At 43.7% G+C, this 288,358-nt stretch overlaps 1 protein-coding gene, 1 long non-coding RNA gene and 1 pseudogene across 4 annotated transcripts; 1 reads left to right on the top strand and 2 right to left on the bottom strand.

Moving 5' to 3' along the window:
- Positions 1 to 8,132: 8,132 nt before the first annotated feature.
- On the bottom strand, positions 8,133 to 33,379 carry LOC115461910 (annotated as a pseudogene).
- Positions 33,380 to 69,731: 36,352 nt separating this feature from the next.
- LOC115459808 (transient receptor potential cation channel subfamily M member 7-like) lies at positions 69,732 to 283,832 on the bottom strand. 3 transcript variants are annotated; one of them, XM_030189591.1, is made up of 39 exons: positions 283,765 to 283,832; positions 281,967 to 282,046; positions 277,959 to 277,997; positions 269,421 to 269,619; positions 259,952 to 260,162; positions 256,208 to 256,332; positions 249,370 to 249,541; positions 245,763 to 245,937; positions 232,834 to 232,957; positions 232,514 to 232,586; positions 231,998 to 232,098; positions 230,730 to 230,864; positions 228,257 to 228,310; positions 226,795 to 226,926; positions 212,531 to 212,665; positions 211,764 to 212,044; positions 201,685 to 201,913; positions 197,917 to 198,072; positions 195,376 to 195,519; positions 188,056 to 188,184; positions 182,783 to 183,061; positions 180,157 to 180,331; positions 174,985 to 175,111; positions 170,798 to 170,979; positions 168,701 to 168,833; positions 166,358 to 167,511; positions 162,281 to 162,339; positions 160,732 to 160,828; positions 144,557 to 144,627; positions 140,952 to 140,992; positions 136,732 to 136,757; positions 134,277 to 134,327; positions 133,624 to 133,689; positions 128,060 to 128,343; positions 118,767 to 118,849; positions 115,023 to 115,228; positions 82,589 to 82,640; positions 70,387 to 70,493; positions 69,732 to 69,957 (listed from the first exon to the last, which is right to left on the bottom strand). In XM_030189591.1, the coding sequence occupies exons 1-39, from the start codon at positions 283,765 to 283,767 to the stop codon at positions 69,836 to 69,838; spliced, it is 6,012 nt and encodes a 2,003-aa protein (XP_030045451.1). In that variant the 5' UTR covers positions 283,768 to 283,832; the 3' UTR covers positions 69,732 to 69,835. The 3 variants fall into 3 exon arrangements, with proteins under 3 accessions (XP_030045451.1, XP_030045452.1, XP_030045453.1); XM_030189592.1 differs by lacking the exon at positions 188,056 to 188,184; XM_030189593.1 differs by lacking the exons at positions 245,763 to 245,937; positions 249,370 to 249,541; positions 256,208 to 256,332; ... (3 more) ...; positions 281,967 to 282,046; positions 283,765 to 283,832 and adding an exon at positions 240,935 to 241,007.
- On the top strand, positions 100,374 to 112,285 carry LOC115459810. Its single transcript, XR_003940335.1, has 3 exons — positions 100,374 to 100,449; positions 111,443 to 111,508; positions 112,213 to 112,285. It is a non-coding gene; the product is annotated as an uncharacterized LOC115459810 (long non-coding RNA).
- Positions 283,833 to 288,358: the final 4,526 nt, after the last annotated feature.

Below are 288,358 nucleotides of genomic sequence, written 5' to 3'. Positions count from 1 at the left end.
TTTATTAAAGCAGGGCTGGAGTACTGGGACGATTGGTTTTACAAAATGAAACAGGCTGAAGAAGAGGTGGAAGAGGAAGGTAAACAGGAGATTTGCAGTGCTTTAGATAGTAGTGCTTTACACATGCCAGTTATGACGCGCTTAGACGCAGCTGGCAATCGAATACAACATTACAAGCCATACACCCCCGTAGATGTTACAACTTTAGTTGCAAAAATTCCCAGTATAGTGAAAGGAGCCCGCATGTGGTTAGAAGGGATAGAACAGGTCACAGCAGGCACTCTATTGACTATAGGTGATTTTAAAGCTTTGTGTGCAGCCTCGGGCATTAATATTTCTCAATTGGCAGTACAATGTGGATATCCGCGCCTGCCGTTATATACGGGCGACGGGGATATCTACGCGGGACAAATTAAGGCGCAGCTTTCTGCAGCGTTGCATATTATGTACCCAACCCCAATTGATTTTTCAGCCATTACCGGTAGTAAGTGGGATCCAAAGACTGATTTTGCAGCCCACTTAACGCAGTGTTTGACCTTGTATAAAGCACAAACAGGACAGGATGCGGATGTAGCTCATAATGTTGCCGTGTTTTTGCATCTTTTTATGTCTACCTTGCCTGGTAATATGCGTAAAAATTTGGATGCTGTTATTGCTCTGTCTTCAAAACCATGGCCAGAAATAAGACAGACTTTGATGCATTTTAGTAATGTGCATCGTAAACTGATAGAGACCCCACAGAAAGAACAGGCAAAATTAACTTCTAAGTTAATGACTATGCAGTTAAAAGATTTGGAAAGCAAGGAACAGGATAGAAATAAAAAACAGGAAACAATGGTAATGCCCTCTGCCTCACCACAGGTCATTTACTATGTACAACCGGGATATAGCCGGCCGTACCAACCAAGGGGACGAGGCATGGTTAGAGGCAGGGGTAGAGGTCGAGGGATGCAAGGATCAGGACCATCACCTAATAGAAGGGCACATGTACAATGTTGGGGATGTCAGCAATTTGGTCACTATGCTTCAGAATGTTATCAGAATGCAGGAATGCCCCAAGTACAAATGCAGACGCAGCAAGGATTAATGCCACAAGTAGTAGGGATACCTGCGAGTGCCCCGCAGACTGCAATACAGCAGCCAGCGACGCAATCACAGGGACCAGGAGCGGCAGTACAGAGACAGGGTACTGTAAATGCTTTTCCAACTTGGCAGAATACTCCAGACCAATGCTATTGACTGGAAGCAGACCAGTGTCAGGAGGAGGGAATGATTTTCAGATTAGACACAAGGGAACCCTTTATTACATTGACAATTGGCAAATATGGAACTCCTGTGAGATTTTTGATAGATACAGGGGCGAGTACCTCTGTGTTATGTGCAAAACCACTGGGAGTTAAGCTTTCAAATCAGTATAGAACAACAGTGGGATTTACGGGGATAGAACGAAGAAAAAGGCTAACGGAACCGACTCTGGTGCGCTTGGAATGCCAACCGCACGGTTCAAGGGAGGCTGTGGTACCCTTTTTAGTGGCACCTGATTGCCCAGTAAATTTGTGTGGTAGAGACTTATTGTCTCAATTAGGATTGTGTTTAGATTTTGGAAATAAAGAAATACCAAGTTTGCTCACCATGGTTCAACAGTTGAATAATGAAAATAAAGTAAGGGTTATGGAAGAATTACCACAACATATTTGGAGTACAAGTGATTCACCATATGGACTAGCCATAAATGCAAAACCCCATAAGATAGAATTAATAGAAGGGGCAAAGGGGCCGAAGCAAGACCCTTACCCCATACGACCTAAATTAGTATCCAAAACCCTGGAGCACATTGGTAAATTATTGAAATGTGGTATTATTGAACCTTCAGTATCCCCGTATAATATCCCATTGTTTCCTGTCCCGAAAGGGGAAAACAATGTAAGGATAGTACATGATTTAAGAGAGCTAAATGAGGTTACAAAAAATCAATTTCCGATTTGTGCAAATCCTGCTACACTTTTGCACACTCAGAATATATATGCATATAACACTGTTATTGACTTGTCTAATGCATTCTTTTCAATACCTCTTCATCCAGAGTCTAGGGATTTGACATCATTTATAGTACAGAATGAGGCATACAGGTGGACTAGGATGCCTCAAGGCTTTACTGATAGTCCATCGGTATTCTCAAAACAACTAATGATGGATTTAAAGGATTTCAGGAGTCAATTGCCTGACACGGTGTCATTGTTTGTCTATGTAGATGATATTCTACTGTCTGCTGAGACTGAAGCAGAATGCCTAGATTGGACTACAAAATTATTTTTGTTATTAGGAGAGTTAGGATATAAATGTAACAGGGAAAAATGTGTTATAGCTCAGTCTACTGTCACCTTTTTAGGACAAAATGTTTCAGCAGAACATAAGGTCATTATACCGGAAATTATATCTATTTTAAATGAAACCCCGGTACCGCAAACAGTTACCCAGTTACGTGCTGTTTTGGGAATGTTAAATTACTGCAGACAATGGATACCAAATTATACACAAAAAGTAATGAGACTTTATAAACATTTGAAACTGCCCGCAGCCACACCAAAGAATACATTAATTGTATTGGAAGAGCAGGATAAGATAATATTGGCTAAGATTGTGAGGGATTTATTATCTCCAGGACCGTTAGCAGTAATAGATATCCAATCACCTGTGCATCTGTGGGTAAAAGATATGGGAAATAGTTGGGCAGCTATGATTAATCAAAATAATGAAGTAAATGCACCAGTAGCTTTTTTGTCAGGCTCTTTTAATCATGTGGAAAAGGGAATGAAAGAAATACCAAAGTTACTGACAGCTATTGTGGCTGCAGTAGGCAAGTGGAGAGCACAAATGCCTTTTGTTCCTATTGTAATACATACCAACCACACGATTAAAACGCTGTTGAGCCCTAGCCAAACAGCATTGACAGCCACTAGATTTGGAAAATATCAAGCAGTACTTTTAGGACAAGATATAAGAATAATACCATTAACTAAAGAACAGAGAAATAAGATAGATCTGCTTTTTCCTGTCAATCTAGAGGGTGAGATCGATACTATAGAAATCCCTACATTTCACTGTCTTACTTTTGAACCCTTATCTGATGGGTTAATATGGTTTACAGATGGAGCTTGTGAAAGGACTGTTGCAGGCTTTGCCTGCGTGCAGGTAGATGAGAATCTAAGAAAGATAATGCAAGTACAATATAAAACCCCTCCTGACCAGACTGCACAGCATGCTGAACTTTTAGCCGTTATTACGGCCTTACAACACACTGATATGACTCAAAATGTCACTATATATACTGATAGTGGTTACGTTGCAAGTTCACTACAGTATCATATATTAAAATGGCAGCGTAGGGGGATGATAACCAGTGCAGGTAAAAATCTACAACATTACACATATTGGAAATTGCTGTTTGAAATTTTGGCAAGAAGAGAACGTGAAGGTAGAAAAACTGCAGTTGTGTGGACCCCGGCCCACACTGAAAGGCCAACCTTTGAGGCACTAGGTAATGCAATGGCTGATGCAGCAGCAACGGAGGTGGTTAAGCAAAGTGAAAAGATTTTGTATAATACTAGACAGACACAGGAAGGGCCACTTACGAATGTAGATAAGATTGAAATGTGGCAGCCAGAGGGACAGGAAAGTGAAAAATGGTTAAAGAGAGGATGTATGAAATTGGGAAGTGAATGGTTTAATGCAGAAGAAGGATTACCTTGCATGCCAATGAGCCAGGCGATTAAGGTATTGGCTGAGTGGCATGCAACCATGCATTGGAATAAGGAAACAATGAGACAACAGTTTGAACAAAGATTTTGGACCTTGAAAATTGATAACTTGATTCAACAGGTTGTGCAGAATTGCATGGTATGTAATATTAACATACCTAAACGAGGTCCTAAAATATCGCCTGGGACACTTCCAATACCAGAAGGCCCAGCAAAAGAATGGTATATTGATTTTACCGATATGATTGTTCCAGTACAGGGAAAAAGGTATTTGTTAGTTTGGGTGGATGCTTTTTCAAGGTGGGTAGAAGCATTTCCATGTAAAAGGGAGACAGCACATGAAGTGGTACAATGCCTGGTAACTCATATTATGCCAAGACATGGGTGTCCATCTAGAATAATTTCTGATAACGGGACACATTTTAATAACAGTGTTTTGAAAGAAATGGCAACGATTATGGGTTTAACACACAGAAAAGTATCAGTGTATCGCCCCACCTCCAATGGTTTGGTGGAACGCTACAATGGTATTTTAAAAACTAAATTGAGAGTATTACTGAAGGCTTTAAACAAGGAAACAGCAGGTAAACCATATACCTGGCTTGATTTGTTACCATTAGCTTTGATGGTTATAAGGGCCCAACCTAATGGGCGTACTAAATTGACCCCATTCCAAATTCAGACAGGACGTCATTTCTTCCCGATGCAGACAGCAAGTACTGATAGCACAGCTCAGTACTGGCAAAAGCTACAACCTATGTTGAACCTGACAAGTGATATGATCCGAACAAATGTAGCATCACAGGCAGGAACTACTAATGATGTTTGTGCTTTTAAAGTAGGTGACCTAGTGCTACGAAAGAACTTTACACATAAAACATGGAAGGATCCTGTGTATGTAGGGCCTTTTGCTATCACGGCCCTTACTCAGACCGCTGCCTGTCTGGAAGGTCATACTTCTTGGATACACTTATCAGATATTCGACGAACTAATAATATTGAAATGGACAAAGAATAAACAAACATGTCCCGAAACATGATGGTATTGGGATGTTGTTGTTTGTTAATGGACAATGAACACATATGATAATAGACTTGTTACAGTGGCCAAGATGTTGAATTTGACTGATTGTATCATATGTGCCCACTGACTGACATCATCCTTGTCCTTGCCAACTATGATATATGGGACTACAATGATAAAATCATGTCTGTTATCCCAATAATACCTGTGTAAGAGATGATGAAAACCTTCATTGGACAAATGAGACTATTTATAAGCAAGCCTTGCTTATGGACAAGTACCCACAGACATGTTGGTGTCTGATTAATAGTATGACAACTGAACACATTCCCCCGATAAAGTGCACTTACTGTACATGCAGAATGTTGTAACAACTGATTCAATGAATGTTATGCTTTTAATTTGTGTAATTTTTAATGCCACATTAACTAATGCAATTGGGCATTATCCTTATAATTGTTCTTATATGAAACATAAGAATGACAGTGTACTTCCCTTTGATGAAACTCAGTGTCTGTATTCAAAAGAAATATAAATTTTGTACCCTAGTACAATTGAATCTGTTTAATGCAACATGTATTAGCATGTTTGCAAAGATGTGCCAGGATGTTTTTAAAATAACAATGATAACTGAAATTCAGAATAAATAGAACTTTAATATGCCAGCCAAAAATATTGAAAAAGCGTGCAGAAACTGAATGCCACAAACAAGGGGGGAGGAAATTTAGAAGGGAGGTAAGGATACAGACTGGAGCTAAAACAGATGTTTGAGTCCTGGAATACCCGGCCTCAAAAGGGAGGATTTGTTGAACAAAAGAAAGATTTGTTGAATAAAAGTATGAAAAATGCGGAGTGGAAGGCTCCATGATTACAACAAGCTGTTTTAACACTAACCCTCCTGAGGCATGAAAAGAATGTGGCAACACATTAGCCAAAGGCAGGCTCCAGAAAGTCTGTGGGCTAGAAGTTAGGGGGGGTAATAGAAAGCAGATGTTCTGCACATGATTAACAGTTTGTGGTATTCAGAGACTTGCACAGGAATGTTGTATGAGAGAATTAGTCAGAGGCCCGGTATAAAAAGAGAGGGAACAAAGAAATAAGTAAGCATTTTGAATTTCTCTTTGTCTGTGTATAGCATTTTGATTTGCCTTAAGCTTGCTGTATATTGCTTGTGTGTAGATATGCTTTGAGTACAGAAATGCTTCCTGACTACCCCTATTGATGGTAATCAGTTTGTACACTAAACAAATGAGTAAACTTTTTATATTAAATATTCGTTTAGCCTTCTCTTCAGAATATAGCCGTTTCTGATCATTGAAAACATCTAAATTACCATATTTCTCTAACCATCGTATAACCTTCAAGCCATAGTGCAATTTGTTTCTTTAAGGCTGTAACCTTCGAAAGCTAATCAAGAAATGTATTAAGTTATGTCCAATAAAAAAGGTATCTTATTTTCTTTTCCATGTTTTATTTTGTTTGATTTCTATTGATTTCTTTAAGGCTGTCATTGGGAAGAGGTGACTAGAATAGTGTAATACCTATGTGTGACCTCTAGATGTCCTTCTAATTCAAACATTTACTTTATGTAGCTTCAACTCAAGCCTTTGTATTTCTGTATTAGCTTGGAGCACATTACATTCAAGGGCAGTAGTATTTTCCCTGGCCTCAGCAAGCCCTTGCACGGGGTTTTCCTGGGTGCTGAGGCCATTTTTACTGTAGCACTAAAATGGCAGCTTTTCCATTTTTTGTGGCGATGGCCATGTGCTAATGTTCCCATTAGCATGCAGCCATTAAAAGAAATTGCCACGTGAGCATTTACAGACACCTATTTTGTGATAACCAGTTAGAGTGTGGTAATATAGCTGCACTGATTAGCATAGGAATGCCCACTCTCTGGCTCCTGCCACGCCCCCTCAAAAAAAAAAATTACAAAATATTTTTAGCTCCTGGATTAGCTAATGTGGCAGTTAGCGCAGGGCGCATAAGCATGTACCACAGTATGTCATTTTAAGATATAAAGAGACCCCTTAGATTGTGAGCTCACTAGAGACAGAGAAAGTACCTGTATATATTATGTAAGCCACTTTGCTCATACTACACAGGAGGAGTAGCCTAGTGGTTAGTGCGGCGGACTTTGATCCTGGGGAACTGAGTTTGATTCCCACTGCAGCTCCTTGTGACTCTGGGCAAGTCACTTAACCCTCCGTTGCCCCTGGTACAAAATAAGTACCTGAATATATGTAAACCGCTTTGAATGCAGTTGCAAAAACCTCAGAAAGGCAGTATATCAAGTCCCATTTCCCTTCCCTTTACCCTATCAGTGCAGCCAGAAGAATTTACACGCTAGTTTGAGTGTGAAATGTAAATTGCTATTCTTTTTTTGGTCCCCATCCTGCCACACACAGAAAGAGGAGGTGCAAAGTCCATGGGCACTATTGTACTCCTAGAGCTTGTTCTTCAGAGAAAAACAGCTTGTCTTCTGCTGATGTGTGTTTTCTTATTTATGACATCTTCCAGCACTTTGTACAAAATGCAGTGAAGATGAATAAATAATGATGCAGCTAGGTCAGGGGTGGGGGTGGGGGAAGATACACTTGTGCTGGACATTACTGCAGTTGGTAATGGATGCTGACACACGATCTTCATTGAGTAATGTCAGGATCTACTGCTTACCCTTGGCTGGACCTTCTAGTGGTCAATAGTCAAAGGAAAGGCCACTTTATGAAGATGAGCAGGTGAATTCATTCAGTTATCGTTAGGGCCACTGGAAATAGGCTCTCTCTAGGTAAGAGCAATGAATATGGAGTCCTAAACTTACAAGGATAATTTTTATATATAAAATTAGCTATTAGGCTATTTGTGCAGTCTCCCTGTAAAGATAAATTTATCCAGGCAGCGGCTATATATTGTCACGGTCTGGGTAAATTGGTCTTGCCCTTAGCCTTGTCCAAACAAATGGTGACGTATATTGACTTGTACTGGCAAGAAAATTAAAACAAAAAAAGCATTTATATGGTTAGCACTTAGTGCTGTGTAAGTGCTTTTGAATATCAGCTCACTGGTGTTTAGGGGTGGATGAACATAAATGCTTATAAGGATTTAGAATCTAGTATGTGCTCTAGAGGATAACAAAGGGTTAAAAATAGGTTCTGTGCTCTGTATAACATCAGCCAAAGCTCTTGTTTCTGAGGATCCTATTCGCTTGTGAATGCCTCCGAGCACCTCATTTGGAGCATCTAGAAATGAATTCCTTGAGGGGATATGTTCACAAAATAACCCATGCAGCCAGATCTACCTACAGCACAGAGAAACTCCGATATAAATAACTAGACCAAGAAACACAGAGATATATGTGAACCATTTCATATTTTATATCTCTTCATTAAGAAGCACATTTGCACATTATAGTCCCAAAAAAAAAAGTTCTCGTTTATCTCATGATTTTATCTTAGGTTTTGACAAAATCAGTCATTAGAAGAACTCTTTCCTCATCTGGAATCTAATGTATATGAGTAAAAACTTCTGTGACTCATTCTACACAATCATGCACATCGCATTTTGTTTCCTGAGTATCTTCCCTGCATCCTCTCCATCCCGCATTTTCTTAATTGCTTCCACGATCTAAAAGAAATGAAGGCAGGGATCATTATTCCATCAGAGACACAAACTTTGTTTCCTGAGTATCTTCCCTGCATCCTCTCCATCCCGCATTTTCTTTATTGCTTCCACCATCTAAAAGAAATGAAGGCAATGATCATTATTCCATCAGAGTCCCAAACTTTGATCTGTCATCTTTGTCATCACTGCTACTCCACTGGGGGAAGTGTGTGCTATCTCCAGCACATGGCGCTAATATATGCATCAATGATAGATACAGTACAAATGAGGAAAATGACAAAATAAGTCCCGGCTAAGGAATGATATCTTCCAGGTCGTCACAGCCTACCACTGGCAACTGAAACCTAATCTTGCAGTGGATAGGCTGGCTGGGCCAGCTGACATACGATGGTTATGTCTGATTGAGCATAGTAATATGGTTAATGTTACTCCACTTGTATAAATACAACTAAAGGTTGACAATCAGGTAACATTTCTTTATCTAATCCACTGCATCTATGACTAACTTACAAGATCTGTCACCAGTGACCCATACAAGGGAAGCATGACTCTTAAAACCAAGTCACATATGAACTAAACTGATCCAACAGAACACTACTACTTGCAAGTTTTCTATTATTCCACCTTATAGATATTTAATACCTTCTCACAGAACATTAATTATCTGTTACTCTTATATTGCCATTGATATTCATCTTTATTTGGATGCACAGTGCTGGCTGTAAAAAGTGCTTCATACTTACATCTTCTAAATAAGGGAAACCACCACACTCAAGTTTAGAAAATATCAGCTCCTCATTTACCTTCACTTCAAAACTTCCTGTGATAGAAAATAAAATAAGTATGGCATATTTCAAATGACGTTAGACAAAAGTGGACATTTTTGTTTGACAAAATTCCACACGGGAAGTGTTTGTACCGTGCCTTACTTCATACCACAACAGAATAATTTGATTATAGGGTGCCTGGTTTAAGGGGGCAAAAGGTTTCGATTTAGGTAGTATTTTATAAAGACACGTGGAGGGGCATAATAGAAAGGGGCGCCCAAGTTTTCCTGAGGATGTCCTGGGGAAGGGGCGGGGAAACCTGTATTATTGAAACAAGATGGGCGCCCATCTTTCATTTCGATAATACGGTCGGGGACGCCCAAATCTTGACATTTAGGTTGTCCCTAGAGATGGTCGTCCTTAGACTTGGTTGTTTCTGATTTTCGGCGATAATGGAAACTAAGGAAGCCCATCTCAGAAACGACCAAATGCTGCTACTACTACTACTACTACTACTACGTATCATTTCTAAAACGCTACTAGATGTACGCAGCGCTGTACACTTGAACATGAAGAGACAGTCCCTGCTCGACAGAGCTTACAATCTAATTAGGACAGACAAACAGGACAAACAAGAGAATATTAAAGTGAGGATGATAAAATAAGGGTTCTGAACAAGTGAGCAAGGGTTATGAGTTAAAAGCAGCATCAAAAAGATGGGCTTTTAGCTTCGATTTGAAGACGGCCAGAGACGGAGCTTGACATACCAGCTCAGGAAGTCTATTCCAGGCATATGGTGCAGCAAGATAAAAGGAACAGAGTCTGGAGTTAGCATTGGAGGAGAACGGTGCAGATAAGAGAGATTTACCTAGTGAACAGAGTTCCTGGGGAGGAATGTAGGGAGAGATGAGAGTGCAGAGGTACTGAGGAGCTGCAGAGTGAATGCACTTATAGGTCAATAAGAGGAGTTTGAACTGGATAGGGAGCCAGTGAAGTGACTTGAGGAGAGGGCTAATATGAGCATAACAACACTGGCGGAATATTAGTCATGCAGCAGAATTTTAAACAGATTGAAGAGGAGAGAGATGGCTAAGTGGGAGACCCGTGAGAAGCAAGTTGCAATAGTCTAAGCGAGAGGTGATGAGTGTGGATGAGGGTTCTGGTAGTGTGCTCAGAAAGGAAAAGGCAAATTTTGGGGATATTATAGAGAAAATAAGAACAGGTTTTAGCAGTCTGTTGAATATGTGCAGAGAAGGAGAGGGAGGAGTCGAAGATGACCCCAAGGTTACGAGCTGATGAGAAAGGAAGGATGAGAGTGTTATCCACAGAAATAGAGAATGGGGGAGGAGGAGAGGTTGGTTTAGGGGGAAAGAGAAGAAGTTCAGTCTTCGTCATGTTTAGTTTCAGATGGCGCTGAGACATCCAAGCAGCAATGTCAGACAGGCAGGCTGGCCTGGATTTCGGCTGAGATTTCTGGTGTGGAGAGGTAGATCTGGGAGTCATCAATGTAAAGACGATACTGAAAACCATGGGATGAGATCAGAGTACCAAGGGAAGAAGTATAGATGGAGAAAAGAAGATGTCCCAGGACAGATCCCTCAGGTACACCAACTGACAGTGGGATAGAAGTAGAGGAGGATCCACTAGAGTATTCACTAAAAGGTACGTTGGGAGAGATAAGAAGAAAACCAGGAAAGAACAGAGCCCTGAAATCCAAGTGAGGACAGCGTATCAAGGAGTAGGCTGTGATCAACAGTGTCAAAAGCAGCAGATCAAGAAGGATGAGGATAGAATAGAGACCTTTGGATCTGGCCAGGAACAGATCATTGGAGACTTTAGCAAGTGCTGTTTCAGTTGAATGAAGGAGGCGAACGCCAGATTGAAGTGAAGTGGATCAAGAATAGCTTGAGATGAAAGAAAGTCAAGGCAACGGCGGTGAACAGCACGTTCAAGTATCTTGGATAGGAAAGGGAGGAGGGAGATGGGGCGATAGTTGGAAGGACAGGTAAGGTCCAATGAAGGGTTTTTAAGGAGTGGTGTGATTATGGCATGTTTGAAGGCATCAGGAACAGTCACAGTGGAAAGTGAAAGATTGAGGATATGACAGATAAAAGGGATGACAGTAGGAGAGATAGTGTTAAGTAGATGGGTGGGAATAGGATCAGAGGAACAAGTAGTTAGTTTCGAGGAGGAAATAAGATATGTAGTTTCCTCTTCAGTGATTTCAGAAAAGGAGGCAGGGGTTGGAGGGTTGAGAGAATAGATTAAGGGAAGGAGAGGTGGAGGTGACCTGGTTGAGAATTCAAGTTTAATCTTGTGAACCTTATCATGAAAGTACTCAGCCAGAGTCTGGGGGGGGGGGGGGGGGGGGGGGGGTGGGGGTGGGGGTTGGAGGTGAAGGCACTTTGAGGAGAGAGTTCAGTGTGGCAAAGAGACGTCGAGGGTTTGAGCCAAGATAATTTGTCAGCTGGATGTAATAGTCCTGTTTGGCAAGAAAAAGAATAGACAGCCCTTTGGCTGTGGGACGAGCCAGCATTCATAGTGCACTGGTCCCCCTGACATGCCAGGACACCAACCTGGCACCCTAGGGGGCACTACAGTGGACTTCAGAAAAAGCTCCCAGGTACATAGCTCCCTTACCTTGTGTGCTGAGCTCCCCAAAACCCACTTCCGACAACTATACACCACTACCATAGCCTTTACGGGTGAAGGGGGGTGCACCTAGATGTGGATACAGTGGGTTTGTGGTGGGTTTTGGAGGGCTCACATTTACTACCTCATGTAACAGGTGGGGGGGGGGGGGGCCTGGGTCCGCCTGCCTGAAGTGCACTGCACCCACTAAAATTGCTCCAGGGACCTGCATACTGCTGTGCTGGACCTGCGTATGACATTTGAGGCTGGCACAAAAGTTCTTTATTGAGGGTGGGAGGGGGTTAGTGACCACTGCGGAAGGGGAGGTGATCCCCGATTCCCTCCGGTGGTCATCTGGTCAGTTCGGGCACCTTTTTGCGCCTTGGTCGTAAGAAAAACTGGTCCAGGTAAAGTCACCCAAATGCTCGTCAGGGACGCCCTTTTTTTCCCATTATGGGTTGAGGACACCCATGTGTTAGGCACACCCAATTCCCGCCTTCGCTACGCCTCCGACATGCCCCCATGAACTTTGGTCATCCCCGCGATGGAAAGCAGTTGGGGACACCCAAAATCAGCTTTTGATTATGCCGATTTGGGCGACCCTGTGAGAAGGATGCCCATCTTGTGATTTGTATCGAAAGATGGGCGCCCTTCTCTTTCGAAAATAGGCCTGCAGGTGACCTTAAATAAAAATCAGACAAAATCAGACAAAATACTGTCAAGTACTGAGCATGATGTAAACAGGAACAACAAACAGTTTGAAATGTCTATATGTGAATGCCAGAAGCCTAAGAAATAAGATGGGAGAGTTAGAATATATTGAACTAAATGAAAAATTAGATATAATAGGCGTCTCTGAGACCTGGTGGAAGGAGGATAACCAGCAGGACATTGTCATACCGGGGTACAAATTATATCATAATGATAGGGTGGATTGAATTGGTGGAGGGGTAACATTGTATGTTAAGGAGAGCCTTGAATCAAATAGATTGAATATTTTGCTGGAAACAAAACACATCTATGGATTGAAATTCCATGTGTAAAGTGGAAAAGGATAGTGATAGGAGTGTACTAGTGTCCACCTGGCCAGGATGAACAGACAGATGTAGAAATGTTATCGGAAATTAGAGAGGCTAACAAACTGGCAACACAATAATAATGAGTATTTCAATTACTCCAATATTCGTCAAGGAATTTTACCTCCCTAGCATGCCCTGAGGTTACATTTACCCAGTCAATATTAGAGTAATTGAAATACTGGGTAAATGTAACCTCAGGGCATGCATGCTAGGGAGGTAAAATTCCTTGACAAAATCAAGGACTGTTTTATGGAGCAGCTGGATCAGGAGCCGACAAGAGAAGGAAAAATTGTAGACCTAGTCCTGAGTGGAGCACATGATCTGGTGTGGGAAGTAATGGTGACGGGGCTGCTCGATAACAGTGATCATAATATGATCAGATTTGATATTAACTTTGGAGTAAGTATACACAGGAAATCCAATACGATAGCGTTTAACTTTCAAAAAGGAGACTATGATAAAATGAGAAGAACGGTGAAAAAAAAAAAAAAAAAAAAAAACTTAGAGAAGCAGCTGCTAGGGTCAAAAATCTACATCAGGTATGGATGCTGTTCAAAAATACCATCCTGGAAGCCCAACTGGATTTAGTGAAGGGAAATCTTCCCTCACCAATCTATTACATTTCTTTGAAGGGGTGAACAAACATGTGGATAAAGGTGAACCAGTTGATATTGTGTATCTGGATTTTCAAAAGGCGTTTGACAAAGTACCTCATGAAAGACTCCAGAAGAAATTGGAGAGTCATGGGATAGGAGGTAGTGTCCTATTGTGGATTAACAATGGGTTGAAGGATAGAAAACAGAGAGTAGGGTTAAATGGTCAGTATTCTCAATGGAGAAGGGTAGATAGTGGGGTTCCTCAGGGGTCTGTGCTGGGACTGCTGTTTTTTTTAACATATTTATAAATGATCTAGAGATGGGAGTAAGTAGTGAGGTCATTAAATTTTCTGATGACACAAAGTTATTCAAAGTTGTTAAATTGCAAGAGGATTGTGAAAAATTACAAGAGGACCTTACGAGACCGGGAGACTGGTGTCTAAATGGCAGATGACATTTAATGTGAGCAAGTACAAAGTGGTGCATGTTGGAAAGAGAAACCCGAACTATAGCTATGTAATGCAAAGTTCCATGTTGGGAATCACCAACCAAGAAAGGGATCTCGGCGGCGTCGTTGATGATACATTGAAACCCTCTGCTCAGTGTGCTGCTACGGCGGCTAAGAAAGCAAATAGAATGTTAGGTATTATTAGGAAAGGAATGGAAAACAAAAGTGAGGACATTATAATGCCTTTGTATTGGTCCATGGTATGACCTTAGCTCGAATACTGTGTTCAATTCTGGTCACTGCATCTCAAAAAAGATATAGTGGAAATAGAAAAGGTACAGAGAAGGGCAACAAAAATGATAAAGGGGATGGGACAACTTCTTTATGAGGAAAGGCTGAAACTGCTAGGGCTCTTCAGCTTGGGGGAAAGACGGCTAAGGGGAGATATGATAGAGGTCTATAAAATAATGAGTGGAGTGGAACAGGTAGACGTGAATCGTTTGTTTACTCTTTCCAAAACTACTAGGACTAGGGGGCATGCGATGAAACTACAAATTTAAAACAAATCTGAGAAAAGTTTTTTCTTTACTCAATGTGTAATTAAACTCTGGAATTTGTTGCCAAAGAATGTGGTAAAGGCGGTTAGCTTAGTGGGGTTTAAAAAAGGCCTGGACAGCTTCCTACAGGAAAAGTCAATAGACCATTATTAAATTGACTTGAGAAAATCCACTGCTTATTTGTGGGATAAGCTGCATAAAATGTATTGAACTTTTTAGGGATCTTGCAAGGTATTTGTGACCGGGATTGGCCACTATTGGAAACAGGATGGTGGGCTTGATGGACCTTTGATCTGTCCCAGTGTGGCAATACTTATGTACTTATGACCGCTGTTCTGGCCGATGTTTTAGCACAGAGGCAGAAGGCTGTTCAGGCATTCATTCATGTCAAGAGATCACCTGCACCCCCACTTCATTGGCTTCTAATGAAAGAGTGATGATATTTTAAGGTGATGATTTTATCACTGAAGGTATCAAATACTCAGAAGCATGATATTTATGGAATAAGGTGCAATAGTATAAGCCTTCAATGTGGAGCCAGCCAGAGGCAGTTTGTTTTATTTGTCGATGCTGCTGGCAGGCATAGAAACACTGGAGGTCCACCAAGGAGAAAGGCCAAGAGAGATATAGGATGATGCAGGACAGGGGAAAGAGGGAGAAATGCTGTATCAAGTGCTGTGCAACTCCCCGTGTGACCCCGTATTGATGCCTAGGCCAGTGGTTCTCAACTTTGTTTCAGTCAGGACACACATGATGGATGATGTTTGCATCCATTACACCCTGCACACATAATCCTCATGGACCTTGGTCTGAAACAGTATATCAGTTCTTATATGTTAAATGTAAACATGCTCTGCGTCCACAAAAACCTTATCTCCTCCACAACAACAGGTGTACATCATAACTAGCACATTTTCTCCATGGAAGTTACCACACAAAAATAAAAAATAAAAAAATTATGACTCTCACATCATCTCAATATTAGTGAAATAAATCTCTCCACTACCAGTCACATTGTGAAATAAAACACAAAACCGTCATAGCACTGACATCCAGTGGCCTCCAGATAGGCCCGCATGGTGTTGAGACTCTCCAGCGCTCTTGCAAAAGTGACAGGAGGTTGCTGAATTTCGTCAGCATGTGTCTCGCTGCTCATTTCACCATCTGTTTCATCATCAGCCATTGCCTGCATGTAGGCGCATATCTGGACATCAGTGCTGTTGTCAGCTGTTTGTAGATCGTAATCAACAGCTACGTAGTGATGAAACTCCTCTTTAGTAACACCAGCTGGGATGTCAATAGACTGTTCATTGGACGCGTTTGCAACAGCTGCATCTGTTTCGTCCCTCTCCACATCCATAACAAAGCTTGCCCGATTGTAGCAGTTCACAATGGTTGCCTGTGTAATATGATTCCAGGCTTCTTTCTGCATATGTATGGAATCCAACAGTGATAAATTACAAGCCTGTTCAACAGCACGTTTATCCTTGCCAGTCTGGTCATCCATAACGCTCATCAGACAACGTAGCACAAGAGCCCAATAATGTTGTTTGAAATTGGCTATTATACCCTGTTCCATAGGTTGGATCAGAGAGGTAGTGTTTGGTGGCAGGAAGACCACCTTGACGTTAGACAGCCTGACATTATTACTGTGTGCAGCACAATTATCACAAAGCAACAAAATCTGACGCTTTTGTGCCCGCATTCTAGTGTCTAACTTCTTTAGCCACTACTTCCAAATTTCCACAGTCATCCATGAATTTGCGTTAGCCTCGTATGACACAGGAAGTTGCTTAACATCCTTGAAGCAACGAGCTGTTTGCTCTTTCCAAGGACGAGTAGTTCCAACTTCTCACTCCCATCCATATTGCAGCACAGAAGGATCGTCAGGAATAGCTTGCCAGTAGAGACTATTTTCGTCAGCATTGAAAATGTCACGAGGTGCAAACTCATTCAAGATGGTAGGAAGAACTGAAACAACCCAATTTTCAGCACCAAAGTCATCAGCATCTTGTTTTTCATCATGCCGTTTCTTGAATTTTATGTTGTTCCTCTCCTTCCATCTTTCTAACCATCCAACAGTGGCTTTGAATTATTATTTATTGCATTTGTACCCCACATTATCCCACCTTTTTGCAGGCTCAATGTGGCTTACAGAGTGTTGTTATGATGCAGTCATTACATTATCTTAAATACATTCAATAATCGGTTGAAGGTGTATGGTTTAGATGTAAGGTGCTAGGTAAGGTATTGTGAAAGGTGTTTTTATGCACCTGAGTAATTTGAGAATGGTTTATTAGGATGTATTTAGTAGGCTTTGTTGAAGAGATGTGTCTTCAAAGCTTTGCGAAAGCTGGTTAGATTGTCCATAGTTTTCAGGGCCATGGGTAGTGCGTTCCAGGTCTGTGTGCTTTTATACGCAAAAGTAGTAGCGTATGCCTGTTTGTATTTAATTCCTTTGCAGCTGGGAAAGTTCAGATTGAGGAATTTGCGGGCCGATTTTTTGGTGTTTCTAGGCGGTAGGTCCACTAGGTTTAACATATAGAGTGGGGCATCTGCGTGGGTGATTTTGTGGACGGTTGTACAGATCTTGAACTCAATTCGTTCCTTGAGTAGTAGCCAGTGTAGTTTCTCTCTTAGAGGTTTTGCCCTTTTGTATTTAGTTTTTCCAAAGATGAGTCTGGCAGCGGTGTTCTGGGCTGTTTGGAGTTTTTTTAATGGTCTGTTCTTTACAGCCTGCGTATAAAGAGTTACAGTAGTCCAGGTGACTTATCACTAATGACTGTACTAGGGTGCGGAAGATGTTTCTTGGGAAAAAAGGTTTTATTCTCTTAAGTTTCCACATCGAGTGGAACATTTTTTTCGTAATATTCTTCACATGGGTCTCGAGTGTGAGGTTTCGGTCAATAGTGACTCCAAGAATTTTCAGACTTTCTGAGATAGGAAGTGTGCCGTATGGTGTGGTTATGGTAGTGTAGTTGTTTGTGTTGTATTGGGAAGTGAGAACTAGACATTGAATTTTTTTCTGGGTTCAGTTTTAGCTGGAATGACTCTGCCCAAGAACGCATGATTTGGAGGCTCTGGTTGATCTCATTGGTTATTTCGTTTAGGTTACTTTTGAACGGGATGTAGATCGTGACATCATCCGCATATATGTAGGGGTTGAGGTTGTGATTGGCTAGAAGTTTGGCTAGTGGTATCATCATAAGGTTGAAGATAGTTGGCGAAAGGGGGGATCCCTGGGGAACTCCACATTCCGGTGTCCAAGGTAGTGATCTGTCATTGTTCGTTGTTACTTGGTAGGATCTGGTGGTGAGGAATCCTTTGAACCATTTGAGAACTGGGCCTCCGATTCCGAAGTATTCTAACAGTTGTAGTAATATTCCATGATCTACCATGTCGAAGGCACTAGACATGTCGAATTGTAGTACGAGTATGTTCTTGCCGGTTGCAATAGTTTTGTTTGAATGAATTCATTGCAGACACTAGTACAGTTTCAGTACTATGATTTGAGCGAAATCCTGATTGAGACTCATGTAGAATTGAGTGTTTGGTAAGGTATTCTGTGAGTTGTTTCGTCACTATGCCTTCCATCAATTTTGTTATGAGCGGGATAGAAGCAACTGGTCGGTAATTGGTTAGGTCCATTGTGCTTTTCTTAGCATCTTTTGGCAGTGGAGTGAGGAGGATATTTCCTTTGTCCGTGGGGAAGAGACCATTTAGGAGTCTGTAATTTACTTGGTTCGTGAGGTCTTTTTTGAATTGTTTGGGGGGCGGCTTTTACTAGGCTAGTAGGGCAGGTGTCAAGTTTGCAATGAGTTTTGGCATATTTTCTGATCCAGTGTGTGAATTCGTCAACTGAGATCAGATCAAAGTTGGTCCATGATCGATCGGCTGGGTATTCCCCGGGTTTTGGGTCTAAGCATTCAAGGATGCTTGTGTAGTCAGTGGTATTACTTGGTAACATGCGTCGGAGTTTTATGATTTTTTTCCTTGAAGTATTTCGCTAGGTTGGTTGCCGATGGGATTTCTGTGCTATTCGAGGTGACCTGTGTGGTGTCTAGGAGATTGTTTACAAGTGAAAAGAGTTTATGCGTATCCTTGTAATTTGGTCTTATTATAGTTCTGTAGTACGTTTTTTTGGTTTGTCTGATTTTGTATTTTCTTTGTAACTGTTTCCACTCACTGAGTGTGTGTTCATCTTATTTTTTGGTCCAAGCTCTTTCTAGTCTTCTAACCTGTGTTTTTAGTTCCTTCAGTTCAGTTCAGTTAGTCCAAGACTTTCAGCTAGCTGATTAGCTTTCTCCAGAAGCAGTGGACCACTGACAGGAAACTGTCTGCTCCTGACTTGAGAAAACCACTGAAGAAGAGCATCTTCAACCTCCTCTGCTTTTCCCGCCCGTTTTCGTTTCCGGTGTAGATTTATATTGTTTTGCCAGTCTTCCAGAAACTGGTCTTTCTGCTTCAAGATACGTGAAATTTGACTGGGATTGACACCATATTCTTTAGCAATAGATGCTTGACTGTTTGTTTTCTAATTTTTTAAGAACTTCTATTCATTCAGCCAGTGTTAAAGTCTTACAGTTGCGCGACGATGACGACTCCAGTGTACACTCTAACAACATTCTTTTGCTTCTTCTGCCTGTGGCAGTTAACCAATGAGATTTCAAAATTTACCACCCTTTTGTCACGCGCCAATTGGCTTCCATATTCCGCGCATGTGCTTATGTGGAGTCTTTCCTGCAGAGGAGCGGTTTTAAACCATGAATATAAGCGAATCTTGCCCTTATCAGTGGTGCGTTAAACCAAAGTTTGTCCCCATAGAAATTGATGGTGCCAAAAACGGGACTGAAGTACGGTATGCAGTTAAACAGAGCATGCGATTATGCGACGTGCAATTAAATGGAGTGCACTGTATATTTGTCCCAGAGTTGTATTCTCTTTTCCGGAACCTTATCAGTTTCCTTGCACCTACTGTTACTCTATTTTCCACTCTGTATATATTCCCGGAGTTGGTACTCTCCTCTCCGGAACCTGTAAGCCACATTGAGCCTACTGCTATGTGGGAAAATGTGGGATACAAATGTAATAAATAAATACATTTTTTTGGGTACCCTCTTTGTATAAATCTATTAGCCATTATGTTCATCTTTCTCCTACATTCTTTATTATCTAAATCTTCACTCTTAAAAATTGGCTGCAAGGAAGATTTTGCTTAAGTGGTTGACTATCAGGCTTATTTTCGAAAGGGATCGCCGGCGATCTTCCGACATAAATCAGGAGATGGCCGGCGATCTCCTGATCCCGGCCAAATCAGTATTATCGAAAGCCGATGTTGGCCGGCTTCAACTGCTGTTTCGTCACGGCGCTGGCCAACCTTCAAGGGGGCGTGTTGGAAGGGTAGCGAAGGCGGGACGGGGGCATGAGATGGCCGGCTTCGCCTTATAATGGAAAAAGGCCAGCTCGAATGAGCATTTCGCCGGCTGGACTTGGTCCATTTATTTTTAGGACCAAGTTTGGAGAAAGTGCCCCAACTGACCAGATGACCACTGGAGGGAAGCGGGGATCACCTCCCCTTACTCCCCCAGTGGTCACCAACCCCCTCCCACCCAAAAAAAAACAAAAAAACTTTTTTTGCCAGCCTGTATGCCAGCCTGAAATGTCATACCCAGCTCCTTGACTGCAGTATGCAGGTCCCTGGAGCAGTTTTTAGTGGGAGCAGTGCACTTCAGGCAGGTGGACCCAGGCCCATGCCCCCCTACCCATTACACTTGTGGTGGTTAATGTAGAGCCCTCCAAAAAACCCCAAAACCCACTGTACCCACATGTAGGTGCCCCCCTTCACCCCTTAGGGCTATGGTAATGGTGTAGAGTTGTGGCGAGTGGGTTTTGGGGGGGATGTGGGGGACTAAGCACACAAGGTAAGGGTGCCATGCACCTGGAAGCTATTTTTGGTTTTTAAAAAAATTTTTTGTAAGTGCTCACTAGGGTGCCCGGTTGGTGTCCTGGCATGTGAGGGGGGCCAGTGCACTACAAATGCTGGCTACTCCCACACCCAAATGCCTTGCATTTCGCCGGGTTTGAGATGGCCGGGCCTGGTTTCCATTATATCTGAAAACTGAAGCCGGCCATCTCATATAAACCCAGCGATCCTGTTGTAAACCTGGCGAGTGATTTGGCCGGCGCTAAGCGTATTTTGAAAATACGCTTGGCTCCACCCGCTTATGGCGCCGGCCCCAAAGATGGCGGGCCATCGATTTGGCCGGCGACGTTCGATTATGCCCCTCTTATGACAGCTATCAAATTGGAGTAGTTTATTCCTATCTGTCGGTTTTTGATATAATGTTGTCATAAATTGAATTTTTATATCTAAAAAGGGTATCTTTCTTATTATAGTTCATTTGGAACTTCAGGTTCTTATTCCTTATGTTCAACCATTCAAAAAAGTTTTTTTAACACAGTCTCACCACCTTCCCATATCATCAAGATATCGTCAATAAATCTCTTCCATTTTACAATATGTTTTTTATAATGATTAATCTGTATGAAACATTTCTCAAAATATGCCATAAAAATGTTGGCTAATGAAGGGGCTACCGTTGCCCCCATAGCTATCCCTTTCACCTGTTTATAATAACTGCCCTCAAAAATAAAAAAAGTTCTCTTTTAGGGCTATCGTAATCAATTGCATGATAAATTCTGTAGGTATCCTTTTGAGTGTTGTTCTATATGTCAGTGCTTTATTAATTACTTCCAGAGCCTCATCTTGTGGAATATTCGTATACAGTGACTCAACGTCAACTGTTACTAAAAAAATATAATTGTTTGTCACTGTTAATTCATCCAATATATTAATAATATGTGATGAGTACCTTACATAGGAGGGAATCAGGGGTCTGAGAAACATGTCAGTAAATTTCAATAGAGGTTCTAGAAGAGAACCTATCCCAGAAACAATGGGCCTACCTGGGGGATTGTTTAAAGATTTATGTATCTTAGGTAATATATAAATCACAGGAATTCATGGGTGATCTTCTTTCAGAAAATCACCTTGCTTGGCTGTCAAATATCCAGCCTGTAATCCAAAGGATATAAGGGAGTCAATTTTGGATTTTAAAGCAGTCGTAGGATCTCTGGGTAGTGGTAAATAGAAACTCATATCGCTCAACTGTTTCTTAATTTCTTTAACATATTGATCTTTTTCCATTACCACTACCGCTCCTCTCTTATCGGCTTGTTTTATTACAATGCTATTGTCCTTTTTTAATGACTCAATAGCTTTTTTTTCTCTTCTCTAGTTATATTATAGAATGGGTTTCTTTCCATCTATTCCAAGATGTCTACATCTTTAAGGACCATTCTTTCAAAAGCTTGAATCATTGGATTTCAGCAAAGCCTTTGACACGGTTCCGCACAGGCGACTGATAAATAAATTGAGTGCCCTCAGTATGCGAACTAGAGTAACTGATTGGGTTAAAAATTGGTTGAATGGTAGGAGACAGAGGGTAGTGGTAAATGGAGTTTCCTCTGAAGAAAAGGATGTCGTCAGTGGAGTACAGCAGGGATCGGTCCTAGGGCCAGCTCTTTTTAACGTCTTTGTGAGCAATATTGCGGAAGGACTGTCTGGTAAGGTTTGTCTCTTTGCGGATGATACTAAACTCTGCAACAGGGTGGGCACCCTGGAGGGTGTGAATGACATGAGGAAGGACCTAGTGAAGCTAGAGGAATAGATCGATATTTGGCAACTAAGGTTTAATCCCAAAAAATGCAGGGTCATGCACTTGGGTCACAAAAATCTGATGGAAAGGGGGTGAAGTGCTTCAGTGATGAAGGAAGAGCGGGACTTGGGGTGATTGTGTCTGATGGCCTTAAAGCTTCCAAACAAGTAGAAAAAGCGATGGTCAAAGCCAGAAGGATGCTTGGGTGCATAAAGAGAGGCATGACCAGCAGGAAAAAGGAGGTGATAGTGCCACTGTATAAGTCTCTAGTGAGGCCCCATTTGGGAGTACTGCACCTATGGAAAGATATAAACAGGATAGAGTCGGTCCAGAGAGTGGCTATGAAATTAGTAAGCAGTCTTGAATGCAAAAATTATAGGGACAGGCTTATGAACCTCAACATGTATACGCTGGAAGAGAGGAGGGAGAGAGGAGACATGATAGAAACGTTTAAATATCTCAAGGGCATTTATGTACAGGAAGAGAGCCTTTTTCAAATGAAGGCGAGCTCTGGAATGAGGGGGCATATGACAAAGTTAAGAGGGAACAGGCTTAGGAGTAATCTAAGGAAGTATTATTTCACAGAAAGGGTGGTGGAGGCATGAAATGGCCTCCTGGTGGAGGTGGTGGAGTCTAGGACTGTTCCAGAATTTAAAAAGGCATGGGATAAGCATGTGGGATCGCTTAGGAACAGGAAGAATTGGGGGTTACAGAGGATGGGCAGACTGGATGGGTCATATGGCCTTTATCTGCCGTCATTTTTCTATTTGCATCGGAGGGACCCACCTACTATTAGGCAAACCCTATGCCAGCTCGGAACTGGCGTAGGGTTTGCCACAGCCAGCAACTCAATCTTTGGTGTGCTGGTTGCTGATTATTGGGGATGACTATGTTTAGCCCTGTTTTGCATGCATTTGCATGCTAGTTGCGTTCAGAGCCCTCGAGCGCGGTTTCACGTGCTCAGGGACTCTGATCATAGGGCGGTAGCAAACGCCGGCACTAGTATGGAGCTAACAGCCTCTAGCACCAGCGTTTGCTCCTGATCATCCCCCTGTAAGTGCTGTAAGCTGATTTCTAGATAAAATACCGTTTGCCAAGCCCCACTCTTGTGTTGTATTAATGTGTTACCAAACCCACTGCCTCGAAGTAGTGGACCTGGGACCAAGGAAAGGAAGAACCAGACAAAGCCAAAAGGCTGACATCTGACTTCTGGGGGCCATAACAGATAGGCCACTTTGTGGATATTGTGATAGTTTGAATTTTCCACCCTTACCTTTCCTGCCTTTACTTCCAGAAATCACCGCTTCAGGAACATGCTGTTTGATTTCTCCAGCAAGTTCCCGAAAACGGCCTGCGTAACCTCATCCACCACTGCAAAAAAAGACAGAAGATAGTGCATTTTAGGTTTAAGCTTGTTAAAGTCTAATCTGCCATTGCTATGGCTTTGTCAGTTACACAGTAGATCATAGCAGACAAAGAGCATTTGATTGATCTATGACAACTTACCTCTATCTATAACAAAAGAGAGGGAACAAAGTACAAACTAAAGTCCAAACAAAAAAACAGCACCACGGGCCTTTAAAACTTTGTTCCATTTTAAAGGCCCGTGGTGCTGTTTTTTTGTTTGAACTTACCTCTATCTGTCAGCATAAAACATTAAGCAGGTGAACTATTTTTTCCAGGTTTTACATAATGCAGGATTCTAATCCGAAAATTCAAATTGAGGGGCCCTTTTACTAAATTGTGGTAAAAAGTGGCCTGCGTTAGTTTCAGCGTGTGAAATTGGCACATGCTGGGCTGTTTTTTACTGCAGCCCGAAAAAGGCCTTTAAAAAAAAAAAAAAAAAAAAAAAAGAGAGGTAGTAAATGGCCATGCACTAATATTAAACTCAGTGCATGGCTATTTACTGCCACCTATTTAGAAGGCAGTAAGGGCTCACGCACTTCTCGTGCGGCAATCAGGCAGCGAGCAGCAATGTGGCCGTACTGCCAATTACTGCCAGGAACATCCCCCACAGTAGAAAATATAACATTTATTTTCTACCGTGGGAAACTGCGTGCAGCAACTTCAGAACTACTGCCGGGCACCTGCGCTACCCCGGCAATAGGGTTGATTTAGCGCATGCTACCCATGGGTCGCTCTACCACAGCTTAGTAAAAGGGCCCTGAATAAATATAGTGATCTTCTAGAAGTACGATAATTGGGAGTCTGCAACTCCACATTTATACGGGATATTGTTAATTTTAAATTGCTAGGTTTTTTTTTTTATATATAGTTAGACTTTAGACTCATTTTTCATGTTAATGCCTTTTTTTATTTCTAATTTTACATAATTTTTATCTGTCAGTTGCTTAATTTTGCATTTGTATTAAATTATTCATTATTTAGAGGCCATTTTACTAAGCTGCATTAGGCTTAAAATGGCGGTACCATTGGATGCGTTCAGGTGTCTTGTGGTAAGTGCCAAATCAGTGTGCACTAACCATGTGCTACAACATATATTTTTTTAAGAGGGTGTGTCTGGCAGCAGAGACTGGTATTCCTGCACTAATCAGTTAGCACAGCTACCTACAAAATGAGTGATGTCAATTTCTCATGTGCTAAGTTTTTTAAAATGGCCACATTAGCACATACATTAGCAGAAGAAAAAAAAAAATCAACAGACCACCAAAGGAAGATAATAGCAGTGATGAGGCTTTAATTGCACCAAATACTAAGCCCGACATGGCCACGGTTTGCCTACTAAGGCTGCATTGGGGCAATGACTAGTGGAGAGTAAAGCAATGCACACTGCACTCTAGAATTAGAATGTACTGGCAAATAGCCTCCAAGCTGCTCCTGTGGATTCCCAGCATACAGCTGCCAAGCTCCTAACCGGCTGTGCAGCTGTATGCTGGGAGTCCACAGGAGCAGCTTATTATGCCCTTGCACAGGTTTTTCCCATGCACTAAGACCATTTTTACTTCAGCCATAAAATGGCTGATTTTCTCTTAATGTATTGTAACCATCTGGAGCCTCTTATAAGATAGATGACTTTTACTAAGCTGCGGTAAAAAAAAAGAAAAAAAAGGCCTTAGCATACCCTTATCTGGGTCTTTCCTGCATGCTAAGGCCATTTTTACTTTGGCTGTAAAAATGGCTTTTTCTATTTTTTTACATTAATGGCCATGTGCTAATGTTGGCCGATTTTTAAAATTACCGTGTGAGCATTTTGAAGGCCGTAAAGAGCTCCTGCGGTATCTGTGCGCTAACCACTGAAGGAATGTCCACTCTCCACGCCCCTGACACGCCCCCTAAAAAAGCCGAGTACAATTATGTAGCATGCAATTAAAACATGCAGTTTTCCAAGTTACCACAGGATGCCTGTGTGACCTGTAGTATTCCTTTTTTTTTTTTGCTGCATTTGGCACACGTTAGCAACTGAAGCAGCTTAGTAAAAGGACCCCTTATAAATTGAATTTATAAATAAATAGAGAGGTGGGGTAGCCTTGTTAGTCCACTCTTAAAAGTTATCAATAGAAATCAAACAAAATAAAACATGGAAAAGAAAATAAGATGATACCTTTTTTATTGGACATAATACATTTCTTGATTAGCTTTCAAAGGTTGCCCTTCTTCGTCAAATCGAAGAAGGGCAACCTTCGAAAGCTAATCAAGAAATGTATTAAGTTATGTCCAATAAAAAAAAAGGTATCATCTTATTTTCTTTTCCATGTTTTATTTTGTTTGATTTCTATTGATAAATAAATAAAAATATAGTTATTTTATAATGGGCTGTGTTGGCAGTACCTCACTGCCAGCCACTACTGTGGCTTTGTAAACAGGGGGGCTAGTTTATTCATGTCCTTCTGTAGGCAAAACCTACATCGAAGGTATCAATTCCAAGTAATTGAATGTGGCTTGATACTTTTTTTTATTACATATTACAGTGTAGACCCCACGTGGATTCGCTCATAACGCAGTCAAATACCTTGGACCCCAATGTTTGCATTATATGGGTTTGACAGTGTACCTACTCTGAGAAACTTCTTATCATCAAACTTCAGCATTAACATGTTACCAGTAAATAGGTCTCATTGCATAAAATGGAACTCGCAGTACATAATACACATTAATGTGTGGTAACACAGCAGGGGGACCTAGGAAATTTAGTCGGAATGGTTACAACTCTCCTGCTATAGTCTAAAGAGAATCCACAAATAGTGGAGAACTCAATAGATCCCACGATGCGTGAAATGAAAAATAAAAAAGGTGGGAATATAAGCCAGGCTATCCAAAGAATGGAACCAAATTATGTTTAAAAAAAACAAAAGTTTAATAATTTCCAAGCAAATAATGATATAACAACAACACATAAAAAATGACTCGACACAACGTTGTGTTTCGGCCGAAGAGGCCTACATCAGGAGTCTTATTGATCAAGTTGAAATTGAATATAACACATCAAAGGAATCTCAAACAGTGGATAAAAGATTCCAAAGATCTGCTAACATTCTGAGTAATGTAAGAAAGAAAGAAAAAGACATTGCAGGCAATGTTTCTTTTTCCTGAAGGAAGTTTAGAAGACCCAAGGCCTGAAAGAAAAAAAAAAAAAAAAAAAACTAGCTATTTTTGTAAACCAAGAAGGAATGAAACAGAGAAACCACCTCTCTGTTATTTCATCCAGTTATCTAATCTATGTGTTCTACATGGCCAGGTTCTTTTTAAATCTTTGCTATTGAGCATTGATTCCTCTTCGGGTCCAAGTCCATTCAAATTAGAAGTCAAACTTTTTTTTTTGATCTGATGAAGCATTTAGCCTTGGGCCTGCTTTCAACAAGATTTTATTACTGTCTTAATGAAGGGGCTGATGCAACCTCTCGGTCTAATGCCTCCAGCCATCTTATCTACTCAACCAAGTTTAACTTAAGCAATCGCACCTTGTACAGGTAATTTCTGCTCCAGGGCCGTGCCAACACGGTAAGCGAGGTAAGCATGGTAGGAGGGCGCCATTCTCTGGGGGGGCGCCCCGCCGCACCATGCTTATCTCGCCCCTCTTCTCCCCAGATCCTTTTCCTTTTTTTTTTTTTTTTGTTTAAATTTACCTCTGTCCGGCGGCAGCGTAGCGTTAGTGAGAAGGAGGCAGCACTCCCCCGCCCCGACGTGTCAGTATTTCCTTCGCTCAGTTCCACCTTTCTCACCAAGGGGGGGGGGGGGTGATCTGAGAGGGTGTGGCAGGGGGCTTGGAGGGTGGGGGGTTGGCCATGTTGTTGCTTGCTCGTATTACTGTGGTGTGGTTTTTTTTGTTTTTGTTCGGGGGGGGGGGGGGTTGGGGGATGTCTCGTGCTGGCAAAGTGGGATGAAGTGTTGTGTGGCTTTGAGGGTGGTTATTGTTTCTGGGATGATATAGAGAGAGATGGAGTGTGCATCTATCCATGCTCCGCATGAGTGTATGTTTGTGAGTGTTTTTTGGGGGCTTTTTTTTTGGGGGGGGGGGGTTGTGTGTCTGTGTATGTTAGTGAAAGGTCATGTGTGTCATAGAGCTATATTGTGTGTGTGTGTGTGTGTGTGTGTGTGTGTGTGTGTGTGTAAGTGTAAGTGTAAGTGAGAGAGTTTGGGGTGTTAGGCTCCCCCCTCCCTCTCTCTCCTAGTTTTGGGGTCTCCCTCTCTCTCTTCTAGTTTTGGGGTCTCCCTGCCCTCCCAGTTTCAGGGTCCCTCCTCCCTCCCAGTTTGAGAGCCCCCTCCCTCCCTCTTCTAGGGTCGTCATCCCTCCCTTCCATTTCCAGCCGCACTCCCTCCAAATGTGTAAAATCATCTTTACACTTACCACGTCGAAAGCAGCATTAAAAGGCATGCAGCCTCGGCCCTTCTCTCTGTGTTAGCTGTGGACCCGCCCTCATTGCAGAAACAGGAAATGAGGGTGGGACCAGAGCTAAAAGAGAGAGAAGGGCCGAGCCTGCATGCCTTGGGGTGACGACCTGGGGGTGCGTGGCATTGTGGCGAGGGTGGCAGGGGGCAGGGCCTCGTGCTGTTGACGTACCCGGAACTACGTGACGTCGGTCTACTAGCTGGAGCCAGAGAGCAGGAATGCCTCAGTCACAAAGTCAGCTTCAGAACGTTAGAGGTGCATTTTATTATATAGGATAAAGTGAGGTTTACTAAGGTACACTAGCGTTTTTAGCACGTGCTAAAAATTAGCATGCGCTAACCATGTAGATGCCCATAGGATTATTATAGGAATCTACATGGTTAGCACGTGCTAATGCTTAGCCACTAGCATGGCTTAGAAACAGGGCCCATACTGTTCATCTAACCCACAATATTTGTTGATATGATATTTATTATAGACATTCCCTGCTTTGAAATTATCCCCTTTTAGCTGCTTATGTCATTATCATCGTGGAGTATCATCTTGGATATGAAGGTTGGCAGCACAGTTGCACCAGTTTTCTTTGTTCATCTTTCTTTTTCACACTTCTTTCTAGACTTTGCCATTTTCTGATGCATGTACTGCCAGCACATACAGCAGGAGCAGCCTTTTTACAAACATACCCCTTGATAAACTGAATGGTAGGATCCCAGCAGCTTCCATATTTTATAAATCTATATGTGTAAATGCCAGCAATTAAGTAGTGAGGAAGCCATTTTAATTTGGTTTTATTTTGGAGGTAGAAATAAATACTGGAGGATTACAAGGCGAATGACTCCCTTAATTCCTTATATAAAGCCCTGTCTGAAAATAGCACTTTTAAAAAATCTGTTAGGTGACGTCAGAGAGGTGCATGAACATAATCTCAGCTAGGGTAAGAGTAGATAATCAAGTCTTACTACACTATATGCAATATGTGCGTGATTGGCAACTTAGTTGCTTCTTCCATTAAAGGCTTGGGAAAAGAGCCAACTTTGCACCTGCTTCCTGAAGTTGAGATAGTCTTGTGTTTAGAGAAGCCTTTCTGGGAACGGTCCTGTGTACGGGGGCTACTCAAAAAAAAAAAAAAAAAAAAAAAAAAAAGACTCACTGGTGGGCAGTAGCGTAGCCAGAGTTTAATTTTTAGATGGGCCTGGAGGTGGACTGAGTGGGCACAGGCCTCGCATTTCCTCTCCACCAGCTACCACCCCCCCCGCCCGCTGCCGCATTTCCTCGCCACCCGCTATCCCCCCCCCCCCCCCCCCCCGCACATGGTCAGTTCTGGTCATTTTTACTGACCTAAAGCACCGTTCTCCCTCCAGCACCGGCGATTCCCATAGCCAGCCTTCTGCCAGCGTGCGTCGTCGGAGCCTCTTCTCAGGCGCATCCCGCCCACTCTGCAACTTCCTGTTTTCCGCAAAGGTGGGACGCAGGAAGTTGCAGAGTAGGTGGGACGTGCCTGGGAAGAGGCCCCGACGATGTGCGCTGGAGAAGGCTGGCTATGGGAATCACCGGTGCTGGAGGGAGAACGGCGCTTCAGGGCAGTAAAAGTGAGCAGACCATGCGGACGGGGCAAGCAGGCAGAAGAGGCTGGGCAGGCCTGGAGCAAAGGTGGCTGGGCCTGGGCCCGTCCAGGCCCACCCGTGGCTACGCCCCTGCTGGCGGGTGCCACATTGTGTAATGTCCTTTGGAGAGCATGTGGTTAGGATACTCCTTACTCCTGGGGAGGACTTTAGTGACCTGGTGGGGAGGGGGGGGATGTAGAGGGAGATCCTGTTCTTCAAGTACTCAGGCCTGTTCCTTTTAAGAGCCTTGAAGGTACTCCTACAGGACAGGTGTTTTATTTATTTACTTATTTCGCAGTTTATATATGCTGTCCAAAGTATTAGGCAGTTTACAAAACAACACACAACTTCCCAAAAAGCAAATAGCTCTTCATTTTTACGTAATGACTCCAGGCGCAGATTACACAATCGGGCACCCTTTGGACCTGAGCACATCTTGACCTGGGTGTCTCAATTCTAATCTCTTCCAGAGAAGAAACTTTCAACAGACTTCAAGAATAACTTCTAACCAAAATGCTATGGATGTAAATGTCAAGTATTTAAAGCATCATGTTACATGTGTCTAAAAATAACATGGAGGAAAAGACCTCAAAAATAGTTTTAGCACTTAGACTCTCACCTGCTTACTCTAAAATTACTCTCTTGAATTGCAGGTCTAAATTGAGGATCCTATAAGCTCATTGAAAATGTCACTAAACTTAAGGACTTTCTTTGTTCATTGAGCCTTCTTTCAATTAACCCAGTAGCATGTATGCTCTTGTGAATCATATTTGGAAGGATAATTGATAGCAGGCAAGGTAGCTATGGGAGAAACCATTAGCTCCTGAATGTGTTAAGTAACTGTTCAGTATCAGACATGCAATAGCATGCAAATACCACTTGAAGATTTAAATGAGGAAATTCCCCACCATACAGGAGCTGTTTGCACAGGCTGGTGTCATAACAAAGCTGTTTGCAGAAGTCATCGTCTAAGGTGAAAACATACTGAGTGACAGTTGTAATATGGCTGCTCTATCTGACAACATCTACAGAAGAGGAAATGAAAAGAATGGAATCCTTAAATACAGCTGAAATCTCTTTGAGGCCACCAAAATACCTGCGCAAAATGTGAAGAGAACTGCCTGGCAGATATACACCTGCTCCAAATTCTGTTCGTTATTGTCTCACATTTTTGTGTTTAATTATTAGAATTAGCCATTTCTATAGTGCTACTAGGGTAGCAAAGCAAAGTGGAGCCTAATGGTTGCTACAATGGGCTTGACATCCACGGGTGTCGAGTTCAAATCCCCCTGCTTCTCCTTGGAATACCAGGCGCATCACTAAGGGGTTCTTTTACTAAGGCACACTAGCGTTTTTAGTGTGCGCTAAAAAATAGCACTCACTAAACGCTAGAGACACCCATAGGAATATATGGCTGTCTCTAGCATTTAGCATGCGCTTAAACTTAGCGTGCACTTAAAACGCTAGCACGCCTTTGTAAAAGACCCCTTAAGGGTCCAGTTTATCAAGGTGTGCTAGAGGCACATTTGCATTTTTAATGCACGCTAACCATGTAGATGGCCAAAACACTCCTATGGGTGTCTACATGGTTAGCGTGTGCTAATTTTTAGCACAAGCTAAAAACGCTAGTGCACCTTATTGAACAGGGCCCTAAATCCGCTGTTGCCTCAGATACAGAATTAGATTGTGAGCTACTTAGTATATGCTAAGCTTTAGTAAAAGGGCTCCCTAGTGTAGCTAAATGTAAGTTGCCTTGAGCTACTACTGAAAAAGGTACGAGCAAGTATATAAATAAGTATAGGCAGTCTCTATGCACCTAAAATACAGACCATGATATCCTATGCTATCCTCTTGTCTTTAGTTTTAAATTGTTATTTCACAAACACTCTGCCTTTTCCTAAATGCTCAGAGCTTGCTCATAACGACCAGAGAGGGCTGGACAGAAGAATCTATTGATTCCCAGTGTTGAAGGCTTACTAAAAGCTACTCAGCTAGCTCTAATCCCAGAGAACTAGGGGCAGCTTTTGATTTCAAAATAAAGTAAATTGATTGAGTTCAAAAATCTCTAACCAGCTTCAAAATCAGACTTGTACTTAAGTACATAAGTATTGCCATACTTGGAAAGACCAAAGGTCCAACGAGCCCAACATCCTGTTTCCAACAGTGGCCAATCCAGGTCACAAATACCTAGCAAGATCCCAAAAAAGCTCAATACATTTTATGCTGCTTATCCCAGAAATAAGGAGTGGAATTTCCCCCAAGTCATTTTAGTAATGGTCTATGGACTTTTCCTTTAGGAAGCCGTCCAGACCCTTTTTAAACCTCGCTAAACTAACCGCCTTTACCACATTCTCTGGCAACAAATTCCGAAGTTTAATTACACGTTGAGTGAAGCAAAATTTTCTCTGATTTGTTTTAAATCTACTACATTGTAGCTTCATCGCATGCCCCCCTAATCCTAGTATTTTTGGAAAGCGTGAACAGACGCTTCACATCTACCCGTTCAACTCCACTCAAGGAGGAAAGTTGACTATCCCTGCTCTAACCACTGCACTGTTGGTTCCTTTTACTAAGCTGTGATAAAAGGGGGCCTGCGCTCGCGCCAGCATTTGTTTTTAATGTGTGCTGTGGTCCCCTTTTACCGCAGCAAGTAAAAGGCTGTCTTTTTTTTTTTTTTTTTTAAAGAAATGGCTGTGCGGTAAGTGAACCACTTACCACATGGTCATTTCATGGGGGTGCACTTACTGCCACCCATCGAGGTGGCAGTAAGGGCTCCCGTGCTAACCCGGTGGTGACCAGGCAGCAGTAGTTCCAGATTAGTGCATGGCAAGCTCTCTGCGGCACGCACGCGTCGCTAGTCCTTTAGTAAAAGGGCCCCTGTCTGCCGTAAACCCATAAAGTATTGTGGTGGCTCTGTTAGTCCACCTTAAAAGTAATAAATAGAAAAGGAAAGCAAAATAAGGTGACACTAAATACATTTTTTGACAAGCTTGAAAAAAAAAATGTTTTTTCACCTTATTTTCCGTTTTTATGTTTATTTATTGCCACACAACCAGACATTAGTACTGAAAGAGCCGGACTGAAAAACTTGTTTACTAAAGCAGACTAGCAGCTGCCAGAGCTCTAACGCCCTACACAGCCAATCACTGGGTCGGCATTGCCGCGTGCCTTAGTAAACAGGGGCAACAGTTTACACAACCCCTCCCACCCCCTCGCGGCAATGCCGACCCAATGCGATTTTGTAAACAGGGGGTTTAAATTCATTGCGAGTTCTGATTGGTTGAACGTAAAGACCAACTCCAGCACTGACGAGTTTAAGATGATTTTTAGAAGGCTACTGGTTTCAGGGGATAAATCATATGCTTTCAGGTTTTTAATCAAAATCCTAAAGCTAAGAGGGGACTGTCCTTACAGCTTGGACTTTACAGACTAAAGGAAGGGGACAGTGATGCTGCAAAGAGAAGTCAGAGCAGATCCTAGCACAATACTTTGAGATCAAATGAATCCCTTCGTCAAACACTGGTCTAGTAAAAAACATTTGTAGCTGGCATATATAGAATCTGCAGAAGCTCATCGCTATTCCCCGTCAGAACTGGGGTAAAGTCTTACCAGTACTCCACATGCACTTTCACTACTCCCATTGCTGTGCTTTGCTTCCTCTTCCTCCCGGGATCTCGCTCTGGCTTGCAGTGTTGCAGTCGCTTTCTAACTCTAAGCTCCCCTGTGTGTCAGCAGCAGAATTTATTTCTGTCAAGTCATTCTGGGAAACAAATGCAGTCGCCGCCCTTCATTACGTTAGCACCTGTAGCTCCGAGAAGTGCGAGTGATATAACCCGCCCATACTGGTAAAGTAGAGATATTTGTGGAGTCGAAACAGCCCATTCTGGATCGCACTGGGCTGTGTCGTTTATAACTAGCAGAGTTACCTGTTCTCATACTCGTTTGTGTGCATGTGTGTTGGGGACTTGAGTATTTCTAAACTGGAATATATATTTAGAAATAAACCAAAAAGAGAGGACCACAAGGTGATATCTTTAAAAAAAAAAAATAGGATTAGCTTAGTACATTTTTGACAAGTCTGAGCCAGAGACAGCCCCCTTATTTTCCTTTCTTTTGATTTGTTTTATTTCTCTTTTTTTTTAAAATATTTATTAAATTTTTATACTTAAACAGAGGTCATCTGTCAAAGTGAAATACAGCCATAAGCAAAAATATAAAACTTATAAATCAACATCATTCAAGAGAACATTTTTTTTTTTTTTTAGCTTCTTTAGACCACAATAAAGTAAAGAAAAAGAAAGGAAGGGGGGGGGGGGGCAGGGATCAGAGAAAATTATTTAGGAATTAACATCAGAATAATAAGGCACCTTACTTCCCGGTCTATAAACTACTTTGATAATTTTGAGTCTAGAAAAGATCTTAGCTGTTCTGGTACATAGAAAATATATTTTATCTGGGCCAACCATATTATACATTTACAGGGGTAAGCTAGCAAAAAGGAGCCTCCTAAGTCTATAACTTTAGGTCTCAAATTCAAAAATTCTTTTCTCCTTTGTTGTGTCGCTTTGGTAACATCAGGGTATAACCAAATTTTTTCCCCTCCAAACTGAGAGTTTGTGGTTTTGAAGTATAATCTCATGATTGAGTTCAAGTCCTGCTCAAAGATAAAAGAAACTATCAAAGTAGCTCTTTCAGTCACTTTTTCTAAAGATTGTTCCAAAATTGCTGAGATATTATTCAGATCGATTTCTTCTTTTCCTGTATCTTTTCTTTCTCCTTCTGCTCCTTTGGGTTTATTCGGAATATAATAAATTTTATTAATTGGTGGAATTGCTTCTTGTGGAATTTTTAGATTTTCTAGAAGAAATCTCTTAAACAAATCAAGAGGATTAAATCCAAGGAGCTTAGGAAAATTAAGTACTCGCAAATTCAGTCTTCTATTATAGTTTTCTATTTGTTCTATCTTCCTTCGTAGATCAGAATTATCTTTAACCACTACTGACTTGAACTCTTGCATTTGTAGTGCTTCACTCTGTAACGTTGTAACTTTTGCTGTTAAATTCTGTTTAACCAGTTCTATCGAATCTTTAAGTTATTCAATCTTAAGGTTCAACGTTTTTACCTCACCAGACGAAATCTGTAAAGTTGAATCCATTTGTATCAGTTTGAGCCAGATCTTATCTAGTTTCATCTCCGTGCTTCCCTCCAGAGCTTGTGGAATCTTCAAATCTCTGGGCCTCAGCGGCTCCAGTGGCAGAGTCGGTTCCCCACCAGGCTTCCCTCCGAACACACTTCTGGCAGTCGTTTGGGTTGCTTCCTGACTCGCCAGGGTCGCTGGACACGGAGGAATTATCGATGTTGGTGGAGGAGAAAGGGATGTTTCAATCTCCAGCAGCTGTTCCGCTTTCCCGGATACTGCTGCAGCGGATCCTAATCTCCGTTGTTCCTGGGAAGTCACGGGGAAGAAGCGTTCGAGGCTTGCTTGTATTGGGGAGGAAGTTGAGGTAGGCTGGGGTAATAGCCTCAACGCCCCTTTACGTTTTGAATGTGGCATTACGATAGTGGAAACATCTGTTTTCTATATTCCTTCAAAAAGCCGGCCAAGAGCGTCTACACTGCACCCGATCTCGGCGCCATCTTGACACGCCCCCCCAATGTTTTATTTCTCTTTATTGCCACAAAGGTAAACAACTACCTGCACATTAGTACTGTAGGAGCTAGACTGGTCCCTGAGAAAACTTAATTCTTTGCAATTCTGATGCCTTTTATCGGATGGGGCGTAGCCAGACAACAGATTTTGGGTGGGCCTAGGGAAGAAGTGGATGGGCACCAATTGTTTCCCCCAATCACCACCCAAAAAAATATCTTAGCTGGTGGGAAAACGCTTCTTTCCACCTTGGCAGTCTGCAGCAGGCATGCGCTGAAAACTGAACATTCGCAGTCTTCAGCTGACCGAGCTTGGGATCCCACCAGCTACCACTAAACGTGTGCTACTGTTGGGTGGGCCTGAGCCCTAAATAGGTGGGCCCCGGCCCACCTGTGGCTATGCCACTGAGATGAACACAACTCCAGGACTGATGAGTTACAGATCATTTTTAGAAGGATAAACTGGTTTCAAGGAATTAATCTTCCCCTTCCAATCACTCTGCAGGTTTTCAGTCTGAACCAGAAAGCCAAGAAGGGCTTTCTTGCTGGCTCAGACTTTAAGCAGCTTGTCTTGACTACCTTTTAAGCTCCTATGCAGCAGGGCCACAGCCACAACACCACTCACTAGTGTGTGTCAATGAAACCACCCCTTTCTTTGTCTATATGCTTTATATGACTTCAGAATTTTTCATTGAGGATCCTTCAAACATTCGGCTCTTCCCCTCATCCACGGTATCACAAGTTTGGGTAGAAAGGCATAAAGTTATGCAAATCAAAGCAGAATGATGATGGGGGCCACCACTGGCCCCTGGGCTTTGTATTGAAGAACACTGGATGAAAGGAAGCTCCACACGGAAGCCAGGTCTGGTACAATGCTTTGAGATCAGATGAATTTCTTCCTCGTATATGGTCCAGTAATTGGCATGATCAGGGCTTTTTTGAGGGGGTACTTGAAGGTTCTGAGTACCGGCACCTTTTCCATTGTCTACTTAAATTGACCAATGGAACCCAAGTTTTAATGAAAGAGTTCAGGCTCTACACACCAATTCTGCCTTGTCGTACATTCTGTGACTGGTTGCAGGAGGCCTGGCCATTGTGGGTTGGGTCCCTCTGTGATCTCTCCACCCCTGAAGGGTGGCCTAGCATTGGAGTACCGGCACCTTTTTTGCTAGAAAAAACACACTGGGCATTATAGTTAACATATATAGAGGAGGTTAAACCCTGCTAAGCTAGCCAGTCACATATATGCAGTGGCACTAAACTGCTGCATATCTCTGCTAACCAACCAGTGCCTAACCGGCTAGGTTAGGATCAGTCTGGGGCAGAGCTTGGGTGGAGCCAGCACTCAGCCAGTTAGCAGCAATATTCAGTTCAATAACTGGCTAGGTAAGGTAGTAACGCGGGTTTACCGCTCGCTAATCCGGAACTACCAGAGCAGCCTGACAGCAGTTCCCACCCTCAGTGTGCGCCATTTCCAGCACTACAAATATTTTTGATTTTTGTAGTGCCGGTGTTTACCCGGCGGTAATTGGGCAGTGCCATTTCTTGAATTTAACCTTTAGCAATGCAAAGAACTGATTCTGAATCAAAATAACCTCAGACCTTATTATTCCTTTGTCTTATCTCCTACAATTACTACCCTTCCCGGCTGACTAAGTTCCTATTAAAACTTCACCTATCAAAGACCTTTGCCCGTCTAGCTACACAACCACTCCTCATCTAATCTAAATGTTTATTTTATTCCTTATTGCTTCAATTCCCCATATATTACTATCACATTAAAATGAATTATCTCCTACTCATATCATACCTGTTTAAACTAAGAACTGTAAGTTTAGAATCCATTACATGATGTATTAAATATCCTGTTATACAACCTGTTATACATCAGTATTGTACAATTATTAATGTTTTTTTGTGTAAGCCACTTTGAATTTGTTACTATGTTTTGGACTAATGTGGGCTAAAAATGTCATTAAATAAATAAATAGTAGTCCGAGTCCTTAATTATCACCACAAGCTGGAAATCCTTTGGGGATTCTGACTCAAATGCAACTTACATACGAGGGCAATCCAGTTCTTATTTTTCAGGACTACTTGTCAGTGCTGCAAGAGCACAGGAGAAAATTTCATCCTATTTGTGCAGCCCTAGCAAATTACTACTAATCATTTATATGGTGCTACTAGATGTACACAGTGCTGTACACATTACATGCAGGTACTTTCTCTGTCTCTAGAGGGCTCACAATCTAAGTTTTTGTACCCAGGGCAATGGAGGCTTAGGTGACTTGTCCATGGTCACAAGGAGCTACAGTGGGAATTGAACCCAGGTTGCCAGGATCAAAGCCCACTGCACTAACCATTAGGCTACTCCTCCACATCCAAATAAGGGTACCCGTTTCATGTTGTTATACCTGGCTTTATTAAAAGTGTTTCAACATGGTTGCTGGAAAACCTATAATACTGCAGACAAGGTCACAAGGCCAACGACTATCTGCAGGCCGGTACTACTTCTGCTTCCTTTCCCTGATATGGGTTGTTGGTGTTCATCTTTGACTCTACCTGCAACAGAGCTGGACATATTTAATGTATATTTCTGCTTCTGAAGTTTGATCTGGCTTCTTCTCATTTATAATTGCCTGGTTATGGGTTTTATCTTTGTCCATGTTGGGTCCTTTTCTGTTACTATCAACAGCATGAGGGACAGGGCTTCCCGCATTGTGCTCGTGATCTCTCATTACCCTTGTGAGGAAACTCATGTGGGTACTGTCTGTATGAGATAGTTAAGGGGTTTGGGGATTGGTTTAGGGGGATGGGAGGGTTTGGGGGGTGATTTGCTTCATCTGTATGAGTAAATGGTGTGTGCATGGCTGGGTATTTGAGGATGTGTATGGTAGGTTTTATGCTGTTTTGTTTGAGTGGTTTGCATTGGGAGAACATTTTGACTGTGGTGGCCTGGGTGAGGCTGGGTGCCTGTGCATTTTTGTTTGTTCAGTACCATGTTTAATACAGATTTTCAAAGGGGGTTGATATGAGTGTAATGACCAATCATATAGTTACAGGGATTGTGGGTGGGATTGCCTCTCCTGTGAAGCATGACAAGATTCTGTCTGTTCTTATGCGCAATGGTGCAGATGTTGCGTGCTTGCAGGAGACGTGACTCAGAGATCTGGAACACCAGAAACTGAAACGTTCCTTGTCTGGTGACAAAATCTGCAGACAATCTATCTGCTCTTGTAGTTAAGGTGGATAATATATATTTTTTTAAATCAAGATCAATCTCAAATGGTATTTACAATTAAAATACAGAACATTGAACAAGATATTAAAAATCTTAAAGAGGCCAATGCGAAACTGATTCAAGATAAAACGTTAATTCATTGTAAGACAGAACAATTAGAAAACTTTAATAGACATTTGAATTTACAATTCTTGAATTTCATGGTAACATAGAGGGGCATAATTGAACAGGGGCGCCCATCTATAATGATAGCCCAGTAAAGCGGCATACCCGACCATATTATTGAAACAAGATGGCCGGCCATCTTTCGTTTCGATAATACGGTTGGGGCCAGCCAAATCTCAACATTTGGGCCACCCTTAGAGATGGGCTCCATTGGTTTTCGCCGATAATGGAAACTAATGGCGGCCATCTCAAAACCAGCCAAATCCAAGCCATTTGGTCATTTGTAGTGCACTGGTCCCCCTCACATGCCAGGATACCAAGCGGGCACCCTAAGGGGCACTGCAGTGGACTTCAAAAATTGATTCCAGGTGCATAGCTCCCTTACCTTGTGTGCTGAGCCCCCCAACCCCCCAAAACCCATTACCTACAACTGTACAACACTACCATAGCCCTTAAAGGGTATTGGGGGGCACCTAGATGTGGGTACAGTGGGTTTCGGATGGGTTTTGGAGGGCTTCCATTTACCACCAGAAGTGTAACAGGTAGGAGGGGGGGTGGGCCTGGGTCTGCCTGCCTGAAGTGCACTGCAGTACCCACTAAAAACTGCTCCAGGGACCTGCATACTGCTGTGATGGAGCTGGGTATGACATTTGAGGCTGACATAGAGGCTGGCAAGAAATGTTTTTTAATTTTTTTTTGAGTGGAAGGGGGTTAGTGACCACTGGGGGAGTAAGGGGAGGTGATCCCCGATTCCCCCTGGTGGTCATCTGGTCAGTTCAGGCACCTTTTCAAGGCTTGGTTGTGAACAAAAAGGGACCAAGTAAAGTCGGCCAAATGCTCATCAGGGCCGGTCTTCTTTTTTCCATTATCGGCCGAGGCCAGCCATCTCTTAACCACGCCCCTGTCCCGCCTTCAGTACACTGCTGACACGCCCCCTTGAACTTTGGCCAGCCCTGCGACGGAAAGCAGTTGAAGCCAGCCAAAATCGGCTTTCGATTATACCGATTTGGCCGGCCTTAGGAGAAGGCCATCTCCCGATTTGTGTCGGAAGATGGCCGCCCTTCTCCTTCGAAAATAAGCAGGATAGTAGCATAGTAAATGACGGCAGATAAAGACCTCTATGGTCCATCCAGTCTGCCCAACAAGATAAACTCATTTTACATGGTATGTAATACTTTATTTGTATACCCGAGTTTGATTTGTCCCTGCCTTTCTCAGGGCACAGACCTTAAAAGTCTGCCCAGCACTGTTCCTGTACTAAAAGTTTTGAAGCTAACGTTGAAGCCCCTTAAAATTTACACTCCAGCCCATCCATTACTATTCAGCCACATCAGGATGCAGACCTAGAAGTCCGCTCAGCATTGGTTTTACTCTCCAATTACCGGCATCGCCACCTAATCTCCGCTAAGATTCCATGGATCCATTCCTTCTAAACAGGATTCCTTTGTGTTTATCCCACGCATGTTCGAATTCCATTACCATTTTCATCTCCACCACCTCCCCCAAACCAGTTGGAGTTGCTTCTTGTGATATACTTATTTTAAAAAATGTTAACCTGCTTACACCTAAGTGGTTTACATAAAATACATACATAATACATAAGTAATACAAAACAAAAAACAAACTACATCAATTGCTACTAACCCCACTTTAATCTCTCAACAATAATACTTCCACTTCAGGCACAGGCAGCTCCTTGTGACTCTGGGCAAGTCACTTAACCCTCTATTGCCCCATGTAAGCCGCATTGAGCCTGCCATGAGTGGGAAAGCGCAGGGTACAAATGTAACAAAAATAAAATAGATACTATTGGAGATTCTACACGGAATGTTGCTACTATTAGAGATTCTACATGGAATGTTGCTATTCCACTAGCAACATTCCATGTAGAAGGCTGCGCAGGCTTCTGTTCCTGTGAGTCTGACGTCCTGCACGTACGTGCAGGATGTCAGACTCGCAGAAGCAGAAGCCTGTGCGGTCACATTGGTGATCTGCAAGGGCCGACTTCTACATGGAATGTTGCTAGGATAGCAACATTCCATGTGGAATCTCCAATAGTAGCAACATTCCATGTAGAATCTCAAACTAGCAACAGTGGAGGAGTGGCCTAGTGGTTAGGGTGGTGGACTTTGGTCCTGGGGAACTGAAGAACTGAGTTTGATTCCCACTTCAGGCACAGGCAGCTCCTTGTGACTCTGGGCAAGTCACTTAACCCTCCATTGCCCCATGTAAGCCGCATTGAGCCTGCCATGAGTGGGAAAGCGCAGGGTACAAATGTAACAAAAATAAAATAGATACTATTGGAGATTCTACATGGAATGTTGCTACTATTAGAGATTCTACATGGAATGTTGCTATTCCACTAGCAACATTCCATGTAGAAGGCTGCGCAGGCTTCTGTTTCTGTGAGTACGTGCAGGACGTCAGACTCGCAGAAGCCTGTGCGGCCACATTGGTGATCTGCAAGGGCCGACTTCTACATGGAATGTTGCTAGGATAGCAACATTCCATGTGGAATCTCAAATCGTAGCAACAGTGGAGGAGTGGCCTAGTGGTTAGGGTGGTGGACTTTGGTCCTGGGGAACTGAGGAACTGAGTTTGATTCCACTTCAGGCACAGGCAGCTCCTTGTGACTCTGGGCAAGTCACTTAACCCTCCATTGCCCCATGTAAGCCGCATTGAGCCTGCCATGAGTGGGAAAGCGCAGGGTACAAATGTAACAAAAATAAAATAGATACTATTGGAGATTCTACATGGAATGTTGTTACTATTGGAGATTCTACATGGAATGTTGCTATTCCACTAGCAACATTCCATGTAGAAGGCTGCGCAGGCTTCTGTTTCTGTGAGTACGTGCAGGACGTCAGACTCACAGAAGCAGAAGCCTGTGCGGCCACATTGGTGATCTGCAAGGGCCGACTTCTACATGGAATGTTGCTAGGATAGCAACATTCCATGTGGAATCTCCAATAGTAGCAACATTCCATGTAGAATCTCAAATAGTAGCAACAGTGGAGGAGTGGCCTAGTGGTTAGGGTGGTGGACTTTGGTCCTGGGGAACTGAGTTTGATTCCCACTTCAGGCACAGGCAGCTCCTTGTAACTCTGGGCAAGTCACTTAACCCTCCATTGTCCCATGTAAGCCACATTGAGCCTGCCATGAGTGGGAAAGCGCAGGGTACAAATGTAACAAACAAACAAAAAATAATAGGAAATATGCCTCGTATGTCCTAGCACAGTCCTTTTTTATTCCCACTCGTCAACTATATACATCCAGAGTAATATGCTCATCTTTATTTTTTTTTTAAAAGCCTGCAGAAAAAGTGAGTCTTCAACAATCGTTTGAAACTAACCTTGACTGCACATAAATGCAGATGACCTGGCAATTTATTCGACAGCTGCGGGCCAGCCACAGAAAATGCTGCAGCCCTTGTGCATAATGTACTATATTGATGTTCTACTTTTTTTTCCTGTAAACATTTTCCCTCTATTAATTGTATATATTTTTTTGCCTACGAATATATCTGAAGGAGCACCTACAAGATCTCGAGATAACTTGGATATGACGTTTTTTAAATACCACTGCCAGCAGTATGAAAAAAAGAGAAAAAAGCCTGTTTGCCACCGTGGCTGAATTTTGAGCTGCTAATTTCAACTGGATCTGAAGGCGCAGGAAGATTAGTTGACTTCAGTGGTGATAGCCTGGGTGTGGCCACAGAATAACCAGTTTCAAAGGTCTGGTATGTGAAGTGTGTACAGTCACATAACCTCTAATTACTGTGGTACTTTTGTTCCACTGATACCATGTTTAATTATTTTTATTACATAAAAGCATAGGAATATAATATGTATTATGTTTTACTTTATTATGTTACCGTTTATTTTGTGGATTATCTTTGTAACCTGCTTTAAAACCTTGCTGTATTAAATGGTATATCAAGTTATTAAATCAAATCAAATACTCTGGGTGGAACGTGAAACCCAATTTGATCACCTGAATCTGATAAACTACATGCCTTAATTCATTGCGACAGCACTTTATAACTTTGTTGCTGTGATTGTAAATTGATACTACTTCAAGCGGGTGTATAGTACAGAGTGCGTGAAGTGAGAGTAATAACGCTGATGAAACGGGTGCCTGTCAGGCCAGGGTCCTGGATGAAAGGTAAGTGTTACTCCACTTCACCATTTTTTCTGTTGAATGTAGACTGTTTTCAAACGAAGTTTGCTGCTATGTTATAATTGAAGTGTTAAATAGCACATATATAAATTCTCATGCATGGCGTTTTTTTGACCAGCGATTGAATTTGTCACAACACACTAACCAGTGTTGTGGTCCATATGACATCTGAGGTATTTTCCTCCATTTTTCTGGGTATAACTGGTGAATCAGCTTAGTTCACTTTTGTTGTTGGGTTTACAATTGACGCTTCTGTGGACACTTTTCTTTGCCTTTGCCAGGAATATTAAGTGTTCTATGCAGGGGCAGCCCAACCATGAAGCCACCTGAGGCAGGGGCCTCAGGCGGCACTCTTCAGGAGCAGCATCTCGGGGAGCGGCATCTCGGGGAGCGGCATCTCCCACTTTGCGGTGTTTTACCTCACGGTGACGTTCCAAATCCAGCAGCAGCAGCGATTCCTATACGCTGCCCTGCCGTTGCTGGCACCCACCTCTTCCATTTACTGTGGCCGCTTCTCTGATGTAACTTCCTGTTTTATCAGAGGCTCACACAGCCAAAGTAAAGGGAAGAGGCGGGTGCTCGCGGCAGGTTAGCATATGGGAATCACTGCCGCTGCCAGGTTTGGAACATGATGAGGTAAACGCCACCCGGGAGGGGGGGGGGCGGCATCTCGGCCCGGGGGGGGGGGGTGCGGCATGTTAGCTCCTCCTCAGCTCCTTGTCTTGGGCTGGCTCTGGTTCTATGTTTACAAAGAAAGAAACAGCAAAAGCAGAGAGGTCTAGAAAGCATGTAAATGGCAATATTCAAGTCATTTTTGTGCATAACTGAGCTTGATTTATGGACTTCCCACACACATTTCTCCTCTCCATAAATAGCAGGAAAAAGTGCAAAGCCTAGCATGGGTGTGTCAGCAGTAATAGTCTATGAATGAGAATGGGGACTGGCAGGGCTGGCCCAACCATTAGGTAAGACTAGGTGATCACCTGCAATCAAAGAAAAACAATAGATCCTGACAGAGAAACTTCAGCACTTGCAGGGGGATGATCAGAAGCAAACGCCGGCGCTAGAGGCTGTTAGCGCCATACTAGCACCGGCATTTGCTAATGCCCCATGATCAGAGCCCTCAAGCGCGTGAAACAATGCGCTCAAGGGCTCTGAACGCAACTAGCTTGCAAATGCATGCTAAACAGGGCTAAACATATTCATCTGCAGTGATCAGCGGCCAGCGCTGCAAAGATTGGGTCGCTGGCTGCAGCAAACCCTACGCCAGCTCCGAGCTGTGCATAGGTACATCTGTACCAGTGGGCTTCTCCACTCCAGCCCAGAGTTTCAATGAAAAACTCTATTTATGGGACCGTCTCTACCAGAGACACAGACACACACACGCACACACAAACATGCATGCACTCTCACTCTTCAGACCAATGCATCATATGCATGCATGCTCATTCTTCAGGCACACACTTGCACATTTCAGAAAAGAAGACACACCTTAAGGCATATTTTCAAAGCACTTAGCCTTCCAAAGTTCCATAGGTTTCTATGGAACTTTGGAAGGCTAAGTGCTTTGAAAATATGCCTCCATGTCTCTCATCTGGTGCTGTGCTGCTGCTCATGTGCTTATTCAGTCACTGCCCCATCCCCCGACCACTCTGCCCACTATCATGTAAGGTTCTTGCATTTGCTGCCAACTTTCTCTCTATATACAACAGCAGACCCCTCCTAGCACCCCCCCCCCCCCCTCTTTCATTCTACAATTCTTCTCCTTCTCAACAACCCTCTTCCTCTTCAGGAAACCTGCTGATTCCCAGGAACAGTCATTCTGTTCTAGGAGGGAGATTTCAGGCCAGTCCTAGATTTCTGACAAGCCTGCATTATAGGACCCACAGAACTGATTTCAATGTGTAGAATCAGGGATTATAAATCCACACTTCACTGGGAAGTTGGTTACATCATTTTGCCCTCCAGTGGCAGTGCCTTTGGTACAAGCAGAGATTCCATGGGTTCAAAACCAGGACTGGCCAAAAAGTCTAGCTGCAGGAACTGGGTAACATTGGAGCTCTGTATTTCCTTTGCACTCTGACGTCACTAGCCCCACCCCGACGTTACTAACCACGCCCACCGCAACCAGCAAAAATTTCCCGCAGCGGGTTGCAGAAAGCCACCCAATTGGGCGGGAAAACCGCAACCTTGGCAACATTCCTAGCAGAGCTCAGCACTTGCAACTCCCCCCCCCCCCCCCTTCCTGTGAATATAGCTGGATCCTACCACAGGAAGGGAGAAAGATCGGAGTGCAATAAAGGACTAAACTCTGAAAATTATGTTTAAATCATGTTTATTGAGACCAACAACACAATCAATTAGATCAAACACATTTTTCAAAAATACAAGAAATATAACCATCCCAACCCCCTACCCCACCACAGAAAATCATCCCACCCACTCACCCACCTAAAACAGCCAGGCCGGAGATCACGTGATGGACTGAGAGAGAGCAGACGTGTCTTGGCTTTCTCCTGGGTTAGCCCCCCCCCCCCTTAAATCCACCAGAAATAAAATTCGGGAACGAACGAATCCTGGGCACTACACTGCGACAGAGTTTATGGACCACTTTGTAGTGCGCGAACAGAGGGTGATGTCGACCAGGACGGCAAAGAAAGAGGCTGAAAAACAACGCGGGCAGGGAGAGAACAAGATGGCGGCGAGCCCGAAGCCAGACGGTGTTCCAGCATTTACCCCTGCACAGCTGTCTCAACTAACGGAAGCAGTACAATCTGCCCTGGCACCGCAATTTTCTAAGCTGTCCGAGCAAATAGCGGGAATGGAAACGCGCTTAGATGAAACGACCCGAAGGACCGGGGAATTAGAAGTGCTAGTTTCTGAAATCGAAGATACTGAATCAGCTAAGGCGTCCAAGATAAAAGACCTGCGGCGCGAGCTCGGAGCTCTCACCCAGCATCTTGATGACCTGGAAAACCGATCTAGGAGGTCGAACCTCCGAATAATTGGAGTACCTGAGTCGATTCCGGACCGCTCCCTCTCCTTTCAGCTCGAGCGCTGGCTCAAGACAGAATTCGCACTCTCTGATAGTGTAGGGCCGTTGTGCCTGGAGCGCGCGCACCGATTGGGGAAGCGGAACAATACAGGAACAAGGCCAAGGGCAGTAATTGTAAAGGTACATAATTTTGTACACAAAGAAGAAATCTTGCAAGGGGCCCGATCGAAGTGGGCCACACTGACTTTTGAAGGCTCACCTATAAAAGTATTCCAAGACTATTCCATAGCAGTGCAAGAGAGGCGGAAGGGCTTTGGGCCTATCTGCCGACGCTTGGTAACTGACAAACAACGATTTATGCTGCTATATCCAGCGCTGCTAAAGGTGCAAATTGACGGCATGTGGAGAACTTTTGCAACGCCACAAGAAGCACAACAAGGACTAAAATATGATAACACCATGGACTCAGAACAAGGTTGAGGATTCATAGCACGTGGTAGACAAACCAACAGAGGCCACATTTGAAACGGGCGCTCCTGCTGAAAGGGAGGGCATCCAAAATGCAGGACATTGAGTTAAGTTCACTAGAATTCTGGTTCACATATGTTGTTTATGTAGGTTTGTTTTCAACTAATAATATGTGCAGATAAGTTATATACACGTAGAGGTTTCGTTCCCTAAGATATGATTCAAGGGGGGGGGGGGCAGCTCACCATCATTAGATCTACACTCCCCTAACCGTTGTCCAGGAAGGAGAGTGAGGGGCTAATGGCAGGGAAGTATGGAGGGTTGGGTGGGCAGGGAATGGAAGGGAGGGAAGGAAGGAGGGGGGAGAAGGGGGGAAGTAGGGAAGGGAAGAGGAGGATAAAATGCAAGGCACACATGGCGAAGTTAAAGGAATGTGGACCCATTGTGGAAGATAGATATAGACCATACAAAAAAAAAGGGGTTGTAGGACCATTGAGACAGCAAGAATTCACGGAGTCTGGCGATGGGAAGGGGAGAGTTGCCACGGTGAGCTGGGCACCGGGGGCTAAACTAAAAAGAAATAACCTGACAGTTAGACACTTGATCCCAAAACATCCCTAAGGCTACGTCAACTAGGTTCCTGACGTGGGAGGTATCACAACTCCAATAAAAAGGACTAAGATCCTAGCAGCTTTAAAGCGTCATAAAGCAGACGTAGCCTGCCTGCAAGAAACACGATTAACCCCAGAGGAACACCAAAAGCTAAAGCGAGGTTGGGTGGGAGAAGTGCATGCTACATCAGCTGAGGGAAGAAAGTGAGGAGTAGCGATTTTAATTCGCAAAGGCCTAGTGGCTAAATCCCAGCTAATAACCAGTGACCCACAGGGGGGATTCATAATCATCCGCTTATGGTTACATCACAAAGAATATTTGGTAGTGGCGGTATATGGACCGAACTTGTATAATAAGGTCTTCTATGATCAGATAGTACAAACATGCTTACTTTATAGATCTCTCCCATTGTTAATTTTGGGTGACTTTAACCTAGTAGCGGACCCAACGCTAGATTGCTCAACGCCTAGACGTGCAGCGCGGGGGGGACCTAGTGCCAGAGCTCTGCATCACTTCATGCAAGAGCTCCATGTCGTAGATGCATGGCGGACTTTACACCCAGAAGAGCGGGAATATACACATTTGTCAAGAGCGCATGGCACTTTTTCTAGAATAGATTACATCCTAATAGACAAGAAAATATTCTCCCAGGTGGAGGAAGTGGAAATCGGATCAGAAGAGGTAACAGATCACACGATGGTGTGGGTAGACCTGAAAGTAACAGAGAAAGGTCATGGTGCTGTGGGGTGGCGGTTCCCGTCCTATCTAACCTCGAACAGAGACTTTCAAAGTTATGTACAAGGGAAGTGGGCAGAGTTTGCAGAACTTAATTCAGAATATAAGGACCGCCCTACTATTTTCTGGCCAGCAGCAAAAGCAGTTATACGGGGCAACATTATTGCATACACAGCAAGATGAGAACGCAGACTGACGGGGGCCATAGTCAATCTGGAGAAAAAGTTCCAAAAAGCGAAACGTAGATTTATTCAAACCCCTAGCACCCAACACAAAGAACAAATGCAAACTGCCCAAATAGCGTTAAATACCTTGCTTCAGGAGAGAGCTGCCAGGGCATTACTATTTAGGAAATACAAACTCCAGAGGTTTGGTAACAGAACAGGGACACTACTGGCGAGCCTGGTCAAACATAAGGGAGGACCCCGTGTAATAACAGCGGTAAAGAACAGAAAGGGAGAGGTTCAACATAAAAGAGAGAACATAGCACAGGTTTTCCAAGAGTTCTTTAGCTCAATGTATAAGCAGGGGCTCCCGCCAGATACAGAAGCCATTCATAACTATCTCCGAAAAGCAGGTATGGAACAACTGACGAGTGAGGAGGCAAGGGCCCTAGAAATCCCTATGTCAGGGAAAGAGTTGCAAGAAATTATTAAATCTCTGCCTCTGCACTCAGCTCCTGGCCCTGATGGCTATACAAGTGAGTTTTATAAAATCCTGGGGCCCTTGGTAACAGGAGCCCTTCAAGACTATTTTGAAGAGGTGGTACGCCAGCAAGCATTCCCAACACATGCGAACGAGGCACTCATAACCTTACTTTTAAAACCAGGGAGACCAGATACGCAAGCGGATTCCTACAGGCCAAAAGGTCCATCAAGCCCAGCATCCTGTTTCTAACAGTGGCCAATCCAGGTTACACGTAGCTGACAAGATCCCAAAACAGACTTCAGCGATTCGAAAGTGCTAAACCCCTCCGAGAAAAGATGCATTGGCTCCCAATCAAAGAAAGAATCATCTTCAAAATCTGAACTTTGATCCACACAATTATCTACAGCATAGTCCCAGGATACATGACAGACCTCATAGATCTACCAACCAGAAACGGAACAGAATCATCACAATCATACCTAAACCTGCATTACCCAAATTGCAGAGGACTTAAATACAAAACAATTTACGCATTCTGCTTCTCCTACATAAGCATTCAATTATGGAATGGGCTCCCAAAAGCTGTGAAAACAATCCATGACCATCTAAACTTCAGGAAATCACTAAAAGCCAACCTCTTCAAAAAGGCCTACCCCACCAATCCACCGTAAATCCCCACACCCAGCAACACAACATTACCAATGATCGCACTGGACAATATACAATCTTCACTCCCTTCGACCCTCATGGTGCCTGATACACACCTACTTCATTCGGCCACAATTTAACCTTTTATTTGTTATCAACCAACTTGGCGAACGCCATTACGGTATTATGTAAGCCACATTGAGCCTGCAAAAAGGTGGGAAAATGTGGGGTACAAATGCAATAAATAAATAAAAATAATGTCTCTGCAGCTCACTGGCCCTTTATTGGCCTAATGCCAGTTGGCTGTTGTGGGAGGGCTCTTACCTGGTTCATGAGGTAGCCTTGCTGGTGAGCAAAGGTGGAAAAGGCTTTTGATAAAGTCGATGGTCTTTTCTTTTTTCAAGATTTAATTACTTCCAAACATGACATATTAAATAGATTCAAACAATTCTATTCATCATTATACACTTCAGAAGTAAATATTAGAGAGAATGATCTTTCATTTTTAAATACACTAGAACATCCCACTTTAAAAGATGATGAAAATGATACCCTGGCAGATGAAGTTCAATGTTGACAAGTGCAAAGTGATGCATGTGGGTAAGAGGAACCCGAATTATAGCTACGTCTTGCAAGGTTCCGCGTTAGGAGTTACGGATCAAGAAAGGGATCTGGGTGTCGTCGTCGATGATACGCTGAAACCTTCTGCTCAGTGTGCTGCTGCGGCTAGGAAAGCGAATAGAATGTTGGGTGTTATTAGGAAGGGTATGGAGTCCAGGTGTGCGGATGTTATAATGCCGTTGTATCGCTCCATGGTGCGACCGCACCTGGAGTATTGTGTTCAGTACTGGTCTCCGTATCTCAAAAAAGATATAGTAGAATTGGAAAAGGTACAGCGAAGGGCGACGAAAATGATAGTGGGGATGGGACGACTTTCCTATGAAGAGAGGCTGAGAAGGCTAGGGCTTTTCAGCTTGGAGAAGAGACGGCTGAGGGGAGATATGATAGAAGTGTATAAAATGATGAGTGGAATGGATCGGGTGGATGTGAAGCGACTGTTCACGCTATCCAAAAATACTAGGACTAGAGGGCATGAGTTGAAGCTACAGTGTGGTAAATTTAAAACGAATCGGAGAAAATTTTTCTTCACCCAACGTGTAATTAGACTCTGGAATTCGTTGCCGGAGAACGTGGTACGGGCGGTTAGCTTGACGGAGTTTAAAAAGGGGTTAGATAGATTCCTAAAGGACAAGTCCATAGACCGCTATTAAATGGACTTGGAAAAATTCCGCATTTTTAGGTATAACTTGTCTGGAATGTTTTTACGTTTGGGGAGCGTGCCAGGTGCCCTTGACCTGGATTGGCCACTGTCGGTGACAGGATGCTGGGCTAGATGGACCTTTGGTCTTTCCCAGTATGGCACTACTTATGTACTTATGTACTTATGCTCCTATAACAGAACAAGATGTTAATAATGCGTTAAATGCTATGGCAAAAAAAAAAAAAAAAGGCCCCAGGCCCTGATGGATTTACTTTAGAATTCTATGTTGCTTTTCACTCATTATTAGCCCTAATTTTAAGTTCATTTTTCACTTATCTTATGCAGTCTGGCAATGTATATGGCTCCTTCACAGAAGCAACTATAACAGTTCTTTTTAAACCTGGAAAAGATCCCTGTTCTGTTCAAAATTATCTTTAATGAATCTTGACGCTAAAACCAAAACAGAAATTATGTCAATTAATCCTGCCAGTCTTAAATGCAACTTATCTCAATAATTGTTCAAATGGTCACCTAATGTCTTGAATACCTAGGTGTACTTTTTGGCCCTTCTATAGATGAGACCATCAATCTCAATTCAACTTATTTACTCAAATGTGTTACACATTTGATTGCTCGGTGGTCCCCTCTCTGCCTCACATGGTGGAGAAGAATGGATACAAATAAAATGATGATTTATTTATTTATTTTATTTGTAGCATTTGTATCCCACATTTTCCCACCAATTTGCAGGCTCAATGTGGCTTACATTTGCCGTAATGGCGGTTGCCATTTCCGGGTAAAGCGAATGCTACATACCTGTAGAAGGTATTCTCCGAGGACAGCAGGCTGATTGTTCTCACTGATGGGTGACGTCCACGGCAGCCCCCTCCAATTGGAATCTTCACTAGCAAAGGCCTTTGCTAGCCCTCGCGCGCCCATGCGCACCGCGCATGCCTGACCGTCTTTCCGCCCGAACCGGCTCGTGTTCGTCAGACCCGTATATAGCAAGACAAAGACAAGGGAAGACACAACTCCAAAGGGGAGGCGGGCGGGTATGTGAGAACAATCAGCCTGCTGTCTTCGGAGAATACCTTCTACAGGTATGTAGCATTCGCTTTCTCCGAGGACAAGCAGGCTGCTTGTTCTCACTGATGGGGTATCCCTAGCCCCCAGGCTCACTCAAAACAACAAACATGGTCAATTGGGCCTCGCAACGGCGAGGACATAACTGAGATTGACCTAACAACTTATCCAACTAACTGAGAGTGTAGCCTGGAACAGAATAAACATGGGCCTAGGGGGGTGGAGTTGGATTCTAAACCCCGAACAGATTCTGAAGCACTGACTGCCCGAACCGACTGTCGCGTCGGGTATCCTGCTGCAGGCAGTAATGAGATGTGAATGTGTGGACAGATGACCACATTGCAAATCTCTTCAATAGTGGCTGACTTCAAGTGGGCCACTGACGCTGCCATGGCTCTAACACTGTGAGCCGTGACATGACCCTCAAGAGCCAGCCCAGCCTGGGCGTAAGTGAAGGAAATGCAATCTGCTAGCCAATTTGAAATGGTGCGTTTCCCCACAGCCACTCCCCTCCTATTGGGATCAAAAGAAACAAACAATTGGGCGGACTGTCTGTTGGGCTGTGTCCGCTCCAGATAGAAGGCCAATGCTCTTTTGCAGTCCAATGTGTGCAGCTGACGTTCAGCAGGGCAGGAATGCAGACGGGGAAAGAATGTTGGCAAGACAATTGACTGGTTCAGATGGAACTCCGACACTACCTTCGGCAAGAACTTAGGGTGAGTGCGGAGGACTACTCTATTATGATGAAATCTGGTGTAAGGGGCCTGGGCTACCAGGGCCTGAAGCTCACTGACTCTACGAGCTGAAGTAACTGCCACCAAGAAAATGACCTTCCAGGTCAAGTACTTCAGATGGCAGGAGTTCAGTGGCTCAAAAGGAGGTTTCATCAGCTGGGTGAGAACGACATTGAGATCCCATGACACTGTAGGAGGTTTGACGGGGGGCTTTGACAAAAGCAAACCTCTCATGAAGCGAACAACTAAAGGCTGTCCTGAGATCGGCTTACCTTCCACACGGTAATGGTATGCACTGATTGCGCTAAGGTGAACCCTTACAGAGTTGGTCTTGAGACCAGACTCAGACAGGTGCAGAAGGTATTCAAGCAGGGTCTGTGTAGGACAGGAGCGAGGATCTAAGGCCTTGCTGTCACACCAGATGGCAAACCTCCTCCATAAAAAGAAGTAACTCCTCTTAGTGGAATTTTTTCTGGAAGCAAGCAAGACACGGGAGACACCCTCCGACAGACCCAAAGAGGCAAAGTCTACGCTCTCAACATCCAGGCCGTGAGAGCCAGAGACTGGAGGTTGGGATGCAGAAGCGCCCCTTCGTTCTGAGTGATGAGGGTCGGAAAACACTCCAATCTCCATGGTTCTTCGAAGGACAACTCCAGAAGAAGAGGGAACCAGATCTGGCGCGGCCAAAAAGGAGCAATCAGAATTATGGTGCCTCGGTCTTGCTTGAGTTTCAACAAAGTCTTCCCCACCAGAAGTATGGGAGGATAAGCATACAGCAGGCCTTCCCCCCAATCCAGGAGGAAGGCATCTGATGCCAGTCGGCTGTGGGCCTGAAGTCTGGAACAGAACTGAGGGACCTTGTGGTTGGCTCGAGATGCAAAGAGATCTACCAAGGGGGTGCCCCACACCTGGAAGATCCGGCGCACTACTCTGGAGTTGAGCTACCACTCGTGAGGTTGCATAATCCTGCTCAACCTGTCGTCCAGACTGTTGTTTACGCCTGCCAGATATGTGGCATGGAGCAACATGCCGTAACGGCGAGCCCACAGCCACATGCTGACGGCTTCCTGACACAGGGGGCGAGATCCGGTGCCCCCCTGCTTGTTGATGTAATACATGGCAACCTGGTTGTCTGTCTGAATTTGGATAATTTGGTGGGACAGCCGATCTCTGAAAGCCTTCAGAGCGTTCCAGACCGCTCGTAACTCCAGGAGATTGATCTGCAGATCGCGTTCCAGGAGGGACCAGCTTCCCTGGGTGTGAAGCCCATCGACATGAGCTCCCCACCCCAGGAGAGACACATCCGTAGTCAGCACTTTTTGTGGCTGAGGAATTTGGAAAGGGCGTCCCAGAGTCAAATTGGACCAAATCGTCCACCAATACAGGGATTTGAGAAAACTCGTGGACAGGTGGATCACGTCCTCTAGATCCCCAGCAGCCTGAAACCACTGGGAAGCTAGGGTCCATTGAGCAGATCGCATGTGAAGACGAGCCATGGGAGTCACATGAACTGTGGAGGCCATGTGGCCAAGCAATCTCAACATCTGCTGAGCTGTGATCTGCTGGGACGCTCGTACCTGGGAGACGAGGGACAGCAGATTGTTGGCCCTTGTCTCCGGAAGATAGGCACGCGCCGTCCGAGAATCCAGCAGAGCTCCTATGAATTCGAGTCTCTGTACTGGGAGAAGATGGGACTTTGGATAATTTATCACAAACCCCAGTAGCTCCAGGAGTCGAATAGTCATCTGCATGGACTGTAGAGCTCCTGCCTCGGATGTGTTCTTCACCAGCCAATCGTCGAGATAAGGGAACACGTGCACTCCCAGCCTGCGAAGCACTGTTGCTACTACAGCCAGGCACTTCGTGAACACCCTGGGCGCAGAGGCGAGCCCAAAGGGTAGCACACAGTACTGGAAGTGACGTGTGCCCAGCTGAAATCGCAGATACTGCCTGTGAGCTGGGAGTATCGGGATGTGCGTGTAGGCATCCTTCAAGTCCAGAGAGCATAGCCAATCGTTTTCCTGAATCATGGGAAGAAGGGTGCCCAGGGAAAGCATCCTGAACTTTTCCTTGATCAGATATTTGTTCAGGGCCCTTAGGTCTAGGATGGGACGCATCCCCCCTGTTTTCTTTTCCACAAGGAAGTACCTGGAATAGAATCCCAGCCCCTCTTGCCCCGGTGGCATGGGCTCGACCGCATTGGCGCTGAGAAGGGCGGAGAGTTCTTCTGCAACTACCTGCTTGTGCTGGAAGCTGAAAGACTGAGTTCCCGGTGGGCAATTTGGAGGCATGGAGGCCAAATTGAGGGCGTATCCTTGCCGGACTATTTGGAGAACCCACTGGTCGGAGGTTATAAGAGGCCACCTTTGGTGAAAAACTTTCAACCTCCCCCCGACCGGCAGATCGCCCGGCACGGATACGTTGATGTCGGCTATGCTCTGCTGGAGCCAGTCAAAAGCTCATCCCCTGCTTTTGCTGGGGAGCCGTGGGGCCTTGCTGAGGCGCACGCTGCTGACGAGAGCGAGCACGCTGGGGCTTAGCCTGGGCTGCAGGCTGGCGAGAGGGAGGATTGTACCTATGCTTACCAGAAGAGTAGGGAATAGTCCTCCTTCCCCCATAAAAACGTCTACCTGAGGAGGTAGATGCTGAAGGCTGCCGGCGGGAGAATTTGTCGAAAGCGTTATCCCGCTGGTGGAGCTGTTCTACCACCTGTTCGACCTTTTCCCCAAAAATGTTGTCCGCTCGGCAAGGGTAGTCCACAATCCGCTGCTGGATCCTATTCTCCAGGTCGGAGGCATGCAGCCATGAGAGTCTGCGCATCACCACACCTTGAGCAGCGCCCCTGGACGCAACATCAAAGGTATCATATACCCCTCTGGCCAGGAATTTTCTGCACGCCTTCAGCTGCCTGACCACCTCCTGAAACGGCTTGGCTTGCTCAGGAGGGAGCTTGTCCACCAGGCCTGCCAACTGTCGCACATTGTTCCGCATATGGATGCTCGTGTAGAGCTGGTAGGACTGAATCTTGGCCACGAGCATAGAGGAATGATAGGCCTTCCTCCCAAAGGAGTCTAAGGTTCTGGAGTCTTTGCCCGGGGGCGCCGAAGTATGCTCTCTAGAACTCTTAGCCTTCTTTAGGGCCAGATCCACCACACCAGAGTCGTGAGGCAACTGGGTGCGCATCAGCTCTGGGTACCCATGGATCCGATACTGGGACTCGATCTTCTTGGGAATGTGGGGATTAGTTAATGGCTTGGTCCAGTTCGCCAGCAATGTCTTTTTTAGGACATGATGCATGGGTACTGTGGACGCTTCCTTAGGTGGAGAAGGATAGTCCAAGAGCTCAAACATCTCAGCCCTGGGCTCATCCTCCTTGACCACCGGGAAGGGGATAGCCGTAGACATCTCCCGGACAAAGGCCGCGAAAGACAGACTCTCGGGAGGAGAAAGCTGCCTTTCAGGGGAGGGAGTGGGATCAGAAGGAAGGCCATCAGACTCCTCGTCAGAGAAATATCTGATGTCCTCCTCCTCCTCCCACAAGGCCTCACCATCGGTATCAGACACAAGTTCACGAACCTGCGTCTGAAGCCGTACCCGACTCGACTCCGTGGAAACACGGCCAGGATTCCTTTATGCATATCCCACGCATGTTTGAATTCCGTTACCGTTTTCATCTCCACTAACTCCCGCGGGAGGGCATTCCAAGCATCCACCACCCTCTCCATGAAAAAATACTTCCTGACATCTTTTTTGAGTCTGCCCTCCTTCAATCTCATTTCATGTCCTCTCGTTCTACCGCCTTCTCATCTCCGGAAAAGATTTTTTTGCGGATTAATACCTTTCAAGTATTTGAACGTCTGTATCATATCACCCCTGTTCCTCCTTTCCTCCAGGGTATACATGTTCAGGTCAGCAAGTCTTTGCTCATATGTCTTGGAACGCAAATCCCATACCATTCTCATAGCTTTTCTTTGCACCGCTTCCATTTTTTTATCTTAATGGCCTCCAAATGTCCCCACGATGACAAATATAATGGAGACCACTTTAGACAAACCTCCACAGCCAAATCCAAAAATGTTCTCTAGTTAAATTCTAAAGAACTCTGTATCATATTACCAAAACCATACACCTAACTACTTTAACTTAGATGGAGTCCATACCAAAAGATATTCCTCAAGATGCCTCCTCTGAACATGCACACTAAGTGTCATTATCACAGATTTATCCCAACTTTATTCCCCCACAACTTAGAGAACTGTTCAATCAGACTGAATAAACTAGACAAGGACCTTACACACACATAGAACAACAGATCATCTGCAAATACAGACCTTACAAAATGCACTGCTCCCAACTGTACTCCCAAGATGTCCCTCGCTTCCCACACAATTGCTAGAGGTTCCAACACTAAACTAAATAGCAAGGGGGACAACGGACAGCCTTGCTTAGTACCCCTGAATAGGGCAAAAGAATGTGACTATACCCTATTAACAAACACTCTAGCTCTAGGTACAGAATACAGTAGCTGAACCATCTATATGAAACGTGAACCTAACCCAAACCACCTGATCACCCTAAACAAATAATTCCACTCTCTCCTGTCAAATGCCTTTTCCACATCCAGTGACAATACAGTGATACCTCGGTTTTCATCGATAATCTGTCCGAAAACAATCGGCGAAATCCGAAACTGATGAAAACTGAGGCAATTATTTCCATATGAATCAATGAACAGGAGAACGCATGGGATGCCCTTTGTTTTCACAAAATTAGCAGCGAGGTCACGTGGGCACACCGACAAAATCTGAGGCAACCGACGAAATCCAAGACAAATCTTTTGCAGAAAAAATCGACGAAAACCGAAACCGATGATAACCGAAGTCAACGAAAACCGAGGTATTACTGTACAATCAAAGGATCAGGCATCCTGGACGCGATCGCCAAAACATTCCAATAGGTCCATGAATTATCTGATGCTAACTTCCCTTGAAACAAACTCACTCTGAGCTCCATGCATCAAATGAGGTATAAATGCTGAAAGCCTCATGGAAAGAATCTTTGCATAACCTTACAATCCACATCTATTAAAGAAACAGACCTGTAATTACCAACCGTGTGATCATGACCTGGCTTGGGGATTATCTTTATTCTTGACTCCCCATAAGGCCCCATTCTCTCCCTCTGCAACAAAACATGATAATACTCATCTAAATAAGTGGAGCATGAATGTTCTCTGGCGCATCCTTTAATGATATACAGTGGCAATGATTATGTAGTACAGGCCTGTTCAGGATGGCTGGTTCCGTGGTCTTGTAATGAATTCTGCACTGCCGATGGCAAGTCCTTTCAACAAGGACAATTGTGGAAATGGATTGGGAACTGGTTAGTGTCATCCAGGTAAATTAATGATACGGCATGTTAAATCACATCAGGACCCTCACCATTCCCTTGAAGCTTCTTTTAATCACCAGGTAGATTTGTTAGCTTCTCAGATTTCTGCTGTTACCAGATCTGGTAGAGATCCTTCTGAGCACATCCCAGATCAGATATTAAGCCAAGAACTGATTTGCTTAGCCCACTCTTATCTGCATGAGGGAATACAGGGAACCCTTAATCGCCTTACGCCTATGGCATCTTGGCCAGGAATGCAAAAAAATCTTCTCGAACATTCCTTAATCTTCACTTCCCCAACTGCAAAGGTTTGAAATACAAATTAACACACGCCTCCACCTTCTCATACATGAGCACGCAACTCTGGAACGCGCTACCACGCTCCTTGAAGGCGACCTATGAACTGACCAACTTCCGTAAACTACTAAAGACACATCTCTTTGAAAAGATATACCACAAAGAATAATACATGTAATATCTCCAAATACACCTACAAACGTCATAATACGTCTATAGTTTTACAATGTCTCTGCTACACCAGTATCTTGTATTTCTAATGTCTGATAATGTCTTCTGTAATATCACTATCTTGTATTCCTAATGTCTGTCAATGTCTTCTGTAATGCCACTATCTTGAACTTCATGACCTTGTAACCCAAAATCCTTCTGTAAAACCAAATGTATATCTTTTGCTATTTCCAGTATCCATAATATATTGTAAGCCACATTGAGCCTGCAAAGAGGTGGGAAAACATGGGATACAAATACAATAAATAAAATAGAAAGGAGGTGGAAGATTGGGTAGGCCACTTTTACATCAAAGAAAGATAGGGCCTTGGCACTGGTAACAAATTGACTTCATAGACAATTTACCAGTGACCAAAGAGGAATACAAATACCTGCTAGTTATTGTTGATGCTTTTAGTGGCTGGTTGAAGCATTTTCTTGTAAAAAAAATCATACTGCACAGACTGCTGCAAATAAATTGTTCTCTGAGGTAATATGCAGGTTTGGCACTCTTCAAATCATTGATTCTGATCGGGGACCAGCATTTGTGGGGGAGAGTTTTACAGCCCTACTACAAGCCCTGAATATAAATCACAAACTTCATGTCCCATATCCCACAGAGTGCTGGGCAGGTAGAAAGAATGAACAGGATCATAAAGGAGGCCCTCAGAAAGGTTGTGAATTCAACAGGCAAAGACTGGGCTCAGAAATTGCCTTTGATACTAGCATCCATATGCAGTACATCACCCCTGAATTCCCATATCACCCCTTATCAGATACTGTTTGGACCGACCATGCTGCTCTTGATTTCCAGTGAATATATCACTCAGGACCCTAATGATGATGAAACCGTGCCTACTATTGTTCACTATTGGGCTCATTTTCGAAAGAGAGGGACATCCATCTTTCGACATAAAACGGAAGATGGATGTCCTTCTCCCAGGGATGTCCAAATCGATATAATCGAAACCCGATTTTGGACGTCTCTAGCGGAAGTCCATCGCAAGGATGTCCAAAGTTCAAGGAGGCATGTCAGAGGCGTAGCGAAGGCAGGGCTTGGGCATGCCTAACACTTGGAGGTCTTTGACCCATAATCGAAAAAAACAAGGACATCCCTGACGAACACTTAAACATTTTTACCCGGACCTGTTTTTGTTACGAATAAGGCACAAAAAGGTGCCAGAAATGACCAGATGACCACCGGAGAGAATCAGGGATGACCTCCTGTTACTCCCCCAGTGGTCACTAAGCCCCTCCCACCCTCAAAAAAACATCTTTAAAAATATGTGGTGCCAGCCTCAGATGTCATACTCAGGTCCATGACAGTAGTATGCAGGTCCCAGGAGCAGTTTAAGTGGGTATTGCAGTGCACTTCAGACAGGTGAACCCAGGCCCATACCCCCCCTACCTGTTACATTTGTGGAGGAAACAACAAAGAAAGCGGAAGATATCCAGAAGGACCAGACTGAAGCCACAGATGTTAAAAACCAAAATGATTTATTAGGACCCAAAAGGGCTATGGTAGTGGTGTAGAGTTGTGGGTAGTGGGTTTTGGGGGGCTCAGCACACAAGGTAAGGGAGCTATGTTCCTGGGAGCATTTTATGAAGTCCATTGCAGTGCTCCCTAGGGCATATCAGAGGGACCAGGGAACTACAAATGCTGGCTCCTCCCACGCCCAAATGGCTTGCATTAGGACATTTTTGACATGGACGTCTTTGGTTTCAAAAATCACTGAAAGTCAGAGACGTCCATGTCTAGGGATGTCCAAATTTAAGGATTTGGACATCCCTGATGGCATTTTCTAAACAAAAGATGGACGTCCATCTTGTCTCAAAAATACGGGTTTCCCCGCCCCTGTATTTCGCCATTTTGCAAGGACGTCCAAATCGGAACTTGGACATTCCTTTCGAAAATGCCCCTCCACATCGAACAACTTGTAGAGCATAAAGCCGCTCAATAAGCCAGAGTCACTCAAGTTCTTGAGAAAGCAGCTTACTCAAGAAGTAAATATTCTGCTATTAGTCCCCTGTTCAAAGTAGGTTCTCAGATAATGCATCATAAGCTTTTTAAGGGAAAACGGGACCATGCTCTTTCTCTGGGTTGGAATGGTCCTTATACTGTATACAACTGTATATCCCCCATAGTATATCAGATCAGCTTTCAATCAGGAAAGACAAAATGGGTACACATATCACAGTTAAAGAAATATGCCTGATCATTTTCCAATCATAATACATGATGTGATTACTTTCTATATGTTATTTTTCCTGTTTGTGGCCACCATCGAGACACATGCAAGCTTCTGTTTCAATCATACAATCAGCACATGAGAACAGTTTCTCATCTGTGTGCCCTATTATATACTCTATATGCATAGAGTCCCTATCAGTCATATTCAGAATGGGAAGAGGTTTTCTTATCAGTTGCAAATTGACTATATATGAAATGTTGCACTTTCTAATCTTCTGTTTATTACGGACTGGACAAAGAAATTATCTCTCTTTTTATTGGTACTTTTTAGGGTTATCGACCTTTGAAGTGTGTACTTTTACAGACAACATGGTAAGACTGTATAGTTGAAAATTAACTTCTGATATAGTTTGTCCCCACAGGTAAGCGGAACAGAAGTTGCAGCATAATCAAGAATCCTAGGATGAGAAGCATGAGTATAGTTATCCTAGGGATTACAATTCTAAGTGTTCTCTGTCCCAGAGAAAGAAGAACAAGAGAAACCCTTTAAACCAATAAGGATGAATTGTACTAGTTCATTAGTGCCAGCATTTCAGTTGAATTGGGTAAAATGTATTTATGAAGGTTATGGAAGACCAATATATGTAAATGATACAGGATCAATTGTCACAAGAAGGACAAGATCCCCAAATCAATTACTACCATATTGTACATTATCCTAAGCAGTCCATATGTTTATATGCAAAAGGGATCTAAGGGATACTACTGCCTATTCTCTGATATTTGCAGTAGTAAGACATCTATTGCCTGTCTCCAACAACAAAGAAATCTCTAGTCCAAAAAGATACTCCTAAATTAAACCACCTCAGATATGGGACAACGGTACAGTAACTTGTCCCAATATCACATCCTTCTGTAGTCAGCCAGGAATAGGGCTATTTTTAATTACCTGGTCATCACAGGAAGACAGTAAAATTTGTGCTAAACATTTTATAGGAAATTCATTAACTCAAGTACCAGTCTATCCCTCTTTGGTTCGTATGATGGGGTAAGATTGAATTGTCTAGTTATTTGTGATGACTTTCCTATAATAGTTGAGGAGAACCACAAAACATTGACCATGAAGGATCACACCAAGACTATGACACTTTTATGTACAGATCACAATGGTAACACAAGCACCTTAGATCTAGGTATATAGAATATTAGCCAATCTGGAACTTGCCAGATTCGGCCAGCAAAATGGCAAAAGTGCACTACACCAACTCCTCCAACCACTCCATTATCTATATCCACTATAGCTCCTACTATCTACCCTAAGAAAATCATCACCAATGTAGAGGCAATAGTCTCTAATCACACACCTGCTGATAATGATACTGACTGCTATTGTAGGCTAGCTATATTGAACACATTGGTTGCTGATATATTTTATACTGCTGAGCTGTTTTACATGTAAGAGTAGGATCTAAGGTTATGACAGATATTGAAATAATTGTGTGGGATAATGACCTATTGTATCATGGCTTATAGCGGGAATGTTACCACCATTCCTGGAATCAGCCACTCACAGCGCAACCATACACTCTTAATATTAACGGTATGCATTGTGATGATGGTAGGCAAGAAAAAAACCAATGATACCTCATAATATCCCCCATTGCAGCTGTGTCCATGGGTTTATGTTTTGAAAATACCAGTCACATTGAGATTGAGGAACCCCTATATGAGTACATTGACCCTAAACCTGAATAGGGTTACTGCTCTTGATGGGTCAGCTATCCCAGGATATACAGGTGCATCTATTGTCAAATATAATGCTACCAAATCCCTTTTGTTATCTCCTACTCCCATTGTCCACTCTCATTAAATACCTCTGCTACCAATATCTCTGTTATTTATCCTCAGTGAACTCCCTATGGGAGAACTTTGAATAAAGCTTAGACTCAACAGAAAAACTTGTGGCTGGGAAGTGATCATGTGTCTCGTAAATGGTGAGATATTCTTGACACAGCATTAGGTGCTGTTGGAACCATTATGGTGTCATCTACACTGTGGACTCAGAGGTACTTGCTAATGAGATTGCAAGTAGTACTGAGAAAATAAAGCAAGCTACAGACTTAGCCACCATTGACACTCACAGAGGGGCATAATCGAATAGGGCGCCCAAGGTTTCCTGAGGACGTCCTCGTAGGATGTCCCCGCGAAGGGGTGGGGAACCCTGTATTATCAAAACAAGATGGGCGTCCATCTTTCATTTCGATAATATGGTTAGGGACGCCCAAATCTCAACATTTAGGTTGACCTTAGAGATGGTCGACATAAACGTTGATATGGTCGACCTTAGAGATGGTCGTCCCCGGTTTTCGGCGATAATGGAAACCGAGGACGCCCATCTCAAAAACGACCAAATACAACTCATTTGGTCGTGGGAGGAGCCAGCATTCATAGTGCACTGGTCCCCCTGACATGCCAGGACACCAACCGGGCACCCTAGGGGGCACTGCAGTGGACTAACTAATGCACTAACTGAACAGAAAAAGCCCTTCCCTTACCGATCCCTTAGCGATTCGGAAAGGAACGGGCATGCAGAAGGAAATTGCATGCAAATGAGCTGCTCACTGTTAGCTCATTTGCACATGATTTCCTTCCTAAGGAGGGGAAGCCAGTGCAAATTATGCACTAACTGAACGGAAAAAGCCCTTCCCTTACCGATTCCCTTAGCATTACCTATATTGTAAATAAACGTTATTTGTAGTCCTTATGTTCTGAGCACATTTTCTTAAATATTATACTGTGCAGGTTAATGCAATACCCCCCTCCCAAAAAAATATCCTTTTATCATTTTTTCATAAGAAACTATAAGATCCTGAAAAGCCAAATAAAATCCCAAGGTAGTCCATCAGGACCAAGCATCTTACTTAAAGCAAGTGCCTTTTTTTTGCCTTTTGGACCTCCCCCTCCCCAATCTGATCACCCAACCCTTCACTCTGAATGCGCAGACCCCCCCCCCCCCCCCCAACAGTCTTTCAAAATCTGCTTCCAAAACAGTAACCTCAGAAGCATACAATTCATGGTTAACAGCTGCTACTATGTTTTATAAAATCCTCGTCATGTAATAAAGCATGCTGAAATGCCAGGTTGAAAGCTGCATTGGTATAAAATCATCGTCCAACTGTATTTCAACTGCCGCGTGGTCCAATAATGTAATTCCATAAATTTCAGACTCGTGTAGAAAGGGAAAAACTGATATTGGAATCAAGAAATAATCAATACGAGAATATGATTTATGTACAGGGAAAAATACATATATGCTTGAACACTAGGGTGCTGCACCCACTACGAGTCCACCAAGCCCAGCTGCAACATTATGGAAGCAATGACCAAACTAGACTTTTTAGTCTGCTGCCTCAAACTTGTTGACTGCCTATTCATTCCAGCATCCTGAACTTGATTGAAATCCCCCCTCTCAATCAAATAGGTAGAGTCAACAGATCCCATCCGACTTGCCAGATTATTGAAAAAGATAGGGGTTCATTTGCAAAGCACTTAGACTTACAAAGTTCCATAGGTTACTATGGAACAAATAAGGCACAAAAAGGTGCCCTAAATGACCAGATGACCACTGGAGGGAATTAGAGGTGACCTCTGAAACCCCCCAGTGGTCACTGACCCCCTCCCGCCCCCCCCCCCCAAAATATGAATAAAAATATGACTTACCAGCCTGTATGACAGTTGCAGATGTTAAAATCATATCTATTAGAGTAGCATGCAAGTCTTGCGGGCAGAGTACTGGTTGGTGCAGTACACAGTGGGGCACCCAAGTCCCTATCTCCCTTTACCTGTCACACTTGTGGTGCAACCTGTTTCACCTCCCAAGGTCACCAAAACCTACTGTACCCACACATAGGTGCCCCCTTCATCCATAAGGGATATTGTAGTGATGTATAGTGGGAGGCAGTGGACTTTGAGTGGGTTTTGGAGGCCTCAGGGGACAGGATAAGGGAGCAAAGGTGAGGTGTGTACCTGGGAGCATTTTTTATGAAGTGCACAGAAGTGCCCTCCAGGGTGCCCCGTTGCTCTCCTGAAGAGTAGTAAATCACCGGGACCTGATGGTATTCATCCCAGAGTATTAATAGAACTAAAAAATGAACTTGCGGAGCTACTGTTAGAAATATGCAATCTGTCCCTAAAATCGAGTGTAATACCGGAAGACTGGAGGGTAGCCAATGTTACTCCGATTTTTAAGAAAGGTTCCAGAGGAGATCCGGGAAATTATAGACCGGTGAGTCTGACGTCGGTGCCGGGCAAGATGGTGGAGGCTATTATTAGGTCACAAAACAGAGGGAAAGCAGCATACAAAAGCAACCAAACAAACAGAAAAAGTAAACACTGGGCCTTCAGGAATGAGAAAAATGCAATCCTTTATTAATGATGAATACCCGACACGGGCCGTGTTTCGGCGTACAAACGCCTGCATCAGGGGTCAAAAAACTCTTCTAGGTCAGCTAGTTAGCTAGTAGATAAAGATGATTAACAAACAGCTTATATTCCCCGGTGTTTGAACAGCTCATAGATAAAACGCCTTCAGCCGCATAAACCGCGGTTTATGCGGCTGAAGGCGTTTTATCTATGAGCTGTTCAAACACCGGGGAATATAAGCTGTTTGTTAATCATCTTTATCTACTAGCTAACTAGCTGACCTAGAAGAGTTTTTTGACCCCTGATGCAGGCGTTTGTACGCCGAAACACGGCCCGTGTCGGGTATTCATCATTAATAAAGGATTGCATTTTTCTCATTCCTGAAGGCCCAGTGTTTACTTTTTCTGTTTGTTTGGAGGCTATTATTAAGAATAAAATTGCAGAGCATATACAAAAACATGGACTGATGAGACAAAGTCAGCACGGATTTAGTGAAGGGAAGTCTTGCCTCACCAATCTAATGCATTTTTTTGAGGGGGTAAGCAAACATGTGGATAATGGGGAGCCGGTTGATATTGTATATCTGGATTTTCAGAAGGCGTTTGACAAAGTGCCGCACGAAAGACTCCTGAAGAAATTGCAGAGTCATGGAATCGGAGGTAGGGTATTATTATGGATTAAGAACTGGTTGAAAGATAGGAAGCAGAGAGTAGGATTGCGTGGCCAGTATTCTCAGTGGAGGAGGGTAGTTAGTGGGGTCCCGCAGGGGTCTGTGCTGGGTCCGTTGCTTTTTAATGTATTTATAAATGACCTAGAGATGGGAATAACTAGTGAGGTAATTAAATTCGCCGATGACACAAAATTATTCAGGGTCGTCAAGTCGCAGGAGGAATGTGAACGATTACAGGAGGACCTTGCGAGACTGGGAGAATGGGCGTGCAAGTGGCAGATGAAGTTCAATGTTGACAAGTGCAAAGTGATGCATGTGGGTAAGAGGAACCCGAATTATAGCTACGTCTTGCAAGGTTCCGCGTTAGGAGTTACGGATCAAGAAAGGGATCTGGGTGTCGTCGTCGATGATACGCTGAAACCTTCTGCTCAGTGTGCTGCTGCGGCTAGGAAAGCGAATAGAATGTTGGGTGTTATTAGGAAGGGTATGGAGTCCAGGTGTGCGGATGTTATAATGCCGTTGTATCGCTCCATGGTGCGACCGCACCTGGAGTATTGTGTTCAGTACTGGTCTCCGTATCTCAAAAAAGATATAGTAGAATTGGAAAAGGTACAGCGAAGGGCGACGAAAATGATAGTGGGGATGGGACGACTTTCCTATGAAGAGAGGCTGAGAAGGCTAGGGCTTTTCAGCTTGGAGAAGAGACGGCTGAGGGGAGATATGATAGAAGTGTATAAAATAATGAGTGGAATGGATCGGGTGGATGTGAAGCGACTGTTCACGCTATCCAAAAATACTAGGACTAGAGGGCATGAGTTGAAGCTACAGTGTGGTAAATTTAAAACGAATCGGAGAAAATTTTTCTTCACCCAACGTGTAATTAGACTCTGGAATTCATTGCCGGAGAACGTGGTACAGGCGGTTAGCTTGACGGAGTTTAAAAAGGGGTTAGATAGATTCCTAAAGGACAAGTCCATAGACCGCTATTAAATGGACTGGAAAAATTCCTCATTTTTAGGTATAACTTGTCTGGAATGTTTTTACGTTTGGGGAGCGTGCCAGGTGCCCTTGACCTGGATTGGCCACTGTCGGTGACAGGATGCTGGGCTAGATGGACCTTTGGTCTTTCCCAGTATGGCACTACTTATGTACTTATGTACTTATGATGTCTGGGGCAGGGGTGTAGCCACGGGTGGGCCTGGACGGGTCCAGGCCCACCCACTTTCCCTCCAGGCCCACCCATCCAAATCCTTCATCGCTGTCGCTGCCTTTTCTCCCGCGACTTCCGGGAGGCAGCGATCAGCGTTACCTGTCAGTGCCTGCCCTGAAATTGTGCTTCTCTTCTCCCCAGGCTTCACCCCGCTCGTTTCTTTGCTCGTGGCGCTGCGCTGCTATTCAAACAGGCAGCTCCGCTCCGCTCTGCCGTGTCTATCCGGCCCTCTGATGCACTTCCTGTTTAGTAGGGCCGGATGGACGCGGCAGAGAGGAGCGGAGCTGCCTGTTTGAATAGCAGCGCAGCGCCACGAGCGAAGAAACGAGCGGGGCGAAGCCTGGGGAGAAGAGAAGCACAATTTCAGGGCAGGCACTGACAGGTAACGCTGATCGCTGCCTCCCGGAAGTCGCGGGAGAAAAGGCAGCGACAGCGATGAAGGATTTGGATGGCGGGCCTGGAAGAGTAAGTGCTGGATTTGTGGTTGGTTGGTTGGTGGGGGGGAGAGGAAAGGGAAGGAAAGGGATACTTTTGCCAGAGACAGTCAGACTTGTAGGAGGAAGGGGATTAGAGGGAACTGGGAAGGAAGAGAGCTGCTGGAGGTGGGAGGAAAAGGAGGAGGGGATCAAGATAGAAGGGAGAGAGCTGCTGGACATGAGAGGAAGAGGCTGGAGAGCTTCTGGAAGAGGGAGGGAAGGGAGAGAGCTGCTGGACATGGGAGGGAGAGGAGGAAGGGGCTGGAGGAAAGGGGGAGAGCTCCTGGACATGGGAGGAAGAGGAGGAGGGGACTGGATGGAAGGGAGAGAGCTGCTGGACATGGGAGGGAGAGGAGGAAGGGGTTGGAGAGCTGCTGGACAAGGGAGGAAGAGGAGGAAGGGACTGGAGGGAAGGGAAAGAGCTGCTGGACATGGGAGAAAGAGAAGGAGGGGACGATGGAAGGGAGAGAACTGCTGAAGGAAGAGGAGGAGGGGATCTGGGTGGAAGGGAGAGAGCTGTTAGATATGGGAGGAAGAGGAGGAGGGGATCTGGATGGAAGGGAGAGAGCTGCTGGACATGGGAGGAGAACTGGAGGGAAGGGAGAGAACTGCTGGTACAGCACAAGGAGGGAGGGAAGGGAAACAGAGATACCAGACCAAGGAGATGAAGGAAAAGGGAATATTAAACCTAGAGCTTGAGGGAGGGAGGCAGGAAATCAAGCAACCAAACCAGATGCTGGAAAGAGGAGGGAGTGAGAGGGAGAGAAGCTGGATGGGGTAGGGTCAGAGAGGGTAGAGATATATTGGCACTGGGGACAAAGAGAGGTGAGAAGATGGACAGAGTAATATAGGGACACAGAGAAAAGGAGATACTAAACATGGAGGAAGATAGAGGTACAGAGATGGAAGAAGATGGAAGGATGGCAGAGAAAGAGGGAAAACAGATGGAAGGATGGCAGAGAAAGAGGGAAAACGGATGGATGGGGAGAGAGACACTGGATGGAAGGATGCAGAGAGAAAGGGGAGAGACTGGAAGGATGTGGAGAGAGAAGGGACACTGAACAGAAAAGGGTAGAGAGATAGACACTGGTTAGAAGGAGGGAGAGAGACATTAGATGGAAGGATCAGGATTGAGGGTAGATGGGTAGAAGGGTGGGGAGAGAAAGAGGGAAGACGCTGGATGGAAGGGTAGGGAGAAAGAGGTGACACTGGATGGAAGGATGCAGAAAGAAAGAGGGGAGACTATTGGAAGGATGGGGAGAGAAAGAGGAGAGCTGCTGCATGGAAAGGGGGAGTAGTGAAAGATTGGAGAATAAGAGGAAGGGGCATGGGGAGAACAAGGGTGAGAAAAAGATGAAAAGCCATAAGTAGATGAAGGAAATTAAAGAATGGATAGTAAGAATGAATTAAATCTGGACACAGAGAGAGGCAGAAAAATATTGAAGAAAGCAAAGAAAAAGGAGAGAAAAGTGACAAATGGCCAGGAAACCCTGGCAGAAGAGTTAAGCGAAAACGAAAGAAAGCAGAATCTAGAGACACAATGAGACAAAGTAAATGGCCATACAACAAAGGTAAAGAAAATAATTTTATTTTTAATTTAGGATAAAGTAATATGGTGTTAATAAAGTTTCAGAGACCAATACTTCCTTCCTTAGGTCAGGAGAGGATACCGTAACAGCATTATACTGACCTGAGGCAGGAGGTTTTGGCCTCTGAAAGCTCACTGAAAAGGATTAGGCTATTAAATAAATTGTCTGAAATCGGATGCACTGAAAAGCAGCACTTTACCCTGTGTGACAAATGCATCTGAGTGTGACTAAATTTTGCTGGGGGGGGGGGGGGGTACAGAGAAAAGTTTGTGCCCACCCACTTTGGGTTCAGGCCCACCCAAAATTGGCAGTCTGGCTACGCCACTGGTCTGGGGGACCATTCTACTAAAAATGCTGGCTCCGCCTACATCCCAATGGCATGAATCTCTACGTTTTGCACCTATTTTTTGTTTTCTGAAAATGGAACAAAAACAAAACGTCCAAATCACAAAATCTTGTTCAAATCAGAGAGTCATTTTTCTTTTTTGAAAATGACCTTCTTTCTTTTTTGGATTTTGGACATTTTGTGCAAAATGTTCAAAATCGGACTTAGACGTCATATCGAAAATACCCCTCCACCTAACTTTGTAAGTCTATGTACTTTGAAAATACGCCTCAATTTGTGTCTTTATAAAATAGACCAAAAAGAAAAGGTGCCTTCCTGCCTAATTAACCTAGGAAACCTATTAAAAAATTCACCCCATGTGAGATACTGTATGCTTTTGCTAAATGCCATCAAATGCATAAATCATTTTGATTATAAGATCAAAGTGGCCTAGTTCAGGGCAGGTATGATCCCCTTATGCAAAATGACACTCTTCAGGCCCCTAAAGGTTGTCTCACAGAATAGGTCAGGCTGCCAAATAATACTGCAAGATTTGGGAAGGTGAGTAATTAAATCCAAAATTCAGATAATGAGATTATATTTATCAAATAGGCTTCTATGATTTTCATAAAGACATGTTCAGTAAAAAAAATACCTTAACATATGCATATACATGGCTTTTTGCCACAAATAGTGAAAATTGCAACGGAAGCATCCCAAGTCCATAAACCGCTACTAAATGGACTTGGGAAAAATCCACAATTCCGGGAATAACATGTATAAAATGTTTGTACGTTTGGGAAGCATGCCAGGTGCCCTTGGCCTGGATTGGCTGCTGTCGTGGACAGGATGCTGGGCTCGATGGACCCTTGGTCTTTTCCCAGTGTGGCATTACTTACTTATTTTTAAATAAAAATATCAATGACAAACATTAGTTTTGTAAACATTTCTGCAAGGGATTAAAACAATGAACAGTTTTGTTCTATGGCTAGAGCACTGTATGCATAGGTTGAATTGAATCTTCAGGGTAGGTACTAGGAAAGGTAAATACGGAAGCATCACTGTGTGCAAAAGCCTCTTCATCGGGTGTGTATTCATTCCTCTTCAGATCTAAAAAAAAATGAAATACTTGACATGAATCCCTTCATGGAATGTTTATTTACTGTAAAGTAAGAGCAGACTCTTACCCAATATAAAGACACACATAGATAAACACACACTTATAGATATATAAGTATAGAAAGGGCATTCAAATCAGAATTGAGACATCTAGGTTGGGACGTTTCAAGTTCCACTAGTATTTTAGAACAGGATTAAATGTTTCCAATTTTCCAAAGACGTTTTACTGAAAATTAACCTGATATATGCCTCATGCAATTAGATAAGTTTGTTTTCTAATAGTTCATCCACTTTGGTCTAGGTTCTTTGTCTCTCATATTCTTACTATCTTTCATATCTCATGGCTTTAATTTTCCTAAACTTGAGCCTTGCATCCAATTACAAATCAACGGACAGAGAACAGGAAATGTAACCTCTTACCTGGAAGTTTAAGCTTCCTGCAACAGGAATTACAGCGATGCTTTGCACTGAAGTTTTTGATTGCATCTTCTCCCAAGTTTGCTGGACCGAACACCATATCATAAGATCTTTGGGAAAGCAAAAAGAGAATATGAGTGGAGTAGAGATAAAAAAGGAGACAATGCACAAAACATTTATTTCTGTGACATGAGAATGACTAAATTTTTCAGGGGACGCAGAATGATGATAGAGTTTTAAAGGCTCATCTCTGAAAATATGAAATACGAAGCTTCTCTTGACAGTGTGGGCTCCCCAGCAGAACTAAAAAGTCTTTTTCAGGTGATGATACTTTTAGATGGGTCACCAGGAGAATATTCCAACGATAATACACGTGAGTTTTTGTGACCACAGAAGTCCTTTCTTCAGGAAAACACTTCTTAGAAAGGTCTCATTTGTAAACGGGACCAGTTTGACCCCAGGGCCTCATACACAACATCTTTTGCTAATTGCATCACACAAGTTAGAAATCAGTAGAAAGTGTTGCATTCTTGATAGGTGTGTGCATGGGAAATATTTTCATCTTGTTTTCTTTTCTTTTCATCTTGTGCTGTTTTTCAGGGCCTGATTTTATAACAGGATGGTTATATGAGAAGTCCAAAAAGGCACTTGTTTTATAAAGGTAACGTGGAGGGGCATAATCGAATGGGGTGCCCAAGTTTTCCTGAGGGCATCCTCACAGGACGTCCCCGTGAAAGGGCAGGGAAACCCATATTATCGAAACAAGATGGGCGTCCATCTTTCATTTCAATAATACGGTCGGGGACGCCCAAATCTCAACATTTAGGTCGACCTTAGAGATGGTCGTCCCCGGTTTTCGGCGATAATGGAAACCGAGGACGCCCATCTCAAAACCGACTAAATCCAACTCATTTGGTCATGGGAGGAGCCAGCATTCGTAGTGCACTGGTCCCCCTGACATGCCAGGACACCAACCGGGCACCCTATGGGGCACTGCAGTGGACTAACTGATGCACTAACTGAATGGAAAAAGCCCTTCCCTTGCCGATCCCTTAGCGATTTGGAAAGGAACGGGCATGCATGAAGGAGGTGAAGCCAGTGCAGAGCAGACAAGCATTATGTGTGGCTGCTCTGCACATGCCAAAGACTGCTTCATACATGCAGACAAGCTGCGTGTATAATAGCCGTCTACAACCTTAGAAAAATACAAGTCCAGGATGTGTTTTTTTTTTTTTAAGAGTATGGGTGAACGACGTCCTTTGCTAAGCCTCCGTCCCTGGACGTCCAAAATGTGGATATTTCTGTGAGAAGGATGTCCATGCCTGGATGTTTCTGTGAGAAGGATGTCCATGCCTGCTATGCCTCTGACACCCCCTTTATTTATTTGGATTTTGGATCACAAGTAGCAGCAGTGGGATTTGAACTGGCTACCTCTGGATTGCAAGCCCAGTGCTCTAACCACTAGGCCACTCCTCCATGCCATGCCACTCCCTTGAAATTTGGCCATCCCTGTGGGGGGGGGGGGGGCAGTTCAGGACATCCAAAATGTTTGAAAGAAGGACGTCCACGCCTTCACTATGCCTCCGCTGACACACACATACCTCCCCTCCCAGGGACCTGCATGCTGCTGCGATGGACCTGAGTATGACATTTCAGGCTGGCAAAAAAAGTTTTTAAAGTTGTTATTTTCAGGGTGGGAGGGGGGTTAGTCAGGGGAGGTCATCCCCAATTCCCTCGAGTGGTCATCTGGTCAGTTCACGCATATTTTTGAGGCTTGGTCGTAAGAAAAAATTGACCAAGTAAAGTTGCCCAAGTGCTCATCAGGGACGCCCTTCTTTTTTCCATTATCGCTCGAGGTTGCCATCTGTTAGGTACGCCCCAGTCCCGCCTTTGCAATGCCTCCGACATGCCCCCGGGAACTTTGGTCATCCCCGCAACGGGAAGCAGTTGGGGATGCCCAAAATTGGCTTTTGATTATACCGATTTGGGCGACCCTGAGAGGACTCCCATCTCCCGATTTGTGTCGAAAGATGGGCGCCCTTCTCTTTCGAAAATAAGCCTGATAGGCTCCTATGTGGCTTTATAGAATAGACTAGAACCAGCCCTGTAGTACATAAACACCACATCCTCCCCTCCCCATCACTCATCAGAATAAAAACCTGGACAAGTCAGATACCCTCCCAAGGACATACTTCCACACAAAGTTTTGGTACAGCTAAGTCTTGTCATTTCAGTTATAAAGGGGAACACATGCAGGAAAATATGCAGTCATTTTATCATGTTTTCTTGAGCCCAGGGTACACTCCATCTTTCTCTGGGACTAAGGCAGCTGCTACCACTCCCAGGGGGTGATACCATCTGCTAACGCTTGCATTTACTAATTCAATGGTTCAGGCTGTCCCTGATGGTTTTGTTTTGCAATAAGAATAACAGAGAAACAAAAACAAAGTTATTTTCATAAATGCTTGAAGTATTTGGATTTAGTATCATTCAGGTCCTAAACAGATGAACTTTTTTCTTCACTCCTGAAGATGAGGACTTACAGATTTCTACTCTCATCATTATATAAAGATCAGATCTGAATTAACTTCAACTTATAAAAGAAGGCCCACCATCACTGGCAAAGCTGACAAATTATTTTAGTTCTCCAGACAGGATGAGAGCAGAATTAAGATAAATCAGACCTAAACGAGTCCCTTTAATGACTCAAATTAAACTTCCCATCTAGAGATGTAAGTAGGTAGCATGACCATAGCTCCATGTCAAGGGTTAAACCTGTATGTAGGTTAAATACATGAAAATATGGTATATGCCATAAGCACATAAGCATTGCCATACTGGACAGACTGAAGGTCCATCAAGCCCAGTGTCCCGTTTCCAACAGTGTCAAGGGGAACAGGTTGAGACAGTCCGTGTTTTCCACATTACACGCTGGGAGAGGTAGTGCTGATTTCTCAACTGACTTCTCTAGGGAAAACAGAACTACATCTCCATGCCTGCAGTGGGACAAAACCTGGGATGGCTCAGCTTGTTCTCCATAACATGGAGTTCTGTGGCAACCATAACCAAGGGCCTTCAAGACATCAGAAAGGGCAGAATCAGCCAATCTATTGAGATAGATATGAGGGAAGCCACTGCTTGCTCTGGGATTGGTAGCTTAGAATGTTGCTACTATTTGGGTTTCTGCCACTTACTTGTGACCTGGATTGGCCAATGTTGGAAACAGGATACTGGGCTGGATGGACCATTGGTCTGACCCAGTATGATTATTCTTACATTCTTATGTAAAATGGCTCATTTTCAGGGCAATTCTATAAAGTACATACTAATAGTTAGTTCCATGCTGATTATACACTTAATTCATTAGAATAATGGCAGATGACGTTTAATGTGAGCAAGTGAAAAGTGATGCATGTGGGAAAGAGGAACCCGAACTATAGCTACATGATACAAGGTTCCACATTAGGAGTCACTGACCAGGAAAAGGATCCAGGTGTCATCGTTGATGATATGCTAAAACCCTCTGCTCAGTGTGCAGTGGTGGTGAAGAAAGCAAATAGAATGTTAAAATGTATTCTACTGTTTTGGGATCTTGCCAGGTATTTGTGACCTGGGTTGGTCACTTTTGGAAACAGGACTTGATGGACCTTCAGTCTGTCCCAGTATGGCAAACGCTTATGTTTATTTATTTATTAGGATTTATTTACCGCCTTTTTGAAGGAATTCACTCAAAGTAGTGTACAGTAAGAATAGATCAAACATGAGCAATAGGCAATTACAGCAGTAAAAATATTCAAAAACAATACAAAGTATGGCATGCTATACTACTTACAATGTCAACACAATACGTAAAAGAACATTTTAATTGATCATGAAGGGTAAAACAAAGATGCAACACATAGAAGGGTAAGAAAATAGGAAGAGTTAGAAAGTAAGGTGACTGATTTGAAGAAAATTGCACATGAGGTCAGAGAGATGGTTAAATATTATCTCAGCTAGGGTAGGAGTGGATAAACATGTCCTGCTGCAGAATGTGCAGCCCGAGTCACTCCTTGTGTGTGTGTGTGTGAGTGAGACTAACAAGTTAGTTATTTCTTCCATTAAAGGCCTGGTTGAAGAGCCAAGCTTTCACCTGCTTCCTGAAGTAGAGATAGTTTTGTGTTAAGCGCAGCCTTTCAGGCAGTGCATTCCAGAGTGTGGGGGCTACTCCGGAAAAGGCTCGCTTGCGGGTATCACAACATGTAATGTCTTTTGGAGAGGGTGTGGTTAGTGAAAGTCCTTGGAAGGACCTTAATGTCCTTGGCGGTGTGTGATCATCCTATTTTTCAGGTACTCAAGGGCCATTTCCTTTCAGGGCCTTGAAGATCAGACATAGAGTTTTAAATTTAGCCCTGTATTGTACTGGTAGCCAATTAAGTTTTTGCAAAAATGATGTGATGTGGTCACATTGCTTGCAACCTTTTATGAGTCTTGCTGCTGCATTCTGAATCAACTGGAGCTGGTGCAGGACCTTTGTAGTCAAACTATTGTATAGTGCATTGCAGTAATCCAGTGTTCATGTTATCATGGCATGTACAACTGGGATAAGATTTACCTTCTCGATGTAAGGAGAGAGGCAGTGTAGCTGTTGCAAATAGTAGAAGCAGCTCTTGAAGGTTGCTTGGATTTGGGGAATCAGAGTAAGTGTTGAATCTAACTGTATTCCAAGGTTCCTGACTTGTGATTTGAGAGGGAGTTCGTACTTCCCAAAAGGGATTTTGATGTCAGGCATGTATCCACTTGTGTTAGGGACCCAGAGAAGCTCGGTTTTACTTGGGTTCAGGCAAAGTTTGTTGTGTTTAGCCCTTTCTTGAATTGATGTTAGACAGGTAATCAGTTTATTCAAGGCTGTAGGTAAGTCAGGTTCAATGGGTAAGAGTAGCTGCACATCATCCGCATAGATGTAGAACTGAGTGTCCATTGACCGAATCAGCTCAGCTAGTGGCTTAAGGTACATATTGAACTGAATAGGTAACAGTATCGATCCTTTTGGTACACCACAGGTGGTGGTGATGAGTTGCTGCCAAACATTGTGGATTGTTGCCCATCTGATAGATAGGATCTGAACCATGCAAGTACTGTTCCATTGATACCTGTTTCTGTCAGTCGTGCTAGCATGATATCATGATCCACAGTGTCAAAAGCTGCTGACAAGTCAAGCAGTACTAAAATTGAGACAAATCCCTTGTCTCGGTTTCTGTGAAGATCATCTAGTAGGGATATGAGGACCGTTTCTGTACCATAACCAGGTCTGAATCCAGATCGACAACGATCTGGTCAGTTTCTCTTTTCTAGTCAGTCATTAAGTTGAACACACACTGTTTGTTCTATGAGTTTCCCTAGAAACGGGATGTTGGATACTGGCCTGTAACTTTCAAGTTTGTCCTGGTCAAGGTTGTTTTTCTTCAGCAGAGGGCGGACCAATGCCCTTTTTAATGCTGTTGGTAGTTGCCCATTAGAAAGAGAGGTGTTCATAATTTTTCTGGGGCCTTCTATAAGGCCCATACTTGCCTGCTGCACTATCTTTGATGGGCAGGGATCAAGGGAGCAGGTAATTGGTCGAAGGACTCTTAGGATTTTGTCAAGGCTCTCCTCTGTCATTGGGTTAAAACTGTCCCATCTGTCTCTGTCAGGGGGGGGGGGGCAGTTTGTGCACCCCTGGTTGACTGGCTGGTTGTTCAGAACCCTTATTTTATCATCCTCACCTTAATATTCCCTTATCTCTTGTTTGTCCTGTTTGTCTGTCCTAATTAGATTGTAAGCTCTGTCGAGCAGGGACTGTCTCTTCATGTTCAAGTGTACAGCGCTGCATACATCTAGAAGCTCTATAGAAATGATAAGTAGTAGTAGTAGTAGTAGATTGCCTGTAAATCCTGGCAGAGACTTTTAATTTTGTTGGCAAAGTATGCAGCAAAATGTTATGTTCTTATTAGGAAAAGAATGATAAACAAAAATGAGGATATTATAATGCCTTTGTATCGCTCCATGGTACGACCACAACTTGAATACTGAGTGCAGTTCTGGTCACTTCAAAAAAGATATAGTGGAATTAGAAAATGTACAGAGAAGGGCAATGAAAATGATAAAGGGGATGGGACGACTTTCCTATGAGGAAAGGCTGAAGTGCCTAGGGCTCTTCAACTTGGAGAAAAGACAGCTGAGGGGAGATATGATAGAGGTATATATAATAATGAGTGGAGTGGAATGGGTAGATGTGAATTTCTTGTTTACTCTTTCCAAAAATACTAGGACTAGGGGGCACGCAATGAAGCTACAAAGTAGTACATTTAAAACAAATCAGAGAAAATATTTCTTCACTCAATGTGTAACTAAACTCTGGAATTTATTTCCAGAGAATTTGATAAAAGCAGTTCACTTAGCGGGGTTTAAAAAAGGTTTGGATATCTTCCTAAAAGAAAAGTCCATAAGCCATTATTAAGATGGACTTATGGAAAATCCACTGCTTACTGCTAGGATAAGCAGCATAAAATGTATTGTACTATTTTGGGATCTTGCTAGGTACTTGTAACCTGGATTGACCACTGATGGAAACAGGATGCTGGGCTTGATGGACCTTTGGTCTGTCCGGTATGGCAATGATTATGTGCTTATGGCATATACGATATTTTCATGTATATAACCTGCATACAGGTATAACCCACACCCATGTATATTATTATTATTAGCATTTGTATAGCGCTACCAGACGCATGCAGCGCTGAACACCTGATACAAAGAGACAGTCCCTGCTCAAAAGAGTTTACAATCTAAATAATACAGTCAGACAAGACAGTTACGGGTGAGGGAAGTAATGGATGAGAAGGGAGGAAGGGACAAGGGGAGGGCAATTGTGGCTAGGAGCTAAAAGCAGCAGTGAAAAGGTGGGTTTTCAGCATAGATTTGAAAGCAGGTAGAGATGAAGCTAGACATATAGGTCCAGGAAGTCTATTCCAGGCATAAGGTGCCGCGAGAGAAAAGGAGCGAAGCCTGGAGTTAGCAGTGGAGGAGAAGGTGGACGACAAGAGAGATTTGCCTAGTGAGTGGAGTTCACGGGGAGGAATGTAGGGAGAGATGAGAGTGGAGATGTAATCCTGCAGAAAAGAAGGAACTAAGTAAAAAAGTTTTTTTTTTATAGCCCATGCCCCTGTATTACCTATGGATTCTCAGTTCTTTGAGCCGACATGAGCATACGCGGGAGTGTGGGCCTGGGCAGCCAAGGCACACCAACAATGTTGGGCTGGAGGAAAAGAAAGGCCAGCAGACATGAAAGAAAGGGTTACTATAAATTTACTGGTTGTCCATTTTCAATGCCAAAAAGTAAGTCGTAGTATACTGCTGAATTCAAATTATCAGCAGTCGAATACGCAAAAAAATATGGAAATCGTGAAGCTGGGCGTAGTTTTTCCATTGATGAGAAGTCTGTTAAGTAGTGCAAAGCTGAGAAAAAACTGAAAGAAATTTATCCTAGAAAGCATGCACGGCATGAAAAATGTGCCAAATGACCCAATTTGGAGGCAAATCTGAAACAGTGGGTACTTATGCAACAAGATTGCTGTAGGGTTGTTTCACCATAAGCATAAAACAGAAGGCTATAGCATTGATCCCCAATTTTTATGGAGGAGTGAACTGGGGGAGGGGAGGATGTGGTATTTATGCACTAAAGAACTGGTTTATAAAGCCACTTGGGAAATGATGCATCGGAATGACTTATGTATTCAAACTAGAACAGTGGGTCAAAAGCTATCAGATGACTGGGAAGGATGGGTTAATTTGTTAATTTTGTGCAAAAAGAATGCAACCAGGAGACATGATCAACATGAACGAGGTACCGATGAGTTTTGATATTTTGAGCACAAGAACAGTTGCTAAGCGTGGCACACAGATGATGGCTGTAGCAACTGCTGGTCATGAATGGACACGTTTCACTGTTGTGCTAACATGTACTGCAGATGGAAAGAAGTTGAGACCGCTTGTTACTTTCAAACGCTTAACTATACCACGTAAACAATTCCCAAAGTCCGTTGTTGTTAAGTGCAACAAAAGGGGATGGATGAATGAGAATATTATGAAGGTCTGGATAAATGCATGTTTTCATGCTTGCTCGGGTGGGTTTTCAACAAGAAATTATTGTTAATATTTAACTCCATGACAACCCACATGTTGAACTCAGTTAAGAAAATGTTGAATGCTGCTGAAGCCCATATAGAAGTAATCTCTGGTGGACTAATGTGCAAATTACAGCTTCTTGACTCGCAAGGAAGGAATGGGATAAATGGATGCATGAAGGCACACACTCATTTACTCCGGCGAAATAGAAACCAGCTACCTATACAGAAGTCTGCAGCTGGATTGACACTGCATGGCAGGCAGTGAAACTACATTTGATTATCAATTGATTTCAAAAAGCAGGTTTCTTGGAGAACAGACTATGTATGATTCTATGGATGAGGAGGAATACAAGTTTAATTATGGCAAAGTGCAGACATTCGCTGCAGAACACCGATAATGATACATTCTTTGAAGGTTTTCCTTGTAGCGATGAACAAGATCATGTTTGAGACACTATGAAGTATTGATGCCGTAAACTTCTGTCCTGTCTTTTAATAAGAGCTGTTTTATGCTGACCATTTGGAAGTTTGTTTTGCTATAGATCTGTTCAATGCCTCCTTAAAAGGTATATTACCAAAAGTACCTATGAAGACCTTACTAAATGCTTCTTGTAATAAAAGTTGTATTTTTTGTAATCATTTAGAGTCCTGTTTACTAAGCCACACTGTAGGTGTGCCATTGTTTTTAGCGCATGCTAAAAATTAGCGTGCACTTTATTTCCTGATAGGTTTTCTAAATCTTGGAATCACATTTCTTTTTTGGTGGACGAAGATGATATTTGTTTTATTTTCCTTGATTTGCTGACTATGTAAATGTAATATGTATTTCATTGTATTTCATTGTCTCAATGTGTTTGAGATTATATAATAAAAAATTTGTTAAAAAAAAAAAAAATTAGCGTGCACTAATGCTAAAGACATCCAAAGGAATAAATGGGTGACTCTAGCGTTAGCATGCGCTAAATTTTAGTGTGTCTTAGTAAACATAGCCCTTAGGGGTTGTGGGTTTGTTTTCTATATAAAGAATGCCTCCTCCGCAGTGACCTTCAAATGTAATGGCTTGCATAACCCGGCCGCACCCTTGTTTAACCTTCAGTGAGTATTCACGGTAAGTAAAAATACGGAATGTATATATATATATGTGTGCACACACACATGTAAAAGTCAAAATGCACTTAAGTGCTATTCTGTAAATACATATGTATTTTATATAGTGCATATATGAAAAATATGGCTGCCGAAAGGGGGGGGGTGGCAGGGGGAAAAATTCCCTGGGCCTGGCCTCCAAGGGGGGCCCGGTGCAAGAGCCTGTCTCTCCTGCTCCTGTCAGGACCCGGATGATTGTGTTAATGCGATAACACATTCCCAGCACACAGGAGCAGGAGACAGACAGACCCCGGTGCTGGGCATCCTTGGAGGCCAGGGAGGAGCAGACACACAATGCGGGAAGGTAGGGAGCGGTGGCAGCCTGAGCGAATGAGGGGCGGCAGCAGCTGCAGCCCTGCCCTGGGCCTGGTTCTGTCTCTTGGCGGCCCTGCATAGGCGGAGTCTGGGCGGAGCATAGGCATGACTCAACTTACTATAAGTTATGTATGTATCTTCAACAATTAGGTGCACACACTTCTGTCAGTTCCATGGCTGGTGTGAGGACTCGCACCTAACCTATTCGATAAAGAAAAGTAAACATCTGTGCTTCTTTATATTATAGGCTCCTACCAGGCACCGTGTAGATGCCTATTTGGAGGTGCCCAGCTAAAGAACTGCCCCCTTTGAGGGTGATTTTATAACAGGTGGCCTTTGTGCTAAGCAGGGGCGTAGCCAGACTTTGGTGGGAGGGGGGTCCAGAGCCTGAGGTGAGGGGGCACATTTTGCCCCCCCCCCCCAGTGCTGCCGACCCCTCCCTGCCACTGCTGACCCCCCCCCCGCCATTGCCGACCGCCGCCACCACCAACAACAACTTTGACCCCCCCCCTGCTGACGACCCTCTCGACCCCCCTCCTGCTGCCAACCCTCCCCCGCCGCCACCGTCGCCTATCTTTGCTGGCGGGGGACCCCAACCCCCGCCAGCCGAGGTCCTCTTCTTCTGGCACAAGGCTTCATTCTGTTTCTGAGTCTGACGTCCTGCATGTTGTACGTGCAGGATGTCAGACTCAGAAACAGAACGAAGCCTTGCGCTGGAAGAAGAGGACCTCGGCTGGCAGGGGTTGGGGTCCCCCACCAGCAAAGGTAGGCGATGGCGGGTTGGCGGTGGGAGGGTGGGTCGAGAGGGTCATTGGCAGGGGGGTCCATGGCCAAATCTACGGGGCCCCGGTGGCCCCACGTAGCTACGCCACTGGTGCTAAGGCCAAGCAGGTGCCTATTTTCACCTATTTTATAGAGACACATGTGTCTTCATTAGGGTTACCATATGTCTGGTTTTACCTGGACATGTCCTCTTTTTGAAGACACTGCGGGGCATCGGGCGGGTTTTGCCAACCTGCCCATTTGTCCGGGTTTGCGGACAAATGGGCAGGCTGATGGCAGAAGTCTTTCAAGGTCACTGCTTGAACTCTCAGCAGCCATTTTGTAGCGGCGCTGGGAGGAACAGAGGTCTGCAGTCGCGCTGGGCAGGAAAGAAAGGGCTCTTTCCTGCCCCGAAGAGGCCACTAGACCACCATAGCACTACAATAAGGTACAGGAGGGGTGGGGAGGGGATGTGAATGGAGTCATGTGGGTGGAAGGAGGCTGGAAAAATGTTTGGGGAGGGGATATATATGAGGGAAGAAAGAGGGAATTTGGCTTTCTTGGAGGAAGTCAAGGAGACAGGGGGTGGGGCAAGGATGTGACAGGTGGTGGGGCAGGGTGATATTTTTTGTCCTCTTTTTTCTCACAGCAAATATGATAACCCTAGTCTTCATAAACTATTAGGGGTGAAGTGCCAAAACTCGTTAGGTTGAATACCCTGACATTTATGCTTCTTGGAAGCAGGTACAAACATTAATGCATATGCATATATTTTATAAACAATGAGCATAAATCACAACTCCACCCACACACCACCCAAATTCCACTTAACACGCATTCTACACCGAACTTTGGGCCAAAGGCTGGTGTAAATGCTCAGGTCTAACTAATGGCAGTTAGGAGCAGAAATGTAGGTATTCTGTAACACCACGCCTAAATTTTGAGGACATCCCTGACCCTCAAAACCAATCAAACAAGAGTAGAGGCTGACCAAAGGATGAATCCAACACTGGAGATGGTGCTTGAAAAATGCTTCAGGCTGCTTTACTTGTTCAGTATTTCCTTTGAATACTATTGTGACCCCTAAGGCAGGCGTTTTGACACCGAAACATGGACTGTGTCAGGTCCTTTTGGCCAAGAAGCAAATAAAACGTCTTTCAAGCACCATCTCCAGTGCTGGATTAGTCCTTTGGTCAGCACCTACTCTTGTTTGGTTTTGTTTACGTAGAGATTCTTCCTGTTTGCTGTTCCTGATCCCCACTCATGCCCCTCCCATGGCCACACCCTTTTGGAGTTGCTATGAAATTTAGTCGTCTGTGGATAGAGAGTAGAGCAGAACCGCGTGTAACTCTTAATTAATGTCAATAAAATGCTTATTAACACCAATTATTGCTTGTTAGCGCTGAGGTAGCCAATTACGTGGCATGCGGACATGTGATCCGTGCATAGAATTGGGCACCTAACTGTGGGTGACCTGTACAGAATCTGGAGGATGCTCTTTAATGTGCAAAAAAGGCCTTTGGAAGTGAAAAATCTTTAAGAAAGTTATCGCTTTTATACTTTTCTGGTACACAAAACTAAACAGGACTTTCTGTCTTTTATACAGCAAGAATAACACTAAGGGACTCTTTTACTAAGCGGCGGAAAGCTTTAACGCAGTGCTTTTCCAGCCGTGCCTCAGCGCGCAGGAAACCCATGCACTAAAAAGAGCGCAGGCCACTTTTTAGCACGGCTTAGTAAAAGGGCCCCTAAGTTTTTGAAGAATTTTAATGCTGAGCCAACAAAAGATTTCACATGCTGTAACACACATACACTTTGAATCTGGCTAACTTTACCTCTTTTCCCCTGCCATTATCACTGAGGGATCAGTCAAATTCTCACCAACACCTTCATTAAAAAAAAAAGTAGGAAGAAAATAACATTAATTAGTAGTAGTAGAATTATTTCATTAGATTAAAGAAATGCATACAATAGGGAAGGGTGAGGAAGACACTCCATGGTTCAGATTTTGATTTATTCTCCAGAATGACCTTGGTCTTGCCTCTACTGCACCCTTATGTCTACATAAATATCAATATATACAGGTAATATCCGTAATTCCTATATGCAGGCACTTAGAGGCCCCTTTACTAAGCTGTGTTAGGAGCTAACATGAGTTCTGTGGGACATGCTCAGGTACCCTATGGTAAGTGCCATTTTAGCATGCGCTAATCCACACACTGAAACACTTTTTGAGGGACGGTGTGTTCCTGCGCTAATCAGTTAGCACAGCTACATTACCACATGTCCGTTGGTTATTGTTCACTTTTGAGGTGAACTTTGGCTTCATTTGTAGAATTAATTAGGTGAAACTATACCCAGGACAATGGAGGTGAATCTCATGGATAATATAAATGAAATTGAGCTGCAAGACAACGATCATGAATTATTGCTCTATAAGGCCTGTTTGATTGCAAACAAAATGCACCTACACTCTCACTGTGGAGAAATCTCATGTATGAACTATTGCAAACGGAGAGACTTTCTGTGCTTCAAGCAGGGGAGAGGGCAATTAATATATTTCGAAAAGTGTAGAATCCCTTCTTGAGTTCATTGACCGTGAGACTACACAGTGCTCTTTTTGAATTCCCTTCAAGTGGGACATTCGTGATGTAATGATTCTATACATATGGAGTGACAAGTAGAGTTATTTGGTCGGGTCTTTTTTTGAGGGGGGGGAGAGGGGATTACTTCAAAAATTTTTTATTGAAGATTTATCATAGCCAAATAGAATTTAACATGTATAATGCCCATTTCCTTCTACACCTCATTCCTCCTTTGTTCAATTTACTTATCCGTTAACCCCATTAATATTACGTTTACTAGAAATTGTATATTCTTCTTACAACTTGTAATTCTTCTTATTGTTACTATGTAAGCCGCATTGAGCCTGCCATGTGTGGGAAAGCGCGGGGTACAAATGTAATAAATAATAATAATAATAATAATGTTACTGCCTTGGCTGTATTTTTTTATATGGTTTCAAGTTACTTTGGGTTTTCTATCTCACTAATGAAACAAATATCTGAGCGGCTTACAATGTAATCACAGATAGAGAGAAAAATGGTTGAGGAGAGCTGCAAATAAAGGTGAAAAATATTGTACAGGAAAGCAGGAGAAGAAATGGGTCAGGATAGCTACATGATCCAGGCGTACCCCGGCAGGCCTCAGCCGCACCTGTAAGCCTCTGTACTAAAAAATGTTTTCAATTCAGACTTAAATGTTTGAAGAGATGTAAGAGATCTAAGCTGTGATGGTAACTGATTCCAGAGCTCCAGGCCCTGAATCGAAAAAAATCGATCACCTTATAGCTTCACGAGTAAAGTCTCTGAAAGAGGGAATGATGAGACGGGCATTGTTGTGATGATCTGAGAGCTCTAGACGAGCGATATTGAATCAAATAACAAGTGAGGAAAAGGGGCTCACCAGAGACCAAGGTCTTCTAAACTAATATCAATAAAGATGATTTTTTTCCATAAATAATATATAATATATATACAGAGACATTTTAGATAGGTTGCAGAAGTAAGAATGAGGTGTACAGGTCAGTGGGTTTCAAGTTTCACCAGTATTTTAGAACAGAATCTGCCAATGCAGAGCCTGTTCTAAAATACAGGAGGAATGGATTGGGCAGACATGCTGTAAGGTGCCCACAAGCCTGCTACTTTTAGGCACCCCATTTATGCCAGCCAGGTTTATGACAGGTGTAAGTGGGGTACTGAGGGGCCATTTTACTAAACCATGTAAGCGCCTGCTCATGCTCAATGTGCGCCAAAATGGAGTTACTGCTTGGCTACCTCGTGGCTCTTACGGTAATTTCATTTTTGGCACGCGTCCGATACGCACATCTGAAAAATAATTTTTCTTTTCGGATGCACATATCGGATGCGCGCCAAGTGGCATTTGACGCACCTAGGTCATTACCACCCAGTTACCACGTGAGTCTTCACTGCTAGGTCACTGGCTGGCGGTAAGGTTGCAGACCCAAAATGGACGCGTGGCAATTTTGATTTTGCCGCACATCCATTTTTGGCAAAAATTGTAAAAAAGGCCTTTTTTACAGGCGTGCTGAAAAATGGATTGGTGTGCACCCAAAACCTGGGCCTACATTACTGCAAGCCATTTTTCAGCTCACCTTTCTAAAAGGACCCCTTAATTTACACTAGTATTTAAAGACACTTGGAAGCCCTTACTCTCACCCCCGTATTACCAGGGCTCTTAAACGGAAATGCCTTGCAGAATTGCCCCACGTGCACACAGCCAAATTCCACATTGCAGATCACTAATGGCATACTGGAACCCACTGATACTTAGTGGCTCCCAGTGCCGAGCAACATCGTTAAAGGCGCTGTTCATACCTATTTGAAGACATTAGATTTGCCGCATTGTAGTGTTTCAATATGACTTAAAGCTTTTTCAGCATCTATTAGATTTTTGTTCCAAAATATTAGCACTACATCTGTTTTTCACATGAGTTCATTTTCAGATGATTCCATTAAAATACACTGTACTTTTTCTTTATTAAATGTGCCGTAAGGGTTTACTTTTTGTGTTCCTCTATGTATGCATTGCTCTATTGACTTTAATGGGGCTGATCTTTTTTCATGAAATGTTACTGACTCTACATTTTTATTTCAAGGTTTGTGGATATGTTTACACACTTGGCTTCACATTCATTTAATAGGTTACTACCGATACTTTTTTTTCAAGATGTGTTGCATTGGTTCTTTTTTCTTTTCTTCTCTGTTTTCAAATGCGATGTAAGAGTCCACTTATTTACTTGACAATGGTAGTATCACTCCACTCTCTTCGATGGGACTTACTTTTTTAGATGTGGTTCAGAGATGAAACTGTTTCTACATTATTACAATGATCTGTTCCTAGCCAGATCCAAAGGTCTCTATTCTATCCTCATCCTTCTCGATCTATCTGATGCTTTTGACATTGTTGATCACAACCTACTCCTTGATACACTGTCCTCACTTGGATTTCAGGGCTCTGTTCTTTCCTGGTTTTCTTCTTATCTCTACCAGCATACCTTTAGTGTATACTCTAGTGGATCCTCCTCTACTTCTATCCCACTGTCAGTTGGTGTACCTCAGGGATCTGTCCTGGGACCTCTTCTCTTCTCCATCTATACTTCTTCCCTTGGTACTCTGATCTCATCCCATGGTTTTCAGTATCATCTTTACGCTGATGACTCCCAGATCTACCTCTCCACACCAGAAATCAAAGTATCAGCCTGCCTCTCTGACATTGCTGCCTGGATGTCTCAGCGCCATCTGAAACTAAACATGACCAAGACTGAGCTTCTCATCTTTCCCCCTAAACCAACCTCTCCTCCTCCCCCATTCTCTATTTCTGTGGATAACACTCTCATCCTTCCTGTCTCATCAGCTCGTAACCTTGGGGTCATCTTCGACTCCTCCCTCTCCTTCTCTGCACATATTCAACAGACTGCTAAAACCTGTTCTTTCTTTCTCTATAATATCAGCAAAATTCGCCCTTTCCTTTCTGAGCACACTACCAGAACCCTCATCCATGCTCTTATCACCTCTCACTTAGACTATTGCAACTTGCTTCTCACAGGTCAACTTAGCCATCTCTCTCCTCTTCAATCTGTTCAAAATTCTGCTGCACGACTAATATTCCGCCAGGGTCGTTATGCTCATATTAGCCCTCTCCTCAAGTCACTTCACTGGCTTCCTATCCGTTTCCTCATACAGTTCAAACTCCTCTTATTGACCTATAAGTGCATTCACTCTGCAGCTCCTCAGTACCTCTCCACTCTCATCTCTCCCTACATTCCTCCCAGGGAACTCCGTTCACTGGGTAAATCTTTCTTATCTGCACCCTTCTCTTCCACTGCTAATTCCAGACTCCGTTCCTTTTATCTTGTTGCACCATATGCCTGGAATAGACTTCCTGAGCCGGTTCGTCAAGCTCCATCTCTGACCGTCTTCAAATCTAAGCTAAAAGCCCACCTTTTTGATGCTGCTTTTAACTCCTAACCCTTGTTCACTTGTTCAGAGCCCTTATTTTAATATTCCCTTATCTCTTGTTTGTCCTGTTTGTCCTAATTAGATTGTAAGCTCTGTCGAGCAGGGACTGTCTCTTCATGTTCAAGTGTACAGCACTGCCTACGTCTAGTAGCGCTATAGAAATGATAAGTAGTAGTAGTATTTCTTATTCACACCATCTTAGGTACGTTATGCACATTGCTTTTCGTTTAGTACCTTGAAACTTAACCTATGATTTTCTCATGGTCCTTTTCACTGGATGTCTTTTTTACAATACTTTTTTCAATTAATTAGTTGTTAGTCTTCTACACATTTTCCCTCCCTTATTTCTCATTCATACTATCTGGGTCCATCATATACATCATTTTTTAAATTTAGTACCTTGTCTCTTTTACCCAGGTTGTTCATCTACATAACCTCCTTTTGTTCTTACAGACCTCTTTTAGCGGTTCAGTTTGTGAAGACAGATATGTGTTTTGATCTCATTACACTTACTCCTTCTTTTATACTTATTCAGTTGTTTAATTTGCCTCTTTGTTCTTAATAATGAGATTGATTTGTTATGCGACTCACATTTATCTTTTATCACTTGTTCCTGACAATGATTTTTTTATGCTACTTACATCTATTTTTTATCACTCATTCCCGACAATATGTTTTTCAATTTTAACATTCTTTTAACTATTATTTTAATGTTTATTGCTGTAACACTACATTTGTGTTATTTGTTATTATGTTTTCTAATTGTTTATATAGACTTCTGAGGCAGGCACGTGGGTACCAAAACACGGTGCCTTGTTGAATCATCATTAAGAATCACCAATAAAAGCTTTATTTTCATATTGGGTGCTCCTTGGTCTGTGTTGGAAGTGCCTTGATCCGTTTCTTAATCCTGTCTTCCTTCTTTGTACTTCCCCGTGGGATTATAATGTCCTCTCCACATCTGTGATTTGTCTGCATTTATTGTCTGGACCAGAACATGACCTTCTAGACCAGTGACAATATCCTGAGCTACAGTGAGGCTCACCCTAATCAATTACTATAAGAAGTTAGTCCAGATGCTACTATGACAACGGAAGAGACAGAGTCATTGATGGATCAAATGCTGAATATAGTAAATTTAAAAAAAGAATATTGTCAGAAATTATCTCCACTTTTATACCATTTTAAATTATTGTAGGGCTAAGAGAATACCAAGAAGTCTGAGAATATTCAAGGGCCCTACAATGTTTTTAGATGATCAAGAGTTTCTAGATAAATGGTGTTCTATTTTAAATAAATGTAGTTTAGATCTTATGATTTTAATAGCAGAAACATCAAATAATAAGATAAGTCCCTACGCGAAACACAAGAGATTAATTTAAACTCTTCGCAACTCAATGATCCACATTATCAACTAGTACTTCAAGATATTATCAGGAAAATTGATAAGTTCAGAGATGATATCAAAGAAACTAAAGCCATGAAATTTAAGAGATAATGAATGAGATCCCATCTACCCTATTGTGAAAGCCAAAACATATTATTCTTGGAAGAATAAGTCAGGTGAGGTGTCTCATCCTGATAAAGACTCGCATATGGATACCACTGCACCTTTGAAACAGAGCAGGAAGAGAGTCAGGCGTGACTCTGGGGATTTCTACACTTCCCCTTTGAACAGCCCCACTGCATTACCACCTTTAGCTCATATTCCTTCTCTAGCCTCACCACCACCTCGAACATCTCTTCATTCTGATGCTTTTTTAGAACTACTTTGGAAGAAAGATTCCATGGAGATACCAACATACCATCAACAACAAATAAGAGGCAGATATCCAACACGAGGAAGAGGATGGGGCAGAGGTGGGGGTGTGTACAGGTACCAGCAGTTCTCCAGCAGGGAACGTCAGAGGACTGATGGAGATGAATCTCAAATACTACAGAAAGGACTATCCTTTAAATGCAGCACATTTTGCTTCTACTCTGAAAGGCTAATATTTTTACATCAGTCAATACATTTCAGTATGTCCACCTACAGACTGTCATATATCACAGAAATCATTTTTCATCATATCACATGATATATGGGTCCAACAGTTTCAACATTCAACTGTTATAATTATTGGGGACATATATCAAGGGGACCTGGCAAGCTTCCCAAACGTACAAACATTCTATACATGTTATTCCTGGAATTGTGGATTTTTCCCAAGTCCATTTAGTAGCAGTTTATGGATTTGTCCTTTAGGAAACCGTCTAACCCCTTTTTAAACTCTGCCAAGCTAACCGCCTTCACCACATTCTCTGGCAACGAATTCCAGAGTTTAATTACGCATTGGGTGAAGAAACATTTTCTCCAAATTGTTTTAAATTTACTACTCTGTAGTTTCATTGCATGCCCCCTAGTCCTAGTATTTTTGGAAAGCGTGAACAGACTCTTCACATCCACCTGTTCCACTCCACTCATTATTTTATATACCTCTATCATGTCTCCCCTCAGCCATCTCTTCTCCAAGCTGAAAAGCCCTAGCCTCCTTAGTCTTTCTTCACAGGTAAGTCGTCCCATCCCCGCTATCATTTTAGTCGCCCTTCGCTGCACCTTTTTCCAATTCCACTATATCTTTCTTGAGATGCGGCGACCAGAATTAAACACAATACTCAAGGTGCAGTCGCACCATGGAGCGATATAACGGCATTATAACATCCTCACACCTGTTTCCATACCTTTCCTAATAATACCCAACATTCTATTTGCTTTCCGAGCCGCAGCAGCACACTGAGCAGAAGGTTTGTGTATTATCGATGACGACACCCAGATCCCCTTCTTGGTCCGTAACTCCTTTGTTCCAACTGTGAAGAATAACACGTTTCAAACAAGGGTGGATCTTTTCAAGTTCAATCGCAAACTCCAAATTATTCATTCTTTTTCCAACACAGTTACTACCTGTACAGATGATATCAGTGATAAAGAATCCTTCAATGTGGAATCCTCCTGGACCCCCTAACCCATCATACAGGCATTCAGTTCATGTACTGAATGAGACCTGAAGAAATTGGAGATGAAAAGAAAACCTTGGTTCTATAACCTTACCACCTTACCAAAGCAGAATGTGAAGCAGTGCATACACTTTTCCACAATCAAAATATAGTTATAAAACCAGCTGACAAAGGTGGTGGCATTGTGATTACAAACTGTATAGACTACGTTAACAAGATCCAGAGAGAACTAGATGATTTTCCAGTATTATGTCAAACTTCAAAAAGATCCAACAGAATCTTTGCAAAAAGACATTGTCGAACTGATTACCATCTCCACAAAAATGGGATTTCTTCTAAGGAGAGTGACTTTCTCTAGATGAAACATCTGGTTGCCCCACAATTTATGTTCTTCCTAAGATCCATAAATCTCTTGTAAATCCACTGCAAACGGTTCAGTTTTGGAACCTCTTTCTGTTTTTACAGACTTTTTTTGTGTCCGTTCGTTCCACTCATTCCTTCATATATCAGAGACACAACACACATGATCAATTTTTACAGGACTATAATGGAGATTTAATAGACACCTTGATGGTTACACTCGATATCGACTCATTATATACTAATATCCCTAGAAGCCCTCTCAATCATTGAACAGACTCTATGTGCAAGAAAAGACCACAGGCGAATTTTCAATCATCTAATTCTTACATTCGCAACTCTTGCTATAAGAATTATTTTTGTTTATCAAGACACATTCTACCAATAGGTAAATGAGACAGCAATGAGGTCCACCATGGTCTCCGACCTGGCTAACATATACGTGGAGGGGCATAATCGAATGGAAACGCCTATCTCCATGGGCATTTATCTCCGAGAATGGGTCCGTGAAGGGGCGGGCCGAACCGTATTTTCGAAAAAATGGACGTTTTTGAGCTGGGCGTTTGATAATGGAAATTAAAAATGCCCAGCTCAAAAACGTCCTAATTCGAGCCATTTGGTCGTGGGAGGGGCCACGATTCGTAGTACACTCGCCCCCCTGATATGCCAGGACACCAACTGGGCACCCTAGGTCAGTGCGGTGGACTTCAGAAAAAGCTCCCACATGCATAGCTTCCTTACCACGGGTGCTGAGCTCCCAACTCCTCTCCCCCAAAACTCACTACCCACAAATGTACAACACTACCATAGCTCTTAGGGGTGAAGGGGGCACCTACATGTGGGTACAGTGGGTTTTGGAGGCCTCCCATTTACCAGCACAAGTGTTACAGGTGTGGGGGGGGGGATGGGCCTGGGGCCACCTGGCTGAAGTGCACTGTGGTACCCACTAAAAGTGCTCCAGGGACCTGCATACACGCAGGCCTCTAGGACTGGTTGCTGCTATATAACATTGGCACACCAGTTGACACCTGAAGACTAATCTCTACGAAAACGTCCTTTATTGGAATAACCGCCTTTACTCACAGTTAACTGCAGATCAGAGGTTGTGCCCCACTGGCAACGAGTCTCCCTGGTACTGAGATGAGCAGTAGGTCAGAGCTGGCAGAATGCTGTACAATGCCCTCTTTCAGCCACATTCAAGGGAAGAACTAAGTTCTCTAACGTGGCTAACACAGGAAAGGGAACTAAAACTGGCTTACAAAAATGGCCACTACCACATGGACTACAACAGGAAACACAACAGGGCACACTCTGACCCAGTAGACAGGGGGAAAAGCACCATGGGAGAAGAGCCTACCAACTACCAACATCGTGAGACTGTAACAGAAGCTAATGAAATCACGGAGCCCAATACCCTACACCCACCACAATGCAATGCTGATGTGACCCTGTACTGCACCCGAGAGCCACATCTGACCCAGGGAAAGGCTGTGACAGGATCGAACACATTCTACTGTCATGGAGGTGGGTACGGCATTTGAGGCTGGCATAGAGGCTGGAAAAAAAGTTTTTAAAGTGGGGTTTTTTTAGTGGGAGGGGGTTAGTGACCACTGGGGGAGTCCGGGGTGGTCATCCCCGATTCCCTCCAGTAGTCATCTGGGCAGTTGAAGGACTTTTTTGGGACTTGTTCGTGAAAAAAAAGGTCAAAAAAAGTGACCCAAAATCGCAGTAAAAATGCCTTTTTTTTTCGATTATCAGCTAAAGACGCCCATCTCTCCTCGGCTGATAACCACGCCCCAGTTCCGCCTCCACCACGCCCCAGTCAACTTTATTCATTTCCGCGACGGAGTGCAGTTGGAAGCCCAAAATCGGCTTTCGATTATACCGATTTGGGCGCCTTTGCGAGACAAACGTCTATCTCCCGATTTAGGTCGCACTATAGGCGTTTTTTTCTTTCGAAAATAAGATGGATAGTAACATAGTAAATGACGGCAGATAAAGACCTGTACGGTCCATCCAGTCTGCCCAACAAGATAAACTCATTTTACATGGTGTGTGATACTTTATATGTATACCTGAGTTTGTATATGTAATTATTCTAAACTCAGGGGACATTCCCACAGTAAAACAGAGCAAAACTAATATCAGTTTCAAAATTATGTACTCTAGATGTTTACAAAGTAGTCTTTTTATTATATAACTCATGTAGTATTAACAAATCATAACAATTACATTCACTCTATTTAATCTACTCAGTTAGACCACATAAACCTATGAAAAGATATATATTCCCAATGTGTTTGATATTGTCAATAAATAAACCAAATAGAAGACTCCAAAAAGCCACTTAACTCTCTCATAAAAACCATAAAGGGTCCACATCCATTGGGATTTCTTTTTCAATGAATCCACATCAGTGATATCACTGAAATGCAGCACATTTAAATTGCTGAATGCTTCTACTCTGAAAGGCTAATATTTTTACATCAGTCAATACATTTCAGTATGTCCACCCACAGACTGTCATATCACAGAAATCATTTTTCATCATATCACATGATATATGGGTCCAACAGTTTCAACATTCAACTGTTATAATTATTGGGGACATATATCAAGGGGACCTGGCAAGCTTCCCAAACGTACAAACATTCTATACATGTTATTCCTGGAATTGTGGATTTTTCCCAAGTCCATTTAGTAGCAGTTTATGGATTTGTCCTTTAGGAAACCGTCTAACTCCTTTTTAAACTCTGCCAAGCTAACCGCCTTCACCACATTCTCTGGCAACGAATTCCAGAGTTTAATTACGCATTGGGTGAAGAAACATTTTCTCCAAATTGTTTTAAATTTACTACTCTGTAGTTTCATTGCATGCCCCCTAGTCCTAGTATTTTTGGAAAGCGTGAACAGACGCTTCACATCCACCTGTTCCACTCCACTCATTATTTTATATACCTCTATCATGTCTCCCCTCAGCCATCTCTTCTCCAAGCTGAAAAGCCCTAGCCTCCTTAGTCTTTCTTCACAGGTAAGTCGTCCCATCCCCGCTATCATTTTAGTCGCCCTTCGCTGCACCTTTTTCCAATTCCACTATATCTTTCTTGAGATGCGGCGACCAGAATTAAACACAATACTCAAGGTGCAGTCGCACCATGGAGCGATATAACGGCATTATAACATCCTCACACCTGTTTCCATACCTTTCCTAATAATACCCAACATTCTATTTGCTTTCCGAGCCGCAGCAGCACACTGAGCAGAAGGTTTGTGTATTATCGATGACGACACCCAGATCCCCTTCTTGGTCCGTAACTCCTTTGTTCCAACTGTGAAGAATAACACGTTTCAAACAAGGGTGGATCTTTTCAAGTTCAATCGCAAACTCCAAATTATTCATTCTTTTTCCAACACAGTTACTACCTGTACAGATGATATCAGTGATAAAGAATCCTTCAATGTGGAATCCTCCTGGACCCCCTAACCCATCATACAGGCATTCAGTTCATGTACTGAATGAGACCTGAAGAAATTGGAGATGAAAAGAAAACCTTGGTTCTATAACCTTACCAAAGCAGAATGTGAAGCAGTGCATACACTTTTCCACAATCAAAATATAGTTATAAAACCAGCTGACAAAGGTGGTGGCATTGTGATTACAAACTGTATAGACTACGTTAACAAGATCCAGAGAGAACTAGATGATTTTCCAGTATTATGTCAAACTTCAAAAAGATCCAACAGAATCTTTGCAAAAAGACATTGTCGAACTGATTACCATCTCCACAAAAATGGGATTTCTTCTAAGGAGAGTGACTTTCTCTAGATGAAACATCTGGTTGCCCCACAATTTATGTTCTTCCTAAGATCCATAAATCTCTTGTAAATCCACTGCAAACGGTTCAGTTTTGGAACCTCTTTCTGTTTTTACAGACTTTTTTTGTGTCCGTTCGTTCCACTCATTCCTTCATATATCAGAGACACAACACACATGATCAATTTTTACAGGACTATAATGGAGATTTAATAGACACCTTGATGGTTACACTCGATATCGACTCATTATATACTAATATCCCTAGAAGCCCTCTCAATCATTGAACAGACTCTATGTGCAAGAAAAGACCACAGGCGAATTTTCAATCATTTAATTCTTACATTCGCAACTCTTGCTATAAGAATTATTTTTGTTTATCAAGACACATTCTACCAATAGGTAAATGAGACAGCAATGAGGTCCACCATGGTCTCCGACCTGGCTAACATATACGTGGAGGGGCATAATCGAATGGAAACGCCTATCTCCATGGGCATTTATCTCCGAGAATGGGTCCGTGAAGGGGCGGGCCGAACCGTATTTTCGAAAAAATGGACGTTTTTGAGCTGGGCGTTTGATAATGGAAACTAAAAATGCCCAGCTCAAAAACGTCCTAATTCGAGCCATTTGGTCGTGGGAGGGGCCACGATTCGTAGTACACTCGCCCCCCTGATATGCCAGGACACCAACTGGGCACCCTAGGTCAGTGCGGTGGACTTCAGAAAAAGCTCCCACATGCATAGCTTCCTTACCACGGGTGCTGAGCTCCCAACTCCTCTCCCCCAAAACCCACTACCCACAAATGTACAACACTACCATAGCTCTTAGGGGTGAAGGGGGCACCTACATGTGGGTACAGTGGGTTTTGGAGGCCTCCCATTTACCAGCACAAGTGTTACAGGTGTGGGGGGGGGGATGGGCCTGGGGCCACCTGGCTGAAGTGCACTGTGGTACCCACTAAAAGTGCTCCAGAGACCTGCATACACGCAGGCCTCTAGGACTGGTTGCTGCTATATAACATTGGCACACCAGTTGACACCTGAAGACTAATCTCTACGAAAACGTCCTTTATTGGAATAACCGCCTTTACTCACAGTTAACTGCAGATCAGAGGTTGTGCCCCACTGGCAACGAGTCTCCCTGGTACTGAGATGAGCAGTAGGTCAGAGCTGGCAGAATGCTGTACAATGCCCTCTTTCAGCCACATTCAAGGGAAGAACTAAGTTCTCTAACGTGGCTAACACAGGAAAGGGAACTAAAACTGGCTTACAAAAATGGCCACTACCACATGGACTACAACAGGAAACACAACAGGGCACACTCTGACCCAGTAGACAGGGGGAAAAGCACCATGGGAGAAGAGCCTACCAACTACCAACATCGTGAGACTGTAACAGAAGCTAATGAAATCACGGAGCCCAATACCCTACACCCACCACAATGCAATGCTGATGTGACCCTGTACTGCACCCGAGAGCCACATCTGACCCAGGGAAAGGCTGTGACAGGATCGAACACATTCTACTGTCATGGAGGTGGGTACGGCATTTGAGGCTGGCATAGAGGCTGGAAAAAAAGTTTTTAAAGTGGGGTTTTTTTAGTGGGAGGGGGTTAGTGACCACTGGGGGAGTCCAGGGTGGTCATCCCCGATTCCCTCCAGTAGTCATCTGGGCAGTTGAAGCACTTTTTTGGGACTTGTTCGTGAAAAAAAAGGTCAAAAAAAGTGACCCAAAATTGCAGTAAAAATGCCTTTTTTTTTTCGATTATCAGCTAAAGACGCCCATCTCTCCTCGGCTGATAACCACGCCCCAGTTCCGCCTCCACCACGCCCCAGTCAACTTTATTCGTTTCCGCGACGGAGTGCAGTTGGAAACGCCCAAAATCGGCTTTCGATTATACCGATTTGGGCGCCTTTACGAGACAAATGTCTATCTCCCGATTTAGGTCGCACTATAGGCGTTTTTTTCTTTTGAAAATAAGATGGATAGTAACATAGTAAATGACGGCAGATAAAGACCTGTACGGTCCATCCAGTCTGCCCAACAAGATAAACTCATTTTACATGGTGTGTGATACTTTATATGTATACCTGAGTTTGTATATGTAATTATTCTAAACTCAGGGGACATTCCCACAGTAAAACAGAGCAAAACTAATATCAGTTTCAAAATTATGTACTCTAGATGTTTACAAAGTAGTCTTTTTATTATATAACTCATGTAGTATTAACAAATCATAACAATTACATTCACTCTATTTAATCTACTCAGTTAGACCACATAAACCTATGAAAAGATATATATTCCCAATGTGTTTGATATTGTCAATAAATAAACCAAATAGAAGACTCCAAAAAGCCACTTAACTCTCTCATAAAAACCATAAAGGGTCCACATCCATTGGGATTTCTTTTTCAATGAATCCACATCAGTGATATCACTGAAATGCAGCACATTTAAATTGCTGAATGCTTCTACTCTGAAAGGCTAATATTTTTACATCAGTCAATACATTTCAGTATGTCCACCTACAGACTGTCATATATCACAGAAATCATTTTTCATCATATCACATGATATATGGGTCCAACAGTTTCAACATTCAACTGTTATAATTATTGGGGACATATATCAAGGGGACCTGGCAAGCTTCCCAAACGTACAAACATTCTATACATGTTATTCCTGGAATTGTGGATTTTTCCCAAGTCCATTTAGTAGCGGTTTATGGATTTGTCCTTTAGGAAACCGTCTAACCCCTTTTTAAACTCTGCCAAGCTAACCGCCTTCACCACATTCTCCGGCAACGAATTCCAGAGTTTAATTATGCATTGGGTGAAGAAACATTTTTTCCAATTTGTTTTAAATTTACTACACTGTAGTTTCATCGCATGCCCCCTAGTCCTAGTATTTTTGGAAAGCGTGAACAGATGTTTCATATCCACCTGTTCCACTCCACTCATTATTTTATATACCTCTATCATGTCTCCCCTCAGCCGTCTCTTCTCCAAGCTGAAAAGCCCTAGCCTCCTTAGTCTTTCTTCACAGGAAAGTCGTCCCATCCCCGCTATCATTTTAGTCGCCTTTCGCTGCACCTTTTCCAATTCCACTATATCTTTCTTGAGATGCGGCGACCAGAATTGAACACAATACTCAAGGTGCGGTCGCACCATGGAGCGATATAACAGCATTATAACATCCTCACACCTGTTTCCATACCTTTCCTAATAATACCCAACATTCTATTCGCTTTCCGAGCCGCAGCAGCACACTGAGCAAAAGGTTTGTGTATTATCGACGACGACACCCAGATCCCTTTCTTGGTCCGTAACTCCTAACATGGAACCTTGCATGACGTAGTTATAATTCGGGTTCTTTTTCCCACATGCATCACCTTGCACTTGCTCACATTAAATGTCATCTGCCATTTAGCCGCCCAGTCTCGTAAGGTCCTTCTGTAATTTTTCACAATCCTGTCGCGAGTTAACGACTTTGAATAACTTTGTGTCATCAGCAAATTTAATTACCTCGCTAGTTACTCCCATCTCTAAATCATTTATAAATATATTAAAAAGCAGCGGTCCTAGCACAGACTCCTGAGGAACCCCACTAACTACTCTTCTCCATTGTGAATACTGCCCATTTAACCCCACTCTCTGTTTCCTATCATTCAACCAGTTTTTAATCCACAATGAGTTTTATATACAGTATATACTAGTAAAAAAGGCCCGTTTCTGGCTGAAATGAAACGGGCGCTAGCAAGGTTTTGCGCGGAGTGTGTATGTTTGAGAGAGTGTCTGTGAGAGTGACTGTGTGAGAGTGAGAATGTGCAAGTATGTGTGTGTGACAGAGAGTGGGTGTGAGTGTGTCTGTGAGAGAGCGTGTGCGAGTGCGTATGTGAGACAGTGAGTGTCCTTCCCTGTCCCCCCTGTCAGGTGTCAGGACTGGGGGGACTGTGGACAGTCATGAAGGCAGCCCCTACCAAAATAATGAAAGCAAGACCATTTGTATAATAATCACTGCATTCCAGAGAACAAAATGTAGCAAGTTCTACATGCTATCTTTTGCTTTCTGTATTCAGTAGCTGACAGGCTTGCTAGACTTACCTAAGTGGCTGCAGCTGCAATACACTGAAAAGAAAGCAAGGAAACCTATGAGACGTCGATACGCCGTCCCCTTGGCCTCTGACGCTCCTCCCTTCTTCTATTTGACTTCCCTCTGATAGGTGCATCATTCGGTGTGACGCTCCTCCCTTTTCCTGTTTCAGTTCCCTTTGATAGGTCAGAGCGGTGCAGCTGTGACACTCCTCCCTTCTCTGATAGGTCAGGGCGGGGCAGAGATGTAGTGTGCTTAAAAATGGTTACAGAGCTTCGAACATACGAACTGTTGAAGCTCTTTAAGTGGGAGCCAGTGAAGTTTTTCTCTTAGGGGCTTCATGCTTTCATATTTTGTTTTGCCAAATATGAGTCTGGCTGCGGTATTCTGGGCTGTTTGAAGTTTCTTAATAGTCTGTTCTTTACAGCCCGCGTATAGTGCGTTGCAGTAGTCCAGGTGACTTAGCACCATTGACTGTACCAGGTTACGGAAAATGGCTCTTGGAAAGAAAGGTTTTACTCTCTTGAGTTTCCACATGGAGTGGAACATCTTTTTTGTTGTGTTCTTCATGTGGGTTTCAAGTGTGAGGTTTCGATCAATGGTAACTCCCAGAATTTTCAGATTGTTTGAGACTGGAAGAGAAAAGTTTGGTGTGGATATGGTGGTGAAGTTACTTGTGTTATGTTGTGAGGTGAGTATAAGGCATTGTGTTTTTACTGCGTTGAGTTTTAGCTGGAATGCATCAGCCCAAGAGTGCATGATTTTGAGGCTTTGGTTGATCTCGTTGATGATTTCTATTACATCGTGTTTGAACGGGATATATATCGTGACATCATCTGCGTATATGTAGGGGTTGAGGTTATGGTTGGCTAGTAACTTGGCTAAGGGTATCATCATTAGGTTGAAGAGGGTTGGTGAGAGGGGGGATCCTTGGGGACTCCCCATTCAGGTGTCCATGGGGCTGAAGTATCCTCCTTCATTATTACTTGATATGATCTTGTGGTCAAGAATCCTCTGAACCAGTTGAGAACGTTCCCTCCAACTCCAAAGTATTCAAGAATATTTAGTAACTAGTAAAAAAGGCCCGTTTCTGTTTGTAAGGAAACGGGCGCTAGCAATGGTTTTGTTTTGTTTTTTTTTGGTATCTGTAGAGTTGTTAGTAAAGTGTGTGTGTTTGAGTGTGTGTCACAGTGAGACACAGAGAGTGGAAAAGAGTGTGTGTGTGTGTGTGTGTGTGTGACACAGAGCTACAGTGTGCCAGAGTATGTGTCTGCGTGTGTGCATGACCCCCTCATTCTGTCAGATGTGCAGTTACCCCCACCTTTTGTGTTTGAAGTTCTGGGACCACAGGGGCGAGCAGTGAGTGTGAGTGTGTGTGTGTGTGTGTGAGAGTGTGTCTGTCTCTGTGTGTGTGTATTTGTGTATGTGCATGACCCCTTCCTTCTGTCCATGTTGCAGGGTCGTCCCCTCCCCCCCATGTGTTTGTATTTTCAGTAACTTTTCCTTGTTTTAATCCTGAGATTGTGCTCTTTTGTCCATGCCCTCCATCCATCCATGTGTAACATTTGTCCTCTCCCCTTTCCCTCTCATTCTGTTCTCTCCCCCCTCTCCATGTGTTTTTGTCTGTCTCCCCTTGAAGTTCCAGGCCCCTCTCTTTTCCTCCCCCCCTCCCTGCATGTGAGAGAGAATATGTGTGTGTGTCAGACAGAGTGTGTGTTTGAGAGTGTGTGTCACACAAAGAGTGAAAGACTGTGTGTTGTGTGTGTGTGTATGACCCCTTCCTTCTGTCTGAGGTACAGGGTAGTTCCCCCCCCCCCCCCCCCCCCCCCCCTGGTTTTTCAGTTCCTTTTCTTTTCTTTTTTTTTAATCTCGTGATTGTGCTCTTTTTTTTTTTTTTTTTCCTGCCCTTTCTCTCCCATAAGTGTATCTGCTGTTAGGAAAGTTGGTCCGTCTGCTAGGCTTCAAGCAGCTTGCATTATAGTCGACCCCTGCTGATATGCTGGAGGCTGTGTCTTCACCTTTGTTTTTGTTTTGTTAGTGCGGGTCCAGAGGGCTGTTCAGCTTCCTGCTGCTTGCTGAGGTGCCCGGAGCCTGTGTGTTCACTTTTTTTTTTTTGGTTAGTGCAGGACTGGAGGGCGATTCAGCTTCCTGCAGCTTGCAGTGTGGTGGAGGGCCCCTGCTGAGTTGCCCCGAGGCTCTCTCTTCACCCTTTTGGTTTTTTTTTTGTTTTTTTGTTACTGTGGGTCTGGTGCCTTTTTTTTTCTTTTTTTTTGCACGTGCCAGCAGCCAGTTCCTGCGTTCAGCTGTGTTTGTTGACGTCATTGAGTTTGATGCTGCCTAGTAGACCACCTGCTGAGGGAGCCACGGTCCCAAGCATTAGAACGTTGGAGGTGAGTTTTATTATATAGGACTAGTAAAAAAGGCTCGTTTCCAAAATAAATGAAACGGGCGCTAGCATGTTTTTTTTTTGTTTGTTTTTGTGTTTGATATTAAGGGATATATATGATTTAAAAAAAGGCAAAGATGTTTTTTTTTGTTGTTAAAGTTTTGAGAGAGCGTGGCAGGCTGCAAGGGTGCTTTTTTTTTATTAGTGGTTCAGCATTTGTATTGTAGAACCTCACCCCCACTTCTGTATTTAATTGTTCTTTTAGAGAGAATGTGTGTGTGTGTCACAGAGAGAGTTCGTCTGTGTGTGTTTGTGAAAGTGAGAGAGGTTGGTGTAAGTGGGAGGGTGGGTGTGAGTGTCTGTGTATGTGTTTGAGAGATTGTGTGTGTGTGTGAATGTAAGAGGGGGGAGGGGCAGAGTGTTAGCCTGCAACAGTGAATTTTTTTTACCCCTGTACAGAGCACCCTTCCCATGAGAAAGCTTTTGTGCACACAGAACCCACAGCCCCACCAGCCAGCTAAAAACGTGCAACATGCGCATGATAATCATTAGGAGGAAAAGCAAGAGGACGCGATGTTGGTACAAATATAGGCCCGCCTTCCCCGCGTTTTGTTTTGTAATTACATTTCATTTTACCTTGCAGCACCAGCTCTTTCGTGTACCCTCCATTCCCCGGAGAGGCTTGCGCCGTCCGCCGGCGTTATTTGAAATATACAGCCCAGCCCCCATCGATGCCGCCTCTTGCCTGACTCAGCAGAACGTTCAGCCGATTGGTCGGAGCCGGTTCCCCAGGGCGACGGTGGTAAAATGCCTTTTCTGCAAGTAGCAGGAGCGCTGAAGCCGCTCCTCCTCTGGGGTCTGACGTTGCGGTTCCTCGCGTTTTGGAAGGCTGGTGTTGGGCGCTATTTCTGTTTCATCGGCGCAGTGGCAGGTGATTGTGAGGCAGGGGGAGGAGTAGGGAAACACTCTGTTTCGGTTGCATTCCTGTCGTTCATGTTTGCGCGAAATTGCTCCGCCCGTGATGTCATGACGTTCAACGCGAGGGAGTGACAGACAGACATGGTGAGTGGAGAGGCTTCACCACCATGAACTAACGAACCCTTCACGGAAGTGGCTGGAGCTTGGGGCCTCAATAGAACGTTCAGGTAGCGAATTATGTCCGGAAGGGGCGTGGCTGAGGGCGGGTGTATGAGTGAGAGTGAGTGGTGGCTGACAGGCTACAACAGTACAGGGCTTGAGTGTTTCCCTGCCACACTGTGAGCTTCAGAATTGGAGGTGAGAATTATTAATATATAGATATTCAGTGGTTGACCATGTCGAAGGCACTGGACATGTTGAATTGTAGTAGGCGTATGTTATTGCCAGTTGCGATTGATTGTTTAAATGAGTACATTAAAGTCACTAGTACAGTTTCAGTGCTGTGGTTCGAACGGAATCCTGATTGAGACTCGTGTAGAATTGAGTGTTTATTTAGGTAGTCCGTGAGTTGTTTTGTCACTACACCTTCCATGAGTTTGGTTATTAGTGGGATAGATACCACTGGGCGATAGTTGGTTAGGTCATTAGTATTTTTCTTTGCATCTTTAGGTAAAGGGGTAAGTAGAATATTTCCTTTATCCTTAGGGAAGAGGCCATTTTGCAGCATGTAATTTAGGTGCCTCGTAAGGTCTGATTTGAATTGTTCAGGGGCAGATTTTATCAGGCTGATAGGACAGGTATCTAATTTGCATTGCGACTTAGCATATCTTCCAAGCAATTGAGAGATGTTGTCCATCGAAAGTATGTCAAAATTAGTCCATGATCGGTCTGCTGGGAATTCCCCGGTTATTGGGTCTAGGCATTCAAGGAGGTGTTCGTATTCTGTCGTGTTGATAGATATCATGAATCATAGCTTTATAATTTTCTCTTCGAAGTAGTTTGCAAGATTGGTTACTGATGGGATGTCTGTGTTGTTAGTAGTAACCAGTGTGGTATTTAGTCGTTTGTTTATGAGTAGGAGTTTATGTGTATCTTTGTAGTTTGGTCCGATTTTAGTTTTATAATATGTTCTTTTAGTTTGTCTGATGGTGTATTTGTATTTTCTTTGTAGTTGTTTCCAGTCATTGAATGTGGGGTCATCTTGTTTCTTATTCCATGCTCTCTCTAATCTTCTGACTTGTGTCTTTAGTTCCTTTAGTTCTTCGTTAAACCATGGTATTGAGTTTTTTCTGTGTGAGGTTCTAGTATGAAGTGGTGCTATGTTGTCTAGTACGGATCTGCATCTATTGTCCCATTCGAGAAGAAATTGGTGTGAGTCTGTTGGTGCTGTCCATTCGTCATTATAGAATTGTTGCCAGAATGTTATTGGGTCTATTTTGCCGCTCGTGGTATATGTTTGTTGTTCTTGTTTACGTTGCAAATCTTTCGTTTGTCACTGAAGGGAGAGGTTTGCTCTGTAGTGATCAGACCATGGTGTAGCTGTCCATTTAGTTTCTGTCAGTGCAAAATTTGGTTCTGATGAGAATTTGTATGTGATGATGTCTAGTGTATGTCCTTTATTTTGGGTAGGTTGCATGTTTGGCCAGTGGAGCTCCCATAATTGGAGGAAGTCATTGTATTCGCATACGTTATTTAGGTTAGTGTCCTCAAGGTGAAGGTTGATGTCACCAGCTATGAGAAGGTTTTGGGCGGAGACACATGTGTTCGATATCAAATCCATAAACTGTGTTTGGCAGTTTTGCCAGTTGTTTGGTGGCCTATAAAACAAGATAAGGTTCAGGTGGTCTTGTAGGGTTGGGTGGTTGATTCTAACTGAGGCTATTTCCAGTTGAGGAAGTATGGATTCTGCTATTGTTGTAACTGTGAAGTGGGAGTTATAGATTATGGCTATTCCTCCTCCTCTTTTTCCGTTCCTTGTCCAGTGGGTAATTTTGTACCCTGGAGGACATAGCTCTAAGATTATGGGATCTTTGGGGTCATGGATCCAGGTTTCGCTGATGAGTAGGAAATCGAGGTTGTCAGTTGTGATCCAGTCTGTTATTGTCGTGGTTTTGTTGACTACAGATCTGGCATTTATATAACCTATTTGTATTAGGTGGAGTTCATTTGGATTCGAGTCTGTAATGATTTCTATTAGTTGTCTGTTCTCTTGGTGTTTGAGTTTGTTATGTCCTTTCTTTCCTTTCTGTTGATTGTGTCCGTAGGTGAAAGGAACATCATCCCTTCTTGGAACATACTAAAATATATGAGGTATATCAATGATATATTCATTTTGTGGCAAGGCAAAAGTAATACTCTTGAATCCTTTTACAACTGGCTAAATACTCTAGATGTGAATCTGAAGTTTAAGATCGAGTACAGTTCAAATGAGATAAACTTCCAAGAATGATAACCACTTTACAATCTCAATCTACAGAAAATCTACAGACCATAACGCTTTTTTACATTACACAAGTTACCACAATACCAGCCTCAAGAAGAATTTACCCTTGTATCAATTTCTCCAGTTAAGAAGGATTTGTTCTCTTGCAGATTTCACCACACAGGCGCACATGTCAGAAAGATTTCTCAGCAGAGGATATCCATTAGAGTATATCTCTACTGGTTACAAAAAAGCCCAAACAAATGATAGACAAGATCTTTTACAAACAAGAACTACGAGAGATAGCCCGGACAGTTTGTACCCTAAATTTTCATTTTTGGCCCATCAGATACACAAGAATATATGCCGCCATTGGCACATTTTGGAAAGCCACGAATGTTTCAGGAATAAAAAACTTGTTGTTGCATACTCTAGAGAAAAAACCCTAAAGAGAAGCTTGTGCCCTCTAGTCTACCAAAACTGGAAAATGGACTAACAAAACATTTTTGGGACATCAGAAGTGTGGTCATTGCAATGTATGCAGACAGGCTTGGGAAACATCTGTCTTTATACATACACCCTGTAACACAGAAAACATATGAATTGCATCATACATCTGATTGCAATTCTTCACATGTATTATACATCTTCCAATGCACACCTGTTATATATTGGAAAGACAAAGAGGATGAACAATAGAGCATTGGAGCTTTATTAATCAGAATATTGCAAGTGCACCTATCGTAACACCACATTGGAACACAGCAAACCATTCTGTGGATGATCTCATGTTTTCAGTCTATAGGAGTTTTACACCCAACTGGAGAAGAGGCAACCTGGATAACCTACTACTGAGGGAAGAGCAAAAACTTATATATGAATTCAACACAGTTGTTCCGTCTTGACTCAATACGGAGATTGATCTTCGTCCTTTTCTTTGATATATACCAGCTTTACAGAATCTCCGGATTTAACAATCGTGTTATAAGCACATGCAGTGTCAGTTAGAACTCAATATGGAATTATATCATAGTGTTGGGCAGTGCCATAGCAGTGTCAATTAGCTGTTAAGATTAAGGGGCACGTAGAAAAAGCTGAGTAAGGTATTTTTGCACACAGGCAGTTGCTTTCACAGACGTACCTGGTTTTAATTCTTACATTAATTTTAAAGAATATTATTTTGTATTTATTCATAAATATTGCTACATTCATAACCACTTCAATATTTTAAGTAACATCCGGTTGATCATACTTATTTTTGTATCTGTTTGATGTGAATGACAGCTCTATTTGTATGTATAACATTTGCTTTATCCGTCTACCTTATCATATGTTTTTGAAAAACAAAGTATATATCTTCTAATACAAGCACTTGCTTTACACAGGGACACTTATATTTGCATTAATTTTTACTAATAGCATTTATATCTATCTATCTATCTATCTATCTATCTATCTATCTATCTATCTATCTATCTATCTATCTATATATATATATATATATATATATATATATATATATATCCACATACGCGACCAGCTTCTCATACATCAGCATGCAGCTATGGAACGCACTACCGAAGGCCATAACAACAACGCAAGACCTAACCATCTTCCAAAGACTAATGAAAACAGAGCTTTTCAAGAAGGCATACCATAAACATCCATCTTAAATACTAAATAATTACACTACACACGAACCATACAAAACCGAACTCTTATCACATGACAGACACCACCACCCTAAACATAGTAACATAGTAGATGACGGCAGAAAAAGACCTGCACGGTCCATCCAGTCTGCCCAACAAGATAAACTCACATATGCTACTTTTTGTGTATACCTTACCTTGATTTGTACCTGTCTTTTTCCGGGCCCAGCACTATCCCCGCCTCCCAACCACCAGCCCAGCCTCCCACCACCGGTTCTGGCACAGACCGTATAAGTCTGCCCAGCACTATCCCCGCCTCCCAACCACCAGTCCCGCCTCCCACCACCGGCTCCTGCACAGACTGTATAAGTCTGCCCAGCACCATCTCCGCCTCCCGCCACCGGCTCTGCCACCCAATCTCGGCTAAGCCCCTTAGGATCCATTACTTCTTTTACGTTTTCCTTGTATATGTATTGTACTGCTTGAGGGTAAACAATTTCAATTTGTAGACCCTAAACAGCTTAAAGATTTCCTAGATGCTAGAGTTGATGTGACTGTTACATGCCCTCCTACATAGCAGGCAGGAGTCGGAATTTAGAGGTAGCAATTGTGTAATAACAATTTAATATTTTGTTTTCTTTCCTTTTCTTGGAATCTTCTTTTTCTTTTTATTGTGGACGGAAAATAGTCTTCATTGTTTCCTCATATTTTCATGTAAAGTGATTTCTTTGTTATTTGAATCTGAATTGCATAATCACATTGTGTTGTGAATTATTAAATGATTAATAAAGGGGAAAAAAAGGATCCATTACTTCTGAACAGGATTCCTTTATGTTTATCCCACGCATGTTTGAATTCCGTTACCGTTTTCCTCTCCACCACCTCACGCGGGAGGGCATTCCAAGCATCCACTACTCTCTCCGTGAAAAAATACTTCCTGACATTTTTCTTGAGTCTGCCCCCCTTCAATCTCATTTCATGTCCTCTCGTTCTACCGCCTTCGCATCTCCGGAAAAGGTTCGTTTGCAGATTAATACCTTTCAAATATTTGAACGTCTGTATCATATCACCCCTGTTTCTCCTTTCCTCCAGAGTATACATGTTCAGGTCAGCAAGTCTCTCCTCATACGTCTTGTAACGCAAATCCCATACCATTCTCGTAGCTTTTCTTTGCACCACTTCAATTCTTTTTACATCCTTAACAAGATACGGCCTCCAGAACTGAACACAATACTCCAGGTGGGGCCTCACCAACGACTTATACAGGGGCATCAACACCCCCTTTCTTCTGCTGGTCACACCTCTCTCTATACAGCCTTATAGCTACGGCCACTGCCTTGTCACACTGTTTTGTCGCCTTCAAATCCTCAGATACTATCACCCCAAGATCCCTCTCCCCATCCGTACCTATCAGACTCTCCCCGCCTAACACATATGTCTCCTTATGCAAAACAAGATCTCTCTACAGTCGATGACCTAATGTAGATTATAATGCATTGTATCACCCTGAAACCTTCAGGCAATACCATACTTACTCTCCTCTACCATGTATGTACACACATGGTATATATATATACCATGATCTGTTCCATATAAGTTATGTTCCATGTATGTTATCATGTATGTAGGCACCATACGCAATAACCTTTGCAATTCTACTACCCGAAATGGCATCAGCCATTACGGCGAATGTAAGCCACATTGAACCTGCAAATTGTGGGATACAAATGCTACAATTACAGCAATTTATCTCTAACGCACTAGCACACCTTAGTAAACAGTGCCCATGATTTCCTAGATTACACACTATATCCTTGCGCCCTCTAGTGGCATTGTTTCTATTCACCAGCACAGGCTATCTTTAATATTTAAGCCCGGAGAGCACAGCACACTTTTCATTTCCATATATTTATTAATTTTTACTTTACTTTCATTTCTTTTTCACATCATTGGCACTTCTTTACATTTTAGCCTAAACAGTTTGACAGTCCTATTTTTAAAATTTTTACTATTTTTTGAATTACCATATTTTTAACTATTTTTTTTCTTTTTGTCCGCATGCGCTACCTTTAGGCGCCATTTCAATCTACTTTAAACTTTGTTTACATAGCGTATACACCTTCCCGTTGTTCAACAGTATTTTCTGGCAGCGTAAATTTTGAGATCATTACTCAAATGCGGTTAGCTTGGCAGAGTTTAAAAAGGGGTTAGACGGTTTCCTAAAGGACAAGTCCATAAACCACTACTAAATGGACTTGGGAAAAATCCACAATTCCAGGAATAACATGTATAGAATGTTTGTACGTTTGGGAAGCTCGCCAGGTGCCCTTGGCCTGGATTGGCCGCTGTCGTGGACAGGATGCTGGGCTCGATGGACCGTTGGTCTTTTCCCAGTGTGGCATTACGTATGTACTTATGCACTTATCTGTGGTATATTATTCATTTTCATACATTGTTTTAACTGATTAAGGGGCCCTTTTACTAAGCTGTTTAAGCGTCTATGCACGCCCAATGTGTGCCAAAATGGAGTTACCACCTGGCTACCAAATGGCTCTTGCGGTAATTTCATTTTTGGCGCACATCCAATGTGCGCGGATTAAAAATAATTTTTATTTTCGGATGCACATATCGGATGTGCACCAAGTGGCATTTGATGCGCACAGGTCATTACTGCCCAGTTACCGCATGAGACTGACAACCTTACTGCCAGCCACTAGGTCAATGGCCGGCAGTAAGGTTGCAGACCCAAAATGGGCACACGGCAATTTTGATTTTGCCTCAAGTCCATTTTCAGCAAAAATTTTAAAAAGGCCTTTTTTTACAGGCATGCTGAAAAATGGATCAGCACTTATCCAAACCCTGCACCTACACTACCACAAGCCATTTTTCAGCGCAACTTAGTAAAAGGACCCCTAATTTTCCGTTTTGTTCAATGTGGCACTGATGCATTTTTTTTTTCTTTTTCATAATACGTACTATGTTCCTTTGGGGCATAGCAACACTGCTTTGGAGAACACATTATTTTCAGTTCCTTTATGAAGTCCATATATTGTTCTATTTAGGCTCTTGTTTTGTTGGTATGAGCCGAACCCGGCTTTGATCATTTTGATGTTTTGCAAAATATTGGCACTTTCTTCCCAGGCACGCTGTGAGATACTGGCATTTATTTAATTATGAATGAGATACTATTTTTCTTTGCCTACGTAGGGAAGCAATTTAACCACCATTTTCCTGAAAACATAGATCAGTATTTCCTCTTTTCCGTTAAAGGCGCTGTTCATACCTATTTGAACACGTTAGTTGTGCCACATTGTAGTGTTTCAATATGACTTAGAGCTTTTTCAGCATCTATTAGATTTTTGTTCCAATTCCCACTTCAGGCACAGGCAGCTCCTTGTGACTCTGGGTAAGTCACTTAACCCTCCATTGCCCCATGTAAGCCGCATTGAGCCTACCATGAGTGGGAAAGCACGGGGTACAAATGTAACAAAAATAAAATAGATACTATTGGAGATTCTACATAGAATGTTGCTACTACTGAAGATTCTACCTGGAATGTTGCTACTATTGGAGATTCTACATGGAATGTTGCTATTCCACTAGCAACATTCCATGTAGAAGGCTGCGCGGCCACATTGGTGATCTGCAAGGGCTGACTTCTACATGGAATGTTGCTAGTGGAATAGCAACATTCCATGTAGAATCTCAAATAGTAGCAACATTCCATGTAGAATCTCCAATAGAAGCAACAGTGGAGGAGTGGCCTAGTGGTAATGAAGGAGTGGCCTAGTGGTTAGGGTGGTGGACTTTGATCCTGGGGAACTGAGGAACTGAGTTCAATTCCCACTTCAGGCACAGGCAGCTCCTTGTGACTCTGGGCAAGTCACTTAACCCTCCATTGCCCCATGTAAGCCGCATTGAGCCTGCCATGAGTGGGAAAGCGCGGGGTACAAATGTAACAAAAATAAAATAGATACTATTGGAGATTCTACATGGAATGTTGCTACTATTGGAGATTCTACATGGAATGTTGCTATTCCACTAGCAACATTCCATGTAGAAGGCTGCGCAGGCTTCTGTTTCTGTGAGTACGTGCAGGACGTCAGACTCACAGAAGCAGAAGCCTGCGCGGCCACATTGGTGATCTGCAAGGGCCGACTTCTACATGGAATGTTGCTAGTGAAATAGCAACATTCCATGTAGAATCTCAAATAGTAGCAACATTCCATGTAGAATCTCCAATAGTAGCAACAGTGGAGGAGTGGCCTAGTGGTAATGGAGGAGTGGCCTAGTGGTTAGGGTGGTGGACTTTGGTCCTGAGGAACTGAGTTCAATTCCCACTTCAGGCACAGGTAGCTCCTTGTGACTCTGGGCAAGTCACTTAACCCTCCATTGCCCCATGTAAGCCACATTGAGCCTGCCATGAGTGGGAAAGCGCGGGGTACAAATGTAACAAAAATAAAATAGATACTATTGGAGATTCTACATGGAATGTTGCTATTCCACTAGCAACATTCCATGTAGAAGGCTGCGCAGGCTTCTGTTTCTGTGAGTACGTGCAGGACGTCAGACTCACAGAAGCAGAAGCCTGCGCGGCCACATTGGTGATCTGCAAGGGCCGACTTCTACATGGAATGTTGCTAGTGAAATAGCAACCTTCCAAGTAGAATCTCAAATAGTAGCAACAGTGGAGGAGTGGCCTACTGGTAATGGAGGAGTGGCCTAGTGGTTAGGGTGGTGGACTTTGGTCCTGGGGAACTGAGGAACTGAGTTCGATTCCCACTTCAGGCAGAGGCAGCTCCTTGTGACTCTGGGCAAGTCACTTAACCCTCCATTGCCCCATGTAAGCTGCATTGAGCCTGCCATGAGTGGGAAAGCGCAGGGTACAAATGTAACAAAAAAATAAATATTAGCACTGCATCTTTTTTTCACATGAGTTCTTTTTCAGATGATTAATTGAAATACACTGTACTTTTTCTTTATTAGATGTGCCGTAAGGGTTTACTTGTTGTGTTCCTCTTATGTTTGCATTGCTCTATTGACTTTAATGTGGATGATCTTTTTTCATGAAATGCTATTGACTCCGCATTTTTATTTCAAGGTTTGTAGATATGTTTATACACTTGTCTTCACATTCATTTAATAGGTTACTATCGCTGCTTTTTTTCAAGGTGTGTTGCATTGGTTCTTTTTTCTCTGTTTTCAAATGCGATGTAAGAGTTCACTTAGAGCCCCTTTTGCCAAGCCGTGATAAAAAGGGGGCCTGAGCTGGTACTGGCGTGTGTTTTTTGACGTGTGCCGAGGCCCCCTTTTATCACAGTGGGTAAAAGGCAGGTCTTTCTCTTTTTCAGGAAATGGCCATTTGGGGAGGGGGGAGTCCTTACCGCCATCCATTTTGTAGTGCTGGGGGTGGGAATTAGCACCAGGCTGCTGCGGTAGCCCAGCAGTACTTCTTTTTTAGCAAGTGGTAAGCCTGCATTTGTAAAAGGGGCCCTTATTTACTTGACAATGATAGTATCACTCCACTCTCTTCGATGGGACTTACTTTTTTAGATGTGGTTCAGAGATGAAACCGTTTCTACATTATTTCTTATTCACACCATCTTAGGTACGTCATGCACATTGCTTTTCATTTAGTACCTTGAAATGATTTTCTGATGGTCCTTTTCACCTTTCCACAACATTAACATTAACCATACCTCAATCCTTCCCCACACATCTCTTCCTCTTGTCCTTCTCTAATACAATTGTGTTATCTCTGTGATACTTTGTACCCATATATTGTAAGCCGCACTGAACCTGATATTGAGCGGGGTATAAATGCTACAAATAAATAAATACAATATTTTTTTCAATTAATTAGTTGTTAGTCTTCTACACTTTTTCCCTCTTTTATATCTCACTCACATTGTCTTGGGTATGATATATATATATCATTTTTTGTTTACTACCTTATCTCTTTTATCCAGGTTATTCATCTACATAACCTCTTCTTGTTCTTTCAGACCTTTTTTAGCAGTTCGGTTTTTGAAGACAAACTCATTAGTTTTACAATACAACACGTTCAAGAGGTTAGTTTCTTCCTTTTGTGCACATTTTTATATATTTACATATAACATTTTTATGTTTTGATCTCATTACACTTACTTCTTCTTTTATACTTATTCAGTTGTTTAATTTGCCTTTTTGTTCTTAATAATGAGATTGATTTTTTTTATGCTACTCGCATTTATCTTTTTTATCACTTGTTCCTGACAATGGGGTCCTTTTACTACGCCATGGTAAAAAGTAGTGTAGGCATGGGTTTTGGGAGCGTGCAAAATTATTTTTCAGCGCACCTACAAAAAATTGCCACGTGTCCATTTTGGGTCTCAGACCTTACCGCCGGTCATAGACCTAGCGGTAAAGAATTTGGGTGGTAATGACCTACGCGCATCAGATGCCACTTGGCGCGCATCCGCTATGCACATCTGAAAATTAAAAATATTTTTCAGACACAAGTAGGGGACGCACGCCAAAAATGAAATTACCACAAGAGCCACATGGTAGTTAGGCAGTAACTCCATTTTGGCGTGTATTGGGCACGCATAGATGCTTACGCGGCTTAGTCAAAGGGGCCCAATGATTTTTGATGCTACTTACATCTATTTTTAATCACTTGTTCCTGACAATATGTTTTTCAATTTTAACATTCTTTTAACTATTATTTTAATTTTTATTGCTGTAACACTGCATTTTTGTTATTTGTAATTATGTTTTTTTATTGTTTATATAGACTCCTGTGGCAGGCACATGGGTACCAAAACACAGCACCATGTCATCATTACGAATCACCAACTGAGTTATCATTACGAAGCACCAATAAAAGCTTTATTTTTCATATTGGGTACTCATTGATCTGTGTTGGAAGTTCCTTGATCCATTTCCCACTCCTGTCTTCCTGCTTTGTGCTTCCCCATTAGATTCTGGTGTTCTTTCTATAGCCGTAGTTTGTCTGCACTAGAAATGGCTGACCATAAACACATGCAATTCAGGACTGTGCAACATCCAGCAAATTGAAAACTTGGTTTTGGCCTTTCACATTGATTGAGATCACTGCTAAACCAATTTTGGCAAGGCTGTGGCCAGTGCACACTCAACAAAATGGTACTGGGGCTTCAGAGCAGATCACCTCTGTGGGACTAACCTGACAGTGGAACACACCACCAATACATGTCCACTCACTCATCTGCCTGGTGGTCTTGAGAGTTTGCACACCGCATCTGACTCTGAAATTGACTGGCGTACACTAAGGGGTCCTTTTACTAAGGTGTGCTGAAAAATGGGCTGCACTGATGTAGACGCGTGTTTTAGGTGCACACAGATCCATTTTTCAGCGTGCCTGTAAAAAAAGGCCTTTTATACATTTTTGCTGAAAATGGCCATGCAGCAAAATAAAAATTGGCACTCAACCATTTTGGATCGGAGACCTTACCGCCACCCATTGACTTAGCGGTAAGGTCTCACGTGGTAATCGTGCAGTAATCATCTACACGCGTAGAATGATGACTACTGCCCGGTTTCCGCCATGCGCAAAAAAATAAAAATTATTTTCCAATGCGCATAGCGGACGCACGTAAAAAAACCCAAATGATTCTACATGAGCAAGAAGTGGTTATGATCTTGAAAATGATAATAGACCAGAAACTTTGAATAATAAAATGAACATTATTATAGATGATTAATATCGAGATTATTGTTTTTCCCAGAGTTCCGGGTATGACTCCTAAAGATGAGCAATGTGGAATAATGAATTAGACGAGTAATATCTGGGGAAAAACAGGTTAATACCACGTTTTTTTTCTGTTTACTGTTTAATTGATCTCCTTGTCTTGTTTCACTCTCCCTATTTAGTGGTCTAAGGAAGAGAATAGAATTACCTGACTGAAATAATTCCTGTATATTACTTTTTCTATATTTCTGGCAAGTTGTTTCATCGCTTGTAAAAATTAAAATGGTTATAAATAAATAAATAAATTACTGCCCAAGCCACGCGGTAGCCGGGTGGTAGCTCCAAATTGACACATGTTGGATGCTCATACGTGCCTATGCAGCTTAGTAAAAGGCCCCTAAGATGGGGGTCCTTAACCAGTGGTACAGAAAAAAGTCAGAGCACAGAGAAGGGTCTTGAAATCTGAGGCAATTTATAGAAACTTTCTAAACAGAATGAAGGCATTTATTAGGCCAGTTATTGGCAACTGTAATTTTAGTCACCTTGTCAGCAATTAGCATGCCAGTGGCTAACAGTTGGCGACATACAAAGCTGACAGTAGTCACTAGTGGGCACGTGGTTTAGGAAGGGGGTGCGAGGGTTTCATTGATCAGTTAAAGGGGTACAGGAACCAAAAAATGTGAAGACCCCCTGCATTAAGAAGAAGAGGGTCTACAAACGCCACACTGCTTTAGGATCTAAGTCTAAAACTGGAACTGGCGAAAAGGCCTCCCTCTTGGAAATGGATAAACCAGAAGCTTTGAGTTAATTGAGAACATAGTAGGTGCTGGAATGGATCAAACTGCTCTGAGGTATGGATCACAAAACATATCTTACTCACAGACGTAACAAAGTTCAGGATACACTAGTGTCACACAAACCTTTGAGGTTGTGTTATCTCCACATTTCTTCCCTTCTATGTACTTTTAACTGTCACTTCCCCCATAAAAGGTAAAGGTGACTTTTTAAACATTGTAGAGCACTGTACTGCAATTAAATTTAAGGGAAACGAAAACTCACACACATACTTCCCTGTAAGCTGAGCGGCAGTCCTCCACCTGAGGTCCTGCCAGTGGGGGGTGCTGTTTCACTTTCACATTTTATATAGTGAGGGTCAGGCAAGCTCTGCAGGACTCCAAGGAGCTCACCTGACTCTAGTGATTGAAAACACAATATTGAAGCATTGCCCTCCACTGGCAGCAATGCAGTTGGAGGACTCTCGCTCAGCTTAGAAGAAACAGTGCAGATATGAACACACACTCCCCATCCATTTAAGAACCCTTTCTGCATCATGTAAGTAGTTTAGAAGTGACACCATGTACAGTGTGGGGTCCTTTAATTAAGGGGCACCGAAAAGCAGCCTGCGCTGGTGTAGACATGTGTATTGGACGCGCACAGGTTCATTTTTCAGCGTACCTGCAAAAAAGGCCTCTTTTTTTGGCCGAAAATGGACGTGCGGCAAAATGAAAATTGGTGCGCGCCCATTATGGGCCTGAGACCTTACTACCACCCATTCACTTAGCGGTAGGTTCTTATGCATTAACCGGGCGGTAATCATCACTGTGCGTACAATGCCGATTACTGCCCGGTTAGCGCCGCACAATGGAAATTTTCCAGAGCATGTAGTGGGCACGCGTAAAAAATGAAATTACCACCAGGGTCACGAGGTAGCCGGACGGTAGCTCCGAATCGATGTGCATTGGGCACGCGTAGGCACCTATGCGGCTTAGTAAAAGGGCCCCTAAATTACTAGGATGCCTTTCTCTGCCATTGAGAAATATTGAACAAGAAACCGGAGAAGTGGTCTCCTCCTTCCATTGCAATCCAAGTCTTACCTTGGAGATCGAGGACTAGCAGTTCTCCTCTGGTATATTCGTAAGTCCAGTGGCTGAATGCCAGCATACTCTGCTCCAGGACACTCCTTGGGTTTATTTCAGCCCCACAGTTATTATTGTATTTCTTGAATTTTCCAGCCATACACTCTTCAATGGTGAACCATTCTTCCGCTGAGTGGCAGTACAAGAGGAAAACCTCCAGAAACCTTATCAGGGAGATAAAGAAAATCATTAAAAAGTAAAGCTGATGATGGAGACACAAGGGCTTACACAATGTGAATTGGGTCCCAAAAGTGTTGCTTTAGACGGAAAACACACTGCACCCACATTTCAGTGGTGGACCCCACACAGACGTCAAAGCTGTGCAGTTTATACTAAGGGCAAGAACAATCCTAGGGACACCTTCTCAGATGCCGGGCAAAGAGATTTTTCTACTGTGACAGGAAGGTGTCTGTACTCATAGACAAGGTTTGGTTAGAAACTTCTGCAGTACAACTGCGGAAATTCTGAGGCAAATTTGCATACTGCTCATATGCTAATGACGAGATAGAAAAGAAAACCCCATTGAGAGTGAAACTGTAATAAAGGTGATTATTTTTAAAAGACCATTTTTATTTCTTTTCCAAATATTCCATTAAAAACTGCTTTCCAAACTCTGTTGTACATGCCTAAGAAAATGTTTTATTGTGTATCGTGTTGGCATTGTAATGTAGCATACTATGCCATACTTCGTATTGTTGTTTGAATATTTTTACTGCTATAATTGTCTATTGCTTGTTTGACTTATACTTGCTGTACACCGCCTTGAGTGAATTCCTTCAAAGAGGCAGTAAATAAATCCTAATAAATAAATAATAGGAGAGGGTTGTATGTATTTGATTTCCTGTCCTTGGCTAATCTTTCCTTTGTTTTCAAAAATTATATTTATTTATTATTTTACATTTGTATCCCACTCATGGCAGGCTCAATGTGGCGGGCAATGGAGGGTTAAGTGACTTGCCCAGAGTCACAAGGAGCTGCCTGTGCCGGGAATTGAACTCGGTTCCTCAGGACAAAAGTCCACCACCCTAACCACTAGGCCACTCCTCCACTCCCTTGTCACTCCCCTATCATGTGGAATTTATACCTATTCTCTTAAAGCGGCAGGTTCATTATGGTGATATCCTATGTGGTATTTTCCTGTATCATTGTTGTAATAGAAATGTTTTATAATTTCAATAAAAAATAAATAAATAAAAAGGGGTATTGTTACAGTGCCACTGACATCCAAAAGTGACATTTCCACCACTAAAGTAGCCTTCAAAAGCTGTTTGCTATAGGGATGTGCACAGGGCAACTCTTCAGTTTCTTTGGCCTTGTTCCCTGATTTTTTTGTGTGTGTTTCCCTTCATTTCACACATCCATTTTAGTAAAATAAATAAATAAATAAAAGTCTTTAATGACCCTTAAAACCTTTTAATGCTCACTGATCAACTTAATGCATGTTAAATCAATTTAGCATGTCCCAAGGAGCTTTTTTACTAAAGGGCATTTAGCCCTTAACCTGGGCTTAGCATGCAAAAAACAGGCTATCGCAGGACGTCAGACTCAGAAACAGAATGAAGGAAGAAGAGGACCTCGGCTGGCGGGGGTTGGGGTCCCCCGCCAGCAAAGGTAAGCGACGGCGGGGGGAGGGTCTTCGGCAGAGGGGGGTCAAAGTTGGTAGTGGTGGTGGCGGGGGGGGGGGGGGGGTCGGCAATGGCGGGGGGGCTAAAATGTGCCCCCTCACCTCGGGCTCTGGACCCCCCCTCCCGCCAAAGTCTGGCTACACCCCTGGACTAGGGTGCTTCCAGGACCAGATTTGGAAACCACTGCCCTAGACAATTAGTGCCAATAATTGGCTTTTTCACCAGCAATTGTTGGCACCAATTAGATTTAATTGTAACTTATGTGTGTAAATTTAGGTGTGAGATCTGCGTCTAAATTGTACGCACCAGTATATAAAAAGGGGTGTGGAAATGGGAGGGTCAGGGGCAGAACGGGGGTGTTCCTAGTATTTGCGTACATTGATATAGAATATGGGGAATTAGGTGCATGCATCTGTACCACGTTTCAGTTGATGCAAATGGCCGCATCAAAAGTTAGGTGCGATTCCTGGGCATAAGCGCTATTCTATAAACTGCACCTAGCTTCAAGCGTGGGCTTATAGAATAGTGCTTTTTTTTGTGCCATATATAGAATTCATCCCAAAATAGGTGCCTTTTGGATTTTTACATATGCCCTATTTTGTAGAATGACCACCCCACCACCACCACCACCACCCCTCTCCACACACACATACGTGGGAATCAGATCCCTGGCTGAATATGCTTGCTGCCAAGAGCCATCTGTGTATATCTTGGGAGAAGTGCAAATGACAGCTCACAGCAGCAGAGCCCAGCCTAGTTTCAACTCAGCTGGAAAAAGAAGCAGGAGAAAATTGCCAGATCAAAAATATTCATCGTCCCTTTATACCAGGGGTCCTCAAAGGGTCACAGGCCAGTCGGTTTTTCAGGATATCTCTAATGGATATGCATGAGAGAGATTTCCATATAATGAGGTGACTGGCATGCAAATCTTTCTCATGTATCTGAAAACCCGACTGATTCCCAGGAGAGCTTCGAGTACCCCTGCTTCACACCCAGGTCCACAGAGAGGGGGGGACAAGGGGGACCCTCACCAGCCAAACCAGAGGCCCAAAAGCTCTGTGTCAGTTCCTCCCCAGTCTCCAAGTGGGGCCCGACGCTGGGGTCTGACTCTCTCCTGCTCCTGACGGGACCTTGGTGATAGCGTCACGACTGGAGCAGGAAAGAGAAAATGCTGCTGCCGGCCCCCGCCTTAGAGGCTGGGGAGGAGCAGACACAGGGCTTTGGGGGTCTTCAAGCCCTGCCAGCAGAAGTCTTCCTCCATCGCTGTTCTCTGCCGTATTGCCTGCCCTGCTGCTGCTTTTCCCTTCACGTCGTCTATGCGGAGAACAGCGCCGGAGGAAGGCTTCTGCTGGCAAGGCTTGGGGATTCCCGCCAGTCAAGGTATGCAGAGTTGCAGCGGAAGGCAGGGAGGTGAGGCAAAATGTACCCGCCCCCCCCCCCCCCCCCACACACTTTGGGGTCTGGCCCCTCCAATTTTTATAGTCTGGCTACGTGGCAGTCCGGGGGTAGGGGGGGGGGGGGGCTGGCAGCAGCAGTCCTGCTCCAGGCCCGGCTCAGTCTCTTGGCAACTAGTGGTGAACTTTCAGCCCTACACCTCCCCTCAATTAACTTTTAGGCCCTCAGTCTACAGCTGCCCCCCCCCCCCCAATACTTTGATTATTAAACTCAAAAATCATGATAATCACACAAAAACCCTATAAAAATGCAAGTTCAAGTATGTGCTGATGGTTCTTTCAGTTTGTCTGGCTGTCAGGATCTATTATTTTGCTCTGACTGCAGCTGCTCTTCGTTGCCCCCAAGCACTGCTGCCCTAGGCAAACACATAGTCTTGACTAACGGTTGGGCCAGCCCTGTTTAGTATGCGCCATCTGATTCCAGCAGCCCCAGAACTTCATGCACAACCTATTCCCAATACTTACTGAGAGGAGTCCATTGCATGCAGTCACCCCTGAAATGAATGGCATGCTCTGACAGTGCCCATCTCACCTCCTGGAGGATGACACAAGCCACTCACCACCCCAGTGTCATGTATTAAAAGCAAAACCATAGGGAGCTCCAGACAGCTTAAAGTACTTACCTTGGGGAATATGGAATGGATTTGGGTTTTGTCTGATTAAAAGCATATAAGAGCTTTTGTGCTGCCCTCTGCTGCTGAATCTCCTGTAAAAGAAAAAAAAAAAAGTTCTGTTAATTTAAGGGACGTGAGGCAGGTTTATACAAGTTCAGTCCTCAAGGGTCACAAACAAGCCAAGTTTTCAAGATAACCCTAACGAATATGCATGACAGACATTTGCATACAATTGAGGTAAGTGGGCATGCAAATCTCTCTCATTTAGTTTCATTACTGATATCCTGAAACCCTGGCCTGTTCATTGTTCTCAACAACTGAACTTGGACTAGCACAGTGCAAGTTGTACCGATCAAAAGAAAAATACAAAGGAAATAGCTGTGTTAAATGTCCGTTGAGGCTGGTGGATTTTTCATCTCTGAGCTGAAGGTAGGAGTGAAATATATGAATCAGGGAGGCTAAGAAGATGGATTAAAGCAGAATGCCTAACATGTTAGCAAAACACAAAGCCTTGAATTCTGGATCCCTAAAGGAAAATTGCCCCTCTCCCTCCCTCATATGTGTTTCTACAGGGCTGTGCCAATGCAGTAAGTGGGGTAAGCAAGGCAGGGGGGCGCCTGCCTTCGAGGGGCGCTGCTGCCCTGCCGTCCCTGTCTTCCGCTCACTTGCAAAATCTTTTACCTGAAGTTGCGATTCTCCTCCTTTTCATGGCAAACCGGAAGTGAAAGCAATGCAGCAGTATTCACTGAGGCAGGCAGGCTCTTCAAGTTATTTGAGAGAATGCAACCAGATTGCTATATACAGTGGTGGAAATAAGTATTTGATCCCTTGCTGATTTTGTAAGTTTGCCCACTGACAAAGACATGAGCAGCCCATAATTGAAGGGTAGGTTATTGGTAACAGTGAGAGATAGCACATCACAAATTAAATCCGGAAAATCACATTGTGGAAAGTATATGAATTTATTTGCATTCTGCAGAGGGAAATAAGTATTTGATCCCCCACCAACCAGTAAGAGATCTGGCCCCTACAGACCAGGTAGATGCTCCAAATCAACTCGTTACCTGCATGACAGACAGCTGTCGGCAATGGTCACCTGTATGAAAGACACCTGTCCACAGACTCAGTGAATCAGTCAGACTCTAACCTCTACAAAATGGCCAAGAGCAAGGAGCTGTCTAAGGATGTCAGGGACAAGATCATACACCTGCACAAGGCTGGAATGGGCTACAAAACCATCAGTAAGACGCTGGGCGAGAAGGAGACAACTGTTGGTGCCATAGTAAGAAAATGGAAGAAGTACAAAATGACTGTCAATCGACAAAGATCTGGGGCTCCACGCAAAATCTCACCTCGTGGGGTATCCTTGATCATGAGGAAGGTTAGAAATCAGCCTACAACTACAAGGGGGGAACTTGTCAATGATCTCAAGGCAGCTGGGACCACTGTCACCACGAAAACCATTGGTAACACATTATGACATAACGGATTGCAATCCTGCAGTGCCCGCAAGGTCCCCCTGCTCCGGAAGGCACATGTGACGGCCCGTCTGAAGTTTGCCAGTGAACACCTGGATGATGCCGAGAGTGATTGGGAGAAGGTGCTGTGGTCAGATGAGACAAAAATTGAGCTCTTTGGCATGAACTCAACTCGCCGTGTTTGGAGGAAGAGAAATGCTGCCTATGACCCAAAGAACACCGTCCCCACTGTCAAGCATGGAGGTGGAAATGTTATGTTTTGGGGGTGTTTCTCTGCTAAGGGCACAGGACTACTTCACCGCATCAATGGGAGAATGGATGGGGCCATGTACCGTACAATTCTGAGTGACAACCTCCTTCCCTCCGCCAGGGCCTTAAAAATGGGTCGTGGCTGGGTCTTCCAGCACGACAATGACCCAAAACATACAGCCAAGGCAACAAAGGAGTGGCTCAGGAAGAAGCACATTAGGGTCATGGAGTGGCCTAGCCAGTCACCAGACCTTAATCCCATTGAAAACTTATGGAGGGAGCTGAAGCTGCGAGTTGCCAAGCGACAGCCCAGAACTCTTAATGATTTAGAGATGATCTGCAAAGAGGAGTGGACCAAAATTCCTCCTGACATGTGTGCAAACCTCATCATCAACTACAGAAGACGTCTGACCGCTGTGCTTGCCAACAAGGGTTTTGCCACCAAGTATTAGGTCTTGTTTGCCAGAGGGATTAAATACTTATTTCCCTCTGCAGAATGCAAATAAATTCATATACTTTCCACAATGTGATTTTCCGGATTTAATTTGTGATGTGCTATCTCTCACTGTTACCAATAACCTACCCTTCAATTATGGGCTGCTCATGTCTTTGTCAGTGGGCAAACTTACAAAATCAGCAAGGGATCAAATACTTATTTCCACCACTGTATGCTTTGGTTTGGTGATAACTCCTCACTCAGGGTGAGCTTCAGAGCTTGACCAGCATTCAAATTAAAGAGAACCTGAAATTTTAAAAGTGCTAAAAATAAGTTTTAAAAGTATTTGCATTAAATCTAATTGCAGAATTCAGGTGCTGGGAGTCTGTACTTGGTTGTCATATGCTCAGATTTGTTTAAATCATATGCAAATTAGTCTGTTTTTGGGAGGTTCTCATTTGCATATTTATGGATAAAAAATGATGGAATGTTTACAGCCTTAATGTTAGGTCATGGCTCTGATCAAAAGTGTAAAGTTTGATCCAAAAATGAAGGGTTTATCTAGTGTTTTTCACTAAAAATTCCCATGAGTGTCTGTATGTTAATCTGCATTCAAATAGAGCTCTCTGATTGGATGATCAGCTTCTGTTAGAAATCTGCCAGGAAGGGAACAGAGTGAGACAGCAACTGACTGTCGGTTTGGCCAAGAGAGACATGCAGCTGTGAGTTCCTGTATGTGTGTTGACTGAAATTATAAAATAGTGCCTGATTATGTGGTAAATAAGAAAATATGAATGAAAAGGTTGGTTGGTGGAGATTGAAGTTTCTCTAGTGAGAAAAGGATCTGAATATTTCAGGATTACTTGAAGTTTATGAAAAATAGAAAAGGGTGAATTTCAGTTTAAGAGTGTTTAAATCCTATAAGCTATATAAAGGCTAGGTAGATTTAAGTGACTGTAAGCAAGGAAACCTTAATATTTGATCTGAAATAAATATTTGATCTGAGATAGTTGATCAGAGATAAATGTTTGATCTGAATTATATCCTTTGGTGCAAAGGAGATTAGAAAAGAATCTTTGGAAACTAAGAGGACTTTGCTCACATTTTGAATTAGCATTCCTATTTTGAGTTGGAAATCTTTGAAGTGTTATGAAAATACATTTTGCTAACTTTAGAGTCAGAGACTTATCAATGAGGGATACATACAGTGCTATTTTTTCCTGAGGTCTGGCTTACTTGCCTGCTCCCTTCTGTTCCTGCTCTGCTAGACGGAGGGGGGGGGGGGGCACCAACTGATAGTCTGCAGGGGGGCACCAGAGACCCTAGGCACGGCCCTGTGTTTCTATATAGTTTTATTTTGACATTTTCTGAAAACTGCAAAAATAATAGGTTTAGTAAGTGTAAATAAATGACATCATCATCATATCAGGCTGTTTCTGTTTGGAACTCTTTGCCATCTTCAATCAGAACAATTAGATCTTACCCAAGTTTTAGCAGAATTTTAAAAACCTTTCTTTAACAAATTTAACAAATTTATCTTGTTTTTTTTTTAACAATGGTTCTTGTAGGTTTTATTATTGTAATTCCTGAATTATTGATGATTCATCTTTTCTTGTTTGTGTAATCTGCAGTGAACTGAGTAGGAACCTGCGGAATATGAAACTCATATAATGTAATGTAGAGACCTTTCTAAGGTCCTGCCTTGTTTATGCAGCCAGTTCCCCACTGCGGTGGGGCTGAGGGAACACACTTTACTTTGGGGGTCTGTGGCTATAAAATCCTATCCCCAATTACATAGAACAGGTATAAAGGGTCCCTGCTGGCTGGCTGGCTGTATAATCAGTGTATAGTCTCTGGACAGGCACATAAAACCCACATTGGAAAAATATCTGAAGGAGGCTGGTAAGGACTAGAATTTAAAAAAAAACCACAAAAGCATTTATTTTTGTTATATTTTATTATATTACACTTATTTCTTCTTCCAGTCTGTTTGGTTGTAAAAGGCATGTGGTTTGTTTTGTTGAGGGAGGGGGGAGGTTAATCTTTGTCTCCTGGCTCTGTGTTTGTATATAGATGAGTCCTGTAATAATGATGGCTAAGGGAAAGCAGCAGAAGAACAGATGGAGCCAAATGACATTTATGTTCATACAAAGTTAATTATTTTCAGTGGAAATTAAATCTGTTGGCTGCCTGCTATGTGCACATTCCTTAATCTTCATTTCCCCCAACTGCAAAGGCCTAAAATATAAACTAATGCACGCATCAACCTTTTCCTATATGAGCACGCAATTCTGGAACGCATTGCCACGTAACCTAAAAGCGAACTATGAACTGACCAACTTCAGCAAACTGCTGAAGACCCATCTTTTCGACAAGACATACCACAAAGGCCAAAACATGTGAAATCCCCACATATATCTAGCAAGCAATGTTAAGAACGCCATACATTATATCATTATCATGTTTTCTATTACCATGCAACCCAAAACACTTCTGTAACACTATCCTGCTTATAATCAAAAGAGAAAAACGCTTATATTGTGACCCAAATCGGGAGATAGACGTTTATCTCCCAAAAACGAATAAAGCAGTATAATCAAAAGCCGAATTTGGACGTTTTCAACTGCACTCCGTCGCAGATGCGGACAAACGTTGATGGGGGCGTGTCGAAGGCGTGGTGAAGGCGGAACTGGGGCGTGGCTATCTGCCGATCAGAGATGGGCGCCTTTCGCTGATAATGGAAATAAAATATGCGTTTTTAGCGAGAATTTAAGGCACTTTTCCTGGACCCTGTTTTTCCACGAATAAGGCCCCAAAAAGTGCCCTAAATGACCAGATGACCACTGGAGGGAATCGGGGATGACCTCCCCTGACTCCCCCAGTGGTCACAAACCCCTCCCACCACAAAATATGCCGTTTCACAACTTTTTATTTTCACCCTCAAATGTCATACCCACCTCCCTGGCAGCAGTATGCAGGTCACTGGAGCAGTGGACTTCAGGCAGGTGGACCCAGGTTCATCCCCCCCCCCCCCACCTATTACACTTGTGCTGGTAAATGGGAGCCCTCCAAACCGCCCCCCCAAACCCACTGTACCCACGTGTAGGTGCCCCCCTTCACCCCTTAGGGCTATAGTAATGGTGTAGACTTGTGGGCAGTGGGTTTTGAGGGGGATTTGGGGGGCTCAACACCCAAGGGAAGGGTGCTATGCACCTGGGAGCTGTTCTACCTTTTTTTTTTTTTTTGTAAAAGTGCCCCCTAGGGTGCCCGGTTGGTGTCCTGGCATGTGAGGTGGACCGGTGCAGTATGAATCCTGGCCCCTCCCACGAATAAATGTCTTGGAGTTATTCGTTTTTGAGCTGGGCGTTTTCGGTTTCCATTATCGCTGAAAAACAAAAACGCCCAGCTCAAAAAAAGATAAACGTCCATTGTTTTTTCGAAAATACGATTCGGTCCGCCCCTTCATGGACCCGTTCTCGGAGATAAACGCCCATGGAGATAGGCGTTTCTGTTCGATTATGCCCCTCCAAATGTCAACTCTCCTTTCATTTCCACTATCCACGATATATTGTAAGCCACATTGAGCCTGCAAAGAGGTGGGATAATGTGGGATACAAATGTAATAAATAAATAAATATTCTATCACTGTTTCATTATTGCTACCAAGTATTACATATTTAGGGCATATGCCTACAACATAGATTGTTTAAATTTGTTTATCTAAACCTTACTTGCAGATGGTATTGCTTGTTAAACCCAAAGGCAAAACCTAAGGGTGGTTAAACAATTTGGTATAAACTGTGTTGTTTATGTCTTTACTTGTCTTGCACTGTTTTGGATCCTACTGGATGTTCAATGCCAGTCACAGGAAACAGCCTGGCATTGAATATCCAGGGTCAGTGTCAATCACGGCACTTATGAGAACTGCCTCCTGCGGTCTGAATATCAGGCCCACTGTGTCCCACAAGTTTTTAACATTTCATAGGTATCCAGAAAATGTATTTCTGGGTTTTATTTTAAGGTAGAAAATGATCTTGCATTTTGCTTCCTACATTAAATAATGCATTTTTATTTTTGTTTCTCCTGTGCTGTACTGCTTATAGAGAATATGATTTCTTAGTATTTCCTTTTCTAATTTTTGGTCCTTTATTCTGCAATTGGTGAAGACTGGTCTGTGTTCTGTGAGTGACTGAAGTAAGAGATTTTAAAAATGCCAGTGCTTCCAAAGTTTTCATAAGTATGAATGTGGTTTATGTAGACGCAGAACAGACTGTTTACTTAGAAATCCATCATAAAGTTCACTTTAAGGCATTATTTGCTATACTCCTAAACACTAATCACAACTATATGCCTAGTGCCCCCCATGTTAACTCTGCATCCCCCCCCCCCAAAAAAAAGTGTCAAGTCTGAAGGCTGTGCCACTGAATGGGGTGGGGGGGATATCCATAAAAGTTTGTCCAGGGCCCCATAGGTGGTTAAAGCAACCCTGTACATAAGTACATAAGTACTGCCACACTGGGACAGACCAAAGGTCCATCAAGCCCAGCATCCTGTTTCCCACAGTGGTCAATTCAGGTCACAAATACCTGGCAAGATCCCAAAAAAGTTCAATACATTTTATGCTACTTATCCCAGAAATAAGTAGTGGATTTTACTCAAGTCAATTTAATAATGGTCTATGGACTTTTCCTTTAGGAAGACATCCAGACCTTTTTTAAACCCTTCATCGCATGCCCCCTAGCCCTAGTATTTTTGGAAAGAGTAAACAAACGATTCACGTCTACCCGTTCCACTCCACTCATTATTTTATAGACCTCTATCATATCTCCCCTCAGCTGTCTTTTCTCCAACCCGAAGAGCCCTAGATGCTTCAACCTTTCCTCATAGGGAAGTCGTCCCATCCTCATTATCATTTTCATCGCCCTTCTTTTCACCTTTTCTAATTCCACTATATCTTTTTTGAGATGCGATGACCAGAATTGAACACAATATTCAAGGTGCGGTCGCACCATGGACCGATACAAAGCCCCTGTACAGGGTTGTCTAAATCTGTACCCCAGAAGAAGTAGTCTGTGGCTGGATAAGTCAGTGCTCTATTGCTAACAGAGGAATGAAGCAATGAAAGAAAGTAATCATTTCTGGAACATGAAGGAGCAGCAAGAAGCCCCTGATCCTGGAAAAGAAGGCGGGGATACAGAGGATGACCCCAGATCTGTGACAAAGGAGGGCCAGAAACTGGTATGTACTGCACCTGTGACTACATGTGAGTCCAGGTCTATGAGGTATTATAGGGAAGGAGTTAAAGGGGGGGGGGGGGAGGGTTCTACACCTGGAAGGGAGAGTCCAAGTGTAACATGAGTTACTGTAACTGTTAATATTTTTCTACTCTGCCATTACTTCAGTTTAGTGGCGCAGTTACTTTTGTTGCAGATTGAATCCGGGTCCCAGATGAAGATTTTTTCAAAACCCTGCAGAGCTGGACTTTATACGGATTCTGCTAGTATTGGAAAATTGGAATTTGGAGTCTTCTTTTGAAAAATCCCGCGTGAGAAGAAAGATGGCTTCCGGGTGTAGTGCACACACCTGACAGCCTTAAGATAAGTGTGCCTTACTCAGAAATATCTTGTAGAAGCATTTGTAACAGTATTGTGTTTAGCTATAAAGCATCTTATTTCAGGATATTTGATCTCAGCAGTAAATAACTATCTTTTTGGGAACATGACACATACGTGATATTGGGATAGTTATGGTAGATATTCATTGCAGATGTTTAGGTGTGATATGCATATGATATTCATGTGTGATATTTCATTTATAATAGCATCTCATATTTATGTGATATTTTAAAAAATAGAATATATTACACATGTGATATTCAATTTTATTTTATGAGAGAGATGTCAAGTATGATGTTGACATCTCTCAATAAAATTGATTATGGTGATCATAACTAAAGGGAATAGATTATTTTAGCTCTTTAGCTATTTTTGGATGTTTTGTGAGAGTGTGTGCACTAACAAGTGTGTTTACCTTAGTTGGAAGGATATGGGTAAGGTTGATTTATATTTAAATGTTTGCATTATTACTATCATTTATATTTCATTAGGTCACTTAGTGGCAGGGCCACAGAGAGACTGGGCTGGGCCTGTCCCTGGGGCCCTGCCCCCATCGCCCCCCCAAGGTCGCCGCCGCCGCCACTCCCCCTCCACCCGCCCCCCTCCGTCTGCCACCGGGCCGGGCCCCCTGCATTGAAATCACAGCGCCTCTCACCTCCGTGTGAAAGCGCTGCAGGCAGCAGGGTAGCAGATTGCCTCCCTTCGGCCCTCCTTGTGTCCCGCCCTCATGGACGTTACATCAGACGAGGGCGGGACACAGGGAGGGAAGGAGGCCCGAAGGGAGGCAAACTGCTGCCCTGCTGCCTGCAGCACTTTCACACAGAGGTGAGAGGCACTGTGATTTCAATGCAGGGGGCCCGGCCTGCTGGCAGACGGTCGATGACGGAGGGCAGGTGGGACTGCAGCATCGGGCCCTGGGAATTTTGTCCCCCCTGCCCCCCCCCCCCCTCGGCAGCTATGCTTAGTGGTGATATTTTGTGCTGGGTTTGGCACTTACAATTGATACTAAGAGCACTTGGCAGTGCCCATATTTTTATACAGGAGATTTTCAGTGATTGAGAAACTTACCCACCCTTTGACCTTATGGTGGCACTCTGCTTGGTTGAGTTATTACTCTGAGAATTCCTTCTTTATCATCATTTAATTATCAACACTTTCCCATATCCTTCTTGACTCTTTGCATATCCTGGTTTGTTGTGTTGTTCATTAATTACTTACCAGCTGTAATTATTGGGGATCACGTGTATTATTTGCCATTACTTGACCTTTGCCATTACTTGACTCGTAAGACTTTCAGTAAATCCTTTGGGTCAGCACAATGTCTGACCTGGATTCATTTATTTGGAAGGGAACAATATGAAGGGAGTGGACCGATCACAATCTGGAACCCACAAAAAATTCCCAGAGAGTTAAACCAGCAAGCCAGTGTTCCCTCCCTGAAGTTGTGCCTCCAGTTGTAAGGGCTCCACCTGGCAGGGATTACATAAATAAGAAAGTAGTAACATGAGTGAGTAGTCCACTTACTCTGAGACAGAGATGTAACACCGTATCTTCTTTGTAGATACTTGACCACGTATTCACTACTTCCGGAAGAAAGGATTTGATGATGTAAAGCTGGCCTGATTTCAGGATATCATATTCTGACCAGGTGCAGGCTACTTTCACAGCTCTCCGCAAACCTCCTCCCATCTCCTCTTTACTTAAAAATTCAATTTTAGCACAGAGCCCTCGCTGGGACCAGGACGACATACTGTTGTTCAAGATACTGGGTGAGCTTTCTTCCAGGCGGTACACAGTGACCGGTTCACCTGGGACAACAAACAATGAAACCCTTTCAACACCTAACCAATGACGTCTGACTGGTACTAATAAATAAGAGAATCATTGGTTATTGGAAGTAACAATTAAAAAAAACAAAACAAGTAAAAATGTTTAATTGTGAATATCTTTTATATTTCTTTTTTTCAAATGGTAATAGTGAGCAAATCAAAGGGACCCTTTTACTAAAGTGCAGAGAGGTGTGGTAGCCGTGTTAGTCCACTCTTAAAGGTTATCAATAGAAATCAAACAAAATAAAACATGGAAAAGAAAATAAGATGATACCTTTTTTATTGGACATAACTTAATACATTTCATGATTAGCTTTCGAAGGTTGCCCTTCTTCCTCAGATCGGAAATAAGCAAATGAGGTAGCAGATAGTATATATGAGAGAAACATCAAAGCATTACTTTGACAGTCTGACAGAGTGGGAGGGTGGGGGTATGCATGGGGACATCACCTACCAACACCCATTCTGTTAGAATATCAATGAAATGCTTTGATGTCCCCATGCATACCCCCACCCTCCCACCCTGTCAGACTGTCAAAGTAATGCTTTGATGTTTCTCTTATATATACTATCTGCTAACACATTTGCTTATTTCCGATCTGATGAAGAAGGGCAACCTTCAAAAGCTAATCATGAAATGTATTAAGTTATGTCCAATAAAAAAGGTATCATCTTATTTTCTTTTCCATGTTTTATTTTGTTTGATTTCTATTGATAACTAAAGTGCAGTAAAGTTTTGCACTTATTAGGAGCAATTATACAAAAGGGCACCTCCATTTAGGAACTCCAAAAATGCACGATAGGAAGCTGCTCTGTAATGCCACCTGGACATCCTGATACCATTATGGAATACTAGCGTAACGTGCCATCAGTACAACTAATGCTTTACACCAGCAATACAACTGGCATAACTGCAGCTGTGAAAATGTGGCAGGGAACATACATAACTTACAGTATTGGAGGAGTGGCCTAATGGTTAGTGCAGTGGGCTGAAAACCTTTGATTCTCACTGCAACTCCTTGTGACCCTGGGCAAGTCACTTAACCTTCCATTGCCCCAGGTACAAAAGACTTAGGGCCCAATATTCAGCTGGTAGCAATCAGCATTTTCCTGACTGCCACTGGTGTTAAGCCTGAAAATTCAGTGTAGGCCCATGTCTGGCACCAGCGCTGAATTTCTGGGTTTCCGGAGCTGGCTAATGCATAGCAGGTTAAGTGCAGAATTCAGACTTAACCTGCTATGGGTTACTGCATAAAGGGGGTCTTTTACAAAGGAAGGGCGCCATTTTTAGTGCGTGCTAATTAATGATAAGCCAGCCGAAGTCCTCTTCAACGCCGGTCTACTCCAGCGTGTTCGCTAATCTGGATTCTGTTTCTGTGAGTCCTGACGCCCTGCACATTCCTACGTTCCTACATGCGGACGTCAGGACTCACAGAAACAGAATCCAGATCAGCAACGCCTCGGAGACTGGCGCTGAAGAGGACTTCAGCTGGCGGGGGTTGGGAACCCCCGCCAGCAAAGGTACCTGACGGCAGCAGCGGGGGAGGGTTGGCAGCGGCGGGAGGGGGGGGTCGATAGTGGCAGGGGAGGGTCGGCGGTGGGGGGGGGGGGGTGAAAGTAGGGGAGCCAGGGCTAAATCTGTGGGAGCACTGAAAAACAGCCAAACACAAATTGCTATACCCCTATAGCAATTATTGTGCAAATTGAGTGGTTCCTGATGAAGCCCTAATTGGGTGAAACGATCTGGGCCCCGTTCAATAAGATTGAAAGTCACCAGTTGAAATGTGGGGTACCAAGCCAGCTATAAAAAGCTAAGTTTTTTTGTTCAAAGCTATGCTGTAGCTTGGGAAATTTTATTCTCAGTAATGTTTTTAAACATCAGTTACAACACGATTAGTCCTTTTTGTAAATTTGTGGGGAAGTGTACCCTATGAAAGAGACAAGATCACAGGCACAAAAATCTAATATAGATAACTAGTAAAAAAGCCCCATTTCTGATGCAAATGAAACGGGGGCTAGCAATGTTTTCTTCTGTGTGCATGTGGGAGTGTGTGTGTCCCTGCCCTCTGGCCTCTCTCCCCTCCCCCCTCTGAGTCCTTCACTGTTACAGAGCCAGCGATTTGATTTCATGCTCTGCTGTTTTCCTTCACTGACTGTGTTACAGAGAGGGCGGGGCAGACACTCATAGGGAAACCGGATATCTCGCCCCCTTCACACTTCCGGCTGGAGGCTTCATAGAACGTTGGTGTTGCCTTTTATATAGAGAGATAGTAAAAAAGGCCCGCGTCTGATGCAAATGAAACGGGGGCTAGCAATGTTTTCTTCTGTGTGCATGTGGGAGTGTGTGTGTCCCTGCCCTCTGGCCTCTCTCCCCTCCCCCCTCTGAGTCCCTCACTGTTACAGAGCCAGCGATTTGATTTCGTGCTCTGCTGTTTTTCTTCACTGACTGTGTTACAGAGAGGGCGGGGCAGACACTCATAGGGAAACCGGATATCTCGCCCCCTTCACACTTCCGGCTGGAGGCTTCATAGAACGTTGGTGTTGCCTTTTATATAGAGAGATAGTAAAAAAAGCCCCGTTTCTGATGCAAATGAAACGGGGGCTAGCAATGTTTTCTTCTGTGTGCATGTGGGAGTGTGTGTGTCCCTGCCCTCTGGCCTCTCTCCCCTCCCCCCTCTGAGTCCTTCACTGTTACAGAGCCAGCGATTTGATTTCGTGCTCTGCTGTTTTCCTTCACTGACTGTGTTACAGAGAGGGCGGGGCAGACACTCATAGGGAAACCGGATATCGCGCCCCCTTCACACTTCCGGCTGGAGGCTCCATAGAACGTTGGTGTTGCCTTTTATATAGAGAGATAGTGTTTTGATGGTCATACCTTGGCAGGGACCTTGGTTTCTGAGGGTACACTCCTATTTTGCTAATAAATTGAATAAGTAGAAAGGAAAAAGACATTGCTGATATTTGTCTTTTATATGACCCTTTGAGTTTGTGTTTGGCTGTTTTCTAGTGTTTTCAGTATTGGGTTACCTAAGTGGATATACAGCCCATACTGCACATTATAGTATTGTCTAAATCTGTGGGAGCCCATGCCCCCATGGCCACACCTAGCTACGTCCCTGGTATGGAGTGTTGCCACGATTTGGGTTTCTGCCAGGTGCTTGTGACCTGGCGTGGCCACTGTTTGGAAAACAGGATACTGGGCTAGATGGACCATTGGTCTGACCCAGTATGGCTACTCTTATGTTCTAAACGTTGGAACAACAATTTACACCAGCTGAAACCTGGTGCAAATCCTGACATGTAATTTAGGTGTGGATCCCTGATATTCAGTAATACTGCACATATCTTTAGTGAACACCCCTTACCTGCCCATGCCCCTCCTATGCCCATGCCCCTTTTCAGTTGCACACTAAAAGATTCATGCACGGATCTTTATAGAATAGTGTGTAGCAAGATTTACGTGCAAATCCATATTGTTGCCAATTAACGCCAATAACTGATTGTCAGCACCCAATTATTAGCGTTGATTAGCTCGTTAGCCAATTTAGTTGTGCATGCATCTTAGAATAGTGTGCAGTTTTGCACACAGGAAATTTGTGCACCATTTATAGAATCTGGGTGATAGCGTTTAAATGTGAGGGGGCAAACACACGGGTGGGACTCTCACAATTACATGCTTAAGTGTGAACCCCACCTATGTGTACACACACTATCCCCCTGATTCTATAAAGGTCACCAAAAACTACACACAAATTTAGGCGTGTTCCCAATTTTTGTGCACAATGTAATAGAACAATGAGCCAATCAGTGCCGATAATTGCTTTTTAACAAATTATTGGCACTAATTAGATTTAATTGGGACAAACTGGTGGGAGAAAAGGGCTAGAGTTGAAACTAGGTGCTGAAACTGAGGACTGGTGGGATAGTGGGGCTGGAACTGGAACTGGGGGCAGGTGAGATAATGGGGCTGGAACTGGGGGCTGAAAAGAGGGGGCAGAGAGGGAGAGAGGTGAGACAGATCCTGGATGGAAGGGAGAGAGGGGGAGGGCAGACCCTGGATGATGGATTGATGGGGGAGGGAGGGCAAATGGTGGATGGAAGGGGCAGAGAGAGAGAGAGAGAGATAGAGAGCAGATGGTGGATGGAGGGGACAGGAGAGAGAGGACAGACACTGGATGGCAGGGGCAGGGAGAGAGCGAAGGTAGACACTGGATGGCAGGGAGAGAGAGAAGGCAGATGTTGGATGGAAGGGAGAGAGTGGGATGAGGAAAGCAGAAACCAGAGACAACAAACTGTAAATAAAATATATTTTTTTCTTCTTTTGCTTTAGGATAAAGTAATATTGTAGCTGTGTTAATAACTGTTTATAATAGAACATGGAAATAAGGTAATCTTTTTATTGGACTAATTTTAATACATTTTGACTAACTTTCGGAGAACAAAACCCCCTTCCTCAGGTCAGGATAGGATACTATAATAGCAGTATACTGTATTGACCTGAGGAAGGAGGTTTTGGCCTCTGAAAGCTAAATGTATTAGTCCAATAAAATGGTATTATTTTATTTTCTATATTTGTTTTATTTCTATTTGTTAATTTGTAAAGTGATGATTGGTATTTGTTAGTTTTTTCAGATTTACATCTGCTGTCTTTTTGTTTTGTGCAGTACTAGGGGACATTTTCTGTTTCCTTGGTGTGTTGCATTGTATGCAGAATGTGGCATTTTGGGGGTTCAGTTTAATTTTTGTCTAAATAGAAAGTTTATGGTTTCTTATTCTATAATGGATTAGGATGTCTGTGAAAAAGACATGGCTTTCAGTTGGCATTAACTGTGCAGGATCCACGATCTGTACTATTCTGGCTGGTTTCATTTTACAATAGGTAGAATTGTAAACACTGCAGTGTTTAAGATGCTTTCCTTTTCCTTGTGTGACTTGTAGAAATTACTGCTTATGGTACGGTAGAATTGCTCTATAGGTCCTGAGTGCTTTGTATTCTCGGTATGCCTAGTACTGGATTTTGGAGGGGGTGTTAAAAAATGACTGGCCCCGGGTGTCAAATACCCTAGGTACGCCACTGACACTAATAGCAGACACGAATTCATGTGCTAACCGCTTAGCACACTTTACTAGAAGGGTCCCAGAGTTTGGGAAATGTAACAAAATAATCCTCCACAAGTACCACTGATGCAATACAGGGTGTCTTTCTTCCCCACACCTGTCTCCTCAATAGGGTAATATAAGAAACCTCCAGCTTCTTACCCCTTGCAGGTACAGGAGTAAAAGGAATGCTCTGGGACAAGCGCATCAAATTATTTCTTTCCACAGCTGCAAAAAAAAAAAAAGAGAGAGACAAATAAGAACTGGGGACATAACCAGTGGTGTGCTGGAGCAGGCTCTCACGGGCTCGCGAGAGCCGTTTGTTAAGTTTTGAAGAATTCTGAGAGCCGGTTGTTAAAGTAGGCCCTCCATGGCTACTTTAACCACTGGTTCCCAAAATGTGGGCTCGGGCCCCCACCTCAATTCTCTTTTACTTTGCTGGTGGGGATGCTGAGCTTCATCAGCCAAGTGAATAGACTGCTGCTGCTCCCCGCTCCTTATTTCCAGCTCTGAGCAGCAGGCTGGGACTTCTCCTGCATGTGCAAGAAGTCCCAGCTTGCTGCTCAGAGCCAGAAACAAGCAGTGGGGTGTGGTGGCAGTCCATAGCATGCCTATATGAGGTGGAGAGAGGGGCATGCGTTGTCCCCCCAGTCCACCCATGCCCCCCCCCAAATTGAAGGGCTGGCTATGCCCAGAGAGAGAGAGAGAGAGAGAGAGAGAGCCCATTGTTAAAAATTTACCAGCACACCCCTGGACATAACCCATATGTGAACAGAAGAAAATAAAAGGCTTGAATATTCAATTGTGTATACAACCTGTATAGTAAAAGGCATTGTCCATCCTTGGCTTGAAAGGATAAGTGATACCTAAAAAAAGAAAAATATGAGGTGGTGCAGACTATTTGCCATTTTGCGATATATTTCTAATATGTGAAGGGTCTGTGCTGTCTCCAAGGTTCTGAGATTTCAGGGCTGAGTTCTAATCTCTGACTCTGGGACCTTATTACTAGCTATAAACCCTTCTTTTTAACCTGTGTACATTTATGTTGTTAGATACTAAACTGGAGAGCAGTTAACAATCTAGTTGGCTGATGGACTGGCGGGAACAGTGATAGTTTGCTGATAGTTTTTCCCTAGCTCTGCAACTGTAGCCATCATGCTATCGTTTGAAGAAAGGGGTTTCAGAAGCTCCCTCCAGAATATTTCTGGCCATGAGATGTCACTGTTGACGAAGCATCATACGAATGCAATTGTGACTTCACAAAGTTGTTCTCCCTTAACAAAATGATCAATTACAATAGAAACCGTACACAAATTAAGAATCTTTGTTTTAGGTAAATTGAAGTAATTTCAGGAAACATCTAGACCTGTAAATGGCAATCAGGCTTATTTTCAAAGCACTTTGGGAGGCTAAGTTCCATAGGTTTCTATGGAACTTTGGGAGGCTAAGTGCTTTGAAAATACACCTCAATGACTATCTAAGGTCTAAGCAATGACTATCGATGCGGAGAACATAAGCTGACCACAGTACCCTGAGGCAGGTCCACAAAACGATGGCCATCGTTGGTCGTGGTCAGAGGCGTTTGAGGAACCCGCACGATAACATCTGATCAAGATAAGTGTTATCTTTTCTGCTGTATTAGGCAGAGTTAAATAAATAAAAAATTAAAAAATAAGTAAAATTAACTGAACTGACACTAATACTACAGCAGCACAGAGGTTTTTTGGCCAATGATGAAGAAGTCCAGCCCCTTGAACTTGGTCTGTTTGCCGGGGGCTTCTTGAGGCCTTTCCTCTGTATAGATACAGACTTTAGCGTGCTTAAGTTTTGACATCTCCCTATTGTCTAGATTTTCATTTCGAAGAACGGGGAGACACACTCCTGTGTATTTGGATAGCAATGGCAACATTTACACATCTAAATTGCATACACATGCATATAATGATTTTAGAAAGCTGCTATCTCAATTATATACCCTCAGGACACAGAAACTTAAAGGGAACATGGCAAGGGTGTGGTTTCGACATGATTCCACATTAGATGTGAGCTTCCCATTTTACCACAGAAACCCACATCTAAATTAAAAAATTATGTATTGTGGTCTAAATCAAGAGGCAGGTGCCCTGGAGTACCCTGACATCACCAATCCCTCCCCCTCCCCCGGATCTCCCCCTGTTCTTAACTATCCTGATTCAAAACAACATCTCTGACTTGCTAGTGGTCATCTTAAGTTACTACCACTAGGGATCCCACTGCTAGATAAGGGCAGGGTGACGTAATGGCATTGGTGATGTTTGGGAGGGGGGGGCAGGGGAGAGGAAGATATTGGTTAAGTCGGGAGAGGTCAGGGATGGGGGTGAATGTGTGCCACGAGGACGGTGTTACCTATCCCATCACTGGCCCCAGTTAGAGACAGCAGGCCTGACTTGAGGCCTGCTTTCTTGTTTGTTACAGCCAGAAACCCATGATATTCCTGGCTGCAGCAACCCTCATTGAAGAGCTTGGAATGCTCTTTTTTCCTCTGTTTTTTTTTTTTTTTTTGGTAACTTGCAGCCCAGCAAACAGGGGCATAGCCAGAACTCATTTGGGAGGGAAAACATGGGAGGGGACTATGTATTTCCTCCGAGTCCCCCCCCCCCTGCCACCGCCAATGCCGCCTACCCCTGCTGGCAGGGATGCTCAAGCCCCACCAGCTGAAGATTCTCTGTCAAGCCCCCATGTGTGCTGCAGAAGTAATGAGAAAGCTGCCAGAATCCTCCAAACTTCCAACGCTGGTACTTTCGCATGTGCTCAGTTCAAAGGCACGAACTGAGCATGTGCAGAAGTGCCAGCATCGGTGGCTAGAGCACCCCGCTGGCTTCCTGCTGCTCAGGCAGCATGAGAAGGTCTCAGGCCACAACTGTTCTCTGGCTGGCGGGACTTGAGCATCCCTGCCAGCCATCAATCTGGTGCTGCAATTTTTGAAGGGGGGGGGGTTGAGCCCAAACTAGGCCTCCAAGCCCTCCCCCCCCCCCCCCCCGTGGCTGTACCGCTGCCAGAAAATTCATATGTACATTTGCATGTCCTTATACATATTTTTCATGAGTCGCTGTATTCGGCAACACTTCTTATAAAATACAGGGAGAATTGAGCATGTCCCAGCCTAGCCATCTCAATTCTCATCTCCATGACCTATCTAAAATAGGCTTACATATCTATCAATAATTTAAATTCATGATCACTGTACATAATTACTTGCTTTCTTTTTTAGAGGGCACAATTCAGGCTTACCGCTCATCATGTTATCTCCAGGAGTCCTGTGGGGAAAAAAATAAACAGAAATCAAACCTACATTAAAAACCAGTCCGTGAATTTTTGGTTGCGGTTGTTGCTGCCACTTCTTTTATTGTATCTAGAAATAATGAAAGGTGTTTTAGAAGATAAAGCAGTGTAGTGTTTTTGCTTTTATATTGTTTTATACAAGCATGGATCAAAGTAGCTCATTATCACCACTTGGGAATAATGATCTTTGACTCGGTATAACTTGTTGCAATTTAGACTCAGAATCTCATACAAAATATTTAAATCAGGGGCACCAAAATGTGTCAGTTTAAGCTCTGTACCTACCAGTGTGTAGCATCTGAAAGATAATCTTCCCTGTGTGGTTTTTGATGGGGAAGAGGAAAAGAAAGTGCATCTCCCACCCTTGGGTGTTGCTCCACCTCCACTGCTCCAGTAAACCTACTACTAATCATTTCTATAGTGCTACTAGACATATGCAGCACTGTACACATTATATACAGGCAGTGGTGTGCTGGAGCCGGCTCGCACCGGCTCGAAAGTTAAATTTTGTTCCGACTTGCGAGCCGGTTGTTCCTAAGTGCGAGCCGGCTCTCCTTCCTTCCTCCTCCCTCCCTCCTTCCCTCCGGATCCGGTCCCTCACCTGGCTGAGTCACCCTTGTTGTCCAGAATTCTTCAGGGCAGGCAGTCTTGCCTGCCTGCTGCCGGCACTGACCCTCCCCCGCTGCCGGATCGCTCTTTAAAAATGGCTGCTGAGACTTCCAGGGGCGGCCTCACGAGACTTCTGCTGAAGTCTTGGAGGCCGCCCTTGTAAGTCTCAGCGGCCATTTTGAAAAGCGATCCAGCAGCGGAGGCGAGTCAGCACTGGCATCGGGCAGGCAAGACTGCCTGCCCCGAAGAATTCGCTGAACAACTCGGTGAGGGGGTGGTAGGGGAGAGAAGGGAGTCGCTGGATATGGGTGGCTGGAGGAGGGGGGCAGAGGAGAGAAGGGAGTCGCTGGATATGGGTGGCTGGAGGAGGAAGGGGAGCAGGGGAGAGAAGGGAGTCACTGGGCATGGGTGGCTAGAGGGGAGGGCAGGGGGAGATAAGGGTCGCTGGACATGGGTGGATGGAGGGCAGGGTAGGGGAGAGGAGGGTCGCTGGGTATGGGTAGATGGAGGGCAGGGCAGGGGGAGAGGAGGGTTGCTGGGTATGGGTAGATGGAGGGCAGGGCAGGGGGAGAGGAGGGTCGCTGGACATGGGTGGATGGAGGGCAGGGGAGAGGAGGGGAGAGAGAAGAAATGCTGGACATGGATGGAGGGAAGGGAAGAGTAAGGAAGGAGATGAGATGAGGGAAAAGGATTAGAGGAGAAAAACTGAACATGGTTGAAGAAAATAGGCAGAAGCTGGACAGTCAAGTCTGCAGAGGACCAGAAATGAAGAAGAAAGGACGAAAGGAAAGAAATAAATGGAAAGGAAGCCCTGGAAACGAAGTTAAGAGGACAGATAGCAGCAGAATCGGATACTGGACCAGCATGATCAGAAAAACAAAGTCACCAGACAACAAAGGTAGAAAAAAATCATTTTATTTTCATTATAGTGTTTGGAATATGTTCACTTTGAGAATCAGGTGCTCAACATTAAAAGTTTATATTTATTTACTTATTTGTGGCATTTTATCGCACATTAAACATGAATTAGATTGGAACCTGGGATCATTTAATTTTTTATCCTGGAGTAATGCATTGCCCCCCCCCCCCCACCCCCCAGGCTCTCTCCCTAGCTATAGCCAGCTCTGCAATTTGGGGGGGGGGGCGCAGAGGGGGACCGGGGAGAGAGCCTGTTGTTAAACATTTACCAGAACACCATTGTATACAGGTACTTTCTCTGTCCCTAGAAGGCTCACAATCTGTTTTTTTGTACCTGGGACAATGGAGGGTTACGTGACTTGCCCAAGGTCACAATGAGCTGCAGAAGGAATTGAACCCACTTCTGGAGTGCGTAGTGGACGTGTGTAAAAAATAGAATGACCATCTGGGCCATGTGGTAGCTGGGAGGTAATTCTAAATTGATGCACGGCCCCTTAATGAGATGAAAAAGTCCACAGAAATTCAGCCTTCTGAAATGTAAAAGTCGGCTAATTATTTTTCATTCCTTGGTTCAAAATACTCCTCTTTCTTATTTACACACATTATCAAAACTTCTCAAATATATAAGCAGCCAAAAACAGGCTCTATTTAGCTTTATAGTTTCTCTTCTCTTAGCTGTCTTCTGGGTGTTGACAGAAGAGTAAAGAATGAAGCTGCGTAGAATTTGGGGTTTTTTTTTGGCTGCTTGTATATTTGAGAAGTTTTGATAATGTGTATAAATAAAAGGCTGAATTTCTGAGGACCGTTTTCTTCTCATTAATTATTTATTTACAGCAGGTAACACCTGATATAGGGCCCTTTTACAAAGCAGCAGTAAGCCCAACGCGGGTTTACCGTACACTAATCTGGAGCTACCATCGCCCTAATACGGGCACTGGCGGTAGTTCCAACCCCAAGCCAAACAGAGAGGGTAACCAACATACATAAAACGTACACAAACAGAAAAAAAAAAAGCAACACTGGGCCTTCAAGACTGAGACAACAGGAGTATTTTATTAGTGAATGACCTGACACGGGCCGTGTTTCGGCGTAAAACAACGCCTGCCTCAGGGGGTCAGGGTTTAAGCATAAATTATGAAGTGTATAGGTATCCAAATCCTCCGAGATTAAACGGAGAGAAACTTTGGAGCCAAGAAAGCCTGTCACATCGGACAGTAGCGAGTCAAAAGAAACCACCTTTTAGTCTCCTGTCGGGTCATTCACTAATAAAATACTCTTGTTGTCTCAGTCTTGAAGGCCCAGTGTTGCTTTTTTTCTGTTTGGGTAGTTCCAACCCCAGCATGTGCCATTTGCCACGCTAGGGAAAATTGGCCCATATTGTTTAGCGCAGTGCTAACCCAGCGGTAATCGGTAGCGTTGCATGCTACCCAGTTACCGCCAGGTTAGCACGGGAGCCTTTACTGCCACCTCAATGGGTGGCAGTAAGTGCCCCCCTCCCCCGGAAGGCCATGCAGTACAAGTAATCTTACCGCATGGCCATGGCTATTTTCAGCCTTTTTTACCTGCTGCGATAAAAAGGGTCGCAGAGCGCAGCAAAGACAGCCCCCACCGCTAGCGCAGGGTCCTTTTTACTGCGCAGGTGCATGAATGCATTTTTGTGCAGTATCTTTTCTGCCCTGTGCAGTAATGCAGAGCAGATGCTGAACACACCCCCTACATCTTGCGGTATATTTTGCACTTACCACACAGTAAGTTTTGTGTTAAATGTGCAATAATTGTAAAATGGACTGCACTGTAGTAAAAGGGCCCCTTGTTTTCATAAAAGCATAGAAAATGACATCAGGTAAAGACCATATAGCCCAGTGCATTTTTTTCTAGCAAAAAAGGTTCCGGTACTCAAATACTAGGCCACCCTTCAGGGGTGGGGTGATCACTGAGGGACCCACCCCACAATAGCCAGGACCCTGCAACCAGTCACAGAATCTATGACAAGGCAGAATTGGTGTGTAGAGCCTGAGTTCTTTCATTAAAACTTGGGGTCCATGGGTCAATTTTAGCAGACAATGGAAAAGGTGCCAGTACTCAGTAGCCCCAAGTACCCCCTCAAAAAAAGCCCTGATATAGCCTATCCAATCTGCCAATCCATGCTATCCACTATCTCTCCCAAAGAGATTTGAAGTGCTTGTCTCACAATTTCTTCAATTCAGATACAAGGTTTGTGTGTGTATGCATATTTTATAGATATAGCTATAGATACACATCTTAACTGACACCCACAACAAATTTAACAGAGACTTGGCCACTAATTCCCCTTCTTTGCTCCATATCAGCATTCTTTCCCCTCATTCCCATGTAGTTGGGAGCATGCAGGAATGTTTCAAAAGTAATACAGCTCACTCCTCCTGCTGCTGTCCTGCCATGCATCTACTAAGCACCCTAAAGGCTGGACATTTCTTCCAGCTGACTCCTTGCCATACAGCCTTGATATTTCCACTTTCCCTATGCTCTGGCCTCCTGCTTCTAGCTCAGGTGGAGCACTACATAGAGATGAGTAGTCTCTTGACACATGTGTGGTGACCATCCCCATTGCCCCAACAGAGCTACCAGGGCTAAATACATTATATAACATCAATGTTACTCACATCTGATTCCTTTTTGAAGATGATCTGTTTTCCAAGAAGTCCTATAATTAAAGACAGTCATCAGAAAAACAAGTTATAAAGGAAGAAATTTTTTTCTCTTCATGATCACATTAGGAAAGTAAGTCCCCCCAAGTTCATACAAATATGAGGTATGTCCTAGAAATGTTTTGGAATCTGGAATTTATTTATATAGTCCATCCCCTCATGGAAAGATCTACATAAGTCTTTATAAGTTGGGAGCTACAATCAAGAAGCTGAAGAGAGAAAGGCGGAGACTGACTGTCCCTCTACAAAGTAGAAAACAGGTCACGGAACCACTTGTACTGGGGTTATAGTTGTTGGTGTTATGTTTTGCTGAGGTAATAAATAGAAACAAACCAAAACAGAGAAAAGGAAATAAGATGATACCTTTTTTTACTGGACTAACTTAATACATTTTTTGATTAGCTTTCGAGGGTAACTCTTCTTCTTCAGATCAGAAATAAGCAAATGCTGACAAATATCAGAACACAGTTCAAGCTTCTCCTTCTTACCTACAAATGCACTCAGTCTGCAGCCCCTCATTACCTCTCTACCCTCATTTCCCCTTACGTTCCCGCCCATAACCTCCGCTCACAGGACAAATCCCTCCTCTTAGTACCCTTCTCCACCACCGCCAACTCCAGGCTCCGCTCATTCTGCCTCGCCTCACCCTATGCTTGGAATCAACTTCCTGAGCCCTTACGCCAAGCCCCCTCCCTACCCATCTTCAAATCCTTGCTCAAAGCCCACCTCTTCAATGTTGCTTTCGACACCTAACCTTTATACCTTTCAGGAAATCTAGACTGCCCCTATTTGACTGACTGTACATTTGTCCTTTAGATTGTAAACTCCTTTGAGCAGGGACTGTCTTTCTGTGTTAAATTGTACAGCGCTGCGTAACCCTAGTAGCGCTTTAGAAATGTCAAGTAGTAGTAGTAGAATATAAAAGTGAAACACAAAAGCATTCCAATGACAGTCTCACAGAAAGAGGGTGGGGTGGTTTAGGTGAGAAACAGGAGAGCTGGGTGGATGAGAGACAGGGAGAGATGGATGGCTATCTCAGTCATCCATCTCTCTCTGTCTCTCACCCACCCAGCTCGCCCTGTTTCTCACCTAAACCACCCCACCCTCTTTCTGTGAGACTGTCATTGGAATGCTTTTGTGTTTCACTTACATTTTCTGATATTTGTCAACATTTGCTTATTTCTGATCTGAAGAAGAAGGGTTACCTTCGAAAGCTAATCAAAAATGTATTGTTAATAAAAAAAAAAAAAGGTATCATCTTATTTTCTTTTTTATGTTTTGTTTTGTTTTATTTGTATTATTACCTTTAAAAGTGGATTAACACAGTTACCACATCACTTTACTCATGTTTTGCAGAGAAACCTGCAACTATGCACAGAAGAGAGGATATACATAGTTGCCTCAGGGATCACTTGCGGTATATCAAGTGCTGAAAATAAATGCATAAATTATACATTCCAGGTCAGAGGACAGGAGAGCCAGTTCAATTTACTGCACAGCTGAAGGTATTACAGGGGGAGTCTGTAAATCCAACATTTATTTTTAAAGATTAGGAAAGCAAGGGAGGCCAACGGGATTTTAGAAACTCTACATGCCTCGTTTTCATAAGGTTTTTGTGAGCGACTGTAAATTTTGATCTTTTTGACTGTGATACTGGAAAAGGAAATTTTTGTTGTCCATTACCATTTCTCCAACAATGCACTTTTCTTTATTTGGAAGCAAAGGAGCTTTGGAATGCAAGAGATGAGGAGAGGGGCAGTGGGGAAATGAGAGTGCAGGGGAGGAGGAGGAGAGGGGAGTGCAGAACGTGGGAGAGGACATAGAGCCCCTTTTACTAAGCTGCGTAGGCACCTACACGCGCCCAACACACAGCAAAATGGACTTACCACCCAACTACTGTGTGGCTTTTGCGGTAATTTCATTTTTGGTGCGTGTCCGCTACTCGCACCTGAAAATTTTTTTTTATTTTTGGACGCACGTAGCGGACGCGTGCCAAGTGGCATCTGACGCGTGTAGGTCCTTACCGCCCAAATTCTTTACTGCTAGGTTCATGGCTGGCGGTAAGGTCAGAGACCCAAAATGGATGCACGGCAATTTTGATTTTGCCATACGTCCATTTTCGAGGAAAAATAGAGGGCTTTTTTTTTACAGGCGCTCTGAAAAATGGTTCTGCTCAGGTCCAAAACCCGCACCTACACTACCCCAAGCCACTTCTCAGCGCGCTTTTGTAAAAGGACCCCATAGTATGGGAGAGGGAGATAAAAGTGGCCTAGTAGTTAGGGTGGTGGACTTTGGTCCTGGGGAACTGAGGAACTGAGTTTAATTCCCACTTCAGGCACAGGCAGCTCCTTGTGACTCTGGGCAAGTCACTTAACCCTCCATTGCCCCATGTAAGCCGCATTGAGCCTGCCATGATTGGGAAAGCGCGGGGTACAAATGTAACAAAAATAAAATAGATACTATTGGAGATTCTACATGGAATGTTGCTATTCCACTAGAAACATTCCATGTAGAAGGCTGCGCAGGCTTCTGTTTCTGTGAGTCTGACATCCTGCACGTATGTGCAGGATGTCAGACTCACAGAGGCAGAAGCCTGCGCGGCCACATTGGTGATCTGCAAGGGCCGACTTCTACATGGAATGTTGCTAGTGGAATAGCAACATTCCATGTAGAATCTCAAATAGTAGCAACAGTGGAGGAGTGGCCTAGTGGTTAGGGTGGTGGACTTTGGTCCTGGGGAACTGAGGAACTGAGTTTGATTCCCACTTCAGGCACAGGCAGCTCCTTGTGACTCTGGGCAAGTCACTTAACCCTCCATTGCCCCATGTAAGCCGCATTGAGCCTGCCATGAGTGGGAAAGCGCGGGGTACAAATGTAACAAAAATAAAATAGATACTATTGGAGATTCTACATGGAATGTTGCTATTCCACTAGCAACATTCCATGTAGAAGGCTGCGCAGGCTTCTGTTTCTGTGAGTCTGACGTCCTGCACGTACGTGCAGGACGTCAGACTCGCAGAAGCCTGCGCTGCCACATTGGTGATCTGCAAGGGCCGACTTCTACATGGAATGTTGCTAGTGGAATAGCAACATTCCATGTAGAATCTCAAATAGTAGCAACAGTGGAGGAGTGGCCTAGTGGTAATGGAGGAGTGGCCTAGTGGTTAGGGTGGTGGACTTTGGTCCTGAGGAACTGAGTTCAATTCCCACTTCAAGCACAGGCAGCTCCTTGTGACTCTGGGCAACGCATTTAACCCTCCATTGCCCTATGTAAGCCGCATTGAGCCTGCCATGAGTGGGAAAGCGCGGGGTACAAATGTAACAAAAACAAAAAAAAGAGAGAGAAGGAAAGAACATAGCGTGGAGTGAGGAAAAGTATCTGTACCACCTCCCATATTGAAACTTATACTATCTCTTCTCTACTAGGAATGCAACTAATTCGCTCTTTATTTCTTCACCTGGTTCCCTTGCAGGCAAATTGTGATCCAAGCATCACTGTGAGAAAGAATTCACAGTTGATGTTTATCTTTTGCAAGGAAAGAGTATTGATGCATACAAACCGCCAGAAGCATTGCTTTAGAGTTCGCTGAACATACATCTTCCTCCGATCCTGTTCTGTACCTGCTGGTTACTGAAACATAAAGGAAACTGAGGTGAAAAATCTCCATTTTCAAACTGGAACTGAAGGAGTGGAACGCCGGATACTGCTCGAATACTATGAATACTACTGAGCAACAGGACAACCTCATGTTTTTTTTGTGCCTACTGATGGACTTATACTTATGCACTCTACCTCTGCTTTTGGCTGTTTAGCCACACCTTATCACTGCACTGGACATTTGTGCCTTATCCAGTTTTACTGTTTACTAACGAAAGAAGTTTGCTGTTTACTAATGTAAAGACAGAATGCAGGGCTATTAGACATATAGCTTGTAACAGTAGTTTGCAAGGCCTATACAAGACCAGCTTGCATGTAGCAACGCCATCTGAATAGACGACCTTGGTGGGTGCTGACACCCCGCCCTGCATTCCTGAGCCGAACGAACCTTATCTCCTGTGCTAGAAAGGAGCATTGTGTGTGTGAAGAATAAGCTGCTAAGTTTCGTTTTTCTTGCCAGTATCATTTCAGTGTTATGACGTGTGTACGTACTGGGACTACAATTTTGTACTGTAAGAACTACAAATGTTTACTGCGCATGTCGGTTGTGACGTGTAAGGGGCCAAATGCGCAGGCCCAGTAGGGGAGTATAAATGTAAGTGTCAGATGATTTATGATACACAGTGTCCCGAGACTACTCGGTGCTGTTCACTTGCTAGCAATAAAGTTGCCTTGTTTGGAACCAAAATTTGCCTTTCGTCTCCTGATTCCCCACCTGTTTCATTGGCGACCCAGATGGGACAGAAGTAGAAAGGGGAATCGGATTATATTCTTCCCCTCCCCCACTGCGGTCGGATCGGGTCATCGACCCCCACCCGAGAAGGTGGTGAGTGGCCACCGCTGATTTCAGCGTCCATCTCCCGGAGGAGGGCCGATCAACTCCGCCTGACTGTAGAGGGGGCTGTGTGGTTCCGACAAGGCACCTTTTTCCATTTCAGAGAGAAGCGTACGACGGCGCGGCCTGCGACCCCGGCGGACAGGCGAGTATACTCTACGTAGTGACCGGCCCAGTAAGGACCGAAGAAGAGGCGTGATCACCCTCTTTTAGCCAGTGACTAATACGGACTATTGGTATACGACTAGGTCCCGAAACTCACTAGGCTCCGACGACGAAACCGAGCGGCGAACGGGAGGGTTTCTTGTGGCGTATGAAAGTGTGTGAATGGGCTTGCAGTTCCAGGCCGGGCGACCGCGTCCTGGTCAGGCCGAGTGTTGACCCTTCTGTGTCTGGTGGAACGAGACCCCTTACTCCTCCACCGACCCTTTTCCCCTTTGTCCGTCACCTGTCCTTTGGCACTCAGGTTAGGATGGGCGGGGGTGGGTCTTCACCGTTAGATTTAATGACGGAACACTTTAGCGAAGTGTTCGACCTAGATAAATGTAGCAGGGCCGGGATGATACAGAGATGTCAATTTATGTGGCCAGGGCTAGGAATTGCTGGATGGCCCCCGGAAGGGTCATTCGAGTATGAAAAAGTGGCGGCGGTCATGAATATTGTTATAGTCGAGGGAAACCCAGGCTGTCCCGAGGACATTCCATACATAGAAGCGTGGTTGGATGTAGTCCGGGATCCGCCGGCTTGGGCCCAACGAAGGTAGAAAAGGCCGCCCTCATGTTGGTAAAGCAGAGAAAAGGCCGGAAAACTAAACTTAAAACCCTGCCGACCCATGCCTTCGCTCTCCAAAGCTCGGCAACCGCTGCCGTCCCGAAGGCCGCAGGGACCGCCCCCATACGGCCTACCGCCCCTAGCGCTGAAGCCACTGAGACCACGCCCCCTGCTACCATTGGTAAGGCAGGAGCTACGCCCAGTACGACCAACACACTTTCTAGAATGAAACCCCCAAAGAAAACCCCAGGGAAAGTTCAGGGTTTGCCCGAAAAGAAGCCTCCAAAAGCCCCGATACTTGCTACGGCGGAAGCATACGAAGATGACATCGCGCCACCGCCATATGCCCCGATATACCCCGACATCGCGAGCCTGGAGGAGGGCCCGGATAACGCTGAGGCTTCCGGGTCAGAGTCGGATGCCGGAGAGATGTCCCGTCCAGACTCACCTGAGTCACCTGGCCCCGCAACCATACGGAAGAGTAAACGGGTTGTGAAGAACATTACTCGATTCCCTCAATCGAGTCCGCGCAATGCCCTCCCTTCGAGCAGGAAAGGGGGAGCCACCCACTTATTTCCAGTTCGACAATCTACCACCTATACCCCTAACCCGGTGGAAGGGGGGGGCCAGCCCATTGAATCAACAGTTTATAGCCACGTTCCCTTCTCAAGTGCCGACTTGTATAACTGGAAATTGCATGGGCCGTCCTACGACCAGAAACCCGAGCAGTTGGTAGAGCTGGTGGAAGGCATTATATACAGTTATAATCCGACTTGGGGAGACCTTAGGCAGTTGAGCGCCCACATCCTGACCACTGAAGAACGCCGCCTTTTACAACAAAATATGGAGCAAGCCGTCCGGGATGCGAACCCTACCCATGCCAACTTACAGAACCTAATAGAGACGGAGGCGCCCATCGCTGCCCCTGCGTGGGACTACCGAACCGCTGAAGGCCAAACCCTTATCCGCCGATACCAGCAGGCGTACCTGGCCACCTTAAAGAAAGGGAAGCAGAAGGTTACCAACATGGGGAAAATCCACAGTGTAGTCCAACAAAAGGACGAGAGTCCAGGGGACTTCCTTGAACGACTTATGGAGGCATTCAGAAGGCACAGCCCGATAAATCCCGAAGACCCTAAGAACCTCCCAACCGTGGTTATGAGTTTTGTTAGCCAGTCAGCACTGGATATACGAAGAAAGCTACAGAGAACGGAGGGGTTCGAAGGGATGAGCCTCAGCCAACTGAAAGCTATAGCTGATCGCGTATTCGGATATCGCGACCAGGAAGAGAAGACGGAGGCCCGAAAGGAATCGACCAGGCGGATGCGGGAGAAGGCAGATGTGTTGGCCACGGTGCTGGAAGAACGGATGAGGTCTAGACCAAAGGGGAGGGGCAGAAGAACAAGAGGAACGCGGTCCCCCATAGGACGTAACCAGTGTGCAAATTGTCGACAAGAAGGACACTGGTGGGCTGATTGTCCAGAGGAGATACGGGACAGCCCGAGAGAAGAGGAACCATGGGACCGGCAGAGAGAGGAGGAGATGGGCGACCGTACAGGGGCCCCCAGACGAGGCCGGGGAAGGGGCCGAAGAGATAGAGGACGGGATGACCGGAGGGAATGGCAGATGGCGGTGGACGCTACCCGAGACAGCACAGCATGAAGAAACCGGGAGGGCAGAGTCCCCACTGACCCTCTGGTGGAAATTCGGGTGGGGACAGAGTCTATGAAGGCCTCACTAGACACGGGGGCCCAGCGATCTGTTATCACCACCGCCATAGCCCCAGCCACGAAAAAAACTATACCAATTGTGGGAGCCTCCGGGAAATCCCTTGCGGCCCCCCTCCTCAAGGAGCGCCAAGTCCAGATCGGAGGGACGATGGTGTCTCATCAGTTCATACACATCCCTGGATGCCCAGTCCCCTTGATTGGTCGAGACCTGCTCTGTAAGCTCCAGGCCACCTTGAAGTTCAAGACCACGGGTGAAGTGGAAGCTCGCTTTGAAGATCAGCCAGTAACACTTATCTGTCCAGTAAGAGAAGAATGGAGACTACACGCTCCCTCAACTGTAGGACCTGGCGACTGCCGTTACGACCAGAATACCCCTTTTGCCCAGCAGAGGCGAGCCATAATGGATGAAGTGCCTGATGTATGGGCAGAAGTGAACCCCGGAGGACTGGCCGTTAACGCTATCCCCATCTGGATTGAGCTCAAACCGAATGCTCAAGTTGTCAACCAAGGACAATACCACGTCCCCTATGCAGCCCGGCATAGTATGCACACTCATCTACAGAAACTTCTTCAACAGGGGGTTCTTAAACCAATCAGATCCGCATGGAATACCCCATTGTTGCCCGTTAAGAAGCCAGGAACATCCGAATACAGACCCGTCCAGGACTTGAGGAAAGTCAACAACCAGGTAGCTGACATAGTCGCCCTCGTACCAAACCCCTACTCCATCTTAGCCCAAGTGCCATCCCAGACCAAGTGGTATAGTGTCATTGATCTGAAGGACGCCTTCTTCTCCATCCCCCTTGCTGCCGACAGCCAGAAGTTGTTTGCCTTCACGTGGGAAGACTTACAGACGGGAACCAAGCAGCAATATACATGGACCCGGCTTCCTCAGGGGTTCAAGAACTCCCCCACCCTCTTTGGTGACCAGCTTGCCCAGGACCTGAAAACGTACCAAGACGAGTACGGGCCGGTCGTCCAATACGTGGATGACCTGTTGGTGGCCCGTGAAACGTACACGGACTGTGCAGAAGCTACCCTTTACCTCTTGAAAACCCTGGAAGCCCAGGGGTACCGGGCCAGTCGCAAGAAGGCCCAGATATGCGAGATCGAAGTCGAGTATCTAGGGTTTCGCCTCCGAGAAGGAACCCGGAGGCTCGGTATTCCCCGAACTCAGGCTATCCGCAATCAACCCACTCCTGTTAATAAAAAGGAGTTGCGAGCACTCCTCGGAGCCGCTGGATATTGCCGGATATGGATCATCAATTTCGCTGTTCTGACCCATGATCTGTACGCCAAGCTAAAAGGACCTGAACTCGAGGGCCAAAATCTCCAGTGGGAGAAACACGAACTGAAAGCCCTTCAGGACCTCAAGGATGCCCTTGCGGCACCACCAGCGCTCGGACTACCAGATGTGACTAAGCCGTTCCACTTGTTCATCGACGAAAAGAAGGGATTGGCACTTGGAGTCCTCACCCAACTGGTCGGCACCTGGCAACGCCCTGTAGCATACCTCTCCAAGGGCATGGACAATGTGGCACGAGGATGGCCGGGCTGCCTCCGAAGCATTGCGGCGGCCTGTCTGCTGATACACGAGGCCAATAAGCTCACCTTCGGCCAGACACTCTTTGTGACCACACCCCACACCATCCGCGGCCTACTCGAGAGCCATGGACCTAGATGGATGACCAACTCCCGATTGGTCAAATACCAAGCCCTCCTGTGCGAAAATCCGGAGGTGCGGATCCTGGACACAACCAACCTTAATCCCGCCACCCTCCTTCCGGCCCCTGAATCACCACTCCACGACTGTGAGGAGGTAATGGCCACTGTGCACTCGAGCAGACCTGACCTGAAGGACCAACCCTGGCAAGGGGGCATCACCCTTTTTACCGATGGAAGCAGCCAGGTGATAGAGGGAATTCGAAGAGCTGGCTATGCTGTTGTGTCTGAGGACCACGTGATCGAGGCTATGGCTCTGCCGCCCGGAACGTCAGCCCAGAAGGCGGAACTGATAGCTCTCACCAGAGCCCTCCGGTGGGCTGAAGGAAAAGTTGTTAACATCTACACAGATTCCAAATACGCTTTTCTCACCCTCCAGGTGCATGGAGCCTTGTACAAGGAGAGGGGATTTCTGACAGCTGAGGGGAAAGGACTTGCAAATGCCGCTGAGATCTGCCAGTTACTCGAGTCAGTATGGAAACCGAAGAAGGTGGCTGTGATGCACTGTAGGGCCCACACCGGGAGAACGGACCCTATCGCCCGGGGAAATCAGCGGGCAGACGACGCTGCAAAAAGGGCAAGTCAGCTCCCCCACTCCTCTCACCCTTCTGACCCCGTACTCGTCGTCCAGCTCCCTACGGAGACCCCTATCTACACCCCCCAAGAAACGGAGTGGGCCCAACAAGAGGGTCTGGAGTCACGCAATGGCTGGTGGATACTACAGGATGGGCGCATATGGATACCCGAAGCCTTGGCCTGGACGGTGGCCAAGGAGGCTCACGACCGCACCCACCTGGGCAGGGACGCCCTGGGGCGCTTACTTGAGAAGACCTACTACATCAACAAACTATCCCTGTGGACCAAAAACGCTTCCAGCCGATGCGCAACTTGTGCCCGGAACAACCCTCGAACGGGGCCCGGCCCTATGCCAGGACATGTTCTCCGAGGCACCAGCCCTTTCCACGTATGCCAGATTGACTTCACACACATGCCCCCGGCACGAGGCTACAAAGCTATCCTCGTCGCCGTGTGTACCTACACCGGATGGATTGAAGCCCAGCCCACTAGAATGGAAATGGCTAAAGAAGTCACCTCCCTACTGCTTCATCAAATCCTACCCAGATACGGTCTCCCCAAGCAAATAAACTCTGACAACGGTCCCGCCTTCGCCAGCGAAGTAACACAACAGCTCAGTACCAGACTGGGCCTCGATTGGAAGTTGCATTGTGCCTGGAGACCCCAAAGCAGTGGAGTAGTGGAGAGGGCTAACCGATCCCTGAAGAACCAGCTAGCCAAGCTATGCCAAGAAGCAAAAGCCAAATGGCCCGACCTGCTCCCACTGGCCTTGCTGCATCTTAGGTGTACCCCCAAGGCTACCGGCCTTACTCCTTACGAGATGATGTATGCTAGGCCACCACCACTACCCTCTTTTCCCGACTCCTTGCAGATACAGGGCGAGAGTTCCTTAGTGAAACAGATGAAAGCATTACATGAGGTAGTGCAAGACATCCAGCAATACACTGAAAGAGTAGCTCCCTTGGTTCTCACCAGTCCCACACATCGGTTCAGGGTAGGAGATGAGGTCTGGGTAAAAGAGTGGGATGAATCTGACTGCCTAAAGCCCAAATGGAAGGGGCCCTCCCTTGTTCTCCTAACGACCTCAACCGCTGTTAAAATTGCAGGAAGCCCAGTGTGGATACATTGGACCCGACTGAAACCTGCTGCTCCCACTAGCAGCACCCTGAAGCGTTGGACTGCGCACCAACATCCTGACGCTCCATTACGGCTGACTCTAAGAAAGACGTGAACCACCAGATTCATGCCTGCCCAGCAACAGGAACTCAGCTTCTGGACCCACTGCGTTTTTGGCTCTCTGTTTATCGCAGCCTTCATCGTGGGCCTCATTATCTTCTTGCTGCAAAAGCTCGGATACCTCCCACCACATATATAATGCTGACCATCTTCCTTCTCCTGTGTGCAGTCCCGAGCTATCCTGCCACCCTGAGCCTGAATTGCACTGAATGTTTGCGCCTCGTGCGCCATCGTATAGAGGGAGGATATCACCTAGTCACCACCCTCATTCACCAGACGCAGCCCCCGGAAGGCGATTGCCGGCTTCTCCCGACTTGTGCCCTCATCACTCCGAATGGCCTCCAACAGTTCCACAGATGCCTCCAAGGAAATCTCACTATCTGCCATAGCCCTACCAAGCCGAGATACTACAATGTCACCCTCAGCGTAGGACTCCCTGCGTATGTGGCCGGGCCTCCGGGAGTCGAGGGAGATGGCATTCTGTATTACATAAATTCCACTCGCATCCTTGTCGGTGGCATCCAAACTGTAGCAACCCTAACCTTCGACGTCTGTGCCGCCATGGACAAACACCCTTGGTCTCGCAAGTGTGGCAGCCAGAGTTGGCGTAAGGCATATGTTAACGACCACAAGTATGTCTGCCCCTTCAGTCCAGACATGAGATGCTGCTCCCCGTGGGTGTGGCTCCCATGCGCCGGCGACACTCGAGCCTCGGGCTGGGACCGAGTATGTGCTTATACGGGAGGAGGATATGCCGGATGTACTGGCCTGGGCGAGTTTCGTCGAGGTTCTGGTAACTATGTGTCCCTAGACTGGCCCATTCGAGGACACGACATGCCATGGAGAGGGACGTGGGGCCTCGGCATTGACGGCGGAGGAATGGATCCGTTGACATATATTACCATATATCAGAGTCTCGAAACGAAGCCTCCTACGCACTACCAGACTACTGTCGTCGGCTACCAAGACGTATTCGATGAAATCGCTCGTGCTGAACAGACCGAGACTAAATTCCCCATTTCCCCAGAAGCCCGGAATATGTTCCTCAACTTGGCTGAAAACATTGCCCTCTCCCTGGGAATTGCCAACTGTTTCGTCTGTGGAGGCACCGACATGGGTGAACAATGGCCCTGGGAAGCGAGAGAGATCCGACAGCAAACATGGGATACACTCAACACCACCAACATTACCTTTCCCCAGCGGCCGAAGCCGTACGAATGGGCCCTGAGAACAAATATCATAGGTACCCTCTGCGCTAGTCGAGCGCCATCGAAGCGTTACTCTGTACCAGTGGGAGATTCCGCTTGCACGGGGGTTCTTCAGTATAATGGAAGCCGGACGACCTGGTGGCAAACAGACAACCTGCCCGCCCCGGAGCCTATCTGGACAGAACCCACCTTGAACACGACATGGACGTACGGAGGAAACGCCTCCCTCAAGTGGGTAGCCCCGGCGGGCTACTACTATATCTGCGGACGCAGGGCCTATGAACAGCTCCCGGCCCGCTGGTACGGTACCTGTCTCTTGGGCACTGTCCGACCTAGTTTTTTCCTTCTGCCCCTGCGAGTCGGCGAAACTTTGTGTATCCCCCTATACGTGGACAAGGGGCCTGATAACCCTGCCAGACGTAAACGGTCTTTCCCAAACATCAAGCCCAAAGTCCAAATTGGAGACTGGAAAGACAACGAGTGGCCGCCTGAACGCATCATTCATTACTATGGACCGGCCACATGGGCTGAAGATGGTACATACGGGTACCGTACCCCTATCTACATGCTAAATCGCATTATTCGCCTACAGGCCGTACTCGAAATCCTTACCAACGATTCGGCCCTTGCCCTCAATATCCTAGCTCGACAGAACACTAAGCTCATTACCGCAGTTTACCAAAATCGCTTGGCTCTTGACTACCTCTTAGCCCAGGAGGGCGGGGTGTGTGGCAAGTTTAACCTCAGTAATTGCTGCTTACAGATTGATGACCAGAGCCATGTCATCAGAGAAATAACTGACCGGATGGTCAAATTAGCCCACGTCCCCGTCCAGACCTGGAACAGTGCGTGGGATTGGACTTCCTCCCTAACCAACTGGCTACCAACCTCCGGAAGCCTGCATGGCCTCCTCGTCATGGGTGGCCTGTTCTTGTTGTCCTGCTTATTAATACCTTTGTCTCTCCCCTTGGTTTTCAGGTGCTTCCGCTCCACCATGGAAAGCATCGCTGATCGCCGTGCTGCTGCCCAACTTATGGCTCTCCAGATGTACTCCCCCATTCCCCAGTCTGATGAAGCTGACGATGAAGCACCTTGTGGCTGATGGGCACTTTTCACCTCCTGAGTCACTTAATGAGCCAGTACCCTTGTGCCAGCATAAGACCGGCTACAAAGGGGGGGGGATTCCACTAGGGGCCTTCCGTCTCAACCCCGGCGAAGCAACCACCGGCTGCGCAAGGGCTTAGGGCTTGCTTGTTGCCTCCCTCGCTAACTATCCTTGTCCTTTCTTTCCTTTTCAGGGTTCATGGAGGATGGAGGTGATACTCTCCACCAGAATGGATGTTCAAGTATCAAAATGAAGGAGTGGAACGCCGGATACTGCTCGAATACTATGAATACTACTGAGCAACAGGACAACCTCATGTTTTTTTTGTGCTTACTGATGGACTTATACTTATGCACTCTACCTCTGCTTTTGGCTGTTTAGCCACACCTTATCACTGCACTGGACATTTGTGCCTTATCCAGTTTTACTGTTTACTAACGAAAGAAGTTTGCTGTTTACTAATGTAAAGACAGAATGCAGGGCTATTAGACATATAGCTTGTAACAGTAGTTTGCAAGGCCTATACAAGACCAGCTTGCATGTAGCAACGCCATCTGAATAGACGACCTTGGTGGGTGCTGACACCCCGCCCTGCATTCCTGAGCCGAACGAACCTTATCTCCTGTGCTAGAAAGGAGCATTGTGTGTGTGAAGAATAAGCTGCTAAGTTTCGTTTTTCTTGCCAGTATCATTTCAGTGTTATGACGTGTGTACGTACTGGGACTACAATTTTGTACTGTAAGAACTACAAATGTTTACTGCGCATGTCGGTTGTGACGTGTAAGGGGCCAAATGCGCAGGCCCAGTAGGGGAGTATAAATGTAAGTGTCAGATGATTTATGATACACAGTGTCCCGAGACTACTCGGTGCTGTTCACTTGCTAGCAATAAAGTTGCCTTGTTTGGAACCAAAATTTGCCTTTCGTCTCCTGATTCCCCACCTGTTTCAGAACCATACCTTTCCTCTAAGGTACTAGAGAATCCCAGCTTCACACTGCAAGGCAGGAAAAAAATGCACATTTCTCGGGAAAACTGAATCTGTTGACAGTCTAAATTAAACCCATTTCATGCACAGCAAATTTATTAACAGTCCAAAATATTAAAAAAAAATAATCTTTTCCAAGACTTTAGATAAGAGCAATCGACTGCTTATTAAACTTTGGCAGAGGAACACTAGAACAGCTACTGAAGTTTTCTTATTACAAAGAATAAAATGTGATGGGAGAAAAAAAACACATGGACTGAACTGAAAGGAGTTATAAAAATGTCAATGGATTTTTATGCAAAGAAATAAAATAAAAGCAAGAGGAAAAGAAAGGAAGGAAGGAAGTGGCTGAGAAACTAAAGGCAGAAAAGGTATCATGAACAAAACCTAGAGGATCACAAAAAATGAATGAAGAAAACAATATTGGGTAAAGCTGAGCCAAAAGAGAAAAATCAGGGCAGCGAAAGCAGGGGAAAGGAGAACAAGACTAAAGAGGTAAAGTGAGGTGACAAGAATTTTTTCAGGTACATCTGAGCCGGAAGGAAGGCCAGAGGTGGAATTGTAAAATTGAGAAGTGTTGAGGGACAACGTGTGAAGAATGACAAGGAAAATGAGGAAATGCTAAACAAATATTAATATGCAGTGTTGCAGATGAATGCCCTGGAGAAGGACCACACATTTCTAACAGATGTACATATGGATAAGGAACAGATACCACATAGTTCATGAAAAAAAAGTGTTTATGAACAACAAGTGGACAAAAGCATGCAGCTGGATGAGGTACATCCCAGGAAACTAGGGGAGTAACGTGGAGGGGCATAATCGAAAGGGACGCCCAAGTTTTGTTGAGGATGTCCTCTCAAAACATCCCGATTGAGGGGTGGGGAAACTCGTATTATCGAAACAAGATGGATGTCCATCTTTCTTTTCGATAATACGGTCGGGGACACCCAAATCCTGAAATTTAGGTCGTCCTTAGAGATGGTCGTCCCTAGACCAAGGACGCCCATCTCAGAAACGACCAAATGCAAGCCCTTTAGTCGTGGGAGGAGCTAGCATTCATAGTGCACTGGTCCCCCTGACATGCCAGGACACCAACCGGGCACCCTAGGAGGCACTGCAGTGGACATCACAAATTGCTCCCAGGTACATTGCTCCCTTACCTTGGGTGCTGAGCCCCCCCCCCCCCCGAAAAGCCCACTCCCCACAACTGTACACCACTACCATAGTCCTAAGGGGTGAAGGGGGGCACCTAGATGTGGGTACAGTGGGTTTGTGATGGGCTTTGGAGGGCTCACATTTACCACCACAAGTGTAACGGGGGGGGGGGGTGGGCCTGGTTCCGCCTGCCTGAAGTGCACTGCACCCCTAAAACTGCTCCAGGGACCTGCATACTGCTGTGATGGACCTGAGTATGACATTTGAGGCTGGCACAAAATATTTTTAAAGATATTTTTTGATGGTGGGAGGGGGTTAGTGACCACTGGGGGAGTAAGGGGAGGTGATCCCTGATTCTCTCCAGTGGTCATCTGGTCAGTTCGGGCACCTTTTTGTGCTTTGGTCGAAAGAAAAACACGACCAAGTAAAGTCGTCCAAGTGCTCGTCAGGGATGCCCTTTCTTTTTCATTATGGGTCGAAGACATCCATGTGTTAGGCATGCCCAAGTCCCACCTTCGCTACGCCTCCGACACGCCCCTGTGAACTTTGGTTGTCCCTGCGACGGAAAGCAGTTGGGGACGCCCAAAATCGGCTTTCAATTATACCAATTTGGGCGACCCTGTGAGAAGGACGCCCATCTTCCAATTTGTGTCGAAAGATGGGCATCCTTCTCTTTCGAAAATAAGCCTGTTAGTAACATACATAGCAAATGACGGCAGATAAAGACCTGAACTGTCCATCCAGTCTGCCCAACAAGATAAACTCATTTTACATGGTATGTGATACTTTATATGTATACCCGAGTTTGTTTTGTCCTTGCCATTCTCAGGGCACAGACTGTAGAAGTCTGCCCAGCACTCTTCTTGTACTAAAAGTTCTAAAGCTAACCTCGAAGCCCCTTAAATTTACACTCCAGTCCATCCATATCTATTCAGTTACAATCAGGACATAGATGTTAGAAGTCTGACCAGCACTGGTTTCGCTTCCCAATTGCCGGTATTGTCACCCAATCTCCGCTAAGATTCCGTAGATCCATTCCTTCTAAACAGGATTCCTTTGTGTTTATCCCACACATTTAAATTCCATTACCGTTTTCATCTCCACCACCTCCTGTGGGAGGGCATTCCACGTATCTGCCACCCTTTCCGTGAAAGGGCTCAGAGAGGATCTGACAGGGTTGCTAAAGGATGTGTTTCTTCAGAGATGGGAGAGGTTCCATAGGTAACAGAGAAGAGATGGGCAAGTTCAGACCACTAAGCCTTAACTCAGTGACGGGAAAATTAATGAAGACCCTGCAGCACAAAAGGATAGTGAACTACAGTCCAATGAGTTGCAAGACCTGAGGCAACATGTTTTTAACCAAAAGCAAATCATTCCAAATGAATTTGATTGATTTCTTCAACTGAGTGACTAGAGAACTAGATTTAGAGCATGTGCTGGATGTGATATACTTGAATTTCAACAAAACCTGTGATACTTCATCATAGGAGGCTAATAAATGAACTGAGCACAGAGGCATAGCTAGGTGGGTCGCCAGGGGAGCTGCCACTGCCCCAAATGGACTTCTGACGGCACCGGTGCCTATTTTTGACATGATCTGTCATGCTTAAAATATGCGCTGGCACAGTCGGAGGTCCACTCTCCTCTCCACCCCCCCCCCCCCCCCCCCCCCTTCAACCTGGCTACACTTCTGCCTGAGCAATCTGGGTGTAGGCCCCAAAGTGGTGGACTGGATTGAAATTGATTGACTGACAGATGACAGAAGATGGTGGTAAAGAGAATTCACTCAGAGGAAAGAAAGGAGAGTGTTGGGGCCAATATCTTTTTGAGCATAAAATGGAAGAGTTATATGGAAAAGTTTCCTTTTTTGTGCATGATATAAATTTCTGCAACAGAGTGGACACCCCTGAGAGAGTAGATATTATGAGATGTGATCTAGAAGAACTGGAAGACAGGTTAAATGCTCGGCAGTTAAGTTTTAATGCAAAGAAGTACAAAGTGGTGCATTTGGGATGCAGATATCCAAACTTGCTATACACAGTAAGAGAGGAGAGACTGATGCACAAGAACAAAGACAGAGATCTCAAAGTGATAGTTTTGAGGACCTCAAGGTGATGACCAAAGCAAGAGGGATGCTAGGTTGCATAGAGAGTAGATGCAAGGCAGCTCCAATCGGTAGCATAGCCAAGAATTTTTAACAGGGTGTGTGACCCCTGCTCCCCCATACCTTAAAATTACACCCAGTCGTCGCCCGAGCAGCACCAGCAGCAGCCAAACTCATAGGCTGAACTGGTGATTTTCCTCTGAACCATCCCGCCCTTCAGAAAACAGGAAGTTGTGTAAGAAGAGGTGGAACGGTTCAGAAAGAAAGCCGCTGTGCAAGCTGCAGGCAGCCTATGAGTGCCTCTGGCACTGCCCAGGCAAAGACTGTAAGTGATTTTAAGGCATGGGAGAGCGAGGGGAGGGAATTGCAAGAGCTTTGCAGGGCTGGCAAGGAAAGGGAGAGATGCCAGACTGTGAGCGGAGGGTGGGAGGGAGAAGGGAGGGAAATGCGGAGCACCATTAATAGTAATCGACTGACATTCTGACAGGGGGTGTGTACGTAACACACGTACCTTGAACAGCTATGCCACTGGCTCCAATATGGGTCATTAATGAGGCCACTTTTGGAATGCTTTCTTCAGTTTTGAAGGCTATATCTCAGTAAGACTATAATGAGGCTAGAGGTGATCTAGAGGAAAGCAACTAAAATGGTGTGGGGTTTACACCACCAGGACTGTACCCATGTCTACTCCTACCTGTAAAATGTGTGCTATGTAAGAGACACACAGAAATTTAGAATTTATAAACATATATGCACACAAATGAGCATATATATTATTATTCGAATGAAGACACAAGCAATCTGCGTATACTTTATATAATTGTTCTGCACATGCTGAATCCTTCCTACACCAACATACCCTACATGTCTCCACCTTCTCTAGCCCCACTTTTTGCAACAATTCCCTATACGCACATGCACACATTTCACACACACACACTCAGGTGACAGTAAGGGGGTAGTTATTAAAGTGCGGTAAGAATTGGGCTTTTCCACCGTGGTAATTGCTAACCTGTGGTAGCTCAGTACTGTAGGTTAGTGACTCCCGCAGTATATGAACAATGCTACTTGTAATAAACTTTGCAAGCTACACTATTCATACCGCATAGGGGCACTAAAGTTGTGGACCAATGCTCCTGGGTTGCTTCCTAAAGAGCCTGGGGCATTAGTTATGCCCCCTATCCCTGATGCCCTCCAGCAGACACATCCCTCTACCTGAAGCCCCCCCATTACAATCTCACCTGAAAAGCGCACCCCTCCCCTAAAGCCCCCCCCCCCAAGCCTAGCCTTAGAAATCCCTAGGGTCTAGTAGCTACAGAGCAGGATCAATACCCACTCACTGTTGCCCCTGCTGACAGCAGCTTCAAAATGGTACCACAACCCCTAGCTGTCATTTGCAATACTATCAGTAGGGGTGAAACTGTTGTATAAACTGTTTTGCATGATTTGCATCTCATTATTCTGTATCCCATGGCATTGGAGCCGACTCTGTGGGTGCTTGAGCACCCCCAATATTGAGAAAATTCCTTGTATGTGTCCAGGGAGGGGTTATATTCATTGGGCTTAGCACCCCCAATAATTTTGAAAAGTTGGCTCCTATGTCCCATGGTAACTTAAATTAGCATGTTCTAGTAATAAAATAGACATTATTGCCATTTAGTGTGCATTAAAGGCCAAATAATGTGTACTAGGACTACTACTACTACTACTACTACTACTACTACTATTTAGCATTTCTATAGCGCTACAAGGCATACGCAGCGCTGCACAAACATAGAAGAAAGACAGTCCCTGCTCAAAGAGCTTACAATCTAATAGACAAAAAATAAATAAAGTAAGCAAATCAAATCGATTAATGAGAACGGGAAGGAAGAGAGGAGGGTAGGTGGAGGCGAGTGGTTACAAGTGGTTACGAGTCAAAAGCAATGTTAAAGAGGTGGGCTTTCAGTCTAGATTTAAAGGTGGCCAAGGATGGGGCAAGACGTAGGGGCTCAGGAAGTTTATTCCAGGAGTAGGGTGCAACGAGACAGAAGGCGCGAAGTCTGGAGTTGGCAGTAGTGGAGAAGGGAACAGATAAGAAGGATTTATCCATGGAGCGGAGTGCACGGGAAGGGGTGTAGGGAAGGACGAGTGTGGAGAGATACTGGGGAGCAGCAGAGTGAATACATTTATAGGTTAGTAGAAGAAGTTTGAACAGGATGCGAAAACGGATAGGGAGCCAGTGAAGGGTCTTGAGGAGAGGGGTAGTATGAGTAAAGCGACCCTGGCGGAAGACGAGATGGGCAGCAGAGTTTTGAACCGACTGGAGAGGGGAGAGGTGACTAAGTGGGAGGCCAGCAAGAAGCAGATTGCAGTAGTCTAAACGAGAGGTGACAAGGGTGTGGATGAGGGTTTTGGTAGAGTGCTCGGAAAGAAAGGGGTGGATTTTGCGGATGTTGTAAAGAAAGAAACGACAGGTTTTGGCGGTCTGCTGGATATGAGCAGAGAAGGAGAGAGAAGAGTCAAAGATGACCCCAAGGTTTCGAGCTGAGGAGACAGGGAGAATGAGAGAGCCATCAACAGAAATAGAAAACGGGGGGAGCGGGGAGGTGTAATGCACCTTAATAGTTAACCCTAAATGTCAACAGAGAAGACATAATAATCTTACACTGGATTGTGTTGTCAGACATAGCATTGTGCTGATACTCAGTAAGTACATTGGGAGAGATCACGTACTGTCTGTTGTCAGCAGGCTGAGGTTCATTCTGTGTACAACGATGAAAAAATAGGATTACTGTTAGTGTTTAGGATTTATTTACCGCCATTTTGAAGAAATTCACCAGCGACAGTGTTCAGAAAGAATAAGCTGGAGAAAGGCATTAGGCAATTGCAGCAGACAACATAATACACATTAAAATATCTTAATAGACAGCAAAGGTTAGACAGATAACGTCAGTTAGATAGAAAATAAGGGTGATTAACTTCAGTTATATTACTCAGATTTTCACAGGCAGATTTTCAAAAATTCTAAGTGTTAAGAGAGCAAAGATCGGTTGGGCAGGGAGAAATGGGAGAGGGTGAACGAGAGGTTAGTTTGGGGAGGGGATGACAGGTTAAGACTGGTAAAGGCAGAAACGGAACATGAAGGGAGAGAAAAGAGTAACTTAATCCCCAGTGGGGTTTTTGTTTGCCCCTCAAATCAATTGTGCCAAACGATTGTGGGTTCTAACTGGCACCTAACTGGGGGGCCCTTTCACTAAAAGGTTGGCATGCAGCAACAGGCTTGCCGCTCACCAATCCGGAACTACCTCTGGGCCACCACAGGAGGCTGGCGGTAATTCTCACCCACCCCCAGCATGTCTCATTTCCAGTGCTACAAAAATATTTTCTATTTTTGTAGCGCTGGTGTTTACCCAGCGGTAATCGCTGCCCAGTTACAGCCGGATTAGCACAGTAGCCATTACCGCCACCTCAGTGCCCTCCCCCAAAATGGCCGTGCGACAAGTGGTTCACTTACCGCATGACCATTTCTTTTTGAGCAAAAAACGACAGCCTTTTACCCGCTGCAGTAAAAGGGGGGCCACAGCGCACATAAAAAACGCATGCTGATGCTAGCGCAGGCCCCCTTTTACCGCAGCTTAGTAAAAGGACCCTTGGGAGAATGGCGATGTGTAGGTTTTTTAAATTGCTGATATATACATCCATTTTTCAAAACTACTACTACTACTACTATAAATCACTTCTATAGTGCTACCAGTCGTACGCAGCGCTTTACAATTGAACTTGAAGAAGACAGTCCCATCTATGTTCCAAAATACCCGCATAGATGTGTAAAGTACCACCGTGTCAATGTATTTGTTCCTATGTTGCCCCCTTTGATATAATTGCCAAACAGGTGCAGCCGCCACATGTAGCTGGCACATACACATCCATTCATGCATGTGTTTTCAGAATGGGTCTGCAAACCCTTTTCTAAAGTACTACCAGAACTGTATATGTCCCCAGCTCGAAGACTCAACTCCAATTTCTAATTCTATCTAAATTCTGCCTTCAGTGTTACTGCACGGTAAACAAATAGTGCAAATTAAAGTAAATTGACATAAAGTGAAACTTTAAAAATGAAAATGACAAGAAATATTAAAAAAAAAGATCAACTTTGCCCCTCCTGTAGACACCTTCATGCACTTTTGCTCAGGAAATTATTCCAAAAGTCTTACCAAAATATGAGCTGTGTTTTCTTCCCCTGAACTCTCCTCCACTGTGCCACCTCTGAGATCTTAAATAACACACAGGTATAATTAGCATAAATTATTGCACTCAACATCAGAGCTAAATACATTTATGCACGTAATCAGAGAAACAGGAAAAAATTCTTAATTTTGTTAACCAGCAATGTTCCAATTTACAAAAATGAATTTAATGGAACAGAATTCAGAAATCACTGTTTCCCCCAAAAATATAATACAAAAGATATGTATATGTTTCATTTGAATTAGAACTAATTTGGGGAGAGACAAAACTTGGAATAATATTCACCCGCCAGCAGTCAGCGTTTTTTAAAATTCTGACTGTGGCCGGCTAAGTTAGTTCTGGATAGTTAGTAATCATGTATGATGTTGTTTTATTATTATTTACTGCTTATTGATTTCAATTTTATTATGAATGTCTTTTTGTTCCCTGCTTAGATTGATTGAGATATAGCAGGTTAGAAATAAAGTTTTATTATTATTATTAATATTATTATATTCAGTGCCAGGCTATTTGCAGGCCCTTGCACTGAATATTTGGAGCTAATTGTCCCACTGGTAGCCGCTGGAGCTTATGAATATTGGCCAAGACCCACATAACTATTTAAAGCTTTCCTCAAGCCCACCGAGCTCTCTCCATCCCTTCCTTCTCCCTCCAGCCTGTGACAGTCAGAATCCTCTACCCCTAACTCCAACCCCTCCTCCCCAGTCCAGATAGTCCCCCCTGGGCCTACCTCAGTTTCCTGGTGGTCCAGTGGGGGTAATGGCTGCCACGACCTCTCGTGGTAGCTCATGGCACTTGTGCAGAGCATCTTATAAAATAGGTAGAGAATTGCACATTAAAGTTCACCTCATACAAAGGGAGTAGCAATTTTAGAAAGCTGCATGTGGGGAAAACCAATGTACAACCTCCCCATCTCCCTACATATACCCCCCACACACATATAGAAGTGGGAACATCTTTTTAAAATCAATGCTCCTTCTGTAAGCTGTTTTTGATCCTAACACTAGCACCCCCCTCACTTTAGCAACCTTGGCTACCCTTCTGTTAGAGCTCCCCAGATTCACACACTCCTCCTCACAATCCTACCCCCATTGAAGATCCCCTGGTGGCACAACCTCACCCACTCCACCAACAGATCTACCCACTCTGATGCACAGATATCCCATTTCAGCCCACCCCACATGGCATGAACCCTACTGAGTCATACATACCCTCCCATTTCATCACCTCCCCATGGCATTAACCATCCTGAGCTTCATATCATATCAGTCCATATTAGCCCTCTCAAGGCACATATGCCCTCCTGTTTCAGTCCCCCTGAGTGACACAAATACCCCATGCCCCTCCTGTTTCAACCCCCCATGGCAACTTCCCTATGGTGAAGGACCCTATTTGTGGGCAACATCCTGCTTCCATCTGGTTCTATCCCCACCAAGGCACTACCATAGTAAATGGAACCCACCATCCCATATCCCCCTGACTTAGGTGAGACCTATGCCCACTCTCTCCCTCCTTGTATCTCATCCTAATCCAAAATGGCCACCAAAACATTTTTTTTACCTTAATATGGAAGCCTAGCCCCTAGTGGTAATACTGCAATATTATCATTAGAGGTCTCGGTGGCCATTTTGGATTAGATTGAGACATGAGGCAGTAGCAAGTGGGTATCACTTCCACCCAACTAGACACCAGGAACCCTTCATAAGCCTTGGAAGTGGGTGGTGACAGTTGAGAAGGATGCTTATGACAGTAACATTTCAGGGTGTTAGAATTGGGGAGGCCTCCATGTGTAGGGCTGTTGCCCATACATGTGGGTCTTCATCATTGTTGTATGCCTTGGGTGGTGTATGCCAAAGGGGGGCTGAAATAGGGGATATGTGTGACTCAGGAGACGTTTTGATACAGGGGGCTGAAACAGAGTGTATGTGTGACTAAGGAGGGTTTACACCACAGGGGTCCTGAAATGGAGGGGGTATGTGTGCCTCTGGGGGTAGGCCTGGGGGGCATTTGCCACAAGGGGGTCCTGAAACGGTGGGGGTTATCCATTGGGAGCCTGAAACAGGAGGTATGTGTGACTCCGGGGGTGTCAGGGGGGCCTGTAGCAAGATGGCATTGCTTGGGGGGAGGGAAGAGGTGGCATCAAAGGAGGGCTTCAGACATCAGTATTTACAGCTGCCCCTACCACAGGCTCTTAGATGTGCCTTTGGGCAGCTGTAAATACCAATGTCTAAGTGAAATAGGGAATTCACATCTGTATTGTAGGCCCATCCAGACTACTCTGTCTGCTCATCCTACCCATACCTCCTTGTCATCTAGATGTATTTGTGCGCTAAAATTATAGAAGATTATCACTTGTGTGCATGTTATATTCACACATGTGCTATATCAGCATTCAGTGGAATACTATAATGTGAGCACGCAATTCACGTGGCACATATATGCAAGGGAGCGTTCATAGGGTAATGCACATAGGCATGGCAGGGCAGGGCAAGGCATGGTAATGTCAAAAATGTATGCACATAGATTATAGAATCCTGCCATTTACATTCTAAAGTGCTACGTTTAGGTGTGCGCATTTATGTCTGCTGTTGGCATGGCGTAAATGGGCACACCTAAATGTAAGCATGTAAATACCAACCTTCACTAGTATTCTATAATGGAATCTTGGCACCCAGACACCATTATAGAATTCATACTGAACGTGCTGCATTTTAGCACCTAAATTGTAATGCATTTTATAGAATTGCCCCCATTTGTCTTTCTATACCTCCTCCCCCGAAGTTGTCTACCTTATATTACAGACCCCTCCCACCCAACACACACAAACAACAGTTCCCCTTTTATCTGACTCTCCACAAAGCAGAGAAGCTCCACCCAGAACTCCCAAACCCTCCATTCCCTGTAGGCCTACCTTTAGCAGCCATAGGGTCCCCAAGGGCAGTAATGATGCCCACTTCCCTCCTGCCAATCATGGTGCCAACCCCAAATAGCTGACATAACCTCTAGTGGCAACCTCGTGGTATTTCAATGAGCTGCAGGTTGTGTCAACCATTTTGGCAATGAATATCAGGGGCCTAATTCAGCTTGTGGCAGTCAGCATTTAAAAAAATCATTGACCGCCTCAAGCTGAATATTGACCGGGTATTATTTAGGTCCTCTGATTTAGGTTTTAACCAATAAACACTGTTAAAACACCCCAAAGCAACAAAAAAAACCCTGAAGGGTCTCTTTTACTAAATATTAGGGGCCCTTTTACAAAGCAGCGGTAAGCCCAGTGGTAGTTCCCTCCCCCAGTGCGCTCCATTTCCAGTGCTGCAAAAATGTTTCAATTTTTGTAGTGCCGGTGTGTACCCAGCGGTAATTGGGCAGTGCTGCATGCTGCCCAGTTACTGGCAGGTTAGCACGGGAGCCCTTACCGCTACCTATGTGCTCCCCCCCCCCCCCCCCCCAAAACAAATGACTGCGCAGCAAGTGCTTCACTTGCCGCATGGCCATTTCTGGAAAAAACAAAAACCTGCCTTTTAACCATTGCGGTAAAAGGGGGCCTCGGTGCGCGTCAAAATCACACGCCAATGCCAGCACAGGCCCCCTTTTGCCGCAGCTTCATAAAAGGACCCCTTAGTGCGCACTAATAGATATTAATATGCACTAATGCTGCCCATCTTATTTTATACACATGGACCACATGGCATGCTATTGTCCATTAGCACACGTTAAGCTTTAGTAAAAGGCCCCAAAAACAGCTGTTTATTATATCAACATTGGAAAAATACCACTTCCCCTACTAGTCTCTTACTCTTCCTCAGGGTTTGTCTGATATCGCTCACTCAGTTTTTATATCTTTTCTGCACTGACGACTCCTAAGTGACAAAAATCATATATATTTGATTCCACCAGAAAAGATACCTGTGGTGCGAAAACACCACTAACACCAATATTTTGTACTCTGAAAGAACCCCAGAATTATTTGGGAAATAAACACCCGAATTTACAATGTATAAACACCTAAGAACAGAAACCCTAATAAAATATGTTTTTCACACCTGTTGCTTTAAGTTTTAGCCGGAGTTTTTTAAGATGTTCTTTCAGAACTTTACTACTCAGTTTTCGGCCTCCACGTTCCAATTCTTCAGTAGGTTGACTGTGCCAAGACTCTCCTTCGGCGTGGATGTTTCCACATGGAGCGCCATATTCAGTATAGCTTCTGGCAGACAACTGGTTATTGGATCGCAAAGGCTTCTTCATTTTGGTACTCCCCTCGAATGACCTAATTAGAGATTGCTGACCATACATGCCAGCTCTGCTGCAGTTATCATTAACATGAATGTCAATACCCTCATTGTCAATAAATCCGCAATTAATGTATCCCCCGTTTCCGAAGCCTGCTTCAGTGGAAACAAGGGATGTGGAAACAGCACCTGGATACTTTGAACGAACTATGACTTCAGGCAATGCATTCTCTAGTTGGTTACATTCACTCTTCATTGCACCAGGTACTGTAGTTTTAACTTCTTCAGCCTTGCTAAGCCTAGGATCTTCATGCTTTGCTAGAGATTCTAGATGACCTTTCTGCTGGGGCTGATGTGGATGTGGATGGCTAGCCAAATATTTGACTGCTGAGGATGGCAGATTGGTTATGCTGTTTGCCGAACTATTCAATTCCTTGATAGCGGCAGATTTTTCCGTCTCTGCACTTTGCATATTTTTATGTCGTCCTGGAGGAAAATTGGCACTTGGAAAGAAGGCACTGACTGAGGCACCTGAGTTTGGAGCATTGAATTGTTCTCTCTCATAGCTTGAAGTCAAGTCTTTCACAGACTGTACATTAGGGGAATGTCTTTTATCCCGTAGAGAAATAGTCTGGAAAAATGCATTATTGGTTTTGGGCCCTCTTTGGGGCAAAGATAAGCTGCAAACATTTTCAGAGCTGTGTTTTGTCCACACGGCAGATCGCAGGTAGCTGTCATCTACAAGTTTTGGCCCTAAATGTTTTGAAATGCTTAATTCATGTGTAATCTCATTATGGACTTTGCTGGCTTCGGAAGCCTTTTGTGCTGTCAATGTTTTTAGCGCATCTACAGTTAGAGCAGAAAGATCCTGCAGGTGGCCAATCTGAGAATCCAACGAATTTAATGAGTGTTTGATAGAGTTCACTCGATCACCAACTTCTTTTATCTGAATGCACATCTGTTCAACCCTTAAAAACACAAACAATAAATTGGCTGCTGTATTTTGTACAGCCGGTAGAAAAAAAACTTTACTCAATAAGTTCCTAAACAGGAAGATTTACATTTCTGGTTTTGTTAATCATAAAACATCCACAGCCTCATGCAGAAATTGTCTACATATGCAGTTTTTGCATGCAGTGGCCTGAGAGCAGTGGGCCGTGGCTTTGTAATTGATACTCTTGAGATAGAAAAATACTGCCAGCTGTTTGCTGGCAGTATTTTTCCAAGAATAATGTAGCTTGGAGTGTTCACCACAAGCTACGTTATTCAAATTACATTGCAATGATCTGTTTTGCATGCATTTGCATGTTTTGCATCTCATTACTATGTATTAAGAACATAAGAGCATAAGCGTTGCCATACTGGGACAAATCTAAGGTCCATCAAGCCCAGTGTCCTGTTGCCAAGTACATGTGACCTGGTCAATCCAGGTTACATGTACCTGGCAAGGTCTCAGAACAGTAAAACAGATTTTATGTTGCTTATTCTACAATATACAGTGGATTTTCCCAAGTCTATCTTAATATTGGTATATGGACTTTTCTTTTAGAAAATTATCCAAACCTTTTTTAAACCCTGCCAAGCTAACTTCTTTTACTACATTCTCTGGCAATGAATTCTAGAGTTTAATTACACATTGAGTGAAGAAATATTTTCTCCGGTTTGTTTTAAATTTGCTACTTAGCAGCTTCATTGCGTGCCATCTAGTCCTGGTATTCCTCAATACCTTATATTAACATGTGTAATGGTAATATATCATGCATTATTGCCTTTAACACAAGTTAAGGGGCAAATGGCACACCTTAGGGCTGTAATGCACCTTGATCATTATCCCGTAAGTCAACTAATGTGGATATCTGATTGGACAAGGCATTACTGTTATTTCATTTTTAAACAGAGCAGGTGGTGTTCTAGAATTTAAAGACCAATAATGAATATAGTAATTTTGGAAAGGATCAGCCAAAAGATTATATGCTACCTTTCCTAAGTAAACAATTAAGATGATTGGAATAGCTAACAGATGCACTGAAAGAGGAATTTCTCAAGAGCCAGCCCTCACAGTGAGTTTTCACTGTAAATAAGTGAATCTGGCATTGCCCTATTTAAACTAATGCAGATTTTTGGCATTTAATAGTTTGGAAATTATTCCTACTGTACCTTTCAGCAGTAACTTGAATTCTTACTTCAGTTTTGGAATTAAATTTGTGCTGCTTTTCATGAAAATATATTTCAATGCACTGCTCTTCAAACTCATGTAGCTTCTTTTGGTCAACTTCTATTAAGAAAAGTTCTTTAAAAAAAAAGAAAATTAGAGAAACTCTAAATTGTAAATAAGATATAAAGAAAACAGCAAAAATATAATTCATGCAACCAACCCCAATAACATGAAGGCAATCTAATATGTCAAGCAATATCTTAAAAAGAAGAACTAAGTTCCATACAAAACAGTGTTCCATGGGGAGCTCAGTTGCACTGGGCAAGTAAGAGGAAGTGAAGTAGAGAGGCAAATATCTTCATGCACATATGCAATTTGTAATAAAATACAGTCTCGATTATCTGACCTAAATTGGACTGACCTGTTGTCGGATAACTGAAAAATTGGATAATATGGAAAACACTGCATAAACTTCTCAAACAATGCATAAACATAGGCACAGAGTTCCTGATTTTCAAAAATTGTTTTAATATAAAGATTTTTAATAGAAATAAATGTGATAACGTCACTGGGGGTCTGTTGGATATGCTGGATGGTTGGATTACTGAAGGTCGGATAATCAAGACTGTACTGTAGCAAGTTTTTCTAGCCATATCGACCCAAGAGAAAAATGGAATCTTTGTAGCTTTTTTTGAACCAATATGAAAAAATGGTGCAATAGTTAAGCTTGTGAGATCACATAGAGGGGCATAATCGAAAGGGACACCCAAGCTTTCCTGGGGACGTCCTCGCAGGACGTCCCTGCGAAGGGGCGGGGCAACCCATATTATAGAAACAAGATGGGCGTCCATCTTTCGTTTCGATAATATGGTCGAGGACGCTCAAATTGTGAAATTTAGGTCGACCTTAGAGATGGTCATCCTTAGAGATGGTCGTCCCCAATTTTTGGCGATAATGGAAACCGAGGACACTCAGCTCAGAAACGACCAAATCCAAGCCCTTTGGTCATGGGAGGAGCCAGCATTCGTAGTGCACTGGTCCCCCTCACATGCCAAGACACCAACCGGGCACCCTAGGGGGCACTGCAGTGGACTTCAGAAATTGCTCCCATGTGCATAGCTCCCTTACCTTGTGTGCTGATCCCCCCCAAAACCCACTCCCAACAACTGTACAGCACTACCATAGCCCTTACAGGTGAAGGGGGGCACCTAGGTGTGGGTATAGTGGGTTTGTGCTGGGTTTTGAAGGGCTCACATTTACCACCACAAGTGTAACAGGTGGGGAGGGGGGCCTGGGTCCGCCTGCCTGAAGTGTACTGCACCCACTAAAACTGCTCCAGAGACCTGCATACTGCTGTCATGGAGCTGGGTATGACATTTGAGGCTGGCATAGAGGCTGCCACAAAATATTTTTTAAGTTTTATTTTGAGGGTGGAAAGGGGTTAGTGACCACTGGGGGAGTAAGGGGAGGTCATCCCCGATTCCCTCTGGTGGTCATCTGGTCAGTTCGGACACCTCTTTGAGGCTTGGTCGTAACAAAAATGGACCAAGTAAAGTCGCCCAAGTGCTCATCAGGGACGCCCTTCTTTTTTCCATTATCGGTCGAGGACGCCCATGTGTTAGGCATGCCCCAATCCCACCTTTGCAACGCTTCTGACACGCCCCCTGGAACTTTGGTCGTCCCCGCAACGGAAAGCAGTTGGGGACGCCCAAAATCAGCTTTTGATTATGCTGATTTGGGCGACCCTGGGAGAAGGACGCCCATCTCCCGATTTGTGTCGAAAGATGGGCGCCCTTCTCTTTCGAAAATAAGCCTGATAGTCCCCTTCATTGGAAGTGTTCTCAAAAGCTCATATACTATAACGTCTATTTTGTTGGTCCAATAAAGGTTAGAAAAACCAACAGAGATTTTACACATAGGATATCAGACTCTACTCCCGCATATGTCCCAGACAGCCTGCACAGAAAAACACAAATAGGATGAACACATATACTTGAATTGCATGAAATAGCCTTCGCAGTTGCTTTGGCTACTTTATTAGCAAAAACTGGTGATTAAATTCAGGCCATGATATATATTTCCATGACACTTGCTCTTACTTGGTCCATGAGAGGTGGCGTTCTTTCTTCGTTTACATGTGAAACAGATTAGGGAGTTCAGGTAGTTAAGAATGATAAGAGGTGGAGGAAGAACAGGTTTTTCGTGATGGGCCATGATGAAATGATAGCGTTGGTATTTCCAGAGGATATTTGAAATTCTCATCCCCTTACGATAAACATTGCTTTAGAAAAGACAACAAGAGGATATGCCAAGTAAATTGACTGAATGGCAGTTCACTTATTTTGCACAGTCAAGAAACGTTTTCTCTGTGTGAATCAGCTCCAAGGCAATTAATTGCATATGCATTAAAGAAGAAATAATCAGGTCAATATTCAGCTGTGGTGATCATCTTAGTTTTTTTTAACACCAGCTACGACATTTAGAAAATTATACATATTCATTGCTGCTGCACATATAGAGGCATTTTAGATATGATGTACTTCCCTCGCCCTTAATTCTCTTGTCTGTCTGTATTTTTAGATTGTAAGCTCTATTGAGCAGGGACTGTCTCTCTGTGTCAGGTGTTCAGCGCTGCGTGTGTCTGGTAGCGCTATACAAATGATAATAATAATAAAAATAATAATAATGTTTTGCTGAAAATGTCCAAAAATCAAGTGGTGAATATCAGAATATGGCCATTTTCAAATCTGAAGAAAGTTTATCTTTTTGTTACGAAAATGGCCATTTCCTAGATGTTTTCTAGACATTTTATGCTTAGCGTTTCTATCTTTTTGGACCATTTTCAAAACAAAAAACCTGTCCAAGTGAAAATGCACACAAAATCAAGCCATTGGGATGTAGTAGGAGTCAGCATTCTTAGTAGACTGGCCACACAGACATCCCAGCAGAGCAGTGAGGCACCCTAGGAGGCACTGCAGTGAACTTCACATAAAAGGTCCTAGGTACACATCTCACCATTACCCAAATCGGGAGATGGGCGTCCTTCTCCCAGGGTCGCCCAAATCGGCATAATTGAAAGCCGATTTTGGGCATCCCCAACTGCTTTCTGTCGCGGGGATGATCAAAGTTCCCAGGGGGGTGTCGGAAGCATAGCGAAGGCGGGACTGGGGCGTGCTTAACACATGGACGTCCTCGGCCGATAATGGAAAAAAGAAGGGTGTCTCTGACGAGCACTTGGCCGACTTTACCTGGTCCATTTTTTCTTGCGACCAAGCCTCAAAGAGGTGTCTGAACTGACCAGATGACCACCAGAGGGAATCGGGGATGACCTCCCCTTACTCCCCCAGTGGTCACTAACCCCCTTCCACCCTCAAAAAAAAGACTTTAAAAATATTTTTTTGCCAGCCTCAAATGTCATACCCAGCTCCCTGACAGCAGTATGCAGGTCCCTGGAGCAGTTTTAGTGGGTGCAGTGCACTTCAGGCAGATGGACCCAGGCCCATCCCCCACCTACCTGTTATACTTGTGGTGGTAAATGTGAGCCCTAGCGTGCCCGGTTGGTGTCTTGGCATGTGAGGGGGACCAGTGCACTACGAATGTTGGCTCCTCCCACAACCAAAGGGCTTGGATTTGGTCATTTCTGAGATGGGCGTCCTCGGTTTCCATTATCGCCGAAAACCGGGGACGACCATCTCTAAGGTCGACCTAAATGTTGAGATTTGGGCATCCCCAACCATATTATCAAAATGAAAGGTAGCCGCCCATCTTGTTTCGATAATATGGGTTTCCCTGCCCCTTCGCCGGGACGTCCTGCGAGGATGTCCTCAGGAAAACCTGGGCACCTCGTTCGATTATGCCCCTCCATGGCAACTAGTTAATAATGCTTGCCTTTCTCTCTCTTTTTATTCCCCCTTAATACTAAACTAGATCCTGCAGTGCCTGCTAGTTTCTATCTGTTAATGCTGTGGTACAAAGTTTTAAAACTAAGTGGAAAAGACTATGGAGATTAGGTGATAAAATTTGCTTTTTATATTTTTATGTTGCCTATCACTAACCTACAATTCCTCCTTTATATTTCATAATTTTTATTAGTTTATATTAAACTTAAACAGAAATATACTGTTAAGTGAAAAACAGCCACACAAGAAAACATTTCTTACATATTCTTTTAACATTCCATATTTAAATGGCTTTCTTAGACCTCAAAATGTTGGGGGGTTTAGAATAGGTGAAGCAACCTTTATATTAACAATTTCTAAAAGAAAATAATGACACCGCATTCTCAATCTACTATTTGTTATCTCTATCGTTGTTTTGAATCTAGGAGCAATTTAAGCTGATCAGGAACATAAAAAGCATATTTAGTACTATTAAACCTCACAATACATTTGCATGGATACGCTAACAGAAAGGAACCTCCCAATTCCATTGTTTTTAATCTCATTGAAAGAAACTGCTTTCGCTTTTGTTGAGTCACTTTTGTTACATCTGGATACAACCATATTTTTTCTCCACCAAAATTGTGATTCGTTGTTTTAAAGTAAAGTCTCATTACAGCATTCATATCCTGTTGAAAAAGAAAAGTCACCAACAAAGTCGCCCTTTCAGTGGCAGTTTCTATTGACTGTTCCAAAATCGCTGTTAGATTTTCCACATCTATTTCATGTCCAGGTTGAACATTTGTTGCCTCATCTGTTTTTTTAATCGTGTTTGGTATAAAGTAAATTTTTTCTAATGGAGGAATCGCTTCTTGAGGATATTTTAAATTTTCTTTAAGAAATCTAGCAAATAATTCTTGGGGAGAAACCCCATACAATTTAGGAAAATTAAGCAGGCGCAAGTTCAATCTCCTGTTATGATTTTCAATATATTCAAGTTTTCTCCTGATATCCACATTATCTTTTATCACAGCAGCTTTAAATTCATTTGTTTGTTCGACCTCATTTTGTAAACTCTCAATTTTCTGTGAAAAATCTTGTTTAGTCATATCAACAGAGTCTTTCAATTCTTGGATCTTAACACCTAGGGATTTTACCTCTCCAAATGACTGCTGAAGGGTTTTTTCCATTTCTAGTAATTTCAGCCATATTGTCCCCAGATTAACCTCCGTTTCCTTCCCTGCAGATTTAGATGTTATCGGTGAGTCAGTCACCCCACTGGGACCGCCAATTTCCACTCTTCCGGTGTCCGTCAGTTTCTCCTGCCGACTCACCCCGACTGCTGGGCTTGGAGGAATCATAGAGAGCGGTGGGGGGGAGAGAGATATTTCGCATTCCGGCGAGAGTTCCGCTCCACCTGATACTCCCGCCAAGGAATCCACCCCGCTTACTGCATGAGAAAGAGCGGGGAAGAAATGCTCCAAACCGGTTCTCGCTGGCGTGGACGTCCCGGTAGGTGGGGGAACTACCCGGACAGCTCCCTTTCTTTTAGAATGAGGCATAGTTCTCAACGGTAACAGAAATTAGCGGAGCTGGCTGGAGCGATCTCACTGGGCGTCCGCTCTCGGCGCCATCTTGACACGCCCCTACAATTCCTCCTTTAAACCCCAATTTTTAAGTTCCCAAAGCACAAAGCAAAATAGTGTTCACTTACTAGAGAAATGTCCTCTTCTCTCAGAACTTCTCAGAAAGTGAGGTACAGGCAAGCTCTGCAGGACTCCAGGGAACCTGCCTGTCCCTAGTGACTGAAGACACAATATTGAAGCATCACCCCCCACCCCCCTTCAATGGTTGGAGGACTCCTGCTCAGCTTAGAGAGAAAGTACTACTACTATTACTCATTTCTATAGTGCTACTAGACATATGCAGTACTGTACACATTATATGCAGGTACTTTCTCTGTCCCTAGAGGGCTCACAATCTAAGTTTTTGTACCTGGGGCAATGGAGGGTTAAGTGAGCTGCAGTGGGAATTAAACCCAGGCTGCCAAGCTCAAAGCCCGCTGCACTAACCATTAGGCTACTCCTCCCAACAGTGCATATGGGTAGGACCTGAGTGGAGTGTATAGAATATTATATTTCATGCACGTTTCCTGGCAATCTAGCTGTGGCTGGCTGGCACTGTGTAAAAGGGAAAGGGAAAAGGTATGGGATTTGATATACCGCCTTTCTGTGGTTACAATCAAAGTGCTTTACGTACTATATACAGGTACTTATTTTGTTCTTGGGGAAATGGAGGGTTAAGTGACTTGCCCAGAGTTACAATGAGCTGCAGTGGGAATTGAATCCAGTTCCTGTACTAATCATTAGGCTAGTCCTCCATTCCATGTAAATGGATGCTGTACTTACTTGAAAAATGCTATCAGGAGATTAACCATAATGATATACTCCACAAAGACATAAACTGCTTGAAGAAATGGAGTGAGCCACGTTCCAGGACCACAGAGGTCTGGCACCACAGAATCATTAGCACAAACTATAGTGAGAGAGAAGAATATGTAAAAATTCAGCAAGACCTTCTGACCTGCAGGGGAGGATGAAACATTCCTATGAGATAAACACAGGGACAGCATTCCGCTACTTGAAAAATCTCATTCAAATAATCAACTGATGGCTTTTCTTGTCAAACATGTAGCAAGAATGTATCACACTATGCATGCCTAGCAATGGTGGATGTAGAATAAATATTCAACAGAACAGCCCTAAAGAATTACTTAAGACAGTGGTTCCCAAACCTGGTCCTGGAGGCACCCCAGCCAGTCGGGTTTTCAGGATATCCGCAATAAATATTCATGAGAGAGATTTGCCCATACAGACTCCCTCAACCCAAAACCCATTCCCTTTCACCCAATTTCTTAGCCCCTCCGATCCTATTTTCCAATCTCAATTCCACATAATGGAGATATGCTTTGTACAAACAGCAATGTTTTTTAAACTTTTTTTTCCAGAACATCATATACCCCGTTTTCTCTCTCAGCTGTCAAGGAAGCCAATTCCACCAATGTATATCACTGTAGCTAAATGTTGCGCACCTTATAACCCCCAACTGAACCTCTGATGGAGAAGAAACTTCAGGAAGTGCCTGGGTGCCTAATTGAAATACTTTAACCAAGATACACCATCAAACTAAGACTACTAAACAGTGCAGACAACCCAACCAAATAACCTTACATACTAAAGGCGTCATTTTAAAGCTTAGCATTGCCTCTACTGGAAGACTGTGTAATTGATACAGAATAAGAGAAATAGAATCCTCTCCCACAAAATTAACATGCCACTGTGTTCCGGACCAGTTGTAAACACTGAACTTGGGTTCATTACTATATTAAGGTGGTCCAGATTGGCAGTGATCAATGACAGAATTAATAATTTCAATCTTTCTACAGGTTATCAATAGAAATCAAACAAAATAAAACATGGAAAAGAAAATAAGATGATACCTTTTTTATTGGACATAACTTAATACATTTCTTGATTAGCTTTCGAAGGTTGCCCTTCTTCGTCAGATCGGAAATCTTTCTACAGAAATAAAATGGCAAAATTGCCAAATCTGTTGCATTCACCAGAATCCTGCCTGCTCTACTGATGACACCTGCTGTCTTATGGTCAGTCCCTGAACCAGCTTCGCCCCAAACTCCTCACAACCTATCACTTTCTCCTGAGTCTGGGGCTCCACTGCAACTTGTGGGCAGGTCCACTGATCCATTATCCTCCATCTTTAAGGGATTCAGTTTAAGTCAATCCTGATCATGCCACTAGACAATCATGTATTATTTACAATGGATTTTTGATCTGAACTCACTCCCACAAATAATTTGGACAATGCCTATGCAAACTTGGGCTGTAATCCAAACATTTTCAATTATCCTTAATAAGGGAGTTAAATATACCATAAAAAGCACAGGAGAGAGTATTGATTTCTTAGAAATATCCTTACTAAGTGGCAGTTCCATAGACACCTCCCTCCCCCACCCCCGGACCTGAAAAGATCTCTTTCTGCAAAAAGGAGCAGAACCATGCTAGTTCTTATCTACCAATCCCAATTCCTTATAATCAGCACAACAGTAGCCCATGATCCACTTTATCAAAGGTTGCTGACATATCCAATGGATTCAGTGCTATCATCTACTCTCCTCAAAACCAGCTGTCCAATAGTCCCATTAAAATTGTCTTGGTCCCATGTCCAAAAAGGAATCTGATCGATAAGAGTAGAGGAACCAATTTGCCTCCTCAGAATGTTCCAGTTGTAAGCATCAGGTTTTTCAATCAATTTCATCAGCAAAGGGAAGTTTGACACTGAACAATAACCCTCTATTTGTGCAACATCTTTCTCCCCCCCCCCCCCCCCCCCCCCGACACATAGGGCAAATTATTTACTTTTTCAGTAAGTCCGGCATTGAGCTCTCTTGCAACTGCTTATTCACTACTGATGACACTAAGTCATAAATCATACTGCTTAATAACTACATTTTCATCAACCAGAGTCAAAAAGCACAAGGAATCTTTGAGGCATGATCAGTCTATTATAATTTAAAAAGCTGATAAAGGGCGTGAGGAGTGGTGGGTTTAGATAAAGATTAGTATTGATTGGAGCCATATTGTCGCTTGGAAGATCAAGGAGGCTCATTTTCAAATCATATAGACTTACAAAGTTGCATATGTTACTATGGAACTTTGTAAGTCTATGTGCTTTGAAAATGAGCACCCAAGAGTCTTATCAAAGATTACCTTCAGATCTCACAGATGAGATTCAACAGTGAATAAGTGAGATGTTAGGTAAAGTGCTGCAACAGAGTATTATCTCTAGGACTGAGTACATTTTTTTATTTAATCAACATCCACAAATTGCTTTGATTAATTTTATTCCAAAGACTTATAAATCTATGTCTAAGCCCCTGGGACACCCCACTGTCTCCTCGACGGGATCTTTGATAGAACCTTTATCTCAACTTTTGGATCATCATCTTCATGGGTTTGTGCCTAAGATAAAATCTTATTTGAGAGATTCTGGGCATTTGATGCAGATTCTGGATAATATCAGTATCATTGACTGCCAAATTACCCTAGTTACCCGGGATATCACAGCTTTGTATACTAGTATACCTCAATGAGCTGCTTGTGAAATACTGTAATTGATTTTTATCTGGATTCTTTAGATGCTGGGATACAACAAAAGAATTTTTTGCATTGTGCGGCAGATATAGCTCTGACTCAAAATTATTTCATGTTTGAATACAAATTTTATTTACAAACTCAGGGTGTTGCAATGGATATTACCACAGCCCCAACAATTGCACATCTATATGTGAATTAGTTTGAGCAGTGGCATATTTATCCTTCTCAGTATCAAAAAGAATTTTTTTAGGGCAAATACTACTACTACTACTACTTAACATTTCTAGAGCGCTACTAGGGTTACGCAGCGCTGTACAGTTTAACAAAGAAGGACAGTCCCTGCTCGAAGGAGCTTACAATCTAAAGGACGAAATGCCAAGTTGGGACAGTCAAGATTTCCTGAATAGAGGTGTAGTGGTTAGGTGCCGAAGGCGACATTGAAGAGGTGGGCTTTGAGCAAGGATTTGAAGATGGGCAGGGAGGGGGCCTGGCGTATGGGCTCAGGGAGTTTATTCCAAGCATGGGGTGAGGCGAGGCAGAAAGGGCGGAGCCTGGAGTTGGCGGTGGTGGTGGAGAAGGGTACTGAGAGGAGGGATTTGTCTTGATGATGTACTGTTAATGTGGGCAGGGAACATCCAGTCATTGCAATATTTTCTTTTGTATTGGTTAAATACTTGCAATGCAAATATAAAATTCACCTCTTCTATAGGTTAAAATGTAGTGGATTTTTTTAGATATGCAGATTTCTCTCCAACATGATAGATTTTGCACTAATATTTTTAGAAAGCCAACAGACCAGAATACTTTGCTCCATTTTCATAGTCATCATCCAAGAACACTAAAGGACAATATTCTGGTGGGTCAATATTTGAGACTCATAAGATTGTGTTCATTGTGGGAAGAATATTGAAGACAAGCCCAAGACATGCCAAATTGCTTTTTCAAAGAGGATTTCCTAAAAACTTAGTCAAACATGCTTTTAAAATGCCCAAAGAAAATGGTTGATGCTATCTCCATATGATAAAGACTCTAATGAGCTTTTCTGCAGGTTGATGAGGAACTGTGGCAAGATAAGTATACCAGACTTGGGTATTGCATTTCAAAGGGTTTGTTTTTTTTTAGAGTTGCATAATATCGTAAGAACTGTTATATTATCCAGATCTGTGTGCAATGATGGAGGAATCCCCCTGTCTTTGTATGTGTGTATAAAATTTAATAACATGCGAAAATAAGGCAAAAATGCTTTTTTCACCGAGCACACAAATTTATTGTTATTATTTTAGGGCCTCTTTTATCAAATCGCACTAGCTGTCCCCGGTGCGGTAATGCCAACAAAGCCCATTCACTTTGAATGGACTTCATTGGCATTGCCATGCAGGTACCACTAGCACAACTTGATAAAGGAGACTTTTAATGATTAATAGGTTAATAAGCATGAATTCTTAATAAAGAGGTTTTTTTAATGTACTTGGCCTATTTTATATTTATTGTTAAATTGAAGGAGGTTGATTTGTATTTGATTGCACTCTGAAGTTCAGTTGAGCCAAGATTTTTCCTGCTTCTTCTTCATCAACTATTTGATAACTTTGAAATCTAGCCTCTTTTTATAACTGCCCCCATCACCTCTCCTTTCTATCTTTTTTTCATATTTATCTTTCTCTTTATCCCAATAAGTCTTAATCTTTAATACTTTCTTTCTAAAAAGAAAGAAAAGAGAAGAAAAAGAAAAATTAGCAAAATCCTCTGCTATCCTAAGGTATGTAGGGTCTGAGATCGGGAATAAGATTGGGAAGAGTTATTATCAGAAAAAGAAAGTGTAGAAGGTGAAGGGAAAATACGAACCTGTGGCGATATAATGTAACATGAGCCACCAGATCACAGGGTAGCAGGAGTGGTGAACCAAGAGGGGTGGGGTGGACCTGGGAGTCACCCCAGAGGATGCTGGGAAGGATATATAGATGAACTACAAAACTTCCCCAGCCCCTGGTGGGTGGTTGAAGGAGCACGGGGTAGAATGAGTGGAAGCCAGAATGGGTCAGGGTGGACCTGGGAGTCACCCCGGATCTGGCAAGAATATGCAGATGGACTGCAAAACCTCTTTGCTCTTTTCTTCTTATGATATTCTACTTGCTTTGAGTTTTTATGACTAATACTGACTTATTGAAAGTTTTAAATGATTACACTAAGGAATTAATATAAATGTTATCAATATAGCTGGAAGGGTGCACTGAAGAATTATTGGCAGCCACTGTACTGTATGCTCTGAAATTTAAAAGGACAGGTATGAGAATGAACACAGATTTCCCATACGCCTCTAGACAAAGCCAGTTATATACTTCTAAGGTGAAGCTCTTACTAATTCTTCCTAATAATTTGAACAAATTTCAGTTTTTGTTAAGAACCTACCATTAATTTCATATGCAAACATTTCACCATATATCATCCAGTATGGTCGAAAAACAATATCTGCAGCCAATGACCAAGATGGTTCTTCATGAGGATAAAGAATCGCCTTCCTGGGAACTCCAAAGCTTATAAGCACAACCGCCATAATCACAACAATGTAAAACATGTTCGTCACCTAGATGTATAAACAAAGAAAAAAGTAAATCTCATACGTATGCATCGATTTTCTAGTGCTTTTCATTTCTTTCCCTACTTTCTCCCTCACCAGATCAAAGTCATACTCAGCAACATATTTATTTATTTATTATGATTTATTTACCGCCTTTTTGAAGGAATTCACTCAAGGCGGTGTACAGTAAAAATAAATCAAACATGAGCAATAGACAATCACAGCAGTAAAAGTATTCAAATAACAATACAAAGTATGGCATAGTATACTACTTACAATGTCAACACAATACGTACTAGAACATTTTAATTGACAGTGAAGGGTATAAGCAAAGATGGAACATATAGATAGGTAAGAGAGTAAGAAGAGTTAGAAAGTAGGCGACTAATTTATAGAAAGTTGCACATGAGGTCAGAGAGATGGTTAAATATTATATCAGCTAGGGTAGGAGAGGATAAACATGTCATTCTGCAGTATGTGCAGCTCGTGTCACTCCTTGTGTGTGTGAGTGAGACTAATGAGTTAGTTACTTCTTCCATTAAAGGCCTGGTTGAAGAACCAAGCTTTCACCTGTTTCCTGAAGTAGAGATAGTCTTGTGTTAAACAGCCTTTCAGGCAGTGCATTCCAGAATGTGGGGGCTACACCGGAGAAGGCTCGCTTGTGGGTATCACATCGTTCAATGTCTTTTGGAGAGGGTGTGGTTAGTGATAGTCCTTGAGAGGACTTTAGTGTCCTTGGAGGTGTGTAGAGGGTCGTCCTCTTCTTCAAGTACTCAGGGCTATTTTCTTTAAGGGCCTTGAAGATCAGACATAGAGTTTTAAATTTAGCCCTGTATTGTACTGGTAGCCAATTAAGTTTTTGTAAAAATGGTGTGATGTGGTCATGTTGCTTGCAACCTTCTACGAGTCTTGCTGCAGCATTCTGAATCAATTGAAGCTGGGGACAGGCCCTTTGTAGTCAGACCATTGTATAGTGCATTGCAGTAATCCAGTCTTGATGTTATGGCATGCACAACTGGGATAAGATTTACCTTCTCGATGTAAGAAGAGAGGCAGCATAGCTGTCACAAATAGTAGAAGCAGCTCGAACTTTGCTTGGATTTGGGGAATCAGAGTAAGTGTTGAATCTAATTGTATTCCAAGGTTCCTGACATGTGATTTGAGGGGGAGTTCGTACTTCCCAAAATAGATTTTGAGGTCAGGTATGTATCCACTTGTGTTAGGGACCCAGAGAAGCTCAATTTTACTTGGGTTCAGGCAAAGTTTGTTGTGCTTAGCCCATTCTTGATTTGATGTTAGACAGGTAATCAGTTTATTCAGGGCTGTAGGTATGTTAGGTTCAATGGGTATGAGTAGCTGCACATCATCCGCGTAGATGTAGAACTGAGTGTCCATTAACCGAATCAGCTCAGGTAGTGGCTTGAGGTAGATATTGAACAGAATAGGTGGCAGTATCGATTCATGTGGTACCCCACAGGTTATTGCCCATGATGGCGATGAGTTGCTGCCAAACATCATGGATTGTTGCCTGTCTGATAGATAAGATCTGAACTAGGCAAGTACTGTTCCATTGATATCTGCTTCTGTCAGTTGTGTTAGCATGACATCATGATCCACAGTGTCAAAAGTTGCTGAGAAATCTAGCAGTACTAACAGTGAAGCGAATCCCCTGTCTCTGTTTCTGTGAAGATCATCTAGTAGGGATACAAGGACAGTTTGTGTCCCATAACCGGGTCTGAATCCAGATTGACATGGATCTAGACAGTTTCTCTCTTTTACTCAATCATTAAGTTGAACACAGACTGTTGGTTCTATAAGTTTCCCTAAAAATGGGATGTTGGATACTGGCTGGTAACTTTCAAGTTTGTCCTGGTCAATGTTGTTTTTCTAAATAATAGGCTTTTATTCCCAGGAACTATTTATTCTGAAGAGATTTGCCTCCAAAATCATTGGATACATTCACAGTTTTATGGAATCGGGCCTCTTGTTAAGACTAGACTCCTAGACTGCAAAATTTTTCTACTCCAAAATGCATTGCATTGTGAATATCTAGTGTGTGAAAGTTGGCAGACCTGAATGACATTTGCTACAACTTAATCCACTTGTGGTTGTTTAAGGTCCAGTTATGAACGGATTATTACTGCATCTCATCCACCCGAGGGCTTTTCAGATTGAAAATGAGCAGGCAAACATGAGCAGTGAAAACGGCAAAAATGGAGTCAAGGAAAATGCACATAGATAAACTGAGAGAGGAGGCAATGGTGAATATAGGTGGCATGGGGCAGAGCGCGCTTCAGTGGGCACAATGTTCTGGTACAAATGGTTCATTTCAGGATGGGAGGGAAGTACGTGTGAATGACTAAGGAGAAGGTCATACTGCTGGCCTTCAAGAGAAAAACATTACAAGAATAGAGTATTCAGTGTTAGAAGCAAGATGAAGGTTTCCCGTGCACTCACCATTTTGCTTATCATCAGGACATAAGGTCCTGCTTGTTGGTTTACATTTAGAAAATCCAGCAAACGCACATACCAAAAGATTATATTAAGGCAGTATGTTATTCTGCCTGCAATAAATACATAATCATCAGTTTTGTTGGAAGACTTGTAAATGGCCCCAAATCTTAGTCCAAAGCCAACGAAGAATGTAACGATGGCGATTGTGTCACTGATATTTAAGTAATCACTGAACCACACTTTAATCTTCTGTGTAATCTTCCCAGCTTCAGACATAAAGACCTGAAAAGGCAGGAAAACAGTTATATAGAGAATTTAGAATTAGAATTTCTATTTGTAGGAGTTTATAAATGGTAAATAGAAGTGTTTAATTTCCAATTAATTAAGTTTTCCTTTAGAGTACGAAAAAGTCAGTGTTTCTCGGTGTTTTCAAAGTGCAGGTGCCACTTCTAGGTATCTTGTGGAATCAAATACATACATTTTGTGCAGCTGAGACACCATCAGTGCTGAAAAGGCACAGCAACAAAGTGAAGAATTCAAGGCAGGCTAGGGGATGGGTGAGGCAGTACTACGATTTAACCAGCCAGAAACAGCTCCTGATTGGTTAAATCACCTGTCTGGGGCCAACCAGAAATATTTAGTGGCACTTAACCGATTAGTGCCAAACTGAAAACTGGCTATCTGGGGTGGAGGGTGGGGGGATTCCAGAGGTGAAGTCAGTATTTGGCCGATTAAGTGCCAACATTCAGTACATAACTGGCTAAAGTAACTGCATAAATAGGACCGTGTACAAGTCAGTGCTATCTTTATGCCGTGACTCATAGCCGGTTAAGCGCTGAATATCGCACTGAGGGCCCCTTTTGCCATACTGCAGCAAAATGCTGGCGCTGGCTGGTAAAAGAGAAGGTCTCGCTTTCCTGCAGGAAATGGCCAGGCAACAAGTAAAGCACTTGTCATGCAGCCATTTCGGGGGGAGGAAGCCCCTACCTCCACCCACTGAGGTGGCAGTAAGGGCTCCCGCACTAACCCGGCGGTAACCGGGCAGCACACGGCACTACAAAACTAAATAAATTTTTGTAGCACTTGAAATGATGGCACGGTAGGGGTGGGAAGTACCGCCTGGTGGTACTTCTGTTATAGCGAGCGGTAAGCCCGTGTAGGGCTTACCAAGGGTTACCATATGTCCGCTTTTACCTGGACATATCCTCTTTTTGAGGACATGGCCGGGCAACTGGGCAGGTTTTGCCAGCCTGCCCGTTTGTCCGGATTTCTGGACAAACAGGCAGGCTGATGGGCGGGCCTAATGGTGTCCTATCCTAACCTCCCCTTCCCTTTCTTACTCTACTGCCCTGGTGGTCTAGTGACCTCTTTGGGGCAGGAAAGAGCCCCATCTTTCCTGTCCGGAGCGCTGCCCTACATCCTGTTCCCCTTGCAATGCTGAGTGCTGACGGCCCCGGTGCCGATTCAAAGTGGTCACCCAGAGTTGAAGTCTCGCGAGGCTGCTTCAACTCTCGGTGGCCATTTTGAATCGGCGCCGGGACCATCAGACTGACTATCAGGCCTTTTTTTTTTTGCACTGGGTGATGTTTATCAATGTTTATCGATTAAAATCTAAAGTTAAATTCCATTTTTTTTTTGTTACATTTGTACCCCGTGCTTTCCCACTCATGGCAGGCTCAATGCGGCTTACATGGGGCAATGGAGGGTTAAGTGACTTGCTCAGAGTCACAAGGAGCTGCCTGTGCCTAAAGTGGGAATCGAACTCAGTTCCCCAGGACCAAAGTCCACCACCCTAATCACTAGGCCACTCCTCTTTGTAATACACACTTGAAAACACAAGCTAAATGTATGTTTGAACAGGAGGGGCCTAAACAATGCCGCACATGGCTGGAGGAGAAACAGGGAAGGAGGTGAATTCCATCAGCAGGAGCTAAAGCGAGAAAGAGCACGCACAAGGCAGCACAGTAGGGAAATGAGAGGCTTTGAACTGCTTATATTCAATGCCCTGTGGTTATTTCCTGGATATTTAGCAGAAAACAATGCTGTATATAAATATTCCTGGCCTCACACATCTCTATTGTAGATGTGTCAATTCTGCCCTAGATACTCTAGGGCAGGGAAGGGCAACCACAGTCCTCATGGGCCACAAGCTAGTTAGGTTTTCAAGATTTTCACAACGAATATGCATGAGATTGATTTGCATGTGCTGCTTCCATTGTATGCAAAGAGATCTCATGCATATTCATTCCAGAAATCTTTAAAATCCGACTGGATTGTTGTCTTGAAGGACCGTGGTTGCCCACCCCTGCTGTAGGGATTTCTAAAGTTTCTAACAGAGATGCAATTATGTAATACCTTCAGTGTACACAGTGTTATACATGATAAATCAGATTGGTATATACGGCCTCTTTGATTCCTCACTAATGTGTTCAGTATGAAAACTTGTCCAGAATGAGGAATGACTTGGTATATTCACTTTATGGAAGAGTTGTAAAAAAAGACTTTAAGAGGAGATGGCAGTAGGAACTCTCTTCTCTAAAATTTTGGAATGGCCTAATATCAAGAACAAAACAACAGGAGCTTTCCCAAAAGAGTAAGAGAAAGCCCTCACCTAAAGAATGGTTAAAGATGAGGAGGACTCAGTCCTTGAACAGAAAGAGTTCTACAAGGATGTTCAAAAGGGCCCTGGCATCGTAGAGTCTGCTGTGGTCCAAACTGGCATCCAGGAGATATACAAAACACACAGTGGATCCAAAAAAAGGGTCCTCTCACAATGAGTGTCTTCCTGAACAAGGTCTTTATTAACAGTAGCAGAATTGACCCGACACGTAACGTGTTTCGGCCGTGAGGCCTGCGTCAGGGGTCTAGTGTTATCTGTAGAAAAAAGTGCCTTGTAGGTCAGATGAAAAAATAGCACTAAAACTGCTAAAAGCGATATCTTCTCCCCTCGAGTTTGAGCAAAACCAGCCACCTCCATACACTCTGGAGTGTATGGAGGTGGCTGGTTTTGCTCAAACTCGAGGGGAGAAGATATCGCTTTTAGCAGTTTTAGTGCTATTTTTTCATCTGACCTACAAGGCACTTTTTTCTACAGATAACACTAGACCCCTGACGCAGGCCTCACGGCCGAAACACGTTACATGTCGGGTCAATTCTGCTACTGTTAATAAAGACCTTGTTCAGGAAGACACTCATTGTGAGAGGACCTTTTTTTGGATCCACTGTGTGTTTTGCCTATCGTTGATTTTCCTGTGGAGAGCTCACCTTCTGTGGGTGTTTGCTATCCAGGAGATATAAACAGATGCCAGCATGGTACTACACAGTGATAGGAGATAAGCTGTGCTAAAGAGATACTAAACAGAAGAAAAGGAGCCTTGCCTGCAGAGGTGCAGTGTAAGAAGAATCTGAACATTCACTGCTCTAGAGGGTTTAGGAAAATCCTTTCTGACTGACTGCTATGTGAACAAGAGGGTGGGGAAGCAGGTTTAAAGGAGAATGTTGGGCAATAGGAATGAAGGGGAAAAGGGGTACTATAGATGGACGGGTAACAGTAACAGTCAATGAGTGAGCAGGCACTTGCCCTGCCTTCCATAATGAATGAGGCAAAGAGGGAAAGGTAGGGAAAGTATGGTGGAATTAGAAAAGGTGCGGAGAAGGGCAACAAAAATGAGAAAGGGGATGGGATGACTTCCCTATGAGGAAAGGCTGAGGGGAGATATGATAGAGGTCTATAAAATAATGAGTGGAGTGGAACAGGTAGATGTGAATCATCTGTTTACTCTTTCCAAAAATACTAGAACTAGGGGGCATGCAATGAAGCTACAAAGTAGTACATTTAAAACGAATCAGAGAACATTTTCCTTCACTCAACGTGTAATTAAACTCTGGAATTTGTTGCCAGAGAATGTGGTAAAGGCAGTTAGTGGGGTTTAAAAAAGGTTTGGATGGCTTCCTAAAGGAGCAGTCCATAGACCATTATTAAAATGGACTTGGGGAAGATCCACTGCTTATTTCTGGGATAAGCAGCATAAAATGTATTGTACTTTTCTGGGATCTTGCCATGTATTTGTGACCTAGATTGGCCACTATTGGAAACAGAATGCTGGGCTTGATGGACCTTTGGTCTGTCCCAGTATGGCAATACTTATGTACTTATGGATGTGGTAGTTCATCACAGTTAAGGTGGCCACTCACCAGGAAAAATTCAGAGGCACACTAGATCGGGACTACTTGGCAAGGAAAAGAGGCTAGTTGTGGCCTATTTGGGTAAGGTTGAATATTTCAAGCCATGGTAGTGGTAGTCTGGGAGGGTCAGTTAAAAGGAGTCAGGTAACAAGTTAACTAATACATGTTTACTTAGAGGGTGATCTGGGAAAGACTTCAGAAGCAGACATTTTAAAAGTGAAGTGAAAGGGCAGTTCTTGCCACATGCCCTGATTAGCAGCATTCACAGAGCAGAAGGTTACAGGACAACCTCTTCCATAATTTGTGAGTTGCTTGTTCATTAGTTATTTGATTTACAGTAGGAAGTTTCAGTTGATGTGTATTATGCTGAGGAGAACAGTAAACCTGTGTTCTGTGTAGTTACTGCAATCCATAAAGCTGTAACAGTTTTTCACCATTCAAGAAAGATTTATTTGGATTTGCTCACACCTTTTCAGTAGTAGCTCAAGGTGAGTTATATTCAGGTACACTGGGTATTTTCAGATGTTTCAGAGCCTGTCATTAATCAACAAAGGTGGAGGAAAAAGGAACCAGAAGAGGGGAGGGGCAAGTCAGGGGTTGGGAAGGGGAGCTACAAAACAGGCAAAAAGATATAGCATTCCTCTATTAAGCAATTTGCCTATGGTTATACAGGCTTTGTGCTGGAGATGGGACATGAGTTTCACTGCCCTGAGCTACAACAGAAACTTCAACTTGCCAGTTAAAACCAGCAGTTAAGTGGGTATTTAAATATACTCTGGGGATGTGTCTTCAGGGTCGTTATGTAAAACATGCTGGAGTTCAACTTTATTGAATTTGTAAGTTCTAAAATGCGAGATGTTTTCACAAGTTTTCTAATTTGCTTTTTTCCCCAAGGTATCAATAAAGACTTCTTTCAATTAAAAAAAAATCAGCACACATCTATCTTGTGTGACAGAATTGTCTGGAAATGCAGGTGCCCTGTAAAAAGTGAATTAACAGTCCCTCCTCCCAACCCCCCCCCCCCCCCCTTCTCTACTTTACATTCAATGAGTACCACAAAGCATAGAACAGCAAATGGGTCAAAACGATACCTCACGGATTTTCTCAATTGCAGTTGTAAAAATATAAGAAATAACGATCCATTCTTGAACTGATGGCAAAATGTCCATTTCTACCAGAACCACAAATGTGTAAAGCATCAAAAACCCTACATACGCCAGCTGTAAAAGAGAAAGCACAAGTGAGTTACAAAGGCATAACTGGAAGGGGGATCTGCTGCAAATTACCAAGGTCTGATATGAAGCAAAAGATTGCAAAAAATAAAAGGTTCAGAAGGCTGACATGAGGAACAAAAAGCTGGAATGCTGAACTTGTATGTTCATAATTTTTATTAGTTTTATATACTTATTACAGAAAATTATCATACTGCAAAAGTGTAATACAGCCATTAAATAATAATACAGGAAAATTATAATTGTCCAAAACGTCGTAATAAAGACAAAGTTTGGCTTCCTTAGACCTCAATAATAGGGGGGATAGGAATTAGTGAAGATAACACAATCATAATATATAAATAAAAATTAGTATGGTTCCGTCGGTCCCATATATATCTCAACTCTATCGTTGTTTATTGTCTAGGAAGGTCTGAAGCTGATCAGGCATATAATATATATATTTAACTTGATTTAACCTGATGACACATTTACAGGGATAGGCCAGGAGGAAAAAACCTCCCAATTCCAAAACTTTTGACCTCAGAGAGAGAAACGTTTTATGTTTTTCTTGTGTAAACTTAGTCACATCTGGATAAAGCCAGATCTTCTGGCCAACAAACACACGGTTAGTTGATTTAAAGTAAAGACGCATTACTGCATTTAAATCCTGTTGAAATACAAAAGAAATTATCAACGTCCCTCTTTCAGATGGTTCTTCAATTGTTTGCTCCAAAATGGCTGTGACATTTTGTAGATCTATTGAATTCTCTGTCCCAACCTTTTTCATCGTGCTTGGTATGTAATAAATCTTGTTCAAAGGAGGAAATACTTCTTGGGGAAAATTTAAGTTTTCTTTTAAATATCTCTGGAACATATCTTTTGGGGGTACTCCCAATATTCTAGGAAAATTCAATATTCGGAGATTTAATCTCCTATTAAAGTTCTCTACTTGTTCCAATTTTCTTCTAATTTCCATATTATCTTTTATCACAGCCATTTTAAAATCATCAGTTTGCTTTGTCTCTCTCTGTAAGGCATCGATCTTAGAAGAAAAATCTTGTTTTGCCATATCTAAAGAGTTTTTCACTTCCTGCACATTCAAACTCAGAGTCTTTACCGCGTCCGAAGATTGTCACAGGGTTTTTTCTATTTCCAGTAACTTCAGCCAGATCTTACCCAGGCTCACCTCCGTCTCTCCTGCAGCTACTGATGTTCTTACAGAGTTGGACTCCCCTCTGAGCTCCTCGGAATCACCCTTTCCGGGTTCCGAGAGAAACCTTGTCCCGCTCAAGGCACTTGCAGGGCAAGGAGGCGTCGTAGAGAAGGGCGGGGAGAGAGATATTTCTGTTTCCTGCAGGGGGATCGCTTCACCGGTCCCTCCCGCTAAGGACTCCACACCGCTTCTTCGGGACAGTGCGGGGAAGAAGCGCTCTAAACCTCCACTTGCCGGTGTGGACGTCGCGGGGTGTAGGGGAACCCCCCGAATCGTCCCCTTACGTTTGGTATGCGGCATATCTCAAAGCAGGTAATTGAATCGAATTTCAGCAGTTAGTAGGCAGGAGCTCGCTTCTAACGCCACCGCTCACAGCGCCATCTTGACACGCCCCCCTGAACTTGTAAACCAAAAGAAAAAAAAGCAGATCAAAAAAGACAAAAAAAATGGAACAGGGGGGTAACAGAAGAAATGGTTTATTACAAGTTACCCGATGTGGCCACGTTTCGCCCTCAGGCTGCGTCAGGGGTACAAAAAACTAGTAGGGGTAAAAAGCAAAGTGAACCCCTAAAAGTAGTCATACAACCACCTTACATAAGTGCTTCCCAAGCTTATTCAGCAGTCTTAGCAATGCTATGTTGACTGGCAGCATTAATGCTGCCAGTCAACATAGCATTGCTTTTTGCCCCTACTAGTTTTTTGTACCCCTGACGCAGCCTGAGGGCGAAACGTAGCCATAAGTACATAAGTACATAAGTAGTGCCATACTGGGAAAGACCAAAGGTCCATCTAGCCCAGCATCCTGTCACCGACAGTGGCCAATCCAGGTCAAGGGCACCTGGCACGCTCCCCAAACGTAAAAACATTCCAGACAAGTTATACCTAAAAATGCGGAATTTTTCCAAGTCCATTTAATAGCGGTCTATGGACTTGTCCTTTAGGAATCTATCTAACCCCTTTTTAAACTCCGTCAAGCTAACCGCCCGTACCACGTTCTCCGGCAATGAATTCCAGAGTCTAATTACACGTTGGGTGAAGAAAAATTTTCTCCGATTCGTTTTAAATTTACCACACTGTAGCTTCAACTCATGCCCTCTAGTCCTAGTATTTTTGGATAGCGTGAACAGTCGCTTCACATCCACCCGATCCATTCCACTCATTATTTTATACACTTCTATCATATCTCCCCTCAGCCGTCTCTTCTCCAAGCTGAAAAGCCCTAGCCTTCTCAGCCTCTCTTCATAGGAAAGTCGTCCCATCCCCACTATCATTTTCGTCGCCCTTCGCAGTACCTTTTCCAATTCTACTATATCTTTTTTGAGATACGGAGACCAGTACTGAACACAATACTCCAGGTGCGGTCGCACCATGGAGCGATACAACGGCATTATAACATCCGCACACCTGGACTCCATACCCTTCCTAATAACACCCAACATTCTATTCGCTTTCCTAGCCGCAGCAGCACACTGAGCAGAAGGTTTCAGCGTATCATCGACGACGACACCCAGATCCCTTTCTTGATCCGTAACTCCTAACGCGGAACCTTGCAAGACGTAGCTATAATTCGGGTTCCTCTTACCCACATGCATCACTTTGCACTTGTCAACATTGAACTTCATCTGCCACTTGCACGCCCATTCTCCCAGTCTCGCAAGGTCCTCCTGTAATCGTTCACATTCCTCCTGCGACTTGACGACCCTGAATAATTTTGTGTCATCGGCGAATTTAATTACCTCACTAGTTATTCCCATCTCTAGGTCATTTATAAATACATTAAAAAGCAACGGACCCAGCACAGACCCCTGCGGGACCCCACTAACTACCCTCCTCCACTGAGAATACTGGCCACGCAATCCTACTCTCTGCTTCCTATCTTTCAACCAGTTCTTAATCCATAATAATACCCTACCTCCGATTCCATGACTCTGCAATTTCTTCAGGAGTCTTTCGTGCGGCACTTTGTCAAACGCCTTCTGAAAATCCAGATATACAATATCAACCGGCTCCCCATTGTCCACATGTTTGCTTACCCCCTCAAAAAAATGCATTAGATTGGTGAGGCAAGACTTCCCCTTCACTAAATCCGTGCTGACTTTGTCTCATCAGTCCATGTTTTTGTATATGCTCTGCAATTTTATTCTTAATAATAGCCTCCACCATCTTGCCCGGCACCGACGTCAGACTCACCGGTCTATAATTTCCCGGATCTCCTCTGGAACCTTTCTTAAAAATCGGAGTAACATTGGCTACCCTCCAGTCTTCCGGTATTACACTCGATTTTAGGGACAGATTGCATATTTCTAACAGTAGCTCCGCAAGTTCATTTTTTAGTTCTATTAATACTCTGGGATGAATACCATCAGGTCCCGGTGATTTACTACTCTTCAGCTTGCTGAACTGACCCATTACATCCTCCAAGGTTACAGAGAATTTGTTTAGTTTCTCCGACTCCCCCGCTTCAAATATTCTTTCCGGCACCGGTGTCCCCCCCAAATCCTCCTCGGTGAAGACCGAAGCAAAGAATTCATTTAATTTCTCCGCTACGGCTTTGTCCTCCTTGATCGCCCCTTTAACACCATTTTCGTCCAGCGGCCACGTCGGGTAACTTGTAATAAACCATTTCTTCTGTTACCCTCCTGTTCCATTTTTTTTGTCTTTTTTGATCTGTTTTTTTTTTCTTTTGGTTTGCTATTTCTGTGGCAGATCTTTGCCTTTTTTTGTTTCTGTATGCTGAACTTGTAAAGAAAATAGTATGATAAGTGAGGGGTTTATTGCCGGGAACGGAAGTTTTGAAAATGGCATTATGAAGTTGAGGGTTTGACCTGTAGGGTGTAGGGTGGTAGAGTGGTATGGAATGAGTTGTTTTGTTTCTCATTACCTTTGATTGGATTTAATTTGATCTTATTTTCTATTTTTTTTTATTATGCATTTATCAGGAGTCTTATGAGTGTAAAACAGAATAATGCTTTCTTTTTATATACTAATCCAGCGCTTCCCAAACTGTGCGCTGCAGCAAACTCTCAGGGGTGCCGCGGCAAATCTTGACCTCCCTCCCGCTGCCCACAATCCAGCATCGCTCCTTGCTTTCCCCTCCCACAGGTCCGGAATCTTGCTTCTTCCCCCGCCGCCGCTGCAATGCTTGCAGCTTACATTTTTGGGCCATCCGCAATTCGCACATGCACTGCGGGGACTTCCCTCTGCTGCGTCCAGTCCTCGCAACAGGAAGTTGTATCAGAAAGGGCCGGACGCGGCAGACTGGGAAGGCCCTGGAGTGCCTGCCTGTGTGAATCACGGACAACCCGAAAATGTAAGCTGTAAGCACTGCAGCAGCAGCAGAGGAAGGAGAAGGAAGCAGCAGTGATCCTGGACCTGCAGGAAGGAAGGTAGTGGGCGATGCTGGATTTGGGGAAGGTAGAGTTGTGGTGGATTTATGGGAGGAGAGGGGCTGCAGGGAATGGTGTGCTGGACTTTCTGGGAAGAGGGGGCTGCAGAAAAAGAGAGACCTATGTGGAGAAGGGGTGTGGAGACCTATGTGGCAGGGGGGTACAGAGACCCATGTGGCCGGGGCAGGGGTGTGGAGACCCATGTGGCCGAGGGGATGCAGAGACCCATGTGCTTGGACACTAAGGGTGCCATGAACCCTGTTGTTCAGTATTTTCATTTAATATAAGGGCCTTTTACTAAACTGTGTTAAGCTTAATGCAGGAAAAATGGCCTAATGCAGGATATGCTAAAATGTTTCAGGTCAGTAAGAAAATATCTATCTAGATCATTATCTTTAGATCCCAACCCTTGTCTCGGAGTCACACCTATCCGGTCTAGTTTTCAGGATACCCACAATGAATATGCATGAAATTGATTTACATACATTGGAGACATGTAAAGGTGATTCTACAACTGGGCGTTCTCATTTGCATGTCCCTTGCACACAGAAATGTACAGAATACCTTCACCTTCGTAGGTGCCTATGCGCTATTCTGTATGGGTGCATGGAAGTGGCATAGCGTGTAACTGCAAGGGGGTGTGCATATGGGTGGTGCTCCCACTTAAGAATAGCCATACTGGGTCAGACTAATTGTCCACCTAGTCCAATATCCTGCTTCCAGCAGAGGCCAATCCAGGTCACAAGTACCTAGCAGAATCCCAAAGAATAGCAAGATTCTGGAATCCCAAAGAATAGCAACATTCCATGCTACCAACCCCAGGGACAGCAGTGGCTTCCCCTATGTCTACCTCAATAGCAGGCTATTGGCTATAATTGGTCTTAATTGGCTCAAATTTGCAGTTATGTGTGTAAGTGCCATTAGTCAGTGTTCTATAAATTGCACTTACGCACATAACTTGCAAAATACTGTTCACCCAATATTCAGCCCATAGTAGTAGGAATCTGAGCTGTTCATAGCCATGGGTGAACTTACTCCAGATATTCAAATTCCGGGGAATGCATGGCTCCTGGTCTTGAATATCTGGGTCTCAGTGATCAACCAGAAGTTAACCAGTCATTCACACTGGTGCCCAGTTAACTTTAGCCCTTTTGCTGTCCTAATTATATGTGGTTACCTAGCCACCGGCAATATTCAGTGGCATTAACCAGTTAAGTGCTGCTGAATATCGTGTGCCAATTTGCTCAGCAAGGTTTAACCAGGAAGAAAACTCTCCTGCCCACTTAATTTGAATATTGGGCAGTGTAAATTGGATGTGTCCCTGCCACCTTTAAACAGCTGCGTAACTGTGGATGCCTAAATGTAAAGTGCGTTGTTATAAGATTGCTCCCTTTGGGGTAATTTTATAAAGATTAATCCATGAGTAAAACAAGGGTGTAGCCAGAAGCCCATTTTGGGGGGAGGGGGGTCCTAGGGTGGACTGGTGGACCAACCCATTCCTCTCTGCTCTCTCTTCTCCCCCCTCCCCCAGCTTACAAATTTTACCTTTCCTTGCAGGGATGCCCAAGCCCTGCCAGCTGAAGAACTCCGTGGCCTGAACCTTCCCTGATGCAAAGTCGTCGACAGTGTGCTTTCCAGCTGCTGACACTGGCACTCCTTGCGCATGCTGAGTTCTTGTGCGTGAATTGTGCATGCATGAGGAATGCCGGCAACAGCAGCTGGAAAGCACACTGCTGACTTCCTCACAGATCGTGGAGCTATTTGGCTGGTGGGGCTTGGGCAGCCCTGTCAGTCATTCAGGGTACTGCAATTTGAGGGGACTTCAAGCCCAAAGTGGGGACCCCAGATCCACCCCACCCCCCATGGCTACACCACTGGGCTACACCACTGATGTAAAAACAGTTTTCAATGCAGAAAGGGACTTTGAGAAAACTGCATGGCTGTTTACGCCATATATGCATTCATGCCTACAAGACCAAACTTACGTGTATACCCACCACATGTAGGCATCCCAGGGGTGGAGTTTGGGTGGAGTGGAGGTAGAGCTGTGATTACACATATCTTTTATAAAATACGTGAGTACACACATAGAGCACACGCCCACACTTACAGCATGTAAATTCTGATGCAGAGCCAAAATGCTTTTATTGAAACATGACAACAAAGAGTCATTCAAATCTCTCTAGTTATTCAGCCACTCAGGCAATTCTGGAAAAAGGAAAGGGAATGGGATTTTCTGTCTTTCTGTGGTTACAATCAAAGTAGCTTACATATTATTTTGTACCTGGGGCAACAGAGGGTTAAGTGACTTGCCCAGAGTCACAAGGAGCTGCAGTGGGAATTGAACTCAGTTCCCTTGCTCTATTAGGCTACTCCTCCACTAATTTTGCAGAACTGAGGACATCTTGAAGATGAGAAGCAAACAAAGGTAGCTAATTACTTTCATTTCCTGGCTACTTTTTAGAACACTGCTCCAAACCTGCTTGATGGGAAGGTTAGCTTGATATCAATGTCATAACAAAAGCACACACCATCAAGAAAAGAGCAGGCATGGAAAGCTATGAGAACACCCAACATTTGCTGCCAAATTCTACTCACCATGTTAAACCAGAATTTTACAATCGGTGCATGATAAAATGCATAAAATTTCTGAGTGATCGGAATTCTCTGAATTTTTGCCTGGTTCTCCATTTCTTGGTTGGTTTCGGTACTGTTCAAGACCTTTCCTGTTTGAAAACTCTCCTAGCATATAAACAAATAAAATTGGTATTGAATTATGTACGAGAGCTCATGTTTTATTAAATTTATACTTAAGTAAAAAAAAAGTATCACGCACATAAACTTGAAACAAAAATGAAATCTAAATAGATCACAATATGGGGTAATTTTGCAAAGGTTTTTATGGTTTTACACGTGGAAAAAGTATTTTATAATACTGCCTGGCCATTCACACACATAAGTAAATGCACCAACAAGATCATACTTACTTATAAACACACCAATTGTAGGCGTTCCTGAGGCCAATTTTGAAAGGAGGAGAGACAGAATTCTAATATACACACATAGGGGCTATTTTACTAAGCTGCATTAAGCAGCTAACATGGGTTTTACCATGTGGTAGACATTAAAAAAGCAGCCAGGTAAAAATCCCATGTCAGCTGTCTAACATGGGAGAAGGCGGGAGTTAGGCATGACATGAGCAAGCAGAGGAGTGGTGAACTGTGACAGCTAGCACACAAGTCAGTATCACATGCTAGCTGCCACTACTGCCGATAATACAGTATCAGCCCTAATTCATCACAGCCAGAATCACCATCTAAGCATCACTTGACAAGTACACACACATGCAACCATTTAAGTTCAGGTTTCTTATAACTTCCATTTTCTAATCAGAGATAATATGAGCCGCTCAGCTTTTGAATTCCATCACTGTGTCTCTACCACCTCTTTAATGGAAGACTTTCTGCATCTGCGCTGTTAAAGCAAGGAGGAGGAGGAGGAGACAACACTCAAAGAACTTGGTACTTGGTAGGTGAGAGGCTGGCGCAGGTGCAGCTTACACTTCCACGGGAACTCCGCAGGAACTGTTTCCATCCCCACAGGAACCCCACATAACTGCTTCCATCCCTGCAGGAACCCCACAGCCCCAGAAGGGATTCCCGTGGGATTCCCATGAACCCCGTTTCCGTTCAGGTCTCTAGTGTGAATGTCCATTGCATTCAGAACTCTACAGATCCAAGAGCAGTCCAAATGTTCTCAAGGGTGACATGCTATGATTTAAACGTCTAGATCCAGCAGAGAGTTGGGATATGGCCTCAGTGATAACCCCCACCCCCGAGATATCTCAAAACTTGCAGCTGCCCTCTCTACCTTCAGAAACTCAGCTACACTAAATAACAGAGCAATCAATTACTGGATCATGGCTCCAACTTCATTTGTATCTCTTCTCACAGAGATCCCACCAGATGCTGACCCAGCAACTGAGGCCGCTCCGAAATCTTCTGAAGTTGATTGCCCATCAGAGAAGGAGGAGCTAAATGATCCTCAGTGCTCTGTATAGTCTCAGTGTTCAGGTGGGCCTCTGCGCCTGTGCTCGGTCTGATAATGGAACCAATATATGCCTCAGATGGTAAGCACAGAAAAATCTCTAGAATGGTAGTCCCACATTGGGAGGTTCAGGGATTGCAGGGCTGACCCTGTGTACCTTACCCTTTCTCTTGCCCATAAGATCAACAACAAAATCAAAAAGCAACATAAGAACTCCATTTGCAGCATCTGATTCCACTGCCATCTTGTCCCTTTGAAATCTCCTTATTTAATGTATTTACACTGGGTGGCCTATCCTCTTTAGCCTCAGTTCCATAAGAACGGAAGTTTATCAGATGGATAAATATGTCACCCTCCTTTACTGCTAAACAGGGCCGCCGAGAGGGGGGACAGGGGGGACAAAATTCCCCGGGCCCAGGCCCAGGCCTTCAAGGGGGGCCCAGCGCCGCAGTCCCCTCCACCCGCCCCCCTCTGTCCACCACCGGGCTGGGCCCCCGTGAATTAAAATCATAGCACCTCGACCTCGCTCCGTGTGAAAAAAGCGCAGCAGCGGCAGTCTGCAGATCGCCTCCCTTCAGGCCTTCCCTCCCTGTGTCCTGTTTCTTTCACATGGAGCAAGGTCGAGGTGAGGTGCTATGATTTTAATTCAGGGGGACCCGGCCTGGTGGTAGACGGAGGGTGGGCGGCGACGGCGACGACCTCGGGGGGCGGGCCCCAGGGGCGGCCTTGTCTCTCGGCGGCCCTGCTGCTAAATGGCTAGACCAAGCTGAATCAAGCTTTGTGTGGAAGTTGGATTCTGGTGGACCACAGACTTTTGTATCTTTCAAAGTTTGCAAGTGATTTGGGGAGATGCAGGAGGGTACAAAGTCCAGAATTTGCCCATAAGAAATCCACAGGGGGAAATTCAACTCATTACATCTCAAGAATCGCTGGCTTGATTCTAATAAAACTTCATATCTCAACAGAGAGCTTGTACAATTTCTGTTGGTCAGTCCTTGGTTGTCATTTCTTATACCCATTGATAATGTTGCCGTGAAATAGAACCAAGTCTCCCTACAATGTTATACTTTCTACTGGTTTATTTACTCTTACCATTGGTATATCTTTTGCCGTGGTCTGAAAGTTGCTCTCACTGTATTCCATTGTCATCTGATGTGCGTCTTGAGACTGTGGAATGTGGGACATTTCTGCTTTAGTTTTGTATTCCAGCATTAAGATAGCAGGAGGAACCAAGATACTCAGGATCACCTGTAACATTTTAAGTGAATTTGTCAAAATATAATTCTATCAAAATATATATATATACTTCATTTCATATCCATTACAAAACACAAATTAAAAAAATCTAGATGATGGTCTGGATAAATGCCATATTAAAAAAAAACAGAGGCCACTATTTAAAGGAGTCAATATTCAAAGTGATTTATCCAGGTAAGAGAGGCTTCTCCCCAGTTCAATTGTGGTGAATTGACCAAACACCAATATTCATTAGCATTTAACTGGTCAATGCACCAAATATATCAGCTCTGACCACCACGGCCCTCTCCAATTAATGTCAGAGTGGTCTGGGGGCTGAGCTGGGGAAAAGCTTGGAGTAATACAGGCACCAGCAATATTCAGTGCAAGTGGTCACGTAGCTGGTTGGGTATTTGGGAACAAACAAAAAGCAGTCCTAACCTTACCGAATTTGCTATACAGATATGGCACTGAATATTGGCCATACCCATATAACTTTCAGGCACTGCCACAGACCTGGATAATCAAGGGGTTATGCTTTTAATTTTGAGAGGTGAAGGCCTATTTTCAAAGCACTTATACAAAGTTACATAAAGGGGCATCTTCGAAATGACGTCTATGTCCGACTTTGGATGTTTTTTTAGAAAATACCATTTTGAACAAGGTTTTCTGCTTTGGACATTGTGTTTTTTTGGTCCATTTTTGGAAAAAAAAATGAATACATGCAAAACATAGAGATTCATGCCATTGGAGCATGTAGGAGGAGCCAGCATTTTTAGTAGACTGGTCCACCAGACATCCCAGGAGAGCAATGGGGCACCCTAGAGGGTACTTCTGTGCACTTCATGAGAATACTCCCAGGTACACATCTCACCTTTGCTCCAAACCCCACCCAAACCACACTGTCCCCCACTGTACACAATAGCCTTTATGGATGAAAGGGAGGAGTGGCCTAGTGGTTAGGGTGGTGGACTTTGGTCCTGGGGAACTGAGGAACTAAGTTCGATTCCCGGCACAGGCAGCTCCTTGTGACTCTGGGCAAGTCCCTTAACCCTCCATTGCCCGCCGCATAGAGCCTGTCATGAGTGGGAAAGTGCGGGGTACAAATGTAACAAAAATAAAATAAGGAGCACCCATATGTGGGTACAGTAGGCTTTTGGTGACTTTGGGAGGGGTCTCAGTTTCCACCATAAGTGTGACAGGTAGAGAGAGATAGAAACCTGAGTCCCCCACTCCATAGTGCACTGCACCGACCACTACACTACTCCAGGGACCTTCAGATTGCTCCAATAGACCTGACTAACATCTGAGGCTGTCATAGAGGCTGGTAAGTCATATTTTACTACTACTACTACTACTAACAACATTTCTAAAGCGCTACTAGGGTTACGCAGCGCTGTACAATTTAACATAAAAGGACAGGCCCTGCTCAAAGAGCTTACACTTTTAGGGGTTAGGAGGGGAGGGGGTCAGTGACCACTTGGGGGGTGTTGGGGGTCACCCTTGATTCCCTCCAGTAGTTATCTGGTCATTTAGGGCACCTTTTGTGCCTTATTCATTCTGATAACAGGTCTAGACCAAAAATGTCTTAGTTTTAGTCCTATTTTGTTCCATTATGGCTGTAAAACATACAAGTGTTTGGTATGCCCTAATCCCGCATTTGAAATGCCTATGACACGCCCCCTTGTGATTTGGACGCACTGCAGACTAATTGTCTAAACGTCTGCAAAATAGGTTATGAAAATACCAATGTGGATGTTTTTAGAAGAAAAACATGCAAATGGTGTTTCATGACACTTTTCGAACATTTTTCTCTTTTGAAAATGAGCTCCACAGTAACTTATGGAACTTTGTAAGTCTAAATGCTTTGAAAATGAGGCTCTTAAACTGGCCTCAGAAAATTTCCTAGTAATTAAATGTATGCTTAAAATTTCACTAACCTCCTAAATTTAGATGGTTAAAATGTGAGTGGCAATGGGTCAACTTCAGGGAGGCGAAAGAAAGGCACCTTACTTTATATTTCTTTATCTAAGCAAATGAATGGCAGGCTAAATTTAGAAGAATGTACAGCAGGAAACTTAGGCTCCATGTTTGACTAGAAGCAGGGCTTTTTTTGAGGGGGTACTTGGGGGTACTGAGTACCGGCACCTTTTCCATTGTCTGCTAAAATTGGTCCATGGTCCCCAAGTTTTAATGAAAGAGCTCAGGCTCTACACACCAATTCTGCCTTGTCATAGATTCTGTGACTGGTTGCAGGGGTCCTGGCTATTGTGGGGTGAGTCCCTCAGTGATCACCTCATCCCTGAAGGGTGGGCTGAAGTTTGAGTACCGGCATCTTTTTTGCTAGAAGAAACACACTGACTAGAAGTAGGGGACATATGTAGGGGTCCTTTTACTAAGCTGTGCTAAAAGGAACCATGCAGTATGAAATAAGCGCATGGGTTTCCCCGTGTGCTGAGGCCACTTCTAGCGTGGCCGTAAAATGGCCGCATTTCCATTTTTTTCTATTAATGGCCAGACACTAATTTCCAAATTAGCGCATGGCCATTATTTATTTATTTATTTATTTGTTACATTTGTATCCCACATTTTCCCACCTATTTGCAGGCTCAATGTGGCTTACATAGTACCGTAGCGGCGTTCGCCGGTTCCAGTCTGAACAAATACAAAGTGTGCACAAGTACAAGGTGTGATTGTGGTAGAATATGGTTCATATATGGTAGATATATTGGGGAAACATTAGGTAGGAAGAGGGAGAGTTGTGGTGAGTCCATTACATTCTTGGTGCTGTTGTGTAACATGTACTCTGGTTTTTATTTTGGATCAGTGGGGTATGCCTTTTGGAACAGGTTCGTCTTTAGTTTTTTCCGGAACTTTAGGTGGTTGTATGTTGTTTTTACTGTTTTTGGCAGTGTGTTCCATAGTTCTGTGCTTAAGTAGGAGAAGCTGGATGCATATGTTGTTTTGTATTTGAGTCCTTTGTTGTTTGGGTAGTGGAGATTAAGATATGTTCAAGCTGATCTTGGTGTGTTTCTAGTTGGCAGGTCTATGAGGTCTTTCATGTATCCTGGGGCTTCGCCGTAGATAATTTTATGGACCAGGGAGCAGATTTTGAAAGTAATACGTTCTTTGATTGGGAGCCAGTGTAGTTTTTAGCACATGAGCTCTTACCAGCACCTATTTTGTAGACGCAAAGGGCTCATGTGCTAATCTGTTGGCGAACTGGACACCTACTCTCCACAAACATTCCCCCACTGCTAAAAAAATACAAAGTATTTTTAGCACCAAGGAAGCATGTACACAGCTGCCTAATCTACAGCTGGGCACCTGAGCGCACCCCACAATAGTGCATTTTGGTGCAGGATGCCTACAGCCGCTAAGTAAATGAACCCCTTAGGATCCTAAATTTAGGGGCTCAGCTTTTTCTTTTTTTTTTTAAATATCAAGCCCTAAGCCTCTAAATTGCTGTTGAGCCAGAGGCACAGTAAAGCTGTATCAGAGTATTAGGGATATTACAGCAAATACACCATGGGAGCAACAGAGGCACTGTAAGAAACATCTTTTCATTTCCACTTTATCTTAATAGCTAATCAATTATGAAACATTTAAACGGCATGCATGTACCTTAAACCATGAATTCTTCCTCATGTTCAACCTTCCCATCCACATATCAGATAATAACATTTGGGTACAAGAATGAGCTACAAACGGTCGAAGTCTTGAAGAAACCGCTAATTTAAGGCATGTAGAGTTACTCCAGTTTTTCAGCTCATAAGTCAGCAGCTTCATCGCCATAGTTTCATCTTGCCTGAAGGATTGTTCTAGAAGCTCAACAGCCAGCTGTCCAAACTCACTACAGCATTAACATGCAGGTAAGAAAGACTTTTTAATATACTCTATTAAACCTGAATGGAGGGCATTCATGGAACAAACAGTGCGAATATAAAATCAGAGGGTAACTTAATAACAGGACACCTAGGTAGGGAAGACACATCAGTGCATATAGGGCTAGATTCTATATATGACACCTAAAAAATCGGTGCTGAAAAATGCCCACATAAGCGGTATTCTATAAGCTGTGCCTAAAGTTTGGTGCGGTTCACAGATTAACCGTTTAAGGGGAGAGGTTGCATGTAACTTTAGGCGTGGCCATTTGCACCAACAAAAACATGGTGCAAATGTCCATGCCTAAATTTATGCGTGGAGTACCATTATTCTATAATTATGCACATAACTCAAAACCACACCCCCCCCCCCATTCCACCCTGAAATGCCGTTGACTCTCCCATTTCTGCACCCCCTTTTTTGGACCATGCGTAAATTTTAGACATGGATCCCATGCCTAACTTTAGGTGAGCCAGTCCCAATTAAATCTAATTAGTGGCAATAATTGTTAAAAAGTCAATTATTGGCACTAATTGGCTCATTATTCTATTAAATTGCGCACACATATTTGTTTGTTTATTTATTTATTTATTATCTCATTTATACCCCACATTTTCCCAACTGTGTCAGGCCCAATGTGGCTTACATTGCACCGCAAAGGCAGCCGCCAATCATGAACATGCCTAAATTTGTATGTGCCATTTTTGGTGACCTTTATAGAACCAGTGGAATATTGTGCCTGCTTAATAATGCAAAAGAAATAAAAATCCAAAACACCACAGAAAAACAGTAACAATACCAAAAAAAAAAAAACAACAAAAAAACCCTCTGACAATGTACTTTCAAAAATATGGAAATATCAGAAACTGCAGCAAAACAACACTGCAGTCTGCAGTCATACTGCAAACAGGACCGGTGCAAGTGTTGGTCAACCTAGGTGAACCTTTAACCTTATGTCCCACTTCAATTAACTTTCAGGCCCTTAGTCCACCCCCTCCCCCACCCCACACACAAGGTTTTGATAATTGAACTCAACAATAATCCTACATAAACACATAATTGGACATAATAACAAGGGCTATGGCCAAAGTCATTTATCTAGGTAAATGGGCTATTGGAAAACTGCCCATCCTTCCTGAAGGTAAAAGTACTGCTGATGGTCTTTGAGGTCATAGGGCTGGTCTGGACCCACTGATTTCATTTGACTGCAGATGCTCTTTGCTGCCCCATAAACTGCTGCCCTAGGTGACAATCTAATTTTGCTAAAGGTTAGGCTGGCCCTGGCTGCAAACAAGATTCCCACTGCAGCTCCTTGTGACCCCGGGCAAGTCACTTAACCCTCCATTGCCCTGGAGTGGAGGAGTAGCCTAATGGTTAGTGCAGTGCGTTGAGATCCTGGGGAAGTGGGTTCACTTCCCTCTGCAGCTCCTTGTGACCCTGGCAAGTCATTTAACCCTCCATTACCCCAGGTGCAAACAACCTTAGATTGTGAATCCATTAGGGACAGAAAAGTATCTGCCAAAAATAGTATATATAAACTGCTTTGACTGTATCTAAGCACATAAGCACCGCCACGCTGGGAAAAGACCAAAGGTCCATCAAGCCCAGCACTCTGTCTTTGACAGCGGCCAATCCAGGCCCCAAGAACCTGGCAAAAAACCCAAAATTTAATAACGATCAATGGACTTTTCCTTCAGGAATCTGTCCAGACCCCCTTTGAACTCAGCAAGGCCAGCTGCTGTCACTACCTTCTCCAGCAATGAGTTCCAGAGTCTACGCGCTGAGTAAAGAAAAACTTTCTCCGATTTGTTTTAAACCTGCCACATTCTAATTTCATCTTGTGTCCCCTGGTTCTATTACTGTTAGAAAGTGTAAACAAATGCTTCACATCTGTCCGCTCTACCCCACTCATTATTTTGCAAACCTCTATCATATCACCCCTCAGCCGCCTTTTCTCCAGGCTAAAGAGTCCTAGCCGTCTTAACCTCTCCTCATAGGGTAGTCGTCCCATCCCTTTTATCATTTTTGTCGCCCTTCTCTGCACCTTCTCCAATTCCTTTATATCTTTTTTGAGATTAGGCGACCAGAACTGAACACAATACTCCAGGTGCGGTCGCACCATGGAGCGATATAACGGCATTATAACATCCTCATGCTTGTTTTCCATCCCTTTTCTAATAATACTCAACATTCTGTTCGCCTTCTTAGCCGCTGCAGCACATTGAGCTAAAGATTTCAACGTCCTATCCACGATGACTCACAGATCCCTTTCTTGGTCCATAACTCCTAAAGCGGAACCTTGCATAACATAGCTGTAATTTGGGTTCCTCCTTCCCACATGCATCACTTTGCACTTGTCAACGTTGAACTTCATCTGCCATTTGGATGCCCAATCCCCCAGTCTCATGAGGTCTTCTTGTAATCTTTCACACTCCTCCTGCGGCAAGATGACCCTGGATAACTTTCAAGCTTATTTTCGAAAGTGATCGCCGGCCATAAATCAGGAGATGGCCGGCGATCTCTCAAAAGCAGCCAAATCGGTATAATCGAAAGCAGCTTTTTTGAGAGCATCACCGCTTTCCTGTCGCCTCGCCAGCAAATGTTCAAGGGGGCGTGTCGGCGGCATAGCGAAGGCAGGACATGGGAGGGCATGGGCATGGCTACCAGATGGCCGGCTTTCGTGGATAATGAAAAAAAAAAGCAGTATTTCGCAAGGTTTACTTGGTCCTTTAATTTTCACGACCAAGCCTCAAAAAGGTGCCCCAACTCACCAGATGACCACCGGAAAGAATCGGGGATGACCTCCCCGTACTCCCCCAGTGGTCACCAACCCCCTACCACACTAAAACAATAAAACTAAAAACCTTTTTTGCCAGCCTGTATGCCAGTCTCAAATGCCATACCCACCTCCATGACAGCAGAATGTGTTCTATCCTCTGACAGCCTTTCCCTGGTTGTGATGTGGCTCTCGGGTGAGTGTGACACCTTTTCTGTTAGGTGCACTGCAGAGTCACATCAGCAATGCATTGTGGTGGGTGTAGGGTAGTGGGCTCTACTCCCATGATGCTTTTCCTCCTGCTAACTGGGTCAGAGTGTGTCCAGTTTTGTTTCCGGTAGTCCATGAGGTAGTGGCCATTTTGTCAGCCAGTTTTAGATCCCTTTCATGTGTTGCCCACGTTAGAGAACTTAGTTATTACCTTGAATGTTGCTGAAAGAGGGCATTGTACACCATTCTGCCAGCTCTGACCTACTGCTAATCTCAGTACCAGGGAGACTCTTTGCCAGTGGGGCAGAACCTCTGATCTGCAGTTAACTGTGAGTAAACGTGCTTATTCAAATAAAGGACTTTTTCAAAGGGATTAGTCTTCAGGTCTCAACTGGTGTGCCAAGCTTATACAGCAGCAACAAGTCCTAGAGGCCTGCGTGTATGCAGGTCCCTGAAGCACTTTTAGTGGGTACCGCAGTGCACTTAAGGCAGGCGGACCCAGGCCCATCCCCCCCTACCTGTAACACTTGTGCTGGTAAATGGGAGCCCTCCAAAACCCACTGTACCCACATGTAGTTGCCCCCTTCACCCCTAAGAGCTACGGTAGTGTTGTACATTTGTGGGTAGTGGGTTGGGGGGGGGGGTTGGGGGGCTCAGCACCCAAAGTAAGGGAGCTATGCATGTGGGAGCTTTTTCTGAAGTCCACCGCACTGGGTGCCCAATTGGTGTCCTTGCATGTCAGGGGGGCCAGTGCACTACAAATGTTGGCTCCTCCCACGACCAAATGCCTTGGATGTCGCCGGGTTTGAGATGGCCGGCAGTTTTTTCCATTATCGCTGAAAAACAAAACCGGCGACCTCAACCCCGGCGAACTCTGACATTTGGCCGGGCTAAACCGTATTATCGAAAAAAAGATGGCCGGCCATCTTTTTCGATAATACGGTTCCAGCCAGCTGTTGCACCGCCACCAAAATAGATCGCCAGCGATCTATTTCACCGGCGACGTTCGATTATGCCCCTCCACGTGTCATCTGCGAATTTAATTACCTCGCTAGTTACTCCCATCTTGAGGTCTTTTATAAATATGTTAAAAAGCAGCAGTCCCAGCATAGTCCCCTGAGGGATCCCACTAACTACCCTTCTCCATCGAGAATAATGACCATTCAACCCTACTCTCTGCTTCCTATCTTTTAACCAGCTCTTAATCCATAATAATACACTGCCTCCAATCCCATGACTCTCCAGTTTCCTTTGGAGTCTTTCATGAGACACTTTGTCAAATGCCTTCTGAAAATCTAGATATACAATATCAACTGGCTCCACTTTGTCCACGTGTTTGTTCACCCCCTCAAAAAAATGCAGTAGATTTGTGAGGCAAGACTTCCCTTCACTAAATCCGTGCTGACTTTGTCTCAGTAGCCCATGCTTTCGTATGTGCTCTGTAAAGACAGAAGTAAGTACCAATGGAACAGTACTTGCGTGGTTCAGATCCTATCTATCAGACAGGCAGTACCTTATTGCCACCATGACCACTGGCCTGTGGGGTCTCGCTGCACCTCATGACTGGAATAGACTTCCTGAGCCTGTACGTCTAGCCCCCATCTTTAGCCGTTTTCATGTCCAAACTCAAAACCCACCTCTTTACCACTGCTTTTGACTCCTAACTCACTTGCCCTGTCCTTTATCCTCACCTCTTTATTCCCTTACCTTTAATTGTTCTGTCTGTATTTCCTTACCCTTAATTGTTCTGTCTGTTTACCTGTCTTATCTAGATCTTAAGCTCTTTGACCAGGGACTGTCTTTTGTGTATGGTGTACAGCGCTGCGTATGCCTTGTAGCGCTATAGAAATGATAAGTAGTAGTAGGGTACCACAAGGATCGATACAGTCATCCATTCTGTTCAACATCTACCTCAAGCCACTAGCCAAGCTGATTTGGTCAACACGGATGAAGTGCAGCTACTCATACCCATTGAACCTGACTTACCTACAGTCTTGAATAGACTGATTACCAGTCTAACATCAATTCAAGAATGGGCTAAACACAACAAACTTTGCCTGAACCCAAGTAAAACTGAGCTTCTCTGGGCCCCAATCACAAGTGGATATATACCTGACATCAAAATCTCTTTTGGGAAGTACGAGCTCCCCCTCAAATCACAAGTTAGGAACCTTGGAATACAGTTAGATTCAACAGTTACTCTGATTCCCAAAATCCAAGCAACCTTCAAGAGCTGCTTCTACTATTTGTGACAACCACGCTGCCTCTCTCCTTACATCGAGAAGGAAAGTCTTATCCCAGTTGGATTACTGTAATGCACTCTACAATAGTCTGATTACAAATGGTCTGAGCCACCTCCAATTGATTCAGAATGCTGCAGCAAGACTCATAGAAGGTTGCATAAGACATGACCATATCACACCATTTTAAACTTCATTGAATACCAGTATAATACAGGGCTAAATTTAAAATGCCCTTAAAGGAAATGGCCCCGAGCACTTGAAGAAGAGGATGACCCTCTACACACCTCCAAGGATACTAAAGTCCTGCCAAGGGGTAGCTTACCTCATGTGCAACTTTCTTTAAGTACATAAGTATTGCCATACTGGGACAGACCAAAGGTCCATCAAGCCCCACATCATGTTTCCAACAGTGGCCAAGCCAGGTCACAAGTACCTGGCAAGATCCCCAAAAAGTACATTTTATGCTGCTTATCCTAATGGTCTATGGACTTTTCCATCAGCAAGTTATCCAAACCTTTTTTAAACCCCAGAAAGCTAAATGCTTTTACTACATTCTCTGGCAACGAATTCCAGAGTTTAATTACATGTTGAGTGAAGAAACATTTTCTCCGAATACTACTTTGCTGCTTCATTGCGTGCACCCTAGTCCTAGTATTTTTGGAAAGAGTAAACAAATGATTCACGTCTACCCGCTCCACTCCATTATTTTATAGACCTCTATCATGTCTCCCCTCAGCTGCATTTCTCCAAGCTGAAAAGCCTTAGCCACTTTAGCCTTTCCTCATAGGGAAGTCATCTCATCCCCTTTATCATTTTCGTCGCCCTTCTCTGTACCTTTTCTAATTCCACTATATCTTTTTTGAGATGAGGTGACCAGAATTGAACACAATATTCGAGGTGCAGTCGCACCATGGAGCGATAAAAAGGCATTATAATGTCCTCATTTTTGTTTTCCATTCCTTTCCTAATAATGCCTAATATTCTATTTGCTTTCTTAGCTGCCGTCGCTGCAGAGGGTTTCAACATATCATCAACAACAATGCCCAGATCCCTTTCCCAGTCATTGACTCTTAATATGGAATCTTGCATTACGTAGCTATAATTTGGGTTCTTTTTTCCCACATGCATCACTTTGCACTTGCTCACATTAAACATCATCTGCCATTTAGATGCCCAGTCTCCCAGTCTTGTAAGGTCCTCTTGTAATTTTTCACAATCCTCTTGCGATTTAACAACTTTGAATAACTTTGTGTCGTCAGCAAATTGAATTACCTCACTAGGTACTCCCATTTCTAGATTACTTATAAATATGTTAAAAAGCAGCAGTCCCAGCACAGACCCCTGGGGAACCCCATTATCTACCCTTCTCCACTGAGAATACTGACCATTTAACCCTACTCTCTGTTTTCTATTTTTTTAACCAGTTTTTAATCCACAATAGGATGCTACCTCCTATCCCATGACTCTCCAATTTCCTCTGGAGTCTTTCATGAGGTACAGTGGTGGAAATAAGTATTTGATCCCTTGCTGATTTTGTAAGTTTGCCCACTGACAAAGACATGAGCAGCCCATAATTGAAGGGTAGGTTATTGGTAACAGTGAGAGATAGCACATCACAAATTAAATCCGGAAAATCACATTGTGGAAAGTATATGAATTTATTTGCATTCTGCAGAGGGAAATAAGTATTTGATCCCCCACCAACCAGTAAGAGATCTGGCCCCTACAGACCAGGTAGATGCTCCAAATCAACTCGTTACCTGCATGACAGACAGCTGTCGGCAATGGTCACCTGTATGAAAGACACCTGTCCACAGACTCAGTGAATCAGTCAGACTCTAACCTCTACAAAATGGCCAAGAGCAAGGAGCTGTCTAAGGATGTCAGGGACAAGATCATACACCTGCACAAGGCTGGAATGGGCTACAAAACCATCAGTAAGACGCTGGGCGAGAAGGAGACAACTGTTGGTGCCATAGTAAGAAAATGGAAGAAGTATAAAATGACTGTCAATCGACAAAGATCTGGGGCTCCACGCAAAATCTCACCTCGTGCGGTATCCTTGATCATGAGGAAGGTTAGAAATCAGCCTACAACTACAAGGGGGGAACTTGTCAATGATCTCAAGGCAGCTGGGACCACTGTCACCACGAAAACCATTGGTAACACATTACGACATAACGGATTGCAATCCTGCAGTGCCCGCAAGGTCCCCCTGCTCCGGAAGGCACATGTGACGGCCCGTCTGAAGTTTGCCAGTGAACACCTGGATGATGCCGAGAGTGATTGGGAGAAGGTGCTGTGGTCAGATGAGACAAAAATTGAGCTCTTTGGCATGAACTCAACTCGCCGTGTTTGGAGGAAGAGAAATGCTGCCTATGACCCAAAGAACACCGTCCCCACTGTCAAGCATGGAGGTGGAAATGTTATGTTTTGGGGGTGTTTCTCTGCTAAAGGCACAGGACTACTTCACCGCATCAATGGGAGAATGGATGGGGCCATGTACCGTACAATTCTGAGTGACAACCTCCTTCCCTCCGCCAGGGCCTTAAAAATGGGTCGTGGCTGGGTCTTCCAGCATGACAACGACCCAAAACATACAGCCAAGGCAACAAAGGAGTGGCTCAGGAAGAAGCACATTAGGGTCATGGAGTGGCCTAGCCAGTCACCAGACCTTAATCCCATTGAAAACTTATGGAGGGAGCTGAAGCTGCGAGTTGCCAAGCGACAGCCCAGAACTCTTAATGATTTAGAGATGATCTGCAAAGAGGAGTGGACCAAAATTCCTCCTGACATGTGTGCAAACCTCATCATCAACTACAGAAGACGTCTGACCGCTGTGCTTGCCAACAAGGGTTTTGCCACCAAGTATTAGGTCTTGTTTGCCAGAGGGATTAAATACTTATTTCCCTCTGCAGAATGCAAATAAATTCATATACTTTCCACAATGTGATTTTCCGGATTTAATTTGTGATGTGCTATCTCTCACTGTTACCAATAACCTACCCTTCAATTATGGGCTGCTCATGTCTTTGTCAGTGGGCAAACTTACAAAATCAGCAAGGGATCAAATACTTATTTCCACCACTGTACTTTGTCAAACGCCTTTTGAAAATCCAGATACACAATATCAACCCGTCTCACCTTTATCCACATATTTGTTCATCCCTTCAAAGAAATGTAGTAGATTTATAAGGCAATATTTCCCTTCATTAAATCCATGTTGGATTTGTCTCATTAATCCATGCTGTTGAATATGCTCTTTAATTTTGGTCTTTATAATAGTCTCTACCATTTTGCCCGACAATGACGTCAGGCTCACCTTCCTTTATGCGATCTGTGTGTAGGTATTTCTGGGGGTGTAGTTTGTACAGAGTGGATACCAGGCCAGCCTGAACACTAAGCAGACTTGGTGTCTGCCTAGGGCACCACCAGTTGGAGGTGGCAACAATACCTCAGAAGTCAGCAGCCAAGCCATGCCAAACAAGAGTCAGTGCAGCTGGCATGGGGTATTGAGAACCTGTGCAACTCAGGGACACCACATCCCACCCCCTCCATAACAGGAAGTTAGTAGGGAGTAGAATGTAACATGTCTTGACTTTCACCGTAGACCTAAGAAATGCTGTATCAGCAAGAGAGTGCTAAGAGGAATGAGATGCTGAACGCATGGGGGTACAGGGGGAGAGGAGGAGGGTGTGCTAAATATCTTGGGGAGGAGCTATGGAAGGGGAGATACTGAACACCTCAAGGGAGTAGGGAAGGGGAAATTCTGGACACCTTGGGGGGGATAGGGAAAGGGAGATGCTGGATACTCAAGAGGGTAGGAAAGGGGATATGGTGGACACCTCAAGGAAGTAGGGAAAGGAAAAATCTGGACACCTCGGTGTGCGGGGAGGGGTGTAGGAAATCACAGATGCTGGACACCTCAGAAGGGGAGGACAGGGCATGAAGGGGAGATGCTGGACACTGCAAGGGAATGCTGAGCATGAGGGGAGAGGGCCTTAAGCTGCCCCTGGGGGTACAGAGTTGAAGATCCACCTAGGATATCAGTTACCTTTGGATCAGTCCTGATGTGCATATATTATAAAGTATATGCACAGGTTTACATCTTCAGACTGGAATATCTGTGTCAGCATTTGTGTGCTATTAGAGCTAAATCTGGGAGCCTATGGTATAAAGGCATGTACGTGCCTAATATTGCATTTATAAAACAGGTTTAAAATATGCACCTTTTTCGGTCTTCTGCCATGGATATCCTATATAAAACCACCCTCAGTCTGCCTAAAAGTAGGTATACCAAAAAGGAGTTTTATAAGAGCCCTCCTTGCTCATCCCTTATAATTGAGCACACTTAGCTCAAAGCGTAAAGACCACATATATCTCATTCTACATAATATGCCATGTTAATTCAAATACATAATGCACTCAATGGAATGCTTTCACTAAAATTTATCAGTTCATGAACTGACTTTAGAGGCATGAAAATGTATCTTTTTTGTTACTTCAAAACATGAAAGAATAGGGAAGGGCATTAGTAACTACTGCAGATTGTTACCACAGCTTGAGAAACTGACAAATATTTAGTTTACTTGGAATAGTTCTTCAGCTCTTCCGATGCGTCATCAATGACTTCGCTCTCTTTTGCTTCAGAAGCCATGGAGCGATTCAGCTTGCAAGCAACCAAAGCTTTGGCCATGGACTCTTCTCCATGCTGCCAAAAGAAAAGAGCCATCTTCTGCCTCTTCACTAACACAGCCCAGACCAAGAGCTCATTAAAAGGGTATGGGAAGAGCCTTGATTCCGAGTTGTTGATGTCTACGATTTCTTCTTTGCTTCTTTTTTTCCTCACTTCTTCTGTACCGCCACCCATCTTTCATAAGAGAGGAGAGAAAGTTATGTTTGAATCCTTTCACCTTGCAAATTCATCTTTTATCAGTCTTTCACTACACATAAAACACGCATCATCCTATTTTTAAACATGAATATTGACGGACACAGTATATTAGAAAATCATTATTTTGGAAAGGTAGCCCCATACTGTTTTACAAGAGAAACACTGCCAGAATTGGTCAAAAGAAAAACAGAATAAGGAATGTCAAAATTGGGTGGACAATGGCTGCATAACTAGGCAGTTACTCTGGTAAATTTCCCAGTTTGAAAATTTCTCTCCCTCAGCAACAAAATCCAGCTGACAAGTTCAAGGCAGCTAGATTTTATAAATGGTAAAAGGGCAAGGCCAGGACAGGAGAGAGAAAGCCCACGAGTACATTTGTTCCCTGCATGGAAAGATGCAACTTTCAAAACAGACCCCTTCTGCAATTTAATAGCACCATTGATTAGTACTGTAAACAGGTACCTTAGGTCTGCAGGGTTGTGCAGTTTGGATGAATTGACTATGACGTATTTTTTCCTCTTTCTCTGCCTTGGTAACATGGGATTTATGTTCTTCACAGTCATGAGTAATATTAGTACAGAACTTTCTTCTAGACTTCTGGAAATTTAAAAACCAAGGGGTTATTTTTTTGTTTTTGTGGAAGTGATTTTTGTTATGCTGCATTATGTATTGTATATTTATAGAACATTTTCAGGTATAACTAAAGAAAATGTAAGTCATGTTAAATACTCTGGAGAAATAGAATACTGACTTAAGCAAAAACTGTAGTTTCTGCTTGCATGCAAATATTCACAAGACCATCCTCCTGTTCTAGCTAAACAATTGGAGACACATTTTGCGGAAAAGCCTTAACAGACTTGCGTGCAAAGTTTGAGAAACTCAGACCCAGCAGGCACACAAGTTATGACCTGCAATTTACTGGAGCACACTGCTGAAAAATGCATAATACTTGACACAAAACAAAGGGCCCTGTTTACTAAGCCACACTGTAGGCGCGCTAGCATTTTTAGCGTGTGCTAAAATGAGTACGCGCTAATGCTAGAGACACCCATAGGAATGTATGGGTGTCTCTAGTGTTAGCATGCACTAAATTTACCAGGTAATCTCGGCTCGTATGTAGGTATGACCTGCTTCTTAGTGAGTTCCTGATGGGCCACAGCAGAATTATTATTTATTGTTGTATGTTGTTGCTTATTATTATGATCTGGACGTTCTATTTTCACTATTTTAGTATATGTAACCATTTTGATGGTCTGACCCTAAGAGGATAATCAAATAAATATAACCTTGAACCTATATCTCATTTTCTGTTTACACTCTGATTCCAAGGGGTCCTTTTACTAAGCTGCAGTTAAGGTGGCCTTTGTGCCCCCATTATGCAGGTTTTTCCTGCATTCTAAGGTCATTCTTCCCACAGCCAAAAAATGGACGATTTCCTAATTTTTCCATTAATGGCCACGCACTATAGTTGCTGTTAGCATGTGGCACTTACCAACACCTGTTTTGTAGGTGGTAAAGGCTCATGTGCTAATCCTCCGCTAATCAGTTAACACACATTATTGTAACTCTGCTAACCGATTAGATCAGCAATGCCCACTCTCTGCCCCAGACACGCCCTCTTCACGATAAAATAAAAAATATGTTATGATTGTGGTCAGAACCCCTCTCAAACTTACCTCTTTCCTGGGGGTCAGCTTCTTAGCTGGCTTCTGTTTCTTTTCTCTGTCCTTTCTGAGCTGGCTCTGTCTCTCTGTGCCGGCTGCTGCCAGCATGGGGCTAATTGTCTCACTTCACTGCAGCTATGGGTGTAGTCTGAGTTGCTCTAACTCTCTTTGGGTGTACTGGCTTCAAGTGTTTCACGGTGTTGCATTGGTGTGGGTTGGGCCTCTATGGGTTTCAGTGTGCTCTCTGGGTCAGTGTGCTGTTGCCTGGGTCTAGGGAGCAGTGTTGCCAGGTGGGCGGTTTTTTGGGCTTCTTTTTTTTCTTTTCCGCGGTTTTTCGGGCGGTTTTTTCGGCCGCGGGGGGCGGGGTTAGTGACGTTTTGGGCGGGGTTAGTGACGTGTTGGGCGGGGCCAGTGATGGGGGAGGCGGGGCCGGTGATGGCGGGGGCGGGGTTGATGACGGCGGGGGCGAGGGTGATGACGCGGGGGTGGGGGTGTCAGGGTCGGGGTTTGAGTTTGGGCGGGTTTTGGGCTGGATTTGGGCTCGTTTGGGTGGGAAAAAAATTTTCCACCTGGCAACACTGCTAGGGAGTGTGACATCATCAGGGAGGGCCTTGATAAGGAAGTGGTGTTCTTTCCTTCACAGCCTTCGCAATGTTTGCTTCTGGCTACTTGCTTTAGGTCCAGGTTAGTTTAGTGCAGTCAGTGTGCACTTGTGACTTGTGTGTTTGACTTCCCTGTTTTTCCCTTTGGCTCCTCTGCTTTCCCTTTTGCTACAGTGTGTAGCACTGCTGTTAGTGCAGTGCTGGAGTTTGGTGCTGGGAGCACCCTTGTTAGTAAGTGTTTAGGAAGCACCTTTTGTTGTTTGGGTATTTGGCTTTCCTGCCTGTTTCCTTGTGTCTTCCCCGCTTTTCCTCGTGACCTGTGTTTAGCTGCTGTAGCTTGGTGCTTAGGAAGCACCGGGGTGAGAACCCGTGTTTAGCTGCTGCAGCTTGGTGCTTACTAGGAAGCACCAGTGTTAGGTCTGGCATTTGTCTTCCCTTCCTTTTCCCTTGTGGTTTCCCTGCACTTCTGTTAGTGTAGGGCGTAGGGGCACCCCTGTTAGTTTCTGTTAGGAGCACTGCTGTTAGTGGAGGGCTTAGGAGCTTTTCTGTTGGTGCTGGCTTAGGAACACTTTTGGTCAGTTTAGGAGTTAGGCGCACTTCTGCTACAGTCTGTTCTAGTCCTGGTCCCTGTGTCGTCCAGTAAGTCCTGCTGGCTACTCAAACCCAGGAGCTCAACTCCTGGGGGGCTTAGTAGCTAAGTGCAGGTGAAGCTGTGTGGACCAGTCCGGTGTGCTCCAGTCCAGTGTTCCAGTCCGGGGTTCCAGTCCTGTGTCCTCCAGTCCGGGAAATTCCAGTCCCGTGTTCCAGTCTGTGTGTTCCGGCTCGCTGGGCGGTGCCTGCAGTCCCTGCCGGTGTCGGTGTGCTTGCCCAGCGTTGGTTGGTGGGTTTTGCCTGCTGCTGTCGCTCCTCGTCAGCAGCCCAAGGGCTCACGTTTGCTCCAGATCCCGGCCCCGCGGGCTCTGAACCTGAGAACCTGACAAACTATTTTTTAGCGTGTGGTTTGTGTGCATAAATTTGGCATTTACTGCAGGACATCTGGGTGTGTCCCACAGTGCACCATTTTAAGCTGTGGTAAGCGCTCACTAGCAGCTTAGTAAAAGGACCCCCAAATGCATGCAAATATCTACATTTCTTTATAAAATGCATGCTATAATCTGAATGGTATTGCATGTGTAGCAATTATAATAAAATATTAGTCTATGATGTTTATTTTAGAAACATTATTCATGTTTTACACATCCATAAACTGGCTCTTAGACATTCACAGTGCACGAGTGTCTAAACCCTGATTTAGGAAGCTGGGATATGAATGTCTAAAACTTAATAACATCCATTTGAAAAGGGACCAAGGCAGGCCCACTTCCACCAAGAGGCAATTCCACACAGCCACCACCCACTCCTTGAAAAGTACTTCCTTAGATTACTACTGAGCCTATAATCTCTTAACGTCATCCTATGTCCCCTCATTCCTGAGTTTTCCTTCATTTGAAAGAAGCTCACCTCCTTTATATTAATACCACAAGGGTATTTAAATGTCTCTATCATATCCCCTCTCTCTCCTGCCTTTCTTCTTCAGGGACGTAGCCAGACACCTAATTTTGGGTGGGCCTGGGACCAAAATGGGTGGGCAGAAGAATCCTGCCCCATCCCACAGGTGATTTGGTCTCTCCTTCTCTCACCTGGATGCCATATGGTCTCTCAAACATCCCCTCCCCCCCCCCCCCCCTCGCATACCTTTTAAATAGCAGATTTTCATTGTCAGTGAGCAGCAACTAATACACACTACTCATGTTGCCCCCACAACCTTCCCACTGATGCAACTTCCTGCTCCCACATAGGTGGGAATACATCAGAGGGAAGGCTGTGGGGCCCGAAGCAAGCAGTATGAATCAGTCACTGCTTGCTGCGGGCGAAGATCTGCTATTTACAAGATATATGCAGGAGGGAGAATTGTTGGGAGTTTCAGTTGGTGGGGCTTGGGAATCCCTGCCAGCCACATCATAGGTGTGCTACTACTGGGTGGGCCTGGACCCTAAGTGGGTGGGCTTGGGCCCACCCGGGCCCACCCTTGGCTACGCCACTGCTTCTAATATATATATATTGAAAGCCTTAAGTCTGTCACTATACGCTTTGTGACAGAGACCACTGGCCAATTTTGTAGCCACCCTCTGGACCGACTCCATCCTGTTTATATTTTTTTATAGATGTGGTCTCCAGAATTGCACACAGTATTCTAAATAGGACCTCACCAGAGACTTATACAAAGGCACTATAACCATAGTAACATAGTAAATGATGGCAGATAAAGACTTATACGGTCCATCCAGTCTGCCCAACAAGATAAACTCTTCTGCTGGCCATTCCTCTCACTATACACCCGAGCATCCTTCTGGCTTTGACCGTCGCTTTTTCTACCTGTTTGGCCACCTTGAGATCATCCGACACAATCATCCCCAAGTCACCCTCTTCTTTCGTACACAGAAGTACTTCACCCCCTACACTATACTGTTCCCTTGGGGTTTTGCAACCTAAATGCATGACCCTGCATTTTTTAGCATTAAATCTCAGTTGCCAATCAATGGACCATTCTTACAGTTTCGCCAGATCTCACCACATGCTAGCCACACCCTCCAGGGTGTCAGCCCTATTACAGAGTTTGGTATCAACCGTGAAGAGACAAGCTTTACTAGACAGTCCTTCCGCAAAATCACTCACAAAGATGTTAAAAAGAGCCAGCCCAAGGACTGATCCCTGCAGTACACCACTGATAATGTCCTTTTCCTCAGAGCAGACTCCATTTACCACTACCCTCTGTCTCCTTCCACTTAACCAGCTTGTAACCCAGGTAGTCACTTTAGGACCCATCTCAAGGGCACTCAGTTTATTTATCAGTCATTTATGAGGAACTGTCAAAGACTTTGCTAAAATCCAAGTACACCACATCTAGAGCCCCTCCTATATCCAACCGTTTGGTCACCCAGTCAAAAAAATCAATCAGATTAGTATGGCAAGACCTGCCTCTAGTGAAACCATGCTGCCTCGGGTCCTGCAGTCCATTCAATTCTAGAAACCTCACAATCCTCCTCTTTAGAAGTGTTTCCATTAGTTTACTCACACCACTGAAGTCAGACTAACAGGTCTGTAATTCCCAACCTTCTCATTACTTCCACTCATGTGCAGAGGGATCACATTCACCCTTCTCCAGTCCTCCGGGACCACTCCGGACTCTAAGGAAGCATTGACGAGGTCAAACAATGCAGAAGCCAAAACTTCCCAGAGTTCTTTGAGCACCCTCAAATGTATCCCATCAGGCCCCATAGCTTTGTCTGTTCTTAGTTTAGCTAGCTCCTCACGAACAGAGTTTTCTGAAAATCGATCCTGGTGTACCAAACATCCATTTCCATTAGCAATTCTTAGAGAAAGGTAGATGATGAGTTTGGGGGTGGTAAGTACAAAGAATAGAAATTGGTGACTACAGAGTGCATGAGTAACAGGCAGAGAATAGGAGATTGAGAAAAGAAAGGGGAGAGAGAGTAAGACAGGTACAATAGGGCTGGGGAGGAATGAGAGTGAGAGCTGGAAAGCTGGTAAGTAGATAAGAGGTGAACAGAGGGTGTATTAAAAGCAAGAAGCCAGCAAAAGAATCGGTTGGACTGCTAGATGACCGAGGGGTAAAAGGGGCAAACGGGGAAGACAAAGCCATAGCAGAGAGATTAAATAAATTCTTTGTTTCAGTCTTCACCGAAGAAGATTTGGGAGAGATACCAGTGCCAGAAATGGTATTCAAAGCTGACAAGTTGGAGAAACTGAATGAAATCTCTATAAACCTGGCGGATGTAATGGGGCAATTTGACAAATTGACAAATCTCCTGGACCAGATGGTATTCATCCCAGAGTACTGATAGAATTGAAAAATGAACTTGCAGAACTATTGTTAGTAATATGTAATTTATCTTTAAAATCGAGCATGGCACGGGAAGATTGGAGGGTGGCCAATGTAACGCCGATTTCTAAAAAAGGTTCCAGACAAGATCCGGGAAATTATAGACCGGTGAGCCTGATGTTGGTGCTGGGCAAAATGGTAGAGACTATTGTAAAGAACAAAATTACAGAGCATATTCAAAAGCATGGATTAATGAAATAAAGCCAACATGTATTTAGTGAAGGGAAATCTTGCCGCACCAATCTATTATATTTCTTTGAAAGGGTGAACAAGCATGTGGATAAGGTGAGCCAGTCGATATTGTGTATCAAGATATTCAAAAGGCGTTTCACAAAGTACCTCATGAAAGACTCCAGAGGAAATTGGAGAGTCATGAGATAGGAGGTAGTGTCCTATTGTGGATTAAAAACTGGTTAAAAGATAGAAAACAGAGTAGGGTTAAATGGTCAGTATTCTCAATGGAGAAGTGTAGATAGTGGGGTTCCCCAGAGGTCTGTGCTGGGACTGCTGCTTTTTAACATATTTGTAAATGATCTAGAGATGGGAGTAACTAGTGAGGTAATTAAATTTGCTGATGACACAAAGTTATTCAAAGTTGTTAAATCGCAAGAGGATTGTGAAAAATTACATGAGGACCTTACAAGACTGGGATACTGGGCATCTAAATGACAGATGACGTTTAATGTGAGCAAATGAAAGTGATGCATGTGGGAAAGAGGGGCCCGAATTATAGGTACGTAATGCAAGGTTCCACGTTAGGAGTCACCGATCAGGAAAGGGATCTAGGCATCGTCGTTGATGATACATTGAAACTCTCTGCTCAGCGTGTGGCAACGGCTAAGAAAGAAAATAGAATGTTAGGCATTATTAGGAAAGGAATGGAAAACAAAAATGAGGACGTTATAATGCCCTTGTATCGCTCCATGGTGTGACCACACCTCGAATATTGTGTTCAATTCTGGTCTCAACATCTCAAAAAAGATACAGTGGAATTAGAAAAGGTACAGAGAAGGGCGACGAAAATGATAAAGGGGATGGGACGACTTCCCTATGAGGAAAGGCTAAAGTGGCTAGGGCTCTTCAGCATGAAGAAAAGACAACTGAGGGGAGATATGATAGAGGTCTATAAAATATGGGTGGAAAGGGTGGACGTGAATCACTTGCTTACTCTTTCCAAAAATACTAGGACTAGAGGTCACGCAATGAAGCTACAAACTGGTAAATTTTAAATGAATCGGAGACAATGTTTCTTCACTCAACATGTAATTAAACGCTGGAATTCATTGCAAAAGAATGTAGTAAAAGCAGTTAACTTGGCGGGTTTAAGAAAGGTTTGGATGGCTTCCTAAAGGAAAAGTCCATAGACCTGTTGATAATCCATTGCTTATTTCTGGGATGAGCAGCATAAAATGTATTGTACTTTTTTGGGATCTTGCCAGGTACTTCTGACCTGGATTGGCCACTGTTGGAAACAGGATGCTGGGCTTGATGGACCTTCGGTGTGCCCACTATAGCAATACTTATGTATTTAAAGACAGAGAGATTGAGGGACAAAACCTGAGTGTGAAAGTAGAGAAGATAAAAATAGAGAAAAAAGTTGAAAAGAAAGATCAATGTCAGACAGATGTAGAGACAGAAGGTAAAGACTAGACATGAAACAAGACATGGAAAGGAGACCCTGAGAAAAGAACTCAGGAGTGCAAACAAGAGACTAGAACTAACCTAGTTAGAAAAATAAAATGTTTGAGAATTGGAATGTATCAGATAGGGGAAAATATGTACCTGTTCTACTTCTGTATTTTGCACAATACCCTTGGACTGGCTCCTACTGTTTGGAAGCACACCTTGGTGCATCCCCTTCTCAAGAAACCTCACTTAGACCCTTCTGTTCCCTCTCATTTCCGATCAATTTCTCATCTTCCTTTCTTTTCTAAGATCCTTGAAAAAGTAGTCTCCTCCAACTTGACTCTTTTCTTGAACCCCTTTCAGTCAGGATTTTGCTGTCACCATAGCACTGAAACCAGTGGTGTGCTGGTAAATTTTTAACAACAGGCTCTCTCCCTGGTCCACCTCTGTGCCCCCCCCCCCCCCGTCCACCTCTGCACCCCCCCCCCAAAAAAAAAAAAATAATTTTGCAGAGCTGACTATACCTGGAGAGAGAGCATACTATCAAACAACCCTTACATCCAAATTTACCTTCTTTTAATGTAAAAAAAAAAAATCCTTTATCCTCCATCTTTTAAGACACTGCCTACCTGCTGGATAGTGATGGCACAAGGAAAGCAAGTTTGGTCCAGTGAAGACTAACTTAAAATAACCTGGCTGTTCCTTAGATGGGCACTAGTATTACCATATTAAAAATGTGACCATACCATGACTCTGCGGTTATGCTCCACTAATAAGTTAAAAGATTAACTGGATTTCTTGAAAGGATTATATAAACTTAGGATGCAGGACTAGGGACACACACATACATGTATTTAGTCAATATCATAATTCTTCATAAACAGCCACAAAACAACCTTTTAGGGTGGATAGTGTTCACAATGAGCTCCTTTTATTATCGACCAGATAGAGATAAGAGTTTTCAGTTTTGGCACAGTATAATTTATCACAAGAACAAAACATAAGAAAACCAATGGGCCGCATTAGGGGCTTATGGCCCATTTATGTTTAAACAAAAGAAATCTACATGAAACAAAATATTTATATCATATGGGAAGCTTTCAAATAAATTAAAAAGCTGTCCAATAAGTTAAAAAAAAAACAACTTTTGACGTCTATCTTTTAAGGTACTACTCCTATCCAATTGAAACAGCTTTATAGACTTGTTGCAGATGGACAAATAATAAAGAACAACAACGTGGATGCAGCATTGCAGCAGCTCATAGTTTGCTTGCTTTGGTTTGCGTGTACACTAAAGGAGATGACAGCTGTGTGGGGTAGTGAAAACAGAGATTAAACAAATTGGTTTCCTTGCTTATCGTGGAGTAGATAGGTGGCTCATCACTTCAAACCTCTTGGTCCCAACGGTGTCCTTTGCCTGCCGCGTCCTGCCTACACGGAAACAGCAAGTTGAATAAGAGTAGGCGGGACGTGGCAGCAGAAGGACCCCGATGCCGGCATCCTGTCCTAACCACTGCCTGCAGGTACAGTAACGGTCCAGTCCTGCGGCGGCGGCGGGGAGGGGGGAAGAGGTTGAAGGAGGGAAGCAGGGAGAGGGAGCGGATGCGGGAGGAAAGAAAAGTGAAAGTTCAACGCATGGGGCAGTGGGAAGGGCAGCAGCAGGGGAGAGAGAATTAGGAATTCAGATGGTGCAAGTGTTTGGGGGGGGGGGGCAGGGGACAATGCAATTTGTGAAAAAAAAAAAGCCTTCAAGTCCCTGCTGACAGCACAACAACCAGCTCACAAAATAGTTCAAAAATCAACAACCGGCTCTCCAGAGCCGGTGCAAGCCAGCTCCAGCACACCACTGACTGAAACTTTTTTTGTAGCACTCAAGGACTCTTGCCCAGATGCACTAAGATCCCCATTAAGAATCCATCCATATTTTCAAATCGGTAAAAATTACCGATTTGGAAATACAGATGGATTCCCAAAGATGATTGCATGCAAATTAGCTGTTCGCTGCTTTTGCAAACAGGGTTCATTTGCATGCAATGAGTGGAAACCAGTCAGCCAGCTGAGCATGTGCAGAGCAGTCAATCGCTAAGTGTGGTTTCTATGCGCATGCCACAGACAGCTTTCATACACACAGACAAGCTGCGTGTATGAAAAAAGCATTTTTTTTTTGTTTCCCGCTCGAGCGCCTGAATGCTGGTGCCTGCTGCTGGCCCATGGCCTATCAGGAGAAAGTGATATGGACAGCCGCCACCTTTCAAAACATTTGGCTGTTTGTTGGAGTTTCCTGTGCTTCTGCCGAACTTTTTCCTGCTGAGCCCATGCAAATCTCATCCACCCCCGTGTCCTCTCGTCCCATTGCAGTAGTGACTAGGACCCCGCTTTCTTTCCAGTACCTTCAGGGCTTGTGGAGGCTATGTTTTTTTTCTCTTTAGAGTTTTGTTATGCTGAATTCCTGAAGGATTCATTGAAGGTTTTGTTTCTTACTGTGACTCAGCTGGGGTTAAAGGCATTTTTTTTCAGTGCTTGTCTGCAGTAGGCGGGTTGAGGACGTGAATAAAAAAAAAGAAGAGCTGCTCTGCGAGGATCCAGATGATTCTGATGGTCTGAAATTCTTCCCTTCACCCCTTCCCTCCACTGTTCAGCTGTCATTCTAGGCAGTACCGACAGCTCCTGACCACCCGTTAAAATTTCAACGGTAAAGGTAGGGGCTGCTTCTTGCATCGGGTCAGAAAACGGCTGTGCATTGCCTTACATGCACATTTGTATAGTAATTAGCTCATTGTAATAGCTTTGTATTCCATTTTCGTTAGGTGCTACAGTGATAGGAAAAGAGCTCGGAGAACCCTTTTGTACATGTCTCGTTTTACTCCTTGCTCGCTAAACCGGCTAGAATTGGTATAAAAACCACGTTGCTGGCTCATTAGGTTTTGTGAATCTGGGCCTCTGTCCACTCCGCTATAGATTAGCATCTCTCTGTCATTGTTGTTTCTTTTGACCTTTTCTCAGCATTCAATATTGTTGATCACTCCCTTTTGCTTTTATGTCTTCATTCTTTTGGTCTATGTGACACTGTTCTTTCTTGGTTCTCTGATTACCTCTCCAGTCATACTTTTCAGTTTTTTCACAACAACTTACTGTCCGCGATTTACCCAGTTCACTCCGGTGTACCCAAGGCTCCATTCTTGCCCCCACCCTTTTTAATATCTTTCTCTCCCCCTTGTTCACCCTCATTCAGGAACAAGGTTGCACACTGTTTAGCTTCACAGATGATATTCAAATTCTTTGTTGTGTCTCAGACCCCACTACTGCCTTGTCTATCCTCAATAATTGTTTGGTCCATGTCTCCTCTTGCTTAAGGAGAATCATCTCTTCCTTAACACCTCCAAGTGTGAGGCATGTCCCTCAGCCTCCCCCACCCCCTTACACACACACACACACACTTGATGGCCATTCTCTCCCTTTCCGTGAATCTGTAAAGATTTGTTTTTTGACTCTCTTTCAAGCTTCAGATTGACTCTGTGGTCCATTTCTCCTTCTTTGCTCTGCACCGCATTCGCCCTCTGCACTTACTCCTCAACCCCTCACTTGTTCGTACTCATCTTTTGTCTCCTGTTATCTCACGTATTGACTACTGCAACTCTCTCTATGCTGGCCTTCCACTTTACTCTCTTAAATGCCTTCAGACAATTTAATCCACTGCTGTCAAGGTCCTGCACTCTGCTCACCATTTCGATCACGTTACCCCTCTTCTTCGCTCAGAACATTAGCTCCCACATTAAGTTCAAGTTACTCCGTTTGTTCTTTAAGTCACATCTTCCTTCAGGATCAGCATATTTTGTTTCCCACCTCACCCCTTACATTCCTTCACGGTCCTTGCGTTCCTCCTCTGGCAAACTACTCTCTCTTCCTTCCTTTCATTTGTCCATTTCCTGTGAGTCCAGTTTCAGTTATATAGGCCCATTTCTTTGGAACTCATTGCCACCACACATCCGTTTAGAACCCTCATTCCCTACATTTAAGTCACTGCTCAAAACTCATCTGTTCGCCGAGTCCTTTGGATCCTCTTGCTAGTTTGCTTTTCCTGTTTGTGTCTCCCCCTGACTGATTCCATTTTATGTAAACCGCGTAGTCGCCTCAATGGTTCACTTGCGGTATATCGAGTGTTGTAAATAAATAATATACACTGCAGTATTTTTCCCCCAGTATTGCACATAGAGTCCAGCTTTTTGTATTAGGTGAGGGTCTGCCTTCTTCTGTATGTGTGACTGAGGTGAAGGATTCTGCTAGCACACGTGGAGGGGCATTTTCAAAAGAATGTCCAAGTCAGGATTGGGACATCCCGCTGATAACGTAATAATATCCAAAATAAACAGCCTTTTCCCAAAAGAAAACATCCAAAATATGAATGCCAAAAACCAGGGGCAAGGACATCTGTTTGGCAGTATTTGTATGAAAATGGCCACACAGGCGTCCCTACAGAGCAGAGGGGCAGCCTAATAGTCAGTGCAGTGGACTTTAATCCAGGGCACCCAGGTTCATATTCAACTATAACTCTGTTATTTTAAATGGTGAGCCCTCCAGAGACAGAAAAATACCCACTGTACCTGACTGTGCACCACCTCAATAGCCCTCAGGCTTGCAGGTGTCTTTAATATTTAGGCATAATAGGTATATCTCTGGTATTAGAGGGCTCACAGTTTAAAGGTTTTAAAAAAAGATAGTTGAAGTAGGATTTGAACCTTGGTCCTCTGGTTTACAGGCCACTACACTGACCACTAGGCTACCTTTTGGTCCTGCTTGCTGCTATGTTCAGAATGCTGATACTACCGAATGTTGTCAGGGAGCTTAGTTTCCCTTTCCGGTGTCACTTTCAGGGGCGAGGGAGGAGGAGAGTAACCACTGGAGGATTCATTCCTTAATCCCAGAGCACTTATACCCTGAATGTGATTGGAATAGGTCCAAATAAAAACATTCTTCTTTTTAGACTTGTACATTTCTTCCTGTTTGATTATTGCTGTTGGACATCCTAAATTTGGGCCACCCTAGTCCTGCCCACAACACACCCCTTGCTGGTTGGTTGGATGCATTGCAGTGTATGGCATCCAAATTCTGCCGTTCCAAAATCACAGTTTAAACATTTTGGGCAGATGGATGTTTTTTTAAGGCATTTTGAGATGGCCATCTGCTTTGAAAATGAGCACCATAGTTTCAGTATAGGAATCTATAGCTCATTCTAGTAATATTTACAGCACTGTCTTTTCATAGTTAGGGGTGCTACAGTTTGAGTCCTGAGTGCAGGGCTGTTTTGTTAATATTGCTATGTACGTTTTGAATGATGAACTTAGTCATATCTGTTAATTTCGTTTCCTTTAGACCTGCTGCATCATCCTGTATGATTGCAGCAGATGGAGATTGCAGAGGCGGCAGCGACCTCAGGGGGCTGGGCCCTGGGGGTGGCCTTGCCCCGGGCCCAGCCCAGTCTCTCAGCGGCCCTGGGGCGGCACTGTGAAAGATCCCAGGGTTAAATGGATGCCAGCAATATTCTGAGCTGGCACCTGCATAGCTAAGCGGCCTATTGTAGGAGAGCTCAAAAGCTGTCCTAAATTAGGCTGCTTAGCTATGCAGTTGCCAGTCTTGAATATTGGGCCATATATTTATATTTATTGTTGTGTACAGTATTTTTGCAAATATATTGTGGATTTGGGTTCCATGAAGCTATACTCAGATAAAGTGAAGAGTATATGGAGCTATTTTAGTTATATTCTCTTCTCACAGACATAAATATATTTTTTACAATTAACTTGAATATCGGGCCAGCAGCCGCATAATTATTTTTTAAAAAATAAAACCCTTCCAAATCTCCCTCCTGGCCTCTGTAATACCCCCTCCCCCCAAATGACCCCCCCCCCCCAATGTCTAAGTAGGCCCCTCCTGTTCCTACCTGTCTCCCTGGTGGTCCAGCAGGGGTCTTTGGGGGGCAGGAATACAAACCCCTCCCTCATAGCATTCTTTCAAAATGGCTGTGGTAACCTCTTACAGCAGTTCATGGTACTTCATGTAGTACTGCGAGCTGTTGTGAGAGGTCACAGCAGCCATTTTGAAAGGCAGCTGAGAGGGAGCAGGAGTGGGGGGCTGCACTACAAACCCCAAAGACCCCTGCTGGACCATAAGGGAGATAGGTAGACCCAGGATTTGTTCAGGGAAGAGGGGAGTGACTTAAGAAATCATTGTGGGAGGAGGGAGGGGGTCAATAGAGAGGTCAGAAGGGGGATCGGGAGGGTTTTATGCAAAATAACTCAATACCTAATGAGACAGATCTAGTAGCAGCACTCGCTACCCAGATAACTAGCGCTAACCAGGACCAGTCAGTGATTCACGCAACATTATCTGGATAAAATGGCTGTCCTAACTTACCTAGATAGTTATCTGATACCAGCACTGAATATTGACAAAACCCAGCTAACTTCCAATGGCCAACTTACGCCTGAATATACAATATCGATGTCCGAGTATGGCCTGGGACTAATTATCTGGGCATAAATTTAAATGCCACAGTGAGCATATGAAGGCACTGCTGACCATGGTGCTTAAATATCAGGGGTAAAATATGCAGAGTACTTCACCGTTGCATTATATCAAAATCTTTACACCTCAGGGAGATGTAGTTACATTTTTGCAATGCCATTTGTCTGTCTGTAATAATAAGAATTTGCCTCATTTGTATTACAAAACATTTACTCACATTAATGGCCAATGTTAGTGCACTTTAGTACATCAGCCCTAATGTGTCTAATGATGAGGAATTTTGGAGCATCTGGACTCAATATTTCTTAAGAGTGTATCCTAACCCAAACTTTTCTTCAGAATTCATTTCCAGATCCTGCTCACCCTCACCTGAATGAGATTTTTGTAAAGAATTCTAAAGCGTTTTTTGGTGTAAATGCACCTGTAGGTTCCTCCCATGAGATATTCAATGATAAGTCCCACATCAATTAGGGTGATTTTATAACCTGGTGGAGGGTTTCCCTAGAAAGAAAAATGATGGACATGAGCATAGGGAAGAAAATGTGTGGCCTTAATAAACCTGTACTAACAAGAATCCAGACACATGGGGATATAATTCTATAAAGAAAGCGCTAACCTGTACATGGCAAGTACAAGTGTAAATGACCAGGATAAGCGCATATGAATGCACATACATGTAAGTGCCAGAAATCCTGATATGCACTGATCTTGAATAGCACATAGTTTGCAGGTGGGACTTCACATAGGCGGAGTCTGGATGAAGCATGGGTAGGGCTCCACCCAGACTCCACCCATGGGAATGCCTACACAGAAAGAAGATGGCAGGCATGTAGAGGGTAAGTGCTCACACCTAGCCTAAACACATACATGCGCATACCCAGTTACACTAATATTCTATAAAGACAATAAGCACCTACTTCCTTTATAAAATAGGCTCCAATCAGGCAGCCACTAGGTTTGTAAACATAGGTGCCCCATTAAAGAATTACCTCCAGTGTATGATACTACTTCTGGGAGCAGCAAATTCAACCAATTCTGTGACAATCATAAGGACTCAAAGCTCTACCTAAATTGCAATTCATACAGACCTCTACACGATCTTCAGTCTGTTCAAAATACAGCTACTCGCTTACTTACACACACTCATAGACCTGACCATGTTTTACCTCAATTAGCTCAACATCATTGGCGTCCTATCTCATCCTCTTGTTAGCTCATAAGGTTCTCCACACTGGTGTCCTATCTCTCTGCCTTGATTACTGCCTACACCCCTCCTCATATCTTATGCTCGTCCTTAGCTTTTCGTTTCTATATTCATGCAGTCTATTGTTACCATCTTGAGTCCACACACGCCAAGCAGCTTTCTTTTATACAACTCCTATGCTCTGGAATGCTCTTCCCTTTGATCGCCAATCAGAACAGTTGTATTTCTGGTTTAGGTCATTACTCAAGGTCCATCTTTTCAGGTCGGCCTTCCCCACTTTAACCTTTAATGTGGCCTAGGGATCTGGAACCTGATTCCCCCTCCCTTTCTATTCTCTCTTTTCCTTTTAATATTTTACTTGTACACCACTCTGATTTTATTTGGGAAGGGTGGTATATCAAAACTTAAATACATTACACTAAACTATCTTTACTGTGCTGCTTCCAACATTACCACTTGGAAGTGGGGGATGGTGGGGAAGGAGGAGATGGGTTCATAAATAATTCAACAACTGTTTGCTTGTAAGCTTGATAGTTTTAATATCCAAATAGCAGCTTCATTTTAAACCAAATTAATGACATTTAAATTTCCAATTTACATGGATGTTAGATCAGGAAGGAATTTTACCTTTTTGACATCACGGAGAAGATGGAAAAGTGTTGACTTAGTTGAACATGGTTTCTTTATGGAAAATTGAAAGAGAAAAATATAATTATGATGAACAATGCAAAACTTCATCCTTTTTAGAGTTGTGCCAAGATTGAAGAATATATCATCTGTGCCAAGGCTGTACTGCAGTATAGAGATCATCTAATAGAAACATATTTCTTTCCTCGGAAGAACTCACAGTAAATGAACACTTAGATAAATTACCTATTTTTATGGATTTGAGGATTTATAATTAATTTGATGGTTTCAAGGGTTCAAAAGGCAAATTAATGAAACTTATTAAAAATCTTTTGTCTATTTGCCCCTGAACTAATAATAATAATAAAAACTTTATTTATAGTCACTGTATCTCAACAGTCTAAGCGTGGAACATAAAATACATACATACGAATTTAAATCAACAAAAATACATAATAACGATCATGAAAACAAACATAATAATAACTAATATAAACTTACATAAGGCTGTGAAAATAAAAACTTACCATCAATCCCTGCATTTGTAGCCCGATTTTTGAGTATATGTTGGTCTTCAGCAGAAAGATAACTTGTCCTCTGTCCCATCCATCATGACCACCACCACTGCATTCTCACATTTCCTTCCCCCCACTACCAACATTCCTCTGCCCCCAGATTGCTCATCCACAATATTTGCCTGTTGGTCAATTTTTCGCTTCAAGTGACTGATTTATAGTGTACATGCTCAAGAGATGGCCACTCAATTTTGTCAACACAGTTACCCTACCAATATTGTCTTCTATGCTTATACGTGTGCTCTGAACGTTGATCAACAGCTTTTATTGACACCTAAAAACAGAACTATTCTACAATGTGTATTCTACAATGATGTGGTCAGGATGATTCTCCTGAAATACTTACTCATTTTGCAGACCCATTCTAAATTTAAATACTTGTATATTTTTGCTTATAGCAGGCACGGAATTTATGAGACATGTTAGTTAATTCTGCTTTTATGTCCTCTATTTCAAGTTCATTTGAACTCTGTGGTCATCAACCTTGTGGACATTTGTCAATCTGCTCACAATTTCTGTTTAGTGATGCCTTAACTCTTAAGGATAATTTTATTCCCCATCGCCAAATATGGAAGAATGTCTTTAGCGGTAGTCTCAGAAGACTATCGCTAGGGATCATCGACCCCATTTTGGATTTCATCACCAACCCAGGCAGCAGCAGAGGAAGATTGCTGTCATCCTGGACCACTGCCCCACCAATGCTGACCCAGGGGTAAGTCCCGGGAGGCTGAAGTTGGAGAGAGGGTATGACTTTGCGGGAGGTGGAGTTTTCTGTTATGGTGGGGCTTCTGAGTAGGGATGTTGGGATTATGTGATCAAGGGTGGGGTTGGGGGGGGGACACTGCAGACAGGTTATACCACTACAGGTAGCTGTCATGTTTTGTGTTAACTCATGGCCAGGTTGATAGCGTAGAAGGTCCGCAATACTGACCAGGCATGTAACATTGTGGCTATGTGTAAACTGTGTGCCCTGTGTTCTCAATACAGAGCATATCTTCTGCATTTACTGCATAGCTTTTGCACTTCTGCATATTAACTTTTGTTTTAAAGTTGCAGTAATTGCAAAATCTAATACACATTAGTAAAATGGCCCCTTTGTTTCTGATTTTGATATTGTTTTGATATATTACAACCTGCATGGGTGGATTCTAGTTTTGGACCATAATCTGATGAATATCTGGGATAGTATTTTTTTGTATTTAGCTTGTAGGTTTTGCTGTGTATTAGGTTTTTATATTTAAATGTTTGCACATAGTTTTGAATGGTTTTATTTGATGTGATCTGCATTGGATTTAGGTTCATTTCCTTGGAAAGTGGAATATAAATATAGCCTATAGAGTCCTGTGACAGTGTATTCATCTGTAATGTTTTGGTTTTTGGATCAGTTTTCTCCTGAACTTTCGGGTTTGCAGCTCAGTTGGAACCACTAGCCTTCATTCACTAATACTGGGGGGGGGGGGGGGGGGGGGGGGGTTCTTACCATTCTGGATCCCTTTCTAACTTACTTTTAATCCAATCATCGCAGGACAGTCTTTGTCTAGGGGCCATATATCAATCCTACAATCATGAGTCCTACATCTAGTCACTTGGTGTCACCCCTGCTGGATGACAATGACTCTTCCCTTCCCTCCGCTCATCCAGAGCCTGTGAATATCACCTACACAGCATTCCCGGACTTGATCAACTGAGGGCATGAAAGACCTAAACTAATGATTCAGTGCCCTACAATGAGCCATGGTTATGGTGAGTACTTTTGCTATTTGTTTAAAATAAGCTGCTTCATTTTTACGACATTAAAGACAAATTGCAACGATTTAAAGACTAATTTACTATATCATACTGACTTTTGGAATCCTTGCCACACGCCTCTGAGGTCAAGGGTTATATCATGCACTTACCATGTTATAAAGTTCTTCCAGCCTGGGAATTGAAAGGAATTTGTGCATGCTTACTCCATTTTCAATAAGAAGTTTCACAAATGAAACCCTGTCCATGACAAGGGCATCCAACATAGCTTGCTCCAGGGATCCAACCTAAGAGCAATGTACAAAAGTCATTGTTCACAATAATTAAGACCTGAACATACTTCCTAACAACAGCAGCAGAAAATTCACTCACTTCACAGATCACATTCATCATTTATCCTCTGCAGAAAAACATGAGCACCTAAAATATTTTGTAGGTGTTTCTGTACTAATTAGTTAGCAGTTACATTAGCGTTCAATAACTGATTAGCGCAGGATTACCACGTGAGCTCTTACTGCCTACAAAATAGGTTTGGGTAAGTATAATGCAGTAAGGGACCCTTTTACTAAGGTGTGCACAAAAGTTGCCTGCGCTGGTGTAGGTGCGTGCCGGAGAACGTGGTGAAGGCGGTTAGCTTGGCAGAGTTTAAAAAGGGTTTGGACGGTTTCCTAAAGGACAAGTCCATAGGCCGCTACTAAATGGACTTGGGAAAAATCCACAATTTCGGGAATAACATGTATAGAATGTTTGTACATTTGGAATCTGCCAGGTGCCCTTGACCTGGATTGGTCACTGTCGGGGACAGGATGCTGGGCTTGATGGGCCTTTGGTCTTTTCCCAGTATGGCATAACTTATGTACTTATGTTTTGGACGCGTGCTGGTCCATTTCCTCAGTGTGCCTGGAAAAAGGTATTTTTTTTAAATGTGCCAGAAAATGGACGTGCGGCAAAATGAAAAGCAGCGCATGTCCATTTTCACCTTACTGCCATTCATTGACTTAGCAGTAAAGTCTCATACGCTAACCAGGCGGTAAGCATCCAGCGCGCATCAACTGACGACTACCGCATGTTTTGGGTGCATGCCAAGAATGGAATTACTGCCTGAGGCACGCGGTAGCCAGGCAGTAGTGCCAATTTGACAGATGCTGGACGTGAGTAGGTACCTATGCACCTTTGTAAAAGGGCCCCTAATTTTTTTTTAATGGCTGTGCACCAATGGTGAGATTAGCGCATGACCATTCATACAAAAAGTGGAAAAATGGCCATTTTACTGCTGCAGTAAAAATGGTCTTAGCACACGGGAAGAACCCACTTACAGGTGTATACTAAGGCCACTTTATACCACAGCTTAGTAAAAGGACCCCATTATGAGAATAATGTTAGGTTCTCTTTTTTCCCATTCACTGTTTACCATACGCACCAGCCATTGTTGTCCACAAATGAAAACATGCTCCTTAGCAAGATCAACTCTATTCCATGCTAATGTCAGGGCAAGCTGGTCAGATGCAGAAACATTCATTCCTGTAAATACAAAGAGAATCAGACAGGTTCTAGACCTGCTACTCAATCTTTGTGCTCTCCATAATATTGTTAAACATTTAGATTAATCGTTAGACAAGTCAAGACCAGTAGCAGTTGAAAGATGCTCATATCCTTGCTCTACTGCACCTTCTACAGTTGTTTGGAATTGGTGATCCATTTTCAGCGGCATATCCAGTGCTGAAGAAAACATTGACATGTGGCTTGCTTGCATTAGAGATGACATCTATATATTCTTCCTACTGGCTTTGCTTTAAAATGAAAAAAGAGTCCCAGAAAATGCCCATAAAATTTGACTGCCTTTTATTAAAAAAAAAAAAAAAAAACAAAGAAAAAGGAAGAAGGGCGGAAAAAAACATTATTGATCCTAAAAAAATTAAAGAAATAAATTCTTCACCTTTTAGCAGTGCTGTAAATACTGCAACATCAATGTCTTGATGGTTGTCTGACCCAACATGGAATACAGTTATCTATTCAAACAACATTACAAAATAAATTATTTAATATTTTGTTTGATTCTCTAATGAAAAACAGAACATTTGAATAAAAATATGAAAAACTCATTATGCATTCATACATTCATATTTTCAACATACTCATATTTTGTATTGTAAGAAATGGAAATGCAGAGTACAACAGATATGTTATTAACTCTACTAAGTCCCAAATTAGTTCCTAGTAACTTTTCATTTCACACTGTTTTTCTTCCTTACTTACAAGTCCTTTATTTTTCATGCAATTCATCAAAGCAAGAAAAAGACGAACTGCCTCGGACTGGCTGAAATTGAATGTCTTCTTGATGGTTGAAATGATTTCAGATTCTGCTCCTTCGGGGAGATTTCTGAGAATATAGAAATGCCAAACAGGGTGTAGACTTAAGAATAATTTTATAGACTTCAGTTCCTAAGATCTAGTTTAAGAATGTGTATCGATGGTGGACCAACAATGTGGAACGATCTTCCTCTGAACTTATGTCAGATAACTTTTTTGGCCCTGATATTGAGACAGCGGAAGTTAGACTGGCTAACTCCCGCTGTCGCAGGTGAATCCGGAAATTCAATGCCAAGGAAGTATCCGGCCACCAGCATTGAATTTCTGGGGATTTTTGGTTGTCGCAGACATAGCCAGTTGGCTAGGTTCTAGCAGCCAAAGATAGACCTGTTATTTACACGGGTCTATCTGGCCACTAAACTTAACCGGTAAGCCACTGAAAATCAGCGGTACCTGGCTATGTCACGTGATATAGCCAGTGACCAGGCTGGCCACTGACCAGCATATTCAGCAGAAAATAGCCAGTTATCTCCCGCTGAATATTGGCAGATAGCCATCGTAAGGGTATTTAACCAGCCAGGTGCTGTTCCTGGCCGGTTAAATACCTTTGAACATCGGGCGGTTTGTATTTAAGAGGCAGCTAAAAACATATTTGTTTTGTGAGGTATTTTTTGATGATATTAATTGAATAATTCAAATAAATGTATGATGTTATTTTGTAAGAGATAATGATCATGTATTTATGATGTTGTAAGAGTTGTGGGGGGGGGGGGGAGGGTTGTTTGTATAATGCCCCTGTCCTAGTAGCTTCTGGGTTTGGGGACCAATTGAAACTGTGGAGAACAAGACTGGCCATCAGTTTAAATAAGCTTACATAAGTATTGCCATACTGGGAAAGACCAAAGGTCCATCAAGCCCAGCATCCTGTTTCCAATAGTGACCAATCCAGGTCACAAGTGCCTGGCAAGATCCCAAAACAGTACAATACATTTTATGCTGCTTATCCTAGAAATAAGCAGTGGATTTTCCCCAAGTCCATTTTAATAATGGTCTATGGACTTTTCCATTAGGAAGCCATCCAAACCTTTTTTAAACCCCACTAAGCTAACTGCTTTTACTACATTCTCTGGCAACAAATTCCAGAGTTTAATTACACATTGAGTGAAGAAATATTTTCTCTGATTCATTTTAAATTTACTAACTTGTAGCTTCATTGTGTGCCCCCTAGTCCTAGTATTTTTGGGAAGAGTAAACAAGCGATTTATGTCTACCCATTCCACTCCACTCATTATTTTATAGACCTCTATCATATCTCTTCTCAGCCATCTTTTCTCCAAGCTGAAGAGCCCTAGCCGCTTTAGCCTTTCCTCATAGGGAAGTCGTCTCATCCTCTTTATCATTTTCGTTGCCCTTCTCTGTACCTTTTCTAATTCCACTATATCTTTTTTGAGATGCGGTGACCAGAATTGCACACAATATTCGAGATGTGATCACACCATAGAGTGATACAAAGGCATTATAACATCCTCGTTTTTGTTTTCTATTCCTTTTCTAATAATACCTAACATTCTATTTGCTTTCTTAGCCACCACCGCACACTGAGCAGAGGATTCCAATGTATCATCAACTTGGGAGACATTTATACTCTCTTGTCCAATGAACACACTGCAGTCAGCAGTTCATGCAAACTCAAACTGTTTATTCTTCAAATTCTGCAAAAGCAGGATTAATTCATTTCAGCTTCCCAACATGGTATGTAAACCTTTTAAAGCCATGAATCTTCTGACGTTCTGCGGGGGACCTCCTGTATTCTCCTCCCTTGAATATATTTACAGATATTTTCCAGGATTAGGTACACTTTTTACAGGCTGCTGTCCATGACTATCCCAAAGAATAATGTCCCAAAGGCTGTGCTTCTCTCAGTTTTCCAGGTCCGGACCCCCTGTGGTCTGACCTCCGTTAAGGGTGGCCTTTGCGTTGGATCCACCCTGATCCTGGGATGGACACTCCCTGGCTCCAATCCCACACTACCAGGCCTAGTCTCTCCTGTGCCCACCCGTAGCTCTCCTCATTCACAGTTGCCGCTTGGCTGAGCCACAGCTCTCCTTTACAGCCAATGGTTTTACTTCTCCTAATTGGAATTCCCCTTTACTCCTCCAGATCAGTGGCAGGGGGCCATCAGGCAACCAAAACTCACTTTTATTTCCTTCTACTCACCCCCCCCCCCCCCATCACTCTTCAGTCTCAGGGCACTATCTCTCCGCATTTTATTTCACAACTACTCCCCTTGGGTTGGGCTTCCTCCCACCTAGGGACGTCCCACTCACTCCTTCCCAGTGACTACAGGGACTTACTCTCCTACTAATCCCAAACTAACGGGGGATTACACTTGTTTTTATGATTATGTATGTTCTTTTGTAACTCACTTAGATAAGCTTGATAGTGCGGGATATAAATTTGACTAATAAATAATATATCATATGGGGCAACTGCAACTTGACTATTATGGCAATTCTAGTTGCTGCACCTCAAAAAAAGATACAGCAGAATTAGAAAAGGCACAGAGAAGGGCAACCAAAGGGCTCCTTTTACAAAGCTGTGCTACCAACAGTGCCGTAGCGAGGGTGCCTGACACCCGGGGCGGGTGGCCGCTGCGCACCACCCCTCTGCAGTGAACCCCCCCCCCTCGAAACGCACCCTTACCTTGCAGCGGAGGGCAGGCGGGAGGGCCGATCCACCCCCAGTGCACGTCACTGGGAGCTGCGCCGGCACTGCTGCTTCCCTGCTTTCTCTGCCCCGGAACAGGAAGTAACCTGTTCCGGAGCAGAAAGAGCAGGGAACCAGCGAGCCGACACCCCCCCAGCGGCGTGCACCCGGGGTGGACCCCCCCCCCCTTCCTACACCACTGGCTACCAATTAGGATGTACTGAATATGGGATGGCTTTTTCACATTCAGCATGCCACTAATCAGTAGCACAATTTTGTAAAAGGAGCCCAAAATCATTAAGGGTATGAAATTCCTCTTAGGAAAGGCTTAAGAAATTAGGAGGCCCTTTTACCAAGCTGCAGTGAGCACTAACGCATGAGTATCGCAGCAAAAAAATGCCTTATCACAAGACACACTTGGGCATCCTGCAATAGTTTTGAGACCGACACATGCTACCCACGTGCTTAATAATAAAATTTGTTTTTTTAGCTCTAGGGGTGGATCTCGGGGGAGAGTGGGTGTGTTCTGTGCTAATCAGTTAGTGCAGCTACACTGGCATATGTTAACTAATTAGCGTATGCTTAGAACATGAGCCTTTTCCTCCTACATAATGGGTGGCGGTAAGGGTCACGTGCTAATGGAAAAATTAGCATATGGCCATTAGAAAGGAAAATAGGAAAAATCCTCCATTTTACCCCTCTGGTAAAAATGGCCTTAGCACACATATAAAGATGTGTTAAGTTACCTTAGGGGATCTTTGACAAAGCGGTGGTAAGCCCAACGGGGGCTTACCACATGCTAAAACGGAACTGCCACTAACCTAACACGGTTGCTGGCTGCAGTTCTGGCTGGAGTGAGAGCCATTTCTGGTGCTTCGGGAAATTTTTTCCCCAGCACAGCATTAAACGGGCGGTAATCAGACATCACTGCGTGCTGCCTGGTTACCACTGGGTTACCGTGGGAACCCTTACCACCACCTCAAACGGTGGCAATAAGTGTTCCCTGCTGCATGGCCACGTGGTAAGAGTTATCCTACAACATGGCCATTTTTGTAGGGGGCATTTTACCAGCTGTGGTAAAAAGGGCCCTAGCATGTGGGGAAAACAGCCCCCGCCGCTACCACGGGGTCCTTTTCCTGCAGCTCAGTAAAAGGACCCCTCAGTTTGGTAAAAGGGCCCCTAGGGCTCTTCAGTTCAGAGAAGAGACAGCTGAGAGGGGATACGATAAAATCCTGAGTGGAGTGGAATAGGTAGACATGAATTGACTGTTTTCTTTTTCAAAAAGTAAGGGGTCCTTTTACCAAGCTGTGGGGGAAAGGGTCCTGCGCTAGTGGCAGGTGCTATTTTTCCCATGCGTCAGGGCCATTTCTTCTGCAGCCGGTAAAAGCACCCAAAAATGGCCACATGGTGAGATGACTCTTACTGCGTGGCCATGTGGCGGCAGACTTGAGAGAGTATAAATGTCTCCCAAGCCTATTTGACCTAATGGCCAGTCTTGTTCTCCATGGTTTTCTTTTTCCCCCAGAAATGGCACGCACTCAGGGTGGGACTACCGCCGGCAGCTGCATTGGGCTTGCGGTAGTCCTGGAAGAGCAAGCGGTAAGCCCGTGTTGGGCTTACCACCGCTCTGTAAAAGGGCCCCTAATAGAGTAGGGGACACATGAAATTACTAAGTAGTACATTTAAAACAAACCAGAGAAAATAGTTTTTCAGTCAATGCCTACTTAAGCTCGATCTAGTTGCCAGAAGATTTAGTAAATGCAGTTAGCGGAGCTGGGTTTGAAAAAAGTGTGGACAAATTACTGGAGTTAAAATCCATAAACTGTTAAGATAGACCTGGAGAAAGCCAATGCTTATCCCTGGGGGTATGTAGCACGCAATCTTGCTACTTTTCAGGACCTGACTAGTTACTTGTGACCTGGATTGGCCACTTTTAGAAGCACAGTGCTAGGTTAGCGAGACCTTTAGCCTGTCAACTCTTATGTTCTTGGTATTGTTAAGAATGTTTGCTTTTAAATCTTTGCTTTAATTGAGTCTCAGGCTGCAGAAAAAACATAGGCCAATGTATACATTCAGAAATGTTAGTTTAAAATATATTAAGTTTAAGATTAATTGTAACAAAAACTAGTGGCAAACAACCACCTATGCACAAACTATTAACCCCTCCCCCCCAAAAAAAATAAAAGGTGGCAAATTGAAGTAACACCATCTTCAAATAAAGCATCTACATAGGGGCCTTTTACTAATGTGCAATAAGGTTTTGCACTTTCTGTGCAGCAATAGCCCAAACTATAGCATGGAAGATGCAAAGCTGGAGCAGTAACTGCAGGGGGGATACTCAGCATCTGCCCTGCATTTACCTCCAGATTCTATATATTGCATCTAAAGATCTGCTCCAAAATCGGCATGGATTCTATAACAATGCGCATAGTTTAACAAGCTTAACAAGCTAATGAGCGCTGATAACACTTAACAAGCAATAATGAGCACTAATTGACATGGATTACAATTTAGTGTGAATAATTTGCTAAGCATAGTCTGTAACCATGTGCACCGAACTTCTAATGTGCATGGAAAAAGGGGTGTGGTTATAGGTGGGGAAATGGGCATTTCGTGGGTGTTCCAAAATTTACATGTCTAGTTATAGAATATGGCCCAGTGCATCTAAATCTATGTGCTGGGATTTACGCCATGTTTTTGTTGGTGTAAATGGATGCGTGTAGATTTAGGCGCTGAAATATGAACTAAGGTAGTTTATAATCGGTGCCTAAATCTAGGCACTGATTATAGATTACGCTTGGTACTGATTTCAGCACCGATTTTTTAGGTATCATATATAGAATCTCCCCCTTAATATACGTGCCACTAAGGTACTGTGTTACACGCTGTGGGAAATAGCACAGATACCTGCGCTGTCACTGCATGTAAGGTGGGTGGAGGCCCAGTACCAAAATAAATAAAGACAAGTACCACAGTGGCACACCTCCCTCAACATCTACCACTCCCTCCAGATATCACAATAGCAAGTGTTGTTAAGCTCTTCTAGTAAATCACATGACAAGGAGTAACTCATGAGAAAGTGAAAATATATGGTCCATATATGGCACACAGATTTGTTATAACTCTGATGGTGAGTGAGGCTGCAGGACCCCCACCAAATAAGGAGTGTCAGTAATAGGTGTTTAGGGGAGGAGGAGCTAAGAGGTTCATGCAATTTGCATGCTGCGAGTACCATGAGGTTATCATGCAAAGGGGAAAAGGGAATGGCCAATGAGCACAAAGTATGCACGTGTATGGAACAAGAGAGGCTGGCAAGAATACAGAAATGTCCCGGTTGTGGCCGTGCCCTTATGTTCAGACCTACTGTTTCTCTGTGACCTTTTCCTATTGTTGTTCTTCCTGTAAGCCAAGCCTCACTTTGGTCTCCCTGTTTCTTCTTCATTTCCTGTTGTTGTTCTTCCTGGGGGGGAGGCGGCAGCGGCGGGGGCCCCGGGGGCGGTCTTGCCCTGGGCCTGGCTCAGTCTCTAGGCGGCCCTGCCCAGAGAGCTTTCCTACGTTGCCTTTGCAAGAGGTCTCTTAATCTTGTGTTACCTGTTTAGAGCATTTCCTTGCTTGGCTTGGTTCCTGAGAGGCTTGCTCCTGAAGGTCTGTGCTGTGTTTCTCTGAGTCTTGTGTTTCAATGCTTTCCTTTCTTTCTGTGAGTTTGCTTTTGAATCTTGTTTCCTGAAAGCCTGGCTATAGAGCCACACCCTGCCCTTGGTGTCTGTATCTGTCTGATTCTACCCTTGGCTCCTGCTTTTAGTCTAGCCCTGTTTTTGACTCTTGCTATAGTTAAGCTCTGTGTTTAAGCCAACCTCTGTGTTTAGCCAAGCTCTGTTTCTGTATTCCCTGTTCTGTTTCCTGTATGTGTGGTTCTTGTCTGTTTATTCTGAGTCTGTAGAAGCCAGCATCATACCTGATTACTTCACTGCTATTCAGCTGTGGGTGCTGGTAAGCACATTGCTTCTTTGTTTGTCTTCCCTTAGTCTGCTTAATCCTTTGCCTGCCACGTTTGCTTCCTGGCTCTTGAGCTCTGTTTCTGCCAAGTTCTGTTCCTGTGTGTGTGTTTGAGCCAGGTTCTGCTCCTGCTCTATGTTTGAGCTAGTTCTGTCCCAGTTCCCAGCCAAGCCAAGCCCATTCCAGAATCCAGTTCCAGCCAAGCCAAGTCTGTTCCAGCATCCTGTTCCGATCAAGCCAAGCCAAGCCTGTTCCAGAATCCTGTTCCAATCAAGCCAAGCCAAGCCTGTTCCAGAATCCTGTTCCAGCCAAGCCAAGCCTGTTCCAAAATCCTGTTCCAGCCAAGCCAAGCCTGTTCCAGAATCCTGTTTGAGAATCCTGAATCCTGTTCCAGCCAAGTCTGTCTGAGAATCCTGAATCCTGTTTGAGAATCCTGAATCCTGTTCCTGTTCCTTGCTTGTGTATTGTCTTGTGTCTGTTATTCTGTTGCCTAGCTCCTGCCCTGTCTTGCCTGTCTAGTTGTGCTTTGTCTTGTCTTTCGGTCTAGTCCTGTCCGGATCCAGTTCTTGCCTTGTCCTTGTCTTGCCCTTTTCTGGACCCAGTTTTAATCTACTTCCGTGTGTTGCCTTGTTTTGCATTTCTGGGTCCCAGTCCCAGTTTTAATCCAGTTCCGAGTTTTGCCAGGGACTAACCAGGGATACACAAGACCTTGCCCTGGCAATAAACCTGAGCATCCAAGATGACTTCAGCAGTTCCTTAGTCACAGATGGCAGAGCAACAGCTTCACACGTCTGTGCAGGAGTCCCTGGTTAGTTGTTTATGTTTGTCCATAATGCAGCCTATTTGGCGAAACGTGGCCACGTCGGGATTTGTTTGAATAAAGACTCTTTTCGATTTCATAGTGTCTGCTTTGCTGTTGCTTTGCTCTATTGCTGCAAGACACTTAGTGCCTCTATGTTTGTTCTGTTTTGGTGCCTTGCATTCGTTAGAATGCTTTTCTGGGCTGAAACCTTGCCATGGAAGTAGCGTGTGATGTTAGGTGCCATATATAGAATCCAGGAGTAAATGTTAGTGTGAATAAGTGCTAATGTTTTAAAACAAGGTAAAACCTGTGTTTTTTGCCCCTTAGTGTCAAAATGAGGTATCATATAATGCTGAAAACAACAAATATTCAGCTACCATTTATAATCATTTATCTCTCGAGTTGAAGGGAATGTTTATAAGTCAATGTTATCACTAAAATAATTTTCGAACATCTTCTCCAAACACTTTGTGTTCAAAAAATATATAAAATCACGAACAGCCCCATACCATAAAACTTCTGTGTCAAACACAAAAAGCTCACCTATCTTAAAAATGTATTCAGTGGTTCATCATGATGATAGCAGTTCAGCAGAAACTGCCTTTTTCAAGAGAGATATGGCTTGCATATAACCCGTAAGTACCTGGGAAACAAACAAAATATAATCAAAATAAAAAATAACATCACTTATTAGTTTTTAAAAAAACTCTTTTATAAATTGTACTTGCTTACCTATAGGGCAAACATTTCAATCATCACAGTTCCACTGAGTTCTGGATTGTGTGTACTTGAGTAACATCAGATATATATAAACTGATTGGCCAATTGCTGTTAAGAAAATTGTTTAAACCATCCAATCAAATTGTTAGGCACTATGATTAAAACAAATCAAAACACTGATCATTCAATCTTATCGCTGCGTAACCCTAGTAGCACTCTAGAAATGTTAAGTAGTAGTAGTAGTAGTTATTGAGGACAACTGTAAGCAGCTGAAAAATCCATCGGTTGTACTGTAAAAGCACAGAATTGAAATTACCACCCTAGACTGACAGACATGGTTGATCAAGTGATCAACTTTTAACTGCACACAATGAGATATTAAAGGAGCATCCAACTTCTGCGTTTGAATACAGCTTTTTTGCTTTATCATGTGAGATTTTAGTGATCGTGGCCTACCTAACAAGATAAGCAAAGACAAATTATAACATAAATAAATCCTTTGTTTTACAGGTGTTGGTAAAATGCAATGGAATAACTTTATCGTTAAGAGTTAAGGTATCATCTAATAGAGTTTATGAGCAGTTTGAACAATGTTCAAGGTTGATGGCCACAGGGTTCAAATGAGAAACAGAATGACTAACATCTCTTCCATTCTATGCCTATTATAAACAAAAATACGCAAAGATGGGTCTGTAAATGAAGCAGTATTCCTTAATAATCTTCTTGACCATATGAATCCCAGCATTAAAATGTAGAATACATACCAACCAATTTTCTGTAAAAGCTGGTGATCAACATTCAGAGCACACTTACAAGTGTGTCGGACAATATTAGTAAGGTAACTATGTTGGCAAAATTGAGTAGCTATCTCTTAAGCGTGCACTGTAAAATCAGCTCTATTTGAGCATAGCTGCTTCAAGTGAAAAAACTGACCAGCAGGCAAATTCTCACGCATACAATAGGAGTGACAACTTAAAAATGTAACAAGGTATTCTGAGTCAAACATTTCAGATGAAGACCAGAGCTGGTGGTGGGAGGCAGGGCTGGTGGTTGGGAGGCGGGGATAGTGCTGGGCAGACTTATACGGTCTGTGCCCTGAAGAGGACAGGTACAAATCAAGGTAGGGTATACACAAAAAGTAGCATATATGAATTTATCTTGTTGGGCAGACTGGATGGACCGTGCAGGTCTTTTTCTGCCGTCATCTACTATGTTACTATGTAAGACAAAATTGCAAATGATCATCAAGAATTGTGATGATAATATCCAAAAAAGCAATATGGCTTTTACCAAAGGAATAGGTCAACTTCAAATTCAGGTTACACATGTTTAACCATTCAAGAAACACATGTAGTTGGTCTGTAGTGCCCTTCCATAACAAGATAATGTTATCAATAAAACACTTCCAGAGTAAACTATGGACTTTGTATGGGGAATCAAATTAAAAAAAATTTCCACCCCCAAAATGATTAACCATGTCCATTAGTCTAGGGTGGTGATTTCAATTATGTTCTTTGGCAGTGAGAACATAAATGGAATTTTATTCTGCCTATAGTTTCCCCAATGGATATCAATAACAAGATAGTCAGTATTATGATTTTTTTTTAATCGTAATACCTGGCAATTGGTTGGATGGTTCAAATGTTTGTCTTTAACAGCAATTGGCCAATTTGCTTACATTAGAACATCATAAGAGTGTCCTACTTGATCAGTCCAAGGGTCCACCATAACCCAGTATGCTGTTTCCAACAGTGGCCAGTCCGGGTCACAAGATTCCGTGCTACTTAACCTCAGGGACAAGCAATGACAGAAATGTTGTAAATAAATTTAAAAAATAAAATATATGATGTCACTCAAGTACAAATGATTCAGGACACAGTGGAACTATGATGGTTGAAGAATTCGCTCTATTGATAAGCAAGCACAATTTATAACAGGGTTTTCTTTTAAAGCAAACATGTGATATCTTTTTTTATTTTATTTTATTTTGTTTTGTTTGTTTCCAAGGTACTTATGGTTGTCAGCAAGCCGTGTCTCCCTTGAAAAAGGCAGTTTCTGCTGAAACCCTACTACTACTATTTAGCATTTCTATAGCGCTACAAGGCGTACGCAGCGCTGCACAAACATAGAAGAAAGACAGTCCCTGCTCAAAGAGCTTACAATCTAATAGACAAAAAATAAATCATAATGATACCACTGAATATATATCTAAGATAAGTGAGCTCTTTGTTTCTTTTCACAAGTTTTATAGTATGTGGCTGTTCAGGATTTTATATACTTTTTGAACACAGGGTATCTGGAGAAGATTTTTGAAAAACTTTTGTTGATAACACTGATTTAAAAACATTCCCTTCAACTCAAGAGGTAAATGATTATTTGCTGTTTTCAACGTGTGTGATACCTCATTTTCACACTAACAGCCCTGTTTACTAAGGTGCGCTACCATTTTTAGCGCACCCTAAGAATTAGTGCATGCTAACCTTGTAGGCGCCCATAGGAATACTATAGCAATAGCGCGCCTCCAAAGCTGCTTAGTAAACAGGGCTCTTAGTGGATTTTTTTTTAAAGCTGGTGTTACTTCAATTTCATAACATTCTTTTTTGTGGTATAAGTTTAATTGTACCAATCACAATTATGAATGAATTATTATTATTATTATTATTATTATTATTATTAATTGCATTTGTATCCCACATTCCCCCACCTATTTGCAGGCTCAATGTGGCTTACATAGATTTGTTAACATTGTCATTTCAGGATATCAGATACAGTTAGTAGTGTGTAGCAATCAAAGGAAGGGAAGAGAGAAGAAGGAAGAGAGTGATAGGGTAGTTATAGAAAGTGGGCGTTCATAATCTTCAATAAAAGCACATTATCGGGTTTCAAGTTGGGTTTGTTCAGAACTTAAACATAAAAGAAACAAAGAACATAAGATAAGCCATGCTGTATCAGACCAAGGTCCATTGTTTAGCATGTCTCTCCAACAATGGCCAGTCCAGGTCATTAGTAACTGGAAAATCCTCAAAAACAGATCAAATTTCTTATAGCTTATTTCAAGGGATAACATTCCCACATCTATTTGACAAATAATTTTTAATAGACTTTTCCTCCAGGAACTTGTCCAAATCTTTTTCAAACCCTGCTACATTGGTTGCCTTGACCACATCTTCTATCAACAGATTCCACAGCTTAATTGTGAATTGTGTGAAAAGATACTTCTTATGATTTGCTTTCAACCTATTGGTTATTGGTTTCACGTCACTCATATAACAAATAAAAACATGAAAAAGAAAAGAATTTGGATTTAGCTCACAACTTTTCCAGTAGTAGCTGAAGGTGAGTTACATTCAGAAACAGAAGGAATTTTCCTGTTCCTGGAAAGCTTTCAGCAGAGGTCCTCAAATCCAGTCCTCAAGGTCTACAGCCCAGCCTGGTTTTCATGATTTCCACAATGAAATGTGTTAGATCTATTTGCATGCAATGGAAACAGTGAATGCAAATAGATCTCATACATATTCATTGTGGAAATGAAATCCAGGCTGGGTTGTGGATCTCAAGGGCTGGATTTGAGGACACCTGGCTTACAAACTAAGCTTGTACCTGAGGTAATGGAGAGTTAAGTGTTCTGTCTAAGATCACAAGGTGTGTCTGTGGGATTTTGAGCCCTGGCATTCCTGGTTCTTAGCCTGATGCTGTAACCATTGAGTCAAACCAAAGGTCCATCCACACCTGCATGTGTTCTCTAAAAGTGGCCAGTCTAGGTAACAGGTATCCAAAAGAGTCCCAACCCCAAATGAGGTTCCAAAATCAGTGGATGAGAGCACAAGAAACTGGGTCATTCACCCTAACTCCCACAAAGATATCTGATACTCTCTCCATCTAGATTTCTGTTCCAACTTGGTACTAGAAGTGGCAGCCAATGTTGAACCTGTAAGCCAACACAACTCACGGGCTCCTCCCATGCCTGATGCACAGGTCTCAGGCTAGAATAGAAACCCATGCTCTGACTCCCAGTGATGTTTCTACCATTGACGTTGTTCTAGCTACTGTCATCTCTTCTATTACCGCTTCTGCTTCCAATCTTCAGGTAAACTGGGTGGATGAGGATTGTGGATGGTGCATGAAGTTTAGCTGAGTGAGAAAGTAGGGAGGGAGAGGGGAGGTCTGCCATCATCTGGGGTCATATGAAGTTATGAGTATTCACATAAGGGCATATTCGATAAAATGTTGGGAAGCACTGGAATAGTCCCAAATATAAGCGTAGGCTCACATTCATACAAGTCAGTCAGGATGAGGTTCCACCAAATCAGGTCTGAGCTCAAGCTAAGCAAGTTCTGACTCAGTCTCTAAAATCTGAGCAGCCTTCAGTTGCATGGATCACATACTTCTTCCTAGCAATACCCTCCCAATATTCCAAGGATAACCTGTTCTCATTGGGGCATGTACTCTGGTTCTCCCATCAGCTCTCTTCAATTGCAGGATCCTAAATGCATTAATGTCTTGCCCTTTGAGCCATAGAGGGCAAGACACCAGTCCCCTGTCCAAGCATCCCCTAAATCAAGTCCCACTGACATGTATCTAGAAGTGTATTGTATCATATGTCTCCATTGTTATATTTCTGTTTGAAAAGATGAATAAGAATCTTGCTTACCCTCCCTCTTCTGTTTGCTTATAGACATAGGCCAGTATATCTGCAGCTCCACCAGAGCCCTCAAGGACCACCACTGGCACAGGTGGGCTTTCATTTAAGTACTCCAGTATTGTGAGAATGACATGAGGACCTCCTTCCAATATAAGTGCCACCACGGGTACACCTTGGTCAATTCCTAAAGAAACAATCAACCTGGTCTTCATGAATAGATTCAAAGTGCATTTCCAAAAGGAATGATAATGCAAGTCAATATTTAAGTCTCTTCAATAAGAGATTATTCCAGAACAGATTTGGTAATTCTGTTAAAATAATCAGGCTTGATATTCAGCCAGTGGCAGTGAGTGTTTTGCTCACTGCTGACAGAGTTATTCCTGAATATTCAAAGCCAGGCCGGATATTCAAAGCCAGTTATTAGTAGTAGTAGCTAACACATAACCACTTAAGTTAATATTGAGCACTTAAGCGGCCAAGTGCTGACTTTGCCCCCAACATAGCCAGCTTTGAGTTAATTGCTAACAACAAATTTCAGCAGCACTTAGCCAGTTAAGTGCCACTGAAAATTAGCAGCTAGCCCCAACCAAGCGATTTAACTGGTCAGCTTTAAATATTGGCAGGATCATGCTCAACTCAACTGTCAGAATTCAAATATTGCAAAGACAACATTTTCGCCCTTATTTTAGAAGCCCTAGTCATAATTTGCATATGCAAATACCAGCATTTACATATGGATATCAAATAACATTTGAAAAAACAATTTTAGAAAAACTGGGATTTACAAGTTAAAATCTGCAATATGTACATATGGCAAAGGGGTGAGGTTTGGGCAGAACCAAAAAATACATATGTATTCCCTCTTATTCCACTCACCATATAAAAGGAGATAATAACAACAAATAAAGCTGTAAAATTTCACATTGGAATAACTATATCTATCTATCTATATGTGTCTCTAGCACTGAAGCAATCCCTTCTCTTCTCAATCTACACCTCCTCCCTGGGCTCCCTGATCTCATCTCATGGTTTCCAGTATCATCTCTATGCTGATGACACCCAGCTGTATCTCTCCACACCAGACATCACCGCGGAGACCCAGGCAAAGGTATCAGCCTGCCTATCCGACATTGCTGCCTGGATGTCCAACCGCCACCTGAAACTGAACATGTCCAAGACCGAGCTCATCGTCTTTCCATCAAAACCCACTTCTCCTCTTCCTCCACTTTCTATCTCAGTTGTTAACACCCTCATCCTCCCCGTCTCATCTGCCCGCAACTTCGGAGTCATCTTTGACTCCTCCCTCTCCTTCTCTGCGCAAATCCAGCAGCTAGCCAAGACCTGTCGCTTCTTCCTCTTTAACATCAGCAAAATTCGCCCTTTCCTCTCTGAACACACCACCCGAACTCTCGTCCATGCTCTCATTACCTCTCGCCTTGACTACTACAACTTACTCCTCACTGGCCTCCCACTTAGCCATCTCTCCCCTCTTCAATCTGTTCAGAACTCTGCTGCACGTCTTATATTCCGCCAGAACCGATATACTCATATCACCCCTCTCCTCAGGTCACTTCACTGGCTTCCTATCAGATACCGCATTCAATTCAAGCTTCTCCTTCTTACCTACAAATGCACTCAGTCAGCCGCCCCTCACTACCTCTCTACCCTCATCTCCCCTTACGTTCCCACCCGAAACCTCCGTTCACAGGACAAATCCCTCCTCTCAGTATCCTTCTCCACCACCGCCAACTCCAGGCTCCGCTCCTTCTGCCTCGCCTCACCCTATGCTTGGAACAACCTTCCTGAGCCCTTACACCAAGCCCCCTCCCTGCCCATCTTCAAGTCTTTGCTTAAAGCCCACCTCTTCAATGCTGCGTTCGGCACCTAACTCTTACCGTTCAGTAAATCCAGACTGCCCCAATTTGACTGCCCCTTTCGGACTGACTGTTCACTTGTCTTTTAGATTGTAAGCTCATTGAGCAGGGACTATCCCTCTATGTTAAATTGTACAACGCTGCGTAACCCTAGTAGCGCTTTAGAAATGTTAAGTAGTAGTAGTAGTATTTTTAGCGCCAAGGTGACTTTTGGCTAGCATTCTTGGATCTAGGCAATCCAACTACATGCAGTTAAACCAGGATACCTTTACTACAAGCACCATAAATTTTTGTCCTACTAGTAGTGTAATCCTTGACCCCTGAGGCAGATGGGGTTTCCTGCCAAAACACAGCCTCCTGTCAAATCTTTGTTTGGTGCCAATAAAGTTGCTTTGTTCAACACTCCCTGGGTTGAAGCTCGTGTTGCATTTTCTACTTTCCTCAAATTTCTCATTAGAGGTGTTTTCCTGTTCTTTGTGGACCCCCCTTCTAAAATAATGGCCATAGTGTTCTGAAATGGAGCCACTATATTTTTATTTTTGTTACATTTGTACCCCACGCTTTCCCACTCATGGCAGGCTCACTGCGGCTTACATGGGGCAATGGAGGATTAAGTGACTTGCCCAGAGTCACAAGGTGCTGCCTGTGCCTGAAGCGGGAATTGAACTCAGTTCCTCAGGACCAAAGTCCACCACCCTAACCACTAGGCCACTCCAGTTCCACATATAAGTTCCAGCACTTATATGTGAAGGCAACTGAGTGATGCCACTCTTTATTTCCATGTATGCGTTTTTGTAGTCATTACTCTCATTACCCATGCTGGAAAATACACATATATTTGCTGGCATCCATATGAGTATATTACAAAAGGCCTGTGTTCACCAGAATCTTTTGTAAAATACCAGGGAACTGTAAACATCCTGGACATCGCAATTCCTAACTCATCGATTTATGCAAAATGGAGTTGTATTAGAGGTCCTATTACTAAGGTGAACTAATGGATTTAGAACATGCTAACAAATTAGTGTACGTTAAGGGGGAGATTCTATATATGGCAGATAAAAAAAAATTGGCACTGATTTAGCATATTCTATAATTGGTACCTAGATTTAGGTGCTGATTATAGAATACGTTTAGTTGATATTTCAGCGCCTAAATCTACGTGCATCCATTTACACCGAGAATGTGGCGTAAATCCCAGCACGTAGATTAACTAGGTGCATAAATTTCAGAATGCCCACAAAACGCCAATTTCCCCAACCATAACCACACCCCTTTTTGCCTGTGTACCTTAGAAGTTTGGTGCATATTGATACAGAATACGCTTAGCGACTTCTGCACCTAAATTCTAATCAGTGCCAAATAGTGCTCATTATTACTTGTTAAGTGCTGTTATCAGCTCTCACTAACTTGTTAAGCTTGTTAAGTTAGGCGCATGGATATAGAATCCATGCTGATTTCGGCACGGAACTCTAGACGCGCTATATAGAATTTGGGGTTAAGTGCCATGCAGCCCATTAATATACAATGGACTGTGCAGCATTTAGTGTGCCCTAATCGTTAGCATGTGCTAAATCTATTAGCACACCTTAGCACACCTAAGTCTTTATAAAATAGCCTCAAAATTTGTGCTAATTGTACCTTCATCCTAGTTGGCCTGTTATAAAATTATCGTCCACATGTACCTTGTCCTTCTCCCATTGTTCTCTTCTGGATAGAATGCAGCATATATGAAAACTTACTTGCATGAATGCGTTGTAGATTGATTGTTTTTTCCAATTCTCTTCTTAGATTAACTTCTGCACCATACTTTCCAACCGTTCCATCATCCACAAGAATGAAATGCGAATGGAGATTGTTTAGGACATTTAGTTTACTAAGAGGGTTTAACAAAGTTTGATATGGAGCAACAACCTGAACAAAATGTAAAGATTAGAACAATAACAAATTACTGTACTTTTAGAAAGAAACTGAAGAAGTTATTGTTTGCTAAGGTACTTGATAGTAGACATAGCCTAGGTGCTTATTTTCAAAGCATATGGATGTCCCAAAATGCTAAAATGGATGTCCATGTGTTTGAAACGTCTAAATCCCAATTTTTCAAAGACATGTTTTAGGTGGGACTAGGCAGGGCCCAAAATCAGAACGTCCAAGTCTAAAAGAAGGACGTCCTTATTTAGACCTGTTTCAGGAATGTCCAGGGTACAAAATGTTGCTCTGATTGAGCAGATGTCCACTGGAGGGATTAAGGCACCTCTTTAATCTCCCAGTGGTTGCTGTATATTCCCTGTCCCCTGAAAGTGAAACTGAAAGGAGATACCAGGTTCCATGACAGCTTCAGGTATTATGGGCATTCTTAGCAAAGCAGGAAGCAGGTCTGAGGAATAGCCTAGTAGATAGAGCAGTAGACTGTAAACCAATGGATTGAGGTTCAAATCCTACTTTAACTCTTAATTTGTTTTTATTATGAGCCCTCCAGGAACAGAAAAATACTTACTGTACCTAAACATATAAACCACCTGCAAGCCTGAAGACCATGGTCGTAGTTTGGGGAGCAAGAGAGGCATTGCCCCCCAAATGGCTTGCCACCTCCACATTGCCCAAGTAGTGCATCCCCTCCCTGCAGCCCTGCAGGATCCATGATCACTCTATCTCCTCCCTCCCTTCTTCCTGCACTGCAGTCTTCAATCTGTCCAGGCTGCCAGCAGCATTAGCAATGTAAGCACGCTGCCTTCAGCCTGCCCCTGAAACCTTCTTTCTGCAGTGTCCTGCCTATGCAGAAACAGGAAGTTGCAGAGAAGGCATCTGGGGCAGGCTGATGGCAGCTTGGACAAACTAAAGACTGCAATGCTGGAGAAGGGTGAGGGGGAGAGCGATCTCGGACCTTGCAGGGGAAGTGGTATTTGTGCACTCCTGGAACGCACAAGGGGTATGTGTGCGATCCTGGACCTCACAAGGGGGGGTGTGATCCCGGACCTCATGGAGGGTGCATGTGATCCCGGACCTTGTGGGGGTGGTGCGATTCTAGCCTCATTAGGGGGTGCGATCTTGGACCTCGTGAGTGGGGTGTGAGGAGAGAGGGAGAGTGACAGTGACATTGGACCTCATAGTGGGATGAGGAGAGAGGAAAAGGAACATTGGACCCCGCAGAGGAGTGTGAGGAGAGAAGGAGAAGGACACTGAACCTCCAGGGGGAAGGATGAGGGAGGGAGAGGGACACTGGATTTCCAGGGGGAGGGAGGGAGAGGGACACTGGACCTCTAGGGGGAGGAAGGAGAGAGGAAGAGGGACTCAGGATCTCCTGGGGAGAGGGAAGAGAGAGGGAGACTGACACTCGATCTCATGGGGGGAAGAGAGAAGGGGAACAACATTGGACCTCTCAGTGGGAAGGAGAGAGGGAGAGGGACACTGAACCTTCCGGGTGGAGGGAGGAGAGAGGGAGAGTGACACTGGACCTCACAGGGGAGAAAGGAGAGAAAGAGATGCCTCAACCATGGATAGGGAGGAGAAAAAAATGCCAGATCACAAGGGTTAGGGAGAAAAATGCCAGACTATGGGGCCAGGGGAGAGGAAAAAAGAGTTTGAATGAGGAGCTAAAAAAAGAGAGAAGGTGAGAAACTAGACTCACAGAGGAGAGAGAGAGAGACATGCTGGAGTGGGGGAGAAAGATGGGATGTATGAGGTGGGGCAGACAAATTGGGAAAGATGCTTTATCCAGGGAGAGGAAGGGGGAGAGAGAGCGAGAGAGATGCAGTACCATAGGAAGAGGGCAGGGGAGAGAAGAGGGAGAGAAGCTGGCCTTGGGGTGGGAGTGCAGAGGCAGAAGTGGGCCAGGCGGGAGGTATGGGGTCATAAAGAGCAGATACTGAACATGGAAATAGGGACAGAGACACAGAGGGTAGGTGCTGGACAAGACAGATAGGGACACATAGGGAATAATGGTGGACATGGAGAAAGAAAAAATTCAAATAGGAAATAGTAAAAAGCAGAAGATGGATGAGACTGAGGGCAGAGGGAAGGAGCAAAAGATGGATGGGACTGGGAGTGGTAGGGAGGCGGAGGGAAGGAGCAGAAGATGGATGGGGCTAGGGGGTATGGGTATTGCGGAGGGGAACAGGGGAAGATGGGGCTAGGCGGTGTGGGTGGGGGAAGGGAACTGAGTAGAAGATGGAGCTGGAAGTGTGGGGGAGAAGGAGCAGGAAATAGATGGGACTAGGGGTGGGAGGGGGAAGAAGCAGGAGATGGACAGGACTAGGGGTATGGGTAGAGGGGAGGGCAACAGAGTGGAAGATGGATCAGGCTAGGAGGTGTGGGTGGAAAAGGAGGGGAATAGAGCAGATGGGGTTGGGTGGAGGAGAGAGGAACAGAGATGGAGAGAGAATTTGAAGGGATAGTGAATACTTGGCAGTTTTAGATATGAGTTGGGGTATATTAATGGGTTGGGAAAATAAGTGAGGATGTGAAATAAGGGGTATGATAAGGGGGTTAATGTGAGGAAAGACTAAGACATAATGTGAACAACTGGAAGACCAGAGAGATGATGAGAGGTATTGAAAAGGGATGGGGGTTGTGGTGAGGGGTAAGGAAGGAAGGGGATGGGTCTTTGAAGGGGGTTGAGTTAGAGTGGAAATGAGTGGAAATGGGGTTAAAAAGATGGTGAAAAAGGAGCTATTTGGCATAGGGTATAGGGTAAGAGACAGAAGAGTGGCCTTGGAGGCAAGGGAAGGAAGGAGAGACATGCATGGAGCTGGGACTGATAGGATGATGAGATGCAGTGGACGGTAGATGAGGGCAAATAGAGTGAATACAGAGGATGAGAATGGGGGCTAACAAAGTGGGTGAAAGATGGGGGAGGGATTTTGGAGACTGAGTAAGGGAGGGACAGAGTGGGGAGTGGGAGTGCAGGAGAGGGAATGAGAGGGAGGTGGTAAGTCAATAGATAGATGGATAATAAGTACTAAAGAGTAAGAGAAAAATGGGGGGAAAACATAAAATGAAAGATCAGTGTCAGACAGATGTAGAGAAGGAAAGGAAGAAGACAAGAGAAGAGAAAAGCCAACCTAGAAATGAATTTAGGAGAAGACTGACACGTGGAAAGTGGAAGAGGCTGGGGCCAGCCCAATTAGAAAAACAGAATGCTCAGACAACAAAGGTAGAAAAGAAAAAAATGTTTTTATTTAATGCTTTTTAAGGACTGGGATGTGCCTGCTTTGTGAAGTGTACATATTTTCTATTTTTGTATTTTGCAGAGTTCAGGAGAAAATACATTTCTGTCTCTCTTTTACCAGTATTTGTATTGCTTACAGAGTCTGGCTTTCTTGAAGGGATCTTTATTTCAGTTTTTGTGGGCATGTTTTTTGCAGTTCCCTGTTTTGTATCATATGATGGTCTGTATATGTTCTGCATGTGTGACTGAGGTGACAGATTCTGTTGGCATGTAGTGTCTGTGTAGGAATATATAACCATCCAGCTTGTTCCAGTTTTCCAGTAGCAGGTATATTGGTGCTCTAGGGTCCAGTATAATATTTATAGTACTGTCTTTTCATAGGTGTGTTAGGGCTGTTGTGTGTTACGTTTTCTGTATAGGTTTTGAGTGTCTTTTTGCAGGGTTTTGTGTTATTTCATAAAGAGTCTGGCCCTATTTGAAAGCAGGCTCTGGGGCAAACAAAAACCCATCTGCTTTAAGCTTGTGCCATTCCTGAGGTGATGATCACAATTTGAATATTTTTGTATGGTGAGTTGTAAGGGGGATAAAGCACTTAAGTGGCTAAGATAAACGCATTAAACACAGTACTATCTTAATGCGGTTCATCCTATGTTTTATCTGGCTGCATATTCCTGGATATTCAATGCAGGTGCATGGACATGGCTTGGCATTGGATATCTGGGAATAAAGTCTGCAGTGGTCAGCATAACACTGCCACCAGCTAAATATCAGGCCCAATATGTCTGTTACAGAGAGGGTTATTTTGCTGATACTGAGAAGAAACCAGAATCAGATTTTATTTTGTATGGTGAATTCTGTGGGGAAAATGCTCTACAGGGCGTAGGAAGGGGGGGCGGTGGGGCGGTCCGCCCCGGGTGCACGCCACTGGGGGGGTGTCGGCTTCGCTGGTTCCCTGCTCCCTCTGCCCCGGAACAGGTTACTTCCTGTTCCGGGGCAGAGAGAGCAGGGAACCAGCGAAGCCGACGCAGCTCCCAGCGACGTGCACTCGGGGCAGATCGCTCCTCGCCGCTTCCCTATGCAAGTACAAATGCGCTCCGGGGGGGGGGGTGTGCACTCTGGAGGGGGGAGGGTGCTCACCGAGATGCGCCGTGCTGCACCCGGGGGGGGGGGGGGGTGCGCAGTGGCGACCCACCCCAGGTGTCAGCCGCCCTCACTACAGCACTGATGCTCTAGTTCAGATCTGCACTCATTGTTGCATGAAGAAGACTCCTGTGGATGCAGATATATGCTTTCATTTTAACACTGTGACAATGAAGAGTCAGGGGTCAGTATTTTTTTATATGACAGCTTCAGGAAGCATAACTTAACTCAAATAATTTTTGTTGCATATCATCAATGCTGGCAGTTTTGTTTTGTATAGTTTGGGAGTACAAATTGCATTCTTCTTTCCTGGGGCAACTGCCTGACTAGTGTATACAGCAGGAGCTCTCAACCCAGCCCTCGGGACACACCTAACCAGTCAGGTTTTCAGGATATCCACAATGAATATACAGGCAATAGATTTGCATGCACTACTTCTATTCTATGCAAATCTATCTCATGCATATTCATTCTGCATATCCTGAACACTTACTGGGTTAAGAACCTCTGGTTTAGAGTGAGGGGACCTCACCCTCCTTCCTGATCTGAGTTTTCAGGGGACCCTTTTTTTGGTTGCTTTAAGGAGGGGGTGCCATCTCATCCCTTGCTTCAGGCAACAGACTACCGTGAGCTCCTGAGGGTAAGTGTTGCCTGTAAGTGGAGGGGAAGGGAAGGAGAGGAGGAAAAAGTGCTGCCTGTGGATGGCCCCAGGAAAAAAGTGCTACTTGTTGGGGGGGGGGGGGGTGGAGTTATTTTAAAGAAGGAGAGAATACTGTGATTTGGAGAAGTAGAAAAAGGGAGGGCACTGGTGTCAGGCCAAGGGAAAGGGGAGAGGGAGAGTGCATTCTCCCCTTGTTAATTCATGTTAATTTGAGAGGGGGCATAGTGAGAGAAATTTCCCATATCTTCATTGTTTTGATATGCTGGCCTCTTATTCAGCATTTTAGTCTGGTGCATGTGTGTGTTTGTTGTTGTTTTGGGTTTTTTTTTTTAATAGCCATAATGAATATATATGAGATGTATATATGCAAATAAATATGCTAATGTGCCAAGCCACACCCTTTGCCCCCAAATGAAACAATTACACCCATGCTGAAGGCTATTGAAGTGGTGTACATTCAGGTAAAGTAAGTATATTTCTGCTCTTGGAGGGTTCACAATTACAAATAAAAGAACTAAAATGGGATTTGAACCTTGGTCCCTTGGTTTACAGTCCACTGCCCTAACCACTAGGTTGTCCCTCTGCTCTGTACAAATATCAGTGTGGCCATTTATACAGATGTCCATGTCTCTTGTTTTTCTCTGTTCCAGGGGTGTAGCTAGGTGGGGGCATGGGCCCCCGCAGATTTAATACTGGCTCCCCTGCTTTCACCCCCCCCTGCCACCAACCCTCCCCCGCCACATTCAACCCCCTCCCCTCCCGCCGCCGCAGGACATCAGGACTCACAGAAACAGAATCCAGATCAGCGAATGTGCTGGACTTGGAGACCAGCACTGAAGGGGACTTCGGCTGGCGGGGTTGGGGGCCCCCACCAGCAAAGGTACCTGGCAGTGGTGGGGGAGGGTTGGCGGCGGCGGGAGGGGATTGAAAGGGACATGGGAGGGATGGCGGCGCCGATGGGGGGTCAAAAGTGGCAGGGGGTCAGCGGCGCCAGGGGGGGCTAAAATGTGCCCCCTCACCTCGGGCTCTGGATCCCCTCCCACCAAAGTCTGGCTACGCCCCTGCTCTGTTTATAATTTGGATGTTCAAGTTTGTGAAATGGCTCTTCATGCTGGACGTCTCCAGCACAAAGACGTCCATCTCACATATTTTCAAACAAGAAATTGCAATGCATTTTCTGTTCAAAAACACATGCGAGATGGATGTCCATTTGGGACATTTTGATGTGGACATCCCTATTCTGACTTGGATGCCCTTTCAAAAATGCCCCTCTATGTGTCTGAGAGCTGGATTTGGTACTGTATTTGCATTTTGTAAATTTGAATGTATATGATGATGACTGGAATTAGTAACTATGTTTGCATTATATTAATGCAAGAAAATATTAATTTATTTGTTTTACTGTCTGTTTTTACTTGATTTTATGTATTTTGTCATTGTTCAGGTAATAAATATTTCAAATAAATAACACATGAATAAAAATCCCATATACACACTTTAACACATCAAGCACAGATAAGACAAGGAATAAAAGAGTGCTGTGATATTCCTTGTATGATATTAAAAATTGCAATAAAATTAAATTAAAAAAAGGGAACAGGACAGTGCTTACATCTCTTCCAATGAGATCATTTCTATTTTCAATTGCTCCCCATGGGGTTATTCCAATAGTGCAAATCTTGCGGGATGGTATGCAAGCCTGTTCTTTCAGTACATCCCCAATGTGTTCTGCAACACCTGCGCTCAGACAAAAAAAAAAAAAGAGCAGACGTTTTTTTAAGGATTTATAAATATTTTCTGCTAATGTTTTTTGTTCATGCCCTCCCATTGGAGCTCAGGGGTCAGTTCAGTTAACATTTCCATAAAGAGCTTAAGGTCTAGTTCTTTACTGGGGCCTGGGGGGGGGGTGGAGGGCAGCATGGGGAAAGGGGGGTGCTGTGGCGATGATAAATGATACTCAAATTGGAGTTGTTGAGAGGGGATCTGAGTTAGATGGGAAGAGGTTTCTATTTTGTGTATATTCTTTTTATTGTAAGCTGCTTGATATTTGTTGACAATTAGCAATGCATCAAATAAATCAAATAACAATTAAACAATCTCTGAGAACTTCACCGGTTAGGGATCTACATATATAGTCAAACCTCGATTTAACAGACCCTGATTTAACAGATTTCAGAGGTGACAGTATGTATGTACAGTTATAGTTCTCTTATAACCCACTAATACCAATAGCATAGTTCATAGTGGATTACAACAAAGAAGCTAGAATAAATAAATCTAGGCTGTAACAAATTAATCTACCATAATTATAAAAATAATTAACATAATCAGCTTAACAAAATAAAACACAACTACAAGATAATAACTGCAATAAATCACTTCCCTGTCACATATTTATTAAAGAGCAAAGTCTTTAATCCCTTCTTAAAGATATTTAAGTAGGCAAATGCCTTAATTTAGGGAGTTCCACGGTCTAGATGCTTGGTATGCCAATAAACAAGTACTTTTTTTTAGAAATAATCCCCTGAGGGCTACGAAAAGAAAATAGGGATAAACCTCGTATATTATAAAATTGTCCTGTGGCTGAATAATGGACTAAAGAAAGCATATATTGTGGAATCAGGCCATAAGCAATCTTAAATAATAAACATCCCATCTTAAACAACACCCTAGCTTCTATAGGAAGCCAGTGCAGCTTAACATAATATGGTGTAATTCTGTCTGATTCCTTAAGGGAAAAAAAAAATCAAACAGCCACATTCTGAACAGTTTGGATTTTTTTTAGCAATCGTTTTGGTGGGCCCAGGTAAACGATATTACAGTAATCTAATTTGCTAAGAATCGGTGACTGTACCACCAGTTTAAACAGATCTTCCGATTAATATCACCTAATAGTCCTTAACTTTCTCATTACATAAAAGGAACTCCGTACAAATGAATTCACTTGGGGCCCTGTTTACTAAAGTGCACTAGCGTTTTTAGCACGTGCTAAAATTAGCACTCACTAAACACGTGAGACACCCATATAGTCCTATGGATGTCTCTAGCATTTAGCACATGCTAAAAACGCTAGCACGCCTATAGCGCGGCTTAGTAAACAGGGCCCTTGATGTTCCATAGATAATTTATCATCTAGCACAACTCCCAAAATCTTAATAGAGTGATCCAATGAATAATACACTTCATCAATGATAAGAGTTAGATCCCTTGTTTGATTTTGCATTGCCCCCAACAGTAAAAATTTTATTTTTTCCCTATTTAATTTAAGATAATGAGAGGTCATTAAGGGCGTCTTTTACTATGGCATGCTTACATTTTTAGCGTGCGCTCAAATTGTGGGTACGCTAAACATTAGAGACGCCAATGCATTCTTATGGGCATCTCTAACGTTTAGCGCACCCACAATTTTAGCAATTTCTCAGTGTTTATCATTACAAATTGGGGGCCTTAGTAAAAGATGCCCCCAATTTGTAATGATAAACACTGAGAAATAGTATTATATATATATTCCTTAGATCAGTAATAACAGGAAGGATTATAGTATACATATCCTATATAATAAAATGCACCTCCAACATTCTGAAGCCGAGAAAGTGAAGCCTTCAAGCATTCCTGCAACATTCCGGAACTACAGCTTCAGAACGTTGGAGGTGCGTTTTATTATATAGGATGTGCTTGGTGCTTTTCTGTAGCACATGGGGGGGATTTAATATATGTTGATTAACGTGGAGGAGTGGCTGGAGGGGGGGCAGGGGAGAGAGGACAATCGCTAGGTGGCTGGAGGGGGCAGGGGAAATAGGACAATCGCTGGGTGGCTGGAGGGGGGGCAAGGGAAAAAAGAGAATCACTGGGTGGCTGAAGGGGGCAGGGGACACAGGCGAATCGCTGGGTGCCTGGGGGGGGGCAGGGGAGATAGGACAATCGCTGGGTGGCTGGAGGGGGGCAGGGAACAGAGGAGACTCGCTGGGTGGCTGGAGGGGGAGCAGGGGACAGAGGAGACTCGCTGGGTGGCTGGAGGGGGGCAGGAGAGAGAAGAACATCGGTGGGAGGCTGGAGGGGGCAAGGGAAAAAGTAGAATTGCTGGGTGGCTGAAGGGGGAGCAGGGGAGAGAGGAGAATTGCTGGGTGGTTGGAGTGGAGACAGAGGAGACACACTCGCACCCAACAGTCTCACTCTCTCTCTGGCACACACACACACTCGCACATTCACTCTCTCTCTCTCACACCAGGGGCATATCTGCGTTGGGCCACAGGGGCCTGGGCCCCCGCAGATTTCGCCCTGGACCCCCCTACCACCATCAACCCTCCCCCGCCGTTGCTGTCGCCTACCTTCGCTAGCGGGGGACCCCAACCCCTGCCTGCCGAGGTCCGCTTCCTCCTGCCACTGCCGGCTCCCTTTAAAAGAATTCCTTCAGCTGGTGGGGGACTCCCAACCCCCGCCAGCCAAGCCGAGGTCCTTTCATTTCTTCCACTGCAGTCTGCAAAGCTGGCGCCGAAAGTTTCTTCTGAGTCTGACGTCACTGCACGTTGTACGTGCAGGACGTCAGACTCAGAAACAACTCATTCTGTTTCTGAGTCTGACGTCCTGCACGTACAATGTGCAGCGACGTCAGACTCAGAAGAAACTTTCGGCGCCAGCTTTGCAGACTGCAGTGGAAGAAATGAAAGGACCTCGGCTTGGCTGGCGGGGGTTGGGGGTCCCCCACCAGCTGAAGGAATTCTTTTAAAGGGAGCCGGCAGTGGCAGGAGGAAGCGGACCTCGGCAGGCGGGGGTTGGGGTCCCCCGCTAGCGAAGGTAGGCGACAGCAACGGCGGGGGGAGATTGGCAATGGCAGCGGCTGGGGGAGGGGGATCAGTAATGGCAGCGGCGGCGGGGGGGGGCTATAATGTGCCCCCTCACTCTGGCCCTGGCCCCCCCTACCGCTGCAGTTCAGATACGCCCCTGTCTCACACACAGTCAATCTCACACTTTCTCAAACATACACACTCCAAGGAAAACCTTGCTAGCGCCCGTTTCATTTGTGTCAGAAATGGGCCTGTTTTACTAGTAGTATATATTTCTTAATTCATGATATGTGATGTTCTCACATATAGCTAAATTTGTGGGTTTTAATACAACTGTATTGCTCTGCAAAATATAATATGTAATATTTAGCAGCCTTTTGGTTTTGCACAGACACAATTTTTCAGACATTTCAATTTAACGGAAAATTAGATTGAACAGACACCTCTTCCCCTCAATTAGACTGTTAAATCAAGGGTCGACTGTATTTGCAATAGCATTTGCTAATATAACAGAATTTGGGAAAATTATGCCTCTGCATTTACATGTAAATTGAAACCAGCATCTTGTTTACCAGTGTTTGTGCCTCCAGTTATAATCCAAGCTCCTGTTACAGCAAATTTGATAAGACCCTTGCTGAGCACCTGTTTGATCTGTGGGTCAAGCTCAAACTTCTGCATGCCACCATGGACAGAAATGACCAGTTTGGGTAGTTCCATTTTCCATTCCTTAAGCATAAGCTGTAAGATGGCTTCTGGTTTGCAGTTATAGGACAATCTCACATACTATGGTGAAAAGAAACATTACATTTTGGGTTAGTTTCGAAGGTAAGTCATTACAAAATTCTCAAGCATTAGATTTTCATCTTTGGAGAGACAAAAGGACAAGTCTAGCGATCCAATGATGTTTTAGAAGCAACTCAAATTTTATTTCACACATGTGCTTCTGATCTCCAAGCCCTGTTCAGACTGTTCTAGTAGGCCTAAAAAGAAAGTCTCAGGTCTCTCTTCTTCCAGTCATAGATGACACTGGAAATTCCCAAAAGCAAGAAGTTCCAAAAAATGGGAAAACCAAAGACTTGCAGAAGGAAAAACCAACAGGAGAACTTAGAAGTGGAAGAAGACTAAATACCAGGATGGGTGAAACAAAACAGTTTATTCTTCCGAAGTAAACAAGATGTCCTCAACACAGGCCGTGTTTCGGCATAAAAGCCATTATCAGGAGAACACTGCTAACCTTATTTTTCTCAGGGGAATTGTAGTAAAAGCATAAAAGTGATGTAGCTCAAAATCACAGAGTACAAACAGTTGGCGTTCCTAGCCACTGCTCCTACTCTGACTTCCACTGCTGTTTATAGCACATTCATAACCAAGATTCCATGGTCTTGATTGACTTCTTTAATGGAGAAGGAGGAAAATTAAAAGACCCCTTCCTATGGATCTGCCAGATAAAAATTCTGAAGACTAGGGAAGATTATCAGACCATGCACTGGATATGGTCAAGCACAAAAAATTAAAATAAAGAAAAAAAAAATACAGGTTAGCTGCCATTTTGCAAGAAATTTGCTAAGGCATGCCAGTCAGCTCCTGGTTCAGTTTGTAAGCCACAGATAAATTTCTCACATGATGTCACAGCTGGGAAATTTATATGTTCCCAGCCATGGCAATACACGAGAAGTAAAAAAAAAAAAAAAGGAAAGAGCTTCTCAAGTAGTCAGACATTAAGGCCTAGATTCAATAAATGATGCTCAAAGGTGGCGGCGGGATAATATTTTGTAAAGGGGGATCTGAATGCAGATACCTTTATAGCTTAGTATGCATTTTGCACCTAACTTTGGGTGCAAACATTTACGTCTGGCAAAGGCTGGTGTAAATGCTGGCACCCAACTGATGGCAGTTAGGTGCGTAAATACAGGTATTTCTTCCTGTCACAAAAGGATGGGTAATGGACATGAGGTTCTGTAAATATGTACAGTGTGAAGCAAGTTAGAAAGTGATTTGAAGTGGATCATTTCATCCTGCCAGTTGGTGAATGGGACTGTAAATATCCAAGAGTTGGCATGTTACTACCTGATTACGAAAGTCATAGTAAAGTTGGAGTTGCTTTTTCATAAGACCTCTGGAGCACTGAGTGATCTTTGGAGAGCAAGATACAAAGAATGCCTAGACTGAGAAGACATTCCCAACACCCAGGATCGCTATTCTGGACCATTAACCAACTCCCAAACTCGCTGGTTGAAAGGTGTGATGGTATGAGTGATGTTAGGGGCAAAGGCTGAATAGAGTCCCAGTAAGTGTAACCTAGACCATCTTGATACCCCAGAACCAGATTGAGAGGACCAAGAAAGGGACGAGACCTGGGTAACACAAAACAGATGCCCAACATGGGGCAAATGGTGAAAAATTGAGCTGGAGACTGGGACGGGAAATCAAGCATCAGTGTGAGAGAGAGTGTGATCTGAACTATATTGTTGTTTTGTGGGCCCAGGTGGGAACTGGAGCTAGCCCATGGTGGTGGGGGGGGGGGGGGGGTGTAGGGGGGACCACAAGGCCCGGGCTACAAATATAAAAAGGAAAGGTTCAGCAAGCCTTTTATATCTTGCAGGATCCCAGGATCAAAGCAGTCTAACATATTAGCAAATAAGTCAGATATTAAAAGCTGTCTGAAACACATATTTTTAACAAAGTTTTAAATGAAGAGAGAGAGGGTTCCTTACACAATATTACAGGCAGGGCATTCCACAGTGTGGGTCCTACTACATTGAACATCAGTTCCCGAAATGTACGGGATGGTATAACCCGAAGTGAGGGAATACTCAATAAATGCTGCTGACCAGAGCACTGAGCCTGCACTGGGTTTTAGGGCAGGAGATATGGTGACAAAAATTGAGGAGAACCTCTATGGAGAATCTTAAATGCCAGTAGTAGTACTTTGTACGTTATATGATATTCTACTGGCCACCAGTGTTTGGCCCTTCACAATGGTGGTCACATGATTGTATTTCTTAGAATGGAAAAGTAACTTCACAGCAACATTCTGTATCAGTTACAGCAGTTTGATCTCTCTATGACAAATGCCCCTGAGGAGCTCATTACAATAGTCTAAGTGTATAATGACTACAACATGGATTACAACACACAGTGCTTTTTGGTCAAGCAAATGCCGAACCAACTTAATCTGTTGTAGTCTGACAAAGCAAGCCTTAATGACTGATGATATATGATCCCTAAAGGAGAGGTTAGAGTCCAGCAGTACGCCTAGAACCCTGAGATTTACTGAATACTTGATAACTTGTTTTTATTTATTTATTTGTTGCATTTGTATCCCACATTTTCCCACCTATTTGCAGGCTCAATGTGGCTTACATAGTACTGTAAAGGCATTCGCCAAGTCCAGTAGAGAAACAAATACAAGGTGATATTGTGGTCGAATAAGGAGGAGTGGAGTGGAGGAGTGTCCTAGTGGTTAGTGCAGTGGACTTTGATCCTGGGGAACTGTGTTTAATTCCCACTGCAGCTCCTTGTGACTGTGGGCAAGTCACTTAACCCTCCATTGCCCCTGGTACAAAATAAATACCTGAATATATGTAAACCACTTTGAATGTAGCTGCAAAAACCTCAGAAAGGCGGTATATCAAGTCCCATTTCCCTTTCCGTATATATGTGTGTCAGGTACAATGGGGGTTGAGGAGAGGAAAGGTTATATAGCATCCATTTCGAGCTTTGGTTTTGCTGTGTTGTAGAGAGTAGGTATCTATGTTGAGTCGGTGGGGTATACCTTTTTGAATAGGTAGGTTTTTAGTGATTTCCTGAAGTTTAGCTGGTCATAGGTTGTTTTCACAGCTTTTGGTAATGCGTTCCATAGTTGTGTGCTTATATAGGAGAAGCTGGATGCGTAGGTTGCTTTGTAGATTAAGCCAGGTCTCCACCTGCAATAACGTCCCTGACATCTGCAAAGGATGAACTGTCTAAAGTGTCCAAAAGGACAACAATTTGCACATCATTGGCATAAATATATGGTAATAGACCCAATGTCTGTATCAAAAAAGCCAGTGGAGACATGAAGATGTTAAACAATACTAGCGCAAGAAGGGAACCTTGAGATACACCACAAGGGGGCTCAAAATGGTCAGATAGTTCCTCTTGCTAAAGATCTTGGTAGGACCTGTCAGAAAGATAGGAATGAAACCATTGCAGTGCTTGATACATAAGTACAGTGGGGGAAATAAGTATTTGATCCCTTGCTGATTTTGTAAGTTTGCCCACTGACAAAGACATGAGCAGCCCATAATTGAAGGGTAGGTTATTGGTAACAGTGAGAGATAGCACATCACAAATTAAATCCGGAAAATCACATTGTGGAAAGTATATGAATTTATTTGCATTCTGCAGAGGGAAATAAGTATTTGATCCCCCACCAACCAGTAAGAGATCTGGCCCCTACAGACCAGGTAGATGCTCCAAATCAACTCGTTACCTGCATGACAGCTGTCGGCAATGGTCACCTGTATGAAAGACACCTGTCCACAGACTCAGTGAATCAGTCAGACTCTAACCTCTACAAAATGGCCAAGAGCAAGGAGCTGTCTAAGGATGTCAGGGACAAGATCATACACCTGCACAAGGCTGGAATGGGCTACAAAACCATCAGTAAGACGCTGGGCGAGAAGGAGACAACTGTTGGTGCCATAGTAAGAAAATGGAAGAAGTATAAAATGACTGTCAATCGACAAAGATCTGGGGCTCCACGCAAAATCTCACCTCGTGGGGTATCCTTGATCATGAGGAAGGTTAGAAATCAGCCTACAACTACAAGGGGGGAACTTGTCAATGATCTCAAGGCAGCTGGGACCACTGTCACCACGAAAACCATTGGTAACACATTACGACATAACGGATTGCAATCCTGCAGTGCCCGCAAGGTCCCCCTGCTCCGGAAGGCACATGTGACGGCCCGTCTGAAGTTTGCCAGTGAACACCTGGATGATGCCGAGAGTGATTGGGAGAAGGTGCTGTGGTCAGATGAGACAAAAATTGAGCTCTTTGGCATGAACTCAACTCGCCGTGTTTGGAGGAAGAGAAATGCTGCCTATGACCCAAAGAACACCGTCCCCACTGTCAAGCATGGAGGTGGAAATGTTATGTTTTGGGGGTGTTTCTCTGCTAAGGGCACAGGACTACTTCACCGCATCAATGGGAGAATGGATGGGGCCATGTACCGTACAATTCTGAGTGACAACCTCCTTCCCTCCGCCAGGGCCTTAAAAATGGGTCGTGGCTGGGTCTTCCAGCACGACAATGACCCAAAACATACAGCCAAGGCAACAAAGGAGTGGCTCAGGAAGAAGCACATTAGGGTCATGGAGTGGCCTAGCCAGTCACCAGACCTTAATCCCATTGAAAACTTATGGAGGGAGCTGAAGCTGCGAGTTGCCAAGCAACAGCCCAGAACTCTTAATGATTTAGAGATGATCTGCAAAGAGGAGTGGACCAAAATTCCTCCTGACATGTGTGCAAACCTCATCATCAACTACAGAAGACGTCTGACCGCTGTGCTTGCCAACAAGGGTTTTGCCACCAAGTATTAGGTCTTGTTTGCCAGAGGGATTAAATACTTATTTCCCTCTGCAGAATGCAAATAAATTCATATACTTTCCACAATGTGATTTTCCGGATTTAATTTGTGATGTGCTATCTCTCACTGTTACCAATAACCTACCCTTCAATTATGGGCTGCTCATGTCTTTGTCAGTGGGCAAACTTACAAAATCAGCAAGGGATCAAATACTTATTTCCCCCACTGTATATAAGTATTGCCATACTGGGACAGACCGAAGGTCCATCAAGCCCAGCATCCTGTTTCCAACAGTGGCCAATCCAGGTCACAAGTGCCTGGCAAGATCCCAAAACAGTATAATACATTTTATGATGCTTATTCTAGAAATACATAGATTGAGGAGAAAATCACTAAGAATACTTGCAGTTAACAACAAGGTGGAGTCTCATATCTTTTTGCACGGATATTCATATCACTCCCCTGGTGACTCTATCGACATGCATAGGTTTAATCATCGACTAAAACCACCTCCACCCTAATGTTGTAATTGCAAAATATAACTTGTATTGCCACACCATAATGTGCAAATTATATATAGGCAAATCCATCAGATCGCTTCATGCTAGATTGATAGAGCACAAATCGAGGATTAATGCATGTAATTTGGGTGCCCCTTTAGTTCAACATTGTGTGGCTAAAAGTCACAGTTTTGAAGATCTTAAATGTAAGGTGATCGAACGGGTTGACCCAGCTATCAGAGGAGGTGATTACAATAGGAAATTGTTGCAACGTGAGACCTTCTGGATACACTGGTTAAATACGGTGGAACCCGAGGGCCTCAATTCCATGTTACAATGGGGCAGTTTCATGTGAGCACTCAAGGTTTCCCGCTACGGAAGAGATTGGCAATTATTTCCGGTAGCTTGTAGATTTTAAAGAGAGCAGAGGTGCCATTTTATATTAACAGCTAAGCAGCTGTGTTGAGACACGATTCAGTAAGTCCACGTTAATGATTTGAACGTTATGAATATTTGCAGTGGTGGTGAGAGAATGACACTTTGTATTTTATGGTTTGTGTTATTAGGCCAAATGGTGTGGGTTCCCCCAGAAGAAGCATAGCGAAACAGGCACTGTCGGGGCTTCTACACACGCCAGTCTGAATGATGGAGTTTACATGCTCCTTAAGCTAAGTGTCTTTTGTTTGGTATATATTCATGTATATTTGCACATTATGGTGTGTCAATACAAGTTATATTTTGCAATTACAACATTAGGGTGGAGGTGGTTTTAGTCGATGATTAAACCTATGCATGTCGATAGAGTCACCAGGGGAGTGATATGAATATCCGTGCAAAAAGATATGAGACTCCACCTTGTTGTTAACTGCAAGTATTCTTAGTGATTTTCTCCCCAATCTGTATATTTTAGTAGCCTACATTACAATAGGAGCAAGTCAAGCCATATAGTTATTTTGTTTTTATTCTAGAAATAAGCAGTGGATTTTCCCCAAGTCCATTTTAATAATAGTCTATGAACTTTTCTTTTAGGAAGTCATCCAAAGACTTTTTAAACCCCACTAAGCTAACTGCTTTTACTACATTCTCTGGCAACGAATTCCAGAGTTTAATTACACGCCGAGTGAAGAAATATTTTCTCCGATATGTTTTAAATTTACTCCTTTGTAGCTTCATAGCGTGCCCCCTAGTCCTAGTATTTTTGAAGAGAGTAAACAAGCGATTCACGTCTCCACGTACCACTCCACTCTTTATTTTATAGACCTCTATCATATCTCCCCTCAGCCGTCTTTTCTCCAAGTTGAAGAGCCCTAGCCACTTTAACCTTTCCTCATAGGGAAGTCGTCCCATCCCCTTTATCATTTGTGCCGTCCTTCTCTGTACCTTTTCTAATTCCATTATATCTTTTTTGAGATGCGGTGACCAGAATTGAATACAATATTCGAGGTGCGGTCGCACCATGGCGCATTTTTATTTTCCATTCTTTTCCTAATAATACCTAACATTCTATTTGCTTTCTTAGCCACCGCCACACACTGAGCAGAGGGTTTCAACATACTATCAATGATGACACCTAGATCCCTTTCCTAGTTGGTGACTCCTAATGTGGAACCTTGCATTACATAACTATACTTCGGGTTCCACTTTCTCACATGCATCACTTTGCACTTGCTCTAGATATTCCTATTTCCGCCAGATGAGATAAAAGCAATTTAAGATCCACCATATGAAATGCAGTGGTTAGATCTAGTGAGAGTAGAACAACAGTTTTGTTGTTGGTCAGTGCTGTCTGGATATTCAGAAGCATCCCTAGCAAAGCTCTCTCGGTGCTTTGGTGTGGGTGAAAACCTGTCTGGTTAGAATGTAATACTTAATGTATCTCTAGAAATCTGGTTAGATAGTTAACTACAACCTGTTTTGCAACTTTGGAAAGAAAAGAAAGTTTAGCAAGTGGTCTGTAATTAGTGACTAGGTCTACTCTGATGAAGATCTTTCTGCTTTAGCTGAATGTTGCTACTTTCCACAGCAGGTAACACAAATGTGAAGCTCCATTTTAGACAGTGGCGCCGGCAGGTGAGGGAATAGCGGCAGTGCAGAGGGCAGGAAAGAACATGCTCCTCCCCCCCCTACAGAGACCACTAGACTACCAGGGCCCTTCGGGTAAGACCAGGACAGTGGAGGTGTTGGCTGTGGCAGTAGGGGGCAGCATTATGGCAGTAGGGGGTGTCAGACAGTGGCCAGGTGGGGGACCCAGACCACCCTCAGTGCCCAGGGACCCAGACAAATCTCAGTCTGCCCCTGAGAGGTAAATACAATTGTCTCCTCAATCACTCCTGCTGATACACCCAACTCAGTACCAGTGTACATGCCAGCATCTAGATTTCAAGTATGCATATAGGACTAGATTCACCAGTACTGTCTTATAATACTTGCTTGTTATACTAATATCATGCTATCCAAGTTCTTTCCATAATACTAAATGTCTATTTCATTATATATTTCCATTATTCATGATATATTGTAAGCCACATTGAGTCTGCAAAGAGGTGGGAAAATGTGGGATACAAATGCAATAAATAAATAAATAAATAGCGCTGAAAAAATCCAAGTGGCACTCCAAGTTGCAAGCAGTTTATAGTATAACGCTTAGAGCTGATTTCTGCACCAAATTTTGGGCATGAAGGTTTACACCACTGAAACTTGGTGCAAACCTTGATGCATAAGTTAGGTGCAGATCCCCAGTATTCAATAATACCGCGTGCATCTTTCGTGTACACATTGCCCCTTTTGAGTTACCCATTACGGGGTCCTTTTACAAAGGCGCACTAGCATTTTTAGTGTGCACTAAATGCTAGAGACGCCTAAATATTCCTATGGGTGTCTCTAGCATTTAGCAGGTGCGCTAAAAACATTAGCATGCCTTTGTATAATAATATAGAATAGCGCTTAGCACGATGCATGTGCAAATCAAAAATGTCGTCAATGCCAATAATTAACACCCAATTATTAGTGCTAATTGGCTTGTTAGCCAATTTAGTTGCGCATGCATCTCAGGGTAGTGCGCAGTTTTGCATGCAGAAATTTGCATGCCATTTATAGCATCTGGCCAATATTGCTATTGCAAAATCAGATGTACAAAACTTTTCTGGTCCACCCAAACCACACCTACAATACACCCCATTCAAAACTTTGCATGCTGTGGGATCTACATATATACGTTGCAACTTTTCTAAAAATTGTTACTTGATGCATTGGGCCGTTTACACATTTAAATCCACTATTTACAGATACCACACAAGCATTTTCAAATGACCTCTATATTATTCTGAATAATAATAAAATGAAACTGAGTACAAGCAAATCCACTTTCAAGCATTCAACTAAACTCTAAAACAATTCAGCTCTTTGCAAAATTTAGAGATTAGATTTATAATTTTCTTCTATTCCGCCCTTATCCAGCATTCAGCAAAAAAAAAAAAAAAAAGCAGAATCAAACAGATTACAAATATAACAATCAATCAAAGCAGAAAAAATCCTTAAACAAGAGGAAGTCTCTGAGCTGTTTCCGAAATGCAGGACCACTGGCTTTACACTTGAGTCGCAATGGTAAATTGTAAATGGTAAATTCCATTCAATTGGACCACGGATGGAAAAAAGGGCAAGAAAAGTTGCAGAGCAAAGTCAAGCCAGCTCAGGCTGTGAGACTTTCTACTAGTTTATTACTTTATCTGCTACACCGCCTTTTACAAAGTCAACAAAGCGGTTTACAAAGAAATATTAAATTATAAAATCAAAACTTGATGCAACATAAAAGCAGATTATAAAATTACTTAATGCTGGACCATGTGTGGGTGTGGGAGGGGAAGAAGGTCAAATACTGGTAAAGAGGTGGGGGTGTGCCTTGACAATTTAAGCGCTGTATAAGTGTGCCGTGAGATGAAAAAAGTTGAAAATCTCTGATTTAGTCTATACCTTGGCTTTGTGGCTATGTGAACCACCCTGGAAATTAATGACACCATATGCATCAGTTGAACTTTCTTCCGTGTGTGTCTCTACTGACCACTGCTCAGTTTCTTCTTTAAGAGTTTCACCCTTCTTGATCTCTGAATATTTCATGGCAGCATTGAGAGTGCTCCAAGCATGCTGCCAGACTAAGCAGCCACAGCAACACCTGCCAAGAAATGTTATATTGAAACAATTAATCTTGTGTTTTGAATACTACTTTAATTATTGCCACTAGCATGAATTTAAGGTTCCTAGCTTCAGGACTGGAGGCTTCAGAAAAACTGTGAATGGATCAATAGTTTATAATAGGTATCAATAACTATCAATTGGAATCTGCTTTGGAGCCACAAGTGAATTACTTAAGGCCCTTTTACTAAGCCGCGTAAGCATCTACATGCGCCCAACATGCGCCAAAATGGAGTTACCGTCTGGCTACCATGTGGCTCTTGTGGTAATTTCATTTTTGGCTCATCCAATACGTGCATCTGAAAAACTATTTTCGGACACGCATATCAGATGTGCGCCAAGTGGCATTTGACGCGCGTAGGTCATTACCACCCAGTTACCGCATGAGACTTTACCGCTAGGTCAATGGCTGGCGGTAGGGTCTCAGACCCAAAATGGACGTGCGACAAGTTGAATTTCTCACGCATCCATTTTTGGCAAAAATTTAAAAAAGGCATTTTTTGCAGGCACACTGAAAAATGGATTTGCGTGCACCAAAACATGCACCTACACTACCGCAGGCCATTTTTCAGCGCATCTTAGTAAAAGGACCCCTTAGAAAGTATTTTATGTTCTTAAGGAAACTATGGAAAATCTGCAAGTTTATTCAATATGATCATTTCAAGTTGTTAATACAGGCAGTTTTTCTGTCAGAATTAGATTACTATAATGTCTTATATGTGGGATGTCTTGATTATTTGTGTAAAAAGTTACAAACAATGCAGAACAGAGTTTTGCACGGGTACAGAAATTTCACTCATCCCCACTGGAATCTCCTCCATCCTCACCCGACCCCTGTACCAAAATAACCTGACTTGTGGTAAAACAACCCAACTTAACAGTAGACCATGTTGATAACTTCCCCTCTCAGTGCTTATAGGGATTTCAATGCTATCAACCATATCTGTTAATCTATTGTAATTGCCAAGCTAGCTTAGAAACACAAGGAAAGGATAGGTAGGCTGGCCTGGCACTACACTTCCACGGGAACCCTGCAGGACTCATTTTCAAAGCACATGGACAAACAAAATCTGCCAAAGCACATCTGCCAAAAAAGTCCAAACTGCAATTTTGGAATGGCAGAATTTGGACATCCTACACTGCAGTTTGCAAATAGCAAGAGGATGTGCTGTGGGCATGTTATGGGTGGGAGTAAGGGGTGCCCAAAATTAGGACATCCAACAACGATAATCGAATGGGAAGAAACGCCCATATTTAGATCTGTTTCAGTCACATCCAGGGTACAAAAAGGTGCTCTGATTGAGCATCTAACCACCAAAGAGATTAAGGCATGCCCCTCATGAATTTCCCAGTGGTTGCCGTCTCCCTCCCTCCCTCCCTCCCTCTGCCCTGAAAGTGAAACCAGAAAGGAGTATCAGGCTCTATGACAGCATCAGGTACTATGGGTATTCTGAACAAAGCAGAAAGCAAGTCTGAGGAGCAGCCTAATGGTCACAGCGCAGTGGACTATAAACCAGGATATCTAGGTTTAATTTCCACTTCAGCTTTTTTTTTTTTCGTTAAATTGTGAGACCTCCAGAAATAGACATATCTCTACTGTACCTAAATATTTATGACAACTGCAAGGCTGAAGGCTATTGAAGTGGTATACAGCAGTGGCGTTCCGACCCTAGCTGACACCCGGGGCGGATCACCAATGCGCCCCCCCCCCCGGGTGCAGCATGACCCCCCCCCCCCCCCCGGCAAAATGACACCTCTTCCCCCCCCAGCGAAATGACACCCCCACGGGTGCACGCCGTTGGGGGGGGGTCCTGCGGCGTGCGCCTGTTGCCCTGTTTCAGTCCGATTTCGCAATTCGCATGTGTTCACTGCTCCCTCTGAGTCTGCCCCGGAACAGGAAGTAACCTGAAACTTTGCACATGCTCAGTTTCATTAAGTTGAGCATGCATGGCACGACTGAGAACAGAGCAGGGCAGGCAATGCGAGACTAGTGCAGGACAAACGCTTCAGCTGGCGGGGGTTGGGGACACCAGCCAGCCAAGGTACCATCATGTGGCAGTGGGGGAGGGGGCGGCAGCAGCGGGGAGGTGGACTAAAATGTGCCCCCTCCCCCAGTCAAGGTCTGGCTATGCCCCTGAGGTACAGTAGGTATTTCCCTGTTCCTGGAGGGCTCAGCATTTAAAATAAAAAAGTTGTTTTATTGGAATGTAAGTTGATAATAGGCTGTTATTGAATTCTGTTTTGGAAAACTTAATAAAGAAACTTTATTAAAAATAAATTAAATAAAAGAGTTGTAGGGGGATATGAACCTGGGTGTCCTGGTTTACAGTTCACGGTACTGACCACTAGGCTGCCCGTCTGCTCTGCAAGGATGTCTGTTTGGCCATTTATATAAAAATGTTGCCAGATCGTCCTTGTTCCTGGATTTTTGGCATTCATTTTAGAAATTCTCATGTATCTTCAATCAGGAAACGCTGACATATTTCCTTTTTGAAAATGGCTGTGAGATGGACTTTTTTTTTTTTTTTGGGATGTTATAAATAGGATGTCCCAATTCTGACTTGACAATTCTGGATGGACCGTGCAGGTCTTTCTCTGCCGTCATCTACTATGTAACAAGTGAAGAGTCCAGCATAAATGCTTAATCCGATAATCAACACAATGTATTTAAAATTCCAATCTTCCTTTATTTTCAAACATGCTCTTCTTTTTATGTAACAAACAATTGTTGAGCACTTAGCTATGGCTCGACGGTGGCCAAACCCGTTTCACTTTACATGCTTCATCAGGAGCCATACATCAACTTTCCTATAATATCCAACAAGATAGTAACATAGTAGATGACGGCAGAAAAAGACCTGCACGGTCCATCTAGTCTGCCCACGATAAACTCATATGTGTATACCTTACCTTGATTTGTACCTGTCTTTTTCAGGGCACAGACCGTATAAGTCTGTCCAGCAGTATTTCCCGCCTCCCAACCACCAGTCCCGCCTCCCATCACCGGCTCTGGCACAGTCCCCGTATAAGTCTGCCCTCCCCCATCCTAGCCTCTCAACCACCAACCCCTCTTCCCCCCGCCACCCAATTTCGACTAAGCTTCTGTGGATCCATTCCTTCTGCACAGGATTCCTTTATGCCTATCCCAAGCATGTTTGAATTCCGTTACCGTTTTCATGTCCACCACCTCCCGCGGGAGGGCATTCCAAGCGTTCACCACCCTCTCCATGAAGAAATACTTTCTGACATCTTTCCTGAGTCTGCCCCCCTTCAATCTCATTTCATGTCCTCTCGTTCTACCGCCTTCCCATCTCCGGAAAAGATTCGTTTGCGGATTAATACCTTTCAAATATTTGAACGTCTGTATCATATCACCCCTGTTCCTCCTTTCCTCCAGAGTATACATGTTCAGTCAGCAAGTCTCTCTTCATACGTCTTGGAACGCAACTCCCATACCATCCTCGTAGCTTTTCTTTGTACCGCTTCCATTTTTTTAACATCCTTCGCAAGGTACGGCCTCCAAAACTGAACACAATACTTCAGGTGGGGCCTCACCAACGTCTTGGTATCACATATTCTTGTGGCATCACATATTCTTGTGATGACATTGCATCTTGTCAGATCTCAATTTTTCCATACAGCGTTCTTAGCTGTTGAACAGATTAGTGTTGCTACCAATTCTGACTTGGCCATCTTTTCAAAAACGCCCCTCAACTCTTTTTAGAAAGGATGTTAAAACTTTTCTGTTCCACGAATTCATGCTGCCTTATTTAACTTTGATGTGATTTAAATTGAATAGTAATTGCTAGGTATACCTAGCTCTTGACGTGTACCCTGCACGGAACTGTAAAAGGTAGTACAAGAAACAAAACGTAATTTAACCATTCAGTAAAACAGGGAGTCAGCTAGGGCGGCAACTTCTGGGAGCTGGCAAAGAGCAGCTGCAGTCAAAACAAAGCAATAGATTCTGACATCAAAGAACCATTGTCACATAATTTTTTTTTAATTATAGTTTTCAAAATGCATTGACATGTGCATTTATGAAAACAAAGTAAAACATCATAACTGACCAAAAATAAAATAAATAAAATAAAATAAAAAAACAGGTCAATAGCATGTTTCCAGCCCACATCAAGGAGAGAATAAGTTACCAGCATTTACTTTTACCTCCATTGAGACTGGGTAATTTCAAACAGCCCATTTAAGGAAGTTATCAACGTGGGCTACCGTTAACATGTTACTTCAATGTTAACCCCAGTTAGGGTCCTGCTTACTAAGCCGTGTTATAGATGCTCTAGCATTTTTAGCACATGCTAAAAATTAGCACGCACTAACATAGTAACATAGTAAACACAGAGGGGCATTTTCGAAAGAAACGTCCAAGTTGCGATTTGGACGTCTTTGCAAAACGTCCAAATCCAGGGGCAGGGAAAACCGTATTTTTGAAAAAAGATGGATGTCCATCTTTTGTTTCAAAAATACCGTCAGAGACGTCCAAATCCTTAAATTTGGACGTCCCTAGATTTGGACATCCCTAGACATGGACGTTTCTGACTTTCGGCAATTTTCAAAACCAAAGACGTCCATGCCAAAAATGTCCAAATTCAAGCCATTTGGAAGTGGGAGGAGCCAGCATTTGTAGTGCACTGGTCCCCCTGACATGCCAGGACACCAACCGGGCACCCTAGGGGGCACTGCAGTGGACTTCATAAAATGCTCCCAGGAACATAGCTCCCACACCTTGTGTACTGAGCCCCAAAACCCACTACCCACAACTGTACACACCACTACCATAGCACTTACAGGTGAAGGGGGGCACCTATATATGGGTACAGTGGGTTTGTGGTGGGTTTTGGAGAGCTCACTGTTTCCTCCACAAATGTAGCAGGGGGGGGGGTTGGGCCTGGGTCCGCCTGTCTGAAGTGCACTGCAGTACCTACTAAAACTGCTCCTGGGACCTTCATGCGCTGTCATGGACCTGAGTATGACATCTGAGGCTGACATAGAGGGTGGCACAACATATTTTTAAAGATGTTTTTGGAGGGTGGGAGGGGGTTAGTGACCCCTGGGGGAGTAATGGGAGGTTATCCCCGATTCTCTCCTGAGGACATCTGGTCATTTCGGGCACCTTTTTGTGCCTCATTCGTAAAAAAAAACCACATCTGGGTGAAATCGTTCAAGTGTTCGTCAGGGATGTCCTTGTTTTTTTCGATTATGGGTCAAAGACCCTAACACCCAAGTGTTAGGCACGCCTCCGACATGCCCCCATGAAATTTGGACGTCCTTGCAACGGACTGCAGTTGGAGACGTCCAAAATCGGGTTTCCATTATACTGATTTGGATGTCTCTGGGAGAAGGACGTCCATCTTCCGATTTATGTCGAAAGATGGACGTCCTTCTCTTTTGAAAATGAGCCTGATAGTAACATAGTAAATGACGGCAGATAAAGACTTGTACGGTCCATCCAGTCTGCCCAACAAGATAAACTGATTTTACATTGTATATGATACTTTATATGTATACCCCAGTTTGATTTGTCCTTGCCTTTCTCGAGGCATGCTAGACACACCCATAGCGTTTACCCCCGGATTCTATATAGTACCAGTGGCGTACCAAGGGGGGGCGGGGAGGTCCGCCCCGGGTGCACGCCACTGGGGGGTGCCGCGCACCTGTCGGCTCTTCGTTTTCATGCTCCCTTTGCCCCGGAACAGGTTACTTCCTGTTCCGGGGCAGAGGGAGCATGACAACGAAGAGCCGACAGGCGCTCGGCACCCCCCCCCCCAGCGGCGTGCACACGGGGGGGGGGTTCTTTCGTCGGGGGGGCATCACGCTGTTCCGGGGGGGGCGCTGCACCCGGGGGGGTGGGGCGCATTGGTGATCCGCCCCGGGTGTCAGCCCCCCTAGGAACGCCACTGTATAGTACTCTTAGATTTAGGTGCTGAAATCGGCACGGATTCTATAACACCGTGCGTAACTTAATTGGCTTAACAAGCTAATGAGCTCTGATAACATCACTTAAGGAATAATGAGCACTAATTGGCACATTAGAATTTAGGTGCACAACTCGCTAAGCGTATTCTGTAACGATATGCACCAAACTTCTAACATGTGTAGGCAAAAAGGGGTGCGGTTATGGGCGGGGAAATGGGCATTTCATGGGCATTCTAGGCACCTAGTTATAGAATATGGCCCAGTGCGCCTAAGTCTACGTGCTGAGATTTACACCAGGTTTTCGTTGGCGTAAATGGATGTGTGTAGATATTGGCGTTGAAATATCAACTAAGCATACTCTATAATTGGCGCCTAAATCTAGGTGCCAATTATAGAATACTTTTAGTTGGCACTGATTTCAGAGCTGATGTTTTAGGCGCCATATATAGAATCTCCTCCTTAGCGTGCACTAAGGGGTCCTTTTACTGAAAAATTACCTGCACAAAGGATCATTTTTCAGCACACCTGTGAAAAGTGCCTTTTTTGGGGGGGGGGGGGCTGAAAATTGGCGTGCCGCAAAATGAAAATTGGCACACATCCATTTTGGGTCTGAGTCATTACCGCCAGCCATTGACTTAGCGGTAAGGTCTCACGCGGTAACCGAACAATAACGGTCAATGTGCATCCAAATGCCGATTATCGCCCATGCACCAGAAAATAAAAATATTTTCTGATGCGCATAGCGGACGCTCGTCAAAAATGAAATTTTCATCCGGGCTACGCGGTAACTCAGAATTGAAGCGTGTTGGGCACGCATAAGCACTTATGCAGCTTAGTAAGAGGTCCCCTAAAAACGCTAGCGCACCTTAGTAAACAGGGCCCTAGGTCTCATTGCATAAAATGGAACTTGTGCCAGTGGCATAGCCACAGGTGGGCCTGGGTGGGCCAGGGTCCACCCACTTAGGGCTCAGGCCCACCCAACAGTAGCACATGTTTAGCAGTAGCTGATGGGGATCCCAAGCTCCGCCAGCTGAAGACTTCCCCTTGATGGTAACGAAAACGCTACTTTCCATGATACTGGCACCTGCTCATGCTCAGTGTTCAGTATATGCCTGCTGCAGACTGCCAAGGTGGAAAGAAGCGTTTTCCCACCAGCTGGGATATTTTTGTGGTGGTGGGGGGGAGAACACTTGGTGCCCACCCACTTCTTGTCTAGGACCACCCAAAATCTGTTGTCTGGCTACGCCCCTGACTTGTGCTAAAATAGCACATGCTAGTGATAGAATAACACATCTTTATAGTAGCCCACGTTGATAACTATGTCCCTTACCTGAATAAGTAGCCATTTACCTGAAGAAAGGGTTTTTGGAAATTGCCCTTATTATGAACTCCTTTTACTAAGGTGCGCTAATGGATTTAGCACGGTCTAATAAGTAGCAGATGCTAAATGCTAACACACCCATAGGAATAAAATGGGCTTCTTAGCATTTAGCACACACTAAATTTGTTAGCACACGTCAGTAAAAGGAGCCCTATGTATGTACCGACTAAACAAAGTTTAATGTTTAAAAGTGTGATGTTCCTATATGCAATTTTACACATTGATCTAGGTCAGGTGATGTTGGGATATTCATGACTGTTGAGTTTAATTATTATAATCTCACAGGAGAGGCTTAGGCCCCTGAAAAATACTTTAGGGGAGGCATAAGGGTGAAGTTTCAGATAGGTCATCTAATATCTTTGCACTGGCTTTGCCTAGATTTTCCTTTCTTTTGAGTGAATAATTCAAAGTTGAAAAAAAAAAATCAAGCAAATTTTAGCTGGCGTTGAGCTAGCTGGAATTGCTTCATTTCTTTTGGATGTCAATTTTTCCCAGCAATTCTAGAGAAGATGTGAATGACTTTGCAGCAATCGGCATCAAAATTTTCACAAAAATAATACTCATTGAACTTCTTTGGTGAACCCACAATTTCTTGTGGGTTAATAGAATTAGTTCACAGACTTTGGGAAGGAAAAAGTTCACAAATCTCTCCTGGTTGCTTTGCCTCATCATCGAGCTTCAAAGATGTTTCTGGGAAAGTATTCCATGTCATGTCTGGGACACAAATACTCTCCTTTATCTGTCAGAATGTTATTACACTAACACTGGACATGAGCAGAAATTAGATAGCCTTAAATCTATATGAGGAAACCCTAAACTAAGTGTTACTATAAAGCCTTATTTTCCGCTTGTGGCAGAACAAATTATGCAATTTCTCCACCACTGGTTTCCTTGTCAATAATAATAATAATAAAACTTTATTTATAGCTTGCTATATCTGGAGCAGTCTTAGTGGGGAACAAAACCACATACAAATTAAGATAATAAAAACATAGATGACAACCCACCGGACAAGTTGCTGGCAAATCTGACATCCTGGAAGGCACCTACATAAGAGAACGTAAAGATAGTGAGTAATAAAAGGCTTTGTAGACGTACACCTCAAAATGCTGTCTCAGACAATAGTATGTTATTAATTGTAGGTGGGCAGTTAAGATGTATTTTCAAATAAATAAATACATAAATATTAGGGGGCGTTATTCGGCCTATTTGGGTACCAGCACTGCAAATATGGGTGTTTTCTGGAGCTTGGCAGTGATCTGAGTATAGCTGATATTCAGGGGTCCTTTTACTAAGGTGTGCTGAAAAATGGCCTGTGGTAGTGTAGTCGCAGGTTTTGGGTGTACGCAGATCCATTTTTCAGCGTGCCTGTAAAAAATGGCGTTTTTTAAAATTTTTGCCAAAAATGGATGTGCGGCAAAATAAAATTTGGTGCGTGTCCATTTTGGGTCTGAGACCTTACCGCCAGCCATCGACTTAGCGGTAAGGTCTCTTGCATTTACCATGCGGTAATCATCTATGCGCGTCAAGTCAGAGTTACTGCTGGATTTTCTCCACGCGTCAGAAATAAAACATTTTCTGGAGCGCACAGTGGATGCACATAAAAAATGAAATGACTGCACGGGCCACATGGTAGCCACGCAGTAACTCCAAATTGACGCATGTTGGGTGCACGTAGGTGCCTACGCAGCTTAGTAAAAGGGCCCCTCAGTGCCATGCCTGGAAAGTTAACCAGGCACAGTTAGGATTACATTATATGCCGCCCAACATGCCCTGTTAGCTATGGGGGCACCTGGATTGAATATCAGTGGTGCCAAGATAATTTCTGAGTCCACCTCAAATCGGCCTCTGGACCACCCCTGTAACATCTGGTTAGGTGCTACTGACTATTAGCAGTTGAGACAGCCAGCGTGATTTAACCAGGCAGAAGCCTCCCTACCAAGTTAAATCAATTTGAATACTGGCCCCTTAAATATTACGAGTTCTTATGTGCCATTGCATGTATTCATGATGTAATTATCTATTTGGTACTTTGTTTTCATTTCTGTATAATTTTTTTATGTATTTATTAACTCATATTTGCTTAGCTGCCATTCCAATGGTGAGACCTTAGTGGCTTATGATTGCAAATTCAGATTATCCCACCCTCAATAAAACTGAGCAGACAAAAGGAAAAGTCATATTTTACAAACTTTCAAACACAGGAGCAAAACCCTTTCATCTGACCCCAAAGGCCTGGGAAAACAGACCTTAAGGAACTTCTTTAAAAATAAATCAATAAAAGAGCATCTAGGTTCCCACAGGATATCTAAAGCAACCAAGCTGCATAAAGTTGGGACTGTGACAGTGTTAGTTCCCCTCCCCATTCTCTTGGCTCCAAACCTTCATATTCCCAAATATTTTTAACCTGTTCAAGAAGGAGGGTGCTCAGCTACACAGCCAGCTCTATGCACAGGCGATTATTTCACATTACTGACAAGTACCAATTAGAGGAACATAGAATTTAGAAAATGAAAATTAAAGACCGGCCCAGTGGCTCAGTGCTAACACTGCACCCTGCCATGAGGTGGGACCAGGGATGATCTTAGGCAGGGGTAACATGGGCGGCCGCACAGGTCCCCACACACCTAGAGGCCCTATGCTTACCTGAGTCAGGTTTGCAACTGGCGGTCAAGCAAAAGTTAAAGCTTCTTTTCCCTTCTCATCTCCATCTCCCACTCTGTCTCCTCTCTCCCTCCCCCCTCAGTAATCCTGATCCTCAGCACTGATGCTCTATATTCTTCCCACTGCACTGCTGGCCAACCCTTACATCTCGTCCTTCTCACTCCTAAGTCCCAGGTGGGAGGGGGGGGGGGCCACCAAACTGGTGTGCACAGGATCTCACATTTGCTAAGGCTGGCCCTGAGTGGGACCTATTCCCAATTCAGGACTTTCACTCTACTCAGCTGGGTCAGGCATTTGCTGCTCTGGGGAGTGGGAGATGTGCATCATCTCACAAGGGAGACACCTAGAGGGCAATTCTGTAACTGGGTGCCTAGTTGGTGTCTACTTTCCTTAGAAAGCGCCACTTGTCAGCTTATCTGCAGATGTTCTGTACTGCCTAGGTATAGTATATATTTTTTCTTTTTTATAATTTTTATTTCTTGTTGAATCCCTAATTTGGGAATTTAGTGGGCTAAACCGATAACAAAAGGTTTACAACAAAATAACAAAATTAAGTATTGCATATTGTATTTTCTATAATTTGTGATTTTTTTATGAGTAATTTTTATGTTTTCTGAATGGTGTTTAAATTGCATTAAAAATAAAAGTTAACATAAAAAAATAAAAACTTATTGCTGATGATATAAGTCTGTCTTTTGGAGACTGGATTTCACATACTCAAATCTATAAGGTTATCAAATGGAGTATTTGGTCCTTTTTTAGTGAGACGAACCTAGTAGCACAACCTTATTCATGATTTCAGAAACAACAGGATTTGTAAACAGCATGTTGGGTGCATATCCAAATAGAATACTTTGAGAAAAGGTAAGCCTTTATTAAGATGCTCCTAATTGCTGTCAGTATTGCTGACAGCAATTACATATCTTACAAAATCGCTGCATTTCCCAACCAAGTGGAAATAGTTGTATAGCAGGAAGTACATGACAGTTAATGCAAGAAGAAAACTTTTTATAGTCTTTCCTGGTAAGAGCAAGTAATGCCTGAACTCGTGAATAACAAAATGGTTCAACCTTCCCTATATTCTCATGCCTAAAATGTATTTGTAAGGCCTGGTTTAATCAGAATCTAATGCTAGAAACATTGCAGATGACACAATGGAATTAAGCCTTTTATTACATTTCCCCCCCGGATTATATATAGCATGTAAGGTAAGTAAGTTGCACGAACAAATCTGATCATTTTTTTTTGTTACATTTGTACCCCGCGCTTTCCCACTCATGGCAGGCTCAATGCGGCTTACATATATATTCTGGATTTGCACGTGCAACTTAATTAACAAGCTAATCAGCGCAGATAATTGCCATTTAACATGCAATTATTCACACTAATTGGCATTAATTAGAATTGACATCCACAGCTGTCTATGGGCCCTGTTTACTAAGCCGTGCTAGCATTTTTAGCGTGCGCAAAAATGAGTGCACGCTAAATGCTAGAGTTGCCCATATGTTCCCATGGGATTCTTTTACAAAGCCGCACTACTGATTCTTGGTGCGGCAAATGAGAGGAAGCCCATTCAGTTCCTATGGGCTTCCACTCATTTGCCGCACAGATTTGTAATAAGAAACCCTCAGTGTTTAGCACATGCTAATCATTAGTGCACACTAAAAACGCTGAAGTGCCCTTAGTGCTGTTTAGTAGATAGGGTTCTAAGCGCATTCTATAACATGATGCGCATAAATTCTAAGTTGCATAGTTGAAAAGGGGGCGTGGCCATGGGGAAAATCAACTGCTCATTTCTAGGATAAGCAGCATAAAATGTATTGAGCTTTTTTGGGATCTTGACAGGTACTTGCGACCTAGATTGGCCACTGTTGGCAACAGGATGCTGGGCTTGATGGATCTTCGGACTGTCCCAGTATGATAATACTTATGTACTTATGTAATGGGCAGGTCATTGGTATTTCTCAAATCTATGCGCATTGTTATGGAATACACCCGGTCTGTGCCTAATTTAGGTATCAGAATTTGCACCAAGTTTTACTTGGCGTAACTGCCCACGACTAAATTTAGTCACGTGGATGGGTCACTTGGCTTATTCTATAATCCACATGTAAATTTAGGTGTACTTTTTAGAATATGCCTAGGGGTATTTTTTTGGCATGGATTTTTCAGGCACCATATATAGAATCTAACCCTTTATGCTTTTAAAATATCTCAGCTGAACGGTATTAAAATCAATGACATTACAAGAAAATACAATTAAACTAATGTCTCTGTGTACAGTGGTGGGCGATTCATTCCGTGCTGTTCAGTCTTTTGCCCAGGATGCCCACCAAAGCCATTCTACTCACTTATGAGGGTCCTTTGAACTCGGTACAATGCGTACGCATTCTCTCTTTGTGAACACGTTTTCTATCCAAGATTTTTGAGACTGCAAAGTAACAATCAGAGAATATAGATTAAATCACAGCTCCTATCTATGTTGATTTAAAGATCTTACATTTGCATCCTATAAAAGTTAAAATTATATACCATGCCAATTGGCTGTACAAAACAAAGGTACAGTAATCACACAACTAAAAGCACCACATAAAATCAACAGGAAACAGTCCAAGCAAACCACACTCATTGTTGCCCCCTCCTCAAACCTGCGCTGTTAGAAAGAGAAAGGGGGTGGGATTTCATATACCACATATTATATACAGGTGCTGATTTTGTACATGGGGCAACGGTGGGTTAAATGACTTATCCACATTCACAGGGAGCTGCATTAGGAATTGAACCCGAGTCACCTGGTTTTCAGGCTCCTTTACTAACCATTAGGCTACTCCTATTAAGTTTAAAAGATGACACTCTACCAAATTATAGAACTTGTAAAATCTCACGGAACAAGGTTCCATATTGAAAAAAGGATGGAGCGAAAAGAAGAGCAAAAATGGGGAAAAAAAGGGCACAAAATTTAATACTTAAAACAATGGGCCAGACTGGAGACTTTATCAAAATAAACGTATAAACACAAAACTTTAGCATGATCAAATTATTAAAGAAATATCAGCTGATGTAAAGTCAGAGGAAACAGATGGGAGCGAGAGATGGTATGGAAGGGAACAAAAGGGGAAAGCCTAAAGAGATTCAAATAATGAAACGTTTGGTTTTTGTTTAAATAAATGTGCATCCTGATTTCCTTATGAATCTTCGTATTTGTGTAGTTTTTAAATAAATACAATATACAGTTGATATTCTTTGTGAAATATCTAAAGATTAGGTCCCACAGAACATGTTCTAATTTCGTGACTGTAGATTAAAATCTCACGACGGCATTTTATCTGCTATGGTTGATCTGGAAAAATTAAAAAAAAAAAAAAAACAAGAAAACCTTTCCCCCGTCTGATCGATCAGGTGCCAGCAGGAATTGTTTCATTTAAATAATCAGACCTCACTTAGGGCTTTCTTTCCACCCCCCCCCCCCCCCCCCCCCCAATAAATGTTATCCAAGGCAAAAAGCAGCGTATGTACTGTTTTGGTGGCACTTACCAAAACCCACAGGAATCATTTTTATAATTTGCTTAAAATAAATATGGAATTGAGCCGGTTGCCACTTTGAAAAGCGCTAATTTGTACGTAATACTGCCGAAAGTTCACTTAAATTTGCAATGATGGGAAAGCAGCACAGTGTTAAGGTTTTTCTCCAAATGGGTTATTTTGCGGATACCAAGACAGTGTTAAGGTGAGTGAGCAGATAGCACTGTTCTATTACCCACCAGCCGCCCCCCTCCCGCCCCCACCCCCGAGCTTTCTTTTGTATCGGATACCAGCGCACTATCCCCTAGTACTGTAGTATTCTAGCCTGGCTACTCTTTGCCCATTGCCAACCCTGCTGTGAACCCACCTGTGGCTAGATCATAATACCCAACTGTAGAAACCACAGACTGCCCAAGCCTATTGCTACTTTGCACTTGTCCAAGTTACAACAGCAACATCAAAGGCTGCATCAATAGCAAGATCCATCCATACCGACAGATTAAAGAAATTCCACGCGAAAAAGTAGAATAAAGGCGACAGATCAGAGGCTACATCAATCGCAAGACCCATCCATACCAACAGATTAAAGAAATTCCATGGCAAAGAAAAGCCGAGCAGAGCTCCTACCATGCCGCCCCATTCATTTCCCGAGTAGACTGGGGCGAGCTCACTCTGCTCCCTGCACGTTAGGGGTGTGGAACGCTGCCCGGGACTTCTCTGGATGTCCCATTGGAATGTGGCTCTTCTTGCCTGCCTGTCGCTTCGGGGCACCTTTTCTCCGCCGCAGCTCCTCCTCCTCCTCCTAGTCCTACTGAGGGAGGCAGGCTGGAAACAGTGGGGTGCAAGCAAGTGAGCCCAGCAGCCCCTTTCAGTGCCAAGGCTGATCAACTTACTAGCTAAAGGGCCTGATGGGTTTACATCTTCTTCATTTGCATTAAAATATTTCTTTTAGAACAAGGACTTTTCATTTGACTTTTGCGAGATCTTATGCATTTACTCTCAATCCTCTCTGCGGAAAGCAAATGAAGGAGAGATGTGGAGGGAAGAGGGTGGCGGTAAAATGCTGCACAAAAACAAATTGTCTTCAAAACTCCCCCCATAAAAAATTAATTGAAATAGACTAATTAAAAAAAATACTATTTGTGGCAAGATGATACAGTGGTTAACAGCCAACCTTGCCACCATGGTGAAGCCTCTTTCTCTTCTCTTTGTGAATTCAGCTTCTGAACTTACCATTTCCCATTTTATTTCATTACAGAAACAGAATTGTGTTTAATTTTAAATGCCAGCCATAAGCCCTACTACAACTACCATCAATCCTTTCCCAGCTCAAATGGTCCTCCCAGACTCCTCTTATCATACTGCAGTGTGAAATTATGGTGGGGGGGGGGGGGTGAATGACCAATCCCCAGTGCCTATTCCCATTTGGCACTGGCTGATCTGAGGACAGCATCATTTTCAAGCAGATAAATGTACCTGTTGCTGGGTCTTTGAATTTATGTGGCTGTCAGGGTCTACTGTTTGGCTTTGACTACAGCTGGACTTTGCTTCCCCTCCCCCCCCCCCCCCAAACCTTTCCAAAGCTGCCACTGTAGAAAATGGCCTATTTTTCTTAAAATTTAATCCAACCTCCTTAGAGAACACTTAGTATCCACCCATGGCTCGAGTTTGCCTTCAATCACAATCTGCACTCCTCAAAGGTATGTTACTGAAGGACGGTATCTGTCAAGAGAGAGTGTCATCTAATTTTGTGGGTGTTATGGCCAGATTTGACTACAGGCAGCAGGAAATCATGCACTTTAGGATGGGCAGACTGGATGGGCCACTTGGCCCTTATCTGCCATCATGTTTCTATGTTTCTACCTGGGGGCAGACTTGAGCTAATTTTATTGAAGAAAGATGTCCAGAGGGCTCTTTGCAACTTATCTTTGTTAAGATAAGTTGTGTTGCCTCACTCTACCTCCTCTTGCTAACATTAAGGCTTTATGGGGGAGTGGGTCCTAAATTTGAACTTATGTCACTGTGTTCTACATCTTCTTTTTCCCTGATAATGCAATATTGCAGAAGGGCGGTCATATAAGGTTTGATGCTCTCTGGCTGATACCAAACCCTGCAACAGAAAAGGCTCTGTGAAAGGTGTGGAGAACATGAGGTGGAATCTATTGAAATGAAGAATGGCCTAGACAGCAATTCTCAAACCTGTCCTGAGGGTCCACCAGCCAGTCGGGTTTTGAGGATATCCGTAATACATATACATGAGTGAGACTTGCACATCAAGGAAGTAGTAGTAGACATGCAGATCTATCTCATGCCTATTCATTGTGTATATCCTGAAAACCTGACTGACTGGTGGTCCTCCAGGACATATTTCAGAACCACTAATCTAGAATTTGACAGCTAAGATTTAATGCTAAAAAATGTAAGGTCATGCACTTTGGGCAGCAAAAACCCAAGGGAGAGGTACAGTACAGAGAGTGGGATATTTTTGTGCATTCAAGACCTAAGGATAATTGTAGCTGATGATCTTAAGGTGATCAAACAGATTAAAAAAAAAAGATAATGGCAAAAGCCAGGAAGAGGAATGGCCAGCAGAAAGAAGAAATGATTGTGCCTCTGTATTTTGTACAATTCTGAAGACCACACCTTCAAAAAAATATTTAAACAAGATCAGCCCAGAAAGTGGCTACTGAAATGGTCAATGGTCCTAATCATAAAGAATATGAGGACAAAAATTTCAGTAAGAATACGTTGGTTATCCTCATTTCCTGTCAAAATCAAGAATACATCATCTACATACCTACGCCATAAAACAATTCTCTTTAAAACTGCAATCAGGGACTTCCGGTAGTGTTATGGAGCAGTGAGGACGTAGGAGAGAGCTGCTCCAGAGCACCCAGAATACCTGCACGCGTTAAAAGATCTTTCCCTCGGTGTGGATATAGAAATCTTACCTAAGACAAGCAGTAAATCTTGGTGAAGATTGAAAAATAGTCGAAGATGTGGATGGCATCTAAATCACTTCGGAAAGATCCGAAGGAAAAAAGTCATGGCCGCGAAGCAAAGATGGTGGACAAGCTCATGCCGGCATCGCCCACTCCTAGTTCTCTTTGGGCAGCAGAAATAACAGAAGAGGTAAAACTGGCAGTGGAGCAGGCAGTGGGGAAGAAGCTGCAGCTAATCCTTGACAAATTGGAGGGATTTGAAGACAGGCATACGGCGATGATGACAGAATTGCAAGTGGTACAGAACAGAGTGGGTCATGTGGAGGATGATATATCAAAAATATCAGAAGAGCAGCCACGTGTGAAAACCTGACTCACGGAATTGGAAGCGAAGCTGGAGGACTTAGAAAACCGCTCGCGTAGGAACAACCTCCGGCTAGTGGGGCTTCCAGAGGCACTGCCAGAACGAGACCTAAGTACATTTCTGGAAACTTGGCTACCCAAAACGCTGTCAAAGACAAATTTAGCGGGAGCATTAAAAGTGGAGAGAGCACACAGACTAGGACAGCGTCAAGAGGGCATGGAGCGACCTAGAGTAGTAATCTTTAGGGTCCTCAACTACGCCCATAAGGTGGAAATTCTACAAGCTTTGAGAGCGGGACAGAAGCTGGAGTATCAGAATGCACGCGTCCTTTGCTTCCAAAATTACTCAACCAAGGTTTCAGCAGCGCAGAGGAGCTTTGACCCCTTGTGTACTAAGCTTTATGGTCTGAAATATAAATTCAGCTTAATGTACCCGGCAAAACTCAAGTTGATTGATAATGGCCAAGTTTTATTTTTTGAGCGAGTGGAGGAAGCCAGTATTTACATGGACAAGATGGCGGCCATGCAACAAACTGGACGTAAGGCTGGGAAAGACTGAAGCATGACGGAGAAGCCAGCGCACGCGACGTCGCAAAATGCTAGACCATCGACGGAGGATGAGGAGAGAAAATGGTTGTTGGAAAGAGAAGTAGAAGACATCGGAGGTATTATGAAGGAAATACAGAGAATAAAGAACAGAAGGAGATGTGTAGTAAATAATATAGAGGGGGACTATAACAGTGAAGTTGGGAAGGGGGATGTATTTGTAAATGTGATGAGGGGCTGCTCTTAATCCTGTGATGCGGTAAGTAATGCACAGGTGCATGAAGTATGAGGATGAAAGGGAGGAGGGGAGGGGGGTTAGCGAGGCGGGGATGGGAGGGGGGAGGGAAAGGAAGGAGGGAGGAGGTGTTGTGAGGGGGAGGGATGCCTGGGGGGAATTCCTGTATGCATGCTGTTTAGACAGTGATTTGGAGAAGGATTGGGGGTCAGATCAGGGGGAGATCATTTCACATGGTTGGTTTGCTGAGGGGGTGGAGGCTGGGACACTCTCTTGGTATTGGAATATGGCAATTGATAAGGTGCTGGGAGTGACACATTTTGGGATTGGAATAACGTAATATGACTACATTACAGGTAGTAACTTGGAATGTTGGGGGCATACACTCCCCCATTAAACGACAGAAGATCTTGAAAGCTTTGAATGATCGAAATGTTTTGGTAGCGTTTTTACAAGAAACACATCTCTCACGGGGGGGGGGGGGGGGGGGGGGGAACACTTTAAATTGAAGCGATGGTGGGTAGGAGAACTTATTAATGCACCAGCGGTGGGGATGAAGGGTGGAGTGGTAACATTAATACGAAAAGGCCTTAACATAGATATAAGGAAGGTTGAGGTAGACCCAGGGTGGAGGTATGTCCTGGCTTCAGTGGTACTAGAAAGGCAGCCATTATTATTATGTAACATTTATGCTCCAAACAATTATGAGAAAAAGTTTTTTTTACACAAATCATTCACAAGGTGCATGACTTGGGAGAAGTGCCAGTACTGCTGGGGGGAGATTTGAATGACGTAGTAGATCCAATTTTAGATAGATTTAAACCGTCAGGGAGAGAAATGCTCGTACTGAGAGAGGTATTCCCAAACTGTGTGCCGCTCCACAGATTCCATAATGGTTGAAGATATTTAGAAGAATAGGTAGTAAGTACAGTTTCAGTATTATAAGAAGGTCTAAAACCAGATTGTGAGCTGTGCAAGATGGAATGAAGTTACAGATATTCCCATTAGTTGTTTCATGACAAGTCCTTCCATAACTTTAACCAATAGAAGAATTAAGGCCACTGGTCTACAATTTGAGACTATGCTTAAGCTTGCTTGGGTATTCTTTGGTATGGGAGTCAAGATAATATTGCCA

The sequence above is a fragment of the Microcaecilia unicolor genome, chromosome 1, assembly GCF_901765095.1.
Source record: "Microcaecilia unicolor chromosome 1, aMicUni1.1, whole genome shotgun sequence".
Lineage (NCBI taxonomy): Eukaryota > Metazoa > Chordata > Amphibia > Gymnophiona > Siphonopidae > Microcaecilia > Microcaecilia unicolor.
The sequence above is the reverse complement of the archived record's forward strand: the minus strand, read 5'-3'. Positions and strand labels throughout refer to the sequence as shown.

Excerpts from the sequence above, each read along its gene's own strand:
- LOC115459808 (XM_030189591.1), bottom strand. Across the intron at positions 212,045-212,530 it reads CACAACCCTGCAGACCTAAG|ATGGGTGGCGGTACAGAAGA; the intron begins GTACCTGTTTAC and ends CTCTTATGAAAG. Across the intron at positions 128,344-133,623 it reads TACTCCTGTACCTGCAAGGG|GTGAACCGGTCACTGTGTAC; the intron begins GTAAGAAGCTGG and ends TTGTTGTCCCAG.